Source organism: Cydia splendana, chromosome 20, assembly GCF_910591565.1.
Source record: "Cydia splendana chromosome 20, ilCydSple1.2, whole genome shotgun sequence".
Lineage (NCBI taxonomy): Eukaryota > Metazoa > Arthropoda > Insecta > Lepidoptera > Tortricidae > Cydia > Cydia splendana.
The window spans coordinates 11,026,090-11,291,336 of NC_085979.1; the positions used below are offsets into that span (position 1 = coordinate 11,026,090).

The window sequence follows — 265,247 nt, forward strand, 5'->3', positions numbered from 1 at the left end:
TTTACTAGAGTTAGACCATGAATAGTCTGCAGCGATATTGATAGTAGAGATGCCCCGAATAGTGAATTTGGCCGAATACCGAATATTCGGCCCCTCTCTCGGCCGAATACCGAATATTCGGCGACCGAATATTCGGCATGACATGCGCACATTTTGCGTCACAATTATTATGAAAACTGTTCGCCAACAAAGCACGTTTGCCAAGATTTAATATTTTTATGCTGAACAGAATTAATGAATGAATGTAGTTAGAGTCAATCAAATCAGACCCATGATAAATATAAAATATTTTGTAATCAACAAATGCTCAAAAACGTGCCTTCGTATTTAGCTACTTTCCAAGAATACATTTTAAATATTAAATATTACCTAGTTTTTGGTTATTTTTTTGTGTAAATTTTCTTTTTAGGTAGGTGCAACAGATATTCGGTATTCGGCCGAATAGTAGGCAACATTCGGCCGAATACCGAATATTCGGCAAAGTGGCCGAATAGGCCGAATACCGAATAGTTGCCGAATATTCGTGGCATCTATAATTGATAGCCCACGCAGTGCAAGTGTCATTTTAAACGTCAAACTTCTATGAAATTATAACGTATAAATAACGCACTGCGCACTGCGCACTGCGTGGGTTGTCAAAATAGCTGCAGACTTTTCTTGGTCTAACTCTACCTTTTCAGTAAAAGAAAACTGCATGGACTAATCATAATAAATCCTTTTGCCCTATGGGTTGAAAAGTCAGATGGCAGTTGCTATCGTAAAAATTTGTGCCTACGCCAATTCTTGGAATAAGTTGCCAAGAGAACTCCTGGTTCCCATGAGCCGTGGCAATAAGCCAGGATTACGCGAGGAAGATGAAAGATGATGCAGAACTAGGCATGTCAATTAAAATTAAAATAATCGGCCAAGAGCATGTCGGGCCATGCTCAGTGTAGGGTTTCGTAGTTACCATTCTGTCAAAATAGGCCAAACGGGGGCTATTAGTAAATATCATAAGGGACCTTTGCAGCGCTTTTTACTAAGAAAAAGAAGATTTTTTGTAATAACTCAAAAAGGACTATAGACCGATAATGTTCGCTAGTTCAATTGAAAGTATTTATAAAGCTCTTGTTTCACGATATTTTTCATATTTTTTGGACCCGTGGTTCAAAAGTTAGAGGGGGTCAGATATTTCTTTTTCTTTCGAAGCGCATATTTTCGAAAATATTAACTGTATCAAAAAATGGATTTATGAGACCCTTATTTGTTTTGAAAGGCCTATCCAACGATACACCAACATATTGGGACAAAGCAAAGAAAACATTTGAATGGGATAGGTAGGTACTCTAAAAAAAAATTCTTTAAACTTATTATTTTACCGTTCTGTCGCAATGCATGATTTATGTATCCATGCCAAATTGCAGCTTTCTAACACTAACGATCACGGAGCAAAGCCTCGGACAGACAGACAGACAGACATGGTGAAACTATAAGGGTTTCTAGATGACTATATACGAAACCCTAAAAAACCGGACAAGTGCGAGTCGGACTCGCCCACCGAGGGTTCCGTACTTTTTAGTATTTGTTGTTATAGTGGCAACAGAAATACATCATCTGTGAAAATTTCAACTGTCTAGCTATCACGGTTCATGAGATACAGCCTGGTGACAGACGGACGGACGGACAGCGGAGTTCTAGTAAAAAAAGGACTACTTATAGACCGATAATGTTCGCTAGTTCGCTATAAGGGTTTCTAGATGACTACGAAACCCTAAAAAACCGGCCAAGTACGAGTCGGACTCGCGCACGAAGGGTTCCGTACCATTACGCTAAAGACGGGGAAAAAATCGCGTTTGTTGTATAGCCCATGGATGTAAGTAAAAAGAGGTAGATATGTCGTTTTTTTATGTCGTTTTTTTTTTTTTATTTATTTATTTATTTAACAATATATTTACACGGCATTACAGACAAGCCAATACACCGAGAAATTAGACATTGCAACACACACAGTATACAAACACATGAAACATATAAGGAGACATTAAACATAAATGCTGGACAGCCTGTCATCCATCATCTCGCAGAAATTCAGACATTCACGGCACACAGTCGCCCATCTCCAAGCAAACAAGTCACATTCAGGTGCCGATGTCAGGAGCGCATTGAGCAGCGTCAGCGCACTATAGAGCGGCGAATTCCTATGCGACACCGTGCGCGCCGCCGGCACTGCCAGCAGTGGACGCGCTCGCGGCCTCAAAGTGATTTTTGGCAAGTCAGGGACATACAGCCGTAAAACTCGAGCCACAAGCTCCGGGCAGTCGGACTCCCCACGCAGTATGCGACAAGCATTGGTCATCAATTTATTGTTGCGCCTTACTTCTAGGGAATTATATCCGAGGCATCCGAGTAAATATTTCGTTGGATACATAAAAGGATAATAACCAAATCTTTTTTTGAATAAGAATCTTAGGAATGCCTTTTGGATCTTCTCCAGAAGTAAGGCGTAAGTGGATTCGTACGGGTGCCAGATGATTGACGAGGCCTCAAGCTTACTTCTGACCAATGCGCTGTAAATCATCCCTATGGCCCCAATGTCCCAGAAGTCCTTGACATTGCGGATCACAAAGCCTAGTCTCCTAAAAGAACTATCCGCGAGTGTACGAATATGCTCGTGAAAGCTCAGGCGCTCATCAAAGGTCACACCAAGATCTTTTACGGTAAAGACCCTGGCGATCACCTCAGTTCCCAACGTGTACTGCTGAAGTCGGGGGGTAGCGGAACGACTAAACGTGCATATGGTACCAGGCGCACGATCGTGAGCCATCAAATATAGGTTCCGGAACCTATATTTAGTTAGTCGTATGGGTGACGCCAACCTGTCAAGTTGTCAAAATCGTTGGATCAAATTTTAGTTTTGTCAACTATGAACGTCACACGTCTACATAAATAAAAGGTCATTGGTATAGCCCCACTTAAATATTAATTTTATTTTGTTTCTAGTACCTATTTGTTTTTATAGCGGCAACAGAAATATATCATCTGTGAAAATTTCAACTGTCTAGCTATCGCGGTTCAAGAGATACAGCCTGGTGACAGACAGACGGACGGACAGCGGAGTCTTAGTAATAGGGTCTCGTTTTTACCCTTTGGGTATAAATTGTGTAAGTTTGAGCGCTGCCGTGTGTAGCGCGCTATTGTGAACCTTATCGGAATGCACGAAGGTCGATATTGGGCTGTAGCCCCGCGCGTCAAGCGAAATCTTTGGCGGTCAACGGGTTAAGAACCTGTTTTTTAGGGTTCCGTAACCAAAGGGTAAAAACGGGACCCTATTACTAGAACTCCGCTGTCCGTCCGTCCGTCTGTCACCAGGCTGTAACTCATGAACCGTGATAGCTAGACAGTTGAAATTTTCACAGATGATGTATTTCTGTTGCCACTATAACAACAAATACTACAAACAGAATAAAATAAATATTTAAGTGGAGCTCCCATACAACAAACGTGATTTTTATGCCGTTGCGTAATGGTACACAACCCTTCGTGCGCGAATCCGACTCGCACTTGGCCGGTATTTTAATTTTTCCCGTTTTAATAAGGTGCCTAATAAATAAGTAATACTGACTAGCTAAATAAAACAAAGCCAAAGCTGTACAATAAATATATTATCATTAATTTAAGCATAACTTATTTTAAATAATATTTAAGCATAAGTGCACGTAGGTATTTAAATGTTTCTACATGAAATATTTTTTCACGAAAATTATATAATGCCGAAATATTTTTGGTACAAGAAAACCTGTACCTACTTATTTGACATTTCTTAAGTAAAGTTGTATGATATCATACTTCAACTATAAATGTTCAGTTCTAACCAGCCAAATTTCCATACAAAATATGTTATCATTTTTTGTGTTCTTAAATTCTTCACAAAACTCGATACATACTGAGATGAAAAGTACAAAATTTAAAAAGAAATGCGCCTTTCATTATTTTTGCGAAAATAAGTTAGTGCAGGTAACTATATAAAAACATTTGTACGGAAATTGCTCAGTAAGAACTGTAAAAGCCTTAGTTACTCATACACGGCGGGAAGAAGTTGATAACTCGAGATATTCTATTGAAGAAATTTGAACTTAAAATAAAATTACATAAGGTTCCAATTTCTTTAATTTTTTCCCGCCAGTTATCATCTTCTTCCTGCATTATATGACTCGCTCTGCTGCTTTATCAGTCAGTTTATTTGTGACTTTTATCACACAGTCAAAAATAGCCAGTATTTCGAAATTGATAACCAGTATTTAAAATATTGCCACTAAAATTGGAACTAAAGAAGTTCAAATGCGTATTACAACGGCATTGGTTATATTTATGTGTCCATTACTGGCACACGATCATTCATTGTATGTTATTACGTCATCTACAATACTGCCCTCCTAAGCGCCACTTGCACCATACCACTAACCCGGGGTTAACCGGTTAAACCGTTAACCCTGTCACAGAATAAATAATAGTACTAGGTACAGAAGACTCACTCTCTAATAAAGCGCGTCTGTTACGATCAGGACAGATATGGCCGCTAGGTGACGACAACGCCACGCGCGGCTTATGGCTAGCCACCAAAATTGGTGTGGAACGGATGTACTTTTAGCTACCTGTAGCAAAGCGACGAAATTGCGGAGTGAGCCACGCCTGACCCAGTGTCAAATTGTACTGGTAACCATGGTAACTTCAGGTTTAACCGGTTAACCCCGGGTTAGTAGGATATTTTTTTTTTTTGTGTAAGAATTTTAGTATGATGGTGCAAGTGGCGCTAAGCCGATTAGCGCTATCTCAAAAACAAATGATTTTGAAAATGGAATTCTCAGTTATATGTAGAAACTAAAGTATAAGTTAGCAATTAAATTTCTTTTGAGTTAGCGCTATTTGGCTTAGCAGGGTAGAATATGTGTCCATTACTGGTACACAATCATTCATTTTGTTCTAATGATTATTGGATCAACCAATATTATTATAATACAATGTTTTTACTACCTATATCGTATTTCTATGATCAAATGTATCAGTTTTGTTTAGCACTCGAATTCCTACTACATAGCCCCATATATAGTTCGTGTTTTTAGCATTAGAAATAAGGTAAACAATCTTGATGTGTCTTTTAATTGAAAAAGACATTTTAAAAATAAGTTACGGCAAATATGTAACAATTATGAAACAAATACGATCATTTATATTCTTCTGCTCTCATAAGTAATAGTTATTGATTTTTAAAAAGCGTTTTTCAATTAAAAGACATTTCAAGATCGCTTACCTTCTTTCAAGTTCTTTCTAATGCTAAAAAACGAACTATAGTAGGAATTCAAGTGCTACAAAATTCTATCAGATCTACAAAATTCAATTCTAAATTTCATACATCATGTTTACTGGCCCGGTTTAAGTGGTTAAACAGCATAGTCTAATAAAACATGGTCTTCCATTCCCAGAGTGACACGGGGCTACGTCACAACAACATGGCCGCTATATATAGCGCTATCGCATATTATCATATAGCGCTGTCGCATGATGACGTAAGCGCGTGTCAGTTAGGTGACCTAGAAAAGACGGGAATGGAGTACCAGGCGGAGTATATTATTATACCATGGTTAAACAGTAAGTAACCATAATATTTGTCAACATTGTCAACCCACAGGCGTCTTTATTACCACAGCGCTAAATATAAAATATATCCGAAAATTGTCAGAGGCGTTATACGCGCTTTAGGTGTCATTGAGTTTCATAAGGTTAAGTATTAACAAAGATTTATTAATTGTATAAGATGAAGAAAGTCAAAGACATTTTCGTTCTTCGAGTTTGACAGCTAAACGAGATGGCGCTGTACGGCTTCGTACATTGTGCGGTAACTTTTGCCGTTTCACAATTCATTGACCAGAAAACATATACAGTACAGCGCCATATGTTTCGGTTGTCAAACTAACTAGGACATTACCTCTCTATTAAAATCAATAACTCTTTAGTACTAGCCTATGTAAAGGAATGTAACTACATATTAAAATACTGTAAAAAAGAAATTACATCATTAAGTACTCGTACTTAAGTTTTCTTCTGCGTATAATTTACAATCGTCATTTACCTTATGATAAAATATAAAACTAGAAGTTTCTAATAAATAGAACATTTCATTAGGAATCCTCTAAATTTTAATGAGATTACATTTGTAAAGAAAATTAGTATCCATCTAAGTACCAATGTTGAATTGAACTAAAATTAATACTTACTAGTAATTTATAATTAATTTAAAATTAAAGTATCATATTTGCTGGCACTTTAATGTATAAACAAAACATCCTATATCACCACTACAAAAATGTTGTTAAATGTCAAATTAAAACTAAATTTTCTATTTTTTGTGTATTTTTGTACGTTTTTTTAATAAATAGATAACTTATATCACAATAATAAAGCATATTCAAGCTTTATTTTAATCACAACTTTATTTAATTTGGGTGTATTCATGTATTTGACAAAGTATAGTCCATCTTTACGTATTTAAATAAAAGCAAACAAACAATTTGTAAATATTCGGGTAGTTATAACATTTATTGGTTAACCAACCAAATACAAAAGCGCCTGGATCAGTCACTGAACGACTTGACTTCAACCTACATTATTTTGATCGTGTAATGTTTTCATCCACTCTCAACTGGCTTGAGGAGCCATTTGAGGGTAGATTTTGTTTACTTTTATTTAAATACCGAAAGATACAGACTATAGTGTACAGTCAGCGTCAAAATTATCCGCCACCCTCGAATACTCTTCCAAATAGAGATGTATTTCCACAATTCGCGTTCAATAGTACATTATTGTCGAGGCTCGGAAGTAGCTACTTGCAGGCTGAGGATTCGTTTTAAACGGACGACCTTGGGAGTCCGTTTAATTGAATCCGAAGCCAGCAAGTAGCCTTCCAGCCGAGTCATATATAGTGCTTTTCTCAAAAATGGTGCAAGAAATATAAATATCATAGAAATATTTTACAAAAGCAACTTTCTTACGTATATATTTTCACAGAAAAAAGTAGAAACAATTGAAAAAATTAGCTTTGACGCCTTTTTATTTTTTAATAAAAAAATAGAAGTGTATTTTTCTGCCGAAAATACGCCAACCTATTTGAGACAGCTAAATAGTCGCGGTACTAATCATCTGTTTGGCTGTTTAATGGGCCTGTGCCTTCATTTGATATGGCCATTTCAACTTTTAAAAAGTTTGGAACTCGACAAATAATGGAATTTGTATGCAACATTGCAGTCCCAAAATCGAGACTGCAATGTTTTTAACTTTTTAATTTTTGACTGACAATAAACTACGCGCTTCGCAACCTATTTTTTAAACGGCAAAGTCGACTTTGCCGTCCATTTTTGAGAAAAAGTATTTTGGTAGTTTATTAGACAATGGTAGATACATTTGATGCGTAGTCTGATCCGTTACTTTTATGCCGACTGGACCTAAAGAATGGCGTATTTATGAATAGAATGAAATAATTTTAATCACTGACATTAAGTAAAAAGTTGATAGATGATTCGTACGCTTAAAATCAAATCGTCAATACGATTTAAAATTCGATACACCACGTAATAGTACATTACGCAAACAAGTACGAAAAGTAAGAAATTCGACACCAGTTGCGAATTACCTTTTCGCACGTGTATCGTACAACGTTTTACAGTACATATGGCCCTTCAAATTTTTGACATAGGCACGTATTGTCCTTAATCCCGCCCTAGGGCGGTAAAGTTGCCACCATATGTACTGTAAAAGTGATTTATGTTCAGTTTAATGTAAGTTACATTTTTAGTTTAGTTAAGATTGAAATTAGATAAAAACAGGGTTGTAGAACAAACTTGGAATAAAGATAGTAGGTGTCCATTATTGGGACAGTGTCCAGCACTGGGGCATTAACGTTACATGTCTAAGTACTATTCCATACCAATACTAACATTAGAAAATATTACACTTTTGTTTAAGGATTTTCTCCGTATATAGGGTCATTGCGCTAGTTTTTGCCCGTCTCTAGTTTAAAGTCCAATACGTACATATGTATAATGTCCAATACATAACCGGCCGCATTATTAATAATATTTTTCATACTCGATGGGTACGATGACAGCTGTCATTACAATACAATTTTCCGAGTTTTTGCGTTTTTAGGTTATAAATTATATGGAGATGACACCTGTCATCCTACCCATCGAGTTTGAAAATACTATCTTCCTAAGTTGTCCTCCTAAGGCTCAGCCATACACATGAAAAATCCAAAATTTAAATACCAAAATGAACCTATAGTGAACCTATAGTGTAGGAAATAGAGTTGATTTCGCGTAGTTGGAAAATTGAACGAAACAAAGCAAAAGCGACTCTGTTCCAATTGAATAGGATTTAAATTTCATCGACCTGAGGATGTACTATAGGTAGGACCGTGGGCCTTAGGAAGCTATAGCTTTATTGCATTGCTTTTGTTTTAATCATAGACAGAGTAATAGTAAGACGCGTAATTTAGCTAAATATTGTAGTATTCGCAAATTTAACAGATGTAAGTAAATAGTGCCATACAGTGCAATACTTGTAGTATGTATACAGGCAGTTTTTTTATTTGCCGGCAATATTTTTCGTGATTTCGGCGTTGGTCCCATAATAAAAGTTACTCAGTATGACATAATAATATTCATATCGAAAAATATTGAGAGTAAAAAAAACATCCTGTATATCTAAGGTAACGGCACCAATATTGGACACTAAGCTTTCAAGCACCAGTGATGGACACTTCATTCTTAATTGAAATATCAGAGGGTCATATAAAAAAATTGTTGCTAAATAAACGCAAAATAATATAATTGGGCTCTGGTCCACTTCAAGGCCAATTCAAATTTCATTGTGACATAAAAATGATATCTAAATTATGTCACTCTCGCTTGCATTTCGATCTTACTCGTCTGTACAGTCAGCAGCAGAAGTTGCTAGGCGGGCGAGGTGTACAAAATTACCTTGACACGCTCTTATTCTCTTAACAATAAAGTCGCGTCAAGATCATTTTGAACACATCGCCCGCTTAGCAACTTCTGCTGCTGACTGTACGCAGCGAGACGCACGGGTGACTCACATAATTTTGATGTCACATTGAACTGGCCACCTGGTGCTGTTACTCTTTAGCAAAGAGAATAGAGTGTATAGAGACGGATTGTCAAAGTAAATTATGTAGCCACTGCAAATTTACTGCCATCTTTCGACAGACGATAAAACTGTTAGAACGCCATTTGACTTTGATCCTTATTCTTTCACTGATATGTGTTAACTTATTAAATATTAATATTAACGCCATCTACTCGACTATAGGCCAAAGGTATGGTGCAATCTGTTGGAGCGATGGCGCCATCGCTCCAACAGATTGCGAGTAGATGGCGTTAATATTAATACTTAACAAGTTAACACACATCAGTGAAAGAATAATGATCATCAAATGGCGTTCTAACAGTTTTAATCGTCAGTCGAAAGATGGCAGTAAATGTACTGTAGCTACATAATTTACCATGACAGTAACTCTATTTCAAATTCTGCGAGACGCACGGGTGACTGACATCATTTTAATGTCACATTAAATTGGTCTCTGGTTACTCTTCAGCTATCAAATTTACGGTTACAATATAACACTTCATGCGTCTCAGTATACTTTTGTCTACTACACTTCAGTCAATTACATAATTAATTACATAATTCCTATTTAACCTTTTTACCGAGCGTGGCCTTACACACGTACCCCTTTAAAGCGAGTACGCCGCGACACTTGATGTGTACTTGGTAGCGCGCACACCAGTCCAGGTTGTCGCAGCCCACGCCGGCGTCTGACAGGGTCTTTACGGCAGCCAGGGAGAGTAGATCTGAAATAAATATATCATATAATATTAACTCACATTTATAGACGGGTCTAACGCGAAATTTATTACATTACCTTTATTTACCGACGTTTCGACACAGGTTTCACTGGTCGTTACACACACACTCACATCATCATCATCATGTGACTGGTGGTAACATTATGTGTAGTGGGTGGTTTGAAAATGTGATGTCTACCCCAAACTTTTCCATACACTTTTCATCGGGTAGTTGCACAAATCTGTTTTGACATTTTGCTGGGACATCAGTTAGCCGCGACCAGGACCAGCGAAACCTGTGTCGAAACGTCGGTAAATAAAGGTAATTGAATAAATATCGCGTTAGACCCGTCTATAAATGTGAGTTAATATGTGTTCAAAACCCGAAAGTTTTAAATATCATATAATGTTAGCGGTTTTTGTTTTTTACAAGGAGTGGTGGCAACCCCAGGCGGCCTAGCCAAGGTGACGATCGCTACCGCTTCGCCATCGAATCGCTTTGTGTCTCTCTATCACTCTTCCATATTAGTGTGACAGCGACAGTTGCGTTTCGCTACGTAGCGTTAACGATTGGCATGTTGGCTACGCGGCCAGGATAGAAACAGATAGGTTGGACCAGGATCTAATAATAAACATTCATATCACTTCTTTTAAAATGATGGTTCAATCCAGTGGGACTATTTCGCCAGTATCAAGGTATTAGGAGCTAAATACGACGACTAAAATTGTACGGTTAGTACAAGACAGTGTACGGTGATTTTATTAGGTCTTGTAAAGCGATAGCTGGACTTTACAAGTAGCACGTGGACTACTACCGGCCGTTGACTCCAAAATGGTGGTTAAACGCATTTCAAGATTAATTCTCCATTCACTGCACACTACCACATTAGTTTACTGTATAGGCTATCGATATTACATTTTAAACAATATTAATGAGCAAAAGCGGCCAAGTGCGAGTCGGACTCGCCCATGAAGGGTTCCGTAGCAGCAAGTAACATAATAAAATTGCGGTTTACGATTTATGACGTATTAAAAAACAACTACTTACTAGATCTCGTTCAAACCAATTTTCGGTGGAAGTTTGCATGGTAATGTACATCATATATTTTCTTTAGTTTTATCATTCTCTTATTTTAGAAGTTACAGGGTTTGGAAGTGTCTCTCGCGCAAACTATTCAGTTTAGAAAAAAAATATATTAGAAACCTCAATATCATTTTTGAAGACCTATCCAATAGATACCCCACACGTATGGGTTTAATGAAAAAAAAATTTTTTGAGTTTCAGTTCTAAGTATGGGTAACCCCAAAATTTATTGATTGATTGGATTGTAAATATGCATGCTTTTTTTATGAAATAAACAGAATATTTTTTTTTTTTTTTAATTGTTTTTTTTTCTATTTTTGTGTGAAAATCTTAATGCGGTTCACAGAATACATCTACTTACCAAGTTTCAACAGTATAGTTCTTATAGTTTCGGAAAAAAGTGGCTGTGACATACACGGACAGACAGACATGACGAATCCATAATTCCGGGTTCCGTTTTTTGGCATTTGGCTACGGAACCCTAAAAACAAAGAAATTAATCACGACGCGTGACTATCAAGATAGCGCTCGAACCGGATGTCCAACATTCGTATCGTAAAAACTAATAATAAATAACAAATAATAATATAAGTGTCATGTATTTATTATTCAACGATCAATTGATAACCTTATGATTATTTAAAAGATAAATGTCCATAATTGGTGTCCTTAGTGTCCAATACTGGGTACTACACAAACCTGGGGGGTCAGCATGTGTCAGCAACTGCACGTCGTTGGCGCGACAGAAGGCGTGCAGGGAAGGCGGCACCACGCAGCAAGAGGCCAGGTTTATTTGGGCGATGGTCGGTTTAACTTTGGCCCAGGCGTGGAGTTTGTACAGGCAGCCGCCGCCTACATCGGCGACGCCCAGAAGGTTCACTCGACCTGGAGATTTATTGATTTTATTAACAAGCTTTTATTAGGTCGACCCAGTGGCGTAGCTAGCATGGGTGGCACCCGGGGCGGAAATTGTGGGTGTCACCCCAAAATTGTAAAATATGTTTAATATTTTACAATTATAAAATTACGTTTAATATTCCATAGCTCACAATTTACTCCATCGCTTTCATTTTAGATTCCATGAACTCTCAATAGTCCACACCCTGGCGGGTGTTGCCTCTGCGCGCGTTCTATGACACGGGCAAGGACAGCATCCGCTCGGTGTAACCCACATTTCATAAGTGTCATAAGGGTCTACATGTTGGCCTGGGCTCCGCGCACGCCTCCCAAAGGTCCGAGTCATCATTGTCCCGTGAAAGATATACAAATAATTTACGTTAAAAAAAAATTAAAAACTTTTTTTGCCAAGTGCGCGATTTCAAAGAGATTCTGTACAATCCCATTTCACAATGAATTTCAAATAGTCCAGAGTCACCCAATTAGAAATAGTGACATAGCTTCTCAATTACAAAAATAATCACATAATTAAAAAAAACTTTCTGAATAAAAAAACCTACGATGCACCAACATATTATTGTTACATACCAGGAACCCCGAGAGATTTTAACCATGCATTTCTGAGGCCAAAATAAGGAAAAAATATGCTATAATTTGTAAAACTGACACCCAAAAATAATTTTTACTTTTTTTTGTCAATTACAGAAATAATCACAATTAAAAAAAACTTTCCAAATTTGCGAAACTTTCCACATGAGAATTTCTCGTTTTTCGATTTTTTGTACATAAAATGTAAATGCTATAATTTGTAAAACTGTCACCCAAAAATAATTTTAACTTTTTTTTGTCAATTACAGAAATAATCACATAATTAAAAAAAAACTTTCCAAAGTTGCGAAACTTTCCACATGAGAATTTCTCGGTAACTTCTGAGAATGTTCTCGAGAACGAGAATTTATTTATTTACCGTAGTCCTTACCCCCAGAAAATTCCGACTTTTGGTCTACCGCTTCCGGTCAGAAAAATGTATGACGGCCCGGCCAAACGGTCAGACCTAGGTGGGGGGTGCTCGACCAAATGTCATATTGACACCGCCATGTTTTTTTTTTCAATATGGCCGACTTTTTTTTTTATTTTTTCAAGTTTGCACTAGCGCGCTGAAATTTTGGCCACGGAATCTCGGGATCCCCTAAATACCTATCAGAAATTGTTTTTTTGGAAAAATGCTACAATTGCGAGAAAACTGGTTACTTTTATTTTGTATGGCAACTTTTAAACGGTGCGTGATAGGTGGGGGGTGCTCGACCAAAAGTCATAGAGGGCCCCGAGACAAAACAAACTGCATTAAAAAAAAATGGCCGACTTCTTTTTTAATTTTTTTCAAGTTGGTGCGAGCGCGCTGAGATTTGGCATGGCGGGAGATAGAGGCCTCTAGATTCCTATGTCAAAAAAAAGTTTTTTTGGAAAAAATCCAAGATGGCGGAACAATAATTTCCATGTTCTGAGAACATTCTCGAGAACGTTTCCGCTTTTTGGGAATGTTCTGCAATTTGTACATTGCTATGCTGGTGCTACTGGACTATGAAACTAGGCGAATTCCAAAACAGTTTATAGGACATTTTAGTCTTTAAATATGATCAGGAATATTCTGTCAAAATCTCTCGGGTTCCTCGTGGGCATGTTGTATATTATTTCCTTAATGGCGGTTGTGCAATCTGCCACAGTTTTACGAATTTTTATAGATGGCACTACTGATGTTCACGGTCGGGTGTCACCCCCCAATTGGGTGACACCCGGGGCGGGCCGCCCCCGCCGCCCCCCCCTAGCTACGCCACTGTCGACCTGTATGTAACTATGTAGTAAAAACTTGGAAGTTGAATTGATCCACTTCCCGGTTTCCGATTGAGCTGAAATTTTGCATGCATGTATAAATCGGATGACAATGCAATATTATGGTACCATCGAGCTGATCTGATGATGGAGACAGGAGGTGGCCATAGGAACTCTGTGATGAAACAACGCAACCTAATTGTGTTAGGGGTTTTTAGAATTGTCTCGATGAGTATTAGTTGTCTGTAGTAAGAAAAGTACAGTCAGCGATAAAAGCTTGTACCAAAAATGAAATTTTTGCCAAAAACTTATTACAAGATGTTTTAGATAGCCTTATGAATACGAGTTAGAAGCCCGAGAGAAGCCGTAATCCACACGGTATTTTGGCTTTAGGGTGGTATTCCACCTGTCTCACTTAAATATTTATTTTATTCTGTTTTTAGTATTTGTTGTTATAGCGGCAACAGAAATACATCATCTATAAATTTCAACTGCCTAGCTATCACGGTTCATGAGATACAGCCTGGTGACAGACAGACGGACGGACGGACAGCGGAGTCTTAGTAATAGGATATCCGATTTCTTTGTCCAATCCCAGTACGTTTCACTCTCTCATTAAACCAAAATGTGAGACGCAATACACAACAAAGAAATTGGATACCCTATTACTAAGACTCCGCTGTCCGTCCGTCCGTCTATCTGTCACCAGGCTGTATCTCATGAACCGTGACAGCTAGGCAGTTGAAATTTTCACAGATGATGTATTTCTGTTGCCGCTATAACAAGAAATACTAAAAACAGAATATAATAAATATATATTTAAGTGGGTCTCCCATACAACATACGTGATGTTTTGCCGTTTTTTGCGTAATGGTACGGAACCCTTCGTGCGCGATAGGATAAGATTAGGCAAACAACCCTCACGCTGTGAGATAGCATAGGTTACATTACTTGCGACACCATTGGCAACGGCAACCACCCACCAGTGCACAGAATAAATAATAGTACTACCGTACAGAAAGGACACTTCCTACAAAACCGGAGTTTGACAGCGATTCAGGGACGAATCATGCTGTCCCTTTCTAATGTATAGCACTATCCCTATCGGCTATTTAGGGTTGTCAAAATTCAAGTATCTGTGGTCGTGCACGCAAAAGGACGTCAAGTGGTGCCAACCCCAATAATTGCTCGGAGCAATGCTGAACCGAACGGAACCACAGAATAAATAATAATACTAGGTACAGAAGATTCACTCTCTAACAAAACGCGTCTGTTACGTTTAGGACAGATATGACCGCTAGGTGGCGCAAGCGCCACGCGCGGCCTATGGCTAGCCACCAAAATTGGTGTGGGACGGATGTACTTGTAGCTACTTGTTGCGACGCGACGAAAAATGTTTGTGTCAGTGTGAGAAGTGTCAAAAGGGGCCCACTGATTAACAGTCCGTTGTTCGGAACAGTCAAAATTTAACTGACAGGCCGGCGGACTGTTAATCAGTGGGCCCCTTTAGAACGCAGGAAACTTACCGTTTTTGACATAGTCTTCTAATACGGCCCACAACACCTTGATCCCGGGAAGAATGGCTTCACACTTGCGCGCGTCGGCCTCGTTGTCTGCATCCGCCTCTGGGTTTTTGGCCCCTGGAAAATATTATTTAACACCTTATAAATAGAGTTCTAAATCAAACGAGTTTTGTTAATTCACTTCGGCGAATTGGTGTGGTTATTATATTGAAACGGTTTGATGTATGAATTATATACTAATGACTTACCCTCTTATTCATAAAACATTACGGGCCTGATTTAGTTAAATTATGTTTTATCCCTTTTTTACAAATACATAAGTCAAAATGACAGATAAATACAAACGATTATTAGTTAATTGAGGCTTGTAGCGCGTTAATGAATGAAATTAAATGAATTGAAATGATTTTTTTTATTTCAGGCATTTAGTGGCCCATACATAAATACGCCGCACCAATGCTTCAATCCGAAGCCAACTAAAAGTCCTCACTCCTCTCTCTGTAGTCTGCTTGCGGAGAGCTCTTTCTTTCTTTGGACACGTGGCGAGACGAGAATCACACAACCTCGAGAAAATCATAATGATTGGCCGTGTCGAGGGAACAAGAAGTCCCAACTCGCAGAGCTCCAACTCGCTGGACGGATCCTCTCCTGGAGGCAATTAATAGTGGCACACAGTCCGCACTTCATCAGGCTCAGAACAGAGCAGCCTGGAGACTTCTTATAGATAGAGCTACTTATGGTGGTCACGACCCTCAGCTGTGAGGATAACGACGAAGAAGAAGACATAAATACCTCAAAACTAGCATACATATTATAAAAATATATTATAAAACTAAACACTACAAATCACATTATGCTGCGATGCATTACGGAACCCCGCAATATCAGGGAGCCGGCCGCGGAACCGCCGAAACGTGACACCCTTCGGCCAAAACTCCTCCTTGGTGAAGGTCGCTAGATGTTCAGTCGGAACGCTCACCACAAACGAATTAAAATTCGCATTGTTTCGAGATTCCAACTTCGCGACCCTCAGGATCAATCAGGGGGTTAGGGTTTAAGAGGAAGTAGACATTTTAATAAGAAGTCGTGCCTCCGAGTTTAATGACTGAACTAGAGTGTACGGCGCCAGGTTTTGATGTCAAGGACCTAATACATAATGTGCGCTGTACCGTGACATCTTCTTTAACCGTTAATTCGAGGCAGAACATTTTAAACCTCTTCTAATATTAATCATTTTTTGTTCAATTAAAGTATACCTCACAGGGCGACCCTGCCATACTTTCCCACGTTATTGCTCAGCGATATAGGCGATGCCTTGTTGGAATATGCTGCCATGGGCTCAGCCTGTTCTTTGAGAGGTGTGTCCGGGTTATATGCTAGTATCGCGTTATCTATTCCTTACAGGGCGACCCTGCCATACTTACCAACATTATTGCTCAGCGATATAGGCGATGCCTTGTTGGAATATGCTGTTTTGGGCTCAGTCTGGTCTTTGAGAGGTGTGTCCAGGTTATATGCTAGTATCAAGCTATCTATGCCTCACAGGGCGACCCTGCCATACTTACCAACATTATTGCTCAGCGATATAGGCGATGCCTTGTTGGAATACGCTGTCCTGGGCTCAGTCTGTTCTTTGGGAGGGACCTCCGGATTATATGCTAGTATCACGTTGTCTATCACTGTTGTGTGTAGCGCCGTGAACACTGGAATAAAGTAGTTTTGAGTTAGATTTTTAATTTTATATTAAAGGAAAGCCGGAAGCGTAATTTGTCCATTTTTTCCTTCAATATAAAATTTGGAATATCGCTCGCAGACGTATCTGCATGTTTAAAAATTAATTTAGATTTTTAATGTTGTTTAACAACAGGCATGAGAAGAGATGACTACGAGTAACTATTGGCTAAAATCAGTCATTGACTGTAATTATCAGACACTGGCTTTCTTTACACTGGACCAAATTAGCTTAACCCTTTGATCACCACCGGCGTCAACTTACGCACGGGGCTACAGCCCAATATAAACCTTCGTGCATTGTGACAAGGTTCACTATAGCGCGCCATACACGAGAGGCGTGGCGTTCAAAGACTCAACAATAAAAAATCGTGACGACAAAGGTGTTTAAACAATTACCTCTGGTAAATCCTTCTTTACCAGATTTATTTATTTTATTTAGATGTTTTTTTTTTACTAGCCCATGTCTGTGTCCCACTGCTGGGCAAAGGCCTCCCCTCTCCCTTTCCAGTCCTCCCTGTGCTGAGCAAGATCCCGCCAATCCCGCTGGAATGCATCCAGGTCGTCCCGCCATCTCTTTCTCGGTCTGCCTCTGCCTCGACTACCCTGGAGATGCCAGCTAGTGGCTATTTTGGCCCATCTGTCATCATGCATCCGGCAGACATGTCCAGCCCAGTCCCACTTTAGCCTGGCAGTCTTCACCCCAACATCAACGACTCGGGTTTTGGAGCGAAGCTCTGTGTTCCTCACCCTTATTTAGATGTAGGTTATTTAAATCCTGAACAAGAGAATAACTTAGATTTTTTTGTCGCATCTTGTTAATACAGGTCTATTTTTATTCTTACAATCCTCTCAAAACACTCATACCCCACACGAATTTTATTTTAAACTACAATATTTGGAAATAAGGTTTTATGACAAAGGAAAAAAGACATATTTTTGTCTGAAGAGTGATTTTTCAGATTTTATCTATTTAATCCAAGCGGTAAGATAAGTGTTTATTATATTGATAATGATAACAGTTGAAGAGAAAATAATAACTTTATCTATAAATACGTACATGTGACTATAATGGCATCGCAAGAGTAGGTATAATTATAATAGATACTAGATAAGTAGATACTAATAGTAAAACTTCGGCACTCATAATTTCCTTAGCTAAGAGATTTCATTAAATTGTAACGTTCCCTTTGAATTTCATATATTTTCAAACTAAAAACATTAGGGGGTTCCGAAAACCAAAAAAAATTGGTATGCACTTGCACAATCATTGGTAGCATACCGAATACCGATATCGATTTATAAATCAGTGACATACACCTAGATGTAGATTTCTGCATACGTTAAGCTGATAAAAATCAATTATTCCATGAATCATGATCATTCATTAATCAATTTATATCTGATAAACATACCTCACAACATACCTCATTGCCTCAAGACGAAAGTCTTTAATCAATGTGTGTTACCAGTGATGACTTACGGCTCCGAAACGTGGTCTTTCACTATCGGCCTCATCTCAAAACTCAAAGTCGCTCAACGAGCTATGGAGAGGGCTATGCTCGGAGTTTCTCTACGTGATCGAATCAGAAATGAGGAGATCCGTAGACGAACTAAAGTCACCGACATAGCCCACCGGATTAGCAAGCTGAAGTGGCAATGGGCAGGCCACATTGCACGCAGAGAAGATGGCCGATGGGGTCGAAAAGTGCTCGAGTGGAGACCACGAACTAGCAAGCGCAGCGTAGGACGTCCACCCACAAGATGGACAGACGATCTTGTTAAGGTCGCCGGAAGACGCTGGATGCGAGTCGCTTCCAACCGGCACGTATGGAGGTCCAAGGGGGAGGCCTATGTTCAGCAGTGGACGTCTTATGGCTGAGATGATGATGATGATGATGATGATCTGATAAAATGCGTGCAAAGTCACGTGCATATAACTAGGGCTGTCATATTTCTAAGAGAAAGTAATCATGTATTAACTAAATAAATTGCCACACACGGACAATGTGTAGCTATGAGATTACAGATAATAAATAATAAATTAATGTGAACTCCTATTAAAAGGCAATTTTCAACATAAATGCATAATCGAGACACATATTCAATTTTTTTTTCACCTCAGCAGCTCGAACAAGGGTACTTTGCTTCTTAAAAACAGTGAGCAAAATGCGATTTTGCTCACTGAGTCATTTTGTCTCACTCAAAGAGCAAAATCGCATTTTGCTCACTGAGTGAGACAAAATGACATTCAAGTGACCTTTATAGTCAAATGTCATTTCAACATGCGGGGTCTAATACAAGTTCGGGTTATATTCTATCTCTGTCCCTCTAGGTATGTTCTCACTGCTTAGGGTGAAAAATTTTGTGTACTACACGAGATCAAAGTTATTTACATCTCGTGCGCTTTTGAATCCCTTACTACGCTCAAGATTCTAAATTAGATTCTATTCTATTATAGAATCTTTCGCTTGCACGGGACTCAAAATAAGCACTCGAAGAAATATCAAACTTTGATCTCTTGTTGTACAAATAACTATTTCCTAGCCTATTTGAGTGTCCCACTGCTGGGCAAAGGCCTCTCCCCTTAATTTCCACGACTCCCGATTTGGTGCTTCCGGCCAGTTGTTCAGGAAGCTGTCCAGGTCATCCCGCCATCTCCGTTTGGGCCTGCCGCGTCCACGTCCCTCTACCGGCATCCACTTGGTGGCTAAGCTAGCCCACCTCTCCGGATGCATGCGGTAGACGTGACCGGCCCAGTCCCTTTGAGCCTAGCGGTTTTCTCGCCTACGTCAGCAATGCGGGTTTTTGAGCGCAGCGTGGTGTTAGCGCAGCAATATATTTGTTTATTTATAATTATATAGGAATCTTAATCACAACGCACGCTTTACGCTGACGCTAACCGCCATTCATTGATTCAAACAAATGTATGGCGGTCGATGTCAGCGTCAAACGTATACGTTAGTGTAAGGCCTGAGTGGACGCTGGAGTCGGGCGTGCATGTTAAACAAATACAAACGTATAGGAGCGGCCTTAGTGCACGCTGCTCAAATCACTTGTGAGCCCGACGCCACGCTGCACGCCTAGCCGAACGCTCCGCTTCGGGCGTCGACTCTGGCCTTACACTTAAGGCCAAGTGCACCATTTACTAACCCGGGGTTAACCGGTTAAATCTGAAGTTACCATGGTTACCAGTACAATTTGACACTGGGTTAACGGTTTAACCGGTTAACCCCGGATTAGTGGGATGGTGCAAGTGGCTCTTAGGAGCTGGCGTTTCGTGGCCGAGGCGTACTAGCTGGTTAGATGCTGACTGCCAATGGCCAGTCTATATGGATAGTGAGGGTTCAGAGGGCCTACCGCTAACCACGTTGGACGTGTTGCCTCTCTGTCGCACTTGTAAATTCGTTCGTAAGTGTGACAGGGAGGCAACATGGCTTCTGTCTGGTACTTGGCGTTGAGCAAAAATTACCACCATAAGTAACTTACCACTCTCCAAACATTCACTGAGCGCTGCCGTACTATCTTCATTAATAAATATCTTCACACCAATCTTCAGATTCTTCCGTTCCTCTTCGGCCATCTTTATCTGCACATCGTCGTGCGGCCTGGTGATGTTGACTACGACTTCGGAGCTGGTGCCGGTGACTACGGAGGATTGGACCTCGTAGTCGGAGTCTTGCGTGGCGTCCGGGTCTTCGGTGCCGTTTTGGAGCTTCACGCCGTTTTGGGAGCCCCATTCTGAGAGGGTTAGCTTGATGCTCTCTGATAGCTGGAATGAGAAAAAGTTTAACGCTTATAGCTAGAATTTGGTAATGGTAAAGTTAAGAGGGTAAAGTCAAGAAATGAAATAGAAAAGCCCGTCGCACTCACACACCGGAGCGGTGTGCGGATAGTACTGGAGCCAAGGGGGTCTAAATTTATAAAATTTCCTACCGATTGACTTCCAGTTTATGTTTTAGACGTACTCTTCAACCTTAGGGCGTTCGCTAGCTAGCGCGGTTTCACGGAGCGGGTGAGCGAGTTAACGAAAAATAGTATGGGCAAAGCTAATAATAACTGGCGCGGACGCGTGCGACGGATTTTACCTACAATGGCACCCGCTTAGGTATAGAGTAGGTAAGATATCATCTAGATGAGCATTAAAGGTTCTGATCCTCCGGAAAAAGCAGTTATACATATACAGGCAGGATGAGCCAGAAAACTGGTTTACTATTAGTAGATTGAGTAAGGTAATTGAGCATGAGCACTTCAGTCTCAGGCGATGCCGCTTGGCACGATTGTTCCTTAGGTCAAACAAAGCTGATTTGCCCCGGTAGCCGGGAGATCGTACCATGCAGGCCCCCCAAAAAGGGGGGATGAAAGGGTCGGCTCCCCAGCTCCAATCTATGTTATATTCCTTCCTAGTCTTAGCAACTAGGGCAAGTTATACACTCGCGTGCAAAAGTATTGCATCACTTTGCATTTTTTCGTCTGCATCCAATATCTTTGTAATTCTATACCCGATTCTGAAAATTTTGGTATCAACTGAAAGCTTATAATGTAACGCATTAGAAAAATGGCAAACACATTGAAATTTCGAATCTGAAGACTACAAAAAATCAGAAAACTGAAAGTAGTCGCATAATGCTCCAAAAATAAATCTGCAAACTTAAGAATAAAAGTCATTTTTTTAATACAATATCGATTATTATTATTTAATTAATACTTGGTATTGCCACCCACAGCCTTCCTTTCACAAACCAAGTCGTTTTTCATAGACCTAATTAATTTTTTAATGTGATGATGAGGAATAGCGTCCCACTCCTCCAGCAACGCTCCCTTCAGCTCCTCAACATTGACCAGGGCAGGATTCCGCTTCCAAACCCTACTTTTTAGGTAGTCCCACATGTGTTCAATGGGGTTAAGGTCCGGGCTCATCGCTGGCCAGTCCATGGTGTCGATGCCCACTTCGAGAAGGTAGGCTGCGGTGGCCCTAGGGGTATGACACGGGACATTATCCTGCAGTAGGATGAACATGAACAACAACAACAACAACAACAGAACAACAACAACAACAACACAACAACAACAGTTGTTATAAGGAACAACATGTTCCTCCAGGATATCAGTGATGTACTTGGCAGCGGTCAATCCACTGTCACGGCCCTCGCCAGGCACGAAAACCTGGCCATGTAGGAAATGCCGCCCCAGAACATTACGGATCCACCGCCATTGGCGACCCTTTTGGAGACTCTTCCTTTTCGGTCACATCCATTCAAGCACATTCTGCACTCTTTCAAGAAGAGAACTGAGGTTCATTGCTCAATGGTCCAGTCCTTGTGATTTTCAGCAAACTCTCTTTAGGCTGTTCGGTGTCGCGCCAGCAATCTGGGCCCCGCTGCGGGCCTCCTGGGTATCAGGTTCGCTTTCTTAAGTCTTCTTCTTATTGTCCACTCACTGGCAGCCACTCCTCGTACCTCACGCAGACGCTGCTGGATGGCAATGCTCGTCTGGTGTCGATCTCGGAAGAGATGTTGTGACAAAGAAGCGGTCGTCCCTCTCTGATGTACACTTTCTGCGGCCGCTTCTTGGTCCTGAAGTAAAGGATCGAGTCCCCTGGAACCTCTGGTAAACTCTACAAATTGCAGATTGGCTTAAATTCAGCTCGGTAGCTACTGAACGTTGGCTACGCCCCGCTTGCAGGGGTGGACGTTTTGGCGGACTTCAGCTTCAGTGGTTTCCATTTTTCCAGGTCTTTTTCACGGGAAAATACGCGGAAATATGTAACGATCGACTTCTGATAAGTGACTGATAACAACCCCTTTCTGCTCCCCGTTTTATAGGGGTCAAGGGTAGCGCAACTCGTGCGCGTGATAACGTGAAACCGCTCACAAATCGGGAAAATGCCGATAATTTGAAAAATACTGGGTCGGTTTCCATGTTTTTTTACTTTTCGTAAAGCTGAAACTTCAAGGAACATTATTACATTAAAATAATTTAGTGAAATTAACCAGTTTACAAATATATTGGGTGCGGAAGAAAAAATGCAAAGTGATGCAATACTTTTGCACGCGAGTGTATCATTTTCGTATAATTTAGGGACGGGGAATTCATTTTCGAAATAATTATTATACCTTTCCATACAAAAAAAAATATTTTTGTACAAAAAATGAAAATGTTATGTAATATTTTGTGACAATTTTGGATGTTACAATCACAGTGTGGCGATTTGCACTAAATAAAAATTTGGACGATGTAGCCCATGTATTCTTTATTCAGAAAAATATCACTTTATAGTAGGCAATTCATACATTTTTTCCTAGTAAAAAAATAATTTATAGCGCGTGGCACATTTTCATTTTTTGTACAAAAATATAGTTTTTTGTATGGAAAGGTATAATAATTATTTCGAAAATGAAATCCCCGTCCCTAAATTATACGAAAATGATATATAACTTGCCCTAGTTGCTAAGACTAGGAAGGAATATAGCATAGATTGGACCTGGGGAGCCGACCCTTTCACCCCCCCTTTTTGGGGGGTCTGCATGGTACGATCTCCCGGCTACCGGGCCAGATCAACTTTGTTTGACCTAAGGAACAAACGTGCCAAGCGGCATCGCCTGAGACTAAAGTGCATGCTATTCCATACATTTGTGTTCCTTACTAAACCTACTACTATGCAGAATTCGTTACTATGCGAGCTTCGATTTTAGAGTTAGTAAAAGCTGTAAAATATTGATAAATTTAGAACCCCGTGGTTCCAGTATTAAAAACCGCACTAGCGTAATAACTGCGTAAGTGTGAATCTGGACGCGGCTTTAGATAAAACACGTTAATGTGTAGGTACTTAATACAGCGCCGTGCAAGCGCTGAAATGATATGTTTTGTCAACAATCATTGTCAACCCACTGTGTTGACACAGTGGGTAGGTGCTATAGGAAGTCTGTGCCTTGCCAAGATTTCTACAGTCATATTATTTACGATTTTACGCTAACTTTGTACAAACTTGGTAGTAAGAATGCCTACACCCCTATAAACTCCATATTTAACACAGCAGTTGATATGAAAACTTAGCGTGGTCCGGTCTGACTAACTGAATTCAAAATTTCTAAGGAGGTTCTTGATTTGTTTGGATTTTTTTATGTAGACGGAGACGTCTGGGCAGATTTGGAAAATCATTTCTGTATTTTTGTAAGGTTATTCTAACTATTAGTCCTGTTCCTATAAGGTCAGGTCAGGATCTTATATAAATCTAGAGTATTCTAGAGTATTCTTCAAATATTATAGGTAGTATAGTTATAGGTATTATAGATACACCTCATACACCTACAGTGATTTGGATATTATTGTCAGTAACTCGTGGATTTTCTCTTTGAATGCACCATTTTGTGTAGTGGAATTCTGCTGACGAAGACCATAAAATGATGGCAAGTTGGACTATTTCGTGAAATCGATAGTTTTTTTTTCAATTTTTTTAAATGTTTTCACTGTTGTCAGTCTATGTTGGCGGGTATGTTTGTACTTACTTATTTCGTATTTTTTAATTTATTCCATTCAGCTTACGCTACAGTGAATCGATCTGAATATCTTTTAATTACCAAATAAAGTAGGTACTATAGCACTGTCAAAGTTATAGCTCAATAAAAAAACATTATTATTTGTTTTAGAAGCAATTAAGTACCAAACAGCATAATAAATAATACTAAATTTAATGTACCTACTCATTAATTTTCATTACACAATTTACACAATGCATATGTCGTTATAACCTACCTACCGAGCTACCGTCTTCCACATTATTAACTAACAATTTTTAAACCTTATCACAAAGAAATAAGGTCCACCAACGATCAAACAGTGCTGCTGTTAGTAAAACCGAGGACATATTTAAACTACAAATTTTATACCCTAAATCCTTGCATTAGAGTTCAAATTTGGTTAACTCTGTGCGTTTCCCCATTTGTGCAGTAGTCGTAGGAATAACTAGGTAAATAATAAGCAATTAAGCTCTACCGAAGGCACTAGACGTTTTATACGTTAATTCCTTACAATAAAGTTGAAAATTGGTTGATTTAGTGCGTTTTCCCGTTTGTGCAGTAGTGGTAAGCATAGGTAGATGTAGATAATAACTACTATGTCATTAACTTCAGGCACGTACCAATAGTTACACAATTACTATAAGTAGACCTTATTTTCTTAGTAATAAGGTTAATGAAGGATCAGTTAATTGTGACAGCAATGGTATACAATGCATAGTAACAATTAATAGGAGGTAAATGTTTCTACGTCTATAATTAACGAAGGCAATTATTCATTGGTTACTGTTAGTACTCGTATGTCTGTTAATTTTATATGAAGTAGTATTTTGCTATTGGCTGTTTGTGCGGCAGTGGCGCCCGCTTGGCGGCTATGGTACAGACTAGTTTTTTAGGATAAATACTAAAATATAAAGACCATATCTTGTTGTGTGATAAGCCCAAATGCCTTTACTACTGGGATTCGAACCTGGGACCCACCAGTTTCATAGGCCACTACCGATTAGGCTACAGTACTGTCAGCAATAAAACCTTATATCAGAAATGTACTTACATACCTAATAATAATAATTATGAATAAAAAAATAAATAAACACATTCCAAAAACGAACAGAAGCCTACTTTTTACACAACGTATTTTAATTACTCATTTTATATAAGTAATGTTAATTGTTATTATTCATCAATGATGTATTTTTAACATAGTGTTGACTGTACTGGGAAACACTTGGGGAATTCTGACCATACATTTATGTCATTTAATTATTACGTGCAACTGTGGATAAGATTTGTATAAGGACCATACATTGGGGTTAAGATAAGGACATACCTGCTTTAATTATATTTTTTCCTTCTAAAATACTGGGATAATCATGTTTAGTTGACCAACCTGTTTAATGTCTGATGGACTGGACAGACAGAAGGACATAAAGGAACTATAAGGCTAAGCATAAGCTGAGACGCAGGCGACGCAGTGCACGCAGCGCAGTGCAGAGCTGATTTTGTAAAGTATGGAATGTTTTTCGATGCAGCGTGTGTAGCTAAAGGACGTTCTATACTTTCCAAATTTACCTGCGTCTCAAATTTGCCTGTGCCTTGGCTTAGGGTTCCGTTTTTGCAATTTTGGCTAGGTAGGTACTACTTTATTTATTTTTGTCATCTGTGTTTGTTTGTCATAAATAAATGTATTTCTATTTCTATTTCTATTTCTATTTCTATGTGTAAGCGTGTGTGACAGAGTGTCCGATTTGCACTTGGTCGGTTATCTTAAGGATATAGCATAAAGATTAATGGGTGTTGAACGTACATGCCATGAGTGACTTGACAACTATTTTACTGAAGCTTAGTCATAGCTAAAAATAGGTCTCAGAATGTGCATCGTCATTATTGAAACACAAAAATCTATTTGATCATGTATTATTTTACTAGATGTACTGCTACTATATTATCATCCTTACCAGCCTATATGACTAGCCGGACCCACACAGAGCGAGCATACGCGCGAGGCAATTTCCTCGCACACAAAACGGCCAGTGTAGACGTGCCTCAGCAGCATTGGCTTGGGCGAAGCATGTCTACACTGGCCTTTTCGTATGCGAGGAAATTGCATCGGGCGAGGCATAGGAAAAACATACATCTTATATGTAATTTGTAGGCAGAGTACTTGTTGGCTTAAAGATGCTTAATGCTGTCACTGTCAGCGAACATGCTAAGTATTAAACACTTTTTTAATTCATCTATTTGCAATAACTGGTTTGTGATATGCAATAAATGATTCTATTCTATTCTTTGTCAATAAAATATTATTATTATTTCTATTATTTTTTCTATATCTAGAAATTAAGTTTAACATTATAGCCCTTTTTTTGTATTAAGTAATATGATTTCCCATTAAAAATGAATGATTTAATAACTTTTAAGAAGAATTACTTATTTCAGCACTGGAAACCGCAGTGGAGCCATTGAAACTGTGCCATTTTGTCACAGAAAAAGTCTGCATTATTTATTGCTCATAAAAACACACACACACACACATGACTAGAATTAATAACATAAACAGACAATTTGAACAATCTCAGGCTTCGTCAACCCACAACCACAACAACCAACAATCAACTTTTGATTCAAGTATATCATCACACCACCAAATATAATACTTTTTTTATACTTGTATGATTGGTCTGAATGAATGACCACAATACATCTTTGTAATTACTGTAATGAGCTATTTGACCGTCTTTCATTTTTAGCATTAATTAATTATTGCACATTCATTGCATATAATAAAGATTTTCATTCATTTCATTCATTCATTAATATATTCATTGTGTATGTTCATCTTATGTTTGAAGGTTTTTATAAGCCATTACCAAGTGTAATTTTTTTTTATAAATTAAGTATTGTAGGATATCTTTCCTTCTGCGGTATGGAATCCAAAATAATTCCAGCATTTCTTTATATCACAAATTATGTGACATGTTGTCTTAACTTTAATAGTATGGTAAGCAATTATCGATGTCAGTGATTAACTCAGTGGATACCATTTAAAGTGATAAAGTAATGGTAACTTAAAGTAACTATCTAGGTTAATACTAACCTCCTCTGTTACATTCTGCCCAGCCTTTTTCTTGATATCAATTAAGTTCAACACGTTACCAGTGTTTATTGTCACCTTCGAAGCACTTTTTAACATCGTGGCCGAATAGATTACACACTAATTTAAGAAAAAACTCGCGTTCCTACACCAAGGTTACCGGGCTTAGACACTAAGAAAAAAAAACTGAATTAAGATCGGACGTTTTTTGTTATAAATGCAAAGCGACCGAGCACTCTCAACAACACCGGATAACTAAACGATGGCCTTGCTCAGTGAAACACACAACTTTAAGTCGTGAAAGAAATATGAGTGACGTAGGTATAGTATTGATAAGAAATTATGATGAAATTTTTTGTCAGTGCCTATTTTATCGACAAGGAATTTACGTAGCAATGGTCAATAAAGACGCGTGGATTCTATGCGGGATTCTTTAACTGATAGGCATGGTTTGGTGAAGGATATTTTGCAGGAATTTAAAAACTGTGGACTGGAATTTTGATTTTGACGTTTGGTTTGGTTCATCAGTAAGTGCTTTAAAACCTCAAATGCTTACTCTACTTCTGCCTTACAATTACCTCTTATTTCAAGGATTTAAAGTCTATTTTAGAGGAATAAATTCAGTCTAGTCTCTCCTCCACAAAATGAGTAAATTAGTACAAAGTATTCTTGTCACATCTAATCTGCCGAACGGCGATATAAACTAGGTCTTGAATAAACTTCTGGTTTGCTGTCAAGTCAGGTGTCAATGTCAAAAGTGCAAACGTCACAACATCACAGCGAATCGCTTGATTTGATTGTCTCGCAAATATTGAAAATCACTATTCACTTCATTCAGCGAATTTGTGGTTATCGGACTGCTCTAGATAGATTTGATAAGAGATAATAAATTGCTATAACTTTGAATTAATAATTTTAAATAAAAACTAGACATGGGTGTTGACTTTTTCGGTTTTGCGTACGCCGCTACTGTTGCCGCTGGCGGTATTATGGGTTACGCGAAGGCAGGTTAGTATTATAATTTATTCCGGTCCATTAAACTAGCGTTTCATCAAAACATTAAGAATTTTCTAGAAAAACAAAGTTGTAAGTACCCGTTTTATGAAAGAGGTTTTACAGTGTTGTTTTGTGTTTAGGTAATATTACACTACTTAAATACTGATCATAATATCTGAAGCGTGAAGAATCTTTGATAACTTATCTATACAAGTACATACTTATCTTAATTAAGTTCACATTCGTAAATAAAAGAGAGCTCGAGCTGTTTGGATCAACTACCAGTACTTTGAAATATTGTGTATTAAATCATGCCTGCTGTATCGCAGCTGGTGGAAGGGAGAGGGTCAATGATAATGGATGGTATTTTGACGGCCTTTGTAAATACCTTCTAAAAACATGGAGTTAAGTTTTATCTATTATTGTCCCTTTTTGGATTTCACGGGCCTATACTGCCCTCCTAAGTCGAAAAGTGCTATCTCAAAAACAAATGATTTTGTAAATGGAATTCTCAGTTATAGAAACTAAAGTATAAATCAATGCATTTTCTTTTGAGATAGCGCCCCATGGCTTAGCAGGGCAGTATAAATCCCGGTCTTATGATAGGCTTGCGTGGGGATATAGATCCAACACGTAGAGGCCCCTTGGAGAGCTTTAATGTCATGTAGAACGCCTGCTGGAACCTATTCACAGGCGCAACAATAGACACCCATGAACCGGTTGCAGCAGGCATTTTATTGTCCCTAATTATTAGCTTATATTCATTGAATAAAAGTTTTAAGATGTCTATTACACATCTGCTTTACATTTTCTAGGACTTCTTCAACATTAGATAATATAATAAGCACCTGAATTTCTGATACCTTACTAGTTACTATTCACTCATAAAAAAAAAGATTTGCTCATACTTACCCCAAATAGCTACATTAATATTTAGGATGTATTTTTTATGTATTATTTAAATGTATTTTTGAAAATCAGGTAGGTAGTCTAAAATTTGAAACAAGAATCAAATTCAAGTAAGTATAATAAATAATAAATAAATAAATAAAAAATAATACATACTTTATTGTACATAACAAGCAGATATTAAACTATTCCCTATGAATGTTCTCTTCTAAGTAACCTCAAAATAGTTATTTACGATACAAGTGCGAAAAAGAGGAAATTCGAAAAGAGTGGCTATAAATTAAAACACGACCGAAGGGAGTGTTTTAAATCGACACGAGTTGCGAATTACTTATTCGCACGTGTATCGTACAACGTTTTACAGTACATATGGCCCTTTAAAATTTGACATTCGCACGAAAAGTGCTATTTTACGCACTAGTGCGGGAAAATAAGACCATATGTACTGTAAAGTACTTTTTAATTTAATTCAACAAATCAAAATCAAAATTGCATTTGTCTTGGCAAGTTTTGCTGTGTGGGCGGTAATTAGGGTTGCCAGACATACTATAATGTGTATATTATAAAGTATTTTACTTTATTTGGCCACCGTATACTTTATGAAATACGAAACACATAAAGTATGCTAAAATACTTTATTTTAAACTGAAACTAGAACAAGCAAAAAATGTGTAAAAATAAAGAAATATTTATTTTTTCTGCATATACTTTATTTTTTGATCCTTTAATTTAAATTACCAAATACTATATATCTCAAAAAAACTGGCAACCCTGGCGGTAATATAGAGTTTACAATAATTTTGATTTCTCTATGCAGTCTCAATGAAAACAAACTTAATTGAATATGTGGTTATACTCATGATAACATTCTCAAGTCATAACAGTGCATTGTTTAATAAGAGGGTTATATTGAAACAGTCATTCTTGCATTACTTACACTTACCTGTACCTACAATATAACAAAGAGAAGTTACCATAGATAGTAGTGATTTATACTTATGGGGTGTTTGTTAACACATTCACTGCCCCCAACGCACATGTGCGTTCACCGTCATATAAGTTTGTTCCTAGGCCACGCCCCCTGGCAGTGAATGCGTTAAGGAAAACTTGAAATAAATTACTGTTGGAATACCAGTCAATACACTAGAACCAACTGGTTTATTGCACAATATAGGTATAGTTCCATAGCTTACCTTTTGAACGCCAAACCAGGGGTGCGAAACTCCTGACTTCGGCCAAACTCGGCTCCGCTCGGCTCAGCATTGCTCCGAGCCATTATTAGGGTTGGCACCACTTGACTTCCTTTTGCATGCACGACCACAGATAAGATAATTACTTGAATTTTGACAACCCTAAATAGCCGAAAGGGATAGTGCATGATTCGACCCTGAACCGCTGTCAAACTTCAGTTTTGTAGGAAGTTTCCTTTCTGTACGATAGTACTATTATTTATTCTGTAGCCAAACGGCGCATCCATTTGCCTTGCCACTGATGCTACGGGATAAAATTTAGTTTTGTGAATAAATAATGCTAACCTAAAAGTGGGGTGTTTTTCAGTAGATTTTCATCAAAAAACGATCGACGTCAAATGCCGTCTTTGGCGTCGTTGTCACGATTTTGCGTTGACGTCAATTGCCATCTGTGGCGTTCAAAAGGTTAAGATTATAAAAAAAATCAAGAAGGAACACTTCCGTCTGTCCGTAAACATAGTGGGCAGTTGTAAAAAAATAACAATAGAATATTTTAGATATTTTTTTTGCCTCAAACTTTGTTTTATTTTTCAGGATCCATTCCGTCTCTTGGTGCAGGCCTCATCTTCGGTTCCATCTTAGGTAAGAATATAAATTGTCATTCATGTGCATCAACTTCAACTATTTCTTATCATATCTATTTCTATCATCTGTCTGAAAACAGCATCTGTTTACTCTATTTAAATCTGGATACTGGCTTACCATAGTATTAGTGTAATAAAGTTAAGTCACGAAAAGTCTGCAGCGATTTTGATAGCCCACGCAGTGCCAGTGTTATTTATACGTCATAATTTCATAGAAGTTTGACGTTTAAAATAATACTTGCACTGCGTGGGCTATCAAATCCGCTGCAGTCTTTTCTTGGTCTGGCTCTACATACTTTCTCGAACAAAAGTCTCGAAGATCCATTGTCTTTGCAAATTTATGTATTATTTTTATTGTGGTGGTGTTCTGGACCATGGTCTAATAAAACATGGTCTTCTATTCCCAGAGTGACACAGGCCTACGTCATAATAACATGGCCGCTATATATAGCGCTATCGCATATTATCATATAGCGCTGTCGCATGATGACGTAGGCTTGTGTCAGTTAGGTGACCTAGAAAAGACGGGAATAGAGTACCAGGCGGAGTATATTATTATACCATGTTCTGGACATTTGGGAATGTGCATGGAGCCAAAGCCAACACATAGTGGCCCTTTTGTCACTCTAATGAAATGTAACGGCTACATTAAATTTGTATACCTAATGCTGGTAAGGCATAGTGAAACTAAGTAATTAATTGTAACATGTACCTGTTTAACAAATAAAAATACTCGAATTTAAACTGTTGTGAGACATACTAACATTGAATAATTTTACGGTTTAGACTCACTTGTTTTTAGTCACTCGCGCGACATGTTTCGGAGAGCCTAGGTCTCCTTTCTCAAGCACTAACAGTGCGAGCAGCGTTCACGACGGCCGTGTATCGCTTCCGCGAGTGACTAAAAACAAGTGAGTCTAAACCGTAAAATTATTCAATAAAAATACTGATTGATTGATTGGCATTAAGCGGTTGCTGCCCTTGCCCGAGTCAACATTGGTTATTATCATTATGAGTGTCCCACTACTGGGCAAAAGCCTCCCTCCTATTCTGCCACTTATTGTGGTAATATAAAAATATAAAATAAATAAATACGTTTAGTGACTTAAACATTTAAATCGACAGGTATTGGCGCATATCAAATCAGCAGGGACCCCTCTAACTACCAGCTGATGCTTGGAACCACCACCGTCTTGGGAGGTATTATGGGATACAGGTAGGTTATTCACACTTTCTTGTACCGTAATCAAGAAAATTTCTTAATTTGAGTATAATTATACCACCGACCAATTACGAAACCGCCTGGGTCAGTCACTGAGCGTCCTGACTTTAACCTACATTATTTGATCGTGTAATGTTTTCATCTACCCTCAACTGACATAAGGAGCCATTTGAGGGTAGATTTTGTTTACTTTTATTTAAATACCTAAAGATACAGAGTATAGTACGCGAACATGTTGTAACATATTTTCTCGGAAACGTACTTATTACATTTTCGTACGTACGTCGTTCTTTTTGTACTGAGACTGAATGAAATAGCAAGACACGTTCGTGTACGTTTCCGTGAAAATACGATGGAAAATAATTATGCACTACGAGTACAACTTACGCACACCACAATAAGATTTAAGATTAAGATTAAGAACAATAAATAATTATAGTCTGTATCTTTAGGTAGTTAAAAAAGAGTAAAGTAAATCTACCCTCAAATGGCTTAAAGTAGATGAAAAGTATGAAAACATTACATGATCAAATGAGTCGCTTAACTTCAAACTCGGGTAAATCCATCTGTCAGATTATGCGATTTTGGTATTAAGAAAAGGTAATAGGGTAGAGATTTGCTGAGAGAGTCCAATGGATTTACCCGAGTTTGAAGTTAGGCGACACAAATAATGTTGGTAAAAGTCAGGTCGTTCAGTGACAGATCCAGGTGGTTTTGTATTTGGTTGGTTAATCAATAAATGTTATAACTACCCGTAAATGTACAAATTAAAGATACAGAGTATAGCATAGATAGGATGTCACTGCCATTTTAAATTTAGAATCTCCATTTATTTTTCGTTCCATTTCTTATCACGTGAGGCCGTGTGTATACTCATACTTACGAACATTTCCACGTTTCAGATTCTACAACAGCAGAAAGTTCATGCCAGCGGGCATAGTGTTCGTACTGTCAGTAGGGATGCTCGCCAAGATACTCACCAAGCATGTCGGCTCGTCGCCAGTACCCATCAAATCTGGTTAAATTGAACTGTCGCCATCTTTGCCATACTGTAACTTTGCCCAGTGATTTAAACTAATTTATGTGCTAATTAACGCTTTTAAAGTATGATTTTGAAGTTTAGAACAATGTTTTCCTGTTAAATGTGTTCACGAGGTTTTTTCAAAGTGGGCAAAGTTGACATAAAGTCGGTATGGTAGATTTGAGAAAGTAAAAATTATTTTGAAACTAAGCACAAGATCAAATTTAATAACCAATCAGATTTTCTGACTTTTGTAAATGTTATAATGTAATATTATTACTATAATTAGTTTACTGTAGCATAATTGGGACATATTATTGAACTTATGTAGATTAAGTTAAACATTAATTAAGTGATAGTTGCACACTATCAGTTTTTTTTTGTTGTTTGACCCTAAAGTTGTATGTCTTAGTCCATTCCAATTCCAACGGTAATAGAGTTGGACAACGCTAAGTGGGCAGCGATTTTGATAGACTGTGCAAGTGTTACTTTAAACGTCAAACGTTTATGAAATTATGATGTTTAAATAACCCTTGCACAGTCTGAGCTATTAAGACTAGCTTGGTCTACCTCTATTAAAATCGTCCCATTGGTGAAACTTAGGCTGGTCCAAAACGTATATTTTTATTTTTGTCACTATGCTGTTATATTCTGTGGTTTTGACATCTTAATTATACTGTATGGTTTATTTATGACATTATTTTTAGGTGATCCAGAAGAAGCCTGATGTTTTTTTATATCTCGAAATGAGGCAAATAAAGGTGTTGGGACTGAAAACAGTTTTGTTCATTAACTACAGTGCGACACAAAATAGTAGAAATTAAATGAAGGCGCCACTTTCTACGTAACTGTCACATTTTTGACCTAAAATGCTTAAACATGGCAACAATAAATACTAAAGTATGGATTTTTTTTAGTTCCATTTAATTTCTACTATGTTATATCGCACTATATGTATTAACAAAAATAGGGACCAATGGCGCTTTTCAATATAGTTTGGGTAGTTTACCTTACCTAGGTACCTGCCTAGGGTGACTGCTAAAGTTATGGCCACTACATAGTAAGTGACCTTTCCTAACAAATCTGAAAGAAACAAGCCATAAGAAGTCTTATTGTTAAGAGTGGCCAATAACTAAAGTAATCAACCTACATGATATATGGAAATATTGAATTGAAATCAAAGAGAATAGATAGTATAGAGGGGTCCTGACATAGTAAATTTTGTAGTTACCTACAGTAAATTTACTGCCATCTATCGACACAAGACTAAAACTCAAAATGAAAACGTATAAAACTATTTAAAAAATGTATATATGTATGTCGCAGTCAAAAGTGTGAACTGGTCAAATAGTGACGGAAGTAGTGTCACCAAATGTATGGGACGTGCAAATTTTGGTATCGGATGAATTCACTTGGCACAGATGTAGTATACGTAAAGCTAAACCAATCCAGCCCGGTAGCCATCCGCCACCGCCTGGTGGGTAGGCAGGGGGGCATCCAAAGTTACACGCCGCATATCGGCTTCTATTTACCTACCACCTCGAGTTTGGTATCAATTCCAGATAAAGCGGGCATGAGGAATTCATTTTTGAGACCTTTGATGTACAGTTTAATAGAAAAAAATAAAAATATTGACGAATAAATCAAAACCGGTGTGCTATTTTTTTATTCAACTATTGCTATTATCAGCCGAAACTCGAAATGCTAGAAAGTTGAAATTTGCACACCAGGTTACATTTATAATGTGTACAAGAGATACGAAGAGATTTTGAAAAATCCAACCCCTAAGGGGGTTAAAAAGGGGATGAAAGTTTGTATGGGGTTCATATTTTATTTTAAGCTAGGAATTTCAAACTTCGTTAAAAGATATACTATTAAAATACAAGAAAACTAATTTCAGCGTTTTTGAAAATTCATCCCCTAAGGTGGCGAAATAGGGGTTGAAAATTTGTATGGAGATCAAAAAATTTTTCGAGTGTGGGGCTTGAAACTTTTTATATGTGCATATTACTAGAATACAAGAAAAGTAATTTCAGCGTTTTTAAAAAGTCATCCTCTTGCCCAGGCAGTGGAGAGTTATCCAGGTCGTACCTATTCCTAAGTCAAGTCAAGATAACACTTCGAAGCTAAGGCCGATTTCTTTGATGTCCTGTGTATCTAAGATATTCCACACAATGCTTACGAGACGCCTGGAATGGTTTATAGAACACAACCAGATTCTATCTCGAAATACCGTGGGCTTTAGGAAAGGTCTATCCTGTATGGACTGCCTAACTCGCTTAATATCCCACATACAAGTGGGTTTTGCCAAAAACACTTGCACTCTAGCTTGTTTTTTAGACATTGAAGGTGCATATAACAATGTTTCGGTCTCTAAAGTCGTTTCTATTCTAGATACCTTAGGAGTTGGGGGACATTTTTGTAGATATTTATGGGCCTTCTTGAGCGAGAGGCACCTTCTGCTAAAAGACCCTGATGTCGGTTTGTCTATGGTGCGGTGGACAGACAAGGGCCTAGCTCAAGGGGATCCACTCTCCCCTCTTCTGTTTAACATTGCTACATACCAGATTTGTAACGACATAGTCAATGTCTCAATTTTCCAATATGCTGATGACTTCGTGCTGTATGTCAGACAAAAGAATTTACATGACAGTGTCTGCTTAATGCAAGACAGTTTAAACTCAATGTTAAAAATTTTGGACAGTTTAGGACTTGAGGTTTCAGCTAGTAAGTCAAAGTTTTGTATTTTCAGCAAAGGTGATAAAAAACAACAAGTAAACCTATTAATTCGAGGACAACCGCTTTGCTCTGATAAATCTATTAAATACTTAGGTGTATTGCTAGACCAACACCTACGATGGGGAGAGCATATTAACTATGTAGTCGAAAAAACCCAAAAATACCTCAGCATTTTGAAAACTTTAGCTGGCGCGTCTTGGGGAATACATCCTAAGCACCTACGAAGGTTGTACATCTCCTTGATTAGAAGTAGACTGGATTAAGCGAGTGCACTTTTTCACAATAGCGCCAACAGACACATCTATAAGCTTGAAAAAATTCAAAACCAAGGTCTAAGGGTAATCGGAGGGTTTATTAGGTCTACACCGATTCATGTTATGCAAAGCGAACTATGTCTTGTGCCACTGCATCTCCGTAGATGGTTCCTGGCCACTAGGTTTTGCTTGAAATCACTTACCTGGTCAAATAGCGCCACGGTTGATGACGTTCTGGAGTTGCGGGCCTCATGCCAAAGAGGGTACTGGACTAAGACAAGGAAAAGACCTTTGCTAGCTGTCGTAAATGAGGAAATCTCTGAAGAGCATATTCAGTCGTCATTCCCATTACCAATGTTTCAATTAGATGTTTGGGTGTCAAAAATTGAATTACATGAAGTCTTGTACAACGGTTTAGAATCTGTTGTTGGTGCAAAACACAAACACAACGCCGATGCTCTGCGGATTGATGTGGTTCAAGAACTGAATAGAAAATATATCAATTTCTATAGAATATTCACTGATGCGTCGAAGTGCGATAAAAAAATAGGGGCTGCCTTTTTTGATCCTTTTAGTGCCACAAGAGCACAATACAAAATTTCGACTGGAGTTTCTATAATGACCGCGGAACTCAGTGCGATTTATCAGGCTTTAGTGTTTGTTGAAAATCAAAATTATCCCAATGTGGCAATTTTCACGGACAGTAAAAGCTCCATTCAGCATTTGAGCCGGTGTGCCTCAGGCGAACGGTGCTTTTCACTGGCGTACAAAATCCTAATGAAAATTTTTAAGCTCCGAAATTGCGGAAGGTGTTTGAAAATACAGTGGGTTCCGTCACATATCGGCCTGGTGGGAAACGAGGAGGCTGACCGGTTGGCGGCAGCGGCTGCTTCTGGGGGAACTGAAATTGATGTCGCTCCAGACTTCTCAGAAATAGTCGCAAAGTATAAAAGTAAAATGTATGGTCACTGGAAGGAGTTCTTTGATGAAAGATCGAAAGAAAAAGGAATCTGGTACAAGACCATTCAATGTGAGCCTCCTCGGATACCCTGGTGGGAACTAACTGACTTAAACCGGGCGAATATTGTACGTGCCCACAGGCTTCGGTCCGGTCACATTCCATTAAATAAGTTTGCTCATCTGATGGGGAAAGCAGAGTCGCCCAACTGCGATATCTGCGGCTCCGTCGAAGATGTACAGCACTTCTTAATGGAATGTGTCCGGACTCGAGTCAAGAGGGCACAATTATTTGAAGCTGGGGACTATAAAGAAATTGATGTTGGGGTTTTTCAGTCGATTTTGGCGGAACCCCTGTCTAAAACTGCAAAATTAGTGTACCATTTTTTTGATAACTAGTATAACATTTATTGAAACTCATATAATGTAGAGGCCCAACGGAGCCGACATGTCCCGTTTGACAAAGGTTCCTTTTAAAAACGTAGATAAAAAAAAAAAAAAAAAAAAAAGTCATCCTCTAACGTGGTTAAAAAGGAGTTGATCCATTACAAATTACTTTGACTGCCCCCCTGCCTACCTGCCAGGGGGTGGCGGATGTCTACCGGGCTCAAATAGCTTAGCTTTACGTATATTACATCTGTGCTAAGTGAATTAATCCGATACCAAAATTTGCACCTTATGACACTACTTCCCTCAGTAAAAAGAACTTTTAACCGACAAAAACAGGCAAAACTGGTTTTGACTGAGCATGTTGGTCAAAAGTAGTTTTACCTGAAAATCATTGGTTAATAGTAATTGTGACTGTTACTATCAGTCAAAAGTACTCCCAGAAATAGGTAGGTTAGGGTTATTTTTTTTTGCTACGCCCTAAAAACGAAACTGTTCCCAGAAATAGGTAGGTTAGGGTTATTTTTTTTTTGCTACGCCCTAAAAACGAAACTGCTGCCAGAAATAGGTATGATTTTCAGGTAAAACTACTTTTGACCAACACGCTCAGTCAAAAGCAGTTTTGCCTGTTTTTGTCGGTTAAAAGTTCTTTTGACCAGTTCACACTTTAGACTGCAACCTGCAACATATATATGGATAAATTATTTTATTATTTTTATATCATTTTGACCCATGTTCATTCACTGATACCTATGTGTTAAAATTGTTAAATATGAAACGGTGTCGTCAACGCCATCTAGCCGAGCATAGGCCAAAGGTGTGTGCGCCATCTATCCGAGAATTACTTTTTCTTGATTTCCGAGGCACGTTTTTTCCTTAGACTTTATTCATCTTATACAGAGTTACATATGTTTTTGATTGAAATAAAACAACGTACACAGATTTCATTATTTTCTATTTTCTTCTTAATATTTAAACAATTTGGGAAAACTAAAAACCATACATAAATAGTTTGAACATAATAAATAGTAGTGATGTAAAGTTTCCGGCAAGTGATGTGACTGGTCATAGTCAACCGTCATTTTCTTTAATTCTATTGGTAACTTTGTTTTTTTAAAGAACTAGGTGCCATAAATAATTTTAATAATAAAGAAAGGCTTAAAATTAGAAAACTAAATTTCGTGTCAAGTATAGTCACAAAAACTATGGGAATGTGTATTTTTATTTTATAAAAATGTGTTCCATAGATAAAAATACTTTTTGAGTGGACTGTTCTATGTTCGAAGCGCGAGCCAGTCGCATTTTAGTTTTATTTTAACAGTCAAATACATATAAAACTTAAATCAATTACAATCTTAAAAATAATTGTATAAAAGGCACTTTGTGGCAGTTTCTTTTAAGTAACCTTATAAAGAGGCTATTTTTACAACCAACAAAAAATAGTCTAAGGAGTATTTCTACAATGAATCCAAAAACCGATCTATTTCGGATTAAAAAAATAATCGTCGTCCATTCAGTTTTTACAAAACTACAACCTAATGTACTTATAGACTTCAATATTAATAGTAACACAATCACATTGTAATATCACACGCAGAACTGTGTCCGACACTCATAAAAGTTTTGTCTTCAGACACATTTGACACACACACGACGCCATCCCGTAATTACCCGCTGAATATTAATTATTACCATTCGTAATTAATTAAAATAAATGCAGGCAAAGTAATAATTCTGCTTGCATTTATTTCGAGGTTTTTATCGATCACAGGAATTAATATTCGTGTAATATTCAATACTACGGGACATGCGCTCGTTTCACAATCTGTAATTGTAGCTTAGAGGCTGGAAACGGACTATCCAGGTAGGCTTTAGGTTCTAGAGTCTAGACCTAGTACGCTCTAATAGTCTCTGGCATCCAGCTTGGCAGTCTTCATGGTTCGGCCCGCTCGCTCTCTCTAATGGCGGCTGAAACATAATTACAGGAGTTAATATTGACAATAAGAACTAGGTAATTAAAATTAATATTTACAAGTGTAAAAAGTAACACTAAAGACTTTATAATTACTTATTGTAATTAATTATGTACAGATATGTTTTGGCTTTTTCCAAAGGATTCCCAATTTAGTAATTAAATTCTCTAACGCAACAGAAACTTAGTAATAAACTTGACATACTTTTATAAAGATCTACTAAAGTTTTTATTTTACAATTACTGTAATTATTATATACTGAACTACTTGGGATGTATTTACAAAGTAATTAAATATGAGCGAGTATCAACGCATATCAAAATTCTCTCAAATCTAAATTATCGTCAATACTGATAGAAACAATGATCGCCGGTGGACCTACTGGACATTACGTTTCTTCAATAATAACTTTTAGTCAATTCGGTACTTATTATGTAATGTAAGTACCATCACGCTCCACGATTGTTGCGCCATTTAGGGTCCCAGCTAAATTGGTTATTCAATACTTACGCTATATGTATAATTTCCAATTTAGCAAGAACCCTAAATGGCATAACAATCCCGTGTGGTGACTGTACATGCATTTAATTAAGTTTGATATGTATCGATATAAAAATTATAGCCACTATAATTATAACTATTATAATTTATAAGGTTGGAAACGTGATAAGTAATAAATGTCCTGATTGATAAGTTATATACAAACACGTATGCATTCACAGAATGTAATGTGTTGAGTCGAATGTACAACGTTGAAAGTTCTGTAATGTGTGAATATGTACACGATATTGAGGTAGAAAAATTACAATTTGACACTTAATTACATTGGTATCGCAGTCGCATAAAAATAGAATTATGTAGCTACCTACTTATTAACTGATTAAAACGATTATCGATTAATAAACTCTTCAACTCAAAAACATATTCAAATGTAAACCTAGCCCTAGATTGGAATTGTAATCAAATCATGTAAGTACAGAAGTCAAATTGTAATTTTCATCATTAGTTTTGGGTTGCAATGTATGAGTATAGACATGTGATGTACTGATGTAGAAGACACAATGAGCTATGTAACAGAAACATCGATGGTAGAAGGATGACTCCAATGCCGCCGGTGAGACCCGTTTCTTACCAATATTGTGTTTTGGCACTACTGTCGTATGATCTCCCCACTCGTCAAATTCCTTTGGTAAGAGAACACCAATCTCGCTGGTTCTATTTGTACTTGTTGGACGTTTGCGTCTGGCCTTATGGAGTTATCACTTGACTTCGCTAGGGAGTAATGGGTCCCAAATTTGTAGCTAGACCTTGAACCCTTTTCTGGATAAGGATTCTTTGTCGTAGATCTTCCGAAATAGGTATCGAATTCATCTTTACTGTAAAATCCGGCTCTCTTCGGTTCGCTTCTATCGACTTCTTTCGTTGTTCTTGAGAAGAAATCGTGGAAGTCATATGGACTTTTCGTTGTCGATAAAGAGTATTTATTAAAAGATGGCGGGTATGTTATACTACTTGGTTGCGTGACTGTTTGTCTGTCTGTATATTCTATTGGTTTCTTTGTCGTGTAGAAGTAGTATATGGGCGGGTTTTCTGTCGTTGAAGTGGTCGTTGTTGTATATATTGAGTTTGTGGTCTTGTATGTTTGGTATTTTGGTTTGTATGTTGACGTGCTAGGTACTATTGGCTGAGTCGTTTCTTCGTAACTATTGTGAAATAAGTCGTATTAGTATGTTGTTGACTTGTTGTGTGAATGCTTGTCCACATACTGACTTAAACGAGAGTGTGCTGTGTTCTCATTTTTCATGTCAGTTTTGTGTTTTTTTTTATTATTATTATTTATTTATCAATTCTCATGCTAAATTCTTCACAACTATGAAATCAGTAGATACTCAATATCTTTTAACCTCCTGAGTTGAGTTCCAGAAGCAAAGGGCTTGGTTATTTAATTTGAAATTATCTATTATTCATGCTATTAAAGTAAAATTTTGAATTATAATGTACACAGTACACAGAACCTCACGAGGTTAAAATATAAAATATAAAAACTTCTTACCAACTATTCAAATACAAAAAATCTAAAAACGACTTTCATACTCACAGCAAAATTATTCTAGCGTTAATAAACTTAATTACTCGTGGTAGTAACATCGTAATTATGATTACCATCGGTAATAAAGTACGATACTTAATTACCACACCGGTATTAAGTGCGTACGACAATTAGCGCCAATTGCACCATCCCACTAACCCGGAGTGAAGCGGATAAACCGTTAACCCAGTGTCAAATTGTACTGGTAACCATGGTAACTCCAGTTTTAACCGGATAACCCGGGCTAGTGGGATGGTGCAAGTGGCCCTTAGTTTTTAATATTGTATACCACGTGTAGTAATAATGATTACCACAGTTAATAAAATGTGTGTACAATAAGTACCTGGTAATGTTGCCGTAGAACGGGCTCGTGTCCGGACGGACGTAGCTCGGCGTGTGCTGCGAGTAGTCCGGGATTATGTTCTCGTGCTCGGTTATACATCTACCGTTTATGCAGTACTGAAACAAACAGATTGGTATATTTTACTTTAAATACAAATATTTGGGGACAATCTTAGAAATGTAGTGCATAATCCTTTACCATCGTATTTTCACGGAAACGTACGAACGTGTCATGCTATTTCAGACAATCTTACAACCAATCTTTAGTAAAAGAAGTACTAATAAGGTTAACTGAAGCACAGAATAAATAATAGTACTAGGTAATACACTCTCTAACAAAACGCGTCTATTACGACAGATATGACCGCACGGTGGCACAAGCGCGAACAGGTACCAACATTGGTGTGGACCGCATGTACGTAGCGACGCGACGAAATCGCGGAGTGAGCCACGCCTGACTGAAGTAAAGCCCGCTCCACACTCGTGCGCGAATCCGCGAACGCAAGTGTGGAGTCGATTTCGCAAATCGCGCACGAGTGTAGAGCGGGCTCAACATGAAGAATACGAAGACAGGTACCTGTCCGTCGCCACATGGCGACCCTTCGGCGGCCGGTCGGTAGGCGACGCAGTACCCGCTGGCGGCGTCGAAGCAGAACAACTGCGCGCACACTCGCTCGTCTTTGAAACACGCGCTGTAACAGAAAAGAGGGTTTTAAAGTTTAAATTCCTGCTAGTATTTTAGTAATTCATAGTTACATTCCTTAATCCTCTAATCTTAATCCTAATACTCCGTAAAAAACCTCGTAATGCCTCGATACAGTTCAGCAAGAGGCTTGGCATCAAAACGAGTCTTGCTCGTGACGAGTTGTATTAAAATATAAGCCGTCTTACTTGTTTTCTCTATCCTTGCAGCACTACGTATCAAGCACATGGTCTGGCAACGCAACGAGCCTTCTTTGTAAAAAGTTTGAAAAAGGCGCGATTTTTTTTTCTACTGAGAATTAGTTTGCCAGACTATACTATATAAACTGTATCTCACCTGGTGCCTCTATCCTTGCAGCACTGCGCGTCAAGCACATGGCCTGGCAACGCAACGAGCCTTCCTCGTAAAAAGTTAGAAAAAGGCGCGATATTCAAAATTTGTATGGACAAATGACTCAAAATGAGAATTGGTTTGCCAGACTATAAACTGTATCTCACCTGGTGCCTCTATCCTTGCGGCACTGCGCGTCAAGCGTCAGCAGACGGCCTGGCAACACGCGCGGCAACGAGTCGTCCTCGTGCGGCGAGTTGTACAGGCACGTCGCTGTGTCGCCACTGGAATTATACAAAACTTGGTTCAGTTTAGAGCTACTAAGAAATCATTATTAGAGTATTAAGAAAAGTCTTCAATAACTTTTAAACTTGACTTTCGATTCACTTGGAAAACTCTGACACGTTGCGGTATCAAATCAATGTTGCATGCGACAGTAGGTACACACATTATGCATCGTATTGCATGGACGATAGGTATTCGTCAAGTTCGGATCACCACAACAGACATCAAAATTCGGATCCATGGCTATGGCTATAACCCTTGAACATAATTTTCGATCGTTCGTTTGTCTATTTGTTTCTATGGTATAGTCGCCATCAGATATATAGCTGCGGGCTCAGCACGGTTCCATTTTTATCGACTATCACTATGCGCGTCCCTTTCGCACTTACATACTTGTTAGAACGTGACAGGCATGGTGACAAGGGATAAAAACGCAACCGTGCTAAGCCGCCTGGTCAAGCAAATCTTGTCAGTACAAAAAGGCGCGAAATTCAAATTTTCTATGGGACGATAACCCTTCGCGCCTACATTTTTTAAATTTGCCGCCTTTTTCTACTGACAAGATTTGCTTAACCAACTATAGGTACCTAACGGAGCGGCCAAGAGATGCTCACAAATATTCTGAACACGCTTCTATTGTCAAAGAGTTAGAGTGCGTGTTTAGATATTTTTGAGCACCTTGGCCGCTCTAATATATCTGATGGGGACTGTAGGTACCTACTGAATGTTTGGTTGATATCTGTATAAATTCAGACGTCAATGTCTACGTGTCTGAATCATGAATCAGGTGTATCTTGTAGCTCTTTGGCCGACTGTCAACCTTTTTAAGCTATAGTCGGACTAAATACCAATTATAATATGAGTCGCTTAACTTCGAACTCGGGTAAATCCATCTGTCAGATTATGCGATTTTGGTATTAAGAAAAGGTAATAGGGTAGATATTTGCTGAGAGGGTCGAATGGATTTACCCGAGTTTGAAGTTAAGCGACACATATTTATAATAATTAACCTACTTTAGGAAATGATGGAAGCTCTGCACACTGCACGGCGACCATCGGAACCCTTTCTCGGTGTGTCGCAAGTCGGACATGATGAAGCCGTCCTCCCATCTGCATTTCTCGGCCCCGGGGCCGCCGAGGTACGAAGGAGGGGGGCTGCCGTCGTGCACAGCTCCTAATCTGTGGAATTTTAGAATGTTTAATTTGGAATTAATTAGAAAAGAATTCTTATAATGCGATCTCCGTCGACTCTAGTAAAAATACGAGATAGCCTTATTACGGCGAGATCCTATGGCCATAGTGATTGATAAACTCTCCAGAGGCAATCGAGAATCGTGTCCCCAATAAACATATCGTTAGCGCGTTATAGAAATCTCCTCCTTCAATTCAGCGACATCTAGCGTGTTATTTGGTAAACCTTTCGTATGAAACACGGACGCGGACATTTTTTTATAAGCGAAGAAGCACCATTTTCTACCGTCATAGTGGTTTAGCAGACTATACAACTATACTTACAAGTGACCAACTTCATGGGCAGCGACTATGATTCCCGAGAAGCCGCCAGTATCCTCAATAATGGCCACAGAGTTGACCTTCTCCAGTCGTTTGTTCACCACGCATGCGCCACCGACGTACGCGAAACCTGTTCATAGAGCTTTTTAATATTCGAACTTTTTTTTGTGCGTCCACATTACGCTAACAAACGCTAAATAAGGATGCAGCTATATGACAGCTGTACCCAAACAATGTTCGTTTGCTTAGTGTGGACGCGTCAATAAAGAAAAAAGTGCCGATAAAGTTTTTTTTAAGGTAGGTATCCAAATTAAAACATTACGACGATGAGTCTTATTGTTTCATTAAATGATAAATATGTTTTATAGATATTTTTTTTCTTTTTTAATCTTAAAGTAAAACATCGGCACGTTGGTACTAATTAAAATTTAAAGGGAATTGAAAGCATTTGTAGCAAGTGGATGTTTTGGCTAGGGTAATGGGATTTCAAGGGTTTTGGTAAAAGCCGGTAAGCATCCTTATCTACTTATAAGTTCTATAGGTACTTACAGATGATGTAGTCTTAGAAAAAGTCATTATAATAGGTACTTATTATACTTAAAAATAGGTCGTATAATTAATAATTGGTGCTGTACAAAATATTAGAAGTTGGAAGTTAATACTATAGTTAGCACACATGCAAAAGCTCAAGCGGGTTAAAGTTTTTTATGCAAGCACGCAGCATTTAAATATACTCTTGCAAGCCAGCATTTCCAGTAGAAAAAGGCAGAAAAGGCCATAAGTAGTCGGTTTTCCATAGTAAGTTGGCCCTTAAGTCAATTTGATTCGGGTTTTTTTTTGTAAGTACCTCTTATGGTGAAGGATATTTTTGCTGAGTATCAACATCCTACTAGTGACAGTTTTTGACTTATGATTTTATTATTTTTTTTCTTTAATGTATTTGTGTTGTTTCTTTAATGTTTTTCGGGATGTATTGAAGCGATTTGCTTCAATTTTTTAAATAGTGTTCTTTATTTAGGTATACATCGATACTCAAAAAACCGGGCAAGTGCGAGTCGGACTCGCGCACGAAGGGTTTCGTACCATAATGCAAAAAAAAAACGAAAAAAAAAGCAACAAAAACGGTCACCCATCCAAGTACTGACCACTCCCGACGTTGCTTAACTTTGGTCAAAATCACGTTTGTTGTATGAGAGCCCCATTGAAATCTTTATTTTATTCTGTTTTTAGTATTTGTTGTTATAGCGGCAACAGAAATAGATCATCTGTGAAAATTTCAACTGTCTAGCTATCACGGTTCGTGAGATACAGCCTGGTGACAGACAGACGGACGGACGGACGGACAGCGAAGTCTTAGTAATAGGGTCCCGTCTTACCCTTTGGGTACGGAATCCTAAAAAGGAAAAAAAAGTAAAACAAAAATAAAACATTTTTTTTTATGTCGTGGTGAAGTAGTGGCACCTCTAATTTTTTTTTCCTACTTGTAGGCCTGACATTGGCCTACTAGGTACTTGCCTAAATATCAAAATTTTCCAAACGGTACTTCCTGTTAAAAATTAGCAATGTGTGTGGTCAAGTCCTGTACTCCATCGGTGTTTTTCAATGTAGGTAGTATACAAACATTAAGTTGTAATTGGCATTTTACTCTTAAATACGACAACCTGATAAGAAATCGCAAACAGAATCGAAGAGTTTGTATACTACATTGAAAAACACCGATTGAGAACAGAACTTGACCACACACATTGCTAATTTTTGACAGGAAGTACCGTTCGGAAAATTTTGATATTTAGGCAAGTAGTAGGCCAATGTCACGCCTACAACTACAAAAAAAAATTAGAGGTGTCACTACTTCACCACGACATAAAAAAATGTTTTATTTTTGTTTTACTTTTTTTTCCTTTTTTTATATATGACAACTGGTATTCGTTTTTTGAGTATCGATGCATACCTAAATAAAGAACACTATTTAAAAAATTGCAGCAAATCGCTTGAATACATCCCGAAAAACAATACATTAAAGAAAAAAATTAATAAAATCATAAGTCAAAAACTGTCACTAGTAGGAAGTTGATACGCAGCAAAAATATCCTTCACCATAAGAGGTACTCACAAAAAAAGCCCGAATCAAATTGACTTAAGGGCCAACTTACTACTTATGGAAAACCGACTATGGCCTTTGAAAATGTAGGCGCGAAGAATCAAACTCCCATACTCACAAATTTTGAATTTCGCGCCTTTTTCTACAGATAAAGTTCGCTTGCCAGAGTATAAACCCAAAACCAACGTTTTTAAACCAAAAGTAAAACATTCTTCTATTGTTTATGGTTATTTAGAATAAAACCTCCCGCGTTTTTTTATTTCACATTGACAGTTCTATTGCGGTCCAAATTAACAAATACTTAAAGTTTCGATTGTGAGCGGTGTTAAATCGAGATTTTATTTTAGCGTCGATTACGATGTCTACATTTACACATTACTCCGTACCCAATGACCCCTTGTCATTTAAGTAAGGTTGGGCCGACTGGTCTCTATGTTACGCAACTTTCTTACTGTAATAGCAAAAGATACAAGTGAGTATTCTAGTGATCTTTGGATGCGGCGGAGTCAAAAGCTAAAGATCATCTTGAAGTTTACGATGTTATGGTCAGGTGATTTATAGTTTTTCATTAAGAAAACAACTTTGTTGCCATAAAAGTAGGTACTTCATTTTGATTAAATAAAGGTCAGAATAGTCATTGCAAGGGATACTTGGCTGGCATAACATGATTTGTTTTTTATCAGTATGTCAGTCAAACGGAGAGTTTAACGACGATATTCTTACGAATGGGTGATGGGTGACTATAATGACATTTATGACAACATACTAAATAACATAGATACCTATAAAATGTTTCTCAGATATGCATGCTTTTAGATTACGTATTAAAATTGATGACGATAGAAACCACAATTTTTTACAAGTCTACTTCAGCACAGAAAAATTACATGTTGAGACTATTAATGGATATGAAAGAATAAACATTATATAAAATATGCATTATGAATCTAAACTACTTACAGTACAGTCGAATGATCTAAAACAGAATTATATACATATAAAACATTAACTGGAAAGGTTCATTTTACATGTATCTAGAAGAATGGACTGCTGCGGAAAGACAGATATTATTCACAAGGTGCTAAATGACTCGGATTTAGGTAGGGTCAAAAGTGACAGGTGGGGTCAAAGTGACGTGTACACAGAGGTGAGGGACTAGATGAATCAGGCGTGCTTTTGGATGGATCTTTTAGGTTTTAACACGCTACCTGCTGTCCCTCTATTGCACGCATCATTCGCATACTGTCTTCTGCACATGTCTAGTCTGAAAGCGCACGAAAATATAACTCAACACAAGTTCAATACAATTCGGACCTATCAAATCCTAATTTGTTAATCTAATGTGTCGTGTCTTACATTTAGCGCCATTACCAAATCCTTTACCTCTTAGATTATAAATTATGAAGCATTTAATATTCACTCTTAAGCTGTTAATGCCGCGCCTGTTGTCAAACCAATCGCAATCCTTAGAGACCTCTTTTTAAAATGAATTACCAGCGGTGCCTTTGGTACAGCGACCACCCTTGCGTCGTCGGCACATGTCGTATCTGTTGATGAAATCATTTGCCACGTCTTCATTTCATTGCTTCGAATTGCCAGGCATTGGCATAACTTTAATGTAAACTTAATATTCTAATAATGGCGCCAAATTGAAGTTCAAAATATTAGATATACTTACCTGAAATCCTGGTGCGTGATGCGTAAACGATAACAAATGTTCAGTATAATAGTTAAAGTAAAATATTAATATTAACTACTTCTAACAATATTAATTTAAGTGTACAACATCAGAAAAGGTAATTTTATTTCTATTTAACTCCTTCAAAACATTTAGTGTAATTGACATAAAAACAATAATGTGTAAAGAATTGTATTAGTAGGTACACATCTGTAAAAATATTTTTACGTGTGTGTAATCTACGATATGTTCACAACACTATCATTTGTTAAATAAAAAAACTCGACTTTTTAACCACATTATTGACATTAAACCGGCGGGTGACGATGATAATGTTCTGCTAATTGTCTGGCATAAACATTATTGTATATTTGTTAACAGTTGAGCATCATTAATTACTTATCAGATGAGCAGCGCAGGGATGTATATATCTGTTAGAACAAGAGGTATGTATATAACCCTCTATTCTATTAGATATATATATATATACGTCGCGTTCAGCGCACCTGATTGATAATGATTGATGGCTACTACACTGGTTAAAAAGTCGAGTCCAAAAGGTACTTACTTGGTGATTGCAACAGCAATGTCGTAGACTGGCAACCGCCGCTCTCTGAACAAATACTTGCCCATGTCAGTGAGCGCGGCGGCCGAGTCAATAGCGTCACGGCCAACTCTATTTCTTTCCAAGTAGGGTGTGGCATCACGGCCCTGTCAATGTTTAAAATATGAATGTTATTTATAATTAAAAGACATTAATCTCAATTTTCGTGTTCTTAATATTCCTAAACATATTTAAAACAGGTGGAATTATTAAAACTAAATCCATATCACGTCACCGGTTACAATACGTTTTTCAACTATACTATATTATGATTTAATTAAATCGAGAAAATTGGCAGTTTGACTCACGCCTTGGTCGCATGGTGTAATAAAAAGGATGTAGAAACGTCAACTGTCACCTACAAATGGCGGTATTTTCCGAATAAGTTTTGTGGTTAAACTTTTGTCCAGACGAGTCATGTTTTCTCATTATATTTGGTAAAATATTATGCAACAATGGCCAATGAGGCAGTGCTAAAATATTTAGTGGACACAAATCGCCCATATTCGTGTGCAGACGTAACAGTTAACCTCCGTGGTGCCTTTTCGAAATCCGCTGTGCAGAAGGCGTTGGACTATCTGAGTGAAAATGCAAAAATTCGTTGTAAATTGTATGGAAAACAGAAAGTTTACGCAGCCATACAGCCGGAAAATGTTATAGAAGACGGAGATACTGAAGGTAATATGTTTTGAGCAGTGTTAACGTTTAAAATGTCTCGGCCAAAGTTAGTTGTATTCAGACAAAAAAGACAATAATAATTCGGGCGATTCTCAATCATAACTTAATAAGTATTTAATACCTAATTCTTAGTTATTGTTTTCGCAGACTATGACGCTCAATGGAAGTCAATAACTGAAGAATTATTGGAAAAAACCAACACTTTAAAAACAGCAGAAACAAACTTAAAGACTATCTTGACCGCTCCCACAACTGATTTAGCCAAGTCCCAAATAGAGGAGCTGAAGGGGAGAATAGAGGGTTTCGAGAACAAGTTGAAGGTGTTGAGTACTTCTACTAATGTTATTAGTGCTGAGGAAAAGACCGCTATTATGAGCCAGCATGAGAAATTCTTGAAAGAGTACAGGTAAGAAATAAATAGTGTGTATTTTTTCATTATACTATTATATTATTGAGGCAAATATTGGACATGGAATTTACCCAGTTATAAATCAGTTAGGTACAGAAACTGCAGAGATAACCAACCCTTCTGCTTCTGCATATAAACTTGTTTGCAGGGAGGGGGGGGAGGGGGGGCTGTTATCTTTGCTGCTTACTGTACCTACTTCAAAAAAATAAATAAGGCAAAAATGATACATAGGTGTATGAAATTATTTTTGTATTATATATATTTCTTTTTATTTTAAAAAGCCATTATTGTATTACAATTTACAAGCATTTATGTAACAGGCCCGTGATACCCTAGGACACATGGTATCATGTTATGTCTTGCTAAGTTAGTGAGACTGATTTTTCAATTTATTTATGTAACATTGTATATTATGTCATCAAAATTGTCAGAAAATAAGCTTAAACACTTATTGAATAAATAAAATATCCTCAAGATATTGTTTCTAACAATGGTAGTAGATCCAGCTATAAAATATTTTTATTTATTAAATTATTACAGGAAAATCATATTGAAAGATCTACTGATCTTATCCGACTTCACGGAACATTGTAAAATTATTATATTTTAATTTGCTGTTTTATGCAGTTTTAATAATCTTATAGAATAATTAATTAGTTGATGGGTTTAATTAATATGCAGAGTAAGTAATAAAATTACTAATTCTCTGTAAAGGTTACACTTGAATGTTTTTTTGTTTTTGAATGTTTTATGTTTTGCCTTTGCTAATTAATATACACCATAAGGAAAGCTATAAAATTCAAGGAAGAAAAGACATTTTATTGATCTTATCTGATAAAGACCATAAAATGGGTAAGTATCATAAAAAATTAAAAATGTAAACATTTTTATGGTAACAAATTAATGAAAACTTAAAGATTCTTGGAAAAAGCGCGTATCGTTTAAAAATAACTTAATTAGTCTTAAATTTATATTGTACGTAATTTGCACCAAATACACTTCATAGTCATTTTAGACCTTATTAGAATTGATGTAAGGTATAGGATTGCTCCCTGTCTTTATTTGACATGTTTGTGTCCGTTAACACAGCAAATCCTTGGATATATCCATAAGAGCTGTTTCCCACTGACGTCCAGTTTTTTGCGGGTACGGTTTTTTGCAGGATCCAGTTTTCTGTAGTATGCATACATGATCACATCACGCAAACAGAATCCTCGTGTGAAAGTTACTATATTAGCACCTATACTACTAAAACGGGATCCCGCAAAAAACCGTACCCGCAAAAAACTGGACGTCAGTGGGAAACAGCTCTAAAATGACGTGATTATAGAATGGGGTTGGTCAGTCGAAGTATTTTTCAGATGGCGCCAGCATAGTTTTACCTATCAATCCTAGGATCTATCTATTCCTAGGAATAGAGTCAAATTATTATTTTTTATTATATGTCCTAGCTAGCCCTTTAACCACTTACTTTACTTTAAAAAATATATTTTCTGAAAATAATTTAATTTGATCTAACACTTCAAAAAAAATATTTGTTTAAATTTGATCTTTTTAATAGCTCTAAATATAGTTGAATATCATATCCGCCATATACTATGGCTCCATATGCGGTAAAGGGTACCTACGCCAAATCTCATAGAACACAGACTTTAGAGACAGGGAAAACCTATGCTAGCGCCATCTATACAAACCTTTGACAGTTGCCAATCCCATTAACCTAAAATGTAGTACAGCCAGCTAATTCGACGAGCTACGAATTCGACTCCACACTCGCGTTCGCAGCTTCGCGCCGCGATTCGCGTACGAGTGTGGAGCGGGCTTATCATGGGGATAACTTGATAAGCGCTCTAATAATACCTACGCCTGCTAATGGTAAGCGAAGTATCATTATAATTTTAAGGTAACATTGCCTTAATCTTTTTTGTAGGAGTCGCAAAAGAATATCGACCGACATCATCGAGGCGGTACTGGAGGGCTATCCGAAATCGAAGAAGAGCTTGCTAGAAGAACTTTGTATTGAGACAGATGAAATGGCTAATTTTAAATTAATGAATTAATTTGGAAAAGCACTAAGTGTTTATGTTCATTTTTGTTAGGATTTACTGAAATAAAAGTATTGATTGTTAATATGACATAATTTAAAAAAAAATATGTACGCGTTTTTTTGTACTTAGGTAAATACGAAATATTATCGTATATGATATTTACTACTGGCAACTTATTATTGATTGAAAAGCTGTAAAATATGAGAAAAAATCCTTCTCCCAGTTAAACATCCAAAATAGATGGCGCTATCGCTATATTGCGTCATGTTTTATAGCGGGGTGCGAAACTCCTCCCTTCGGCCAAACTCGGCTCCGTTCGGCTCAGCATTGCTCCGAGCAATTATTAGGGTTGACACAACTTGACGTCCCTTTGCGTGCATGACCACAGATAAGAATGGCTTGAATTTTGACAACCCTAAATAGCCGAAAGGGATAGTGCCATATATTAGAAAGGGACATCATGATTCGACCCTGAACCGCTGTCAAACTTCGGTTTTGTAGGAAGTTTCCTTTCTGTACGGTAGTGGGAACTAATATTTGTTCTGTGTGTTAAGGACTCACCCTAGATATAATGATCCCAGCGATGGATATCCGAATCCTGGGCCCCTTCAGCAGCTTGTACCGCAGGTCCACGCCGTTCCAGAACGAGACGAAGTATCGTTTTATTTGAACGTTGTCGCCGTTGTGTAATCTGTAACATTAAATTTAAATGGCGATAGAGGTAGGTATATAAATTTGTACATAGAGTTGGAGCTAGTTGCACCAACCCGTCTGTCACCGTTAAAGCATTCGTAAAATTTTATTGCATGGTGGATTTCGTACTTCACTGTTGTTTGACGTTAATCGGTCTGTTAAATGTGGTTGGTGCAACCAGGGGCCTTAGTCATCGGTTACACGCTAATTCTGGCGTCAGTTCAGTCCATCAGTCTGGTCAGACTGACGGGAGAATTATCGTGTAACACGCGGACTGATGGACTGATGGTCTGGACTGATGAAAATTTAAATTTTTAGATAATATTCTTCAGTCCATTTTGAATGACAGAAAACTGATAGGAGACTGATCGTGTAACCTGTTCGTGTCATTCTCGCGTCAGTCACCATATTAGACAAGACTAAATGACTGTGTTGCGTTCTGTGTCCAAACGGCGACTGTGACGTAATTTTATCAGTCTGTTGTCAGTCTGGACTGATCGTCTAACCGTGTCCATTTTCCATCATTCTGGCATCAGTCAAAACACGAATGGACTGATGGACTAAACTGACGCCAGAATTAGCGTGTAACCGATGTCTAAGACCAAGAAAGTCTGCAAGGATCTTGATTGCATATGCAGTGCAAGTGTATATTATACGCCAAACTTCTATGAAATTATGACGTGTAAATAACACATGCACTGCGTCTGCTATCAAAATCGTCGCAGACTTTACTTGGTCTAACTCTATCTATCGAAGGATCCCTCATATAATAGGTATACTACGAGTATACTTATCACAATAAAATCTCAGAAATGGGTGTGACCTTCTTGGATCTCATTATGAAGATAATTTATCTATTTACTTATCGAAAAAACTATAGACGAACGTTTGCGGTTTCGTTAAAAGCCTTATCTAGTTTACTTTTAAGCATGACGTGTTTACAAAAAATAAAAAATAAAATTTCAATGTTAGATTTGAGTCGCTAACTTCAAACTCGGGTAAATCCATCTGTCACAGATTATGCGATTATGGTAAGAAAAGGTAATATATTTGCTGGGAGGGTCGAATGGATTTACCAGAGTTTTGAAGTTAAGCGACACAGTGGTGGATTCACAAGTATCCATGGGTAATATCGATTGGCTTTTATAAAGTTTGAAAGATAAGATAAGATAAATTTTATTAAAAGATAAGGAAGTCTTGGCACTTTCATTTAAACAAAGTTTCATACTCTACAGTTTTAATCATAATCGACCTTAAATTATAGTGTAGGTATATATATATTATGTATAATATATTAGTAGGTACTAAAGTGTGATGGGAATCCCAAATTGTCAAATCAAGGAAAATGCGGTGAGAACAGGTGTGTGAATCAGGACTGGAAATATATCATTTTGCGGTTTTCAAGTGGGCATAATTAATAAGCTTTGGATAGGTCATTCTTTTATACCTATTTGAGTATAAAGTAACGCAGACCGACTGTCTAGATAGCAATGGATTTATGAACTTGCCTGATTAATTTTCTGTAGGGTTAGGGTTCCATAGCTAAAATGGCAAAAACTATTTAAATTACCTACTCGAAAAGTTACAAGTACCTACTTAGTTATTTTTTTGGAATATTAGGTGTATTTTGTTAGGCAAGCCATGTTTTAGGCTGTCAAGCTAGTGTTGAGGGTAGTTTTAGGCACAGCCAGCAGCATCAGATATATTTTAAGGCTTTTGACACATTGACAGGCGAGCTTTAACAATGTACTTATTCAGTATGTATTTTAAGTACGTAAGCCCGTTAGATTGCGGCGTTAGTGTGTGAATCGCTTAAATTAACCACATAACCTGCAGACGACTACATTACAGCCTGGCAAAAAAGAGTAGAAGAGTAGAAATTAAAAAGTGGCAAGACTAGTGTCATCCCGTTTTCTTATATAAATTGGTTTGAAAGGGACGACACTACAATGTTGCCACTTTTTAATTTCTACTCTTTTTTGCCAAGCTGTAAATATAGTTAAGAATTAAAAGCACAATCATACTCAGATTTCTGCAATTTATTCAAGATAGCTACGCTACGCTGTTAATGGTAAGTACTACCTACTACCTAAATGTCAAAGATGGGCTAGGTTTTTACAAGACCTACAAATACTAGGTACTAAGTATTAGCTAGAACAAATAGGGGATACCATAGAACACCAGAAACAGGCTTCCACTTACCTGTAACCGTCATAGTCGACTATGACAAGGATCTCCGGGTAGATGACGTACGGCGCGTCCCGTTTTCTTCGCGAATGCTCCGTTGAGCGTTTCGTTCTGAACCTTTTCCCGATGTGGTCTGGCTCCATGAATGCTGTGGACAAAAATACTAGTTTATTAACAAGTTAGTCAAACATATTTTTTGACACACACTTTTATTGCTAATTGTACTTCTTCGCATTTGCATGTCTGTCAAGACCTTTCTAACAAGCCTAAACTCGATATATTTGTTTTTCGGCCGAAGAGTTCCATTAAATTTGCTACCTTCCGACCGCATCATCAGAACAGTAGAACATGTTAGGTATCATATTATTCCATTGTCATCGGAATTAACGAAGTACTCCAAATTGCAACGGTATCAGATACCAGGAATATTCATATTTATGTTAAAGATTGAAGCACTTATTTATTATATAGTTACCTAATACAAAATATACCTACGCGGCAAAGCTAAATAAAAGCACGTAAAAACTTTGTAAAACGGATACTTATTTCGTGCGGTGACCACGATTTCGTAGGCAAAACTAATCAATTTAATGAAGAATGGCCAACATGAAAAACTAAGATAAAATCAAAACAGATGCATGAACTTTTCGATCGTATTATTTAAAGGTCGCGACAATATTAATGACGAATTTATAATTCTTGTTAATATTTTATTGTGTCGTAAATATCGTAATATAAAAATACAAAGCTTTATATGGTTTTAAGATGTTAACATTTGAAGAAGACCACAACCAAATTGAAGGTATTTTTTTGCTGAGTAAGGTTATCGGTATTCCAACTGTATAATTTATTGGTCCAATGTGCATTGCCTCACTCTCTCACTAAGCAAAATGTGAGACGCAAATACATATTGGACAAACAAATTGGACAGATGGACACTCAAAAGCACCACTTGCACCAACCCAAACCCGGGGTTAACCGGTTAAACCATTAACCCAGTGTCAAATTGTACTGGTAACCATGGTAACTCGAGATTTAACCGGTTAACCCCGGGTTAGTAAATGGTGCAAGTGGCACTAAGATAGCCAGATTTTATAGAAACACACAAAAAGCTCTTTTAAAGATCAGGTGTTTTACGTTTTTGTAACAAACGAAAAAAACCTACTACTGTGAGTAGTGGTCAAACATGGCGATATATCACACCTATACGCTACCAGTTCCAAGATTAAACACGTGACGTGACGTTAGCACTACCTACAGACTGACTTACGTCACAGAATAAATAATAGTACATACTACCATACCGTACAGAAAGGACACTTCCTACAAACCCGAAGTTTGACAGCGGTTCGGGATCGAATCATGCTATCCCTTTCTAATATAGGGCACTATCCCTTTCGGCTATTTAGGATTGTCAAAATTCAAGTGATTATCTAATCTGTGGTCGTGCACGCAAAAGGAAGTCAAGTGGTGCCAACCCTAATAAGTAATTGCTCGGAGCAATGCTGAGCCGAGTTCGACCGAAGTGAGGAGTGTCTCCCCATTGCTCACGTGCGGAGGTATTTGTAAGTATTCCGGAGCGAGTACAAAGGCCAAAGTGTTACCGAAAGAGATGTCATACTAGAGGATGGCATCTCATGATAGTCCTAAAAAATCTTCGAAAAAAAGATGTTATATATAGGTGGTCATTTTTGCCTTACAATACAGAATGCGCCCTGTATTGGGCCTTGGGTTGGGAGCGATAATGTCATTACTTTAAGTCAATATGTAAAATTCTGACAATACTGTAACCGGTGAGGTACTATGGTTAGATTCTCTCTTTCGTACCGTTTTTCTCTGGTATGATTTGGTCAGTTTATCTGTATTGGTCGGTGATAGATCCAATTTTGATAACAAATAAAGTGACAGTACTATCTGGTTCTATTTATGTACAGTCAGCATCAAAAGTAACCGATCAGACTATGCGTCAAACAATAGATCCTGTATCTATATGCAGAACCGAAGATGCTGTCTTTAGAACACGAACTGAAGAGGCATGTCTCCATTTGGAATATACAGCCTGGCAAAAAAGAGTAGAAATTAAAAAGTGGCAACACTGTAGTGTCGTCCCTTTCAAAGCCAGGCTGTAATTCCAGCCGGCGTTTTATGGATGGTTTTATCCACGTGATAAAATAACTGTCATCTTTTTAATACCGCGGGATAGAAAGTGACGGACATCGTTTTATTACGCTGTCACGTAGACAAGAACGACCATCATATCCGTACAGGATGGCAGATAATTTTGGAGCGTTGTTTAATCCGCTAATATTAATGCTGACTATAAGATACACACACCAGTGGACTCACGTGCGTCGAAAGCATGTAGCTGTCACATTATACAGCGGCCATCTTTATTGCACGGCTTGTTGTTTTGTCACGGCTATATTTACAAATGGATGGTTACTTAATTGATCGGTTATGGATGTTTGTCGTGGGGCTTGTTTGTAAACAAGTGTTTAATTCAGTCTAGTACGTATCTGATGGTAAGATTTTCCTCTGTTTACATTGTGATGTTTTTCCGTTGTTCCGGGCGTTCGAGGTGGTAAATTATGATGCTACCTATGAGAAATAGTACATTGTCCAACATGGGGCGTAAGTTGAATATTGCAAACGAGAGTAAGTTAAATCGCGACGGCTTGCCGGAGCGATTTATAGACTCGAGTTTGCAATATTATTACGCCCCGAGTTACACACAATGTTTTTCATCACACTTGCGATACAAAAATTAAGTATAAAGACAAAAAACTGTTAATTATGGCACTAGAAACTTCATAACTCCTTAGGGAGAACGCTTTTTCTATAACTCCCGCTAAACCTGCGTGCAATTCTACATTTACTGAGCGAGAGTGATGAAATAGTAGTTTGTATTACAAGGGATCAAAATGATATATTTCCGTCAAGGGCGTACATTGAATCCTGGATGAAGCGATGGATTCTAAAGTAGAATCCTGAGTGTAATGAGGGATTCTAGTGTTAACGCCCAAGACGAAATAATTTTGATACCGTGTGACACATACTGCTTTTCACATCAACTATGAGGAAAATAAAAAAATCTTAGTGTTGACACAATCTGATGCTTAAACAGATTATTTAAGCTAAAAAAATAATGTGCAAAAAAATGTAAACATAATGTGCTTAAACAGAAAAGTGCCACTTTGATCCCTCCTAGCAGGGAGGAAAAAGTGCCACTTTGATCCCTCCTAGCAGGGAAGAAAAAGCTCTTTTCTGATTAGGAGATGTGAAAAAAGGTATTTAAACTACAAATGTGCAAGTTACGGAAAGTTGAAATCGTCCTCGGAACCTTTAGGAAAAATTCATAGGAAATTAAGAAAACTTTCTTTTCTTAATTGGTCCAGTACTTTCGGAGAAAATGGGCTGTGACAGACGGACAGACAGACAGACAGACGCACGAGTGATCCTATAAGGGTTCCGTTTTTTCCTTTTGAGGTACGGAACCCTAAAAATTGTATATAAAATACTAGTCTAGAATGTTTCTAGAATAAAATCTAAATATCAAAAAAAAATAGTTTAGGTAATGACTAATGATTTTAATTAATAATTTGTGTATTTTCAAAACAGCATCATAACCACGCGTCGGAATATTGGCAAACAATATAAATCTATTTGTATTGTCCAGTTTTTTTCCTCGATTCATTAAAATATCATGTTTATTTGTCATTGATCTTATCGTATCGTACGATTTAAAAGCAGTTCACCATTTAATTAAGTACCTACTATTTTTTTATGTCCTTGAAATCGCTTCCTGTAGGTAAGAAAAAATGGCGATATCATACAATTTTAGCTGATCAGCCGGCATAGAAACGCTTTGTGTCTCTCTGGGCCCGATTCGGATTTTGAAATAGACATCTATTAGATATCTTTTAGACATCACCAAGATAGAATAACGATATGTTTAAGATCTAATCTGTCAAATTTGACATTTGCGCGATTCTGGAGATACTCTTGAACGATTTCCACAGAATATGACTTAGAGATCCAATTCACATCTAATAGATATGTTACTCTATCTAACGTAAGGGTAACATTCCATTTCTAACCGCAGCTGCATTACTGTCAATTTTACTATGGATATTGACAATGACAGCGACCCGTTCAGTACCGGTAGATCAGCTGCGGTTAGAAATGGAATGTTACCATAAAAGTGACATTGGTTGCCCGAATTGCGCTGCAAAAGAGAACTAGTTGATATCTAAACTATAACGTATCTAGAATGGATCTAGTACGTGTCGTCTCTTGTGAAAATCTTGGAGTTCGAATACGGCAGTAATACTCTTCCATATTAGTGCAACAGTGACAGTTGCGTTTCGTTCGCTACGGAGCGTAAGTGACTGGCATGTTGGCTACGCGGCCTGATGTCGATGTTTTTCGTGCCATTTATTGCAATTTGGTTGGTTGGTGGTGCAAAAATAGGTTGTCGCGTATATGAGGACCGGATTTGGGTTTGTTTTTGAACGTTCGTGACATGACCGCTGACACGTGTACCTAAGTTGTGTATACGTAACGATTTGGCAATATCCACAAAGATTTAAATTAAACATTAATTAACTGAGAAAGGTACGGTAGCTACCTACAGAAAGTTAAATCGTACAGAATGTTAAAGAGAGATTGTTCAAAACGATCTGCTATGTCGCTACTCGCTACTGATATCATGAAAAAAACTGGGCAAGTGCGAGTCGGACTCGCGCACGAAGGGTTCAGTACCATAATGCAAAAAAACGGCAAAAAAAACGGTCACCCATCCAAGTACTGACCCCTCCCGACGTTGCTTAACTTCGGTCAAAAATCACGTTTGTTGTATGGGAGCCCCACTTAAATCTTTATTTTATTCTGTTTTTAGTATTTGTTGTTATAGCGGCAACAGAAATACATCATCTGTGAAAATTTCAGCTATCACGGTTCCTGAGATACAGCCTGGTGACAGACGGACGGACGGACGGACGGACAGCGGAGTCTTAGTAATAGGGTAATAGGGTCCCGTTTTACCCTTTGGGTACGGAACCCTAAAAATGAAATCCTTAGATTTCTAAAAAGTAGTAATAGGTACTTACATTTCTAAAGATTTTATTGTGAAACAATCAAGTAAATTACTGCGGACAGGGAAACTGTTACACGTGTAAGGCTGTATTTATATTTAATAATATAATGACACAATAGCTCGTGACATGACCCAACTAACTGCAATTTTGACGAGTGATTGATGTCGTTCGTTACTAATAGGTAGTTAATACTAGATAAAGTTAATACATACCTACTTATATGTAAACACACGTGTATAAAAATCGTTGTTTTTGTTACCTATAGTATATTTTAAAGGATCAATGTATAGCGACGATAACCAAATATATTAACAAATTTAACTTGAATCCAAGTAGCTAAAAATATAAGTCGGTAATAGATCTGACTAACACATCTGTACTCGTCTACACCTAGTTTATTATTGTGATGTTGTATTATTATAAGTAACATAGGGAGCTATAAACTGTGATATATGTACATGTATAGCACCGAAGGTATATACATAGACATGTATCACAGCTGATCGCTCGGTCAGTGAACTCGCGGGTAGGTTAAGATTTTTATAAAATATTTAATGTCATAATTGGTGGTAGTTTTAACTTGTCTCTCGAAATACATCTTCTAATACGAACGGACGCGCATTTGCCTTTTTATTAGTTATCCCAGTGTTCCCGGCTCCTATATATCTCAAAAATATTAAAATATTATACAATTTTCTTAAACCTGTCCCCGAGGTCATCAAAACGTTCTCCTAGCGTCACTGGCATAAATATTATTAGGCATAACATTTTAATTTCTGTCGCCTTTGTGACAACGAAAATAAAAACAAAAGGATGAACCTTGACATTTAAACTTTGTAATAGAATCCGGGTATTTAAGGTAACATTTCGAGCGGAACTTAATACATGGATAAGCTCAGTGTTGGGCATTCAAGAATAAAATCATTATTTAAATAAGAATTTGTAGGAATAAAATCATCTCGATTTTATTCCCGTCAAAAATATTCAAATAATTTTGGTCGGGAATAATTCGTATGAGAAAAAATTGAATGAGAATAACATATTCTTAATGAAATAAATATAATCATGATTTTTATTCGAAATAATATTCCACGAATAAAAATGTAGTCTGGATACCGTATAGGTACTAACTACTAATTACATATAGTTAGGCAGATGTAATAGTAGTTAGACTAGTTAGTCTCTTGTCTAATTTATACCCATTTTATGCAAATAATCTTACGAATTGACTGTCGCATAGTTTCAGTAACCGTATTATTTTTAATTTACTAACCAAATCATTAGGTTAAATTTAGCTGGTCTAGGGGCCTAGCCAAGATGCCAATCGCTTGCGCTCCGACAACGAAGCGCTTTCTGTCTCTATCACTCTTACATATTAGTGCGATAGAGAGCCAGAGATAGCGTTTTGTTGTCGTAGCGCAAACCATTGACATGTTGGCTACGCACTCAAGGTGCCTCGCCAAGATGACAATTTTTGTTTTTAATTTAAAAAACCAAATCATTAGGTAAATTTAGCAGTTCTGGGGGCCTAGCCAACATGCCATTCGCTTGCACTCCAACAACGAAGCGCTTTCTGTCTCTATCACTCTTACATATTAGTGCGATAGAGAGACAGAGATAGCGTTTCGTTGTCGTAGCGCAAACGTTTGGCATGTTGGCTACGCTCCCAAGGTGCCTAGCGAAGATGACAATTTTTGTTTTTAATTTAAAAACCAAATCATTAGGTAAATTTAGCAGTTCTGGGGGGCTAGCCAACATGCCATTCGCTTGCACTCCAACAACGAAGCGCTTTCTGTCTCTATCACTCTTACATATTAGTGCGATAGAGAGGCAGAGATAGCGTTTCGTTGTCGTAGCGCAAACGTTTGGCATGTTGGCTACGCTCCCAAGGTGCCTAGCCAAGATGCCAATTTTTGTTTTTATTTTAATAACCAAATCATTAGGTAAATTTAGCTGTTTTGGGGGCCTAGCCAACATGCCAATCGCTTGCGCTCCGACGAAGCGCTTTCTGTCTCTATCACTCTTACATATTAGTGCGATAGAGAGACAGAGATAGCGTTTTGCTGTCGTAGCGCAAACCATTGGCACGTTGGCTACGAACCCAAGGTGCCTAGCCAGGATGACAATTTTCATTTTTAATTTAAAAACCAAATCATTAGGTAAATTTAGCAGTTCTGGGGGCCTAGCCAACATGCCATTCGCTTGCACTCCAACAACGAAGCGCTTTCTGTCTCTATCACTCTTACATATTAGTGCGATAGGGAGACAGTTACCGTTTCATTGTAGTAACGCAAACGATTAGCATGTTGGCTAGGCCCCCAGAACAGCTACATTGTACTTAATGATTTGGTTATTAAATTAAAAACATAAATTATCATCTTGGCTAGGCACCTTGGGTGCGTAGCCAACATGCCAATCGTTTGCGCTACGACGATGAAACGCTCTCTCTGTCTCTCTATCGCACAAATATGTAAGAGTGATAGAGACAGAAAGCGCTTCGTTGTTGGAGCGCAAGCGATTGGCATGTTGGCTAGGCCCCCAGAACAGCTAAATTTACCTAATGATTTGGTTATTAAAATAAAAAACAAAAATAGGCATCTTGGCTAGGCACCTTGGGTGCGTAGCCAACATGCCAATCGTTTGTGCTACGACAACGAAACGCTATCTGTCTCTCTATCGCACTAATATGTAAGAGTGATAGAGAGAGACTATACGCAACTCTACGGAGCGTTAACGTTTGGCATGTTGGCTAAGCACTCTGATCGGATGATTGAACTTGATAGTGTATAGCGGAACTCTTCAATGTGTACTGTACCTAAACTAAAGTAACAAATATCAATTCAATCCGACTTTTAAATAGAAGAGTGAAAATCAACTTACAAAATATAACCGATAGTACTACAAAAATTAACTTAATTCGAAATAACATTTTAATTGAATAAAACCTTATTTAGAATAGTCCCACTTCTAGATTAATTATTCTGTTTTTTATTCCGCATTTAAAATAAAAGTCACATGATTTATTCACCTTAATTTTATTCTAAAATAACTAGTGCAAGAATTATTCTAATTCAAATCGATTTGAATAAGAATAAAATTTCTGTTTTTATTCTTATTCTTATTCAAGTTAATTTTTGCCCAACTCTGGATAAGCTTTATTGAATGTAGTTACTAGTGCATACAAACGTAATATACATAACTAGAAAAAAAAACATAATTAAATAACTAACCTACAATACTTAAAAACTAAATCTAAAAATAAATAAAACTAAACTTAAAATAAAAAATTACAAAATATACCCCTGCGGAATGGTGCCGTAGATGCTGGCAGCATTTCCACGCTGTATCGCAATACTTATTCTTTGTGCGAGGAAGCTGCCACTTAATACATTACATATTTTACGACGACATTTATATTTTAATATTTTGATGCTAATTAATAAAATCAATATATCCGGGTGGAAGGTTATTATTGTTTGCGAAATAATGCCGGTTTTGCAACTATTGATGATAGAATTTGTTATACTTATTATAGCCTTCTTAATAAACAATAATTAGTTCATGTAGTTACCTAACGCCAATAAATCCCCAAATCAAAATTTACCAAAGTGTCCATTTGATACTAATATGTACCTTATTAATATAACATGTAGTCATGTACCTATTGTGTTAAAGGTTAAGTTTGTTATTTCACACCAAATAAACACTTTTTTTCTATTTTTTCTTATTTGAAAACATTGGGCAGAACATGTTCCTTTAAAAATGATTTTTCAGAACGAGCATAGGTTTGAAAAGTTTCATCCAAAATGACTATTAATAATATATCTTTGACGTTTACTGTATAAATAATAATGTCTAACAACCATAGTACGTGTGTTAGGTTTATCTTACTCGACGACTACTTTTTAAGAGCCCATCAACGTGCACACCAGCGCCACTGCTAAATAATCGTGATTATTTAAATTTAACGAAAGATATTTAAAAGGGGCCCGTACTGCATATTGATCTATGAACTCAAAACAAAAACGGCCGTTTGAACTTTGGACGCATAGATTGACGAATTCAGCAACATAAAAACTAGTTTTATGTAGGTATTCGAAAGGTACTTAAATACAATATGCAGTACGTGGCGGCCCCCTTTTTTTAAATATCTTTCGTTAAATTTTAATAATCACGATTATTTAGCAGTGGCGCTAGTGTGCACGTTGATGGGCTCTTAACGAAGCCAGTATTTACTTTGGGCCACAGACGCTCTAATGAATCGGTGACATATGTAAACATTAAACAGGTTGATTACTCAAAAGAGGCATTGCGGATTACGGAGATGATAATGAACACATAACCGATCACAGAGTTTTGTAAACAGTTGTCATACGTCACTACTATTGTACATAGCGACTTAATTTAACATTCAATAGACGCTCTTAGGTTTTTTTTATGATATAGGAGGCAAACGAGCAGACGGATCGCCTGATGGTAAGCGATTACCGCCGCTCATGGACTCCCAAAACACCAGATAGGATGTAAATGCGTTGCTGGCCATTAAGATATCCCGTTTGCTTTAAGGCCAGTCTGTTTTCCGACTTTATCCCTTCCTAATTCGCACGTTTTCGTTTCCCATTTATCAACGAATTTAGATTTTCAAATGCTAACAGTAGTCCCTTATATGGGTAACATTATCTTTAGGTATAATTACATAATTTGCAATAGGGTATTATAATTATACTGTATTTAAAAAAAAATATTTTACACCATGCATGAAATAAATCACCACATAATTATTAGAAAAACACAGATAGGAGTTATTTTTAAATACAAGTACTATTTAAGAAATCGGATAGAAATATAAAAAGTAGGTGAGTTGACCGTGACGTCACGATGTAATGTTTCATATAAATTCCATATTAGCAAATCGTTTTGACAGTTCTAAAAACGTAACTGATTTGACTAGTAGGAAAATACCCTATTGAAATACCCGCTTTGAAAATGTATGACTTGGCCTAAATAGTTAATCAAATTATCGGTATACCACAAGTCCACAACCACATTACTAAATATTTCTATGGTAGAATATTGAATAAAATTATGAAAATTTGATATGTATTCGTTAAAATTATCTTAGAATGTTTGCGCCCAGTGCTTTATGGTGCAACATTGCTCAGAAGACCTGTCAAATTTGCGAAATTAATGTATTATCATTTGATAAACTATGAGTGGTATTCACTGCTATATATTCACAGTGAATATATTATCATCCCAAATTAAAGTTCAGTTTAGTTTATCTCGAACACTCACTAGATTTATTAGATCCTAAATGCTTATTTTGACAAGCCAGCCATTAAAATCGTTTGATAATACCAACACAACGACTTAAATACCTAACCAGACTAACTGAATTCATCATCGAGCTCGAATAAATGAATAAATTTAATAACAAAACACTGAATTTAAAATAAAGTTATTTAGATTTAATCATTACAAGGCGACTGGTAAATGAATTAATTATTACCTCATTAAAATTAGCACAGAAGCTTGCATGAAAAACAACCTCATCCGATTGTTTTTATCTGTGCTTCGATCGGCTGATCTGTCACGGATAGTCTCGCTTTGATTTAGCGCCATCTGTGAGTACGCGTGCAGCAACGTGCGGAACATTTGAATAATTGTAACTTCTTGATTGATTTATTGTGTTTTAATAAATTGTATCCGGTATAACTATTATACACAAGTTCAGTCTAAGCGTGCGGTTTTTTGGAAATGTCCTCGCCGTTAATATATCTAAAGGTTAACGTTTGGTGTCTAAACTTTAAAAAATATGCAACTCTAAAGTTTTCACAGAAAACACTTCGTAGCTATTTACATCCGGTTCACCAAAAGTCGGTTTATGGCCAGGTATGGCGTGGATTCATACCATAATACGTAAATTTAATAACACCCAAGATACAGCTGTCAGCTTAAATATGTCCCTAATTCAGTCACGCATTCTGTTGCAGCGTCAAAGATTCCTAACTATTAGCGGACGCACGCGTGTTTTACGCACATTCGAGGAGGGATGAGGGATTAGAGAACTAAAGTTTGGGGAAGAGTTGTCATACAAAAAATGGAATATCATAACAAAATCCGGACATCACCCCAAAAATCCTGACTATAATTTCTTCAAAAATGATTCAGCGGGCCACCAGCCCCTTAATTCGCCACCATATGGTGCAGCTACAGCATAACCTACCCTTTCCTCTGCCTAACCCGTTAGTTGAGGATTCGAAAAATACCGACACTCGCCTCGCCAAGTCACCCCCGTTCCTGACAAAGAACCAATAATCCTAACACGTCAGGGGATATCTTGACGTCAAGGCAACCCTTAAGGCCCCATAAGGACGAGCGCTTTTTCAACGCGCGTTAAAAAAGCGCTTGAATCTGTCCGCACGCTGAATTCGATTTAACGACCAAGGCTTAAAGTCGAAAATCCAACAACGCTTGATAAAAAGCGTCACCGCCATCGTGTGAATAAATACACATGTATCTACATATTTGTGTCATTCAAACGCTTCTTTAACGCGCGTTGTAAAAGCGCTGGTGCGAATGAGCCCTAATTCAAGCTAAAGACGAGGTACAGGTAGATCTTACCGTAGTCACTCTCGTGGTCGCCGGCGGCGGGGTCTCGCTTGATGATGACGTGGTGGGCTCCGTTCAGGGCACGGAGGAGCTCCGCTTGCTGTTCCCGTTTTCTTTTGACTGCAACACACAAAAATACCTTTATCAACTGGGTACATAAGTATTGGATAAGGAGGACTAGGAGTTTACTTGTCTAAGTTAAGGGTTAGCAAAATGTTGTTTTGTAAATGTAGTCTGTCAAGCAATTTCCGTCAGTAGAAAAAGGCGGCAAATTTCAGGGCATTTCCCATAGAAAATTTTAATTTCGTGCCTTTTTCTCCTGACAAAGTTGTTTGACAGACTATATCATAACTTTCAAAATAGAGAACCGACTTCACAAAATAGTTTTAAATACACATCATTTTATCAGCCGTTATACTTTTCAAAATGATGCTTTTGGAGAGCAAAGTGACGAGTAACGAGTTACTATAAAAAAAATGACCAAAATCGTTTTTTTTTGGAACCGGTTAAAAATGTCATCTATATCTCTCGAGTCAGTGCATTACACTATTTGTTGTTACCTTTTATGTTCCGGATCTCGGGAGTATACACCCATAAGTTCATGATCGGAATGTATATGGTTCATGAATATTTTAGTTAGTATTGTCTGTGGCCAAGGAAATCTGTTATTGGCCATAATCAGAGACCATAGATATTCAAATCATGAATTCACGTTCGAACTACCTGCAATGACCATCCGTAAAACGTACGAGGTGTAAAAATCAGGGGTCGGAAACCGGTATTTGCTCCATACAAAGATACCGTTATTATTAAGTTCTTTTTCGTTCTTTGGTTTATTATTTTATTTTTAATGGGACAACCTAATAATACGAAGTTGTTACCTAAATACATGATTCAGTCCTACGTAAAGAGTATTATACCAAGAGTAGGTGGTAATCACCAAGGGTACGGGTGCAAACGTGTTATGCATGGACGGCAGAAAAATCTGTGACAAATCCTGGAAACAGTACCTGGCGGAAAGGTGCGTAGAAAACTAACCGTCGTTGGAGCCTCTGTGGTGAACTTCTACAAGAAGTATAAAATATCGTATGGTATCGGTCTTCATAGTCTTTAAAAACTGTCTTACTTAAATCGTCTGTAAGAGAAACCCCGCACTAGCGTTATTTTAGCGTCGGCGTCTAGTCAGCGCTATGGGAAATGCCGTCGCGGCGCAGTTGCGCCAACATTGCGTCGAGCAGCAGCCATATATTTGGCTAGATGCTCGGGAGACTGGCGTGACCCTAATAGACTCAAATGCCAATGATGAGGGGTTTCTTACCTAGTGGCAGACCAGTATCTATCTGGGGGATCTTAATAGACTCACATGCCAATGATGAGGGGTTTCTTATCTAGTGGCAGACCAGTGTCTATCTGGGGGATCTTAATAGACTCAAATGCCAATGATGAGGGGTTTCTTACCTAGTGGCAGACAAGTGCCTATCTGGGGGACCCTAATAGACTCAAATGCTTAAAAATGATGAGGGGTTCTTTACCTAGTGGCAGACCAGTGTCTATCTGGGGGACCCTAATAGACTCAAATGCTTAAAAATTATGAGGGGTTCCTTACCTAGTGGCAGACAAGTGTCTATCTGGGGGACCCTAATAGACTCAAATGCTTAAAAATTATGAGGGGTTCCTTACCTAGTGGCAGACAAGTGTCTATCTGGGCACAGTACAAGAACAGTAGTGAATCTTCATAGAAATGTGGCGCTGCCGGCTTGAATGTGTGCGTGCGCGCCGGGCGCCGTGTACGCACGCGCTGCCACGCACACATTAGCATAATATACGGGGGAATACGGTGGCGGCAGTGTGGGCCGATTGTGATCGCGCGCATTCGAGTACGCTGCACGCCCGCTCGCATTTGACTGCTCTTACCGGCCTTAATTTTTTTGATCATGACTTCGAACAGAGGAAAAAAATATTGTAGTGTCTTTGGGTGTCACAATAACGACTCCTCAAACCCGGACTTGTCATTCTTCACAATACATTAATTACAGGAATTATGGTACAGATCGAAATTACTCATAGTCCCACCCGATGACTTCGTCGTGAATATAGGAAGGATGGAGAAGGTGTTTCGCAAAGCGTTTGAAAAGGACCACATCAACATTAAAATCGGCACGTCAATTTAGGAACAATTAAAAGACATAGAATACGATGCCCTGCCCATGCTTCCCTAAAACCTTTTTACTAATGTTATACGTAAGGATGAGAATTTACTTTCCTTTAACCGCTAACAGTAAAGCGTTCCGAACATGCAGAAACCGGAGGAACTTTTTTTCTGTATTGAATTTATAATTTTTTTAATAAATGCCATTTCCTAATGTAAATATTTAAAAAGCGTTTTATTTATACGTCATTTATGAATTGTTAGAACATTTCATTATATTATATAAATAGAAACCTAGTGTTACTCATAATACGCAAATAATATTTAACTAAAAATAAAAGTGACAACCCTAAGCACCAACGCAAGAGTAGGTAAATAACTTGCCGAGCGGCCTTAGATTCACTACTGTTCTTAGTGTACTGTGATCTGGGGGACCGTAATAGACTCAAATGCTTAAAAATTATGAGGGGTTCCTTACCTAGTGGCAGACAAGTGTCTATCTGGGGGACCCTAATAGACTCAAATGCTTAAAAATTATGAGGGGTTCCTTACCTAGTGGCAGACAAGTGTCTATCTGGGGGACCGTAATAGACTCAAATGCTTAAAAATTATGAGGGGTTCTTTACCTAGTGGTAGACAAGTGTCTATCTGGGGGACCCTAATAGACTTAAATGCTTAAAAAATATGAGGGGTTCCTTACCTAGGGGCTGTCCATAAATTACGTCATCGATTTTTGACGATTTTCGACCCCCCCCCCCCCCCTAACATCATCCAAATATCATGCTTCGAATGACCCCGTTTCCTCCTACGTCATGCTACCATCATCCGATGTCCAGACCCCCCCCCCCCCTAATTTGAAATGACGTAATTTATGAATAGCCCCCTAGTGGCAGACAAGTGTCTATCTGGGGGACCCTAATTGACTCAAATGCTAAAGATGATGAGGGGTTTCTTACCTAGTGGCAGGCCAGTGTCTATGGAGACCATGTCAGCCATGCTGGAGGGATCCAAGAACATCTCGTCGTCTTGAGCCGCAGTCGTCATAGAGTCGGCCACAGGTCGGATCACCAGCTCGTGCCCGATTGAACCTTCCTGAACACAAAACAAAAACTAAAACACATGACGAATTCGGTCATATTTATGGTAAAACTGCTGTCTGAGAGATTGTTCTGTGCTATAGATATATATGTATATATATTAGCGGGAGAGTTGAAGTTATAGATTACACAAACAACTCATAAATTATCAATTATGTAGAAAAACTGAATGAGAATCCTTGAATGGTGATAGTGAGTGACAGTGTTAGTAACCAAATCTAGAACTTTGTCAGGATTTCGGGAACTATTTAGGTAGGTTCAGTAAGTGTTCTTGGTAATAAAAAATATACATCTCTATTTCCAACAAAGACAAGAGGGTGGAAAGGTTTACTCAGTTTCTTCGAATAAAGGTTTTACGGCTAAGCCCGTTGTATGCTCGACTTGACGGAGACACTGACGAACTTCCAGATAATCTAAGATCTAACTAAATCTCGAGACCACGTCCAAGATTTAGGAGACATTATATTAAAGTCTACCACGTCATTGGGACGTGCTCTGAATGTAATGTCTACGTTGACATCATGTCTGGGTCGAATAATAATTTAGTTTTTACATGTGATATATTATGTTAATTAAGTAATTTCCTTGATGGGATTTCCCATTGATTTAATTTTAGACACATAGCAACACACGCTTTTGACGAATTTCCATAAAAACTTTGATTGTCCTATTCGTACCGATGGATGTCAATCTTGAATTGAGTTAATCAAAGTTAAAAATGGATTAAGGTGTGGTTTCCAATTCCAACCCATTGTTCATAACAATGAGTTTTTGAGATCTTATACAGGGTGGCCAAAAAATAAGTACATTCCCGTTGCCAGGGAATGTGGTTTTGGGATTATACTGAGCAATTTTTATGGGATCAACCCAGAAATCGCGAAATCTAGATTAAATTCTTGTATTTTTAGGGTAGTTGCAATTGCCCTATCTGAACTTATATACCTGATAATATCATAGTCTAATAAAACATGGTCTTCCATTCCTAGAGTGACACGGGCCTACGTCACAACAACATGGCCGCTATATATAGCGCTATCGCATATTATCATATAGCGCTGTCGCATGATGACGTAGGCCCGTGTCAGTTAGGTGACCTAGAAAAGACGGGAATGGAGTACCAGGCGGAGTATATTATTATACCATGGATAATATTAGAATATGCGTGTCATTGCACGAAGTTCGTTAAGGTGTTAGTGTAGTCACAGATCATAAAATGCTAGTAGTAGATAACGGCTTGCAACGGCTAAGAATGGCCAAGAATGTTATTTCAATAGCTGAGCGGGCACAGGCGAGTCAAAATTTAAAATGGATTAGTATTTTTGCACTTTTTATTGGAAATGTTGTTAGATATGAACAAATTAATCAAATTCATTAACCATCAATAGCATGTAAAATTTGATACTCCAGGGATTTATTGATCCTTTGACCAAGCAAAAAAAGTGTAACCGGGCATTTACCTACATTCCTAGAAATAAATTGTGCGAATGCGAATGTTTGCACGCTGGGGCCATCGGTTCACGAATATGTATATATATATATATATATATATATATATATATATAATTTGATCGCACGAATCTGTAAAACTACATGATCTTTCTGGATTCACGTCAACGTTCTTTGATGTGCATTTTTCGCATAATTCGCAAGCACAGTTCTACTAGGGCTTGTCCAAAAGTGTCTGTCTGTCTGTGGCATCCTAGCTCTCAAACGGATGGACCGATTACCATGCGGTTTTTATAACGTGAAAGCCAGTTCCTTGCGGTGGTCCTTAGTTATGTTTTGGTAAAAATTGATCCAGCAGTTTGAAGAGTATCAGCTGCTTTCCAAAATGATGTAAGGCATTTTTGGCATAAAATCGGGGGTTAAAGCTTCAATCAGTAAATACTTATACACTGGTTGTCCCAGGCATTCAACACAGCTGTTCAGTAAGCAGTAGCAACGACGCTTGCATTTGGAGTAAGGTCGCCTTACGCAACGTTCGTTCAGCGCTACAAGCGTTTGGCTATTGTTTCGTTATGACGGCTTAAAGAACTTATAACGCTATTGTTGGCTTAAACGATTGTAATAAAGCGTTAAGGGCATGAACGTGGATAAACTATTTAAATTAAACTAAAGAAGAAAGTCGTCCATCAGTAGTAGTAGATTTATCCAAATAAAACTGTCGATGGCGTGAAATGGCGCAGAATAGGTCAGAGTGGCGTTCTCTTTTTCAGAGGCCAAGATCCTTTTTGGGTCACTGAGCCAATGAATTAAGTAATATCTAAGTGTGCCCTATAAAGCTGGCCATAACACACTAGGGTATTTCTGCGCAGTTATGCCAACTGCACAGGTAAAACGTAGCGTATGTGGCATTCGACTGTGTGCAGTTTAACTGTAGAGGCAAAACTGCGCAGGCTTACCCTAGTGTGTATGGCCAGCTTTAAGGGTTTAACAAGACGCTTTAAAGCAGGGGTCTCCAAACTTTTTTACCTGAGGGCCATATTGCGCCTCAGAAACTTTCGCGCGGGGCACCGTCGGTATTTGCGGGGTAGGGTGTCTGGTTGCTGCTGTTAGGAACAGTTCCACTCTCAATGAATGCTGAACCCCTGGAGCCTGGCTCCCGCGGGCCGGACAGTGGGCACTCGCTTTGGGTGTCGGCGGGCCGGAATGGAACGCGTCGCGTGCCGGGATTTTGAGACCCCTGCTTTAAAGTAAAGACACTCACCACCATGAGTTTGCCGTGCTTTGGATGCCTCCTGATGAGGAGGGCCGCCCCGTTCTCCTCATCTTGGTACAAATCGCCGACTTCCTCCTCGCCTTCCTGTGAACAAGAAAAAAAAACTAAGAATGCTATAAAGAAAAACACACCTAGAAGGACCAATGATTTGTTGCCCGAGGGTCTTTGGCGCTTAAAACTGTTACGAGTTCGTTGTGATAATAACTCAACGAAGTACCTTAATATATTTATTTACTTTTTTAAGCTTGGATATCGCGGAGCCACTAGTTTCTTTGGACGGTATAATGTTAGAGACAGAACACCCCCATATTTGCGTCAGTATTTATACCGTAAAACCATCCAACTTGATTCCAAAAGCTCTCAATTTATGGTCAAAAATTAACTCGAATATCTTCGCTCTTCTTGAATATTTTCGATCTTTTGCTTTTAGGTGAAGGGAAACATCGTGAGGAAACCTGCATACATTTGCGAAAAAATTCAAAGGTGTATGTGTCCCCAATCCGCATTCGGCCCGCGTGGAAACTATAGTCCAAGCCCTCTCGAGAGTGAGAGGAGGCCTGTGCCCAGCAGTGGGACGTACATATACCTAGGCTGAAATATTATTTATTATTTTATATTATCTTCGCTCGGGTGTGGCTATTATTTGAATGTCGAAGTTCTATGGCTAACCATGTTTATAAATGCTTAATTATGCTTAATCACCACACCTTATAAAACAAAGTCCCCCGCCTCGTCTGTCTGTTTGTGTGTTTGTATGTTTGTTCGCGATAAACTCAAAAACTACTAAACGGATTTTCATGCGGTTTTCACCTATCAATAGAGTGATTCATGAGGAAGATTTAGGTATAATTTGTTAACCTGTGCCTAACCGGGGCGGGTCGCTAGTAATTTAATACAGTACCTATTCAACTCATCATTCATCATCATTTCAGCCTATATACGTCCCACTGCTGGGCACAGGCCTCCTCTCATGCGCGAGAGGGCTTGGGCTATAGTCCCCACGCTAGCCCAATGCGGATTGGGGACTTCACATACACCTTTGAATTTCTTCCCAGATGTATGCAGGTTTCCTCACGATGTTTTCCTTCACCGAAAAGCTAGTGGTAAATATCAAATGATATTTTGTACATAAGTTTCGAAAAACTCATTGGTACGAGCCAGGATTTGAACCCGCGACCTCCGGATTGAAAGTCAGACGTCATATCCACTCGGCCACCACTGCTCCCCTATTCAACTCACTATCGTAAATTAGAAAAATGGGACGTAAATTTCCTATATTGAACACTTTCTCGTCTAGCCTTACGACTACGCAGAATGATGCATTTAATGATTCCGTTTGGTCATTTCTTTCGAGTGCAACCGACCTTGCAGCGGGAGGAAGACTGATGAAGGCTGGTTACATTGCTATGCAGCTATTGCGATCATTATTGTACTGTCGGCGGCAAAACGTTTACATCGAAAGCAATGAAGTGACCTAATATGTGTGACCGGTGACCGTAGAGCTGGCAGCTTCCTCGCTCAACACATTAGTATTAGGCTACTCGAGAAACTGCAAACGGTGAAAAATAGAGATACAACCTACTCCTAAAAATACGTGTGATACCTCATTAGATTCGTCATGATGCCTAGAAAAATGTATTCGAAGCGTTATTATACAAAAAATATCAAAAGTTACAAACAAAAAAAGGGGGAAAAAAGTAAATATTTTTTATATCCCCAATATCTCAAAAGTATTAATATTTAAGAAACCAGAATTAATATTATAAAAGAGGAGGTATTTCCATTAAAACATTTCATACTTGCAGAACTGTATCTCCATTATTTACCTATACTTTTTATTCAACCCTGAACACAGCCCTCGGTGTTCAGCGTTGAATAAAAAGTATAAATAATGGAGATACAGTTCTGCAAGCGCCTCATTTTCGGGAAACGCGCGCATCGTGAAAAAGCGATTACGTAACATTAAATATAATTTTAAAGGTATTTAATATCCATAATTTTACCCCCTCTTAGTCCTGTTCAAGTCGGTGCAAAGTTAACTTATTAGGCGGACTCTAGACTCAAAAGAATTATAAAAACCTAGGTACTTTTGATAGTGACAGTACTGCATAAAATAATTCCGATCCAGTTGCATTCAGATACCAGACGAAAATATAAATTGCACACTCAAAACATTCTCAATTCAAACGGTCCTATTTTACAAAGGAAAATGATACACTTACGACTTTTGAAGAAAGGTGACAAAAATACCTTAAATGAGGAAGGTGAGTTTCAGAACTGGCGGAAGAAATGACGAGGCCAGAGATATTACAATTAAAACTACCGAAATGTTAATTAGCAGGAAACCAGTTGGAATCGTTTAACCTCTCCTCTGTGTATGATAAGATTGATAAGGAACCTGTACGGATATTATGGTCGTTTATGTCTACGTGACAGCATGATAAAATGGTGTCCGTCACTGTATATCCCGCGGTGTTAAAAAGTGACAGTTGTTTTATCACGTGAATAAAGCTATCCATAATTAATACGCCTGCTGCAGCGGTATCATGCATGGTCGCATTTTTATTCCATGCGTCACTTTCGCACTTATATAGGTATTTGTTAGAACGTGACAGGCATCGTGACAAATGATAAAGAACCGACCATATTAGCCCTACTGATCAAATTATTAGTCAACTTTTTGCGTTTTTCTCGAGAAAGTTCTTTTTCTGCTATACTTATTGGACGACCGAGGTATGAACCCACGATTTTGACCACAGTGTTAAATGACAGTTAATACATGGTTCATTTTGTAAAAACTATCCAAGACATGGATAAGACTTCGGCGTTTGATGTATCAATTGATGACGAATTTACAAGTGCGAAAAAGAGGCAACACGTCGAACGTGGTTTGTGGTAGCCCCTCTGTTTTGAACTGTTTATGGATTCGGGTGTATCCTTTACTTTTTATGAGGTCATATTTTAAGGTTAATACTTAAAATATGTCCTCTTAAGTGGATCAAAAAGAATATATTCTTAGAGCTTTTTTAAACAAAACTTTGCTCCCAAATGCGGAAATATAATAAACAAACTTAAAAATAACACCTCTTTTTTTGGGTCAGGGGTTAAAAATATAAAATTCTTAATAATACATTTCGGCAAAATTATTTTAGCACGGTTACGTCCACAAAACGTATACACGAATACAATGCGCACTTTTTTTAAACAATTACGTCTTTTAATAGGGAACAGCTGATCGTGGGAAGCGTGCTTGAATACAACCATTTCACTTGCGATTACGTGATAAACACGAACTCGTGCGCACGCCATACGTTACCACTCTAAATTCGACCTTAAATGAATAGCCACAAAGATCAAAATTAAAAAGGAACGATAAGCTGTTTGGTTATTAAGTATTAAGATTGCTAAAGGAAATTCAGTCTTATTAACACGATGTTTGTGGTTAAATGTGACAATGATTATACAAACAAATACGGTTTTTAATGCAATTAGGTTCTAAAATGTATGGTGAAGTGTTAAACTCGTTACGCACGATCGTAAAAACAATAGTTAAAGAATACGGCATTAAATCCGTTGATATTATGTATCTGTGTATGCATTTATATGTGTGTGCATGCCTGTTAACGTAAAATCAACTTAACTGCTTAAACCATAGGGTTTGTTTTCATTGTTGCGTAATATTTCGCACTTAAAGTGTTTAAAGATGCGTTTGTTGAAATATGTGATTAGCTTGCGCTACCGTCTTACCCAAGTGAAAAAAAGAGGGTAATGCTTAACATTGATGTCAAACGAATGGAGCAATAGTGAATAATCATCGTTGGAATGATTGATTATTTAGTTGTCGTGATTTGGGCATTCTTTCAAATCTTAATGACAGCCGCCGCCGACATGTGCCGCCGCCATACACGAGGCGTGGACAGGTAGGAATGATTCATATGAATGCATCTATTTCCATCTGTGCCCGGCGGGGACAAATGGGAATACACCGTTGATTAGACGCATTTCTTCAACCTGGTTTCGAATTTATCCCAAAGCGCCTAACTCCTAATTTTATAGCAAAGTAAATCAATTGAAGCGAATGCTCGCGGAAAGCAGCTACGGGAGGAATGGCGACGTGTCGTTAAACGAGTCGCTCAAAAGTCTACATAATCCACGACCACTCTGTCAAGAGTGTAACGAAGAAGAAGAAGAATAAACCAATTGAACCATGCATTTATTTGCTCCAAAGTTTTAGTCTTAAAAGTTTATACCTACCTAACTTCCGTCGCCTGACTTTACACGGATGATTTGATCACAGATGACGTACGATTGTATATGCGTGGCAATAAAATCGCCAGCGTGCCTTCCGCACCTCCGTAAGATCGGTATCAGAGCACGACTCAAGTAATGTCGAGTAATCTCCAGTGTTATAACGTCTGTTTTACGTGGAACTGTCACATTGCCAGAAAAAAATCCGTAAAAAATATTATAATAACAGCGCCATCTCTTTTACTAATTATACCTACATATATATAGAGATCTCGCCAAGAGTAGGTTACAGAATGAGATATGTATAGCAAGGCTAGCCTATAGAGCACAGTTAATACGATACTTAAATTTAAGTTTAAGATATCAATTTATATTCGTAATGTTGTTCTGGTTCTGCTAATGAATTTGTACATACATGGTTCCCCATAAGCCAACATCACGAGATATTCTGTAACTTATAGTTTTTTTACTTTATAAAAGTAGGAAAAGAATTGTCGTAGACACTACTTTTTTTAAAGTGGCTGGAGCCTGACGACCATTTCACTAAGTACTAATTTTAATTACTTATTCTAATTTTAAAGTACTAAAACTAAATCTAACTGCTATCTCTACATATATGAAGATTCACTGCATAGCCACTTTAGCCAGCAGTTTCTAACAAGATTGGTATCGCGGCACGACTCTAAGTAATGTCGACCCCGCTATCAGAGGGCCTACCGCGAACCCCGTTCGACGTGTTGCTTCTCTGTTCCACTTGTAAATTCATACGTAAGTGTGACAGGGAGGCAACATGTCGAACGTGCTTGGCGGTAGGCCCTCAGATGCTGGGCATTTTGCGTGCGTAAATGAACTGTTACACTTATAATCATACATCGTTATGGCGGGAGTAAAAACAAGCCTGTCAAAGAACACATGTAACAGAACGTCTGTTTTGTAGAAGTGGAATATTCTGCCTACATAGTTAAACCTCTAAGATGTTCTTCATACCTAGCATAAAGTTTTCGCTGGAAAAGGTCAATTTAACTCGTATTTCACTATGTATACGCATACCTATAAATCAACGTGTCAACTTGAAAAACAAGTCACCAATGTATTTAATTATTTATATCAGTATTTACTTCTTAAAGTATTGTATATGATTTTAGTAAAGGATGACCAAAATTTTATCTAAATTCGATTCTGCTATATATTTTGAACACATAGGTAGATATAAACGTTACTCGATAGGAATGTCCCTTCTGTTATTATTTATTTGTCATAATCTTTCGTTGTTGCTCCCGCGATAACGATGTATGCGTATAATTTAATACCTGGGAGATCGAGCTTTGGTCTGAAAACATATAAAAACTCAAAAATGCGCGTTTTGCCACAGATAAGACCTAGCTAGATCGATTTATCGCCCCCGAAAACCCCCATATAGCAAATTTCAACGAAATCGTTAGAGCCGTTTCCGAGATCCCCGAAATATATATATATAAATAAATATACAAGAATTGCTCGTTTAAAGGTATTACATGTATTATTACTAATATTAGATTTCTTTTATTTCATGGCTTTCTCAAATAAACGAAATTCATCTCAATTTAGGTACTAGGTAAGTATACAACAAGGTACAAGTTCAAAATTCAAAATTATGAAGTCCTGAATCCACGTTGAGCATTTGGGTATAGCCCAAACCCTTTTGGATATATGCCCAGCAGTGGGACATAAAAGCAAAAGCCTATAGCTGTCTCATCAGGTATATAAAACTGTGACTGCATTATATGCTAATTAAATAATTAAACCAATGCATTATGACCGGTGACTCATCGGGAAGTGAATATAATTGTCTTCTCAATCATTGATGACTTTAGATATTTGCATTTTCTATGTATTATAATTGCTTGATAAAACATAGACTTTAACAGTTTAAGAAGCCATTAAAATAATTTATGATCATATAATGCATCTTATAACATGTAACAAATAGGATATATAACTAGACTCCGTCAGGTAGCGAGACCAAGCCCGCAATTTTGAAAAAAAAAACTCTATGATGTTTAAGAAACCATAGAGGGGCACAGCCGGAAAGACATGCGAATGCATACTTGCCCCAGCTGAAAACGAACCTTTTTTTAAATACCACGTCGGTGGCAAACAAGCATACGGCCCGCCTGATGGTAAGCAGTCACCGTAGCCTATGGACGCCTGCGTTTGCGTTTGCTCTGTCCATAAATAAGTATTTTTTTAATTCGGTCCAGCTGTCTTGGAGTAATCTGGGAATATACTTTAAAACTAAATTTCGAATGACCCCATAAACGGCTCTTAAAGATCTTTCTATAGTCTATTAAAATAATGTTAAAAGATGAGCATAAAACGTGACCTGTCACGTGACCCATCTTAGTCGTAAATAGTCGCCAGGACAACAATTTGCATCAGATATTTCATGATTAAGTCAGACGATAGGTATCTTAATAAATTACATATTTACAAAGACAGGTTGATTAAAATGGCTGTTAATATTCACACAAAGACGCGTGCGCACGTACGCGTACGCATTGTTCAGAGCGTACTCCCATCTCGAATATGACCCTAAAACGAACTGCAACTTCAGATAAGGCTTTAAGACTGCATAATGTGACAGAAGATACATACTTTTTAAACAGAAACTTCATGCCTCCGATAGTCATCATGTAGTCATTTATAAAAATTGAACCATTACCAAAGTACGAGTCGTTCTTGATGCATCTTGCATAAACGAGAGTGGAATTTCGCTAAACTTATTCATGATAGAACCTACTTTGCAGTTGGATTAGCGACACCGTATATGTATTGTGTCTCTACGCATTAGACAAATCCGTACATCTAAAGGTCGGAAATGAACTTGTAATCACTCTGGTGTTGCGGGCGGCGGTAATCGCTTACCATCAGGCGATCCGTCTGCTCGTTTACCTCCTTTATCATAAAAACACACTGGCGTGCCTCATCACTGTTGATTCTCCATCGAATTTAACACAAAAAGAGCACACTAGATGGCGATGCGTGTTTATTTCTGCGCTTGAGTGGTGTCAAAGTGCAGCTATTTACAATATTTACTACAATCGGGAGTACGTATGGAGATTGCAGTCTTTATCATTTAATTGTCTCTGTCCATATCGTAATGAATAACGTTTTAATATAAAAGGAAATAATTTATTGGAAAATCTTGTGTTCATTGACGTCATAGACGTAAAAATAAACATATATAAGAATAAGAGGACATTTATGAAAAAAACCTTTTATTTGTACTACTAAGTCCAGCAGGCCTATTAAGGATGGCTTTATCCACGTCACAAAATATCCGTCTCTTTTAACAGAGCGCGATTGAAAGTGACGGATACCGTATTATCATGCTGTCACGTAGACAAGAACGACCATAATCCGTACTGGTATCTTTATGATAATTTTAGAAATACTAGGACCCCGGACCTCAAATGAACTCCATACCAAATTTCATCTCAATCGGTTCTACCGTTTAAGAGTGGAGAGGTACCTAACAGACAGACATACAGAGTTATATTCGCATTTATAATAATATCTGGGAGACCGAGCTTTGCTCGGAAAACATATAAAAACTCAAAAATGCGCGTTTTCATCGAAATCGTTAGAGTCGTTTCCGAGATCCCCGATATATATAAAAAAAAAGAATGGCTCGTTTAAAGATATTAGATTAGATTAGCAGGGAGGGATAACCTCCTAAGTGTAAGGCCTGATAGGACGCTCGAAGCGGAGCGTTCGGCGGGGCGTGCAGCGTGGCGTCGGGCTCACAAGTGATTTGAGCAGCGCGCACTAAGGCCGCTCCTATACGTTTGCATTTGTTTAACATGCACGCCGCACGCCCCGCCCCGCTGCACGCTCAACTCGAGCGTCCACTCAGGCCTTACATTAAGGCTGAAATTTCAAGTTTAGAAGTCGGTTAAAAACAAATGACGGTTACAAACTTTAATCCATTCACAAAAATCCCATACAGTTGGGGCACGTGTTAGGTACATGGAATAAAAGTGTCCTCATTATTATAAAAAGGTTATTTGACTACCAAATTCGTTTTATGTGTGTTTGGCCAATCGCGAGTCGCCGCGTCTATTATTTTATAACTATCGTGGAGGTTTTCTAGAGGCAAATGGTATCGAATTTTATCACTACTACTCGTAATGCCTATAGGTATTATAAATGTGAAAATCACTCTGTCTGTCTCTCTATTACCTCTTCACGCTTAATCCGTTGAAAAGATTTAGATAGAATACAGACAGACGTTGGGCCAATTTTGTTTTTTTAGGTTTTTTTAATTTTTTACGTAGTTTTAGTTTAGTCTCTTTAGTTCTTAGTTTAATTTATTTTTGTTAGTCATGATTTTCTTTTAGGATTACTTGTAAATTAACTTACTATAAACAAATATCTCAATCTGAAATAGATTATTAATACCTTAAAGAAATACAATATTTTGATGAAATATGATATGGAGATAATTTGAGGCCCGAGGAAGGACAGCTAAGATAATTTTTATATCAATCATCATCAACATCATCATCCCACGAAAACGAAGGCACAGGCAGAAACCATTTTTAACATATATGTCTGTATCCCTGTATGTAAATTATTTTTAAACCTTATTGTACAGTCACCTGCAATAATATGTTACACAACGAAGGCCGCTAAAATATGAGACACGCTCTTATGGCTCTACAAATAAGATCGTGTCAGATATTTTTGCGGCCTTCGTTGTGTAACATATTATTGCAGGTGACTGTACAAAGCATGAGTGCAAATAGTTAAGAAATTAATTTTATCTCATTGTGAAAGTTTATGATCGAAACCCTCTAGTAAGCAACATCAACGCGTGCTTGAAAAAATAATTGTGCCAACAGACCAATTCGAACGAACACTGATATCAGAATTACATTTAACTGATGTCATTCGGTTTTCATGCATTTTGCTCGTACTTGTCGGTAAATAAAGGTAATAAAATAAATTCTTGATAGAGTTGTAAGCGCTGGTGGCCTAGCGGTAAGAGCGTGTGACTTGCAATCCGGAGGTCGCAGGTTTAAACCCCGGCTTGTACCAATGAGTTTTTCGGAACTTATGTACGAAATATCATTTGATATTTACCAGTCGCTTGTGAAGGAAAACATCGTGAGGAAACCGGACTAATCCCAATAAGGCCTAGTTTACCCTCTGGGTTGGAAGGTCAGATGACAGTCGCTTTCGTAAAAACTAGTGCCTATGCCAATTCTTGGGATTAGTTGTCAAGCGGACCCCAGGCTCCCATGAGCCGTGGCAAAATGCCGAGTTGTAAATGTGATTTCAAAACTATGTCCCTCTGTTCTTCCCTGGGCCTCTAAAAATCTCGATACCAAAATTCGTCTTTAATTCGGTTCAGCGGCTCAAGAGTGAAGAGGTAACAGACAGAAAGTGTATGTTGCCTTCGCATTTATATTAATATTGTTAGGGATAACATTAATTACATCCACTAACGAACTGAACGAATAACCTAACTTCAGCATTTCTACTAAATTTTCATTAAGACGTAATTCCATAAATTGCAAGTACGAATGGAGTTAATTCGACATAGATTTACATAAAGACCGACAGACGCATAAACTCTGTAAGCCAACTAGACCATGAGGTCGATTAAAGGGGCCCACTGATTAACAGTCCGCCGGACGGTATCGCCCTGTCAGTTAGAACAAACTTTTGACAGTTCCGAACAACTGACAGGCCGATACCGTCCGGCGGACTGTTAATCAGTGGGCCCCTTTAAGGTTTTGATCATGTTTTGATACGATCTTGTCAATCGCCCACTGTCATTCATTACACATGTCATTGTGGTCTAATAAAATTTCGTGTGAGTTAAGGTTATGTGATTCCTGTGGACATCATAAAATGAATTAACTTTAAGCCTAATGTTCCATGCTATTGGTAACAAATTGTTAAATTAGATTTATCTTCCATATTTTTTTTTCATCGATTCGATCCTTCAAAAATATATCTAAGTGATCCCATTTTGAGATAACTTGCCCGTACATCTCGCGCCCCTTAATAAAAAAAAATCATAACTCAGGAATTATATGTAGCTATAAGATCTGTTATAGCTACATATAATTCCTCTTAAAATTATAACTGAGGTATTTTTTTTCGTGTACCTACATATAGCTTAAGTTGGTTATGGAATAAATGGGCTTTTTATTTTATTTTATTTATAAGAAGTGTTAATGTCACGGACGTTTGGAACGCCCTTACCAGGATTTGAACCCGGGTTCTCTTGCTTCGTAGGCAGGGTCACTATTACCGACTAGGCTACGAGTTACCTACCATTTGCATTACCAGTCAAATGTGCCTTCAAAATACAACATAACAACATGATCCCTTTAAATCAGATGTAAACTGCATCGCTTGAATAAATGTATAGAATTCGAGTAACGTCAGAATTATCTGATGTAGTAAATAATTTAGTAGTCAGAAATAGGGCATTGCAAGGCCGACTGAGCTTTGTTTACGTGAACTTAGGGGCTATTCATAAATTACGTCATTTCAAATTAGGTGGGAGGGGGGGTCTGGACATCGGATGACGGTAGCATGAAGTAGGAGGAAATGGGGTCATTTGAAGCATGATTTTTGGATGATTATAGGAGGGGGGGGGTCAAAAATCGTCAAAAATCGATGACGTAATTTATGGACAGCCCCTTAGTTGGCTCGTAGCGATGTTAGTATTTGTTACATGTAAGCTTCTTACCTAGTTGTAAGTCAAGTAAAGTGCATTGGGGTAACTTCGAAAGCGGGATAATTTTAAAAATTGCAAAAATAAATATAGATTGATACTTGACTCCACAGTCAAACTAAATACAGTTTTGTGGAGTTTTGTTATATTGTATTTTTTACATTTGATTATACATAATAAATAAAATAAAGAGAATAAAAATCTACTAAACTAGAAGCACTTTCTACTGTGGTAACATTAAGCAAGGTACCTTTGTAAGCGTTGCAGTACGAGTAACATACGTGTTGTTGCCAAAGTGTTAAGGGGTTCTGGTTTAATTATTTTGTCATTATCAAAATTACCCCGCCTTCATCAACATCAGCCTATATACGTCCCACTGCTGGGCAATAGCCTCCTTTGGTCGTAGTCAACCTACAGCTTTTATCGCTAAATTGACAGTTCAATTGACTACCACGCAACTTTATTAACTTAAAATATTTGTATAAGGTCAACGTGGCTAATTCCGTCATCGGGACTATTCCGTCCACGAGCGTATATTTCTTTGATTTTCAATCGTAGGAAAAAAAAACCATTTGCTTTTGATTGTTGAAACTGTTGTTCGTTGTTCGAGAAAACGCTAGTGGACGGAATAGCCCCTATGACGGAATTAGCCACATTGACCTTAGGTAAAGTTGACGAAATATAAATAAATATTAAGGACATTTTCAGCCAGCAAAGTAAGCCGATCTTGTTCAAACTTGTTCGAGAGGTCGGGTCACTTTATATTTCGTCAACCTTACCTACCTAAACAAAGCAAACTTGTTTTTGTACCATATACTATATGAATCAATAACTTGGTTAATATCGTTACTCAAGTATACAACAAAGCATAAATGGTTGCAGTTATATTACAACGATATGTGCCAAAACTATTTAGGTTTAACACCGCTTTTATTGTTAAGCCATGATCACTTTACTGCAGACCTAAATTAGCATCACGTTAACCATTTACCATCGCACTTTACTGATAAACCGTATACCTACTCGTAAACCTTATGGCGAAGTGAAAAGGTCTACTGATGGCTGATGGGCAGTTAAGGTGTCGCTGTTAAGTATTTACGACTAAACAGTTAAATATAAGTGTCTATTCTGAACGAGCTCAACATAAAAACCCGTCTATCTACTATCTGTCTCAGGAGAATCCTCGGGTTCTTTGGGCACTTGGCCCGGCGGGAACCCGACAGTCTAGAGAAGTTGATGACCGGTGGCCAGGTTGAGGGCAGAAGAGGCAGAGGCAGAATACCCACACGGTGGTTTGATGCCATTGAGGCAGTCACACGCGTCAAGTTCCAAGGCTCTATGCGGAAGGCAGAAGATCGGCCAGGTTGGAGAGCAATCCAAGAAAACGCAACTTATGGCGGTCACGACCCTCAGTCATGAGGTTACGACGAAGAAGAAGTTAAATATAAGGATAGGTATATTAGGTATTTGTTTCGACATATGTACTTACGTGAATATTTTGTCACTAAGTATATCTATTTCCAAAGAAAGAACAGGCTGTGCCTTGTGGCAGTAACAAATTTAATATCTTCAAAACGAAAATAATAATTCCAAATGAAACTAGGGCCAGCCTGCAGCCAGTTCGTGGGTGAATATGCTTCTAATTTGCTGGAACATATTTATGACGAAGCGTTTCAATATTTTGTTAATATTTTTGATTGACTGATAGAGGACCCGACTACTCCCAAACCACCAGTAATATCATTGAAATCTAAAGATACTTCATCAAAAATATGTGAATAAAAAAATTAAGCGATCGAAACGACCGTGACATTGACCCTGTGTTATATTATATGCAATATTTAAACATTATCAAAACAAAAAAGAAAGTTAAACCACCCTTAAAAATAAACCTTATTATAATGGTAAATAAGGCCACTTAAACACTTTATACTACTTTATACGGGGGACATAATCACAGTTATCCAAAGGGAAGGCAATAATTTGGTCCCAAGGTCGCGATTGAAACAACGAACATTCAGTTTAATTGCATAGTTAACCATAATTTGACTCATAGCAACAGATTACCTACGTTAGAGACCACATTATGCGTATGCTGATTCGCGTTCACCACAGATACGCGCTCTTGCGTCAAGTATAAGACTACTAAGGTACATAAGTACATATCAAGAATCACATAAATGACACTTCCAATTAAGCATTTTTTAATGCTATTAGAAGTATTAAAACAAATAACGTTATTTTCAGAAAATATTTTAATTTGTTTTAATGTAACTTTTTAATGGGCTATATTGCATATTTTTAAGGTAATTACTACGCTGTGAGTATAATTATTCAGTTTCATTCCATAAAATTCCAAAAGACAGTACAGACCTACTTCTCACTGTAACCAAACTTTTATAGCCCGCCTACGTAGTTGGGTAAAATGCCAAAAGTGATGTTTACGATTTTAGCAGTACAAACATGTTTTATTTTGTCTTGTATGTACTCATGAATAGGTAAATTATGAATCAGCGGTGGCTGACATTAAAGGACGCTAAGATAGGAACTAAATCCGTGGTCGAGTGAATAATAGTCAAGTAAAGATTTATACCAAAACTTCGATGGAATTGAAAACGAACGGATCGGTCTCTCTACTTTATTAAGTGACTTTAAATGCTCTCTCTAGTGTGGAAGTGATCTCTCAGATCTCAGGGCTGGCATTCCTGCATTCTCGCTTGCTCCACCATGATTAACGATTTATTTGTAAGTTAATTTAATTAAATTCAACAGGATCTGTTTATGCCGACAACTAGAATGTGTCGCCATGTCTTTATTAGTAAATATATCGGTAATTTACAACATTAAAGTACAATCAGCATCGATAGTATAACGCGTAGTTTCATACACTATAGTGTATATTCTACTCGTAGTGGTAGTAAAACACTTTATTGTACTTGTAAGTAGGTATCTACTCTCTTCCATTACTATCTAATATTTTTAACGTGACGTGAAAATATATGATGGGTGGTTATGTATCGTGGGATAATAATAAATATAATAACGGCGAGTACTTGCACAGACATACAGCTTGGCAAAAAAGAGTAGAAATTAAAAAGTGGCAACACTGTAGTGTCGTCCCGTTTTCTTATATATATTGGTTGGAAAGGGACGACACTACAGTGTTGCCACTTTTTAATTTCTACTCTTTTTTGCCAAGCTGTAATCTCGTAGCCAGGATAATTCGTCAGCAACTTGCTCTTCTATATGGCCTTGTGGACCGCGAAGTACCGTAGGTACTACAAGTAATACCTGCGCCTGTTGTCGAGAATGGTCGTGCCACGCTCTATTGGGATCGATCTATCATCACTGACATGACTATTGTAGCCAATAAGCCTGATATTGTAATAATAGATCGATCGCAACGTCGGGCCGTGCTTGTTGACATCACCATCCCCCATGATGAGAATCTCGTGAAGGCCGAGAAGGACAAGTCCAGTAAGTACCTAGACTTGGCTCACGAGATAACCGCCATGTGGGATGTTGATTCGACGATCATTGTCCCGATAGTTGTTTCAGTGAGCGGTCTAATAGCGAAGAGTCTCGACCAACATCTTGAGAGACTCTCGCTAGGTGGTTGGATCAAGGGTCAGATGCGGAAGGCGGTGATCTTGGACACGGCGCGGATAGTACGTCGCTTCCTCTCTCTGCGGCCCTGACCACCGGTAGCTTGGGCCTTGCCCCGCTGTTGGCGGCACCCTAGGTTAGGTTTTTTATAATGTGTTTATATGTATTTTTATTGTTTTGTAAGTGTTTTTATATTTTACTTTTTTTATATTCATATTATAAAAACCCTAGCCTAAGAAGGATGATGAATAAAGAGAATATAATAATACTGTTTCAAAAGCACATAATTTACACAATAATTAATTCTGAATTCAATACTTCCAATGATATTTGTCATCATTCCGATTTTCGTCACGCTTTTCTCTCTTAGAATGCAACCGGGAAATCGCTTACAGAACAATTCGGGTTTTGTTACCTATTCGATCTGTTTCCAATATGATACTGATCTGTCAGTGTAAAACCGGCCAAGTGCGAGTCGGACTCTCAAAATAAGCTCTTTCCATTTGATATATAACACGATATAGTTTAAAAAATTTAATTTTTTAACTTTCTCATTTACCCCCTAAAAGTGGCCCCCATGTTCAAAATCCATTTGTTTACGTTGCATGTCGGTCTTTGGGTCACTAATTTACATATTTATATGTACCAAATTTCAACTTAATTGGTCCAGGAGTTTCCGAGACAATAGGCTGTGACAGACGGACAGACAGACAGACGCACGAGTGATTCTATAAGGGTTCTGTTTTTTCCTTTTGAGGTACGGAACCCTAAAAAATTACATTTCTTCAACCAAAAACGTCACTTTTGACACTGACAGATCAGTATCATCGGAAACACATCAAATAACTACAACTCGAATTGGCGTATAAGATGACAGTTCGCCAGCATCCTAAAGGCAGTAGCCCACATAACTAATTGCCCGCATTGTGCCTCGCAGTGAAAGTTTCCCACGCTGTTATCTAACTGAATTTCCTGAACCGAGTTTATGTGACACAAGGAATTTGTACCAGATATTAGGTTAGTGTTTGGGATACTAAGCTGATTCAAATCTAGTCGATGATCAAAAGTAGTAGCGACCCCTAAAATTATTAATAATTGCTGTAAAATATACACATTGTTTTTTTTAGTGTTAGTGAATTCCAGTCTCGTTTCACAAAGACTACTTTGTTTTACCGAAAAGCGACTGGTAAACATAAAATGATATCTCGTCTAGTACATAATAAGATCCAAAATACTGATTGGGGGATCGATGCTGGAAGGGTCAAAACCCGCGACCCCCGGTTTGTAAGTTATCGTCGTACATCTAGGGGGCTGTCCATAAATTACGTCATCGATTTTTGACGATTTTTGACCCCCCCCCCCCCCCTATAATCATCCAAAAATCATGCTTCAAATGACCCCATTTCCTCCTACTTCATGCTACCGTCATCCGATGTCCAGACCCCCCCCCCCCCCCTAATTTGAAATGACGTAATTTATGAATAGCCCCTAGCTGCCGTGTTAACATCATAATCATCATTGGCCAAAACATCTATTGTAGATGTTTGTTGCGGCGCTTGTGGGTTTACCGGTTCCCGGACTCTATAGGCCCCGTGCATGAACTATAGGGGGCAGCATAGGAATTGTCAGATTTTTGGCACGAGGCGTAAATCTTGTCGTTTATGCTTCCGATGTAGCCCACAGGATGGCAGAACCTACTATGCACAAGGAAACGTATCGACGCGAACGGTAGATGGTAGCACTTGCTTTGGCAATGTACATGTGCATATATGTTTCCGATTCAGGCCACAAGATGACCCTCCAGCGCGCACGGTCCCTATAGACATCACATCACCGTCGATGGCTACAGAATCCTATAGCAGCGCGGCATTCCAGCGTGTTAACAAAGCTCTAAATAAATGTATTTAAGAATGAATATGGCATTATTGCGTTAGAAGGTCATATGGTAGTTGCTAATCTGGTAGGCCTTAGTAGTATTTGACATTACCCAGTGTCTCTTTCCTACAAATATTTCTCTTTTGATTTTTAGAGAACACATTCAATACAACTTCCCGCACCATTTTAGACGAGTCCCTGCTACTTTTTACGTACATTTTTTCACGGTTAACCTTTTGGCCAGATCCCTCCAGAACTTCAGAATCGTATTAACGAGGTATTAATGTACCTAAAGAAGTATCAGCTTTTTCCTCTATCACACACATTATAGATCCAGTGAGAGTAGTTCCCAGCTCTCTTCAACGGCATCAGTTTTTAGTGCCATTGTCATCGTCAAGTCACGTGACAATTTCGCTTTTCGCGATCACTATTCACTCTTATTACTATGTGTTAAGACCTATTTTAACAATCCTTTAAAAGAGTAATACATATAACTTGGAACCGTGTTCTTTAAGCATAAGGTTGATTTTGTAACAGCAATGGTGATACAGTAACATATGGTGATTTTATAGAATGGGAATATTGTTCTTATTGGGGTAAGAGTTTGCATGTATGTAAATTAAAATGTGTCAGCTTGATTGACAGTAAGTGTCGAAGAAAATGCTCCGTCTAAAGAGTACAGTCTATAGCAAATGGATAACTTTAAAGCCACGTAGGTATTCATTATAAACATTTTTGTTTTTAAACCATACATCACTCATTAATGCCAGATATGATGTTATAGGGATGTTTAAAAGCTAAGTTATTTTATTATGAATACCTATAACTATATAAATATGTCGGAGTTGATCATTTCCCTATGATATTGAGTTATAAAATTTCATTGAATTTCCTACAGCTAACCGGGCTTATCTAAGATGTTATTAGTTCCTAGCTAAACTATAAAGTCTAAATAAGTTAGCTATGATCGGACCGGTCTAGAAAGTTCCTGTTGTCGGAAACAATCAATTTCTTAAGTTGGCACAGTTTAGATAGCCTAAGCAAATTAGAAAAATCTGCGGAAATAATTCGTGTAGTTTTGAAAATTGGTACAGGTATACCTTGTGGTGTACAGATAAACATACTAAAAATCCTCGAGGCTAGGGGGTGTGCTAGGGGTGTAGAGGGGGGTTGAAGGTACCTTTTTTCATATTTTTGCTCATATCTCAAAAATCTGTACGAATAGCATTATAATTACTTCGGACAAAAGTTTTAACATAAAATTTACTACAAATTTGGTTATGTTCATTTTTACTCTGCGATCAATAGTTTAGTTTTCATGTTTAAATTTGACACGAATATATAAATCAGTTAAGCTGACAAAGTTGTAAAATATAAATTAGAAAAAATATTTTTTTTAGGGTGGCTGCCCTACATTAAAGAGGGGATGAATTTTTTTTCACTTCTACCCTATAGTGTGGGGTGTCGTTGGATAGGTCTTTTAAAACGAATAGGGGTCTTCAAAAACCATTTTTTGATCAACTTAATATTTTCGGAAATAATCGATCTGAAAGAAAAAAGTTGTGTTTTACACTTTAGTTTCCGTAATTTTTGAACCATGGGTCCAAAACATATGAAAAAAATAGTGAAAACAAAGCTTAGTAAAGACTTTCAAGAAAAAATATAGCGAACCTAATCGGTATAGCTGTTTTTGAGATTTGGCAAATAGACTATTTTGACAGACGGGTAACTACGGAACCCTACACTGAGCATGACCCGACATGCTAATGGCCTATTTTTTTATATTTTATCAGCAGGTCGCTTAGCTTGCTTAGTCTAAGCTAATTTATTTATTTATGATGAACAATTACAAAAAAACGACGTTTTCTTAAACCGTCTATTTTTAATCACTTCTTTAACTTTAACAGCCTGTAGCTCCTAAACTATGGATCGCAGAGTAAAAATGAACATAACCAAATTTGTAGTAAATTTTATGTAAAAACTTTTGTCCGAAGTAATTATAATGCCATTCGTACAGATATTCGAGATATGAGCAAAAATATGAAAAAAGGTACCTTCAACCATGGATGTAAGTAAAAAGAGGTAGATATGGTACCAGGCGCACGATCGTGAGCCATCAAATATAGGTTCCGGAACCTATATTTAGTTAGTCGTATGGGTGACGCCAACCTGTCAAATTGTCAAAATCGTTGGTACGAATTTTAGTTTTGTCAACTATGAACGTCACACGTCTACATAAATAAAAGGTCATTGCCTTCAACCCCCCTCTACACCCCCAGCACACCCCCTACCCTCGAGGACTCTTAGTATGTTTATCTGGACACCACAAGGTATGCCTGTACCAATTTTCAAAACTACACGAATTATTTCCGCAGCTTGCCCAAATTCGGCTTAATTTGACGTGGCTACGATATGTGTTTCCAAACCCAAACACGTACCTACGTAAATGGACAACAAAGCCTTTTTGTGTCTGATGACAGTGCCTATCGTTATCGTTTTATAAATATATATATAGGTATGTAAAACAGTGAGTATGGCAGATACTTTTGAACACAAACTGTAGAGAGAAATTGCTAAATAATTGTCATCAGCTCCTATAATATTAAAATAAATAAATAAGTAAATATTACAGGACAATTTTACACAGATCAATCTAGTCCTACGGTAAGCTCAATAAGGCTTGTGTTGTGGGTACTAAACGACGATATATATAATATATAATGATATATAAATACTTATATACATAGAAAATATCCATAACAGGAACAAATATTTGTGATAAACACACAAATAAATGCCCTTACCAGGATTCGAACCCGGGACCCCCTGCTTCGTATGCAGGGTCACTACCGACTAGGCTAGGAGGCCGTCAAAATCGTCGTAATTTTGCTCTACCTTGAGGGTGCTCTTTCTGTGCATCTCATTAAGATACTAACAGTTGTATTATATTAGTCCTTTACTTTTAAATATATTGCGACATTAAATATGGCTCCCAAAAGTCCAGAACACTAGTTCCGTGTACGAAAAATAAAACTAATAACATACAGTTTATTACAACTTACCGTAGTCGGTCATGGGCTAGGCTCCTCCATTTCGGGCCCGCCGTTAGTTTAAGTTTATCCTTCCATCTTGAAATCTCACTGGCACCTTTGGCCCATGAGAAACTACAGTGGAAAGAGCTAGAGGAGGCTTTGGCCAAGCGGCACCCTGAGTTAAGAGATCTAGTATCTTACTCAGGATGACAGAGCTTTTTACATATAGATAGAGTAACTCACCGATGACAACTCCTCATAGTCCACCCCATGCGGCTCCGTCTCATTCCCCACCACCTTAAACAGCTTCACTCCCTCCTTCTTCACCAGCCCCTCCTGTTTCCTCAACACCAGCTTCAGCGGCTTCCCGAAAGCCTCCAGCTCGATCCTATGCACATCACTTTCACTATCACTTTCACTTGACTTCACATCAAAATCTACACTAACTGTGCTATTTAAATCTTCTAATTCATCCTTTAATTCAGGTACTTTGAACATTTCATCGTTTAGTAAAGATGGTGGGCTGGTTTCCGTTTTGTAGACGTGATGTTTCTCGTGAGGCACTTTGCCTGAGGTGCCTGGGAGTGTGTTGGTTTTGGTGGGAGGTATGTACCGCCGGGCGAGGTGGTGAGTGAGGAAGACTGGGTGGTATTGAGGGACGCTACTGTGGTCTTCGACGTGAAAAACATGGCGCAGCTCGTCTGTTGTCATGTGCTCGTGAATCTGTAAAGAGAGAAATGTAAACATTAGAAACGGTTTATGGTATGGTAGTAGATATTTGTTATTCGCTTTGGATATCTTAATGGGGGATGTATGATCTTAATCAGTAGTGGATATTTTTGGTCAAAGAGTTAAAATAAAAGAATAAACATTTATCAATAAATATAATTCTCCATCTTTGGAGTCGGTCGTGACATAGCTGCCAAATCAACGCTTGTACGTAAATTAAGACAAGTGATATAGTGGCTATTATCACAATTAAGGGGCCCACTGATTAACAGTCCGCCGGACGGTATCGACCTGTCAGTTAGAACAAAATTTTGACAGTTCCGAACAACTGACAGGCCGATACCGTCCGGCGGACTGTTAATCAGTGGGCCCCTTAAGTCGATTCTAATAATATCGGTACACATGAGAGCGACAAAGGTGGTAAAAAAAGACTAAATATGGACTTGATTACAGCGGCTTTGTTCAGATATTTATACACGCTTTGGACGCTCAGTTACCTATATCTAATGGCGACTGTACCTAAGTTAGCAATTATACTAAGTGTAATAACATTTTTTTACAATTGTATTTTGAGATGATTTCGATACATTTGCATAAAGGATGTATTTTGACGAACGAGCCAAAAAAATAATGTAAACAATAGCACCTTAAGCCAATAATTAAATTGACATTTCGCAGTCACGAACCAATCCATAACATCCGTATTGGTAATCCCATAACTCCTTCAAGCCCTTATATATAAAAATCCATCTCACAAATCGAGACCTTGTATCATTTGCGTAAGGTATAAACTTGTTTGTAAAATTGATGCGTATTCGAGGTTGTGATAGTTATCCGTTGTATTGTTTAAAGTCTACAAAAGTTGAAAACCTTGGCGTCGGTCAGTAGCCATACCTTTCTCCTGGTACATAAGTAAGTGATTATAGGTAGGTCTTACACCATTGCAATAAGGTATATATTCAGGTAACCATGTCGACAATATTTGTATTACTTTGTCTTTTTAACAGTGTGCATGTAAAGTTGAAAGTACTTGAACGAAGTGTTATAGGAACATTAAAAATACACATAAATCTTTGTTGTCACAATTTTGAAGTGCGTTTCTGCGTATTGCTTTTAAAATGTTGAGGAAGGAAAGAAAATGCCATCTTTCTTTTATACCATTAAGACTATATCAGGTCATTTTCCAAATGTGTTAATGCAAATCGTGACATGTCATAACATCAATACTATAAGGCTATGTCACCAGCAATGAAACTGCCAAATTTTGCATTAAAGCGTAAATAAAAGATAATACTAGCAGGGTCTAGCATGAGTTGCGTTCTCGCGCGCGACTCCATACATCAAGCGCGACTTCAAGTATGGACTCGCGCGCGAGAACGCAACTTATGCGAGACCGCCTGATATATCCTTGACCAATGTCAAGAAAACTTGTACTGTACCTATGCCTACCGATGTGCCATCGTAAAATATCCAAAATTGCGAAATTTCCACATGGCAAATTTCATAAATATCGGAAAGTTTCCTTTATTTTCTGTGAAAATTTTCGAGAAATTTTCGACCTTTTTCAACTTTTACGACCTTATTTAAGGCTGATTTAGACGGTGCGCGAACTCGCAAGCGATTTTAGTTACATTGCAGACTTTTGGTTACGTCCAATTCAACCGACCGATCAAAACCCGCAATGTAATGAAACTCGCATGCGAGTTCTCGCATCGTCTAAATGAGCCCTTATTATTGTGAGAAGCTTAGAGGCGTGTGAATATATTTTAGGAATGTTGGCTTGTACCACCGTATGAGCAGGAAACTTACATATCAACATTTGTTTCTCTGCTTTATAATAGAAACATTGTCTATTCAAATCCGATAATCAATTAATAACCGGAAACACATTGTCCGTCCGTCTCTCTGTCCGTCCGCATTGTGCGATGTCCTCGCCCGACTGATCTACTTAGTGTTATATAACTTTGACAGCTGTGAATGCCAACGATTGATAGGGTTGACACTTCCGAGGTACTCGTACAGTCACGGTCATTATAAGCATGTTTACACTATTCACATGCATAGGGTTTTTTATAATTATAACTCAAACTGAAACATGACTTTATGAAACAAGTCTGGGATAGTCAATAAAATGGTCGGTTCGAATATCTAATATTTCTGAGTAGGGCGCACCCAAACAGTGTCAAAACTCAGTGTCCAAGTACCAAGGTAACCCTACCAGTCAAAGAATTTAATATCCGACCCATTGTGTACCTTGTCACAGTGACAATGGTTTTGACTGTACAAATCTTCAAACGTGGCAATTAAAAACAAGTAAAATGAAGACTGTTCTGTATACAATGCCAAGAGCGACTAAAATTGTCACCATTTATTAAAAAGCACCTTGTATTAAAATAAAGTTTATATTTGATTATCTAACAAAAAAAAAGTCACGTAAATAGGCACAATTATACCATGATATAAATGAATATAGATACATAGTAACGTTTTGACAGTTTGAATTAAGCTGTGACAGCCCCGTTGACATTGCATTAAATACCTGCATAAATTATGCCTACACTCCAAATTGTACTATCACACACAATTAACATTCCTTCATACAGGGTGACCCACGCGTACAAAAAAACCCATAATATGACAGTTGCTAGGAAAATGTTTGTTTAGTTTAGTACATGGATTATTCGCTAGATGGTGTTATAAGTATTCACCTTCTATATACTAACTACCTTCAAAATAATTTATCACATATTTATGTACTTAGTTCTTAGTAAAATAAGGTCTCCATAAAGCTCACTATCCTATTTTATCTACAGGGTGAAATATTGAAATGGCAGCTGATAGACATGTTGGCGGCACGGGAGAACCCTTAGTCCTTTAAGCCCGCTACTGCTAATATAATGATTTTTCGAATATTATTTTTCTTTTGCAAATGTCAGGTTAAGTTTATCCTAAGATTTACTGATCCATTTAACAAACATACTCCGTTTAAAGGATGACTCACGCTAGACCGAGCCGTGGCGGGGCCGGAGCTTCCGGAGCTTCGTTTTCTATGGAAACACCACGTGATCACCGATCAGCCGTCATAGAAAATGACATGTCGGACGCCTCGGCCGGTCTAACGAGAGTCATCCTTAAGGTTTATAAAACATTTTGCTCCATTACATCCGAATCACCCTGTATACTTGTTCGTAGTAGGCAGTTATGAATTATTATCAGTATAAATTTACATAACACTCTTTATATTCCTATTTAAGATATTATTATATGATAATTGCAACGAAAGTAACTTCCTTCCGATTAAGTGATTATAGCTATCATGTTTATTGTATTAGAGTTGATTATTCAACAGTCTTGGCATGTAACTACTATACATATTTAAATGTCAAAGTTATGTAACATTAACAATTACGGCGCTGATTAGATCTTTATCAATGAAATTAGATTATATTCGGTTTCTTATGTATTAAGTATACTCCCTAATAGCATTACAATATACGTATGTATATATGTATGTAAGTAGTTATACAATATCGCGGTCTCGGTGCCGAATACAGTTTTGTTCCTTTCGGCGTCGAGACCCTGGGTCCGTGGGGTCCTAGCGCCCTGAGTCTCTTTGGAGACCTTTCAAAGCATTGACGTATAATATCTAAGGACGGGCTAATGGGGCACCAAAAATGGTACTAGTTCAGCGGTGTTACTCACGAATTCCAGTCAATCGTGCAGTCTAACGCAACTAGTTGCGACCAATAGTGCGCGTAATGCGAACTTGTCAACCAATCGCGCGCATGATGCGAACTCATCAACCAATCGCGTTGTAGCGGTTTCACACCGCTGTACTGGCCCCTATCATGCCTCATTATTATTGCCCGTAAAGCCAGTCCCTAGATATCTATGTCAATGTTTCAAAGAGACCCAGGGACGCAACTGGGGACCCAAGAGCTGGCAGTTACCTCGCTCAACGTTTCAGTCTGGCAGTTCAGCTGGGTAACGCAGCCAGCATCTTGGGGACCTTGCCACAGGGGCCTTTTTTAGATTTAGTTTAGTTTTATTTTTGATTAGTTTGTATTTAGTTTAATTGTAATTTTAAGTTGTTTTTATTTATTGTTTTTTGGCATGTTTTTGTACCATTATATGAATAAATAAATAGTAGTTACATACTTAACAATATATGTATAAGGTAGTGAAAAATAATGCAGCCGTACATTTTACAGCTGACGTAGATGGCACAGTACGACCCCAAACATTATGCTGTATAATAACAAGGTTGTCAAGCGTTTTCGTTTGGCAATCCAGTTACCACAAATGTGTGGCTCTGTATAGCGCCATCTAAATCAACTCTGAAATGCTTTTACGCGTTTTGCCATTCCTTAATCCGTATTACTTAATAGTAAATCCAGAATGGTACATGATACATTACGTTGACAAAGTCTTTTTTACGAATATTTTTCTTTTTTATCATGTTTTACAAAAAGTCATTTAAAATTAAAACTACAATAATTTAACTAAAAGAATACCTACTTATTTTTTATATATAACGCAAACGTTTGTTAAAATACTTAAAATTATGAACGGCATATTGTTAAAATATTTGTCATGGTATTATTGGGCATTTACTATTAGCCCAAGTAACACAGATATCATCCTTGACTTGACTAGCATCCACCGATTCTATTTCCTCTAAGTTGTAACATAAAAATGCAAAACAATGGATTACAAAATGGCGATACGTTTCCGTTCTGTAACTTCTGTAACTAATAACTATATTATTCTCGAAATGTTATATTTTAAAGAATACCTTGTTCGACAAATCGATACACGTTTCCGCGTTATTGTTGTTTATACAATAGATTCGCTTTCGATAAAATAAAAACAAATTGTAAAAACGTTACGAATGAACGTTGTTATCATCGCTTGACTGATCGTAGTTTCTGAATAAGTAACTAATAGTGCGTATGGGTTTGGTCTTCAAATAGGCGGTTTTCACATATTTAATTTTTTTTTACATCTACATTGTTTCTCCTTAAATTTGAGATTTTTAAATGAAGTTTCACTTAATTCTAAAAACGTAGGTGGGTATATAGTCTGTCTAAATATCCATAATATTTTAAGTAAGTACTTAGGTATGTTCTTTGAACTTGTCATAGAACGCCCTGTATATAGTCTAAAATTATAATGTAAACAATTGACTCAGCCATTCCGCCAATGAATGAATGAATGAATGAAAATCTTTATTTCAGGCAACTAGTGGCCCATACATAAATACCTTAAAACTAGCATACATATTATAAATAGTACATTTCGATGCTAGTGCGGAAGGTATGTCATTACTTCACGAGTACCGAGATATCTTGCCACGAGCCGCAGGCGAGTGGGAAGACTCGGGACGAGTGAAGAATGACATTTCCGCACGTGTATCGAATGACGTTTTTTAATACAGTTGCGAAAAAATAAGTAAAACATTGTTAATCGTACACTAAACAAAAGTGGTAACAGTGACAGCTCGCTTAGACGTCGTCTTTAAGTATATTATATCTATGGGCGTTTGGCAGCTATTCCGTTCCATTCAGACACCTTATTAAGAACGGAATTTTCAATATTCAATATTAAAAAATAAACGTGTTATAATGATGAAGAGGTAAGTATTAAAATATGAAATATGTATATTTTTCATATTCTTCCATTAACAGTAGGTTTTTATGCTGATTACGACGTTTAAAGGAAACTAATATTAACACTCATCTATAAGTAGTCGAGAATTGGAACAAGTATAAATTTAAAAAAATTGGAAAAGTAAAAAGCACTAGTTCGACATAACCAACTTTCCGCACGCTAAACAGCTACGTAAAGTAGCACTTTGTGAGCAACTGTATTAAAAAATATATTTTAAAACTAAACACTAGAAGATCACATTATGGTTGCGATGCAGTTCGCAACCCCGCAGTGTCAGGGAGCTAATACTATATCATAGAACTCATAGATATTATTCTACACTGGTTCAAGTAAGTATGACTTTCCTTGATACCAATTGGAATCATAACCCTGAAGGTATTGTTACGTTACATATCACTGATTGTATTTATTACGATGTTATTACGTTATTGAGTTTTGTGTATCAGTATCATCTCAGTTACGTAACTAATGATGTGAATTATTGTGTATCTGAAAGCTGTTAAGGCAAGTAAGGCAATACTAGTAGTTATGTGATACATTGCGAAGTTTTTTGGTTGTGTTTGAAGCACACACTAGGAATATCTCTACTTATGTTATTACATAGTTGAAAGTAGCTCTATCAGTCTGCTATCTCTCACGCTTAAATGGCTGAACCGATTTAGATGAAATTTGTTATGGAGATAGTTTAAGTCCCGGGTAAGGATAAAAAGAATATAGTTTTTAATACGAACATCATCCTTCAAGGAATTCTTCATCGAATTTACGCATATGCGTCCAAAAGTATAGATAGTCAAGCAAATCTTATCAGTAGAAAAAGGCGCGAAAATCAGATTTTCTATGCGACGATATCCTTTCGCGCCTACAATTTTCAAATTTGCCGCCTTTTTCTACTGACAAGATCTGCTTGACCCAGTATATATATAACCGTCCCTCGATTTTTTTCCATATAGTGATCGTAGGATTAAAAGTTTGCGTTCAAAAATATCCGCCACAGTCTAATGGTTCTATATATTGAGACATATATATTTTTATTAAGCTATTACAGAATGAATCAAAAGTAACGTATTTATTAGACTATGCGTCAAAAGTATCTACACTTTTGACGCATAGCATAATACGTTACTTTTGATTCTGACTGAACCTATGTAAAATTTTATCGGAAACAAGGAAGCAAATAAATTTAACAAGGTTTATTCAAGACAGGCGAAACTAAAAGCCTAGCGAAGTCCAGCCTAGGGCTACGAATAAACTAGATTAAACACTTACGCAATTTCCTACAACAATTGATGGTAACTATGATTTACCGAGCAGGAAACTGGGAAAGCAGTTGCACAACAACCTAATGGAGGCATTAAAATAAATCAGGCTATTTAAATGTCCGATATAGATTGGAAGTACACGCTTCGACGCTTCTGCGATATTATACGCCTAATGGCGTTTATCGCGCGATACGATATAATAGCGTGGCAGTTTGTGACACGTGTTATTTTATCGTATTGTGCGCGGTAAGGACAACTATTATAGGCGGATAGACCATAGTTAGCATAGAGTGTAGTTTTAAACATTTTATAAGTGAGAATGCAATAGAATGATTAATTTGCGAGACAACTATGGGGTTATTAACATGCCTACTCCAGGGTTTTGGGTGCGGGAATGTACACTAGCCAAGAAATAGGTAGAATCAGTATAGTGGAAAACATTCTAAGCTAACATTGCACCTTTTTCAATAAAACCAAAGTGAGGGAGTGTCAATATAGGCGTCATATTTTCATAGAAATTTGACATTAATGAATTTAATAATGAACCATTTTGCAAGACGGATGTGATCCCGATCCCATATATGCTCCCTGAATGAAGTTTTGCATGGAGCACTAAAAACGAGATTGACATATGAAACTGTCGCCATAAGAATAGAGAAGAAAACAATATGGGGCTGTCTATAAATTACGTCATCGAGTTTTGACCCCCCTCCCCTAAAATCATCCAAAAATCATGCTTCGAATGACCCCGTTTCCTCCTACGTCATGCTACCATCATCCGATGTTCAGACCCCCCCCCCCCCTAATTTGAAATGACGTAATTTATGAATAGCCCCTATGTTAAAAACATACATGATAAAGCATTGCCTCTGACACATACAAAATTAACAAGCTTGCAATCTACCATATCCGCCGCACTAATGTTTCAACTTATCTCCGCAAGCTTTCTATACGAACCACGACCTTGCCCAACGAGTTACTACACTCTAGCTCGTTCTATTGTTACAAGAAACATATACACGTCGAGTTCATAGGCTCAGATGACCAGCATACTCTGATCTGGAGATCTGTATAAACAATGAGTAAAACGAAAACGCTTTTATGCTGGTTTATGGAGCGTGTGACTCGCGCGCGTTAAGACAACGATTGGAATGGCATTTCTTATCAACGATTGCTCTATCAAGCATCGCACAATCTAATGTGAACTTTACTGTTTATAATTAGAGTCTAATTTTGATGTTACAATGAACTTAGTTGCTTTACTAGACTATGCAGACTATCTACATTGGAATTTAAATTTTAAAATGAAGTAACGAAAGTTCATTTCAGATTGTTAAGGATTAGACATCAACGCTAACTTTAATTGAACTTTTAATACGATTCAATACCCTACCTTATGTTTGATGAAATAAGATTTATTTTTGATTGTTAGAATATTAGACAACTCATAGTTGCTCAATTGAACTTCGACCTTGCGAGAAGTGTTACAGAGATGCTTATTGATTAGAAAGAATTTCCTTTTATAATTACTAGGCTTATTTGCAACTTTCGGCCCGATTTGAACTTTAATATTACGTCTAGACGATATGGATTAGATATATGTATTATGTCAGTGTCAAAAAGTAAGGTTTTTTTGAAGTAACTTTTGACACTGACATAATTATCTTTCCTTAAATTCGAATCGGGCCGTTTGCTAAATCATAATGTGCGTCAGATCATGAATGGACATACCTTAACTATTTAAGAACACCCTTTTATTTGTTTATTTACTTGGCTTTTCCGTTACATTTTTTCTTTTACTTGGTTCGGTCCATTTAGTGTTAGTATTGTAAAAAGATTGGCCCAGGAGAGGAAAACTTTCAATTATCGGGTTGAGATACTTGCGTCTCTTTCTTCAAATGTCAAACGAAAGTGATAACAATATATGAAACAAACCACGGACTTAATTGCCCCTGTTAAACTACTATGTTTACAGCCAAAACATATATACAAATTAATGTTTATTATTTATTCTTATAAATGATGCTCCTCGATTCGATGGAGATATGCGAGGTCTAAAATAAATTTTGAAACTTGAAAGCTAGCGTATACGTTTATGTACTCAGTGTAAAATACAAGATAAATCTTAAAACCACCATGTCCTCAGTTAATAATATAAATATTACATAGACCAACACCGCCAACCTTGCAAGCCTACAAACAAAAGGTACCTAAATAACTTATTTACCTACGCAGGGACAGCTAAGTACTATACGGCTACCACCAGTTTTGACATTGACATAACGCTCACGTTTACGTAACTTACTTTCTATGCATCTCGCTCGTACTCGCATATGCGAGCAATAGTGGAAGCGAGTTGTACAGAAAGTAAATTACGTAGACGTGAGCGTTATGTCAATGTTAAAACTGATGGTAGAGGCTCTAGTATAGGTATTGATGCGAAACGCATTTGGACTGTTTGACGACTGAAATGCATATTTACTGAATGCTTAGTCATGCCTGTAGGCACAGTCCGCATCAGCAGCAGTTAAGACTGCGCGTAAAATGTGGAACATTAATACCGGAATTCGGAAACACCGGAATATTGTACCGATTTTTACGATATTGCAACGAAATTAAGAGGACCAATATCTAAGTATTGGAATTTTTTTAGATTCTTTTTATATTTAAAAAAATAGATATACAATACGAAAGCATTATTGCCCTAGCTGAAAGAGAGACCATCACTATCAATAAATAGATGTTTTAGAAGTGAGTTAAAATATGAACTAGTTCCAACAGTATCGCAACGGAAGCGGCAGGCAATAAAGCATTCTACTGAAGGCTAGCCTAGACAGCTCCGGGGCAACACTAGATTTGAGGTATCATACACCATGGGATTCAATAAACCAACCATATATGTGGCGTTATCTATGAAAAGGGACCTTATTGTCGATGGCGCTTACGCTATTATTAACGATACTCCGATATAAATACAATGCCGCGCGACGCTGTGCGGCGTAAGCGCCATCGACAATAAGGTCCCTTTTCATTGACAATGCCCCATATATAGATGTAATTACTTATAGTTAAGGTTCAGCGGGACAAGTTCGACTGCGGGATAATTTCAACTAATCGAAATATCTTCCATGTTTGTTGGAAAAGCCAAGTAAATAAACAAATAAAAATGTGTTCTTAGTTAAGGTATCATGAATGGACATACCTTAACTAAGAACACCTTTTTATTTGTTATATTTAACAAAGAAGTAACTTTTAATTTTTATACCATTGTTTCTATTCAAAAGCATTGCGCAACTAAACACCATTTCATTGTAGCTCGAGTTCGTGATATGGCGGGACATTCATTACTAGCACTAGCTACAAAGCTTTCGGTTTCCGAACGTACCGGCGCACGCGCCGCCTGTCCGTCTCGATCTTGTTATCCTGTGGCCTATTTTATAAAGCTACATAGCTACAAGTTACAATTTACAAGCGGAAGTCTCTTTCTAACCCTATGTGTTAGAACGAGACTTCCGCTTGTAAATTGTAACTTGTAGCTTTATAAAATAGGCCACTGCTGTTAATAGCATTCCAATAGGCATTATAGTTCGTTTTTTTAGCATTAGAAATAAGGTTAACAATCTTGATGTGTATTTTAATTAGGGAATGCAAATCGGTTATTTTCGGTTATTTTTTGTATGGAAATTATCGGTTATTAACCGAAATCGGTAATTTTAATTGAAAAACACGTTTTAAAAATAAGTAAATAATAATAAGGCAAATATAACTTCTAATATGAATCTAATACGATAATTTATATTCTTCTGCTTTCATAAGTAATAGTTACTGATTTTAAAAAGCGTTTCTCTATTAAACTACATGGTAAGATCGCTTACCTTCTTTCTAATGCTAAAATAACGAACTATAGGTACAGCAGTCACAAACTTTAATTGTTAAGCAGTTTATTGTTAACTTTACAAACATAAATGTGAAATAACAGAAATAGAAACAAATGATTATCAGCGGCATGTTATATTTGACAGGTGTTTATGAGTAAGGCCATTATACTGACGATTGTCGTGACAACAGAGATTTTTGAACCCAAATGCACCTCTTTGAAATACACTTCAATGAGCTATGAGCTAAAAACGATTCACTTATGGAAATTTTCATACATAACTAATGAGAAGAATAATATATGATAAGAATATAAATTATAAATTATAACCAACGATTGACGCTGATATTGAAACGTTCCTATACTCTGTATCTTTAGGTATTTAAATAAAAGTAAACAAATAATTTGTACATTTTCGGGTAGTTATAACATTTATTGGTTAACCGACCAAATACAAAACCGCTTGGATCAGTCACTGAACGGCCTGACTTTAACGTATATTATTTGATCGTGTAACGTTTTCATCTACCGTCAACTGGCTTAAGGAGCCATTTGAGGGTAGATTTTGTTTAATTTTATTAAAATACCTAAAGATACAGACTATAGGCAAAAGTCACCATTGTTGCTGTTTTAAAATAAGATTGAAGATGCCGACAATATAGTGAACAGAATCTACAGTTGTAACCTATCATTAACCACTAATATATATAATTAATTATAGTTATGTATAATCCAATTTAATGCTTATATTCCTATGTGTCATGGTTGGTGTATACTGTAAGTGACATTATAATAAATAAATAAAACTAATTTACGTGAGATAAATTAATAACAAAGATTTACAAAAAAAATCTTAGAACCGTAGTAACATTACGCTCCGACCTTTAAATTATAGTTCAAAATCAAACTCCATAAAATAATCATTGACAGTCATATCTTTTCTGACTAGCACATTCGCTGCGTTACGGGAAGCATTTGGGCGTATTTGACTTTCCGCCGGTGCGGCAGCTATCTACGCTTGTCTTACCCCCGGTGCGGCGGTGGTTTTTCTATGTTCTCGTGTGAGTAAAAAAAAGATGACTATACTGCCGATATTCTTACTTCAAGTATATTCTATTTCAAAAGAAAAAATGTACGGGAAGTATTTTTGCGTAACGCACTGAAAGGTATTTTTTTTTCTTTAGTGCGGCACGGGTACTATTTGTCCGTACTTCATCACCCCGTACCGCACCGAAAGGCGGGTACGCAGCGCTCAGATTGGTCATAGTGCTGCGCATTGTCCACGTTTCCGCATCGATACGACATTTTATTAATGCGACAATTCAAGACTATGACATCTATATTGAAAATTACCTACTCTAAACACAGTAACCTACTCTAAAGACAGTAATTTCTCCACTTTTAAATTTATTCTAAGCTTAATAGCATCGTTCGGAGACGTTTCTGCTTGTTAAAAATTAAAATTACCTACTCTAAAAGTCCGATCCCTTTTTATAATTATATGAGGTTGAATAATATTTGTTTTGAACACGTACAGACACGATGACTATAATAAATATTTTGTCGATTATAAAAGTCGATATCGATTCATTAGTATCCCATCACTAGTGTTATATACGGCCTGTGCGGCAAGGGAAGTATATTCCCGTAAAATTAAGGGTTTTGAAAAATGCCTATATCTTTTGTAATTTTATACAGATCCGCAGGCGACGGCAGCTGTATATACACAAGGATATAGTATATTGATTAGAATGACTTTTAGTTCAAATCGATAACATTCCAGGTCTGTAGGGACCTTTATAGTCAGGACATGGTACGGGAAAATGTAGGTCGTGCCGCAAATTTGGCTTTCTCAATACGGGAAGTATATGACTCCTAAAGCACTGGCGGTAAGTTTGGGTTTTGCGCTGCCGCACCGAATGTGCTAGTCATCTAAGTCTACTGTGGACGCCCGCTGCCCCATCTAGGGACATAGGAAAAGGATAATAAGTCAAGTAAGTCAACTATAGTCTGTATCTTTAAGTATTTAAAGAGTAAAGAAAATATACCCTCCATTAGATGAAAACATTACATGATCAAATAATGTAGGTTAAAGTCAGGACGTTCAGTGACAGATCCAGGCGGTTTTGCAATTGGTCGGTTAACCAATAAATGTTATAAGTTAAGTACCCGAAAATGTACAAATTGTTTGTTTACTTTTAATTAAATACTTAAAGATACAGACTATAGGAACAGGACAATAAGGCAAGTATGTCAACTAAGTCTAGGTCTGCTCAAACGACCTTGTTACACAACAAAATAGCCATTAGTCACAGAAAATGCTTTTGTTTCATTTCGCTAATTGATCAGCGCAATTGGTTATTTCGCCTTTTTATAATGACCTAGATTGAAGTTTTGTAATGCTAAAATTTAAGCTATTACCTAATTTTGAGGAAAAAATACCCAAGGATGAAATTGAAATAAATATTGTGCAATTAAGATTATTTCCTTAATTCTCAATCATTAAAAAAAACAGTCAATCAATCATTAATCATTAAAGTCGCTGAAATTTAACATCTGGTTTATTAAACTGTCTGAGCTCATGACTGTTGAATTTATTCTATTATTTCGCATAAATCTCTAAGATCTGTATAATTTCGCACTCCGACAATCATCACGCGCTACCTACTCAATTTGGTCAACTTTTGTCTACAGTTAGCATCAACCTTTTCAGGTCTAACCGGGGTAAAGCTCTGGACAGGCACTGTGAAAATACAGTCGTGATCAAATATTTGTGAGCCCCACGTTTACCCTAATATATCTGATTCATATCCTTAATAAAATCGTTTACTTTTAATACTTACAGAAACTACACCAGAATAGTAGTTTGTGTTACCCGGATCAAAATGATATATTTCCGCCAAGGGCGTACATTGAATCCTGAATGAAGCGATGGATTCTACAATAAAGTAGAATCCTGAGCGTAATGAGGGATTCAAGTGTTAACGCCCAAGACGAAATAATTTTGATACCGTGTGACACATACTGCTTTTCACATCAACTATGAGGAAAATAAAAAAATCTTAGTGTTGACACTACATGTGTTGCCACTTTTTAATTTCCACTCTTTTTTGCCAGGCTGCACATACGATGTTCATAGTTAATTATATTAATATTTTATACTGGCAATGAAATGTCCTTGAACAGAAAAGTGCCACTTTGATCCCTCCTAGCAGGGAAGAAAAATCCATTTTCTGATTAGGTGATGTGAAAAGGATTTGGTGCCAAAGTGTATGACATTCGCAGCCATGTTGTTTGGCGGCCATCTTGGGTGACCTTGCTCCAGAAACACGCCGGTTCGTTTCGCAAGACAGTGGGAAAAATCCTCTTTATCGATCTATCTCAAGATGCGTTTGGTAATAATCTTGCACTTATCATAATGTGTATATATAAGTTTATAAGGTTGTAGTTGAGTTAAGTAGGTTATGTTTTATATAAATGGATATTAAATGTAACTGGAATGTAAATTTTCTTCATTGTGTTCACTGCTCCCTTGCCCTAGTTACCAATGTTACCATCATCCCATTCCTTCTCAATATAAATCAGGATAAATAAATAGGTATTTTATTATCACATTTTTATGAATATCTAAAATTAAATAATAACGGGCATCTTAATTAATATAACTAGTCTATCAAAATTATATTTTATTAAAATGAAATCTAAGTAAAATTTAAAAAACCCTGTTTGTAACATACCTACAGTTACACACGTTAAACTCATAAGCACCCCGGTAACCGTTTATGTAACGTACCTACGTAAAATACAAGAAATGAGACATACTATTTTTACTTTGAATAACTTTTGACCAAGATTATTTTAAAGCTAAGTAACGAATTTGACCTCGAACCGCCTTCTATTATAAAATAAACCATTAAACTTGCTCCACATTTAATTAGTAGCACTCCATAATCTAAATCATATATACACGACAAATAAGGCATCATGTCAACGAACCTCTATTGTAAGTGCTGTACATCCCTAAATGGGCCTACTAATGTCACCACTCTTCATATGGATAGCAGAAATCTGCAGAGAACAGAACTGTAACTATGAATATTTAAGTTTAGTGAAAATTATGATTTATGAACGTAAGTAGCAAAATGTTCTGAAGGCCTCTGTACATATTGGGCCAACGCAGGCCAGTCCAAGGGACGCAGCCATGCGGTAGAATGAGATAGCAATATCATTTGCTCCCTCTAACGCATAAATGCGTCCCCCAGACTGGCCCACGCTGGCCCAATATGTACAGGGGCCTTAATAAAGCATGAATTGGCGCGTCTCCCAGTGAGGTCGTAATCGTAAAAGTCGACAAGCCCGGTTGAAAGTTGAAAGGGAATTTCAATACAATAAGTAAGACGCTACAATACATTTGTTTTGGACATGCTACTTCGGCATTTATTGAATTTGAACCGCCTTATTGTTGTCTTTTATAACACTTATTTGACAAATTAATTGACAATACTAATCGCCGAAAGGAAACTGTAGGTTGCTATTAGTTACGTAACTACTGTAATCAATATTCCAAAGACAGACAGACGGTTCAAACACCGAACAGTACATATTATATTAGTTACACATAATAAGTATTCATACGGTTAACGCGAAGTGATTTAATAACTACGCGTTGTCAAGTTATTTCGTGTAATTGGAACGCCTACAAATTTTCAACGCCTCAAGGCAGTCAAGTTACTGCACCATTATTTATTGTCTATGACATAATGTCCTCTTTATCTCTTGTTATGTGAGCAACCAGAGAATATATGTGACGTTCCACGGGAAAAGGTACCTTATGAGGGTTTCTAGTTTCGGAGATATTAAATGTTTTGTAAAGAGGTGAAAAAATGCTCATTTTTTTTTTATTGTGTGATCTGAAACCTTAATGCGTAACGTTTGTTTACCTGTTTTTATTTTTGTTATAAGTTAGTTATAAGCCTAGTAATGTCGTCTCAGAGTTTAGTAGAAAAGGTACCTTATGGAAAAAAGATTGAAAATTCCCAAAAAAACTAGTCAATACGGGAAAAGAAGTTTGGTAGAGAACTGTATTAGCATTCTGCAAAACTAATTTGATAATTTCAGTTCTGGTTGGAGCGCCTCGCAAATATTATAACCGTACATAGACCGACATCACAAATCCAAGTAGACTGTTATTATACCAAAGTTACTCTCGTCAAGTCTTTCTTAACTAGAATAATCTTCATTTGGTTTGGTCGCATGCAGTAAATCAGCCATTGGTTTGCTGAAAAATGCCAATACCCGACGCATTACCTTATGGAATATCTGAGGTCATTGAACCTCAATGCCGCTTATCTTCAATAGCAACCGAAATATATTATTGATAAGAAATAGACGATTTATACCATCTTAACCCCAAAATATTATTAGTTTATCCTAACTGTTCCATCATAATCATGCCTCATCATGTAACTTGACCACAAGGTACCTTTTCATTACATACAAATGATTGGTCTTTTTTAAGATTGTTATGACGAAGAACTAATTAAATTGGGGGCAGTTTAATGTAAATTAATATTTTCTATTCATAAAAGATAAACTATAATATGATTGATATTTTGTAGTGATGTATTATTAGATTTATTTCCATAAGGTACCTTTTCGTAAATGTATGGAGCAAATACTGTTATTGTTATGTAAGTTTAAAGTGGCATAAGGGGTTAAATATAGTATTTAGTTGGGGTTTTAGGATTTATTTCATTTGAATGACAGAATTTCTTTCATATGTGCTCAGAAAAATTGATTGTGTGTCACATTAAAAGTAAAAATATTCAATTTTGTGATTTTATATGAAAAAGTCAGAAAATACATTTTCACCTCTAAATCGGTATTGTTTTTTGCTTAAACTGTCTGTCAGTGTCGTTTTCTAATAGATAAAATTTAAATCTTGAGAGCTCATTGCAATCAATCGTGAAAATGAAATAAAACTTTATTTTCAAGAGATTGGTTAGTATACACATAAATCAGTCGATATCAAAAGTTTCTATTTGCATTACAGAACAAGTCGCAATATTTTTTTAATCTCAGATATATAAGGCATTATTATTTGTAGTCAACTATGTAACTTACTTCAGGAACATAGTTTTTTAGGCGGCTAAACTTAAAACTTCTCTATCGTAAAGTTGCTCATTTCACAACATTATTTTCAAAAAATCATATCTCTGTAACTACGCAACCTAGAAGGTTGATCTTTTGTGTTATCGATAGCTTATTTATTGTAGATTACTGGGGTATGCATAACTCCATACCCGCCATAAGGTACCTTTGACCGTGGGACGTCACATATAGAGTATGTCGAAAAACATATATATCACCATCACATAATGAATTACTTACAGATAACAGAGTTTTGCCAAATGACGAATGGGACCGGTATGTGACCTGGGGCATTTTTAAATGTTTATTAGGAAATTATTTGGTGTAAGATTGACCATTACTAATATATGATATTATGTATATTTCTGTGAGCTCATATATATATTAACTGAAGCAGCAGTATATCTATATCTATACCTAACTCTAAATGTTGGTTTACTACATTTTTATCAATGCTATAGGTATGTAACTAATAGCTATTTATAAGTATCTATTTTACATATAAGTTATATAAACACTCTAAAGTTTAATAAAAATTCTTAGGTATCGCCTAAGTTTTTTTTATTCAAACAACTCTTCACTACATAAATTTGCTGGTAGCCATACCTGACAAGGAGGTTGTGAGACTTGTGAGCTGACTTGCCTTGGGTTCTAATCCTGGTATATTCTCCTAAGTCCCGAGTTCCTTTTATAAGGACAAAATCAAATCGAATTTTGTCATCACACAAATAAATACCCTTACCACAACGAATCCAGTGCGGATATATTATGATGGTCGTTCTTGTCTACGTGACAGCGTGATAAAACGGCGTCCGTCACTTTCTACCCCGCGGTGTTAAAAAGTGACAGTTATTTTATCACGTGGATAAAACCGTCCATAATACGCCTGCTGGGTCATTCGTTTAGGGTCATCATCAATTAGTCACGGTATTGAATAGATACCATGACAACGATGATAACTGATAAGTTTGTACATAAGATAACATCAACCGATGACATTGTGTGTCTGTTTACATAATTTATTACGTGTCTTATGAGAAATATATTCGTTTGTATGTAAATGCATGGAAGACAATGACCGTACAACAATGCAAGTGTATTTGGTACAATGAAGGGAAGCGGGGTGCTAATTGGTACTGATATTATAAAGAAGGATCAAGTTGTGTCCATTGGTCGAGTTCTTGGTAGAAACAGTGTTGAAAAAGATTCGTGTAAGGATCACTATTAGTGACCCTTTTTTCAAAAAAACCGGTTCTGTGCCCTGTCCGGGACCATAGACTTCACAGGCCCCTCCCGGGTTCGAATACCGGTAAGGGCATTTATTTGTGTGATGAGCACAGATATTTGTTCGTGATTTATGGTTGTTTTCTATTTATTTAAGTATATCGTTGTCTGAGTACCTACCCAAAACACAAGCCTTCTTGAGCTTTACCGTGGGACTCAGTCAATTTGTGTAAAATGTCCTAATGATAATATTCATTTATTTCATTTATTCTGTGGGGAAACACATTATTTTTAGAAAACATCAATAAAGTTAAACATCGATAAACTCTTCCCTTCAAAAGTACAGGCTGCCATGTTTGTCAAAATATAATTAAAGGAAATATTTATATGTATAAGTATGGATCCAGAAACGATAATTTACTAGTCTCAAATACAGATATTAAAACTTTTACTGTCAGCCGGACTTGTAAAAAGTAGGCCAAGTTCACTCCACTTCCTGTCGCCGATTGATATTCATTAAACATACGATTACGAAGCGAAATCTCGTTAGGTAGTTACGAACTTGTTAATTGTCGTTTTAAACGATTAAGATTGAGCCGGTAATAAAACTGTTTCTAGGATTCAAAGACATACCAATAAGAACCAGGCAATTATCCTTGAACCCTTTTTTAAATAGGTACCTAGTTCCTTTTGTAGGTAAATACTTATTATGTAACGTTTGACAAAATATCTTATTTCGGCAAACACATTACAGTAAGTACTTTTGCGACATCTCCAGCTGTTATAAATCTATAAAACAAGATTGCGTATTTTTCTAATCACTCAATTGTCTTGCAACAGTGCAACATATCAAAGCTCTTTATCAAAATCGATTTTATAGTAGGTTTTAATTATAGTTCCGATCAAAAGCTGAATAGGCCCTCGCAATAAGGTTTGACAAGGTTTCATAACACCATAGACTATTACTATTATTTTTATTGATACGACTACCATTACGATCTTTTGTCGGCTGACGTTTTGACAATGTGAATGAAAGTGCTAGTAAAGGTGTGAGCTTTGTGATAAATCGCTTATGCCTATGGTTGAAAAGGGAAATTTAGTCGCTTGATTAATTGAGAGCTTATTAAATAGATTACCAATTTAATTGTTAGAGAGCTCGTAGAAAAGACATTCATTTTGAATACGTTCTTTATACTACTTGGTAGAACGTTTTTTCAACGTTCAAACTAATTCAAGCTTACGAAGTATACTATTTACTCGTCTGTCATTAAAAAAATCATGCTGGCTAACCTTCCGTCACAAAAATAATCATTAATTGTTGATATTACTTTTGACAATTATTATAATACTAGCTTTTGCACGCGACTTCGTCTGCGTGGAATTAGTGACATCAGCTAAAGTAGGTATAGCACCTGGATAATGCTAATAGCAATCATTCAATTCGCGCATTGCTTACTTCAATTATTAGGCAATTCATTAACTCTTTCAATTCCACCCCCCTTTGCACTCTCTTCAGGGATGCGACATAAAAACTATCCTATGTCCTTCCCCGGGACTTAAACTATCTCTATACCAGATTTCAACTAAATCGGTTCAGCAGCTTAAGCGTGAAGAGGTAACAGACAGACAGATAGACACACTTTCGTCTTTATAATATTAATATAGTATAGATTAATTCTATTTATAAGTACCTACTGGTTTGACTTGGCGGTAGCACTACCATGTTCCTTCAAATGCCTCTATACCTATTTAAAAATTTACTTATTGCATCCAAATAATCCGCAAGACTACATTGTTCAACACAATGTCAATATCGTTGACTATTACATAATATACTTCCGCTGCCCAACATAATAAATGAAAAATTGCACATTCGTGCCTTTTCGTGCAATTATAAAATTGGCTGAATGACACTAGGACCTTGGTCTTGAAATTAGAAAGAAACAATCAACCATAGACAGGAAGTAAAAAAAAGATTACGATTCGATTATTTCTATATCCTGATGCGATAACAAAGAATGGTATGTAGGTCATTATGTTTTTATCAGTGTCAAAACTGTGAACAATAATTAAAATCATATTCTGATAGAATCAATTTTGCGTTCAATATTAACTTGTTCATAATTTTATTCTCTTTTTGTCATTGGTATTGTTACAAACTTACAATGACTTGCTAAAAAGGCAATAAACAGATTGCATGTCATTGTATTGATTCTAATTAGAATTAGAGATTGCATTTTTGTTATAAAGGTATTTCATCTTCCTCATCTTCCTCGCGTTATCCCGGCATTTTTGCCACGGCTCATGGGAGCCTGGGGTCCGCTTGGCAACTAATCCCGAGAATTGGCGTAGGCACTAGTTTTTACGAAAGTGACTGCCATCTGACCTTCCAACCCAGAGGGTAAACTAGGCCTTATTGGGATTAGTCCGGTTTCCTCACGATGTTTTCCTTCACCGAAAAGCGACTAGTAAATATCAGATGATATTTCGTACATAAGTTCCGATAAACTCATTGGTACGAGCCGGGGTTCGAACCCGCAACCTCCGGATTATAAAGGTATTTATGAAATAAATAAAATAACTTACGGACAAAGAAAAGTCTTTTTGATATAAGATTTTTGCACTTTCATTTATCCGAATTAAACCATATGGCCTGGTTTAAAAAGGCATCACAATTTTGCTTACTATATTTACGATCAAAGAAGATGATATAGGTATGCCTATCTGTCCCCGCCCCACGTGACCGCCACCACGAGGCGGGGACAAGTGGGAATGATTTAAATGGAAACACCTATTCCCATCTGTGTTCGGCGGGTACAGTTGGGGAAACACCAAGAAGTTATCAAAACTCTGTTGTATAGAGTAATTCTATATTTATCTGTAATAAATGAAAGGCTTTTTGCAAAATCTGCGAATCAATCGCATCTGACATTTGCCGCAAACCTAATTACCTACATTCTTACAATGTGTAAACACAAATTATTACTTAAAAGCTCACATTGTGATATGCTAAATGTCACATTAAATTCAATCCCACAAGGCTCCAATTCCTTTAACAATTCATTATGCATCGACAGTGACACACATAGAGATTAAGATATAAAGTTAATAATTTTATATCGATAATCGTGAAGGTTAAGTAATCGATATAATCGTGAAAGGAAATGTGGAATATGACACGCGAAACTTGGTAAAGTCGACCGGCCAAGATATACTTTCCTTGATAAGAATATCATATTTCCGGATCCGAACAAAACGTCCTTATGAAACTTTATAGTTTTGTAGAGTTTAAGCTTTTAAATTAAGTCAGAAGAGGACTATATTATTAGTCTATGGTTTGTACCTATAGAACTCTCATTTGTCTACCTAGTTACAGATATAATAACACAAAGAGAAACTATATTAAGGTAAACCAAGATCTCTTGTAGCCAATCTGTGAGACGTAAAGCCAAAACACAAATATCTGACTTTGTTGCTCTTGTAGGTATTAATTGAGGGAAAAGCCAATTACAATAGAAGACGCTATTTTATTTTTATTTTAGACGAAGTCACGTGCGTTCCATTTCACGAAATTCTCGTTTCCCCGAAAACTTCATATTTTCGTCATTTTACGCTGCCTATTGAACTGTAACGCACAACAACAATTTATATAACTACGTAAATTATTACTCCAAAATTACTAAACTCGCAATCTATTTTGTTAACAAACTGGACCCCCATTTAGACCATATTTCAAAGACATTCGACCCACCATCGGTCAATGATTGTAGTACAAAATGGCGCCTTGTAAGATCTGTTGTAATCTCGATCCAGGCCATCGGGCACGTAATATGGAAACTCGATTTTATGTGGCTCAAATAATTGTACGCGGGCGTGGCCCACTTCCCGCGTCACAGAGCGGGCACGGAGCAGACGGGACAAGCTGTAATAAGTTTTATATGGGCCCATACTCGTACTCCACGGAGGCTCACAAAAAATGTAGTTCCTACGTGTTCTACTATTCTATTTGGCAATTTCTATTCATTATTAACCTTATTGAACTAACTGAGGGACTAGACACCCTCTAAAACATTGCGCAGTGAACCTAAGGTTACGAGTATACAGCAACCTTCGAAATTTCAAGTTTTGTGTTTCCATCTCTGCCCAATAGGTCTTCGTTAGGGTAAGCATACTCCGATCTGTTTTACAGACAAATATATAGCGGGTATCAGAGCGGCTACCGCAAAAAACCGAAATTCGCAAATTGCGGGGATCTTTCTCTTTTACTCCAATGAAGGCGTAATTAGAGTGACAGAGAAAAATGCCCGCAATTTGCGAACTTCGATTTTCGCGGTTATAGCCCAGATACAGATGAGTCCTCGGACAGATTTCCGTTATTTTCTATCATATATTGACAGACTTGGCCCATTTACGGACACATTTGTACGTATATCTCTAGATAAGAGTGAGAGAAAGTAGAGAAGATCTTGGAATATCAAAGTCTGCGGTTGTCAGCCTGGTAACGTCTGTCCGTTCTCGTATATCTCGTCTACGTCCACTTTCGTTCTCGTCCGATCTCACTTTCGATCCGCTAGATTCGCTAGAACGTAACTGTGATGTCATACTCGTAACTCGCGGTGGTTTTATCTGCTCTGTTCAATTGACGTCTGGCTTTCAATTAAATAATGGTCCGATTGCATTAGGTTAGCATTGTGTTAAGTATCCTAGGCCGTCTGCCTACGGATTTAATAATAAATGAGAAAGTAGCTATGTCCGTCTGACACAGGTAAATTATTAATAGTAGTTTGTGTGACTGCTACATAATGCCTAATTATATATATAATATATCTACAGTTACATACACTGCTTTATCTAGACACATATTATAAGATATATAAGCTCATTATCATGTGTTCAGGAACCGCATATTACGACTGCCATTGCGGCATTTGATTACACTGTTTGCAATTGACAGTTCTCATTTTGAATAAAACATCATCTACTATAAGTACTAGAAATAAAGTCAAATCAAATTGATTTGTTTTTAAAATAATTGTTCAATAGATAAGTAAGAATTATTATAATAATCAAGCTATAGCTTAATTACCGTCGGTATAACGTTTTTCTTTAATATACTTACCTACTTGTATAGTCTCTGAAGAAATAAGAACTATTAAGCTTAAAATTATCATTAAATGTTCTTTTCTTAGTAAGCCGCACTGACACTTAGTTAACCTTAAAGTCGAATAACTAAGCGCTAACTCTCTTATAATATTGTTCTAAATACAATGGATTGGCGTGTAACAGCTGTCATTATAAACCGCTTTTCCGCCTTTAGGCCACTTATTCCTAAATATAAAGTAACAGACATACAAGAAAGGCCTCTGCACACGAACAGTTACTATGGATCGCGGGCTCAGACTTAAAATGGATTGCATAAGCGGAGTCAACCAGGCACTGGTAATAATTCTGGCATACTCACATGAATGACATATTTGTCCCATTTCACTTTTACTTTTTACGTGACAACCTCTTGCAAGTCCCTTAATATTTATTTAAGTACCTATTTATATGACAGAAACAAATGCAATAATCCCTAGTGTAAATTTCATTCCAAAGCGTGACGAGCGTTCACATTTTCGTTATTTCTATGGGAATTTGAACAGCGCGCCAAGCGGGACGTTTTGAAAACTCATAATCCCACTCAAAATGAAACTTAACGCAAACGCATACGTCATGTCACGCTATGGAATGATAATTTATACTGGGCGTAAAGGTATATTTTTTTGACGAATGAAGTTTGGTTTATTAGCAAAATGAACATGCAAAATACAATGAAATAGAAAGTGGGTGGTGCATGGATTCCAATTTAATAATATCACGTTTCTGCATCATCGCGCAGTTAAATAATTAAAGATTATATCAAGGAAGTGTCATCATAATAAAAATGTCATAAAATTACACATATACTGTTTTAACACCTCTATAAAAACTACGGTTAAATGTTTTAACCAATATTTTGTAACACGGCTGTTTTGTAAGGGGGTAAAATAATAAATGAAAAGCTCCGGCTTGTGGAAAATGGAAACAGCCATGTTAACAAAATAAAATTAAATTAAATTTAAATTAAATAGACTAAATGGTGTCTTGCTGTAGGAAAGCTAGGAGGAGAAACAATTAAACAAAATTTATAACTAATTAACTTTATTAACCTAATCAGTTACTGTAAAATGCTCAGTGGTAAAGCTGGGTCGCTTCACAGGTTCTAGTTATAAGGGATTACACCCATTAATTAAAAACTAAAAACTAAATTTCGAAATACCTAAATTTTATGCACCAGAACTTTCAAAACTTCAAACTGAATAAAATTAAATCATAATTAACCATTTTAAATTTGTAGTTGGTGGCGAATGCCACTCAAAAGTTATGCAACAGACCGACCTCAAAAACTGCTGCTGGAACTGCAGCAGAGGGGAGCGAACTCGCCTTTCCCCGGGAAGCTGGCCGCTAACCTGGTTGGAGCCGGCCGCTGCAGATGGCGTGGTACAGATCCCACCAACATGGCGAATGTGTGGTCTCACCACAAATAGTACTCATGCGAGCGTGCGTCCCCGGAGGGGTCCACACATCAAATGTGCATGTCATCTCAAAATGACCTCCTCATATGTTGAGTACAAAAGGCCAAAACAAAAGTAGGGTGCCAATCCCTTGAAGACACAAATCCTACGAAAATTCTGACTGATTTATTTAACAATTCACTCCTGAGCCTAAGAAATATATTTTACCAATAAATCTAATAAAGTTTCATTTCAGAGCCCCCTTTTTGGAGTCTGTAATTCCTATGTTTTATTTAACATCTAAATTCTCTCTTACCTAAAAAACATATCTAAATCATACAAAGTTTTCCTGGAGTGACAACCCAAATATCTCAAGTTTTAATTATTTTTACTCGTATGACAACCCCGACAACAGATAAGCATAAAGAGGTGCATCTGAATGCAACAGATTATGCAAATAAGTGCAACCAATCGAGTTAGTTTGGGATATTGTTAAAATCGTCGAAATAAGAAAAGGAATTCAACCCAAAAATATTAATTTAAAATTTAAGAAAATGTCTACGTTACAATACCCCCCTCCCCGATTTTAAGGTTCAACGTAGGTGAACCGCTCGCTGTCCTCAGCGACTTGCACCACTAAAACAAAATGAGGGCCAGAAAACTAATCTACTCAAAAAACTGATCTAGAAAACCTAGAATCTCAACAAAAGGTCTGACGCAACTTCGAGATTCAAACTTACCAAAAATGCTCAAACAAACTACCCAAAATCTAAAAGTGAAATCATACAAACGTTAATCAATCTAAACATACTGCTGTTCTGACCGAACAAAAAAATCTAAACAACATCTCGAACCCACGTCAACACCACGGAAGGTGAAAAAAAACTATGCGGCCAACTGCGCTGCACATAGAAAAAAACCTCCGTCTATCCTTCCAACCCGTAAACAAACCGTTGGCCTTCCCAGTACAACGCGATAAAAGCTTGTTGTGCTGAGAAAGCCAAAACCAACCGCCAGGACCGATGTTCAGCATTCCTCAAAAAACTCAGCTAGACCGGGCGAAATGAAACTTATAGTCCACTAAACCTATAGTCCACTAACCATAAGCCTTCAATGAAAACCTTTGTTGCAACCCTACCGGTTGAGGACACTAAGGTTTGTCCCAACCCTTCAGGTAGACAACAATCATCAAACAACCCTAAAAATCCAAAACGGCCCTTTGAGTTGGTGAGGTACACCTGTCCCACCCAACTCTCCGGAATCAAAAAAAAAAACCATACCAACAAATATGAAAATATGGTATACTGTAACAAAACGAGGTACATAACATAGCAGGTGAGTGGTTTGTCGTCCTTGGCGGCACGACGACTGGTACAAGACGAGGGATCGTGCGTCCAAGGATAACTCCCCAAAACTCTCAAACCACACTAAATCTAAAAAACTTCAACCATTTGGCTGACTTGCATTGCGGTAGCAGGCGTAAAAAGGTGGCGGAGACACCGTGTGCCGTTCCATCGCCTTCAAAAATGGCACATTGGATCGTCAACACGATAAAAAGAGGTACCAAACCAAAAGGGGTACCGCGGTCGATATGTCCAAAAAAGCAAGAACCCAATTTAAAACAGCCCCTCAAAAATGGTAACTGCTGGGTATGAACCCCATACCGACCAAAAGCGTAGCCACAAATACGCAAAATTGCACAAAACCGTGCTCGAGTGTGGTAAGCACTCGAAACCTACTACCGAAAACCAAATTTGCCATGTTAAGGACTCGCTCTGACCTTAAAAAGTGAGCAAGTTGTTTCGCCCCAAATATACTTCACACACTTTACCATACCTTTCATATCTCATCTGTCGCCCCTCCCATACTTCACGCATTTCAAATCCCGTTCTTCCATCCCCAAACAAAATTTGTAGTGAATACAGTCAGTGCTGTTCACCACGTACCGTGCATAAAGTCGTGATTGGATATTTTACCATAATACCCAACACTCCAAACGAGACAACCGTGAAACTAAACGTTCTTGTGTAGGCGAGGCCTTGGAAAATACCACCTCATTGAAAACCTACCAAAAACTTGTGTCAAAATCCAAAACATGCCACGAGCCTTATTCGAAATTCCCGCCAAATCTCAAAACGAAATTTTAAACTAAAATCTTGGCCGATTTAAAAAAAACTACTTCAAATTAATTTATCTCATTAAATTTGAGTACTAAAACCTGACTAAAACCAAATCTCGTAATGTTCTAAACCAAAATAACTATATTGTATTTAACTAAATAAATATCCATATTCTAACAAATTTCAAAATCACATTTTAAAAAAAACGAGCGTTTTTTTTAAACGCCGAACTCGTTACGAAATAAAGAAAACATTACTAAAAATTACGCGTTTCCGAACGCACCCTAGTGACGTCTCTTGTGTTTAAAAAAAAACAATTATATGCATTAAAAAAAATTACTTTGCACATTAAACTAAATCACAAAAGTACAACTTTGGTTGTGAATACCATTCTAATTTGGAAAATTACCATTTAATATGAAACACAAGTCGTAAGTTGTGTGGAGTACCATTAAAAACTCGAAACCGCTAGATAAATGTCGATTTCAGCGACTCAAAACTCGACTCAGAGTTAATCGAAAACTACCAAAAATACAGGTAAAACACTAAATTATGAGATCAGGAGACATCTTATTTCACACGATTATCCCTCTCCCTTCAAGATAAACGCTAAATGTCATTGCAAAGCCAAATGAAATAAACTAACCAAAAATGTATTGCATACCTCAAAATTTAAGTGAAATTGTTACAGATTACATCAAAACCGTGCTGACTTTGGATATATCACCACTACAAAAACAAAAAAACATCCAGCCATTTCTACAACTGGACAGCCGGATCACAGGAATTGCTAATTTTGAAAATTAAATGATGTCAATAATTGTTCTGGAACTGAATGCGCTATAGCACGCCAAAGAAGAATATCTTCAATCTTTCAGAAGTTTAAATCACTATGAAACACCACAAGAAGCTTGCCGGACACTACTGCCAGACCATACTTCTATAATAAACTGGTTCCCCTGCGGCTATGCGGAGAGCTCTGAAAAACAAAATTGCCGACACCACTTCCACAGCTGCTTGAACCTAGGATGAGCTCCTGATTGGCATTGACCTTCCTAAATAAATTATTATCAATAAGCTGTGAAATTGAGTGTTGCGTTTCAACTTTAATATACTAAATATGCTACTGCATTGAAATTTCTGGTGCTTCATCTTTACAACAAATGTGCTGTGTAATAAAATGAAATGAAATTATGTTAATTGTGTTAACTATTGTTTTCCTTAACAATACTTGGTATGTGGTGAAATTACTATGCCTTTAGGCTTAACTGTACAAAACAAATCTCTGTGTAAAAAGTTACAAAATTTATATACAAACTATTGAAAAAAGTGCAGTTCCAGCAAACATATAAAAATAATAAAGTGACAAGTTTCTATTAAAATTCACAAATCTTTCTCTTAAAATATGAGATTCTAAACTACATACAAATATTACATGTGATCCCAAGTGGCAAAATTGTGTTCTCTTTTTTTATGTTATAAAATACAACATTTTTATTTTTAATTGAAATTAAAATGTTAAATGTGAAACCAAACGAAATACTAGTGTCAAAACTTCAAAATAGTATCCAAATTGACTAAAAATGCAACATGTGCTTTGACATCTGTCAAGTCAGCAAATTTTTATAACCTCAAAATGTGTCATACAAAATTCACTCGTTTTCAGAAAAAAATTACATGTAAATGTGCACAAAATTCAACAGAAATGTAGGCAAATGCCCAAATTATGGTATGCAATACCTAAAACATCTTTGCAATGTAACAAAATACTCTACAAAAGGTGAGTTAAACAAAATGATTTTCTGGTGCATAAAAATAAGTCTAGGCTTTTCCTCCAGCAAGTAATTATTTAGAAACATGAAAATCCTTGGGCGCCATTGTAACACGGCTGTTTTGTAAGGGGGTAAAATAATAAATGAAAAGCTCCGGCTTGTGGAAAATGGAAACAGCCATGTTAACAAAATAAAATTAAATTAAATTTAAATTAAATAGACTAAATGGTGTCTTGCTGTAGGAAAGCTAGGAGGAGAAACAATTAAACAAAATTTATAACTAATTAACTTTATTAACCTAATCAGTTACTGTAAAATGCTCAGTGGTAAAGCTGGGTCGCTTCACAGGTTCTAGTTATAAGGGATTACACCCATTAATTAAAAACTAAAAACTAAATTTCGAAATACCTAAATTTTATGCACCAGAACTTTCAAAACTTCAAACTGAATAAAATTAAATCATAATTAACCATTTTAAATTTGTAGTTGGTGGCGAATGCCACTCAAAAGTTATGCAACAGACCGACCTCAAAAACTGCTGCTGGAACTGCAGCAGAGGGGAGCGAACTCGCCTTTCCCCGGGAAGCTGGCCGCTAACCTGGTTGGAGCCGGCCGCTGCAGATGGCGTGGTACAGATCCCACAGCCCCATATTACAACTTCTAAACATCTTCAAATGAATTCCAAAAGAAATCGAAAGCTCTTCCAAAAAAAATTCACAAGCTCCCGGCTCCTGTAAACCGAGAAATGGATACATTAGCCGACGCCTTAATGGCCGCTAAAGAAAATATGAAACAATTGGAAATTTAGCTCACCGCACTGGAAGCTGTTAGGACTTCTGGCGGAGCACTCCCAACCCTCGAGCAGGAGTCAACTCTGTAAAGAACCAAAAACCTGGTTAAGGACGAACCCACAACGTTTCGCGCCATTGTGGAGTTGATCACACCTAAATTTCATTTGTACTTACTCAGTGGAGCACACCGAAGGACTCGAGCTGCTTCCAGCATTTCGACCAACATGGCGAATGTGTGGTCTCACCACAAATAGTACTCATGCGAGCGTGCGTCCCCGGAGGGGTCCACACATCAAATGTGCATGTCATCTCAAAATGACCTCCTCATATGTTGAGTACAAAAGGCCAAAACAAAAGTAGGGTGCCAATCCCTTGAAGACACAAATCCTACGAAAATTCTGACTGATTTATTTAACAATTCACTCCTGAGCCTAAGAAATATATTTTACCAATAAATCTAATAAAGTTTCATTTCAGAGCCCCCTTTTTGGAGTCTGTAATTCCTATGTTTTATTTAACATCTAAATTCTCTCTTACCTAAAAAACATATCTAAATCATACAAAGTTTTCCTGGAGTGACAACCCAAATATCTCAAGTTTTAATTATTTTTACTCGTATGACAACCCCGACAACAGATAAGCATAAAGAGGTGCATCTGAATGCAACAGATTATGCAAATAAGTGCAACCAATCGAGTTAGTTTGGGATATTGTTAAAATCGTCGAAATAAGAAAAGGAATTCAACCCAAAAATATTAATTTAAAATTTAAGAAAATGTCTACGTTACAATTTACAACTTTGACATTTTTATAATAAACAAATTAGGTACAATAAGTCACACTTATTTTTATATGTATAAAGGGGCCCACTGATTAACAGTCCGCCGGACGGTATCGGCCTGTCAGTTAGAACAAAATTTTGACAGTTCCGAACAACTGACTGGCCGATACCGTCCGGCGGACTGTTAATCAGTGGGCCCCTTAAGAAGTAGCGATAAACGAGTTGATGGGACAGATACGAACATTTACGACGAAAAGATTTATTTAAATAATTTGTTTGACATGAACTATTCCTCTGAAAAGGATCAGTCGTTTTCAACATTGTTTTTACTAATGATTATATAATACTTACCTGTCGTAAACTTCCTCCTACCATGCTAATAAACACAGGTATGTTTATTTATTTATATATATATTTCGGGGATCTCGGAAACGGCTCTAACGATTTCAATGAAATTTGCTATATGGGGGTTTTCGGGGGCGATAAATCGATCTAGCTAGGTCTTATCTCTGGAAAAACGCGGATTTATGAGTTTTTATATGTTTTCCGAGCAAAGCTCGATCTCCCAGATATTTGGAATTAAGTATACATTTTACAGCCCACGTGGAACGATAACGATGATTGATAAAACGTAAATAAAATTATGTTCTTCCTTTAGGTGTGGTACAAAAATCGATCAACTCACCTTGGCCATTTGAGGATGCATTATATTAAGTAACTTGATATAAAAATAATCCCGATGCGCGTCAAAAGGTGTCAAATGTTGAACTTTAAGTGACTTCGGTTGTGACATGGGTGCGATTTTTAAGTCCGGTTCAACAACCGATGCTTAAAATAGACTTAAATTCAATATTATGTTAAATATGAAGGCTATGAAGTCGCCATCGCGTCAGCAGAGTCCTATTCTAATGTATAAGCAGGTGGACGTCACCAACTAACTTAACATATCTAGAACAATATAGAATATGACGTTTAAAAATAGTTTAGTACGGGTTTACGCATTGTACTGGTTAATTCTTAATATAACTTGAAAACCCAGTGTCGTCGTTAAGATATAATATGTGTAAGAACATTTCTTCGCTATGCGCCTCTCTAAAGCGTACCTATAAAGCTTCCGGTAAACTTCGGTACAGTCTGACAAAAAAGAGTAGAAATTTAAAAGTGGCAACACTGTAGTGTCGTCCCGTTTTCTTATATAAATTGGTTTGAAAGGGGCGACACTACAGTATTGCCACTTTTTAATTTCTACTCTTTTTTGTCAGACTATAGCTCAGTTAGTTAAGAGCGATTCGACCGGCATTACTAAAGGTCGCAAATTCAAATAATTTCCCGAAGCGGTGAATTATTAAGGTTTTCCTTTAATTTAAAAATTCGCTAGTTAATATATCTTCGGACGGCAACCCCCTACTTTCCCACAGTCATATCTTTATAGGGAGCATGCATGAACTGTAGGTGGCAGCACAAGAGTACAGTTTATTGGCGCGAATCGCAAATGTCAAACTTAAGTTTTAAATTTACGCCACAAGATGGCAGAATCTTCAACGCGTAAGGTACCTCGCGTGCATGAAGTAGGGGTACGTGACAAAATCTAGTTTATGTTTCCGATTTAGGCCACAAGATGGCAGATCCTGCAGTCCCTATCACAGTACACGACATCCACGTTAAAAGATGGCGGTTGCGCAACCGCTGTCATAACCAACCATAACCCTTCCTTCCTGCTTCCGACAGCTGACACTTGACAGACTGATTATTACTCTTTACCTCGTTGTAATGGAGGTAATTTAGTTTTGACAATGCTGGAATGCAGCCTATTGGTTTAGTTTCTGTTTTCGGTCTAATTTAGAGTCTCTACTTACGTCTTGCAATTATTATAATCTTGTACATGCTTCATGTTTAAAATTAAAATCCGTTCTGCATATGTACGTTTTATAAATGCCTATTGGTCAAATATAGCGACACCACTTGTTGGAAGATAACCATCACCGTATGTATGTACTACCTATATTTGCAAATAAACCATTTTGAGGTTTCTTTTTGGAATGTTAACTTGGACGCGCACTTTAGTGAACGCTGGGAAGAAAAAGAGTATCTTCCCAGCAGTAGCCACTAAAATAGGCGCATAAAAAAAACTACAGTAAGTAAGTAAACGCTGTTTTTAACAGACTTGTCATTGTCAAATTAAATACCATGATTCAAATATCATTGTGATGTCAGTGTACGTTCGAATTGGGCTACGAACAGTTATACTAAATGACATTATACATGTCCTGCTCACGCACATGCGTTGAACCCGTTCTCCTTGTCACACTTAACAATTTAATTAGCAAACAAAGGGACATCCTAATCAATTCATGGAAAACGAAACGCAACCAACCGAAACGATGTCTCCAACTTCATTCTGATTTCTGATTCGCGCCACGCTTTGTACCAACCAATGTCATGTTTCTAAACCTACGTACGAAACTTGCCAGTTCAAATATATATCCTAACCACGTACGCTAAAGTCGGTTTTCGAATGACAATTCGACGCACGTCACGATTTGTGTTACTGGGTAAAGGGCAAACGTGTTTAAACGGTCCATTATACGTTGAAAACGCTTCTTGCTGCGGTTTGGTCTATGAATAGTCTATGGTTAACCGACCATAGAGAAATTATGTTTTTTAATTAAAGTGCTGCCACGATTATGGCGTAAGTTCGCGATGTACTTTACACTTTACTTTAATCTTTGAAATACACATTTTACGCGAAGATATGGTTAAATTTTGACGGTTCATTTATATTCAAATTTTAACACCGGGAGCATTCTAAGTTCGGAAAATCACTTTATTTTTGAAAACTTTGCGTTATTATGGTTTAGCGTCTCAAATTTATGTATGTAAATTATTTACATACAAACAAAGTTGAAGCATATAAATTTTAATATAAATTCGATGCAAGACACAGAAAAAAAATTAGGGCCTAGATCTAATTAAGCACTAACTAAATAAAACTGTACACAAACAAAGTAGGTGTACCTACTTAAAATTGCGTATATAGAGCATTTTTGGTTAAAAATAAATAAATAAGTGTAGGTCTATTCTTATGTCAAAAATGGTGTAAATGTCACAATAAGTGTAGAAACATCTACACTGCAACCGTGCGGCCTTTCCATATTTCAAGACTACTGTCAATTCTGACTTTTGCATTACTTTAATGTAATGGGTCCTATATAGACATTTGATCGTCAAACAAACCTAATCGTTGGATAACTGATACCATTAATAAAAACTTGTCATCTAGCCTATCGAGGGCAAGTTATGAATGACTCATATCCGATAGGTAAGTGAATATGTGCGCCTGTGGAATCGACTTGCTATGGGGGTCAATTTTGTCTTAGACTATCCTACAAGTAGGTATCTCTACAGAAAAATTGTTATTAAGTTGACATGGTATGTATGTTCAAATTATCTTTTGAGCGTTTTGTGGTCAACTGCAAGCCCGCAAAAGTCTTTTAGTTTTTTTAAGAAAATAAATCTCTATCCATTTTCGACTCTCTGCAATAAACAGTTTAAAAGACATGCTACACCGACGTTGCACACTTCTTCTGTATAAGCGTGCAATAAATAATTGCTTGTTAGTTTCGACACTTTCGACATTGTGATTGTAGGCTTATGAGATATATATATAACATGGTGTTTTGAAACTGCTATGACCTTGGTTTGCTAAAAAAACTAATCGGGCTAAATAAAGAGCTTATTATCAAAAAGCTATCCATGTATACAGTTAAAAGATGTAGTTAAATGGGAGAAGTGATGAATATCATCGCAACACAGTCTTTTTTTATGATAAAGGAGGCAAAGGAGCAGACAAATCGCCTGTTGGTAAGCAATTACCGTCGCCCATGGAAACCTGCAACACAAGAGGGATTACAAGTGCATTTCCGACCTTTAGATGTACGGATTTGTCTAATGCCTAGGGATACAATACATATCCGATGGCACTAATACAGCTCCAAAAGTAGGTTCTATAATGAATTAGATTAGCGAAATCCCACTCTCGTTCATGCAAGAACAAAATGCATCAAGCACGACTCGTACTTTGGTAATGGTTCGATTTTTATAAATGACTACATGATGACTATCGGAGGCATGAAGTTTCTGATTACGTATCTTCTGTCACATTATGCAGTCTTCTAAGCTTTATCTGAAGTAGTAGTTTATTTTAGGATTAATTAGTATATACACCAAGCAGTGACGGGGCGTGAAATATATTCGTACGTTGCTAGATAATTTGGCGTGCCCTTTTCATGAGGTTAAGTCATGAGGAGTTAAAGTACGTTACAGACTAAAAATTGGGCGATCCGGCAGCAATAACACACCTCTATTGTATAGCATCTTGGTCTCTTTACATACTTACTAAGGAAGTAAGTACAGTCGCCATTAGATTGAGGCAAAGGTGCTCAAAAATATCGGAATACGTATTTGAACGTCTTGATAATACAGATTTTGTTTATATATTTGTGAATACATTAGTCGCTCCAATATATCTGATAGCGATTGTACATACTACATATACAATGCTTCACTTATAGGCTAAACCATTAACTTCACTATTAGTAAAATTTACATTCTGACATTTAAAGCTTTTAATAAGAACAGTTGTTACTGCAAAAGTCATTTCATACATCTCTGTCATGTAAATTTGAACCCTAATTCATTGGGAATATAGTCGTTTTGTAATAACAAGACTAAATAAATATGAGCATCGAAGGTTCCTTGCTATGTAAATGTTAATTCATCAAGGAATGCTGTTCTTTTCAATACCACTTCGCCACCTCAAGTGTTTTTAGATCTAATCAGCCACACCTCTTAAGGACATTAAAAAAAAGAAAGCCATTGACAACCGCTGATATGTTTGACAAGCGGAAACAGGAACCGTCTATTCCGGCCGTATTGTCTATGGTTAAGGTGAAGGCCACAGACTAAGCAAACAAATCGAGATTGAGATGTGTATCGTTGGATATAATGGTAAGTAAACATTACGTAAGATTTGGCGTTCTAGCCGAATATGATGAAGGAAATAGGCAATGTCGACGACCGGTCTGGCCTAGTGGTTAGTCACCCTGCCTGTGAAGCCGATGGTTCTGGGTTCGAATCCCGGTAAGGGCATTTATTAGTGTGATGAACACAGATATTTGTTCCTGAGTCATGGGTGTTTTCTATGTATTTAAGTATTTATAAATATGTAAACATGATATATATCGTTATCTTAGTACCCACAACACAAGCCTTATTGAGCTTACTGTGGGACTTATTCAATTTGTGTAATAATGTCCTATAATATTTATTATTAATGTGGTTTAAAACCAATGCTATTGGTATATTCCCGCACGTCTCCTCAAATCTTCTCAGTGGAAACGCAGCCTTAAATGGTACAATATACTAAAATTCTCGGAGCTCGCAGTCATAAGTTGTGTACAAATGAATCGCACATTAATGCGATGGGACAGTCGTCACAAATATCTGACCAAAGCCTCTATTATCAAGACGTTAAAGTGCATGGCGTGCTCAGATATTTTTGAGCAGCTTGGCTGCTCCGATATATCTGAGGGCGACTGGACATATTTATACCACTAGGAAACACCTTTTACTAACGTTCCACTGACTGACCATTGCCTTAATTATATGCCACAATTTATTAGTTACTTTACCACGTTATGTTGACTTCTCGTAATATTATGAAATGATGAGAATATCCTTACCTGTAAAAGAAAAAAAATCATAACATTAATAATTGAATATTCGTATAATATACACTTAGGTGCAAAACTATCCCAATAGTTATCTTAGTAGAATGTGGAGAAGTTGATGTCGATCAAGGCGAGGGGCACATGATTAATACATAACAGTACTCCTTAAAATTTCCTACAAATCGGCCTAACATATGATATACTTGGAATTTACGGTTATCTTGTAATTTAGAATGGGAAAGTAGAAATAAACACATTTCTTGTTCCTCCTATGGAAACTCCAAATACATAACTACGAAATTCAGCCTCTATAAAACTATTCCACATTGTCTACTAAGATTACTACTATTGGGACAGTTTTGGACCTGAGTGTAGGTACACAATATGAAAATTCAGTCACTAAATAAATAGATATTATACTAATTATAGTTTATTTCACAATGAAGGACATGTTGTATATAAATGAATAATATTCGGATTTGTGACATTCTGTGGATTTTGACTGCCGACTTCACAGTTACCGTGAACTCGCCAAGTGGGTGCTGAGTTATCCTGAATTGAGGCATTTTTGACGTTCGATTTGAAATTTAAACTAAAAGTAACATCCAGAGGGCTAAATAATAAGGCACATCGTCCCTTTCGCAAGCGTATAATTTCCTGGTGTAATATGAAACCGCGACCCACATGGCGGTCAGCTTTCTTTAACCGCACCGCAACTACGCGTAACACTCACAGCTATGTTCTCTAAGGGCCACTTGCAGCATTCACTAACCCGGGGTTAACCGGTTAAACCTGGAGTTACCATGGTTACCAGTACAATTTAACACTGGGTTTACGGTTTAACCGCTTAACTCCGGGCTAGTGGGATGGTGCAAGAGGCCCTAAAAGTTGCATTTGGATGACGACTGCACCAATATTACTGTTGGAAGCGTCGACGCGGGTGATGGGATAAACAGAGGGTTTCGACGTATTGCCTCTCTGTGGCACTTGTAAATTTGTACGTAAGTGTGACAGGGAGACAACACGTCGAATGTGGTTTGCGGTAGGCCCTCAGGGTACCTAGCCAAACCAATCGTTTACGCTCCCCAGCGAACGATACGCTAATGTCCCTGTCGCACTAATAGGGAAGAGTGATAGAGAGATTACCCTTTCGTTCGCTACGGAGCGAGCGATTGGCATCTTGGCTAGGCACCCTATAACATCGAACGCTGCATCTCGCCGTCCGAATGTAATTTTCGTTTACAATATTAGCAATATTAAGTATAGCTAGGTAAGTTTTTATGGTTAGTCTAATCAAGCAAATAGCCGCAATTTGCTATTTAGGTTTTAGGAAATTGATGATTTCTTGGGGAAGACATATAATTTGACATTCGATTTTCAAGTATTGTCATGATACAACCATGAGTAGGTACATAGTTCATTCAGAGTCAGCGGTGAACCAAAAAAATATTAAGTAACACCACTATTGCCAGACAAATTGAAAACGATGCATTTCATTCGAAAAACGAATGCTAATTTACGCTGCCCATAACACTTAGAAACATGATAAGTTACTTTTTGCACAAAAACCTTACATGCGTTGCAGCAATATCATAAAATATTTCACACTTTTGGCGATAAACACCCAAAGCATTTTAGACCTTAAGTACGGCTATCTACAGTTTAGATTTCATTAAACTGCCCTATTAGTAATGGTTGTTCGTTCAGACGATGTGTAAGAGGCTAAGAGCACACCGTGAAACATAATCCTTTGGATAATTTCGCCCTGCAAGACTGCAACATTGTATGCATAATTAATGAGAGTGTTTTGGAGTTCCACAGCTTGTCGAGACAGCAAACTTGGACCCCTGGCCTCCTGAATCTCTACGGGCTTTATAAAGAACAAAATGTAGGTAAACCATTTAGGTGCCTGAATTCCTGAGTATTTAGGTACCTATATTAACCAAATTTTTAAGCAAAGACAGATTATGGTTAAAGAAACTATGCAAAATAATGTTACCTAATATATTTCGGATTTATAAAAGTAGAGTCGAAAAGTTTTTAATTTTGATTGCGCAGGTACAGCTGAGAAAAAGAGCAATATTTTTTGCCAGAAAGCTATTATAAATAAATAAATCATTTATTTTACGTGATAAACTTAGTTTACATACAAAAGTAATATGATAAGGTTTAAGACATACATAATTACATATTGTTTACCACGAAATGGGCTCGCCTCAGCATAATGCTGACCCGAGAGTCGGTGCTGATCTTCCGGCGAGACCATTTATGTGGGCCACGATCGCAGCTGTAGGTACGACATTATTGAAACCACCACCTCGCTTTAGCATCCCCTCAAATTACTCTGCGAACGACATAATTACTAGATTTCTTTACAAAGTCACTAAAAGCTCGATAGTCTCCATACATTTTATAGGAAGGTACCCGAAAACATAACAACCATTCTCAACAGTCGTCTAAAACAATCGAACGCGAAGTGAAACCTTCTGTCATCACAGACATTAACATCTGAGCCAGATGACCGTCCGCATGAAATTGCCGGTAAAAGTTTTATTACACTTTAATTCGGGAAAAGTGTAACTTCTCGCAGATTGTGGAAGGGCCCGATGTCACCATGTCGAATAGGAGTTTTATTAAGAGAGTTGTTCAAGTAAAAGTTGTCTTAGGGCCACTTGCGCAATCCCAATAACCCGGGGTTAACCGGTTAAACCTGGAGTTAACATGGTTGCCAGTACAATTTGACACTGAGTTAACGGTTTAACCGGTTAACCCCGGGTTAGTGGATGATGCAAGTAGCACTTATAGTTCTAGAGCCCATCTAAAGTTAAAAGCTAACTCTGCACTGACTAGATAAGCATTACTGTGTTTTTAGTGATAATCAGCAAACGAGCAGACGACCGGCTTGATGGAAAGCGGTCACCGTCGCCCATGGTCATAAGCAACATCGGAAGAGCCACTTGTGCATTGCTCGAGAACCCTTAATACCCCTTTTTTTAAACTACTCAAATTAATCATTGCCTTTATCAATTTTACGTTAAATATTCTTTCGTCAAAACATCTAAACTACCCAAACAGAAAATTCCACAACCCATGCTAATTTTATCGCAATATTTCAAATTTACTTTGTAGTTACGACTCTGCTATTTGAGGAAAACATTAGCGGGCGAGGACCTTAGGGTTTGCGGGGGTCATTGGTCCCGTGTTGATGTCGCCAAACTCCTGACACTGGGACAAAGAGCTTCTGCGAGAGAGATAAAGAATGTGATAAGATACAAGAAGAAAGAAAACATCACAAACTTATTGCGCACCAAATACTTTACAAATACATACCACCGCCCACACTGTTAACTGACAGTTCGTAAACCTTATTACAAAAGGCATAAAGTCCATCGATGGATAGTTAAGAGTGTTGCTGATTGTACATACCAACTTTTGGAGTGATAGAAGAGACGTCGTAAGTATAGGAGGGCCCTATTGTGTTAATTTGTTATCTATGGTCCAAAATTTTGACTATTGTTGACCAAATTTTCATTAAATAGATTTCCGATATTACAGTTTTACAGTTTTTTATTTGAAACGTGACTAGGTTGAGTCTAGAGGGTGAGGAGTTAGGGAACTCAAAAATGAAAATAAAAACGTCGATACCTTTCTAAAGACTGCTATCGCTAATAGCTAACAGTTGGTAGGTTACCTACAACACATTTCTGCAGTAAAGTTAGAGTACGCGCGCATTTCTATGCATTAATGCCTTTATCTACAAGTATTTACATATTTAACATACACAAATGAGCAGACTGGTCTTAATGGAATGTCTTTGCTAATCTGGTATCACTTATGTTTTGTTGCCCAAGTCGGCACGCGTTGGATTCCATTCAAAATAAACACAAAAAAACTTATGTACACAGTGCGTCATTAAAATTTTAATACTTTCTTAAGAGCACATTAAAATACCTGATTCCGCCAAGGCCCTAAGCCTTTCCTTGTTTTTATCTGAGTGGCAAACCCGAAGGGTTAATGCTCGCTTCTTTATGGCCAAGCTTGATTTCATTTGAAGGTTTGTGAAACTTGTTAAGCGGGAGTTGGTATTTTAGTTCTAAAGAATACTTAATTTTAGAATTTCGCTCTTGGTTGCTGCAAAACGGTCTATTTTGCAGTTTATTACCCAAGAAAGGCAAATTTTAAAATCTCTTAAATTAATTGCGGTCGTAGTATTTGAATCTCTCAAAGAAATACTGTTTAGAATAGGTACACAGGTCTTATACCTAACGAACACGTTTATAAAGATACAACCTTGCCATCTATCACAGAACCTGCAGAATACCAGTAGCCGATAGCGAATTTTCTCTCATTCGTTGCCAACGCAAGTGAACAGCCGGCGACACATATTTTCAATGCCACAATCACGATCTCTATTTCAAGGGCGTAGGCGCGTAAATATTGATGGAGTCTTACAGATAATTTGAACTTGTGTTGCTAGTTGTATTTCCTGTGAAACCTCACGGGCAACTTTCGATATGCGCTTATATAGAACGTGAGGGGGCAATTCTTGGTCATTAATTGCTACGTCTGTTGTTCTAGGCATTATGTGGTTTGACGGGAATTGAGTCATAGTGGCATTGAGATTGGCAGTGACTTGGAGTAGGTAGGTAGAGGTTTTATTGATATCTACAATTGAGTGAGAATACTTAACTCAAGTTTACTTGATAAGAAATTGTACACTATATTTTATTGGAGATTATATTGTCTTAACTCTTAAGTAATAAGGCGTTAATATTGTCAGACCAGTAATTATAGTAAGGGGCAATTATTCGACTTGAAAGCGTGAACCATATCATGGCCACTTGCCCAATTAATCTATCTTTAGCTTGATTGACGATGAATGGCAAACATTTGACAGATCACTTAAAAGGCGACTTATCACAAGCGGACACATTCCTATGCCAAAACGAATCCAATAGGATCCCAGTCACTCCCAGTTGACATAAATTTCTTGATCAAAATCACACTGTTTATGAATTTTATGACAAACCAAGATAGAGCGAAGATGGTATTCAGGGATTATACGTCAGCAATGCTTCTTAGGTATAATTGGTTTTTCAACACAATTGCTCGTAAAGACTCTTTATTCTCCTAAAACTGAGTTGCATTTTATCCACAAGCGTTGCAAAGTAATTTGCTGCAAATTTTGAGTTGTTTTGTAATTTTTGGTTAAATTAACTTTTACGAGTAAGTAATGATTTTGAATCTAAATATGTATTTAATAGCGTGCATTTGAAAGCCATGAGATTGATATCATGTACGTTCATACCGCCTGATCTTGCAACGAAAAATACTACAACAGTACATTAGTCACCCGATACTGCAACCCGAACACGACGTCGGCGACTCAAAGGCTGTCACCACGTGACTCACAATGGTTTATCCGTACCAAGATCGCTGCGAACGCGGTTTTGCGTAACGCGGTAACAGCAACTATTAATAATGTTGGACCTTAGTGCTTTGGAATAGGGTTTAAGAATTATCAGTTAAATGTGTGGACAGTGGACCTAATAACAACAGTCTTAACCCTTTGAACGCCACACCCATCGTGCGCGGCGTCATGTCATGGTGTACCTTACCGTAATGCACGAAGGTTAATATTGGACTGTAGCCTTGCGCGACATTTGACGTCTTTGACGGTCACAGGGTTAACCATCGATGGAGCTTATGACTTTGGAATAAGATTTATGAAAGTAACTGCGTAACGTACGGGCATCGGCGCTAAAATTGATTTAACATTCGTGAGGTATTTCAAGAACGTTGAGATAATATTATATTGTCTATGGACTCGCTTGCATAGACAAAAGCATGAATTCGCTGTTGTTATAATTTCATCCAATAATAGGTAGTATTGTACGTATCCGTGGAACCGTTATGGGCTCGGTACACGTACCGAGTAGAGTGGCGAGACAGTAAAACAAAGTAAGTATGGAATTTTTACTCGGCCGAGTAACAATTTCATACTTCGTTTTACTGTCTCGCCACTCTACTCGGTACGTGCGATCCTGGCATTAAAGCTCAAAATAGCCATTGTATTCATACTTACTCATGCTCGTACTCGAATAAACATTATCTTCCAATACACAACTTTGGGAACAAATCAAATTATTTTATTAAATATTTTGATTTGTCTTTTTTTAAGTAGTCACACTAACTATATATAAATTATAAACGGAAATAGATGTCGTATATTAAAGAAAAAGTGACGAAGCCCTCCAGTGGTGAAGGCCGGATTCGAACCAGCGTCTTTAGCAATCCGGGCTAACGCCTTGAACCCCTAGGCCACCCCGCCACGGCGGAACCGGTCCCAATTTCTCGACTATATGCCATCTTAATAAGACTAGGCGTCTTTGACCAACTCTAAGCCACTGGAGGGCTATTCACTTTTTCTTTAATATATGACATCTATTTCCGTTTATAATTATCTTCCAATGTCAATCGGGTATTGAACTTATCGATTACAATCTCTCAGATCTACAACCCAAATCTGCCAAAGAGCACGCCTTCTCTCCTTTCCCTCGACCTTCGACGTCAGCACGAGGAAGTGTTCAGGGTTCGAGGCCGGACCTGAACCATTAATCACACAATGCACTAATTAATTCTGAGAAGTCTATCTAGGGTAACTTTGACCTTTGGGTATACATCGCAAGGATCGACCATATTCCTGAGACGGAAGAACTTTCAAAATTAGACATACTTCGACAAGGTATTTTAATTTTAATTCAGAGGCTTTGACTAAATACGAGTAGTTATGTAATTATTTATAGTAAAATAAAATAAATAAATTCAGAGGACAAGAGAGGTTAAGAAAAGATCCAGTCACCTAAATTGCTGCTAATAACATTTTAAAGTCAATGTCCATAGACAATTTTTAGAAAAGTCTATATTTTGTGAATTTGAAACAAAGTTATTCCTAGCAATTCCGAAATGGGACTATTTTGTGAAATTTCAAATTTCTGATTAATCCTTTTTCTTGGATTTTTTCCGCAAATAACATATCTGTAAAATTATTTTTACACAATAACTTGCTAACAATCAATTAATCCATGGAGCTTTAGCTAACAATTTGACATATTTAAAAAAACTTATTCAGCTACAGACGATGCCTTCCAACAGTTCCAACTCCTTGTAAAATGTAACCCAGGATTCGCAAACGGCTCATAAAAATCACATCTTCATGGAACCTTGTTAATAAATACTATCGTTTCTAAACGAGTATCGGTTTCTCGTCGATCAATGATTCACCTATTATTAATAGCTTCAATTTCCCGTCTATTGACAGGTTTGAGAATTTCTGTACTTTAAGTTTAAAGGTCAAATACATTAGCTTGATTTGTCGGACACAATGTCTTCGTTTCATAATATAATTCCCACTTAGCGCCACTTGCACCAACCCACTAACCCGGGGTTAACCGGAAACCGTTAACCCAGTGTCAAATTATACTGGCAACCATGGTAACTCCAGGTTTAACCGGTTAACCCCGGGTTAGTTAATAGTGCAAGTGGCCCTTAGATGAAAAGACGCCATGTAATTTAACCACCATGTAATTTTGTAAGTGGAGATGTGTACAAACGCAAAGTTAGTAGCGAGGAAACAGCTTGTAGACGGCCTTAGCTGACAGACGGGCTTATCCAGATTGATAAGCTTCTACGTAGATAAGTTTCTAGTAATAATGAAAGCTTGTTGTAAGCCCCATGTGGCTTATTAATTAACTGATTATTAAACTAAACTATTATTTATTTACTTTACTGGCTAAATTTAATTTAAATGCGGAAAAATAAAACTAAGTGACCTATTTATTCTTACACGACCTCGTCAACAATTCCGCCCAAACGTGCTCAATCTTACTTAATAAATAAAAGTGTTAATTAGTTCAAATTAATATGTAAATGACTGGCAACCGGTTAAGCACAAGTTAATGGAATTCGGATCATGTAACTTATTTATTATCTAATTTACAGACTGGCCGATTCTGTATAACTTTTTGATATGGTCTTCATCTTATTTGATACGATATTGAGTTGTGCCATCAAGCATCTCATGCGCATCAATAAGAAAGCGTAATGCCTTATGAGACGACACCATCGCATTTAGGGTAAAGCCAGACGAGTGTAATTTTTTGAGTTGTGGGTCGCGTAATTACGGTTGCTTAATTTCTATTGCATCCCGTTTCATCATGCGACACAAAATGAGTTGTCAGTCGACATACCTACCTACATTACATTTTCTGCAGCAGAAATTAAGCAGCTTAAAACTCACGAAATTACGCTCGTCTGGATCCACCCTTATAGTAGGCATCAATTAGCGTTAGCGACCCTCTCTGACTCAAGGTCGCATCAAAATAAGATGAAGAGCATATTAAATTGTCTAAACAGAATCGGCCCCTGGTATTAAACTGTTCGACTTGACATTGTGACCTTAATCTGATCCCGCGCACGTGGTATTTACGTGTTCAATTTAAACTAAGGTCTAAGTCTAATTTCAATATGAAATCAATTTCAATAAAAGTGCTATACACTTTTAAGCCTTTTAATGATTAATGTTAACTACAAAAATGTATTTTACACGCCAAGATTATGAGCGCATGTGAGATTTTTAATTCTTACATAATAAAAACAACTTCCCGTAAAAAAAGAACCTCAAGAACTGATTGATCAATTCACAAAAGTTTTTATCGGACAAACATACATTTTTGCATAAATAAGGGAATATAAAAAAATAAAGGTACATGATGAACTTTTGGGTAGCTGAAATCAATTTCGCACCCAATACAGCTCTTTTAGATGCCATCGGAATTTACACCTTATAAATGTATTTATTTGGTAGGTACTTTTGTTTGGTTAAGTATCTTTTCGCGTCTATATTAGATTTCTTGGTGTCGTTTATTGTTCGAATTAAAAATAAATATAAAATGATTTTCCCTATTTTGTATAAAATTAAAGCTTATAATAATTCATGAATACTAATTTATTACCCTACCGTTGACAACTTAAATGCAATAAAATTTCGATACAAAAGCGTTCTAAAACATAATTATATGGCTCCATTAAAAATATTTATAATTTCGCGTAAACACACGGACAATGAGGTTAGTTAGAAGTCATATGTGTATTTTTCCCCAGAAAGCGATGCCATATTTTTCGAATTACAAAGAATACACAATCATTGCAAGTATTGTATTCTTGGTATTACCCAGTTAAATTTGGAAAAGCTATATTTAAAGGTATTAGGTATAATAATTGATAGAACGCACTTTTGAAACTATTTTCCGATGGAAAAACAGATAACAAGACAGATACAGGCATGTATTCAAGAAATTGGGATGTGCAAGCTTGCTGTACATAAGTATTTTTTGTAGAGGGTTATTTCTCTTTGATTGCTAACTATACCTACATTGCTTAGTAGAACGATATTCTTAATTGCGACCTATATAAAAACCCAAGATTGACAACTCGATGCTAGTCCGAAATAGTATATTTTTTTCTCTATATACCAGATATTTACATTTCGAATGGCCGATGACATCACTATCTCACCTAGTTTAAGCTGTAGGTGATCGATACCATTCATCAGAATTTCGCTACGCAACTTAGCATATTTATTACATCCATCAATTTTATTCCACGAACCAAATAAGGAAAAAACACAGATTATTGTCATAAATAATATACACGTGTATACTTTAATGACCTCTCACTTACTGTTTCGGAGTCCTGTTTAAATTTATCATCTCGCAATAAAACCGCGTTAAATTATTTCAATGTGTTCTCTGTCACAGATTAATCTGTGGTCAATATCGAATTATTTACGCAGTCGAGAAAGATGCAACATGTCAGTTAAACAAACCTGGTTTCGTGTAGGTTTTTTTAGATATATAATATAACATATTTAACATTACACCTCAGCACTAAAGCAGTACCTACCTACATACTAATCTATTTACAGGCAATGTACCGTCAAATGAGGTGAGTAGGGATTACGAGGGCAGTTGGGTTATGAATGGGGTGACGAGGGATGACAGAGGGGTGAGTTGGTTTTTACAGGCTACTGCTACGTAAATTATATATTGTAATAACAAATCAAGCTATTACATATAATGTTCATAATCCCAAAGTGTCAATCCAACAATTTTCAAAACTCACCTTAGTAGGAAATCCCTCGTCACCCCAAGTACGGGGTGAGCTGGTATTTCCTACTATTTCGTGTTTATCTCTAAAGTTATGAAATGAAACAACAAATTATCATTGACAAACTAAAATTCATACATCCGGAACACTTTTTTTGTATATAAATCAATGTGCCACATATAAAAATAAACTTTTATCCAGGTTTGAACTTAAATTTCGTCCCTACTCACCCCATTTTACGGTACATTCTAAATCAATCTTAAACTTGAGAGTTGAGAGGTCCACGGCCCACTGTAAAACGGTATTTTAAAATGTATAATTTTTTGGTCGTAGAACTAGGGTTGAAAGTTTATTATGTGATTACGATTACCGTGCTTCAAGCGGACGAAGTCACGTGCCAAAGCTACTTATTAATAAGCTAACGTTTTCTTTTATAGGGCACAAGTAGATATTATACGGCAGTTTTTTGTTATCGAACGAGCGAGCGAAGCGAACGAAGTTCTTACATTCGACTTGGGACACGCGGCTGGCTAGGGGCACGTCCCGGCATTTCGATGTTTTTAAGCTGAACTATCAGAGGATAGTTTGATACTCAAGAACTTAAGTAAATTTGTTTTAATTTAAATGAAATTGGGTAAACGTGTAGTTGAGGGCATTATATTTTAGTTATTAAATTATGAGCAGGCTCGATTAAGGTGTTATTGAGCTAGAAGAGCATAAAAGGCTAGAAAGCTATTTGTGAGGGGTCTTGCTTTTCTGGTCATCTTATTTGCAAGAAAATATGGTCGAGTTTGGTATCAAATGAAAGTGCTCGGCTTACACGTTTATAATATTGCCTTTAAATTTACCATTTCTAAATAGTTAACAAGATAAAAATAAACATAGTATAGGTATTTGACATTTGACAAGAAAGATAATAGCTTACCACAGATACAGTTTATTTTAATCTATGGTATTGTGACTTAAATCTTGCTTAAATCTATTAGTTAAGGGCTCCAAAGACCTTGCAATAAATCACATGCGGTTTTCGATCCTTTGCCGACTAAGTAGGTGCATTCAATTGCTCTAACTTTTTGGCGAACCGCGAGTTCTCACTTCGGGGCGAACTACTAGTTTTATTCTTAATGCACAATTTTTAGGACTTAAAAGAGGCGAAGAGGCTTGAATCGTGTATTTTGAAGCGAAAACTTCTTTAGCGGCGCTGTGCACTTTTTGTGATGGAGAAAAAATGTTAAACTCGCGACAGGTCACGTGACCGTAAGACGTAAGACGGACACGTGACATGATCGAAAAACTGTTAAAATGTCATTGAGTTTTCACTTCGCCGGCACTCCCGGAGTGCAACCCGTTGTTTTTTTTTTATCTGGACCGTTAAAGGATTACATTTTGGACAGGTATTGGTACATCAAGTCAATTTCTTTGAAAATGATCTACTGTATTTCGTTGTCCGCTAAGCCATGAGGTGAGTGAACCATTTCACGGTATTCAGTTTAATATTCGTCTCGCGCTCACTTACTGCCTAATTCCATACACTTAGGCGGAATAACATTATAATAATATCGTACAGTCAGCAGCAGAAGTTGCTAAGCAGGCGATGTGTTCAAAATGATCTTGACGCGACTTTATTGTTAAGAGAATAAGAGCGTGTCAAGGTAATTTTGAAGACCTCACCCGCTTAGCAACTTCTGCTGCTGACTGTACTAGCCTCGTGGTTATATTGTAACGGCCATTGGGTCAGTATTACTGACTCATTGATGTATAATTTTTGTACTTAAATACGTCTTTTTTTAACAAAATTCACACACACCACAGACCTGTGTTTGCCTTATGTTTGACCTATGTTTACATACATCAAATATTATCAATGCTACTAACTAGTATTACTTGGCAATATTGGTAATTTATAGTTTTCTTTTGGTATTTATGAGATGTCATGAAGTTTGTTGATTTTATTTATTAAGCACTTATCTTGTTAACCGACTAACCAATTCACTTGAAGCCAGCCAAGTAGGTAGGTAAGTAGGATACCAAAACGGAAGGCGTGGAAGGTGTATAATTTATTTTTATGTGACTGTTTTGCTCAACGGTGCGCTTGTGACACTTTTATAATTTTGTAATTGATTACATTACAGAAGTGTCAGTGTTCCAGTAAAAATATAAGGTACATTGGGGTCACTTTGAAAACGAAATAATTCCGAAAATTAATATTTACTATAGACTTACTACTTTATACACCGTGTTTTTTTTGATTTCCGTTAATTTCAAGGGTGCATACCTGAGCTTAAATCAAGTAACTTTCCCAAAGACACCGATATTCTAATTAACTCCATTTCGAAGATAATCAATATTTTATTTTTTTCCCATAAGGCCTCTACAAGCTTGTACACTTGCCTTAAGGCCGGTTTACATATTGATTAGTGTTTAGAATGAGTTCATACATTTGCTACTAAACTTAAGTAAAATCTCGGTCGATCGATGTTCGAATTGACATTGATATGACACAGATTTCAATTGTTTGGTTTAGTTAAATGTAATGCCCGTGTTACCACAACGCTATATGCTACATTTAATTACTTTTTAATATTAATTTTTCTGAAAAAAAAAGCAAAAAATATTTTTTTTTTTTAAATTAACTATGCCATTTAGTTTTCTTAAACGTACTTAACCATACCCCGAAGTTAACGGAATTCAATAAAAACACGGTGTACAGGTATTATACTTATTTATGTACCGTTATCAAGCAAAATAATTGTACCTAAATATTGTTGGTACATAAAACGATACTGGTATAAATATTTAATTAAATATATATCTCTTACTTACAAATACTACTTATTATCTTTTATTTGCTTAATAAAAACAAATATACAAACAACATAGGTACTACTGATATTGAACAATTTTTTTAAGATGCTTCGATCCAAATAAATTTAAAATTACCTAGGTAAACGATTTTTATTACTTTTCTCACAAATATTACGATATCGCGACTTCTCTATTGCGTCAGTTTAAAAAAGCGAAAAGGTCATAAATATTTCTTCACCTTAAGTCGTTCAAATAAGGTAGAAAGTTGTATACATATTTATGGACATCTATATTAAAATGACCAGTCACAACGGCGTGTATTAAAGTCAATATATTACACAAGATGATGTCATGGGACTTTTGTGAATTCACCATGACAATTTTACGGTGAAACTTGCCAAGATTTTGTCATAATTGGATGACAATTTATGAGAATTTGATCCTCTAAAGTTTGAAGCCGTTTTAAAAAGACAAACCATACCTTGGTGGTAATATTTTTAATTAGGTAGGTACTTAGAGAACTTCTACTGTACTTTTTTACATTTGAGATACGTAGGTTTGTTTCATTTCTATTCCATTGCCTATAATGCCGATTGGAAATCTAAATAAGGTATATTGGGTAACTTCGAAAGCGGATTAATTTTGAAAATAGCTAATATCTGGTAAACCAGAAGCATTTTATTCTTTGACATACTACAACGCTTATTAAATCATCTTATTGGCCGAAGCGTAGCGAAGGTCTACGTTTTGACTCGGGCATTTTGCTTTTGTATGTCCGGATGTTCTCCTCTACAGGTCACAATTCTCAGCCGATTCTCGTGAAATATTGTGACCAGATTCTATGAGTAAATAAAATATTTTTGTCGATCCGGTTTTTGGAAATTTTCAAAAATGGAAGAGTCGTGATACCTCGCCCTTAAGCAAATAGTCGTATCGATATAAGAGTATTTTCTTTTTGAGACATATTTACATAGTAAATGGCAAAAAATGCAGAAAAATTGTATTGCTGGTTTAGGCAGTATTTAGATACATATTTAGTTTTTACTCGAGAATGAGTAGCTGAATTTCGTCAGCTTAGCTAAGAACTATCATGGCGCGTTTTGCAAACATTCGCTTTTATTGTTTGCACACAGAAAGTCTGGGTTCGATCCCCAGTAAGGCATAACTTTTTGTTTTTTTTTTTCACTTAAACTTCGTATTTTCTTTTAATAAATTAAAAATTTCGTATTGTTGATTGATCAAACCGCTGTCATCGTGCACGGTCCCAATAAGCTATGCTCGCGAGGTCTACAGCTCACAGAGTCACTAGTTAACTGTTGCTACAGCACAAAGTGCTTCTAGTTAGATTTGTATTTGCTATTTTCAAAACTATCCCGTTGTCGAAGTTACCCCAATGCACCGTACCAACAATTAATTTCTTCGCAAATCAACGCAAATGTATTAACGATATTTCCTACAGCGACAAAAGTTGGTAATATGACACATCATACATGGATTTTAGTACTAATTATACAGATACCCGATACTAGTAGCACACTCATAATGAGCATTTTAACATATGTTTACTAATCTAAGCAGACACAGGTTAGCTGTTATCTGGTAACGGTTATGAGGTTATGACATAAGCAATTAAGCGTATTATGTTACTGACATCTGTGGCATTTAAACATAGACTTTAAAGCGATGTTCATAATAAAATAATTACCTAATTTTAATATTTAAGAAGCCGATTACAAATGTAACCTATGTCATTAAGTCCATAAAAAAGTTTAAAATCACATCATGCTTCAAACCTCGGCCTACCTAATTCGGCTAAAATCATAATTCATAACCCCTCATGTTATTTTTTTTTTAATTCAAATTTGTTGCTTTTATGATAGAGTTAGACCAAGAAAAGTCTGCAGCGATTTTGATAGCCCACGCTGTGCAAGTGTTATTTTAAACGTCAAACTTCTATGAAACTATGACATATAAATAATACTTGCATGGTCAAAATCACTGTCAAAATCACTACAGACTTTTCTTGGTCTAAGTGTAACAAGTTTTATGGCAAATAAGTGCTCTAATGATGAGAATAGAAAAAAAAGTAAAAATTGAAAACCAGAACAGATAACCTATAATACAATCAGTCAATCATTCACTAAGTGTAGTTGACCGAGCGAAGCGAAGGTCTGCGTTTCAGGTTGTGACAATTATGTATAAACAAAAATTGTCGATTAATATTTAAAACTTCCGCGTTTTGAACACCCCAGGAATTTTAATGGGGAGGATGGTTTCAACATATCGCAAACTTGGGAACCAGTGATACAGAAGTTAAAGCCAAACGATCTATCTTCGGACGTGTGCGTGGATATTGTGAGTGTTGCGTGTCGGACTATTGACAATAATTAAGATTATGTGTAGTGGGTGGTTTGAAAATGTGATGTCTACCCCAAACTTTTCCATACACTTTTCGTCGGGTAGTACAAATCTCTGTTTTGACATTTTGCTGGGACATCAGTTAGCCGCGACCACGACCAGCGAAACCTGTGTCGAAACGTCGATAAATAAATGTGAGTTAATATATTGTCGATTAAGTTTGTTGTCATGATTGCGGTTGCGAACCGATTTGTTTTTTTTTTTAATTAAATAGCCATTGGGGTTCGCAAGGACTATATAGTTCATAGAACATATGTTAATCAATTATTACCTAACCATGCCATATAGGCTAAGTACATATGTAATGGCCTTCACATTAGTGATAATAGATCACGAAACGGCGCTTAGGAAAGATTAATGATCATTATTGATCATCTTAAAATATCTCTAATTTCCGACACATCCGTTCTTTAACGAGCCAGTTTCATAAATATAACGTTATTTTATCGCAACGTTACGAAAATCGAATTTATCCCTCTAGAGCGGAAAGTACGCAAGAGGGCGTGTGAAAATCGCTAGTGGCGGATATTGGTGCAGTAATTATAAAACAGATTCTGTTATAATTTTGTATTAAGCAGAAACGACTGCAAACGAAACCACATAGCTTTCTGCAAATTGAGATACCCACTGTCTCGGGCAAGACACGAACTAGTGATTCTGGATCTGACTGAGCTCGGGAGACTTCACTCGATAACAACGAATATATCTAACATATCACTTATATGCGCCTTGAGCTGACCACTGACTAACAGGCCGCCGGACGATATCGGCCTGTCAGTTAGAACAAAAATTTGACAGTTCTGAACAACTGACCGGCCGATATCGTCCGGCGGACTGTTAGTCAATGGTCGGCTTCAGCGAGGCGCCTAGCGCCATCTACCGTAAGAGCATTACACTTTTTAAACGTAACTTTGTAAACATTATTTTAATCTTTCCACTTTTAACTTATTTTAAATAAAAGTGCTTGTTGCTCGGTATATTTTGAATTTGACTCTATTTCTAAGCTTTCCGATTCTGTTTACCAATTTGTTAATGTTTTCATTTGGTTTTGATGCGACCTTGAAAATCACTCACGCTGATCCCCTGCTCGCGCGTCTTCGTTTCATTTGGCATTTCGTTCGCACTTAAATTCGCGTGAGATGTAGGGTCAACTGTAAAAATATGGGTGTAGCCAACTTATTCAAAAATATGTCCCATAGTTCTTAATTAGCTGACATAAGACCTATGGGATATTTTTGAGATAATTTGTGCACCCATATTTTTACAGTTGACTGTAATACTGCGAGCTGTATCAAGATCGTATCATAACAATTACAAAATAATATCAAATTGATAAAATACAATCGGCCTCTATGATTACTCGTATATCAATAAAGTTAATTGGCTAATACCTGTGCCTATATTTATTTGCAGTCTAGATTTTTTTTACTTACCTATTTTTTATCTCTAATTAACTAGATATTAACCCTTCGTCTGCCCTCGTCAAAAATTTGCTACTGAATTAATAACTTTGAAATTGTTAATTACAGTCCAAATTGTCTGGGACGTATACGGGACAAAGCATACGAAGGGTTAATGGTTCTATCGTGTTTATAGTATTTTCTATCTGAGTACTATTTTGAGAAATATTGCGTTTTAAGGTTATAAATTTTATGGAGATGACATGTATTACTGTCTCATGCTGTTTGAAAAATACTATATTTGAATTAATAGAATATCCTCATAGAAGGAATAACGTAAGTACCTATAACGACTATACTAATAAACGTTTTGATATACATACTTAGAGATGTAGACTATTACAGTTCTTTAAAATGTATGTAATGGACTTGCCAAAAATCACTTTGAGGCCGCGAGCGCGTCCACTGCTGGCAGTGCCGGCGGCGCGCACGGTGTCGTATAGGAATTCGCCGCTCTATCGTGCGCTGACGCTGCTCAATGCGCTCATGACATCGGCACCTGGCCCCTATTTCACCAACGTGACAGGTGCGACAAGTCTCATAGTTGCTGACGTCACAGGCATCCATGGGCTACGGTTATCGCTTACCATCGGGCGGGCCGTATTCCTGTTTGTCACCATCATTGTATTATTTAAAAAAAACTTTATTATATTGGCAAAAAACAGGTATTTCTCTTGCGATGTTTATGATGACAATGATGACAATTGTCACAAGATTTCAAAGAACTTTCAGTAATTCTTGACAGCAAATGAGTTCTGTGTCGGAATTTCGTGACATTGTCGTATTTCTTGTGACAATTGTCATTAGCTTCGCAAAATAAAAACTTATTAACTGGCGATATAGTGGAGTTTTTTTTAATTAACATGTTGGTGGCAAACAACCACACCGCCCGTCTGATGGTAAGCGGTTACCGTAGCCTATGGAGGCCTGTGACGTCAGTAACAGTGATGTCGACAATTGTCGGACCTGTCACGTTGGTGAAATAGGGCCCTGAATGTGACTTGTTTGCTTGGAGATGGGCGACTGTGTGCCGTGAATGTCTAAAGTTCTGCGAGTTGATGGATGACAGGTTGTCCAGCATTTATGTTTAATGTCACCTTATACCTATAGTTCATGTGTTTGTATACTGTGTATTTTGCAATGTTTCATGTCTCGGTGAATTGACTTGTCTGTAATGCCGTGTAAATATATTGTTAGTAAATAAATAATAGACTAAAAGATTAGAAAGACGATTCTCATATCTAAATAGCCCCATAGATCCATTGTCAGTTTAAAAAATTATAATCCTATTAAGGGCGTATTCACACGCGGTGACATCGGTGACCCAACATTATGTAACCGAACCGCGCCGAATGGGGCCGAACGCGGTCAATGGTGACCAAACGATTTACACGCATGATTTCCGATTCGTCATAACCGTTTAGTTGACACCCGCACAGACTGTAAAGGTCAAAACAGATGTAGTGCATTATTATTTTCCATCGTATTTTCACGAAAACGTGTCTTGCTATTTCAGTCAGTCTCGGTACAAAAAGTAGTGACGTTGACTGAAGTAGCATAACAAATACGAACGTTTCCGAGAAAATACGATAAACCAATTATGCACTACCTAGCTGTACGGATATGTGTGGCTGCGGGATAAGTGTGGCTTGGTTTCACATAGGGGATGTTTACATATTGATTAGTGTTTGTTGGTTAGTTCATACATTTTCCAATAAACGCAACGCAAAGACTGAAACTTGGGGAAACAGTAGGACAACAATAGAGTTAGACCAAGGCAAGTCTGCAACGATTTTGATAGCACACGCAGTGCAAGTGTTATTTTAAACGTCAAACTTCTATGAAATTATGACGTATAAATAACACTTCCACTGCATATGGTATCAAAATCGTTGCAGACTTTTCTTGGTCTAACTCTAGTAATATACTGATTTATGCAGAGATGAATTGGTTTATTAGAAAACATAATTCCCCAATAAGGGCGCTACTTACTGGACGGTCAACGCAGTCTTAAGCGTTGGACCTAGTAAGACTGCAGGCATTACAATAGAACAAAAATTTTGATGGGAAGCATATTGAATCATAGCATGTTAAACCAGTCGATACTAAGATACTTTTGGATAATGAATGCTTAGAGACGGTAGATAAAGCACTGTTTCTTGGTTTAACATTAGACAAAAATCTACAATGGAGTCCTCATATAAGAACACTAGCAAACAAATTAAGTTCGGCCGCTTACGCTGTGAGGAGAATTAGACAATTGACTAATGTTGAAACAGCTCGCCTTGTTTATTATAGTTATTTTCATAGTGTAATGTCATATGGTATTCTGGTTTGGGGCAAAGCAGCTGACATACAGACTATATTTGTCTTACAAAAGAGAGCCATTCGTTCAATATATAATTTAAGGGTGCGTGAATCATTAAGAGAACTTTTTAAAGAAATTAATATTTTAACTGTAGCTTCCCAATACATATATGATAGTATTATTTATGTTGTTAAGAGTCTAGACTCCTTCACTAAGAATTCTGATGTCCATAACTATAATACTAGAAATAAAAACAAGCTTGCTATCAGAAAGTTTCGTGTTCGTAAAGTACAGAAGTCATTCGTTGGGCAATGCATTCATTTTTATAACAAGTTAACTGAGGATGCTTTAAGATTACCCTTTCCAGCTCTTAAGAATTACTTAAAAAGTCATTGATGTTGAAGGCTTATTACAGAGTCGAGGACTACTTGACAGACAAACATGCATGGTCCAAACCAGAAACTGTAATAACGACAAGTAGCAATTAAAAGCATTGTATTATGTGTAGAGTTAAAGGTGACTCAGCTCAGGTAAGAAAGCACATCAAATTGTATGAAAGCATCTCATAACAATCAGTCAGATTCATATAATATGTATTCTCATTTCTTTTATTGGTTTTATTTTCTTTTCCTTTTGAAAGAATTTGATATGTTTTCTGAAAGAGCTACGTATTTGTATAAAGTTATGTACTCACTGAGTATAATTGCATGAATTCTACAGTAATTTAAATTGTATTTTTCTTAATTACTCGTAATGCATGTTAATTATAAGATGTAATAATGTTTTGAAAAGATGTGTCCCGCCGAGTTTGTTGCCGGTCCCATATTGGGATACCCTCCTCCAATTGAGGGGGGATTTAAATCTTCTCGGGGCAGAGGTGTACGGTTGGAGCCAGTAAAGGATTATTTGACGTTCATAAGCGCATTGTAATATGCCTACTTGAATAAACTATTTTTTATCTTATATTTTTATATTTTATAGCGAAATGAAGATGTCCTTTGATATCACAGTGTAAAAAGTAACAGTGGACCGACGTCTTTGACGTTTGCGTAAATGCCGACAGCGCACAAGAACACAGTAGGGCTGTCACAGACTTTTACACAACTGATCGAAAAACCGCACATTTTAAATAAGAGTCTCTAGCCCTGTAAGTAGTACCGAGCTACTAACAGACTGTGATAACATCTTGAGTGGAACTAGGGATTCTAACAGGAACGGCGCGATTCGGGAAATGAATTAGAGATTAATTAGATACGATTATAGTAAAGATATGTGACGTCCCACGGGTAAAGGTACCTTATGGCGGTTGGTGCTTACGCTATTATTAACGTCGCTCTAATATTATTGCGGCGCTATGCGACGTAAGCGCCAGCCGCCATAAGGTACCTTTTGCCGTGGAACGTCACATTACTTTACTATTTCATATCTAGTGAATCTCTAATTCATTTCCCGAATCGCGGCGCTAGCCGCCATAAGGTACCTTTTGCCGTGGAACGTCACATATCTTTTCTATTTCATATCTAGTGAATCTCTAATTCGTTTCCCGAATCGAGCCGTATGGCTGTATATAGTTTTGTTTATGAAAATTATGTAGTTATATTTGTCCCGTGAATAGAATTGTGTGGCCCCTCTGATCGAACTGTGATCTAATCAATATCAATCAAGTTTAGTTTTTCTTGGAAACATCGATTAATATTTTAATGAGACTGACAATAACAACGACCTGAGTAAACAGGCTTTTGAACTTCGCCTGTTTCAATGTCAAATTCGTATTAATTTTACGCTCTTAATAGAAAATAATATTATGTTTTATATACCTATATTATATAAGTCAATTGATTTGCAAATTAGATTCATCTAGACCTATATAGACAGAAAGCAACAAAACCATAATAGGAGAAAATATACGTGACCACACGTTACAATTTATGCCAAAATTATCCATTGAACTATTATGACTACCTACGTGTGGAACCGGCACAGAGAACCAGTATTTTTCGCCATAAGTTGTTGCCGGCCAATAACAAACTATGGAAGCGGAGCGTGAATCACGCGACCTAAACGCGTAAGCGCCATGAATTTCAATGAAATTTGCTATATGGGGGTTTTCGGTGGCGATAAATAGATCTAGCTAGGTCATATCTCTGGAAAATCGCGCATTTTTGTGTTTTTATATGTTTTCCGAGCAAAGCTCGGTCTCCCATATATTTTTTGTATATGTGTGTAAGTCTATATAATTCTGCCCTCCTAAACCGAATAGCGTTATCTCAAAAATAAATGATTTTGAAAATGGAATTCTCAGTAATAGAAACTAAAGTATAAGTTAGCAATGAATTTTATTTTGAGATAGGTAGCGCTCTTTGGCTTAGCAGGGCAGAATTGTAGTTCCCAAGAGGACAAATCGATTTGATAGTGTTTTTTTTAATCGCATTTTTGTCAGACAAGATGGCTCTTCTCACTAGATGGCGCCGTTTTACTTTTGTCGGTGATTTTGTTGCTTACATTACATTAAATGAATGTACATTATTTCAATATACAAATAAGCATAACGTGGGATTCTAACAACGCTTTATGTCAAAACAGTTCTAAATTGTAAATGCCTGTAAAATATGAGAATGACGAAACGTTTAATGCAGGAAATGGAACTTATCGTTCAGGTTTACGTCGTTTCGACACGGACCAAGCTTGAAACATGGATTTAGAAATTGGGTCTAAGCGAGGACGGATATTAATACCCAGTTTAAATTGTCATAATTTTTATGGTCTTCCTCACACATTCACTATATAAGAGGTATAACATTTGAAGAGTTCCCTCGATTTGTCTCTCTTTCTCGAAACACGAAAATTGAGATTTCGTTATCTGCCTCCCTATCGTTCGAATATGCAAGAGTGATAGAAAGACAGATAACGAAATTTAAATTTTCATGTTCGCGGCAGGCCCTCATGATTCTGCGAACAACCGTAAATAAGACGCTATCAAATGCTTATTACCTACCTATATGTACATATAACATTTTCAAATGATACTTAAATTTCATGGGTTTAATTTGTTCTAGGCAAGTTCTTACGCCGTTTTTTATGATACCCAAATTGTTAAGGTCCTTGCATTTTTTGCCGGCCGCAAATAAGTAAAGTACACAAAATGCATGCTAAATGTCACACTAATCTTAACATATAGTGCGTGGGTGGGATTGAATCGTATGAATGCGCGAGCTTAAACGATTCTTGACAGTAGTTGTCTCATCGTGTTATCAGTTTGTATAATTTGTGTGCATTAAATTTGTCGATGTTGTCAAGGATGATAAACAGCATGTTTTTGCAATATAAACGATTTTAATAACGGTTACCGTATTAAGACGTTTCCAAGTTTCGATGTATAAGAGGTAAAAAAATTAACAAAATATGCTTCCTCGAAATTAACAGTAGATGTCACTACACGGCATGGCCGCTGTACCATGCCTTATGCCGTAATAGCCGTAACACACTACCGCACTGCACCGCGACCTTAGTTGCGGCGCGGTATTGTGTTACGGCTTTAATTCTGGTTTGTTAGTCGGCGTTGAACATTTAGTTACCACAAAACGCTTGAGTCAAAACGTTGGGGAAAAACGTTGGGGAAAAACGTTGTCTTTTCTATGATATTACATTACGAAAGTTAACGATTTGGAAACTTTGTTCTAAGCTTTTATGATACCTATAAATTTTAATCAGTATAAGGTTTTAACGTGCGAACTCTATCGATACAGTACCCCGGCTTCATCGTAAAAAGTCGCCGTGTGCTTACCTCCCTTAAACTTATGGTGTTATTCATAGACGCGATACTGGCCTAAATTCATAGCTAATTAGCTATGAATCGTTTGTCTTTATCTGTCATTTTTACTTATGTATTTGTAAGAAAGGGTTAAAACAATAATTTAACTAAATCAGGCCCGTAAAGTTTAATGAATAAGGGGGTTAATCAATAACTCTTGATTGAGGTAGAATCGGGCACAATCCTGTACCAGTTGTGCTTGTGACACTACGTACCGGTTCGTTATGAAACGGCCGGGCGTGGCGCTTGACGAAATTCTACGGTATCAACAACACGATTGCCGGCCGCCATACAAAATTATCCATTTTCGAGAGTCAAACATCTCAAACCTTGAAAGGATAAGTTTTCCTTTGTACTGCCTGTTTCTATTCTGTACAACAAAGATATACCTACATACAAACATGAAAAAAAGTAGTTACGTTACACTAATAACAAAACGTCCTTAAATGAACCTTAAGTATTTTTGTCAAACCTCAAAGCTAATCTGTAATTCAAATTCTATAAATAAGTAGGTAGTCAAATAAACTATTTGTGTCCGATCGTAAAAGGAAATGGAAGATTTGGGGCAGGAAAATAACCTGGTTATAACCCTAAGAGTTACAAATATTTCCATAAAGCTCTCATATACCTATTACGTGTCAGTCAGTAGGTACCTACTCGTAGTCTCTCATCACGTTTGTTTATAAATTGATCGTTTGTATGTATGAATATAAGATCTCTGGATAAGACATGGGGGGTGGGGGGAAATAATCTAACGGTATGGTCTTATAGAACTTCCTACCTAGCCTAAAAAGTCCTAAGTGCAACGTCAAAACGGTAATAGACGTATTGTTCTCGCCCACCGGTGAACCCGACTAAATTACGTAGGTTGTTTCTAGTATGTTGTCAGGAATGATAAAACGTGTTTTTAATTTAGTCGTGTAAACGTGTTCTGTCCCTCACGGGCACACGCATGTTTCATCTCTAGATTATTGTATCTGTATCTTTGTATGGCAACCGGTTATCAAAACGGTCACTCTATGCTACGACAAGTCATAAATCCATCGCCAATTACATTTCCTTTATTTCGGCATCCATAAAGAGTTCAAGGCTTAAATTGAATTTTTATCTGTGGTATTTTTCTATGACGCAATTCGCGAAAAAACAAATATATCTGACGAAACCACGAACTAAATCTCTTGACGGTATATTTTATTGAATACATTCCGCCAATGTGCCTTTTTATTTGTCATAGTGTTTTATTTGTGTGATTTCTAAAGTAATAAAATTACGTCGATACGTACGTACGATGGTTTAGGTTAAAAGACGTCATTGATTGGGCGATTTTTATTATATTGTAGGTTTTTTTCGTAATTTGGTAAGAGTATAAATACGAATTCTCAATTTAGAACAAAAACATGTAGGTATGTAATTTTCCGTTGAGTCGATAATACCTTTAAGTAAAAATTAAGTATTTGGTAACTCTGACGTAGTATATTTTAAAGGACATACAGTAAATATGCGCTTATACAGAATAGCGTTGGAATTAATATGGCGGATTATGGCAAAAAAAAACAACAGCAAACTAAAAATGTACCCTGATTTGAAATCGTAAACCTATTTGACAATAACAGAAAAATAAGTTAATATTTTTTAACTTGGAGTACGGTTAGCCCTATCGGACCGTTAGCAGAAGTATACACTTGACGAATGTTCCAAATTAACTATAATACCACTCATTAATAAACCGATAGCATAAAAACTATTGCGGTCCGCCATCTGTTCACAATTTATACTGACTAGCTACAAAACTGGCCGAACAAAATCACCATAAATTTTAAGTTGAACTCATCAATTATTATAAACAAAGTTAGTTTAGCCACTTAGTAAAGGCACAAGACACGTCATTACATGGTAGCATGGTGTATTACTGGCCAGTGACAATGGTTGTGAACGGCAAATGTATATTTGTTTTGTATTCTGTGGTTTACAGTCATAGATAATAGATGGAAGGAAAATCTTCGCGAATGGGAAAAACAGCGTGAGAATTTATCTAATAAGGAGATATGGAGATATATACTTGGTCAAACCAATTTGTCAGTCAGTAAGAACCAGGAAAACTATGCGCATCCTTTTCTTTTGGGTGCTAGTACTAGTGTAAGACAAAGATAGTATGATTCTCTCTGTCTATGATTGAAATGAGACAGTCCTTTGACAAACTATAAGAATAATTTTGCTAGGTTATGTACGACGTCTATTGTGTAGAAGAATGTAAAAGATTATGTACAATATATGAATATTAAAAATAGTAGTTTAAAATGTGACTGCTACATAATGAAAGGCATTAAAATATGAGTGTGTTTATAAAACGAGCTGAAAGCGAGGGTCTATTGATTGAATTTGTTGCTCTTACTTATCCAGCAATTATCTAAAATCGCGTGCCACTTGTTGAAACTTCTGTAGAAGCCTTAAGACTCATTACTAGTCATCAAACGGCTTCCTACTTTTTCACAAACTGCCTACCATTACAATTAGCATAAATCACAGAAACGCAAGGAATTTTAGTATGACGTCGACGTCTATTTGCAAATTTGCAAAACATCTCAGCGCCAGCAAGAGCGTAGTGAAAGCAATGCGGTAATACATTATGTATACGCTAGCCCGCGGACTTCCGAAAAAAAAACGCTGAAAACGCGGCAATAGAACTTTAAAACGCACCATCTACTCAAAGTCCAAGTGCTATTTAACATCTTAACACTTTCGTTTTAAGTCACAAAATTCGATAACGCTATTCGGTATAACGATTGCAAAGTTGTCTTCGATTATCACTAGCATTGTTCGAATAGTTCCGTTTGAAACGGCTAATGTGAGGTCATTTGTCAACTTCACAGACGATTCCCGCGCATATTTTTTCTGAGTTTTTAAACCATAGACTATTTGGCTGTGTAAACGCGGAACCAATCAAAATTCAAAGAATGTAGGTATCGCCAGGAGAGTACAGGTGAATGATTAATAGGGATGTTTCCTGTACCTACTTAAAATAAATTATTTCAAACCGTGCACGAAATAAAGCACCAGATAATTATTAGAAAAACACAGATAGCAGCTATTTTAAACTCAATTTATATTTAATAAATCGGATTGAAATATAAAAAGTAGGTGAGTTTACCGTGACGTCACTACATTCGTTCCATATTAGCAAATCGTTTTGACAGTTCTTAAAAAGAAGCTGATTTGACTAGTAGGTATGTAGCCTATTGAATGCGATTTGTACTCTATTTAACACACATACAGTTAAACAGAGTACAAATCTCAAAAACAGCATTGAATGAATGAATGAGTGAATGTGACTTAAGCGCACTTAACCGCCAGAATAATTATGCGCGTGCGATAGAGATAAGAACAGGCGGTTTAATGTACGAAATTCTACTTGCTGGGCATCCTTACTTAGACGAAAGACAGAAGGAGAGAGAGAGAGAGAAGGAGAGAGAGAGAGAGAGGGAGGGAGAGAGAGAGAGAGAGAGAGAGAGAGAGAGAGAGAGAGAGAGAGAGAGAGAGAGAGAGAGAGAGAGAGAGAGAGAGAGAGGGAGAGAGAGGGAGAGAGAGAGAGCTTACCTTAGTGTTGAGCGATTGTGTGGAAGACAGAAGGAGAGAGAGAGAGAGAGAGAGAAGGAGAGAGAGAGAGAGGGAGGGAGAGAGAGAGAGAGAGAGAGAGAGAGAGAGAGAGAGGGAGAGAGAGAGAGCTTACCTTAGTTTTGAGCGATTGTGTGGAGAGGAAAGAGCAGAGAAGCACGAAGGTCGACAACCAGTGCGGCGAGCTGCGCGTCGGCTCCATGTTGGAACTGCAACAAAAATTATTGTTACTAATGTGTTGGTAAAACAATACAAGTTAACACATATTAGGGACTAACTTTTTACCTAATGTCTACTACAGAAGACTTGGTGCATTCCGGTCTAGATAACATTAATCCTCTCTAGATGTACATATTGTATTTGTATTCATTAGCATTAGAAAAAAGGTAAACAATCTTGACGTGTATTTTTATTGAAAAACACTTTTTAAAAATAAGTCACAAATATGTTATATCTTACAATTATATTATAACAAGGACATATATTTCCATTATTTTGGGTCCCTAAGTAGTAGGTAGTTACCATTTTTTTAAGACGTTTTTCAATAAAAATATACTTAATATTAATTACACTCTATGGCTAAAAAAAAGGCTTAGCATGGCCCACTGGTGGGTCTCAATACTCAGTGTTGAGTGGTTGTTTAGAGATGATATATGTATATTACGAGATATAACTAATTTATAGAAAATTTAGAAGTCAACGATCTTAATAGTTCGTGATACTTCTAAATTTGACAAATCGCATTTACCTTCTACTGTAACACCACAAAAAGGATTTGACAGATCGTTAAACGCCTTATTCGCCATATTAATGGCCTCACACGATTTAAAAGTTAAATGCTATTAATCTTTATATGTCATTAAAACCTTTTTGGGCCGAGAACGGTTTGCGATAAAACAGTTATCGTAAATATCGTTTGATCGTCTCATAGTATCGTTTATCGATAAAAAATGCCTAAGATTTCATTCTTACACACATCAACACTCCTAACTGTACATCAGTGGACCTTATTACAATAGGCATAAGGTCTACCGATGTACATTTAACAGTGTGGGCGATAGTACATAATGATGTTTCCACAATTGGCGATAACAAATATATATGGTACGATTGCCATAACACGATCCATTCATATTTTTTGACGTCATTGAACTCCATGAACTCTAAAGGCACCTAATGATGTTTAAAATGTAAAAAAAATAACATTGTATACATTTATTTAACTACCTAAAAAATAACACTATAGACACATCATATAAATGCGTTATTTTTTTTACTTATCACAAGAGATTTATTTCTCGAGTTCTCGAGGCATTGAGATTTTTTTCCCGTCTCGACTTAGGACAAATTTCTCGAGATTTCTCGCCACGACAGCATTGACACGACGGTAGGTACGACAACATTGACTTATTATTTACTTCGTAAAGACGCCCTTATGAACACTGCGAAGGGGGCCAGTTCATTGGTGAGCAAATTTTGAATTTATTGTACGACAAGCTACCTACTTATTAAACATACCTAATTTAATTTACTCTCGCCCTGTACTGGGTTGCCCAAGCATAATTATGTTATGGTTGAAGAATATAACACGAGCTCCTGGCTTATGTTTGTGTCGGACACAAATTGACTTCCATAGGTACCTACATTATCTACGTTATCGTTACGTTATGTATCTTAGTTGCCAAGCGGACCCCAGGCCCCCATGAGCCGTGGCAAAATGCCGGGACAACGCGAGGAAGATGAGGTACATTATCTGTTACGTTTTCAATATATTTAACTATCACAGTGAAGAATAACAAATACACAAACCTACATCATATTCATTCTACAGTCAATAACAAAAATATCTTCGCTATTCGTACTTCAAAACCAATACGTCGGTTGATTGCTTAAGATTTTATTGCAACTGACAATACCAAATTAACATTAATCACCATCAGCGAAAATAAGACATGTCCGATATGTCCCAATGCCTTACTTCTCTTATCACTATTATATCGATCGATAGCGAGTTTTTCTCGGTGTCACGTTCGTTGGTGAATGGACCCACGACTCGGCCTTCGGACGCCGATAAGCGGGATGAAAGAGTTGATACGTTATTTTATTGAGAAAATTTAAACGTTTATTTACATTGCGCACCATCCCACTAACCCGGGGTTACTGGTTAAACCTGGAGTTACCATGGTTACCAGTACAATTTGACTCTGGTTAACGGTTTAACCGCTTAACCCCGGGTTTATAGTGGGATGGTGCAAGACTGCAAGTGGCCCTTAGTGCTATGATTATGACTTAGGTATGATGTACTCTGATATAACAAAGGTGACAAGTGTAACCCTATTATATTGAAATAAATTAATTTAATTTAGTTTACCCGGCCAACGAGGTATTAAAAAAAGCTTTAAAAATCAACCAGCAGTGAAGACAGCGCCATAATGATGACCCCGACAACTCTGTCAAGTGTGAAACGGCAAAGAAAATAAAATGTGGCGTTCCACGGTTAAACTTAGTGACGGTCGACGATTATGCCATTAATTAAAACGTTAAACGTTACTTTTAATTAATATGGATTTCCTCAACGCCTGATTCTATTATTTGCTTGCGGCAATATTAACCACGCTCCAATACTAATAGTTCGTTTTTTTTAGCATTGACTTATTACTTATGAAAGCAGAAGAATATAAATGATCGTATTAGATTCATAATTGTTGTTACATATTTGCCGTGACTTATTTTTAAAACGTGTTTTTCAATTAAGAGACACATCAAGATTGTTTAAGTTTTTGCTAATGCTAAATAAACTATAATACGGTGCTATGCAACGTAAGCGCCGACCGCCATAAGGTATCTTTATCGTGGAACGTCACAAATAAGTATGAATACTTACTAAACCATACAACAACTACTTAGCATCTAAAATCTCAGCATAACTTCTTCGGCCGGCAATAATTCTCTATGCTAATTTCCCGGCCGGGGTCGTCGCACGCGCAGCAGTCTTCTCGGAAGCCAGCGGGACCAAATATTAATATATTATGGTCGGCCAGGTGTTTCTGTGTAGGGTTACCAACAATCAGTTTTATTTTTAAAGAAATTTATTTGTTAAATAAATACATTTCGCTTAAGTTACAATAGCAGTGTCTAAGTCTGGTAACCAAGATGGCCTGGATTAATTTTCATGTGTCATAATTTTCAGGCACTTTTACAAATGACCGAAGATGGCCAATCAACATTACTCCCAGTGTTAAATTTATTTTTAAGTGTTAATAGCATTTTTGAAGTGAAAACTTCATTAGCGGCGCTGTGCACTTTTTGTGATGGGGAAAAATTTTTAAACTCGCGACAGGTCACGTGACCGTAAGATTCGTAAGATGCCCATATAACCATTCCAGTCGCAGAATCACAAAGTGGTAACTAAATGTCAGATGTGTCGTAACAGAGTCCACACAATGTGTCTAGAATTGTTTCGAAACAAAGTGTCGTCGCCGTGTCTACACTTTTCCGTAACAAGGTGTCGACACATTTGTGTGCACTTTGCGTGCGGTTTGCGACTAAATCTGACAGCAAATTTGTGACAGCAAATGTCAATATAAAATACCTCTTGAAAACCAAGGTTTGTCAAACTACTATTAGTGTCTCGTGTGCTCGTAGTTCTATTAAGTCATCATGGGCAATGCAAATGATAATAATCGACCGAAACCATATAAACACCCAACACCCGTCAACCTTTTACAGAAAAGTTTTTAAAGAAATTCAATAAGCTACTTAGGTCAGGCAACGAATGCTCCAAAAGTTGTAGAGGGAAATGCTCGGAACACAATTTTTGACTCCGTAACTCGGTTTAACAAGTTAGGAGGTGAACATATCAAAAGTCCCCGGTCGTAGCCCTTGAGCGGGGGGGAGAGAGGGGGCTTTGAAGGTCCCATTTTCCCGTTTTTCGATTATATCTCGGAAACTATGCATCTCAGCGACATGGCCACTTATACAAAATGAAAGTTAATTTAATTTGTTACAAGTTTATTCAGTCAATTGTTTCGATATGTTGAATAGTTTTTGAGATATCCGCTCTTGAAAGTTTATTTAGGGCTCTCAATTTTATCTTGATATATCTATATCAGTGAAGGTGCTAGGCCGTGTTTGGTATCGTTTTCGTATAAATCTGGGGTGCTGAATCCATTTAAGATATCACATTGACACCATTCCACAAAATAAAAATAAATCTTTTTAGGGTTCCGTACCTCAAAAGGAAAAAACGGAACCCTTATAGGATCACTCGTGCGTCTGTATGTATGTCCGTCTGAATACACAAAATAGTTCTTTACCTATAGATGACAGGAAAACCTATTAGAAATGTGCAGTCAAGCGCGAGTCGGACTTAATGTACGGAACCCTTAATACGCGAGTCCGACTCGCACTTGGCCGGTTTTTTTGAAACTCTTCTTGACGCTTAACCGCTGAACCGATTTCGTTGAAATTTGGTATAGAAATAGTTTGCGTCCCGGAACAGGACATAGGATAGATCTTATAACCAAAATCATCTTTTGAAGGTGTGAAAAGTGGCGTGGAAATTTGTACGGGAAATCAATAACCGCTGAACCGATTTATATGAAATTTGGGATGGTCTACATCTTTGATTTAGTTAAAAATGATGAAAAAACATGACTTCAAACCTAAACTTAAACAGTATTAACTTCAAGAAGTCAATTCTGAATTCCCCCCTACACCTCATTTCACACCTTTAAAGGATGATTTTTGAGATAACTTATTATATCCTGTCTCGGGGCTCAAAATATATGTGTACCAAATTTAAATTAAAACTGTTCAGCAGTTTAAGCGTGAAGAGGAGTTTAAAAGAAAGTATTTTAATAAGTTTATATGTTTTTACTTCGGAATGGTGTCAATGTGATACCTTAACTAAATTTGGTACCGCGAATTTATACGAAAACGATACCAAAACATGGCCTCGTAGCTTTACTGTTGTAGAAGTCAAAATAAAATTGAGAGCCCTAAATTCTTATACTTATCTTCTTGTGTAGAAGGAAAAGGTAAAATAAAAGTCTTCGGCAGGAATATAAGACACAAATATATTTTTTTTGCGTTACTATTTCATTCATCAAATATAAACATACCTTGATTATACTATTCTAGTGAGATCCTCATAGATAAACAAAAACATTTACTTAAAAAATTACAAGGTCGAAATGTCACGGAACTTGTGAGAGTAATATGTGAAAAATATAAACTTTTATGACAAAAAAAATCTGGACACAATTTAAGAATCACCCAATTGCGTCGAGGAATCATCTGTATTTTTGCTTGTTTCATTACCTCCTCGCTTCTTTTTTGTCCTTTGTATTCTGTAGCAATTTGTTAGATCTGAAAATAAAGATAACTTGCGTCGTCACGGATGTCGATTTATAGGTTTTAGGGAGTGCAGAATTCGAAAACGATGATCATTTTATAATCCAAGATGGCGGCTACGTATTTTGTCATAAAAGTGGAATCCAAAATAGTCATCATTTTCGAAATCTGCGCCCCCTAAAACCTATAAAACGATATCCATGACGACTTTTATGACATAGTGCACTGCCGCCATTTTTAAATTGAAAATGTTATCATTTTCGAAATCTGCGCCCCCCAAAACCTATAAAACGACACCCATGACGACTTTTATGACATAGTGCATGGCCGCCATTTTGGATTCCAAAATGGTCATCATTTTCGAAAGCGGGGCCCCCTAAAACCTATAAAACGACATACATGACGACTTTTATGACATAGTGCATGGCCGCCATCTTGGAATCCAAAATGGTCATCATTTTCGAAATCTGCGCCCCCTAAAACCTATAAAACGACACCCATGACGACTTTTATGACATAGTGCATGGCCGCCATTTTGGAATCCAAAATGGTTATCATTTTCTAAATCTGCGCCCCCCAAAACCTATAAAACGACACCCATGACGACTTTTATGACATAGTGCATGGCCGCCATTTTGGATTCCAAAATGGTCATCATTTTCGAAAGCGGGGCCCCCTAAAACCTATAAAACGACATACATGACGACTTTTATGACATAGTGCATGGCCGCCATCTTGGAATCCAAAATGGTCATCATTTTCGAAATTTGCGCCCCCTAAAACCTATAAAACGACACCCATGACGACTTTTATGACATAGTGCATGGCCGCCATTTTGGAATCCAAAATGGTTATCATTTTCTAAATCTGCGCCCCCCAAAACCTATAAAACGACACCCATGACGACTTTTATGACATAGTGCATGGCCGCCATTTTGGATTTCAAAATGGTCATCATTTTCGAAATCTGCGCCCCCTAAAACCTATAAAACGACACCCATGACGACTTTTATGACATAGTGCATGGCCGCCATTTTGGAATCCAAAATGGTTATCATTTTCTAAATCTGCGCCCCCAAAACCTATAAAACGACACCCATGACGACTTTTATGACATAGTGCATGGCCGCCATTTTGGATTCCAAAATGGTCATCATTTTCGAAAGCGGGGCCCCCTTAAACGTATAAAACGACATCCATGACGACTTTTATGACACAGTGCATGGCCGCCAAGTCGGATTCCAAAATGGTCATTATTTTCGAAATCGGCATTCCCTAAAACCTATATATCGACACCCATCTCGACTTTTATGACAAAGTGTTTTGCTACCATCTGCATGCAAGACATTTCTATTATTTTTACGTACAAAAATGGCCCCCTGTCAACTTTCAATCGAGATTTAATCGATAATTTATTCGATTAATATTCAGATTAATTCAATTTCAATCTATGTTAGGTCGACTAAACTAATCGCGATTAAAATTTGAGAATTAACTTTTTTTATTCCATTAATTAGTCGAATAAACAGTTAATCGATTAATGCCCATCACTGACCACGGCATTTTTACACTTTGAGAATATCTGAAAACAAATCAACACAAGGAGCCATTTTGCAAATCCAGTAACATACCAGTAACTTTGTTATTACTTTTGACAGCGCGTGTCATGTGTCAACACAGAGTCGACACAAAGTCGAAACATTGCAACTACTTTGTGACTGCAATATTTCTCAGCCTTAAACCATATTTATACATCATAATTAACAAGTTTCGTAGTATGTAAAGCGTTATTTCTGTTATTTAAGTATAGTATACGCATCGAAGTACTAAAAATGCTTCAAATAATATAATTATGAACACAGGCACTGAGAAGTAAACAATTTCATTTCCGGCTAAACTAAAACAATGTGGTGGCGCGTTGATTATATTACACTTAGTTTATCAAATCACTCGAGCAGTTTAATTCCCCATAATAATTTAAGTCATATTGTAATATAAATGCAAACAATATATAATTACGTCTTGTAATCCGTTTTAGAGATGGCGTATTAATGTCACTTATTTTTATTTAAGTATCTTTCCATCTGACAGTTTCCATTTGACAGGAACAAAATGAACGAATGAACGAATGATTTTGGCATAAAGTAGTCGCAAACCCGAAACAATGTGTGCACACGGCGACCACACTTTATGTCACTTTGTGTCATGTGTCGACCCTTCCCCATTTCTGGTAACTGTGTCGACACGGCGACGACTCTGCGACTGGAATTGTGACCGAAACAGACGGTGTCGACACAAGATGTGTCAACACCGCGTCGTAACGGCGACTGGAAATGGTTGTATGGGTGTAAGACGGACACGTGACCTGATCGAAAAACTGTTACTAATGTCATTGAGTTTTCACTTCTGCCGGCACACCCGGAGTGCAACCCGTTTTTTTTAATAAATCTTTTAACGGTTTACATCGCTCATGTCATCATGCTACCTATTTAACGTTATATCAGTATACAGTAGGTATGGATCGCGATTTCAAACAAATTTCTCGTCTATGGTCTTAAAAAAACTCTGACCCGTTAAATAACGGAGTGCAGAACAAAATAATCGAAATCAGAAGCATTATTTTCGGAACCCGGTTACCAAAAGAGCCAACCCTAATTGCCAACGACCACTTGACCAGGTGCTGCATCAAAAAAGGGTTCCGTACAGCTTAGCAACAGTTTAAATTGGACAAAAAGACCTTATCCAATTACTGATATTGTTTTAAGGATAAAATGTTACGCAATTTCGTACGGCGTCGAAGCATCGTGTGGGAGCGAGATAATGATTTCAAGTTAAGGATACTGAATTTTAAGAAGGAATTAAAAAAACTAGTGGCTTTATGAGCTGTTTTAAGCCTGACGGTACGACGGACGGTAGATGTCGCTATGCGGTTTCCTAAGGCGTAGGTATAAACAAAAACCGGGCAAGTGCGAGTCGGACTCGCGCACGAAGGGTTCCGTACCATAATGCAAAAAAAAAAAAAAAAACAAAAAAAAAGCAAAAAAAAAAACGGTCACCCATCCAAATACTGACCACTCCCGACGTTGCTTAACTTTGGTCAAAAATCACGTTTGTTGTATGGGAGCCCCATTTAAATCTTTATTTTATTCTGTTTTTAGTATTTGTTGTTATAGCGGCAACAGAAATACATCATCTGTGAAAATTTCAACTGTCTAGCTATCACGGTTCGTGAGATACAGCCTGGTGACAGACGGACGGACGGACGGACGGACGGACGGACGGACGGACGGACGGACGGACGGACGGACGGACGGACGGACAGCGAAGTCTTAGTAATAGGGTCCCGTTTTACCCTTTGGGTACGGAACCCTAAAAAAGGAAGGAATGGAAAAATTCGCACACTACTGGTGAGCTTTGTTATCTAAGTTGGTTAAGAGCGATTGGACAGGTCGCAAGATCAAAAGTAATTAGAAGTATTGTCACTAAGTAAATACTCATTGTTATTTATAAACATTTTATCATTTTACCTATTCCTATGCGAATATCATACCATATTGTAGCTAAATTATACATTCTATAATAACAAGAAAACCTACAATTAATAAACATAATCTTCAAAATAAATCACAAAAGTATTGATCATCGCTATTCTAATGAATAACTAAGCGAATCCTAAAACGAGATAATCGCTACATGCGGAAGTACTGTCGGAAGTTTATAAATATCTAATAGGATCTAAACATAATATGTTTACTTTGTATGTAATAAAGTTTGCCTTGAGGCATTGTGAGAATAGAATTCTCTCTTTTATACAACACCCGGATTGCCTAGAATAAAATTATACTAGCTGATAATATCTTTGTTTTATTAACCGACTTCAATATTTAAAAAAACTGGTTCTCAATTCTCAATTCGGTTGTATGGTTGTATGTATGTTCTTTTTGTTTGTTACCGCAAAACTCTATCATTTCGGAGGCGCTTCGTATTTTTTTTACAGACCTGTCCGTGGACGTTAATCAAAATTTAAATCACGTACTTAAGTGCGATTCACAGTTGACAATCGCTTACTCAGGGTTGTTAAAAAATCAATGGCAATTGTTACTCTTACGTGATTTCGCGATTGATCGTCTCGTGACCGTTTAAAGCATATAAACCTAGATATCTTTATAATAATAAAAATCCCGCCAGCAGCGCTAAAACGAAGAGTTGCATTAAACAAAAGACCAGTTTCGTTACAAAACACTCGTGTGAACAGCGAACTTTTGTGGCCATTACGACACGTCCGACTTTACGAAACTGCCGATTCTAGGCTCATTGTTTTTCGTATTGAAGTTCATCATTTGTATTGCATTTCGCATCGTATCAATTGTTTCGAAAATCTCTGTGTCTTGGACGTAATGACGTTATAATCACGAGACTGAAGCTACTTCTGTTGCGTAATGATTTTGATACTAGTTTTCCTTTATTCTAGAGAAGTCTATGGTCTGTATCTTTAGGTATATAAATAAAAGTAAACAAAATCTACCCTCAAATGGCTCCTAAAGCCAGTAGATAAAAACATTACACGATCATCACAATGTAGGTTAAAGTCATGTCGTTCAGTGACAAATCTAGGCGGTTTTGTATTTGGTTGGTCAACAAATAAATGTTACAACCACCCGAAAACGTACAAATTATTTGTTTACTTTTATTTAAATACCTAAAGATACAGAGTATAGGTACAGTCAGCAGCAGAAGTTACAGAGTATAGGAGTCAGATTGCATGCGAATGCGAAATGAAGTGAAAATCGTGCGTGAGATGCGCGTCATTCACCAAGACGATTGTCAAGGTCATGTCAAAACCATAACATGGCGATAAATCAGAATCGGGTTCCAGATTATATTTGTACGGTTAGCAGCAGAAGTTGCTAAGCGGGCCAGGTGTTCAAAATGATCTTGACGCGACTTTATTGTTAAGAGAATAAGAGCGTGTTAAGTCGACACTCACAGCTCGGTCATAAAACTGCGGCGCGCAAAGAAAATTCACGGTTCGTGCGCGGTTATAAGTTTCAATTTTGTTGCAGGCGGCGAGTATAGGTATAATTTTATACCTAAATTTGACTTTTGTGAACGAGTGAATTTTCTGTACGGTAGTACTATTAGTCATTCTATGGTCAAGTGAACACCTCGCCCGCTTAGCAACTTCTGCTGCTGACTGTCACTTACTCTTTATTTAATACAGTAATAAAAATACTGTATATTTAACGGGACGGGAAGAAAGCTTGCGTTTGAACTTATAATATTAGCAGCAAAAGTATCTAACATATTATATACCTAAACTTCTAATCTGTAAAAACCTACAGATTTCGCACTTCTCGCAGCTATCGGATGATATTGAAAATGAACATCACTACACCTTATAAAACAATGTGTTTGTATGTTTATCCGTGATAAACTCAAAAACTACTGAACGGATTTTCATGCGGTTTTCACCTATCAATAGAGTGATTCTTGAGGAAGGTTTAGGTGTATAATTTGTTAACACGTGCGAAGTCGGGGCGGGTCGCTAGTTAAAAATAAAAAGTACCTATTGTTAGGTTTTAATTTAAAACTTTAAACAACAAATCGACTGTTTTTGTTTTGTAATTATAGGAACTTATTTGTAGGTAGTATTTTATGTTGTTTGAAGGTGGTATTTTTAAAGCCCAACTTATTTAATTACACAAACGGGTCTACCGCGATATAATTTCATTGTTTTTACCTTAAATTTCAGCTGAGTTGCACCCGCTGTGATCACGGTGTGGTGGTGCGTGTATGTGGTGTGTGCGATGTGTGTAATTAAATATGTGTACAAAACGCGAGAGTTTAAAGTGTTACAAACCCAAACTTTGTCTTAACCTTGCCGCTCTTTACGATTATAATAAAATAAAGACGGTTCATTCACACCATAATCCGTCTAACGAGTGGTCTCAAGGCAAAAAGACTTAAACGCCGACAAAATACATATAAATTAAGTTCTTTTTTATTAGAAACAGTTAAATCCAAGATTGATGGTGATGGGAGATGAATTGTATGGGTAAAAAGCTTTGATTTGCGTCATCAACGGTTAGTGAATCACTTAGTGATAAGATGAAAAGGGCAAGACTCTTCCATGGTTTTGGCACTGCCTTTAATGTTGGCCTAAAAAACGTTGACAAATAATTTAAGGATTTATCGTTGTCTAAGTAGGTACCCACAACACCAGCCTTATTGAGCTTATCGTCCCGCCATCTCCTCTTAGGCCGACCCTGCCGGCGTTTACATTGTGGCACCCACTCCGTGGCTAATAGTTTAGCTCACCTCTTTGGGTGCATACGTCGTACATGGCCTACCCAGTCCCACTTTAGCCTGGCGGTTTTGACCCCAACGTCGACGATGCCTGTTTTGGTGCGCAACGTAGTGTTCGGATCCGGGCAATCCTTTTCACCCCAAGCATGTCCACTTATCAATAATATTTAGGGAAATTGTATACGGCATTTCGTTTTCCAAATCTAACACTTCTTACGTCATAATGTATTTATTTAAAACAGCCAATAAAACAGGAAAGTGAACGCGACGTTTAAGGATGCCCCACACGCTCCGTTTTCACATTTGCTCGAATATAATATGTACGTTCGTGCGGCTTTGCTCGTGTGAGCGGAATCCAAATCGGCTTTCTTTTGATACGATTCAAAGTGCCGCAAACGTATCGCATCCCTTTACTATCAATTCTAAAAAACCAGGTCAATAACGACGTTATTTGTTATGGAATAGAGTTCAGATTGGAATAGAGTTGTCATTGAAGTTAATTTACGCCTAGTACCATTTTTGACACGTTCGAAGTTTCGCCGTTCTGTGAAAATAATGAAAGTGAACTGTTTGAGGTAAACATTAAAGACCTACGTAAAATACAGTACATACAGCAGGAGTAGAAAAGCGTGCGAGGTATTCAAAATAATGCACACACGCTCTTAGGATGAGAGGAGACGTACAACGACAGATTAAGAGCCCATCAACGTGCACACTAGCGCCACAGCTAAATAATCATGATTATTTAAATTTAACGAAAGATATTGCAAAAAGGGGGCCGCTACGTTACCTTTTGAATACATCAAACTAGTTTTTATGTTGCTGGTTTCGTCGATCTAGGAAGTCAATACAAAAACGGCCGTTTTAACTTTGGACGCATAGATTGACGAATCCAGCAACATAAAAACTAGTTTGATGTATTAAAGGTACTTAAATACACAATACAGTACGTAGCGGCCCCCTCTTTTCAATATCTTTCGTTAAATTTAAAAAATTACGATTATTTAGCAGTGGCGCTAGTGTGCACGTTGATGGGCTCTTAATTACAACCAATGCTGTTCGTTGGTTGATTTCCGCATGTCTCCTGTCATGTCTTACTTTCGTAACCTAAAAGTTTTGTTCAGATTATTTTAGGCAACTAGAGCGCTTAGCTATTTCTGCTGCTAAATATACTCGTAGGTACATGATTTGAATTATCCTAAAAGCTGGAGTCAGAACAAGAATAGTCTGCAGCGGATTTGATAGCCCACGCAGTGAAAGTGTTATTTTAAACGTCAAACTTCTATGAAATTATGACGTATAAATGACACTTGCACTGCGTGGGCTATCAAATCCGCTGCCGACTTTTTTTGGTCCGACTCTACATGGCTTTGTAAACCAACAAAAGCCGTGCTCATGACAAATATGTAGTAGATAAAAATAGATATAATGCGAGCGTGCTTTTTTTAGCTTGACATAAAAAATAGTCGTTTAAAAATATAATTGAAAAAAATTAATACAGTGAGTAGGTATTTGTTTATCAATAATCTTTACTTCCTACAAAATTTAAACTTATTTAAAATTGCCTGAATAATTATGAGTTGTCAATGACACTTGTGACCCTTCGGCTTTCGGCGTGTCACGATTATGTCACGGCCTACCGAGTTATCAATACTGTCAAACATGATATATATTCTGCATAATGTTGTTTTGTTTATGGTAAATATTCGTTAATATGAGTTATGGCGAAAGATAACTGATAAACACTTCTATGTTCTGTTTGTAAAATTTGTGTGACAGACAAGTAGGTAATAGTACATTGGGCAACATGGGGCGTAAGTTGAATATTGCAAACGAGAGTAAGTTAAATCGCGACGGCTTGCCGGAGCGATTTATAGACTCGAGTTTGCAATATTATTACGCCCCGAGTTACACACAATGTTTTTCATCACACTTGCGATACAAAAATTAAGTATAAAGACAAAAAACTGTTAATGATGGCACTAGAAACTTCATAACTCCCTAGGGAGAACGCTTTTTCTATAACTCCCGCTAAACCTGCGTGCAATTCCACATTTACTGAGCGAGTGTGATGAAATAGTTATTTACAGTACATATGGTCCTATTTTCCCGCACTAGTGCGTAAAATAGCACTTTTCGTGCGTATGTCAAAAGTTTATTAAGAAATTCCTATTATAGCACAGGGTGTCGTAATGGAGTCCTAAATCGATAATAAGATTAATTTGAGTTTTAATTTCCAAAACTAATGGGTACAACATTAAAACACACCGATGCCCTTGGTGTATCGGTTACCTTATATAAAATAATGGTGCGGGAAGTGTCAAACGTCAATATGACTGTCGTTCAGGGTCTTGTTACCATTTAAATTTGTAAGAAAAGCAGACTGTTCGTCTATATTAATACTAGGAAACAGTCAAATTATTTTATGAAAATATTTACTACACTCTTCTACCTCTTTGTTGGCCAGAGGGCGCCATATTATGTACCATCACGCTCCGAGATTGTTGCGCCATTTAGGGTCCTAGTGTGGTGACTTGAGAAAATTCGACCCAAGCTAACGTGTCCCGGGGGCCGAGTGGTTGAGGCATCAGCGGCGAACGCAGCAGACGCTGGTTCGTTCCCAGTCTTGGACACTGGAGGCCTTGGTCACGTTTTCTTTCATATATGACATTTATTTAAGTTTATTTCGTCTATCTCTGGAATGGCACACCTCCAGTGGCCGAAGCCGAATTCGAACCGGCGTCTACACGGCTAGCACCCCCGTCTGACCAGTCCAAATTTCTGGAGTATGTGCAATACGGACCGAATCAAAAATAATTTGATTTGGTCCCTAGCTAGTCTATAGACCGACCGCTTAAATGTAAATGAGTCCTCGCCTGCGGGGGGTAAGGAGCGGGCGCCGTGCGCCTGCCGCCCGCACCTTCCCCGCCACCCTTAGTCGTCCCACCCCGTCGCCCCCGTACCGCGCAGGCGAGGACTTATTTAAGCGGTCGGTCTATAGTGACGATCATTCGTGATGCTTCCTTAAAAAGCGTTGATATTAAAGCCCCAGTTTCTTGCATTTAAAGTTCTCTTAATCTCAAAATATTCAAATCACAATATCGGTACGTTCATAAAATGTTAATAAGCAGTGCCCCACGAGGCCGTAGGTATTTTTTACTGTCATACCGCGTCGAATCAACACTTTGTACCCCCTGCCGATCCGCCATTACGCGAATGTTGACCTCCTGATAAGTTTAACTGAATATTTACCGTTGGACCTTAATGAAGATGGTGCCCATTCAGTCGCGGAATTGATGATCTCCCGTAGAATCCGCAAATAGGGAAACTTTGCACGTAGAATGATTTCATAAATTTATCATAAAAATAAAATAAATAAATAAATATTGGGGATATCTTACACAAATCGACCTAGCCCCAAACTAAGCATAGCTTGTACTATGGGTACTAGGCGACATATAAACATACTTATATCATACTTATATCTAATCATAATTTCTAGCATTATTTAATTCTTCTAGTTTATTCTCAACGAGATTCTCCCAACTTAATGGAAACTACCTATGTGCTAGGTACTTGCTCATTTAACAAAACGTGAAACGAACAATATATCTGTCTAGATTCGGACCAATCTAACTCTGCATGGCATTTGCATTGGCAAAATGAGGCAATATCATTAATGTCAAATCTCTATGAAAATATGACATTTATACGAGTAATAATGACACACTCACGTTCAAGTCGTTGCATAGTTAGCTTAGACGGACACTGTGTGTATATCGCTCCAGCAATAATTCATCGATTAGAAAAATCTACCAGGTTAAATATATTATTTATATAACTTTAATAGAAAATTATCCTTATTCATCTTATTTTAATATTCGATGTGTCTCTCATCCAAAATAAAAATAATTAAAATATATAATCCGCAGAATTGGTTCGATTCGAAGCAACTACATAATTATATAAAGCTTAGTCACAGAGTGCAAGAACTCACCTTATAGGTCTTTTTATTCGATGTTCCACATTATAACATAACGTCCGAAAACTCACAAACACCACACTAACACTCAATAGCAATAAAATCGGGTCATCTTGTGGTTAAAAAAATGTGACCAGTTTTTATTGCTATCGAGTGTAGACGTTTTTACACTATAACACTACGCGATTGCACTATTCACACTACACTATTTTATATTACATCAGCATATATTAATTAGAACAGTTTTTTTTAGCTTTTTAATTGTACGCACGCACCGGTCGTTGACGCGGGTCCAACTGCTACTGAGATTAAAATCACGCTCTGATACTTTAATAGTATGATAAGTTAATGCGCGATGTTGTAAGAGCGAGTAATCTTATGCTCCATCCATGGATTAGAGATCTGTGGTCCAGGACTTTGTCGGCAAAACAAAAGGTATCGAATACAGCTTAATTTAAATTTACTTATATTCCCTGCAAATGCGGGCAAAAGCGGCAAACCTTTTTGGGACACCGTCAAAAACTGTTTGTATTGGCTATTACACGATACGTAACATAAATAACCTGAACCTCAAACACTCCGACTGGTTTTTATATGGTATATTTTATCTAAATTTGAGGCAACTCTGGCAACACTGTTGCAAATGATATAAAATAATAAACAGAGATTATTATGGTGAAACCATTTGATATTTAAAAACCAACTTTGCGGTAAAAGAAAACATCGTTTGGTAAACCTCCATACTCGTAATTCCATACATTGTCGAAGAAATTCAAGAGTGAAGTTTTGTATCGGCACTCCAAAAAAAATAGGGGCTATATGCTCAATTGTAGGACGCATAAATGATGAAGGCTAAAAATGATGTAATAGGGGTTTCAGAAATAAATGTAGCAAGTAGGTACCTTTCTTTCGAAAAACTATCACTTCTTGGGTTATTTTGATTCAGAATCACGAGGACTACCTTATTGATTATAAGTATTAAGACAAAGGAAAAAAGTGTCCCCAGTTTATCATACAAATTTTGGGCGTCAGTTTTGCGACGGTCCATACAAAATGTATGCGTCACAAACTGACATTTATTTTTCGGACACCTTTTTTCCCGTTTTAAAAATGTTAAAAGATTTATAAGAATTCGGTCGGATCGTTATCATACACTGATATGAGGTTAATAAACCACTAATTGTTATAAAATCTTCATAATTATTGTTTGTAACAATTTTATCATCGGTCGTTGTGTTAACACCTTCAGAAACCGTTAAAGTTAATATTGAGATTTTACTTATTAAAGATCCCATATACGAATTTAACTGTTTTCGCGGCGCGGCGCCGTGTATTAATACTTTTGGATGAATTTTATAGCTTTCAGGTAAGATTATGGTTAAATTGCCACCTTATACATATTATACCTTACTTCACTGGCTCAGTGACCCAAAAAGGATTTTGGAATTGGCACAAGAGAGCGCCACTCTGCCTCTTCTGCACCACTTCACGCCAGTTGGGTAAGTATTCCGAGAGACATATACCTTATAGCTTATATCCGACTAAGAGCAACCGGCCGCCCGTATTCTGCGAGGACCGTTTGACTCACACAAATGATACAAATAAAAAAAAAACTTGTCCTCTATCAAGAAAATGGGGTATTGCTCGTTTTGATTACTTTTAAACGTTTAGATGCTTATAAGATGCTTCACTGTTACCAAATTTTAGTAGCTTCTAGTTTAGTAGATTTTATAGATATTTCATAATTATCCCGCTGTCAAAGTTACCCCAATGCACATTACTTAGATCATAGTAACACATGTAGCAACATAGGTATGCAGTATATTTGATTTCGACGTTTTACTATTATAATTGGGTACTTTCCTACTAGTCAAATCAGCTTCTGTCAAAACGATTTGCTAAAATGAAATTTATGAAAACGAGTATAGTGACGTCAGCGTTAACTCGCCTACTTTTTATATTTCCGATTTATTAAATAGAAATTGTGTTTAAAAATAACTGCTATCTATAGATGTTTTTCTATTAATTATCTGGTGCTTTATTTCGTGTATGGTGTGAAATAATTTATTTTAAGTAGAGGAAAGTACCTACCCAATTGATTGCTTTATTTATTAATTGTTATAAGGCTTGTATTTTGGGTACTAGACGACGATATAAACAATATATAATTGCATAAACTATATAAGGGACAAATTCAAACCCGGGACCTCCCGCTGCTTGGCAGTCACAACCGACTAGGCTAGGAGTCATTATTAAATAAGGATCCAATCACGTCAAAATAATTGACCCTGTGAACGTATCGAACTATAATTTTATTATATTTTTTGTCACTTTCCAATGTCCGATCACAATAAACACAGCTTCTGGTTATTACGTTTCGTACGTGTCCATTTTATCAATCTCCATATTGAATTAATAATACGTGCCTTTATGCCGACGCTGCAAAAAAATGTGTTTGACAGATCATGTTTTTTTTTTCAATGTACATAGCTTTGGTACTTGTGTCTTAGAGTTCTCGTAATAAAAACAAGCGTTGCCTGCCAATTAAAGTAAATTTAGTCAACTGTTTTTCCCTATTTTTGAAAACGTGGTTAAAATTAACAATCTTTTTAAGATAGAATCAGGTACTCTTAGGGCAAGGAATTATAAAATGCATTTTTCGGATATAGACAGAATTAAATGCAAGACTACCAAGACTCAGATTAGTTAAGAATTAAAATTAGACAATAACATGTATATTTTCATAATATTAACGAAATTGGTGTAAACCGTGTCCATACAAAATATAGTCTGACCCGCTAATTAGGTATTTGGTTTCAAGAAAACGGCGGAAAAAAATTAAAAATATTTGCAGGTGGATTCTCACACCACATCTAATTTTTTACTGTTTTTTTTGTCTAGTAACTCAGATGACTCGCAAATAGCCCAATCCTTCATGCAATTTTTTATTCGCAAAAGAACAAGGAACTTTATTAAGCTCTTAAACAAACGAATCATTTGTCAGTATTTCAATGAAGAGGCTGTTTATATGGCGTCATAAATCATGCCTTATCGCGATAAAATAACTTAATAAGCTAACCACACCTGTATAAAGAGTCTGATACACTAAATGCGGTTGGGTAATTCACGAAGTACCTACTTATATAATATGTACAAGTGATCACAAGAAAAAAATAGCGACTAACGACTGGTTCTTACATAAGGTCAAATACGGTTAAAATGGCTTCGGGGTAAGTGTGTCTCTGGCCTTCTCATTGGGGCCTGTTTACACATTGTTTAATAATTGCAAACATTTCATTCCCTGAATTGACTTTCAACAGGCCGGAAGAAGCACTAAATCAGGAGATTCGGGAGTCGAGGAGATCAAGGACAGGAGATCTTTGCTCAGCAGTGAGACACCAGAATTGTCTAAAAAAAATCCTCACAAAAAAATTGTGTTGGTTTAGTACGGAAATCTTAAAAAATAAAGTGGTTTATATTTATTTTTAACAGGTGTGCTGAAGCCTTTACTAAACGAAGAAGATTGGATTCGAAAAATTCGGATTGGATAAGAGCGTTTAAATTAGAGACTTTTGGTAGAGATATATCGGGTGATCAAAATTGTCAGAGCAAAAAGTTGAAAATAAGATAAAAAACAACTGACCGATGGATCCATTGATTTCTTAATTATAATCCATGGGTACAAAGGTATTCTTATACGAGGCAGACACTATCAGTTAGATTGACATTATTATTGACAGTGTTCCTAATGATAGGATTGAATATTGGGATGAATCGAAGGAATGGCAATGTTTTATTTTACTTTGATTAAATCGGTGAAAAAATGCTAAACATTTGGGTTTAAAAAAAAACTCTAATGTTAAGCATTAAGAGATCAAAGTTTAATAAATTTGGGAATCAATATTACTAGTTATATCTCGTTCAAAATTATAGCGGAAACATACAAAGCCCTGTGTGGTATAATTCGTTTCAAATTATCTCATAAATTTGGATAAGACTTGTAATTAAGATTGCAAAACATGAATCGACAGAGTCACAAATATGTACCAATCAAAAAGCTATTGCATTCGCGTATTCAAACATTACCGTATTTAATTACATCGAACACAGTTTTAAAAGCTTAAAAGCCTTAATTATTACATCAAACTTCAAATTTCTGTATTCCAAAATTAAACCTTATTTATAACAAAGTACGTCTTAATTTCGAATGACAATATAGTTCTCCGCGGTAGGGTGCATTTTAACTGTACACTGATTAAAAATTGCAACGATTGGTAATTTTTCACAGCCCGACCCCACTCTAAATGAAGCTTTATTTAGAGGGGTTAAAGTGTTATCTCGTGTACAATCGAAAAAGGTTCATTCGAATGATTATTAGCTGAATATTTATTTTAATGCTTCGTACGCATTCTGCGATTGTGTAGATTTGTTTCTGACCACTTCCAATAACCACCCAAGTTGACTTTTTAACGGGAAGCATCCAAGGCATGTTTATTCGCGCTATCCCATTTTTGCGGACTGAGCCTCTACCATCAGTTTTAACATTGACATAACGCTCACGTCTACGTAATTTACTTTCTGTACATCTCGCTTCCACTATTGCTCGCATATGCGAGTACGAGCGAGATGCATAGAAAGTAAGTTACGTAAACGTGAGCGTTATGTCAATGTCAAAACTGGTGGTAGCCGTACTGGAGATAATCAGTGTGCTTGTCATTACTAGGTTAGGTATTGACACTATTGACAGTGTCTGGTCCGCAAACTTGTTATAATAATTGAGAGTCACACCGTTGGACAAAGATGCTCCTCTGACTTATATAACAAGGCCCATAAGGGTGTTCCACACTAATATATACGAATTTACTTACACGGATTGGAAACTTACTTTTTAGTGGGTTTCATTGATGAGAGCACTTACACCACTTTAGGCAAAAAATTCTTGTAAGTACACACGTTTGGTTCGACTTACCTGAAAAAAAAAATATATTATAGGACAATGCTACACAAACCGACCTAAAAAAAAGTATATTCAATTATCTATATTGGTCAATGACCTCCAAACACAAAATCCCAAATTGAATCTGTTTATGTAATAGTTACGTACCGTACTAACAACAACGCTCTTTGAACATCGATGAACCTTATTTGATAAATAAATCTTTATTTACATACAATATATATACAGTGGTACTACTAAACCTTATTTTATATGTAATAAAGTTTACGAATTATCAATTGAGCGTTTCTTTTATTTTCTGCCATTTTATATATTGTCACCTTTTTTGCCACTTTTGTGTTATTTCTAGTCAGGATCGTGAGCCCTTTTCATCCTTATAGGAGAAAAAAAATGTCCTAAAATTTCCATACATTTTTCTAACTTTCCTTTTTGTTACCGCCATACAAAGTGTATGGGGAAATGGTAACACAATAGGAAAAAAACTCTGGGACATTTTTGTATCCCATTAGGATCGAAAGAGCTCGTGATTCTGAGTAGAAATAACACAAAAGTGACAAAAAAGGTCACAATAAATAAAAATGGCAAAAAATAAAAGAAACGCTCAATTACCAGTGTGGAAAATGGTACCTACTAAAAACAGATTATCTCACTGTCGGTGGACTCTATTGCGTTGGAATAAGGTTTAATAACTGTTAAATACGTGGCTATTAGTGGTTACGTAATTATGTAAGAGTGTTTAATTATTCAAAGTGTACTAATGAGTTCGGCATGCGTTAAGTGCTTAGCACTTCGCGTTCAGGCCTGCTCATCTTATTTGTGACGTTATCTAAGAAAAGGGACCTCATTGTTGATGGCGCTTGCGCCATCATAAACAATGTTCCGATACGAATACAACGCTGTGAGACGCAGAGCGGCGTAAGCGCCATCGACATTAAGGTACCTTTTCATAGATAATGACACATTTAGTATATTTTATTCAAAAACATATAAATATTACAACTCGTTTAGCTGGAATTAAGGGGTTCAGTATTGTTTTTACAGTAAGCAATTTAAGGTAATAATTAATTTGTTTTACTATTTTTTTTATTTGTAAAAAAATATTATTAAGAACGTGTAAGGTTTGACTTTTACAGGATAAATACCTGGGGCCGATTGCATAACAAACTACAACTAATATTACAAGCGGAACTCCTTTTCTAATTTCACTTATTAAATAAGGAGTTCCGCTTGTAATATTAGTTGTAGTTTGTTATGCAATCGGCCCCTGATTTTATGTAGTAAATAAAGATTTAAACCTTTAAATATTTCATTTTAAAAAATACTAAGAAATAGCTAGTGACAGGTTTATAAGCTGAAATTTAGAAAAATATGAGATATATAGTGATGACAATGAATACTTTGGGTCGGTCTAATGACGGAGAAAAGATGGCCATGTCAAATACAAAAAGCAAACGCAACAATTCATCTCGCTTGAATTCGAAAAAATCATTTTGGTGAAATATTGTCGACTATGCAAAGAAAATCACAATTGGAATAAAAGACTACTTACAAACACGAAAATTTCAAAAAGAATATTGTTATGAAACATAATTAAAAGAAAACTTTACCAACCTTAGTCATTAGCAAAGTTCGCATTATGCGTTATGATAACTTCCACTTACATCATAGAGCAAAAGACGTGGTTAACATGCGAAACTTATAATATTTCGCACATTCTCCTCTACGTCTCAAAAAGAGTAAGTATTTAAACTTTCATAGGCAGTTACTACGTTTTAGCAACATTCGTGAGGTAAATACACGTAACTGTATTACATTGGCAAACATCTCGCCTGTACTTATATTTTTTAACGCAAAACCGCAAAAAGTGGCTATGTAACACCTTTAAATGTTATTTTCAAAATGACGTAACAGACATTTTACATACCCAAATTAAATATTTGTTGTCTAAAAACACTAATTTATTAATTTGATAGTCGGTGACGGTTAGGAAACATTAATATAAGGAAGGATTATGATATTAGTCTGAATTAAAACATAGGATTACATATATTATTAGGAAACAAAAGTGCAGTAACAGACATTTTACATACCCAAATTAAATATTTGTTGTCTAAAAACATTAATTTATTAATTTGTTAGTCGGTGACGGTTAGGAAACATTAATATAAGGAAGGATTATGATATTAGTCTGAATTAAAACATAGGATTACATATATTATTAGGAAACAAAAGTGCAATAATATCACTACCTTTTTTTATTAAGCAGGTATAAATTCTCGCACGATTCTGGTAAGCTTCGGTAGCTCAGTTGATTAAGAGCGATTGGACTGGTGTTCCAAAAGATCGCAAGTTTAAGTCTTGCCCTAAGCGGTGATTATTTTTAAATTTTATTTAAAACTATCTGTTCTAATTAAGCCGAAAATAAACAGAATGATTCTAAGAAAATAAGTCCGCGTCAGTAATTTCATATAGACCAAAGAATATAATACTCACTAATATTGACACAGTCATAACCATAAACAATTTCAAGATCGTTCGCCAATTAAAAGCAATTCTGTATCAGTCATATTTTCTAAGGAAAGATGTGTCACTAAACTAATAATAAATGGGCGTAAGTCCATAACATTAAACAAGACTTACGATGTTTGAGTTTCACACGACAGTTGCCCTTTAACATATGTAAGTGTCAATAGTTCCATGAAACTAAGTATGAAAAGACGTCACTAATATGTCTACAAATAATATAAATCAAAACCACATGAAGGATGTCACATTATGAATCAAGCTTGCGCATACGCATAGTATTGCAAATTTGGGCAATAAAAGATGAGCAATACTTCTGTGCTTATATTTCTAAATCTAATACCTTTAAACGAGCAATTCTTGTTTATTTATTTATATATATATTTCGGGGATCTTGGAAACGGCTCTAACGATTTCGATGAAATTCGCTATATGGGGGTTTTCGGGGGCGATAAATCGATCTAGCTAGGTCTTATCTCTGGGAAAACGCACATTTTTGAGTTTTTATATGTTTTCCGAGCAAAGCTCGGTCTCCCAGATATTTTATCTTAACCTCTAGCGGCTAGCCGCACACACACACAAATTAAAACTTACCAAGACAAATGCAATTATGATTTGTCAGTATGAAGATTCGGCATAAAATGGAATATTTAGTCAACTTTTCTATATGTCTCTGAGGGGCTAGAGATTAATATTACGTTTAAGTACATACTATAACTTGAGAGCGGTTACTGCAATGTTGGTAGAGTTAGACCAAGAAAAGTCTGCAGCGATTTTGACAGCTCTCGCAGTGCCAGTGTTATTTTTAACGTCGAAACTTCTATGAAATTATGACGTACAAATAACACTGGCACTGTGAGAGATGTCAAAACCGCTGCAGACTTTTCTTGGTCTAACTCTAGAGCGATTGGTCGACTTGTTGGCGGACCTTATTTAGTGATATGATGTCATTATAATTCTCATTATTACCCTCATTAGACACGAATAATTAGTAGCAAACTTCAGCTTGTAGGTATCTACACTGAACAATAAAACACAACTTACCAATGTAGAACAACTTTAATAGTTCTTATCTACTTTTAATGTATTCATTATATTTTTTTGTAAAACCTTTCAGTATAACACACATAAGGTTCGGCGCGGAAGTCCAAAAGTTACAGAATGTCAAGGATCAAACGAATTAGTGAACATAACAATTATGTCTTTAGAATTCAAGATCAGTTCAGTAAATTCTTCCTCATAATTATGTAAACGTTTGGTTCGTGGTATAATTACTTATATATAGGTAATTATTTTTAATGAATCAACATCAAAATACGTCCAAGAATATCAAAAGAAAGCATTCGTTCGATAAAATATGCCAAACAAGTACAGGGATCAAAATTATCCAAAAACAGAATCGTTCTACCGAAAAATCGCAATAAAAACAATATAAGGGCAAAATGAACCTTATCGTTGGCACTCCACAAATAGAATCAACCTAATCTTAAGGAGCAGTCGTGACTTTTCTACAAAAATAAATGACAATATCTAGTAATTTTCAGTGCTAAACATTGGTAGATACCCTGTTTCAATCTAACACAGATTAGTCGCATAAGTAGATGGCCTCTTTATGAACTAAATAGCTCGCTGTACAAAAAATATTCGTACAGTCACCTGCAATAATATGTTACACAACGAAGGCCGCAAAAATATGTGACACGCTCTTATGGCTCTACAAATAAGATCGTGTCAGATATTTTTGAGGCCTTCGTTATGTAACATATTATTGCAGGTGACTCTACAATAATGTATAATCCAATATTATCAGTTTTATCACTACACTTGGAAATAAAATATACCTAAAGACCCCTGACATATTCTGTTATGTGTTCTCTTGAAGATACTAGTAAACTTATTCCTATTCTTAAAAGCAACTTCACGACCCCAATAGTCAAATTAAACAATTTCTAAATTAATTTTTTGCAACATTTCATCAATAATTAACGACAAAAGCCAATTATTAACGCAACGGAAGACACAACATTAATAGATTACAAAAACTTGAAACGGCTGAACATTGCGCAACCTTAATGCGATAAATTGCATTAGAATCTGTTTCTGCTCGCTTTCTATAATAAGCCTAAACTGGGGGATTTATTGTGAAACCGAAATAGCAATCGGTATTACTTTCAGGAGTAACTTTTTAGGGTTCCATACCCGAAGGGTAAATGCGGGACCCTATTACTAAGACTCCTCTGTCGGTCTGTCTGGTCTGTCTGTCTGTCCGTCCGTCTGTCTGTCACCAGGCTGTATCTCATTAACGGGGGGGAGGGGCGTCCTGGTAGAATGTTCGCGATCCCAGGATGCCTCCCCAAACGGGATATTGTGGGAAACGCCGGTGTGGGTTTAGTGGGTATGCTCCTCCCTCTCTTTTCACAATTGAAAAGAGCTGGGAGGTGAGAGTCCCACATACCCCCCCCATGCGTAACAGCATTCCCACATCGACAAAAAAAGGCTGTATCTCTTTAACCGTGATAGCTATACAGTTGAAATTTTCACACATGTTTTTCCGTTGCCGCTTCAACATCAAATACTAAAAACAGAATATAATAAATATTTAAGTGGGGCTCCCATACAACAAACGTGATTTTTTTTTTCAGTTTTTTGCCTAATGGTACGGAACCCTTCGTGCGCGGGTCCGACTCGCACTTGACCGGTTTTTTTCTTATAAATCTAACCCAAGTCAGGAGAGAGATCGACAAATTACATAATGATAACAATTACTTACATTAGAATTTTTCAAATATAAAGTAATCAGTACGAAATTTCGTAAGTTACACAATTTACGATTTTGTTTTGATTTTTTTCCCAAGAAACTTGGAGTTACACGTAATTGTGTCCAAAACGTCCCATGGCAGTGCGAAAAACGCAATACCGATCACGATTTATCATTGACAATCAGTCGATTGTACGATTTGTACGTGACAGTGCACCAAGAAATTAAAATTAGGTAACCTTTATGAAATCTAGCTTTATGGGGCATTGGGTTTCGATTAGTTTCACAAAAAACTCTGTTATTAAACGAATAGCAACACTCTACTGTCCATCGGTAGACCTTATGCCTTTTGGAATAAGGTCTACGAACTGTCAGTTAACAGTGTAGGCCATGGAACGACCTTTGCTATTAGATAAGGTTGAGCTTTTTAGTTGCAATTTTAAATTATCTGTGACCTTTGACCTGATTCTCGGGTAAAAATAACAGTTTTTGTGAAATATTTGAATGCAGCGTCAAACAAGTATTTTACTCAACAGAGACAAGTATGAAATTCAATTTTCAACAAGCTTTATGTCTGCGAGCGATATTTTTTTTATTTTAAAGCTCGTAATTCGGTAGCTCAATTGCTTAACCTTTTGGACGCCAATGACCGATATATCCGCACCGCAGGTTTTTCTTTGTTATTATAAATGGGCTTACTCATGGCCACAGACTAGCCGACTTAGCCGAGACGTAGACGTGGCCTACGATGGAGAGAGCTCGCCCAGAAGGTGCCTGTTCACTCTTGATTTAAAGGTTCAACGCCAAAGACTGATTAATCGGTCACAGACCACAGAGCAACATAGACCTACGTGCGTATGCATAAAGTTCAATTTCAGTTTTGACACTTCGGTGACGCGGCGTCCGGGTGACTGCTTTTGTGTTTGACACGGCGTCGAAAAGGTTAAGAGCGATCGGTACCGGTGTTCCGAAAAGTCGTTTTTTCTTTAATATACAAAATTAAAGTATCAAAAGTACAAGAAAATTATGTTATCAAAATATACGTTAGTTGCAGGGGTTGCAGGCGTCCATAGGCTGCGGTGACCACTTTCAATACATATACATATATACGTGGATAATGCTGTGTCGCTCACACACGTAGCGGCTTGCGGATTCGCTTTAGTTCGATAACCGTGAAATAGACATAATTATTTCAAGGGAAAAGGAACTGTCAGGTATTCTAGTTTTAAGTTGGTCAGCCGGAGGAAGGCTCAATCAAATGGAGGCGAAATCGTTTTGTAATGACTGCAATTACTGCGCTACTGCAGCTAATGAACACTTGCTGAAGTTGCTGACTTCGCTGTCAGGTATCGATGCGACATCATATATGGCTTTCCATTAGAAAAGGGTCCCTGATGGGAAGCCGCATAGTTCGTGTCATTCACGATGCATGCGGCCCGCGGGCCGGTTGTTGCCGACCGGTGCTCTACGATATTTAAGTAAAAACACTTGAAATGTATTCCTATTAATAAACAGAGGGTCATATGCATACGCAAGTCACTACTTAGAATCCTGCTGTCAGTTTTATGACAATGTCAATATTTTTTATTGACATTTAGTCAGTCGTAAACTGAGTGTAATTGTCATGTCAGTTTAATGAGAATTCTAAGAAAGATATGATATACCTAGGGGGCAAACGAGCAGACAAATCGCCTGATAGTAAGCAGTTGCCGTTACCCATGGACACCTACAACACAAGAGAGTTTGCAAGTGCGTTGCCCGCTTTTAAGATGGGAGTAGAGCTTTCTTCTTGAAAGGCGGAAGATCGTATCGATCCGAGTATACGGCGGGCGATAAGTAGTTCATTCCACAGTTTGGCTGTGCGAGGCAGGAAGTTTCTGGAGAAACGCACAGTTGAGGACTGCCGATGTGCCAACCATCAAAGTTATACTTTGAAAAGAATATGACTTTGAAGTTTCAGTTCTTTACAGCAGCGGTCTCACCTCTCACTTGCGGGCCGCGAGCCTCCCTGGCTATTTTGTATGTAATATTGACATATGACAATGTCTGATAAAGTCATAAATATTAACAAAGCGCGGCCCGCGTCCACTTCGTTAACTGCTATGTGGCCCCTGGCTGCTAAAAGGTTGCCGACCGCTGCTTTACAGCATCCACAATATTTTTGCAATACATTCAACAGCTTACATCAGACTTACTTAAGAGATTGATACCTAATAATGTAATATCTAGGAGACCGATTTTTGCCCGGAAAACATATAAAAACTCACAAATACGCGTTTTCCCAGAGATAAGACCTATACTAGCTAGATCGATTTTTCGACCCCGAAAACTCCTATATAGCAAGTTTCATCGAAATCGTTAGAGCCGTTGAATATTCTGTTTTTAGCATATAAATAAATATAAGTAGGTACAAGAATTGCTCCTTTAAAGGTATAAGATAAGATATGTAGGTAAGTATTTTCGGAAGTAGTTTAAGACAAGGTCTCCAGAACTAGAACATTGTGAGAAACAAAATCGCGGTCATTTAGTTATAGAGACCTCGTCCCCCATAACCGACTGCAGCAAAGAAGGTAATGTTCTACAGATCACTCCTAACCGCTAGATAGAGCATTTGGCGAATCGTTAGATAACTTTAGCTGTCAATTGATAATATCGCAGGGGCCTGGGTTCACTCTTTTCAAATTTGCTCGAAATGTACTGAGATGACAGATGCTACGAATAGTCATGTGACTATTTCCATACATTATCAGGCGTGGCTCACTCCGCGATTTCGTCGCTTTGCAACAGGTAGCTACAAGTACATCCGTCCCACACTAATTTTGGTGGCTAGCCATAAGCCGCGCGTGGCGCTGTCGCCACCTAGCGGCCATATCTGTCCTAATCATAACATACGTGTTTTGTTAGAGAGTGAATCTTCTGTACCTAGTACTAATCTTTATTCTGTGACATTATTTAAGTTCCAATTGGCGTTTTCTATCAACGATTGACATCTTGGCTATGTTTCTCTTACCTATGCGTTTATTCCGGTTGCGTCCTCACTACGTCTTCGGAGCCCAGGGTTGTTCACCATCAGACTTTTTTCGTTCACTTTGTACGGTTTTAGGTAACAAATGAGGTAGGTAAGTAATATTATGAGCAATCTTTGCGACGTGTCGTTGCTCGTTGCCCAACAAGATAATAAAAATAACACAATTTTAGAAAATGCCGTAACGCGGGCTCTAGTAGGAGGTATCTCGTGACGCGCTTCCTATAAACAGCCTTCACGATGTGTGGTTGCAGATAATAAGCGTCTCCCTCTTGCCTTGCTTGCTTGCAGAAAAGTGCTTTGTCTCCGCAATAAGACGTCGACGCGTCGTCAGGCGTCTGCCAAGCAGATCCAAACCGAACGTCTTTTTCGCTCTTAATGCGTTAGACATAAAACTATTTTATATCGGCTTTCGCCGATTCCACGTCGACAAATGGGAGGATACCCTAACACAGTTTTAGAAAATACCGCAATGCGGGATCTAGTGGGAAGTATCTAGCTTCCTATGGACAACCTTCGCGACGTGTCGTTTCCGATAGTTACACAGTTTTTGAAAACGCCGAAACGCGGGATCTAGTGGGAGGTATCTAGTTTCCTATGGACAACCTTCGCGACGTGTCGTTGCCCAACGCGGTAATTACACGACAAACAATAAGTTTTGAAACGAGTCGCACGATCTTGACGGGGGCCGTAAGATGCCGCATTACATTTCTATAGACCATAATCGTAAGAACCGACTTTACACAAACATTTAGGCTACGTTTACACGTCGTAATTTTTCTCGTACCTATACCGTAATAATGAAATCGTAAGGTGATTACAAAGTTTAAAATGCCATCTATTTTATACTACTACTAGCCACGGCCTCCCGTTCCATTGTATTTTGAATCTTTATTTATGACAAATTGTGATTCGTGTTTTTTTGAAAGAATGTGAAATTTGAAGTCGGTTAAGAATGGACCGCGTCGAGGAAGATTCGAACTTGTGACATTTCGTAACATTAGTCCGATAGGTCTGGCAGACGTTTCTGTAGAGTAATAACGAATAATTACTCGAATCTTGATGAATCTTTCCGTCGCTTCCTTCCTTGTTTACACGCCATACCCATGACGGGAAGAAGTGCAAAAACAGAAGAGTCGTGGAATGTAGTCGACTCTTCTCCTTCCTTATATAACTATCATCTACCTTCTTTTAAACCACGTTTGTTACAAATTCGGCCATATTGATAAAATATTATGAGTATTTCATAAATCATAAATTATGTATTTGCGTGAATAGGGTCAGATTAGAGTTGTTATATATACATAAAGTTTCTCCTAATTCAACCGTCCACAAACAGCATGCAAATATGTGTTGGTTTTCTTAAGCTAAGTATTTATTACATTATATATACATTATGTAAGTACTACATTATGTTATGAGTTCAAATAATCGTTAAGTGAATAAAACATTTCATTTAACAGCCATTCATGCAGGGTTTTCTTAAATTTATTAATTGGCAAGCATTTAATGTCAGGTGGCAACTTAATAAATATTTCTACACACATAGCAGGGCAGTTTTTGTTAAAAATAGCAGTTTTTTTGCATTCCAACTACAAGTCGTTCACCGTTTCTAGTATTTCTAGGATATATGTCACTTGCTCTTCTCTTCTTCCTCGCGGTATCCCGGCATTTTGCCACGGCTCATGGGAGCCTGGGGTCCGCTTGACAACTAATCCCATGATTTGACGTAGGCACTAGTTTTTACGAAAGCGACTGCCATCTGACCTTCCAACCCAGAGGGGAAACTAGGCCTTATTGGGATTAGTCCGGTTTCCTCACGATGTTTTCCTTCACCGAAAAGCGACTGGCAAATATCAAATGACATTTCGTACATAAGTTCCGAAAAAGTCATTGGTACGAGCCGGGGTTTGAACCCGCGACCTCCGGATTGAAAGTCGCAAAGTGATATATGTCACTTGCTGTAATAAATAATTCAGGGTGTTGTTTTACAAATTTGGCTACTTCAAAAACATACAGGCAAGGAAATGGCAGAACTTTAAGCTTAAGAAACATCGGCTTACATGACTCGAGAGGGCTAATACCACAGATTGCACGAATCCATTTTTTTTGGGATCGCAGTACTCTTATAATATCTATCCCATTACCCCAGACTATGAGTCCATATCTGAGAATTGATTCGACATATCCGTAATAAGCAGCCATGGCAGTTCTGTGATCAGATGTTCTACGCAATCTATTAAGGACAAAAACAAATCTATTCAGTCTTGCGCATACAGTTTCAATATGTCCATTCCAGTTTAGCTTATTATCTAAATGTATTCCTAAAAATTTTACTATGTCACGTTCTTGTAATAAATGTCCATTGTAGCTTATAATTATAGATTGACTAGATTGATTAAAACGTAAATAGGTTGTTTTTTCAAAATTAACTTGGAGATTGTTTCCTTCAAGCCACTTTACTACAGATTCTATTGCACTATTTATGTCGAATTCGTGATTTGCTTGAGTTTCTGATTGATTACTTGATACTATAATTGAAATGTCATCGGCGAATAAAATACATTTATGATGTGTGATGTCAGGAAGGTCGTTAACATATAATAGAAATAGCAGAGGCCCAAGGACGCTTCCCTGAGGCACTCCATATTTATTTATTTGCCATATAAATAAAATTATAAGTACCACGTTTAGCCCTGATCTTCATTCACCATTATTAGCCACTTACCTGGAAAAAAAAACATTTAATTAAGTATATTTAGTACGAACTACCGACCATAAAGCCAGTTAGCCAGAGAGTGATGTTTGTCTAAACACTAAATCTATATATATGTATACGATATTCGCGAGGGAAAGTGCTTGTAGTAGTAGTAAATAGTAGTAGTAAACTCTTTATTGTACAAAAATACATATTAAAAATAACATATAATTAGTAAGAAGTACAACTTATCCCTTTGAGGGATCTCTTCCAGTTAACCTTTGAGTAGATGAGAGGAGAAAGTGAAAAGAGGGTGAAATGCAGCAAAATGTACAACAAGGTAAAGGATAAGGAAAGATAAAGCATATAAATACATACAAAATTTATAGGATAAACATACATATAACTATTACACAAAAAGGAATGGCGAAAATACGCTAAAAATTGGAAAGAATTAGAAAGATATAAAGCAACTATACAATAGAAATATAGACAATTAGACCATAGCTTCTTTAACCTCTCCTTGAACGACACAACCGATTGCTTGTCTCTTTTATTATGTATGTTAACTTTTAGTTCGACTTTATTTCAGTAAGTAAATTATCATTTACTAATCTGGTTCTAAACATGTTCTTCACAAATAATGTCAGCAACTCAACAACGACTGACGAAGCGGCATTTTAGAGCCCCTGTGCGGCATTATAAAGGTTGAAGTGGTAAAATCTAAGACGATTGTAAACCTTTCGGCATATTTTATCATTCTCAACTCCCATTTTAGAGAATATCAATTAAGTTATTGATACATTAGGTTATGGATTGGCTTAAAGTAATGGGAGAGTTAGATAGAATACTCTTTATTGGCACACCTCAGTAAAAAGATATAAAAGAAAAGAAACAATTTATTAAATGTATAGGCAGACAACAGGTGGTCTTATCGCTAAAGCGCGATCTCTTCCAAACAACCTCTCCAATTCAATTTGTTCAATGGTAGTGTTTTTTTTTTGACAAAGAGACTGTTAGAAGAAATGGAATGGAACAACCCCGCAAAACAACATTCTGAAGTATTTTTTGACAAAAAAAACAAGTATCCACTGGAAATATAATAAGTTTGGCGTATCAGAAGTGAAGATTATTTTTGAAAATTCACACAATCACACGAAATCTAAATTATACAACTGTATTTGAAAGAATAGACTCCAAACAAAATCTTAAAGCGTTATATAGGCTCAATATTTAGAAATAAGTAAACGAAAACATTACTAATTTTCAGTTGGATATAAAGCGTGTATACTATAGCAGTATAATTTTAGTATAAAAAGCTAGTAACATAGGCAAAAGATATACCGATAAAGAGAAGTATATTTTCAAAGTAATTGAGATTAAATGTAAACACAAGTTTCGCGTGGCGCGCCATATCTTTTATTCCGTTCTAATTCTAGCTTTACGTCCACATCTTAATTAAATCATTCTACAGCGTCTGTAATACTATTTACATTACATACCAGCATATCTTCCTTCCTTAATTATATTTTAATCAAACAACACCATAATTTCCTTCCACATTGCACAACAGACATTCATCTTAGCTGTCACTGTCAAAATCTCAATTGAAACATGAAGGAAAGGAGTTACGACATCATTATGTCATTGTTTTGAGTTTGAATCTAGCAAATTATTACTATTACGTTTCATTATAACGATACTGGTCAATGATTTACATTACGTGTAGAATAAAGGGTAAATTGATTGACAGTTTATTTACCTCATCATCATCATCATCATCATCATTCTAGCCTTCAGTCGCCCACTGCCTCTCTTCGTGTACGCCACTTATCCCGGTCCTGGGCTAGTCTCATCCAAAAGTGCCCCGCGATTTTCCGAATGTCATCCACCCAACGAGCCAACGGACGCCAGGCGCTTCTTTCATCCGAAAGCGGCCACCAATCCGTCAACATTTTGGTCCACCTGCCATCACGTATGATGCCTAAAAAGAACTCCCAATTCGAAAACTATTTTAAAAAATGCATCATTCATTATCTTCGAATTAGTAACAACAGTAACCTGACATAATCTATTTTTGTACCGTTTTGCTCTATTGTCTAGATAGAAAGTGGCGAGATGTAATGAGTCAGTTCCACACTGCACTTTAGCATTGACCCCCTTTTGCAAAGTTCATCGGATTACATAACTCACGGTCTGAGTGTTCGGTAAATTATAGCCATATTTCACGCTCGGGGGCATGGTTTGATGTAGAGATAAGTAATACATTTTCTCTAAATATGTCAGATGTTGATTTTACTTAATGAGTCAAAAGGTTAAATAGTCCACATTCCATGTAAAATATGGTTTGTGCAGGGGTCTTAAAGTAAATCATACAAATATTTAAGTTAGTGGTTCTTTAGCTAGAAAATGGGTAAAATTTATCGCCATAAAGCCAATATATATCGACTTCTTCAAACTGATTGCCACTGATTCCTACAGTGAAATATTAAATCTGGGAAACCTACACTAGAACAGGTAATGCAGCAAAAATCTGTGGTGTCTTAATAATTTTTAGTTTTTAAGAGTACAATTTTTGTATGTATGTTAGTCTGTAAGGTATGTATCTACGGGCCTTTTTTTGCCTGACAATAAATAATTTTTGATTTGATTTGATTAAGTTGAACTGCAATATAATCCCCAAGTCACAACTGGAATATACCAAAACGCTTATTAGTCAAACACCGACGGCGACGACGCGTAGGCAGAGCATTGTATTTATATATGTATGTCTGTCTGTACGTATGTATGCGACTCACTCGTTGCGTAGTGAAATAATACATTTACTTTACACCTCCACAAGTTTTCTGTATGCAGTTGTCATTTACATTTCTGACCATCTTAGGCATAATTTATGTTAGAGTATATGTGTAGGAATACACAACAAGATAATGATAATTTAGCGCATGCAAATAAATGCGTCATTACTTACTCCCTTAACATTTAAGTGAGGCATAACTAGGAGACGAAATGCTAAAACACCTTTTTTTTTTAAGTGGGGAAATGCTTTACGCATACCACCCGGCGCGGGGACGGGCCGGGATGGTTATGTGGGACTCCCTGTTGTGGGCTAATGAGACCCCACGTTTACCCACTAAAACCCCTCTGTTGCCGCCTGCCGCTGCTATATGGCGAGGTCCCAGGAACGCCGAAGTACTCTTCCGCAACCTAAGCGAACTCGGCGCCGTCGACTGGACAGAAACGGCTTCGGACAGACTAGCATGGCGGTCTTTGGTGTCGGAGGGCAAGATCCACTTTGGATCGTTGCGCCACAGCAGCAATTAAGTAAATATATAGGTAATAGCGTCAGTTTATTCATAGGTTTTGAACCCTAAAGACAGACTAAGTTCTTAATGAGGTGGATAATGTTCCTCTTGATTAAATTAGACAAGTAGAAGATACGTAAAATTCAGGGTAATGATACAAATGCACGGTTTCACTACAATTCGCGCTCGACATCCGATAAATTTGAGCTGCGAAAGCAAGAGGGTATGCGCTGTTCCGTACAACGGGCCCGGAAGAATGGGGGGCAAGAAAAAAAAAAATTATAGGGACATTCTTACACAAATTGACTAAATCCCACGGTAAGCTCAAGAAGGCTTGTGTTGTGGGTACTCAGACAACGATATATATAATATACAAATAAATACATAAAAAACACCCATGATTCAGGAACAAATATTTATGTTCATCACAAAAATAAATGCCCTTACCGGGATTCGAACCCAGGACCACCGGCTTCACAGGCAGGGTCACTACCCACAAGGCCAGTGAAACACTACTACTACTCTACTATTCCTCGAACTTTGCTATCTGGAACATATTTTATACTATAATTAACTTGTTCGCGTCTTTCCTGTGCGCATCACAAAGTTTATGGAATCTAAAGCTAATTTTTATGCACCCTTACAAGCGGGATACATTTTTCCAGTACTTGAGACTCAAATAAGAATATCGGGATGAGTATATATTTATCAGAGTCGTTAACTGATAATGTAATGTGTCTTTTCTAAATGTATTCGACCCGTCTGTACCTTACCAACCGTCCAGGCGGTAGTAACTCAAAGTACTCCACTTCACAAGTGATGCAAAACATAATAATTGAAGCTAAATATAGGTAACCAAAAACAGCAGAGCTCCTACAAACAGCAACACCCTTAATTGATCATAGATGAACCTTATATACTAGGAAGAAGGGTTATGTGTAGTCAGTGAACAGTCACTGTCGACACATTGCAAGACTTGCCGCGACGCCGTGTGGGCAACTAGGTGACGGACATATATAATCAATGATAATCATGGTGATTGCGAAACTTCGCAGGAAGCTATGGTAAAAGACGTGTTTTATAAGTATTGTGTTGGTGACCGTTGATTTAAGCAATTGTTGAAAAGATACATCGACAGCGATGCAATAGTTAGCATGTAAACATTATACTTAGACATCGTCATATCATCTTCTTGTGTCAATATTTTATTTATCGTATGGCGGTTACACACTGGTTAAAAAATATACATACTGTTAATATGTATATTACAGGAAGTACCTATTCAAAATATTATGTGTTCCTTTTATTTTTTTAGATAATTTCTGGTAAAAGATCTCTGCCAAAATACACCAAAACCTTAAGATTGTCAAAGTAACCATCAGAGAGATAGAGCAATTTCCACGATTTCCGTGATTTTACTTATGTCTCCGCTCACTCGATTCTGGCCTCTGATTGTGATTAGAGATTATTTATTATGCTTAACTCGTTTCAAATTCTAGAATGAGTTTCATGATAAAATACATAATGTTCTGCTAATAAAACATCTAAGAGCTTGATGTATTACTAATATAGTGGTTTGAAAGCGGGGTAATTTAAAAAAAACCAGCCAAGTGCGAGTCGGACTCGCACACGAAGGGTTCCGTACCATTATCTATAAAAACGGTCACCCATCCAAGTACTGACCCCGCCCGACGTTGCTTAACTTCGGTCAAAAATCACGTTTGTTGTATGGGAGCCCCACTTAAATCTTTATTTTATTCTGTTTTAGTATTTGTTGTTATAGCGGCAACAGAAATACATCATCTGTGAAAATTTCAGCTGTCTATCACAGATCACGAGATACAGCCTGGTGACAGACGGACGGACGGATGGACGGACGGACGGACATCGGAGTCTTAGTAATAGGGTCCCGTTTTACCCTTTGGGTACGGAACTCTAAAAATGGCAAATACCTATAAAACCAGAGGCATATCATATACTTTAGCAACACTTACGAGTACGCTACTGCAATGCGTACCAAGGCAACTTGCTTACTGTTGTTATAGTAGAAAGTGATTCAAGTATATTAATTAGATATTTCGAAAATTATCCCGCTATCGAAGTAAACCTAATGCACCTTACCTGCAAGAAATTGGCAACATAATGACCATGTTTTGATACAAAGTTCAACTTATGTTCAATACGAAATTTCGCACACTGCCGCAACAAAAGCTTATGCAAATGTAATGGCTTAGCGCTAAGTGACTGGAAAATGACTAGACATTGCCTCAGACACTTCGAGTCCAAATTTATGATGGGTGCTAGGGAGCTAGCTGTGTACAGTTTAGTTCATATATATGTGTACATTTCTTCACCTTATTGCAATGAAAAAGGGAAAAGAAATGTATACATTTTTATGAACTCAACTGTAGTACATATTTAATTACACAAACTACCGCTATATAATTTCATTGTTTTTACCTTAAATTCCGACGTTTCAGCTGAGTTGCACCAGCTGTGGTCACGGAAAGACCGTCTTTCCGTGACCACAGCTGGTGCAGTCTGTATAGTAGTAGATGCTTATGAATTGTGCTTACATATTTTATTGATTGTGAGTTTTCTTTAATAATATTTATTGAAACGTAAGTTAACTTAATTTCATTACTATACTTAGAGCCACTTGCGCCTTCCAGGGTTAGCCAACTGACTCGGAGTTAACCGTTTATACAGGATTTAACTGTACTGTATTTTAAACGGTTAACTCCGATTTAGTTGGCTAACCCTGAAACACGCAAGTGGCCCTTGGTATCATGACCTCATAAGACGCAACTAAGGAGTTGGTTGAACTCGGTTGAACTTAAAAAAAACTAGTAATATTAAACTGCAACTGCTCTGAAAGCGGACACGTTTTCGTTTCCCATCGAGCTGAAATTTAGCTTTCGTTTTGGTGACCAAATGAAAACCAAAAAATGATGGGAAAATGGTGGCAATGAACTCTTTTATAAGTAAATTAACATAAATTTATGGAGTTTAGACTTGTTAGAATTGTATCCATGAGTAGTTAATCTACAGGCAAAAAAAAAATAGACCCAACAACTAAAACTTGTAGGTAAAAAAACTGAATTTTTTGACACAGGCGTTTTGTACAGACTACAATTAGTATGTTACTCTTCGAAGGCCGCAAAAATATCTGACACGATCTTATTTGTAGAGCCCTAAGAGCGTTCACATATTTTGTCGCCTTGGAAGAGTAACATACTATTGCAGGACTGTACGGTGATTAAATTCATTTCTAAATTGAAAATGCTCTTCCAATGACCTTGCTTGTTCATTTGCAACACTTGCATCAGGAATTTTCGTGTACGATGATGCGTATCGTGAATATCGGCCTTCATCAAAATGCGGCCGCTTATTAAGTGCTCAACCCATCAATCAGAGGCTGTTATGTCAAAAAATGCGAGTATGCTTATTAATATTGATGCATTCTTGACTTACGTGGATGTAGATTTCCCTGCGGCATTGCAAATATATGTATTAGTATGTATAATATAGTAAAGTCTATATATGTAAGTACCTACATAATTATACTAGTGGTTCTGTGAGCCTCAAGAGCATAATTTAAAATTGAAAAATGTATGGCTCTGCCATTTTGAAAATTGTCAAAAACTGAATCGACAAAAAGCTATACTATTATCAAGTTGTTCGCAGAAATCGCGAAGCGTCTGGTTGACGTAACTGGGGACCGAAGAGCTGGCGGCTACCTCGCACAACGTATCAGCATTGCGATACTGCGAGGAAATGCCGCCAGCATCCTTGGTACAATGCCTCAAGGTACAATATTTTAGATTTAAGCTAGTTATTAATTTCGTTTAGTAGTACCACTGTATATATCTTTGTATGTAATTAAATGATTTTTACACCAACTAAAAAAAAATTACTTTGCAGCTATTTGAATAGTACAAATTGAGGAAGTCGTCATATTTTCATAGAAATTAGACTTTATTTATGATTATTGCCACACTATGTCATTACAAATGAAATGCAGAGTTAGCTTGGTCCGACTCTAACCACTTTCCGATCAATGTTTACCGGAATAATCAGTTTTAAAGATTTCAACAAAAAACTCTAAAACCTTATAACAAGCATCACCCAATGAAAACAAGAGCAAAACGAAGCCTATAGTAACCTCGAGTCAACGATCGAAAGTGAACGCCGCGCGCACACAGGCCCGGGCGCATGTGTGCGTACGGAAATGACGTGGGCGGAGATACATCCCTGGAAGAGACGGAATTTTGATAAAATAATAATAATAATTCAGCCTAATATGTGCCACTGCTGGGCACAGGCCTCCTCTCGCGCGAGAGGGCTTGGGCTATAGCCCCCACGCTAGCCCAATGCGGATTGGGGACTTCATATATACCTTTGTATTTCTTCGCAGATGTATGCAGGTTTCCTCACGATGTTTTCCTTCACCGAAAAGCTAGTATAGGAATTTTAACTAGTGGCTCTGTGAGCTGTAGACCTCGCGAGCAGAGCTTGAAATAACATGGTGCTAAGAGCTTTAAATACACCGTGTTTTTTTTTTATTTCCGTAATTTCAAGGGTGCATTCCTGAGCTTAAATCAAGTAACTTTCTCAAAGACACCGATGTTCTAATTAAGTCCATTTCGGAGATAATCCATAATTTATTTTTTTACTATAAGGCCTCTACAAGCGTGTACACTTGCCTTAGGGCCGGCTTACATATTGATTAGTGTTTAGAATGAGTTCATACATTTGCTACTAAACTTAAGTACAATCTCGCACAGACCTATATCGAGTCTCGATTATTGTTCTGTGCAATCTCTAGGGTTGCCAGATGGTCGGGATTTAGCGGGATTCTCCCGATTTTTAGCATGTGTTCCCGATTCCCGACAAAGTGAAAATTGTCCCGAAAAACGGCTTCACGTTATAAAACAATAATTTCATGTTCCGAACTGTCCTCGAGCGAGCGAGCGACCCGCGTTGATAGTTAGGTTTTTTTGTTTGTTCAAGATCTCAAAGAATTTATACTATTTTTATATAAAAAAGTCTATAGGCAGAGCAGCAGACGTAGTGCCAATAATATAAAATATCGTTGTTTTTAATACAATTACTTTAAATTGAATGTCTTTTTTTTCCCGACTTAAGTCCCAAAATCCCGAAAAATTGATATTTTTTCCCGATAATAGCGCCTTTCGATCTGGCAACCCTAGCAATCTCGGTCGATTGATGTACGAAATGACATTGATATGTCACAGATTTCAATTGTTTGGTTGAGTTAAATGTAATGCCCGTGTTACAACAACGCTATATGCTACATTTAATTACTTTTTAAACAAAAAAAAAAAACAAAAAAGAAAACAAAAAAATTTTTTTTATTTGAAAATTAACTATGCCATTTAGTTCTTATAAACGTACTTAACTATACCCCGAAGTTAACGGAATTCAATAAAAACACGGTGTATAGTAAATTAAAGAAAAACAATACGAAATTTATGTGTATTAAAATACAAAAAGTTATAATATCCCAGCATAAAATTACTGGGGATCGAACCCAGACCCTCTGTGCAAACAGAAAAAGCGAACGTTTACAAACTGAGCCAAATAGTTCTTAGATGGGTTGACGAAATTTAGCTACTCCTTCTCAAATTAAAATTAGTTAAAATTAAATATCTAAATACCGCCTAAACCAGCGATAATTTTTTTCTGCATTTTTTGCTATTAACTCTGTAAACATGTTTCAAAAAGAAAAAAGTCTTATGATATCGATACGACTATTTGTTTAGGCGCCAGGTATCACGACTCCGCCATTTTTAAAAATTTCCAAAAACCGGATTGACAAAAAAAAATTATTTAGTCATAAAATTCGGTCACAAAATTTCACGAGAATCGGTTAAGAATTGCGACCTGTAGAGGAGAACATCCGGACATACGAAAGCAAAATGCCCGAGTCAAAACGTAGACCTTCGCTTCGCTTCGGTCAATAATTGCAACAAATTCTTGACAAGTTCCTGTCAAAAAAATTTGTAACACACACTTTTATTCCTGACCGTACTTCTCATGTGCATGTCCATCATTTATTTTCTAAATTTAGGAAACCAAACATAAAAAGGTAATACAAAAACATAAAAGGAAAAACCAAAAATACATTTAGCCAGCAAGGTTTCCACTAATTTGTCACCACTTTAAGGAAAATATGCACAACATTATAAAAATAGAAGTAAAAAACGTCATAAAGACGTTTTTTTAACAAATCACACATCTAATTCCAAGAATACATTCAGAAAAAGTATACTAATGAACTATAAAGTGTTTCTTATTGCGTTGACATAATTAGGTAACTATACTTCTGACGAAAGATATCAGTTTTAGGTAGTTGTTCGCAGAAATCGCGAAACGTCTGGTTGACATAACTGGTGACCAAAGAGCTGGCGGCTACCTCGCACAACGTATCAGCATTGCGATACAGCGAGGAAATGCCACCGGCATCCTTGGTACAATGCCTCAAGGGCCTATTTTAGATTTAAGGTTATTAATTTCGTTTAGTAGGACCACTGTAATATATCTTGTATGTAAATAATGTAAATGATTTTTAACTTTAAAAAAAAGAAGGTACATATATATAACCATTAGGTTATATATATCTAGGTGCTGTTATGGGTGGAGCAAGCCTTATATCTGTGCTTAAGCGCTAACTCGCAGCTCACGGAGAAAATCTTAGCCGTTTCATTCCGAACGTTTGCAGAGTACGGGCGAGGCAGAGGGCCAGTATAAGTACTCTTTCATATTATGCATAGATGTTATAGATCTCGGAGGCCATGTTACACTGGGGTTGAAATTTGAAAACTCGACTAATACGCTACTGGGAACGTGCGAAAAGGTTTCAGACAAATGACAATTATCGATTTATCGCCTATTGCGACAAAATGGCCGTTCTAACCGCAGTAATGTCCAGGAAGTTACAACAGAGCATTTGGGTTTTAGTTCATTTGGGTTTTAATGACGTCGATACAAACCCAGCTTCGTTGAGGCACATTTAAAACCAAATAACAAAGTTTTGCATTTTTCTTTGATCCAGCAAGAAACGCTGAATAACGGAACGAGCGGGAAGTGCAAGCGAAGCGTCTATATCTATCGTCTAGCTTGGGAAAAAATTGCCTCTACAGCCAGCCTAGCCAAGATGACAATCGCTATTTCTACGACAACGAAACGCTTTGTGTCTCTCTATCACTCTTCCACATTAGTGCGACAATGACAGTCGTGTTTCGATCGCTACGGAGCGTAAGCGATTGGCATGTTGGCTACGCGGCCTGGTCGCATTTCTCATCCGATTCTCGTGAATTTTTGTTAGCAGATTTGATAGCTGTATGGAATTTGTTTGTGAATTCACTTTTGAGAAATATTTCAAAATGGCAGCTTAGACTCGCATTGTCTACAGCTCACAGAGCCATTGGTACTGAATTTACCTACAGCTATAGAAAAAAAAGTAAAAATCCATAAATCCAAATAATATAACTTTTAGCTTCAGTGGTTTCTCTGTGTTTATTAGTTAGTCCGTCAATCATGATAAATACCTATTTACTTAGCATAACAATACCTCTAAATACCTACTTACAATTATTAGTTATAATCCACAACAATGTGGCAACTCACGTTTGTCAATAAATAATCGATGAGCCAAAATAAATGCGAAGCCATGTTGCAAGTCAGTCATTAGCCCGACCTTGAACCGCTGTATTTGTGCAATAGTAAAATGGCATTTTAATAATATTGGTTTAAGTTTGCTACCAGGTTTATTCTCGATCGAACCAGTCTCTTGAGAGAAACAGTGTAAAACTTTTACAGTCCGAGGTCACCACACAAACATATTGGAGTTCTTTTTAATCCCCGATCAGTGATCACTTTTTTAATCTACATCGTAAAAATAAGGGAGTTACGGATACAAGCTTGTATGTCGAAATGTTCTAAGCTATACATATCAGGTGCAAACGTGTCGGAGATTTTTTTACACGTACCGTAAAATGGGGTGAGTAGGGACGAAATCGAAGTTCTAACCTGGATAAAAGTTTATTTTTATATGTGACACATTGATTTATATACAAAAAAAGTGTTCCGGATGTATGAATTTTAGTTTGTCAATGATAATTTGTTGTTACATTTCATAACTTTAGATATTAACACGAAATAGTAGGAAATCCCAGTTGACCCCGTAGTTGTGGTGACGAGGGATTTCTTACTAAGGTGAGTTTTGAAAATTGTTGGATCGACACTTTGGGATTATGAACATTATAAATAACTTGATTTATAATGTTCATAATTAGAATATATAATTTACGTAGCAGTAGCCTGTAAAAACCACCTCACCCCTCTGTCATCCCTCCTCACCCCCATTCATAACCCAACTGCCCTCGTAATCCCTACTCACCCCATTTTACGGTACTTAAATTGATTGCTTTCTACCTACGTAATTTTAAAGTAATAACATGATTCATGTTAGTTTACCATAAAAAAACGTTTAAAAGTGTTCGTCAGATATTTTGAGGGTGTCATATCGCAAATGGCACCTCGCGGGAAATGCCAGTACTGGTTTAGTGGGTAGGTACTTGGGTAGGCTTCCCCAGCTCCTACACCAGTGGTGGGCAAAGTACGGCCCGCGGGTCATCTGCGGCCCGCGAATGGATTTTATCCGGCCCGCCGCCGGTCCTATGAATTAATTAGTATTTGGCATTGACCCACGATTATCAATTTATCACAAATCAAAATATATTTTGGCTACAATTCTGGCCCTCGACTTAAATTTTCTAAACTTTCTCGCCCCCCATGAAGAAAGTTTGCCCACCACTGTCCTACACGGTGGAAAGAGCCGGGAGGCGAGTCCCACTTACCCCCTCAGAATGGGTTAACTAAGGTCTAAGCCCGGGGAGATGACGCGAAGGTAACTGCACTTCCGCCAACAAAAAAAAGATCTTTACATGGGATTCAATGATCTTCCTCGCGTTATTCCGGTATTTTGCCACGGCTCATGTGAGCCTGGGGTCCGCTTGGCAAGTAATCCCTAAAATTGGCGTGGGCACTATTTTTTACGAAAGCGACTGCCACCTGACCTTCTAACCCAGGTAAACTAAGCCTTATTGGGATTAGTCCGGTTGCCTCACGATGTTTGCCTTCACCGAAAAGCGACTGGTAAACATCAAATGATATTTCGTACATAAGTTCCGAAAACTCATTGGTGCGAGCCGGAGTTCGAGCCCGCGACCTCCGGATTGAAAGTCTCACGCTCTTACCGCTAGGCCACCAGCGCTTCTTTCGTTTCGTCTAAACGGGATTATGAGAGCAATTTCACGTACGCGTTTTATTTTTCTCATTACCTCATTATTCTAACGACCATCTGAACATAACTAAACTGGCAGCCAACTCGCTCTAAAACTCTACATTACACAACTGTGCAATTAAAATACTATAGAGCATTAATCACTAATTAATTACATACAAATTACAGTGTCAAACAAAGCGTACGCATGCGTACTCGAAAACAGCTGAGCAAACTACTTTTTAGGGTTCCGTACCCAAAGGGTAAAACGGGACCCTATTATTAGGGTTCCGTACCCAAAGGGTAAAACGGGACCCTATTACTAAGACTTCGCTGTCCGTCCGTCCGTCCGTCCGTCCGTCCGTCCGTCCGTCCGTCTGTCACCAGGCTGTATCTCACGAACCGTGATAGCTAGACAGTTGAAATTTTCACAGATGATGTATTTCTGTTGCCGCTATAACAACAAATACTAAAAACAGAATAAAATAAAGATTTAAATGGGGCTCCCATACAACAAACGTGATTTTTGACCAAAGTTAAGCAACGTCGGGAGTGGTCAGTACTTGGATGGGTGACCGTTTTTTTTTTGCTTTTTTTTTTTGTTTTTGTTTTTTTGCATTATGGTACGGAACCCTTCGTGCGCGAGTCCGACTCGCACTTGCCCGGTTTTTTAGTTCATTGTACTCTTTGTGTGATTTTAATTTTCTAGGTTAGGAAGTCAATTCTTTGATTTACATACCTTTTGACCCTTTTATACACTTTTATACACTTTTATACTTCTTCCCGGTCAAATCTAACGAAGATAACTATGATACTGCGGATTTTTTGTTACCTTTTAAAAACAAACGCTTTTTAGGTGTAGTAAAGCGATATTTACTTAATTGTCTACAAATAAGTTAAACGTACTGGTGCTCGACGCGGTCCCAGTACATGTCATCTTGAAACTTAAGTCGTTGTCAATAGAGGTGTCATCTATTGGGCATTAGCATGTCGAGCACTAGTACGTTTACCTTAATGTTGTTTATTTCTTGTTAAAATTCTCAAAGTGCACATCAATGTGTACCCATGACTATTTTTATCAGGTACCTTAATATAGCTGCCAAGGCCCAACAAAACAATGTTCCGTAATAAATAGAATAAAACAGTATTATGGTTTATTTGCATTAAATAGACCATCGACATCGACGCAAAGAGAAACCCCACCATAACTTTACCAATTTCGTTAATAGAAATTTCGCTACAGTTTTTATGCACGAGTGATCCAACAATTTCCCTAATAAAGAAATTGATGTGTCTGCTCTAATCATTACTTGCGATGGCGCACGTGATTTTACGCTTCTGACATGATGGGCTTAAGCGCCGCAGTTTTTCTATAAAAATGTGGCCTTTTATACAAGGGTTTTAGTTTTACACACCTCTTTAAGTATATACGTACTTATGTTTACGCTAATTTGGACTGAATTTAGAGTGTATTAACGTTTAAATTAGAATACGCATGATTTCGGATTTACAGCATAGTTCCATCGGCGAATCATATGTTAACACACATAGATGTATGTAAGTGTAAGTATTGCACACAGATGCAGATCGCGTGCTTGTAATACTTCCTACACGTTTGTGGAACAGCCAGTGAAATGAAAATAAACACAGACATTAAGGCTGTGAAGTAAATACACCTTGCAACTGTTTAAGGTTAAAATGAGAACCGTAGTAAACAAGGCCCGAGAGGCAATCAGCCTGATACTGGCTTATTTCAACAAATTGACAATTGTCAGCTGGCAATATATTTTTTATGATATAGGAAACAATGAGTAGACGAATCGCCTGTTGGTAAGAAATCGCCATCGCCCGTGGACACCTGCAACACGTGGACACGGCCTTTAAGATAGGAGAACGCCTTGAAGGTAGTATATCGGTCCTGAAATACCGCGCGTGACTCTTGAGTCCAGTTGAGCTGTGTGAGGCAGGAAGTTTCTGGAGAAACGCCTATTAGTTGAGGAATGTCAAACAACTAAGTTGTGAAGATGGAAATGTTTTCGCGTAGAGCGATGGGGGAAAGAAACGGAAGGGATTAATCCTAACAATTCATCGAAACACTCCCCGTTATACATGCGACATAAAATGCAGAGCGACGCTACATCTCTACGCATCGCTTAGGAGTCAAGCCTTGCATATTTCAGCGATAGAAAGGTACCTAGATAACGAAATTACGATTTTCGTGTTTCGCGGTAGGCCGTCAGAAATATGCTGGCAGCCGACAATTCGTGTCGAGTCGCTCTCCAATGACTCTGCCTACCTAACATACATTAGAAAACAAGCCTGCCCAGTTATTTACCAACAAAAAGTTAAGGAAAATGAAAAAACTAGGGTTAGTTTCAATAATTAACCTTTTATACAGTTCAAATAGATTTGAAGATGCGTACTGCTTGTAAATAATGACTGGATATTAGCAACAAATCCGTGTGAATGTATTAATCTAATTTGTCATTGATAAGTAGTAATTAATGCGAATATGTAACTATAAATTCATCATTTCATTAGTGTCAATATCCATCACTTCATTAATTTGCTCAGCAGACTTCACATGTCACACATTTAATCCGAGGGGCCTATTCGACTTATCAGAAAATATAGAAAAGATAAATAAATATAATATAATATGGTAACCACGTCATCAGTAATTTTATTGGTTAAATAAGATCCCTCTTCCTTTTGCAATAATGTACAAAATATTGTATGAAAACTCGAATCGGGGCTGATGACCTGGACTCTTGAAGGAGTGGCAAGACACAGCGCTGGATAGAGATCAGTGGAGAAATTGGGGGGAGGCCTTTGCCCAGCAGTGGGACTCGGCAGGCTCCAAATAATAATAACACAAAAAATTCAAAAACAAACGATTATCTACATCCAAACAATTAATGCCACTTTTTCAATAGATATATAAGACGAATTTCACAACACCCAAAATCGTCAGTAAGTTTTGGCTAGAGGGCATGCTAAAGAAATAAACATACTAACACACACACGCACGCACTCGAAAAACATTACACTCCCTTCTTCAGTAGGCTAAAAACAAAGCGCATAACTCGATCATACATTAACTGCACTCCAGAGCACTGAAAACAAGCCACTTAACGTAGCAATTCCCATAGAAAATTACCCATTTTCAAAGCTTTGGAGTGTAGATCGCGTGCGTGGAGACAATAATAAGCATGAACTAATTTCAATTACAAAGTAGAGTTCTTTTAGGTATTATATAACGTTGTCAGTTTGGCTACTTTTACTGTCCATATGGGCATTGGAAAATACTACTACTATTTACTACTAGGGGTCATCCATTAATTACATCACACGTTTAGGGGTAGGGAGGCGGTCAAGAAAATGTGACATGTTGTGACAAGGGAGGGGGGAGTTACAAGCTTTGTGACGTTACTTTAACTTCACTTGTTTCCGAACATTGTTTGGATTTTTTTGTATTCGCTGTACAGTTAAATAATAGGGTTTTACTATGATAAATCGTTCTTATTCGAGATTTTTTTTATTCTTAATCGATTTCATGTCATACAATTACTTACTAATATTACTTTTATCAAAAACATATTTTTTTGTTAAAATAATCATACTTTAGTAATTACTTAATTAGTTTAATTGCTGATTTCGTTAAAGTCATAATTCCAAATATGTGACGTCACACGAGGGGGGGAGGGCGTTTCCAAATGTGACCAGGTGTGACAAGGAGGGGGGGAGGGGTCATAAAATCGTAAAATTCGTGTGACGTAATTAATGGATGACCCCCTACTTAATGGCGCAGCGACCCAAAATGAGTCTTGGCCTCCGACACGAGTATACGCCAGTTGTCTCGATCCTGCGCAATCTCCCGCCAGTTATCGGAAAAGAATACTTTTTTTCAAATCAAATTACTATCCAAATCAAAAGCTTTAAACAAGAAAAAAAAAGAGCAGACATAACATAGGTATCTAACAATGCAAAATATAAAAATTTGGCAATAGATTTGCTAACTGTACAAAATCAATACGTATACCTAGTCTGGCAAACCCATTGGTCAGTAGTAAAAAAAGTTGTCAACTTGGAAGTACATACATACCTACATACTTTTAGACGTCTTAGCGTGGACTGTTTGTACGTTTAGAACAACAATTGAAAATCGAATAAATATCATACCACCGAACAGAACGGTCATTAAAAAAGTAAACGGAAAAAAATAGATAAAAAATCTTAAACAGACACTAAAGACTATATTTGTACAAAACCACAATTAAACGTTTTAGATCGATACCGAGTCTAAATAAAGTATCTCAATAAAAGTGTGTATTATATGTATACTTACTCAAGAAAAACTCTAATCGAAGCAACTTTTTTACGATAATTGTACAGGAAAACTTCTTGCTCGACCAGACTGCACCACGGTCGTAAAACCTAAGGCGCATTCAGACATGAAAATTCAATATTAATATGATAACAACTGAATAACTTCGCTACACGCTGGGACCGGTTTCTCAAAAGCTTGTAACTTGTAATACAAGTGGAAGTCCCTTTCTAACAAAAGCTGTCAAAAAGTGACATTCGCTTGTATCACAAGTTACAAGCTTTTGAAAAACGGGCCCCAGTGCTTGTAACTTGTAATACAAGTGGAAGTCCCTTTTTGACAGCTTTTGTTAGAAAGGGACTTCCACTTGTATTACAAGTTACAAGCTTTTGATAAACAGGGCACTGGTATCCATGCGGTTGAACAAGTGCGCAAACAATACATTTTCCATATAATTTTATTACATCAAATACACATATCAAAATAAGGGGAGTAGTGATAAAATATATTGCTTAATTTAGGTTTTTACAGTAACGAATAAACAACGTGTTAACTAACCACACTATTAACTGTTTTAGTTTAACAAGAAGTTGAAACGTAATCAGTTATCGGAGAATAATGTAACACATTGGGCAACTGACGAATGCATTATGGCCGCGAACAAGAAATATTCATGAAGAAAATTACAGCACTATTGGGAATATAATCTGGTAAACCAGTTATCCCTGCTATGTTATAAATTGGAAAGTAGCTCTGAATGTTTGTTTGGCTGTTTGTATGTCGGTCTGTCTTGTCTGCCAGTCTGTTACCTCTTAACGCTTAAAGGATGACTCATGCTAGACCGGGCCAATGCGTCCAACATATCATTTTCTTTGACGGCTGATCGGTGATCACGTGGTGCTTACATGGAAAACGAAGCACCGGAAGCTTCGGCCCGGCCCCGGCCCGGTCTAGCGTGAGTCATCATTAAAGCCACCCCTAAAGCTAGGTTCACAGTGTTCACACCTTTCAGGTTCTTGTCAAACTAAAATTGCAAGTATAACAACTTTCTGGGTTATTTCAAAGACCTTGACTTCTTATGCGTATCGCCATTAAATTGATCCCTTTCGTTAGTCTAACAAAATATTAAAATATACCTAATACAATTCCGTTATCTCCGAGATTCGGTAATAGGCACCTATACGATAACTAACGTAATACATAATGTCACAGTCCGATAGTTTCGCATAAAAGCTTTAAAGCACCGTTTAAGGAACTGTCACGTTTAGAAAACGTGACCAATAAATCGATTTTTGCAAACACCCAGTGCCTATAGTCTGTATCTTTAGGTATTTAAAAAAGAGTAAACAAAATCTACACTCAAATGGCTTCTGAAACCAGTTGAGGTTAGATGAAAATATTACATGATCAAATAATGTAGGTTAAAGTCAGGTCGTTCAGTGACAGATCCAGGTGATTTTGTATTTGGTTGGTTAATCAATAAATTGTAAGTATCCGAAAATGTACAAATTATTTGTTTACTTTTATTTAAGTAAGATACAGCAGGCAAACAAATAAAAAAAAAAAATAAAAAAAAAAATACAGACTATAGACTAGGAAGTCGATTCTAAGTTAATAATTTGTTATGGTTTTGAACTGGTGTTGACACGACCTTGGCGATCGTCTTCGTGATTGGCGCGAACGCGCGACTTTCACTGAATTTCGCATGCACCAATGAGCGTAAGGGGCTATTCATAAATTACGTCATGTAAATTAGGGGGGGGGGGTCTGGACATCGGATGATGGTAGCATGACGTAGGAGGAAACGGGTCATTCGAAGCAGCATGATTTTTGGATGATTTGCGGGGGCGGGGGGGGGGGGGGGGGGAAGTCGTCAAAAAACGATGGCGTAATTCATGGACAGCCCCTAAACCAGTTCAAAACTATAACAAATTGGTAAATTAGAATAGGACTCTATATATATTGACCGAGTTAAGCTTCTGAAGATAATATATTCAAAAATGGACCTTAAAATATAGATAGAATTTTTGTTAATATCGTTCCTATATGTATTTTTTTTCCTAGCCTATTTGAGTATCCCATTATGTCCCGAGATGACCTGGACAGCTTCCTGAACAACTGGCAGGAGGAAGCAAATCGGGAGTCGTGGAAATTAAGGGGAGAGGTCTTTGCCCAGCAGTGGGACACTCAAATTTTATTTATCTCAATTAATTTCAGTGTACGAAGTAAGAAACCAAAACACCAATGTAGGTAGGTACATTAAAAAAAATTAAAAACAAATATGTTGATACCGGTGTCATAACATTACATTTCCCATAGCTGCTTCCTCAGGAAACGCAGTTAAACTGCATTGACATAAACACAATAAGAACTGCATTATACTTAAGCTGTTTTCGAACTGGTACTTAAAACAATGCTCGTTATGTTACCAAGGAAATACACACGAGACTGCTAAAACTAAATAATGAACAATTAGCAACGATAATTGCTGCAGAATGTTTAAAGTAAGCCTTAATGATTATGTAACACCAATGAAAACAGTGTCTCATCGGTAACATCAACATTATATGTAAAGGTTATTAACACACGGAAAATAAACCTTATGTAGTCAAGTTTATGGGTCAATATTACAGATGTGGAAGTTGCGGAAAGTTTCCATAAAATTCTATAAATTCTCGGAAATTTCATGAAACTTTCACTAGGAAATATGGGAAATTTAAATTTGAAATTGGAAAGTTTCAATGCTCATACAAAAATGTAAGAAATTTTCCGACGTTTTCCTACGTTTTTCCGAAACATTTCGCAATTTTGGAAAGTTTCCTTAGGCACATCAGTAGTCAATATTATATTTGTTTTACGAGCCAGTCTATCACGACTATAGTTCGTTTTTTTAGCATTATAAAAAAGTTTGTTTACCTTTTTTTATATTGACGTGTCTTTTTATTGAAAAACACTTTTGAAAAATAAGTCACGGCAAATATGTAACTATTATGAATCATATATGATTATTTACATTATTTTGCTTTTATAAGTAATAGTTACCTACTGATTTTACAAAAGAGTAATTCAATTAGAAGACACGTCATTATCGCGTAGTATTTTTCTAATGCTAAATAAACGAACTATAATGAAATTACTTTTAAAGAAATGACATTACTAGTGGCAGTGTAGTGATTGGATTGAAAGAATGACGGTAAGTAATGAAGTTAGTATAAAATGTTTAAATATCAATATCATACTTCAGTATTGGAGTAATGACAAAGTAATGGTAATGAATTTAAGTAACTTTAATGCATGTACATACTATCTTACGCAAATAAATAAATTATGAATTATGAATTATTATGAATGCTTGGAACGATTGAATGACAAATGATAGAAAGAATAGCGGTTACGGCGAGTTAGGACCTTCACATCTTCAAACAAAGAGCGTACTTCCATCTTAAAATCCGGCAACGCACTTGCAACCCTTCTGGTCGTCTGGTCGTTTGCCTCCTTTATCATAAAAAAAACAAACGAAAGTGATGCAACTATACTAATTCAAATCGCGAAATTAATATAAATAATTATACCTTATACCTACTGCATATATATAGCCGTGCGAAAAATCTGTAAAACTCAACTTTTTTAACCTACCTCGAAAGGCAAGCTATATTGCTGGTATGTTTTAAGTAATCTAAATTCTAATGTCCATAAATCGATAAGTCGATGCATATCACTTTCTTGACTACCGCATATTTGAAATGTGTCTATGTTAATGGTTTAAATATTTAGGTCACATACTTTACTGTTACATTTTTTCTCTGAATTAGATCGATTATATCATGTTTACATGATGTAATACTATCTCTAACGTTAATATAAACATGTATTTAATAAAGCAATGATATCAAAACATCTTTTTAACAGTATTTTTGTTCAGCTGATATTTCTTAATATTTTAAGGATATTTCATGATAAAAATCTAAGACTAATGGATGCCAGTTTCTTTCGCAAGTACTCTCCATCTTGCCCAAAACAGTCAAAGAATTCATTAATCACAATATAATCTTTTCACAATGACATAATCGTGCAGTCACACTAAATGTGTTTTAGAAATGAATCACCCACTTACTTTGGACAGACGGCTTACCGCGGACATCGAATATCGAAATTTCGATCATATTATGCCTTTCTATCGCTCTTATTTAATATTCGAACGATAGAGAGGCAGATAGATGAACGTAAGAAGTGATTCGTGGTATGCCCTCAGATTCCGTAGTGACGTTAGGTTGCATTTTTGCAACAAATCGGGTGTTTGCAACAGTATTGCAACTTGCAACCCACGCTTTCCTTCATCGACTTTCGATCACGCGACGATGTGTCATAATTTGGTCGTTTGTGCCGATTGTTGCTGCTATACTATATTGCAGATACCGACACTATAGTTTTTATCAGACTTCAAAAAAGGAGGTTATCAAGTCGACGGCTTTATTTTGTATGTTCGGTAGGTACCTGTACCTCAGACGGGCCGTCTTCAAACATATCGGTTGCTAGCGCATGGATAATATTTTATTTTATCCTTTTTGAAGTCGGTTTGTAGGGTTCCGTACCCAAAGGGTAAAAACGGGACCCTATTACTAAGACTCCACTGTCCGTCTGTCTGTCTGTCGCAGTAACTCATGAACCGTGATAGAACAGTTGAAATTTTCACAGATGACGTATTTCTGTTGCCGCTAAAACAACAAATATTTAAAAGTACAGAACCCTCGGTGCGCGAGTCCAACTCGCACTTGTCCGGTGTTTATTTTTTATATATAGGTAGACTACTGTGATGTCACCTCTAAGGTGTTCCACTGATTTGTATCTTACAAATACAACAGTATCAATTGACTTGAATTATTAATAAACGCCGCTGAGTTTTTTATCGCATACAAGTGCGACACCCGTCCACAAGTTTCTTTTTTTTTTTCAAAACATATACAAAACCCATTTTTAGGGTTCCGTACCCAAAGGGTAAAAACAGGACCCCATTACTTAGACTCCGCTGTCCGTCTGTCTGTCACCAGGCTGTTTCTCATCAACCGTGACAACTAAGCAGTTGAAATTTTCACAGATGATGTATTTCTGTTGCCACTATAACAACAAATACTAAAAACAGAGTATAATAAATATTTAAGTGGGGCTCCCATACAATAAACGTGATTTTTTGCCGTTTTTTGGTAAATGGTACGGAATCCTTCGTGCGTGAGTCCGACTCGTACTTAGCCGGTTTTAACTCTCGCGGAGTGTCAATAGTTGTCACCCATTTACCATTTATGTATATTATTATTAACTAGTATACTATTTAGGTACTATTGATTCAATAATATCACATTTCCATATCAATTATGCTAATAGCCAACATACCAAACAAATATCGAATTACGTAACAAAAATCACCGACTCATAAAATTTCAATTCAGATGGTCATACAAATAATTGTGCTATGATCTCCCAACGCACAATCGTCTCGGTAATGTCATGAAGAATGCCATTTTGAGCAAGTTCTCAGGAACATTGTGACATAACGAAAATCTAACTTCGCTGGCTACTTGTACTCAAATATGCACTTAGTCTTTTTACGGTTAAAGTGCAATTTTGTTTGATAGCAAGTGTTCGTGACGGTAAAAAGTAGGGTAGAGAGTTCAATGGGTAATAACTGTTGCCTAATATTTTGGCCAGCTTATGCCCAGTTACTTAATGTTTTGATTTGTTTCTAAAAGGTGGGCTTTGAGAAAATGGGTTAATTGTGGGAAAATGACGTAGGTCCTATTGTTAAGAAAGTCTCGTACGACCGGACGTTGCAAAATTTCAAGGACAGCTTTTTAGATGGGAAAAAAATTAGGTCGCTCGGTATTGTAGCTAGGTCATTAGATTGTTTTCTAAAGAAATCAAACGACATTTTAAAATAATAATGATAAATAAATGGTATCATCCATATCAAATTATATATGTCAAATATCTTGCACGGCATTACCTAGGTACTTATACTAAGGTCATACTGAAAATTCCTGGAACTGGCCACTTAGAAAAAAGAAGTCGTCTCATATATCAGAATCCAGAAACTTTCAGTATGGCCCACGTATAATCTTGGAGGTTATAAGCAAACGGAGTAGCCATTAACAGGTGTTCTCCTCTGTCGATAATAGGCGGCCAATGGTCCTACACATTGTATGGACTGACGTTTATCTGACATGACTATTTATACTTTACGTATACATTTGTGTGCCGCTCCTCCGCAAAAATCGGCAGACTGTTTTGTACAGTCACCTGCAATAATATGTTACACAAGGAAGGCCGCAAAAATATCTGACACGATCTTATTTGAAGAGCCATAAGAGCGTGTCACATATTTTTGCGGTCTTCGAAGAGTAACATATTATTGCAGGTGACTGTACAGAAAATTACAGACAAGGCGTCTCCGTTTGGTTATATCCTCCAAGTATATAATATTTGGCGCGGTATAGCGATTCCCGTGGGGTCATTTTTGAGCTAGTCAGATGTCTATACATAGTTATTCTAGTTCATTGAACATAATAGGACAATAATAGCAAGGAAACAAATAAAAACAAGATACGACTGCAGCAATCAAATAACATATGTCGATCAATAAATCACTTATACTTAAAATATATTACCAATTATTGTAAACACATTTACACCCATTGTAATAAGAACTAAAGTCGACTAACTCATAAGAGGTGCGGACAGCAGACATATCGGTAAAATGTCCGTTATAACTGAAAAAACAGTATGTAATGTGTATTTTGTGTATGTCATTGCACTTGCTATGTTTAATCGAAAGTCATTGAATCCTACTAACGGATTTTTATGTTAGATGTCCTAAGACAATCAATCGCGACTGTCAAACAGACTTACGTCACATATTTCATTAAAATATCAAATACCTGAGTAAATACACTTCCAGAAAGCTCTATGTTCGTTTCTGACTGCAACTTACCTGTAATGTCAAACAAATCAATCAGTACATATTATACATTCATCAACTTGACCAACGATCATTAAATTGTCTATTAAATATGCTAGTAACCTATAAAACTAATATTCTACATACAAAATATCTCAAGAATGTTCTATAGTTTAACATTCTACACATTAAAGGACCCTTATAATTATACTTAATGAATGTCTTTATTAAATAAACATGACGGAAAAAAATGTAAAACATGATATTTACACCAAAAACTATTTATGATTGTGGTGTCATATTCATAACTATTAATTTAATAATGTTGTTCGCGACAAATATTGATTTTAGCATTAATGATTATTAAAATTTTGCAAATATGAATAAATTAATTTATTGCCATGTATAATGAGCGACTTCGATCAGGAAGGAATCGACACAGAGATGATATCTTGCACAAACAGAAACACTCTTAACAGCCCATATGTGGACTTTATGCCTTTGGTAATAAGGTTTACGAACTGTCAGTTAACAGTGTGGGCGGTGGTACTTAATTTAAAATATTTATGACTAATTATATAAGAAAATGATCAATAGGTTTGACTTAATGCGCTAGCGCCCTTTCAACAATATGAGACCATCCGGCGTGATCAAAAATAGGAAGGTTATATATTTGACCTAAATGTTACCTATGTCCATCTCTATGTTTTCACCTAGGTACAAAACGTCTGAACCGATTTCAAATAATGTTATGTCGCTCGAGCGACATTATATTCGTATAGGTACTATAGGTATTATAGTACACTACGATACAAGTGCGAAAAATAGGAAATTTGAAACGAGTGTTTTAAATCGACACGAGTTGCTAATTACCTATTCGCACATGTGCGAATAGGTAATTCGGGTAAGGTCATGTATACATATTTTTGGCACTTTGCCAAAAATATGTATACATGACCTTAATGTACAGGCAATAAAGTACTGTATACATATTTTTGACACTTTGCCTGTATTCATAGCTCTGTTGTTGACTGTACAACGTTTTACAGTACATATCGCCCTTTAAATTTTCGACATAGTTGCGTAATGTGCTAATTATCGCACTAGTGCAGTAAAATAGCCCGATATGCACTGTAAAAATTGTTAAAAAATTAAGATGGCAGTGTTTTACCTATCATAAATAAAAATTAACTCCTAATCAGAGAAGTGGGGATTAAGTCGAAGCAATTTAAAAGGTAATTATAAAAATATGTAAATGCAATATTATAAAATACCGTAGAAGGATTTTAAGTTTTCATACTTTTAATTTTTACGAATTATTTTTAAACACTACGACGATGGACACCTGTAGATACGTTACTCATATGAATACATACTTAAAGTTATTTACTAAAACTAGAGGCCAATGCTCTTTCAAAACAGTTATATTGTGACGTTAATGCAATACTGAAGTACGTAATGTACGAACACTTAGCGCTTGAAAGGGAAATTGGTACCGTTAATAGTTTTCTAAGTAGGTACGGCATAAAAAATGTCTTTATCATATTAGTCGAAAACGTATACTGATGGACAAAGATACTCAAGAATCTCTCAACGACCGCTCGGCACGATTCTTATAAATAAATAAATAGCCCCACGGTAAGCTCAAGAAAGCTTGTGTTCTGGGTACTCAGACAACGATGTATGTAATATATAAATACATAGAAAACAACCATGAATTTTGGAACAAATATCTGTATCATCATACAAATAAATGCCCTTACCAGGATTCGAACCCGGGACCATCGGCTTCATAGGCAGGGTCACTACCCACTATACCAGACCGGTCGTCAAAAGTTATATGTTCAAGCAATAAGTATAAGTGTATTAAGTAGATCTCTACGTAAATAATATACTTAAAATTTATGTTTAGACTAACTAATAGATACACGAAATAAAACTGTGCTCATAAAACGATTTAATTATTTTATTACACAAGTAATAAGGCCGTTTACACACACGCTTGCGTGTTTATTGAGCAACGCAGGATTCGTTTATATCGATTTAAACACACGAATCTTGCTAACTATAGAAATATAAAGAAATATGTATAAGAGTCCATCTAAGTATAACATGGCAACATTCGTAATTGTCAGGCTAGTTCAGGCAACCTCAGTACTTTTTGTACCGAGACTGACTGAAATAGCAAGACACGTTCGTACGTTTCCGTGAAAATGCAATGGAAAATAATTAGGTATGCACTAAGTACATCTGCAGCATCACTATAGACGTCATACTTTCGTAGAAATTTTCACTGCCTAACTTGCTCGGCCAAATCACTGCAGACATAGATAGACTCTAAAAGAGATATAAAACTAAATCCCACACAGACAATTTTGGATAGGTATTAAAGTTTTGTTTGGGATCTATTTAACATTCTAAACTACCTACATATTACGTTTCAGCTATTTCAGACGAATCTTGCGGTTTTATATACGCAATACTAAGCCAAATGCGCGGCTAAACCGCAACGCAACGCAACGGTGTGGACGGTCCTTTACCGAGTAAAAGCGTTTCAGCGGCCAGGCCGTCGGGTCACGCGAAGAAGCTCCCTATTGCAAAACTTGAAAAGGTTACATTACACTTATGTAACGGCCATTGATGTAAGTTTTGGCATTTAAACTTATGTTTATTTGCACTGTAATTCAGTTTGCAACATAACGGTGAAATAAATGCTGTAAACACACATGATAAATTAGCTGAAATTATTTCCTGATTTCTCCATCTTTCCCGTTGCATACTATTGTTGTCTAGAGTCAATTGATAATCTGACATTTTAATACTTGTTTTAGAAAGTAATGTTGTTGACACAATGTGTATTATGTGTAATATGTATTTAATTGGCAGATCTTACGGCTCCATGCTATGAGACCATATCCCTTTTTTCTACTGACAAGATTTGCTTGGCCAACTATATTATACATACTACTCTTTGCTTAAATCTATCAGTTAAGGGCTCCACAGACCTTGCAATAAATCCACGCGATCTTTGATCCATCCATTGCCGCCTATAGAGCGACATAAAATAGTAGAAATTAAATAAAATGGAACTCAAAAATGTCCATACTAAATTGTTGCCATGTGTAAGCATTTTACGTCAAAAATGTGACAGTTACGTAGAAAGTGGCGCCCTCATTTATTTTCTATTATTTTATGTCGCACTATACGAGTACCTAAGTAGGTGCAACAAAGTCAATCGCTCTTCGAGCAACACCGGCTTCCGACACATCGGAAGGGAGGGGCCCAAGCGATATCTCACCGTACAAATCTTTCTGCCATTTTTCGCGGGGGGAAAGGTGCACACAGTCGCACTTCTCACACACTTACATACAAAATCCAACCTGTAATGACGACACAAATACATAGAAAATGACACACGTCAAAGACAAATCTTGCAAACCTCGATCTCTTTTTGTGTACGGACGAGTGACAAGTGTCACAACACGCACACTAACACATTTTCGTTGAAGTATGTTATTGTATTCTGAGAGATGAGAAGTCGGATTTGTCGCTCGACCGATCCGCAATTTGTACTGAGCGAGCAAAATCGATAAATCCAACAATTACATGAGACTAAAATATAATAATTGTGTTTGAATGTAATTAAACGTATGATATGTAAAAAAAATATTACATGTGAAATGTAACACTTTCTTTTTGTAAATTTGATGTCCCCGACCTCTTTTTATAACAAAAAACCGAGCAAACAGCATAGATGTAAGTAAATTGAGGTAGATATGGTACCAGGCGCACGATTGTGAGCCATTAAATATAGGTTCCGGAACCTATATTTAGTTAGTCGTATGGGTGAAGCCAACCTGTCAAGTTGTCAAAATCGTTGGATCAAATTTTAGTTTTGTCAACTATGAACGTCACACGTCTACATAAATAAAAGGTCATTGGCAAACAAGCATTTTTGTGCAGCAGTGTTCACGCGCGCGTCTGGACGTCTGGACTCGGTCTAGTGAAAAATCCAAGTGCAACTAGTTTTATTACCCGCGATAGATTAGATTGACGCGCTAATCTTGTACCTCGGCAGAGGGGAAATAGTGCGAATGCCGCCTCCCTTCCGTGTTGCTCGAAGCAATCGCTATATAATTTTTGGTTAACGCGAGTTCTCAGTTCGGGGCGAACTACTAGTTATTTATTTTTAATTATGTACTTATGTTTGTAATTTGTTATATATACGGACTATTTGTCTGGAATAAACGTTACATTACATTACATTACATAATCGCTACAGTAATGCAACCGCGAACATCACTCATTTCATCAACGAAATAAGTTGCGTTCTCGCGCGCGACTTCAAACTGTATGGATGGACTCGCTCAACTCACGCTAGCTGGTCTGGTGAGAATCATTTTATGACCTTTTATGAACACAATCGAAGACAAAGTGCCAGAGAAGGTATGATCCGTGACATATTCCAGCAAGATTAATGATTTTGCGCAATCATATTAAATGTTAAGTCCGCTTTTATAGGTTGACATAAGTGACCATTCGCTGATGAGTGGTAATTGAACTTTAAAGGGATAATCTTTGTAATTTTATGATGCTATAAGTAGGGCATGGGGCCGTGTATTGGCTCATATCAAAGATCAATTGAGTGTGAACTGTAAACTGGGGTGAGTAGGATTCGCGGGGAGAGTTGGGTTATGAATGGGGAGAGAAGGGATGAAAGGGGGGTGAGATGGGATTTTAAGGCTACTGCTACAAAAATAATGTATTCCAATTTAAAATGGAGCTATAGTAATACTCATAATAAAAAAAAATCGATCCAACAATCTTCCAAAATCACCTTTGTATGAAAACCCTACTCACCCCAAATACGAGGGACTACGGGGTGAGGTGGGATTTCCTATTTATCGTCAAAGTTATGAAATGGAACTACCCAAAATAAAATAAAAACTAAAATACAAACGTCCGGAACACTTATTATATACACCATTCAGTTTGCATATGTAAAACTAAAATGTTATCGAGGTTTGAATGTCAGTTTTGCACCTACTCACCCCATTTTACGGTAAAGTATATCTGGCCATTACGAACAATCACTAACATCAGATGAAATTTTAATCGTGTTATAAACTGAAATAAATGTCACAGACTACTAAGATAAGATGACCAGGGCCTCCAGTGCCCCAGGCTGGAATCGAACCAGCGTCCTCTGCTATCGCGGCAGGTGCCTGTGCCATTCGGCCACCGGGCCACAGGGCATAGGTCGAATTTGTCCAAGTACGAGTATATGCACTTCTTTCTGAAGGCTTATGTCGCCCCCTGGCCACCCCTAAGCCTATATTTATATTTTCTGAAAATAAAATTAATTTGTTCTAATAATTGAAATAGTAATAAACTTAATGTTACTTAGATATCGTATAATCCGAACACAGACATCCTACGTCTGGATTGGCCTGTAAGACAAATTCTCTTTGAATTTGAATTTTGATCATAAGTATATGTTAATTGTGTGTTTTCTTCAGTTCAGTTCAACAGATTTGTGTGTTTTGTCTATTCATTTAGTTTAGTATTTTTTAGACCTATTCTTTGCATAAATATTTAATTATTTAGGTACACATTGATATAAGAATCCGGTACATCTTAACCTTGTATCTTAACCTTTCTTGTGTACAATAAAGTGTTTACATACATACATACATACATACATTTACGGCCGTATACCTAAAATCCAATTAGTAATAAACCCGTACTTAAAATCCAGCCTCGATTCGTACGAAAACGTATCAACTTTTAAACCAGATTACAATATCACTGCTATAACTAGACCCCAAAATCCTTAACAAGTCTACGTATACAGAGATCAACCTTACATTGGTTTACCGTGCCATCGTCGACATAGTTGACCGAATATAAACCTTATAGTGACTCCATAAGGTCTACCTATGGTCACTTCTGTTGCTGTTAGTGTTGTGAATGATAAAGATGAAAGGACAGCCTTCACCTCTCACCTCTACGATTGCGCATTCTATATTTAATTCTAATCGCTCATGGAACATTGGCGAAGCTAACGCTTAAAAGAACCAGTATAAGTGCGCTGTCTATTAATATGGATGTAGAGGTCAGGTTAGACTGGTCAGTGAAAGGATCTGGGATTGTATAAGATTGTAATCGGATGGGAATATTGTAAAGTGAATCTTCCATATGCGCTCGATTGGTCGTAATATTTTTTTTAATCAGGGGTCGGCAAATCGGGGTTCATTTGTAAATTGCTGTTTTTCGAAATAAAAAAATACCTTGATGAAATAAAAAATGTGACTGCGCGCTATAAATCTCGTGAACAACCATAGATTCGCCATTATAAATAAGCAAGATAGAAGTGATCCCTAAAGTGCGACATGAACAAAGTTATGTACCTACGGTACGGAGCAATAAAATACATAGACTACTAAATCCGTATTCTCTATTGCAATAGTCATAAAACATAAAATCAAATGGCAAACGTTACTAATGTAAGTCCAGTGAGACTGTAACAATTAGGTATGTTAGCGGCCGACTGTAAAATCAGGCAGATCATGAAATTCCTAGGCATATCATGAAACGTGAAAATGACCGGGGCGGGACTGCCATTTCTGGACAGTTTGCCTTTCGGGCATCTGAAGCAACCTAACGAACCTGTCTAAATACACAGTATTGGTTTAATTGTGACTAGGTATACCGTCAAAAGATTACACAGGAACTTTACGATCCGCCTGATTTTACGATCGGCCGCCGACATATACAAATAGCGACACTTATAACTTAATTGACTAATAATATACCTTACTGCTTTGAATTAAGGTTTACGAATGATTGATTTACAGACGACGTCGGTATGACCGGTTCTAAACCAAACAGAGCTGAGATAATATTGAGTTAGCACTAATTTGCACTCAAAATCTCAAGTTTGAGGTTATTTATATGATATAGGCAAACGAACAGACGAATCGGCTGATGGTAAGCGATTACCGTAGCCCATGGACACCCGCAACACTAGCGGCGGTAGTACTGTCGCATTTTTATCGCTTGTCACCATGCCTGTCACGTTCTAACAAGTGTGTAAGTGCGAAAGGGACGCGCATGACAGGCTAATATAAAAATAGAACCGTGCTGCGCCCGCAGGGGGGTTGTAAGTGCGTTGCCGGCCTGAGATGGGAGTACGCTCTTTTCTTGATGGTTTGAAGGTCGTATCACATTCATTCCACAGGTTAGCTGTGCAAGGCAGGAATTTTGGCATTTTTTTAGAAGACATTAAGACCTCACAAGGGTCATACATATTTTATTGGATACTTAACACGTAGCAGGGCTCGGAACCGGTTATTTTATAAATCCCAAAATAGCCCAATATTATTAATTATTTTATGCTCTTTCCATGATCCACTGAATCATGTATTTAGGTAACGACTTCGTATTATTAGATTGACCATCAAAAATGAAATAATAAACCAAAAAACGAAAAAGAACGTAATAATACCGGTATTTTTTGTATGAAGAAAAACCGGTTCCGAGCCTTAACACGTAGACATGCAAAGTTAAGTGAATCAAAAGCTAACTTTTACGTTGTACAGTCACCTGCAATAATATGTTACTCTTCGAACGCCACAAAAATATCTGACACGATCTTATTTGTAGAGCTATAAGAGCGTGTCACATATTTTTGCGGCCTTCGAAGAGTAACATATTATTGCAGGTGAATGTACCTTTACAGGCGGGATACATTTTTTTATTTTTTCAGTACTCGAGACTCAAATAAGAAAAACGAGATATACCTACATGTATCTGCCCTAGTAGCACGGTCGCATTTTTATCATTTGTCACCATGCCTGTCACGTTCTAACAAGTATGTAAGTGCGAAAGTGACGGGCATAGTGATAGTCGATAAAAATGGAACCATGCTGAGCCCGCTGGATCGATAACTTTTGTTGTATTGTCCTCAGTAACCTTATTCTGAAATGTGTTTGACTCAATAATGACAATAAAAATAATAATCGCTGGGTGGTTGGATCAAGGGTCAGATGCAGAAGACGGTAATTTTGGACACGGCGCGTATAGTACGTACGTCGATTCCTCACTCTGCGGCCCTGACCACCGGCAGCTTGGGCCCTGCCCCGCTGCCGGCAGCACACTAGGTTAGGTTTTTTATAATGTGTTTATATATTTTTTTGTAATGTTTTTTAAGTGTTTATTGTACTTTTATACTCACGTTCTAAAAACCCTAACCTAAGACCCAAATTAAATAAAGATACCTAATAATGATATTATTTACACTATGTACCTACCTATAAAGGTGTGTCAATTACATTTTGTGTTTTTTTTTATTGTTTTAAAGACTATACTAATGTTGTCCCTCATTAAGAATTTACATAATTAACTCTTAATGAAATGTACAATAACTTGTTACACACAACAGCCCTGCAAAATGCCCGTACTGTTTTATCTACTGTGCTTTCACTTTCGCTCGCATTACGCAAGCGCAGATCGGTCGAGTTATTGCTCTTAGATAACCTAACTCGAGTTACTTACTGGGATTAAGTACAATAAATTGATATGTATCTTATGCATACATTAATATATATGGGTCTCTATAAGGGCGTCTGCATGAAGTTTATATTTGAATGAAATATTTTTTATTCGGATGTTTGTTGCCGTTATATATGTATATCATGTTACAAAATAATTTCCGTTATTAAATTATCATTTAAAATTTGCTTAAAATAATAAATAAAAAGTACAAAAAATTGCCCGCGAAAAGCTAGTGAGCGAAACGCAACGCCATTAGTCGAACCGTCACGTGACGTCACTCGTTTCAGCAAATTGTTAAGACCAACCAAGAGTGAAAAAGATGGCATTATCGACCTGACTCGTCACTATGTAGCAAACGTCTCTTGCATTCACACCGAGTGACGTCATCAGTTCTGTCGAATTCATGCCAAAAATTATGACCGTTTCAACCGCTCAAACATTTTCAACATGTTAAATATTTTTTAATAATACCTATTATGGGAATGTTATAAAAGAATTTTTATTTTTTCCAGTGTTCAAACGTAATAATTAATTATATAAAAAATTTAAAAAAAGTCATGCATGATGCTAGTTGGCGCTGGTACACGGAGCGGGCGCACTCACGCCTGTGCCATTGTAGGCAAATTCCGTCGCACGCGTCCGCGCCAGTTAGCGTTGCTCATGCACATACTCGTATTTTTCGCTCACCCGCTCCGTGCAACCGCGCCAGCTAGCGGCCCCTCTAATAAATACGGACGACCAACGTTAAGCTAATACGGTGCATTGGGGTAGCATACATCTATGTCACCATGAGTTATGATACCTTACCGACAATATCAAAATAAATGATAAGTAGGTAGGTATAACTATAACTAGACTAACGCAAGGAAGAGTGGAAGGTGACAGGGCTAGAGGAAGATCTCCAATGAGATGGACCGACCAAATCAAAGCCAGTGTGTCGGCCACAATAAGCGAATGCTCACGGAAAGCAGCTCTACGGGAGGAATGGCGACGTGTCATTAAACGAGTCGCTCAAAAGTCTACATAATGGCCACGACCACTCTGTCAAGAGTGTAACGAAGAAGAAGAAGAAGACTAAAACAGGTCTCCATTTTCAAGCACTAATAACAGTCCATGAGTAGCGGTCACGATAGCCTACTCTGCCTACTATCCACTGATACTCATGCACTGTCAGTGCTTGAAAATGGAAGCTCTCCGAAACATGTCGCAAAAGTGCCTAAAAATGCGTGATTAAAACCGTAAAATTGGCTTAATGTTAGTATGACTCACGCCTGTTTAATTTCAATTAAGTAAAGAAAAGGATCGAGACCTGCACATAACATCAACAAAATCTCGTAAATATTATTATATTTTTTGTAGAATTGCGTATTCCGGTTCCAATGACAAATCAATATCACACCAAGATTACAATAACCTTGCCAGAAACAAAAAACTGTTTGCCAATATGGCGGTTTACCGTTAAATCGTGGAAACATCCATCAACTAAGGTGATCGAACTGTACTCAATAAGTATTATAGCTTTTACACAATTATAGACCGACCGCTTAAATGAGACCTCGCCTGCGCGGTACGGGGGCGACGGGGTGGGACGACGGGCGGCAGGCGTACGGCGCCCGCACCTTCCCCGCCACCCTTAGTCGTCCCATTGCGCAAGCGAGGACTCATTTAAGCGGTCGGTCTATACTATAGTATGGCTTTTTAGGGTTCCGTACCCAAAGGGTAAAACGGGACCCTATTACTTGGCCCTTGACCCTATTACTTTGAGTACTTTTTCTAATCATATATTTTTATTGTTGTCTTTGTGTTACTTAATAATAGTTATAAATTTATAATTAATGTATTGCTTGTAATTAGTATATAATTATTAATTGTAAATAGTATAGGTAGTAAATGTTTTATGACTTGTAAAGTGTAAGTGTAGCTTAGTATTAGTTAGATTACAATAATAACGGAAGAGCGGTGCCTCCCAACACAGGCATATATTGCTTACCGGGAGACACTATCCCTCAAATTATATGTACTGTTTTTTTATGAAATAAAGAATTTTGTATTTTGTATTTGTATTTGTATTTATTACTAAGACTCGGCTGTCCGTCCGTCTGTCACCAGGCTGTATCTCACGAACCGTGATAGCTAGACAGTTGAAATTTTCACAGATGATGTATTTCTGTTGCCGCTATAACAACAAATACTAAAAACAGAATAAAATAAAGATTTAAGTGGGGCTCCCATACAACAAACGTGATTTTTGACCGAAGTTAAACAACGTCGGGCGGGGTCAGTATCAGTACTTGGATGGGTGACCGTTTTTGCATTATGGTACGGAACCCTTCGTGCACGAGTCCGACTCACACTTGCCCGGTTTTTTATCTAACCAACTTCAAAAATAAAGTCTCATCCGGAAGAAAGCTTGAAACTGGGCATGCATGGATGTAAGAAACTATAATTCCTAGCAATGTACTTCAAAGACATATACCTACAGGATGGCTAAAAAATAACTGCATTCCTGTTGCCAGGGAGGTTTTGGGATTATACTGAGCAACTTTTACCATGGGACCAACTCCGAAATCGCGAAAAAAAAATTGGCTGTTTCATATTTAGCTGGACCATTTTCTATGGGAGGGTAAATTTTTTTTCGCGATTTCGGGTTTGGTCCCAAGTAAAAGTTGCTCAGTATAATCCCAAAACCTCCCTGGCAACGGAAATGCAGTTATTTTTAGACACCGTGTATTGTAGAGAATTTAATGGTGAATATTATTGTTCATTGATTGGTTGTTTTGTTTTGTTGTAACTTCAACCGTTTTTTAATAACAATGAAAAGCATACCCTAAGGGATTTACCTTCGAAAAGTTGTTACCACTTATATTTTGTATCTTTACCAACATGCATGCCTAGTTTCATGCTTTCTTGTGGTTGGGACTATACTTTGAACTTAAAAGCCGGACTCTATCATAAAGCAACAATAATCATACATAATACAAAATACAATGTTAAGAAAGGCTCCCAAACAAGTTAATTTACCTAATTACAATATTTGCAACAAAAACTTGTTAGAAACATAATATGCTGCTTAAATTAATGTCAATAAATTTTGAAGGCAAATCGAACAAACATTTATTTTTACCTACTGTTCTACATTCTACTGTTGAAAAATGTTTCTTAATGCAAGAGCAATAGAATTGGTTTTGACAATCGACATTCGTGTCATAATTGGTTCTGCCTAGTCATTCTTTCCATTAAGTAGAATTTATGTTAAAATAAATCCAACAAATTATTTATTAAAATTGTAGACTAAACTGCCCTATGTACGTAGGTAATTAAATTGTATTAACTTTGAATATTTTAAGCGCCACTTGCCATTTTTTAATAGATAGAAGTAGGTACATATTTATTTTCTTCGAATATTCGGTAACAAAACAATATTTTTGTCATTTGAAAGTCATTCCAGGATTTTTATAATATATTCATAGGTCAAGTTTTAAAAAATGTGAGGCTTTTACGTGGAAAATCTAGTAAAATTCTTATTTTTTCCTCTTTCCAAAATAAAAACTTTGCTTATGTCTTAATTTTCTGAGGCTCCCGTACTAAACGTTCAATATTGAAGGACATGTTTTTCGCAAAACAGCATTAGTAATAGATTTATAAAGTATTAAGATAAATAACACAATATAAGGAAGTGAGCTTTTAACAATGAGGATGACATCAACGTCAGTATAAATACTTAAGCTGTCGGTCCATCTTATCCTTATCACCGTAGATCTAGCATAAACAATTATAATATTTAATGGAACAAATATTCCATTAATTTTTTACCTGACAAAGGAAGCATTAGCCATTAAGGCTTTTATCTGACGGAGAAGGGCAAAGTTGTCCTAGTAGATATACAAAATATAGATAAATAACGAATAAATGTATAGATAAATCATTTATCCGTTTGCCACACATAGTGGATACTATGTGTGTATTGTGGTGCAAAATGTGGTAATCAAAAAAAAAATAGAAAAAGCAACACCACAAAAAAGCATCAATAAAAGGTAGGTAGGTTTGCTGTGTGCTTTGCAGCAAAATAAAAGGGTTCTGGCTCAGTATCAAAGGTTTTATACACTACTTGACGTGCGGTTCTACTTAACAATAGACAATGGAGTCAATGGATCAGCCGTTCGGGGCCAGATACAAATCGAACAACTATACGAGTATTACGCTCCACTCTTTCGGGCGAAGCACTGATAATTCTGCTAGAACCTAGATGAGGAACAGTTACCTATTACCATATTGAGTATGTACATACAAAAATATGTCTGGTGTGTTTATGTATGTTTATTTATTTGCCATTTAGCCCTAAAAGCTAAAAAGCTTTTGGCGTATAAAATATACTACACTACAATCAGACTTGCTCGTCAGGTTCAATTCATGCGTATAATATTCTAATATAATACTCTTGTTATATATCAGTCACTGGTACAGTTGTGTCTTCTATTCCCGTATAAGAATAAAGGAGTGTCACGTTGTTACTTAATTGTCTAAACCGATCCTGATATAATTTTGAGCTGTACAAACAAATTAAACATTATTAACTTTTTGGTATATAAAAAGCAAATTACAACCAAAATCTGTGACCCTTATGCAAATTATTGATTTAAATGACTTAATAGTTATTTTTAGATCAATGTATTCTCGGCGTTGCACAACTGCGCATATTTTACTAAAATTATTTTTAATAAAACCTTCAACTCTAATTCTTTGCTCTCTAAATTATTACCTCTGATATTTTCTTTACTAATTAACCTGTAGTCTAGTAGCTTGGACCAAATATTATAAATGAGACTAAGATCTTTAACAACAGTGACTGATCGGAGCTCACAATATACTAGTTACTAGTATTTTAACAGGCTATTGGAATAATAGTGTGATTACAGGCGCTTACCGAGCACAGGAGATATTGATAAATTCAAATTCAAACCCTTTCAAAACAATCGTTTTATGAGACTTAAGTATGAGCCTAAATTTAAAAATTTGAAGATGTTCTATGATAACGCAGAAATTTTAGGATGTGAGTGTGAGTTGTCCGAGGTTTTGAGGTTTTAGGTTTATTTAAGATTTCAGGGTTATCTAGGAATAATCAAGTCCGGAATAAAACCTGACACGCGTTTCAATAGCAGTCTACGGTAATTTAAAGACCCACCGGTGCAGACAGAGTGGATGGTGAACCTGGTGGTGGAGAGATTATATTATCCTCCTAAGTCCCTGCGTACAATTTTTTGTACATATTCCAAAATCTATTTCAAACTTTTATTGTGTAACTAAGGGTTCCAATTTCAAAAACAAAACAATTGCTTCAGGAGGACTGGTTTATGAAAACTGCGCGCGCACATGAGAATATCCAGGCCCTTAATCTACAAGATTAACAGTCATGTTTGAGGCTATCGTGTATGCAAATGCGTGGACCAATAGCGACGAGTTACCGCATACTTGGGGCACTTAAAGCTGCACTGGCATTTCTTTGACATTATCTACATGTGTATTTGTCAAACAGTACACAGTATTAACATGTAATTTGTACAATAACGTAGTATCTTATATTATATAATATAACTAAGTATGTATTTATCTATATAAGTATGTTTATATCGTCGCCTAGTACCCATAGTACAAGCTATGCTTAGTTTGGGGCTAGGTCGATCTGTGTAAGATGTCCCCAATATTTATTTATTTTATTTTTATTTAACTATGGTACTATGTAGTTTTCGTTGTAATTGTAATAAGTACAAAGAAATTGGAGCGAGTAGAAGTTTTACAAAAGTACATATTTACTACTCACTCTATTTTCTTTGAACATATAACAATTTTTGTTCAATGCTGTTTCATGTAGTTTAAGGATGTGGTTTTAATATAAGAGGGTAACTTCCATTGTGAGCGGTTTTTTGACGGCAGGTTTGTATCTTGTGTGACTCATAACAAATTGTTAACAGCTGTAACATAACCATAGAGAAATATGGTAAGAATACAGTGCTCACTCCATACATAAGTTTTGATGCCAAAACGACTATTATTTTCGCAGTCGACATCTAGCATCGAGTAGCGGAATTATCAGTACCGCTACTTCATACTAGAATTCTCTAGTGTCGGGACTCAAGAAAATTGTATTGAACAATGTACAACGAATATTAAAAGCAGGAGGAGTTGAAAATACCGGTTAATCCGGTTAAAATATTAGCTGAACATTGTTGAGCATTAGACTTTTCGGTCGTCGCAACATCTATTGTCAAGTAGCATTACTGATGATTCCGCTACTCGATGCTAGATGTCGACTACGAAAATAATAGTCGTTTTGGTACCAAAACTGATGTATGGAGTAAGCACTCTATGTATTTTTTTCACTATAACATAACTGTACGGCTACCACCAGTTTTGACATTGACATAACGCTCACGTTTACGTAACTTACTTTCTATGCATCTCGCTCGTACTCGCATATGCGAGCAATAGTGCAAGCGAGATGTACAGAAAGTAAATTACGTAGACGTGAGCGTTATGTCAATGTTAAAACTGATGGTAGAGGCTCTGATGTATGTAACTCAGTTTTATAGCTACCTAAATAATTTACGTGTGACCCGTCGTTGTTCCAATGACTATGTAATACAGTCAAACTAGTTTTTCCCGACCTTCTTATAAATCATTTGCTAGCACTCGTGCTCGCCCAAAACGTCATGGCTTCTTAAAAAACTTACATGACATACGTCGTTTTGATAATAAAATAATGACAGGCCATTATTATCATAGTCTCAAGTGCTAAAGTCACCTTAATGACTTTGACGAAACCGCAATGCCACAGAAAACAGAAAGCAGTAGCCCAGTCTTCATAGATAAATCGACTCATATAGAGTCAATATTGTGTTGTGTTGGAGGCCAAGACTCATTTTGGGTCATCGCGCCAAACTAGTAAGGTGCTGTTCATAACTTACGTCATTTCAAATTAGGGGGGGGGGGTCTGGACATCGGATGATGGTAGCATGACGTAGGAGGAAACGGGGTTATTCGAAGCATGATTTTTGGATGATATTAGAGGGGGGAGAAGGGGTCGAAAATCGTCAAAAATCGATGACGTAATTTATGGACATCCCCTAAGTAGTAAGTAAGTATATAGAGTCAGACCATGCTAACACTGCAGTGCATTTGCAATGACAAAGTGTAGCGATGTCATAATTCATGGACAAATTTCTTTACAAATATGACGTTTATAATGACACTACTTCACTTTGTGCTATTCAATTCGATGCAAAGTTAGCTTAGACGGACTCGAATTTTTGTAGAATTTATTAAACATTTTCGACATTACAGAGACAAAATAATACATTGTACAATACATATGGTGCTACTTTACCGCCCTAGGGCGGGATTAAGGACAATAAGTGCCTATGTCAAAAAATTTAAGGGCCATATGTACTGTATAACGTTGTACACGTGCGAAAAGGTAATTCGCAGCTCGTGTCGATTTAAAACACTCCCTTCAGTTGTGTTTCAATTTATCGCCACTCGTTGCGAATTTCCTACTTTTAGCACTTGTATCGTAATGTACTATTATTAGTACCTACGTAAAAATAAAAACGCTGTCTAGTTAAACTTCTGACAATAACTTTCCTGTGACAATGCCCTTTGGTTTCGTAATGATCTGAATCTCGCAAGACGCTTTATTACCTTTGTGGGCGAAAACTGTTGCAAAGTTCATGACTTTTACTGCAATTTATGACGATACGCTTCAGATTTTGAAATTAGTTCGGCTGATTCGTGCGGAGCCTCACAGGCCTATTCGGATTTCGAGATAATCACAAGATCTTGAGACGATTTAGAGATCAACTAGATCTACATTAGATATCGACTAGATGTGACTCGGATATCTAAGTCATAACTTGTCGAAATCGTTCAAGAGGACCTCCAGAATCGCGGAAACGTCAAATTTGACATACCTAACTTACAAATATCTTTATATTATCCGTATCGTAACTTGTTGAAGTCTAGTAGAAATCTAATTCATTTTCCGAATCGAGCCGTCAGTAGCTTAGTGGAATTGACGATAACATCATGGTTGTCGTTAAAAAGTGCGAGTCTAAAAGCCAGTTGCACCAACCACATTTAACAAACTGATTAACGTCAATCAGCAGTGTAGTATGAAACTTCCTATACAATAAAATTTAGCGAACGCTTTAACGGTGACAGACGGTTTGGTGCAACGTTAGGGTCGGTTGCACCAAACCGTAATTGATTTGTTGTATTTTTCTCAATTTCTATTTAACTCCACTTAAGATATTTATATTTCTAAATATCTGATTAACATGACAGTGACAGCTCTACATCAGCAATTTAACATGACATATGTCAGATCAGTAATTTTGATTAGCTTGAAACCTTGATTGTCGGTTAGTTTATTTGATAACGTATAGTTGATTTCAATTAAGTGACATTTCGTTCCGGTTATTTCATTTAGAATATTGACAACTGAGTGATTAGGTTTTTTTTAATGTTGAACTAGATTATTTTTTTATGTTGAATACTTCCAAAAAATATTGTAAGTAGGTACTTACAGAAATTACATGTTTTATTATTTTCTGTATCTACTTGGAAATAATGTCATTCATAAAACCCTAAATAATATTGTTCACGTAGGAGGTTAGAGTCAGTCTATGAATTAAATATGTATTTAATTTTACTTCCTCAATTTAAAATTTAATCCCTACACCAATTATTTAACTCCATGGTTGGCTGGCAGAGAATGAATGCCTTTAGTTAGTAAATTTGCTGTCTGTACATTTATTATGTAATATGTATTACAATATATTATTATATACATAATTACATACAGTACACACTTTCACTGGTGACCAAAGAGATGGCACCTTCCTGACACAAGTACGTCTACCACCAATTTTGAGATTGACATAACGCTCACGTCTACGTATTTTTTTTTTCTGTACATCTCGCTTGCACTAATATGCGAGTACGAGCGAGATGCATAGAAAGTAAGTTACGTAGACGTGAGCGTATATGTCAATGTCAAAACTGATGGTAGACGTAAATGTATTAGTATAGAAATACAGTGGGGAAATGCTGCCAACATCCTCGGTATCATGCAAAAGGGGTCTAATTTTGTTAGATATATTAGTATTCGTTTTTAGCTTTAATTTAGTTGAATTTTGAATAAGTTAATTTTTATATATACGTTATTCAAGTCACTTACAATTAATAAAATAAATAGATCACAAAAATCGATGATTCTAGCTCTCAAATACGTGACTCATCTTCGAGTCAGTTCAAACATATTGCCCCACATAAATATTGGTTTGATAATTAAACGTCGCGTCAGCACGTGCTAATGATAATCGGTATTAATCAATGGATGCATGACTTCCTTGATTGATCCAGTTTATAGATGTAAAGTTAATTAAATGAAGATGATACTTCAGTGATATGAGTCACTCTGCCCGATTCGAACTTTAAGATACGTCAAATATTACGGCTAGATACGATATGGATTAGATATGTCAGTGTCAAAAGTGACGTTTTTGTTTGAAGAAGCGTCACATTTGACACTGACATGTCTAATCCATATCGTATCTAGCTGTAATATTTGTCGTATCCTAAAGTTCGAATGGGGCCGTTTGTCTTATTCTAGTCTAGTTATAGCGTTGTCAAATTTAAAAAAGTATACCTTCTATTTTTTCTACTTCAATATTTGCAATGTATTCATCTGTTTTTTTTTATGCAAATTGTCATAGCTAAACAATTCATAATGTTAGGATATTATGAAATAGTTAACGTGAAATAAGTATAATTAAAAAAAAACATTGGGGTTTTGTAGCAAGACATCAATCGTCAATCGACATTTAAATTAATCGCCTTTAACAATTAATCGCGATTGTAATTGGATTGGATTGGAATATTAATAGTGACGTAAATTGCGAAATGTATGACATGCCGGTAAGAAATGTGTTAGGTATTTACTTTGAGGGCATTAATATGCGTCCTAAACTCATTTACTGTCAAAAACATAAGATAAATTACCTTTTGCCTGTTATTATTTGATGATTATTGGAAAAAACCCCAATTAAGTACAAGCCCATAGTTATAAAATTTACGTTTTCTTATTTTTCATCGCAGCTGCTCGGTCAAGGTTATTTCGCTGCTTAAAAACAGTGACCAAAATGCGATTTAATTATGGAATCTTTCGCTTGCACGGGGCTTAAAATAAGCACATCAATAAATACCGATCTTTGCTCTCGTGTTACACGAATAACCATTTTTATTATAGTACCTATCAAACATATATTTTTTTCTTGTTTCATTTGGAACTCCGAATACTGCAACCAGAGTTGGGCAAAAATTAACTTGAATAAGAATAAGAATAAAAACAGAAATTTTATTCTTATTCAAATCGATTTGAATTAGAATTATTCTTGCACTAGTTATTTTAGAATAAAATTAAGGTGAATAAATCATGTGACTCTTATTTTAAATGCGGAATAAAAAACAGAATAATTATTCTAGAAGTGGGCCTATTCTAACTAAGGTTTTATTCAATTAAAATGTTATTTAGAATTAAGTTAATTTTTGTAGTACAATCGGTTACATTTTGTAAGTTGATTTTCACCCTTCTATTTAAAAGTCGGATTGATTTGATATTTGTTACTATAGTTTAGGTATAGTACACATTGAAGAGTTCCGCTATACACTATCTAGTTCTGTTATCCGATCAGGGTGCTTAGCCAACATACCAAACGTTGACCGTCCGTAGAGTTGCACATAGTCTCTCTCTATCACTCTTACATATTAGTGCGATAGAGAGACAGATAGCATTTCGTTGTCGTAGCGCAAACGTTTGGCATGTTGGCTACGCTCTCAATGTGCCTAGCCAAGATGCCAATTTTTGTTTTTAATTTAATAACCAAATCTTTGGTTACAATCTAGCTGTTCTGGGGGCCTAGCCATTATGCCAATCGTTTGCGCTCCGACAACGAAGCGCTCTCTCTGTCTCTCTATCGCACTAATAAATAAGCGCTTTGTTGTTGGAGCGCAAGCGATTGGCATGTTGGCTAGGCCCCCGGAACAGCTAAATTTACCTAATGATTAAGTTATTAAAATAAAAACAAAAATTGGCATCTTGGCTAGGCACATTGGGAGCGTAGCCAACATGCCAAACGTTCGCGCTACGACAATGAAACGCTATCTTTGTCTCTCTATCGCACTAATATGTAAGAGTGATAGAGAAAGAAAGCGCTTCGTTGTTGGAGCCCAAGCGATTGGCATGTTGGCTAGGCCCCCAGAACAGTTAAATTTACCTAATGATTTGGTTATAAAAATAAAAACAAAAATTGGCGTCTTGGCTAGGCACATTGGGAGCGTAGCCAACACGCCAAACGTTTGCGCTACGACAACGAAACGCTATTTCTGTCTCTCTATCGCACTAATATGAAAGAGTGATAGAGACAGAAAGCGCTTCGTTGGTGGAGCGCAAGCGGTTGACATGTTGGCTAGGCCCCCAGAACAGCTAAATTTACCTAATTATTCGGTTATTAAAATAAAAACAAAAATTGGCATCTTGGCTAGGCACATTGGGAGCGTAGCCAACATCCCAAACGTTCGCGCTACGACAACGAAACGCTATCTTTGTCTCTCTATCGCACTAATATGTAAAAGTGATAGAGAAAGAAAGCGCTTCGTTGTTGGAGCCCAAGCGATTGGCATGTTGGCTAGGCCCCCAGAACAGCTTAATTTACCTAATGATTTGGTTATAAAAATAAAAACAAAAATTGGCATCTTGGCTAGGCACATTGGGAGCGTAGCCAATATGCCAATCGTTTGCGCTACGTCAACGGAACGCTACCTCCGTCTCTCTATCGCACTAATATGTAAGAGTGATAGAGACAAAGCGCTTAGACCAGCTAAATTGAACCTAATGATTTGGTTAGTAAATTAAAAATAATACGGTTACTGAAACTATGCGTTATGCGACAGTCAATTTGTAAGATTTTATTCCATAAAATAGGTATAAATTAGACAAGAGACTAACTACCTACTATTACATCTACCTAACTATACGTAATTAGTACCTATACGGTACCCGGACTACATTTTTATTCGTGGAATATTATTTCGATTAAAAATCATGATTATATTTATTTGATTAAGAATAAGTTATTCTCATTCAATTTTTTCTCATACGAATTATTCCCGACCAAAATTATTTGAATATTTTTGACGGGAATAAAATCGAGATAATTTTATTCCTACGAATTCTTATTCAAATAATGATTTTATTCTTGAATGCCCAACACTGACTGCAACCATTTTGGTAATAAATGGAAAGCCGAAGGCTTATTCTGTATAATATTAAATGTATAATCGGCTGCTTGGACTAAATTAATATTTAATCAAGAGCTAATCGTACATGCGCGCAAAGGGTTCCGTTCATAAAACTAAACTATTTTATGTCGTACCTTATTGAATACGTATCGTGCCTTATTAAAATAAGTATAGGTATGTAATTCTTTAAAGTTGGGCGGGGTATAGTGAACATTATCATAATTGCATACGAAATTAAGTAAATAATTATTTTAATGAATAGTACAAATGGGTACAACCGCTATGACCATAACTTCTCTTTATTTTATTTTTTAGATTAATTTTTGGGTACACTTCTTTTATTATATAGTTGGTCAAGCAGATCTTGACAGTAGAAAAAGGCGGCAAATTTGAAAAATGTAGGCGCGAAGGGATATGGTCTCATAGAAAATTTGAATTTCGCGCCTTTTTCTACTGACAAGATTTGCTTGACCATCTATAGTTATTTTATCATATTTGAAAGAAACTATGTATGACAGCCGAACGTGTGAAGTTTAAAAAAAGTTGGCAATAATTTCAAAAACTTCCCATAAATATGACAGGAGTTGGAAAAAGGTCGCCATAATGAATTTGTGAACATTTCGAGGTCTCTCCGTGTGAAAAGTTACGCTATTCTGAAAACTTTTCGTCATTATACGAATAACAGGCACGGAACCAGGCGGCTTAGCACGGTCGCGTTTTTATCCCTTGTCACCATGCCTGTCACGTTCTAACAAGTATGTAAGTGCGAAAGGGACGTGCATAGTGATAGTCGATAAAAATGGAACCGTACTGAGCCCGCAGGCGTGGCTCACTCCGTGATTTCGTCGCTTTGCAACAGGTACCTACAAGTACATCCGTTCCACACCAATTTTGATGGTTAGCCATAAGCCGCGCGTGGCGCTGTCGCCACCTACCGGCTATATCTGTCCTGATCGTAACAGACGCGTTTTGTTACAGAGTGAGTCTTCTGTACCTAGTACTATTATTTATTCTGTGACGGAACCCCAAAAATGTGCAAATTCAGGTTAGAGCATTGGCAAAAACACGAGTTGCGCGCGCAGCAGAGCGTTGGAAGTGCGCAACCGAGTTGGGAAATGGTGGAAGCCGAGCGTTTACCGCTCTAGTCTTACTACGACGACGGACACATGTTCGGAAACGTTAGCGCTAATCAAACATTCTATAATGGATTTCGGTATCGACTGTGCCGTCATGAAAAAGTTTGAACAGCACTGGAATAGACTAGAGTCGAACCAAGCTATCTCTGCACAGACGTAACCAGTGGGGAGACACACCTGGCTTCGGGCAAACTCGGCTCCGTTCGGCTCAGCATTGCTCCGAGCAATTATTACGGTTGACACAACTTGACGTCCCTTTGCGTACACGACCACAGATAAGATAATTACTTGAATTTTGACAACCCGAAATAGTCGAAAGGGATAGTGCCTGGAAAAAATTAAAAAAATATTTTTAAGCCTTTATAAACAAGTTAGAACCTGGATTTATTTTTAAATGAATTACTATTAGGTGCATGTAACATCCTAATTTCAAAGAAATCGAACCACTAGTTTAGCTACAAAAAAATAAAAACGATATTTTAAAATTCTTTTTTTTTAGCTAAACCAAGGGGATCCTAGGCTTGAAATTTGGTAAAACGGTATCTTATAATAAGACAAATAAACGCACCTAAGAAAGGTATACATTTGTGCCAGGGGCAGTTTCACTATACGTTTGCGGCCAGACCCTTTTATCTACATCGGTTTAGCGTTTTAAGCGTGAAGAGGTAACATATATAGACAGTCACTTTCGCATTCGCGATTCGCAGTCGCCTCAACGCTATTGACGTCATCGGTTGCCTTTAAAAAGTCTTAAATTAATAAAATTCTAGCCCGGATCCTATTTCTCCATTATATTTGCGAAGATATGAGAAAATAACCTTTAAATAAGTTCAAAGGTTGTTATTGTCACCCGTCAGTCAGGTTTCCACCCGGTTCGGGTGTTAGGCGGTTATCACACTGGCGCAGGCGCCGCATCTGACGTATCATCCAGTATGTGGTCTCTTATTGAAAGAGCGAAGCGATCTGACTCAATATGAGAGATGTTATACAGGGTGGCTAAAATATAAATGCATTCCCGTTGCCAGCGAGGTTTTGGGATTATACTGAGCAACTATTATGGTACCAACCCCGAAATTAGTTGGTCCATTTTTTATGTGAGGGTAAATTTTTTTTTCGCGATATCGGGGATGGTTTCATAGTAAAAGTTGGTCAGTATAAACCAAAAACCTCCCTGGCAACGGGAATGCAGTATTTTTTTAGCCACCAATATGTGGTTGTTCTTCATCATTTTCACCACAGGTCATATATTTTAACCAATATTTTCTTTGTTTTTTTTTTTGACGCTTCAGTTTTTGGATATTTTAATTGCGGAGCGGAGATATCTACAAACAGCTGATATGGCCATTTACCCATTTAGTTAAATACTTATAGGTATTAAGGATCTTTAGTTGTTATTCGTGATAATGATACATCACAGTGGAAATAAAACAGCTCGTGGAATTAGTTACATTAGTCAGGTGTTTTAAAATTGTAGATGAGCGAATTATTTGCCATCAATATTCAAATATTCTTAATATTTTATTTCATTCGTCACTAATTTACCTATTTGTGACGTAGCACCCAGAGAGACTTTTAACAAAAATAAACGAATGATTTTTATCCAAAAAAACATTGAGATTATTTTTACGTAAGTTTTTTGGTAATATCAATTTTTTTTCCTTATTACTGCTACACCACCTTTAATACTTATTTTAATAAAATGTAATATATGAAATAAAACTATTGAAACGGATTAGGTATATCGCGTATATTTAATACATACTACATCCCGACGTTTCGAACCCTTTACAGCATTTGTGGTCAACGGGTGACTGAGGAAAAACTGTACACCACGAACGCTGTAGAGGGTTCGAAACGTCGGGATGTAGTATGTATTCAATATACGCGATATAATCCGTTTCAATAGTTTTATTTCATGAGTAACTATCGCGGTAACCGACGAATTTAAATATAATATATGCCAAAATCACATGATCCATAAATAATTAACTTAATTAATAATGTATCAGCTTGTGAATTGCTACTTAGTGATCAGTGATTACCTATTGAACTATATACCTACATGTAACTCTTTAATATTCATATGCTTAACCACATACATGTTTCTTTATATCTATCGCTACATCGAACTATTTTATTACCCTATTTAAATATGAACACCTGCCGATAATTTTATTTATTATGATTAAAGTTTAAATCCCTAAAACACGTGGAGTTAATATCAATTATAAAGATGTACCTATTATCGTTGTAAAATTATCGATTTCGATATCATTGTTTAGGTACAATTGTTTAAAATATTTGGCATTGAACCACATTAATATTATAAGTTTAATCAAGTAACCTTCTCTGTTTGGCTGTAGAACCGAATTTCCAAAAACAAAAGACATAAGTATTATAAAAAGTTTAATATTAACAAGTTTAAACCCCAAAACTCAGCTACCTTAAAATACAAGACAATTGCGAGTCGGATTCGCCCACCGAGGGTACCGTACTTTTTAGTATTTGTTGTTCTTAGGTATCACATCATCTGTGAAAATTTCATCTGTCTAGCTATCACGGTTCATGAGATATAGCCTGGTGACAGACAGACAGAAGGACAGTGGAGTCTTAGTAGCCCTAAAAATCATCCCACTAGGTCTTAAACAACCGCCTGAGACAAATGTCAGACCTATAGCAGCTTTTTTACTAACGAGTCATGTGTCATGACACTCATGACACTCATGACGCCAATCCAAATTGATTCTAAATTCAAACTCATTTTAAAATCATAGACCACGACTTACGTAATCCGTATCACTAGACGAAATGCTTGCGAAAACATCTGACTGTCGCACGTTTTTTGCCATTCGGACGAAAAGAGGCGTAAGTAAACTGCGTGTAGAGTCTAGGGAATGCAAATCCTAGTAGAGTCGTATTTACATAATAAAGAAGGGAAAAAAAGATTTTGAGGACATCTCAGGAAGCTTTATCATCTTTTAGTTGAAAAAAAAATGGTCACCCCAAATCAAATCTGATTAACCCACAATGTATAAAGCAGCCAACTTTTTTTCCTAATTTTGTGGGTTCTAAAGTAATTAAGAGTGTCTCAGTATGACTTCACACCTTACAGATAGAATTTGCAGAGTATAGCTAAAATTGAAAAACAACCCTGAAATCACTATGTTTGCGCGTCATGCAGGCCGAAACTCATATGTCGTCAATCGTCGTTTTTTGTCTTAATCGTCACATAGACAAGCAATTCTTATAGTATTTACGTACCTATATAATTAGTCTGTCTGTTTTAATAAGTATTTCTTAAATATAACTTCATTCATTTCTCCAAACAATGTTTAATCACGCAATATGCACATTCACCTGGAATTACGTACCATTATGGCTACAAAAAGTGACCATACTTTGGTCTTATTGCCATAAGCATAAAGTCCAAGTTTGCTCAGTGAAGTGTTGCTTTTAGTACACGCCCTGACAGTTCCTGCTAATTTGCTTACTGGAGCAGTGAATCGTTGCTACTTGCTTGACTTATTAATGAGTGTAATTAGCAAATTCCTTTTGGTCCAGAACACACAGACAGACAGACAGACACAGGACACAGACACACAGATAGACACAGGACAGAAGTTTAGGTACACAGCTAAACAAAATATTTTGTAAAATTTAACAAACCGTTGAGTTGGTAATTTCTGTTTGATAGAAATAGACAAAATTTATTACAGGTTTTGTAAGAGTTAGCTAAGTTTTATATATTTATAGTGAAAGAGTAAAACATAGCAGTTTTTTAGCGATTGAAAATAATTAAATTATTAAGTAACATATAGGTACGAAAATGTAAAAAATTGAATTTTTATCAAGGAATAAATACAATAAGTAGGTAAACTAAGTACTCAATTTTGATATTTAATCAAAGAGTTTTGGTCATGGTAAAGTTAATGCTATAAAAAAAAATGTATAAGGACATTCTTACACAAATTGACTAAGTCCCACGGTAAGCTCAAGAAGGCTTGTGTTGTGGATACTCAGACAACGTTAAATATAATATACAAATACTTAAATACATAGAAAACATCCATGACTTAGGAACAAATATCTGTGTTCGTCACACAAATAAATAAATTACCGGGATGCTATACTATACCTACTTACGTATAAGAAATACTTAGGTATAAGAAATCAAAAATAGTTCGTGCAAAATTTTAAGTCGTTCATTGTTTTTCCGGAAATAAATACAAAATTTCCGACAAACGAAAACCTAGCTGGTATGTTTTTCTACGTAATAGTTATTCTAGTTTATTAATTTCATGTTTAATTTAAAATTATTTAAGAAGCAACACATAGGACCTTCTACTACTTTAATAATACACCTATCACGTGTATGACATAAAACCTCGAGTGTATACCAATATACTCCTTTATGACATTTTTCTATTAAATGCTAATACGCTAATGAATCTTATTAGAATAATATTTATGTTAAAAAAATGTCGCTCTTCGGTCGTAAAACTGTAAAAAGTTGTTTGAGCCGGTATCCGTTTCGCTCACCTTGGTTTCAACTGTCGAATAGGTTTATCTTGCAATTTTACTATTTTGTTGGCGACGTGTTTTGCAAAATGTGTTGATATGCATATGTAGTAGAAGATAACTTATGTTACAATATATCCTTTGTATCTCGCCACTTAGCATTAAGGGACTTGACTGACGGACTGACTAACTTAAACCCCTAGATAAGGTTAAATATCAGTACTTATGTTTAGGCATAATTCTCTAGTTTTTAATTCATTAACTGGTTGCCCAAGATACAGGCTATGCCTAGTTTGGGGACCCCTGTACATACTGTTTCATATAAAAGTATCGCTGTATACATGTAACCTCAACTTCATGTATGTTCCCACTTAAACCCATTTTTATAAGAGCAAATAAAAAAAATTTTTCGTTTTTTTTTCATCATAATGGCCCTCTACTCGTAGGCTAATCGATACTCGATAGATACATTCATGAGATCTCTTCCATGCAACCTTAGAACAAATTAATGAATACTGCACGTAAAAATAATCAAAATATTTGTATGTTTTCACTCGTAATTGTATGAACATAAACTTGTTGCAGTGCTATATGTCGTATCCTAGATAGCAAGTGAAGCATTGGAACCTAACGTCTGACCGCCCGTCATGGTCTACATTTATATACTGACTGTAGGCCCGATACGTCAGTTAATAGATCTAGAAAGGATATCGTCGACTGAGAATACGTTTGTGCCATATCCATTTTTTAGCAAAATCGTTTTTAATGATTCCTAAAATAACAAAAAATATGATATTTGACACTAATCGGTTTTTTTTAAATAGTATTTTTCAAAAATGTGCACAACATTTTCCCATATCCCAATTTACTATAGGATAATTACACTCTGTTAACAGAAAATTATCACAAAAGTGTGACATATCCAAAACTTTCGTGTCATGTCATACATTGTACGTTTAACATTTACGATCAAAACGGATATGGCAATAATAGAAATGCTTTTATGTCATGATTACCACTACATTTAAATCATTTGTATGGTACTATAGATAGTAAACATATGTGCCTAAATGATAAATAAGTTCAATATTTCCTCAATGTAAAACTTTTCGAAAAAAATTTTTTTTTGCTTCTTTTCGCTCTCCTGCAAACCAATGTAAGTGGCGTATGGCACAAACGTATTCTCACCCGACGATATATTATGGATTAGATATGTCAGTGTCAAATGTGACGTTTCTTCAAACAAAAACGTCACTTTTGACACTCACACATCTAATCCATATCGTTTCTAGATCTATTAATTGACGTATCTTATAGTTTGAATCGGCCAGTGTAACTTCAGCTATGTATATTGGGATTATACAAATAATTTTGTTAGGTCAGTGTGTGTATCTCTACACTCTAAGTGTGTGTATCTCTAATACTTATGTCTATGTATTACAGAGGCTTTAAAAAAACTAAGGAGTTTCTAAAATGGTGCTGACAATTTCATTTCATACACGATGTGTTTTTATGTGCTTGGCCTTTACTTACGTTGCGATACCTGTGTCAGTTTTAACTATAGGAGCCATAGACAAGTTATTTGTTTTTAAAAGTATATTTTCTTTTAAGTAACATCTTTCCTTGCTAAGACGTTAAAAGCATCCATATTTTAACACGTTACAGTACGAATGTTACGAAATATTAGGTGTTCACTAAAACGCTGTGCGTCAAGAGTTTCACTTCGTAACCAATGATATGTAACCATTATTCAGTGTTACTACACCAATCCTCAACTCCTTGTAAATTTAAAAAGATTGCCAACAAAAAAAGGACTTAAGCACATTGTGTTAAAGTTGGAATTGTAATGTTTGAGATGACTGTGTATTGTCAAATGTATAAAAAGTGTTTGCCATTGTTTTTGACACCATTCAACTGTCGACTCGAAGGTTTCAGTAAGACAGACAGACTATTCATATTTGTCTTTGGTATGTAATTTAGTTAAAGATTGGGTTTTTGGTCGTTAAAGAATCTTATTGGATTACTTACAATAAGATTAAATATTTAATATTTATGACGTATAAAAAAGAACAAAGTACTTATATAGGTGTATAAAGTACAGTCGCCATCAGATATATCGGAGCGGCCAAGGTGTTCACAATATCTGAACACGCGCTCTAACGCCCTGACAATAGAGGCGTGTTCCGATATTTGTGAGCACCTTGGCCGCTCCGATATATCTGATGGCGACTGTACCTGGTCGACTTATGTCTTCATTGCCCTTTTGATTTTTTATAGTAAGTGATTTTGACCAGTTGTATAACAGAGTAAAAAAATGGCCAGTTACTTTGTTTTAAAAGAAGAGCCATCAAAAAAATATGCATAGCGAATCGTCCTATTAATTTGTTAGCACAGTATACTGGGTATTAGACGTGCGCGCCGGTAGAAAAAAATCGGGCGGCGGCGCGCCACGCAAAAATCCACGGCGGCGGCGTAACGCCGGCGGCGTGGGATTTTCAACTTTTCAATATACGTATAATGAAAAACCAAGATTAACTCTAAATCAACAAGGGAAAAAATCTCAAAAAAAACTGTGTTACATCGTTTTTTTGGTATATAAAAAATATCTAATTATAATGTTGAAAAAAAAACATATGTCAAGTATGTTGGACGTTGCTATGATCGGTGTAAATAAAAAGATACGCCGCGTAATGAAAAGACGTCCAGTATTTTGGACACGCCGAGTATAGAGCCTACTGTATGTGCATAAGGGTTTTTTAGTCCAATTCATGTTTTTTTAAATAAAATTTAATTTTTAATTAGAAATACACTTACTGATAATGTCAACTTATGTAATGAATTTAAGTAAGTAAAACCTATTATTTATATATTTTTGCAATAACTTTATAGCTCGTAGGTGGTAAAATTTTACCAGTCGTTGACGTCATTTATTTCACATTAAATCTAACTTAGCGGGGTATCCTAGGAAGCAGTAACATATGAGCAATGGTTTTTACAATAATGCATGCACTTTTATCAAAATTTTCGTAATAAATTGCTCAAATGAAATCGGGTCTGTCTCTTGATGAAAACAAATCCACACACACACACACACAGGACAAAAAAATCCATAAAAACATCCACAGGAAAAAAAAATCATAAAAATATTTTTTTTTATCTATTTGGTTCATTACGTTGTATTACCGCAAGTAATGACTTTTTAGAACGTTTTGAAACACCTAACATCCCTCTATTTAATTGATTTACCACAAAAACTACCAGAAAATTTAATAATTTTACTCTTCGCATACTTGGCAACGTCCAACATATTGGACTTAGCAAAAGTGCCGTGTAATCGACAACGGGCAAAATACTGGACATTACACTTTTTACACTTGTTTTTACGGAAACACAAAACATTTTTATGTAAATCATATTGCCACGTAAATAACAGACCAGTTAGTAACCTATTACACGTTTTAACGCTGCTTAATACTGTCATATAAAAAAAATGAAAAAAGGGGAAAATGTCAGTCTGTCGGATGCTTACTTGCAAGTTCTGCGTTCTGTAGGACTTTGACAAAAAGATTAGGTTCACACTGGTTCGCAATATTTTCTTACTTACTTAAAAATAACATATCATTCAAGTAGTAGTAGTAGTCGTAGTTTCCTGGCTCCAATTTCACCACGGTGACAGGTGCGACAATTGTAAAACATCACTGTTGCTGACGTCACAGGCATCCATGGGCTACGGTTACCGCTTACCATCGGGCGGGCCGTATTCCTGTTTGCCACCATCATTGTTTTATTTAAAAAAACTTTATTATATCGGAAATAAACAGATATTTCTCTTGCTAAGTTTATGACAATTGTCACAAGAAACACTACAATTGTCACGAAATTCCGACATATACCTCATTACCTGTCAAGAATTACCTACAATTCTTCTAAATCTTGACAATTGTCAGAAACTTCGCAAAAGAAATATCTGTTTTTTTTTCCGATATAATAAGGTTTTTTAAATAATACAATGATGGTGGCAAACAGGAATACGGCCCGCCCGATGGTAAGCGGTAACCGTAGCCCATGGATGCCTGTGACGTCAGCAACAGTGATTTTACAATTGTCGCACCTGTCACCGTGGTGAAATTGGGGCCTGGTAGTGTAAGTCGCTACCAGGGGAAAGTAACGCTATGCTATTTGGTGCAGAATTTTTTGCTTGGGATGTCCAGTATAGTGGACGTTATCGATTTAAGGGTTAAAATAAATCAAGCATTGAATTAAAAAAAACGGAACAGTCGGAACGCTAAAGCTAGGCACGTTGCACGCGCTTTATATCCATTGATTTTAAATTTGTACCCTCTTGCGGGTCTTGTTTCGGCGCGAATTTTAAACTACCGGCGGCGGCGGCGGCGCGCTGACTCCTTATGGCGGCGGCGCGCCGCGGCGGCGCGCACGTCTACTGGGTATGCCCGGTTATAAATATCTAATACCTTTAAACGAGCAACGCTTGTTTATTTATTTATATGTTTATAAATCGATTTAGCTAGGTCTTATCTCTGGGAAAACGCGCAATTTTGAGTTTTTATATTTTTTCCGAGTAAAGCTCGGTCTCCTAGATATTAGATTAATATGTTTTTGTATATAAGTACCAGTTATTTAATTAAGCACTATGTTGTTACTTTGTATTTGTGTGTACAGTATGTATTTTTGTTACAGTAAATTATAATTACAAATTTATTATATTTTTTAGTAACCTGACGAGCTCGCATTGCAAATTTATAATTTATGGATTAAATTAGATAAATATAAATCATGTAAGTAGGTACTTATTCAGATATTTTTCAACCTGTGTGGCACTGTGATGACAGCTAACGTAAAATAACGTGAGTGATTTTTAAAAGTTAGGTTTGTTTTTAATAAAATAAAATAGACAGCAGATTATAAAATATACATTTTATAAGTGCAGTATAACATGAAATCCTACACTAATGTTTTTTTACAAAAATGTTTGTACACATTTTTGTAAAAAAAGGTACTGGTGGTAAAGGTACTACAAGTATTTAGTCTCAATAAATCGATACAAAAATCTTAATAAACTATTGTACTAAACTTTTTTTAAATTAAAGTTCTTATATGACTATTTTTGTTTTTGCATTTTATTTGTAGGGTTATCTTTACATTTATAAGCAAGCAGTTTACCTAACATTAATTTCCTATACTACATAAATTCCTACATTTACTTACTGACCAAACTAGCTAAGTCAACTTAGCACACGCGAAATTTCACAGCTTACTTCCTACGCTTAAAAAAAGTACTCACGTTTTCAAAAAAGGAATCAACAGGGCGGTCCCGGGGCACAGTACAAGTAAAGGATCACGCACATACAAGCCATACACACAAATCCATCACACGTTCGCGGCACAATTTTTCCGTTGAAACTAATGCCGCGTCTGACGCGAGCGAGCGCTGGTCGACGACTGGCGCTGAGAGAAGGGACGGAGGTTTTGAAAATGGAAGTGGAGTTTCCAGGATATTGAGATTTGAAAAATCACGTGGACTGGCCAGTAAGAACTGGCAGCATGATGTCGTTGTCATTGTTTTTTTTATGAAGGTTTGTTTTATTGAATTTATGTTACGAAGAAAAATAATGAGCGACGAGTGTCGGGACAGCCGTTTTGAAAATGGAAGTGGAGTTTCCAGGATATCGAGATTTGAAAAATTACGTGAACTGGCTAGTATGATGTTGATGTCGCTGTTATTGTTTTTTTTATCAAGTTTTGTTTTATATTTGGCCAATTGAAATTATGTTAAGAGGGGAAATACCGAGCGGCGAGTGAAGGAACGACGGTTTTGAAAATGGAAGTGGAGTTTTTCAGGAGTTTTGAAAAAATAAGTGGCCAGTTAAAATTGTCGTTGTTTTTTTTTAATAAGTTTTGTTTTATATTTACCTAATTGAATTTATGCTGCGAATAAAAATAGTAAGCAGATAGTAAAGACGGCGGTTATGAAGTTCCCAGGATATTCAGATTTGAAAAATGACGTGGACTACTAGCCAGTAAGCATTAAGACAGAAATCGACTGACGCTGAGAGAAGGTACGGTGGTTCTTTAAAATGGAAATGGATTTTTCCCCACACCAGCTCGGAAAGGCTTCCTTTGCACTTCAAAAACTGATAGCAAAGTTGCATTTTATTCAGATGTGAGGCAAAGTAATCAAATGCAAATTTTGAATTGTTTTCTTATGTTTGCTGATAGAATTGACTTTTAAATGATGACTTTGGACGATAAATATTTAAAAACATTCATTTGAATTTGATTTTGTTTGATATTTTACATTTAATATTTGCTTCGGGTTGGTGTGGTGAAAAACTGTGTGTTTCACTCGGGGGCAAATTTTGTTTAACCCTCGTGCTTTGAAACTCTCGCAACGCTCAAGATTCCATTTTTCGAACCACTCTCTACGTTCGTGGTTCAATTTTGGAATCTTTTGCTTGCTCGGGTATCAATATTAGCACGAGCGGTTAAACAATAACTTTGCCCCCTTGTAAAACAAATAACTATTTCAGGATACCTATTGAGAATTGATAAATCACGTGAACTGGCCAGTACGATTTCATTTTGTGATTTTTTTTAAATATTTTATTGAAAGTTGATTAAAAATTCTTGTCTGTCTCTGCGGTGTACTGTTTTATATTTCTTAAACAGTTGAATATATTTCGTAAGGGAAGATTAACGCCTGAGCGGCAACAAACGCCGGTTTTGAAGCTGGAATTAGAATTCTCAGCATATTCAGGTTAGAAAAATCACCTAAACTCCAGTCAATAAAAAAGTGTGTTATCTTTTTTTATGTGTAAATATTGGCCGATGATATATTTTGGCAAGCCGTTTCCGTCAGTAGAAAAAATAAATATGGGCGAAGGGGCAGTCTTCCATACAAAATTTGAATTTCGCGCATTTTCCTAGTGACAAGGCGGGTATATCAGAGATTGTTTTCAGTTTTTCTTTGATCACAACAAACTTTCCTAAATTGAATTTTAAATATGATAAGGAAACTGACCAGTGAATGGCCAATTTTATGGTTCTCAAAAAGCAATAAAAATTATTTAATTTAGTCAATAGATTTTTCCTATATTCTGTTAAATATATTCTGTAAGTGAGTATGAGTATGATATTGTTCACATATTTTTGACAGTCATTTAATTAACTGTCCAATATAATTTTCTTTATTCTTTCTTGCGATAAAAATCATAAAATTCATAAATTGCATGAAAGAAGTTAAAATTCAGTCCTCCACAGAAAAGACATCAACGGGATCTCGAGCCGGCCCATCCAGTCGCTCATACAATACATACAATACCATTTATTTCTCTCATATAAGCTTAGGGGCTATTCATAAATTACGTCATTTCAAATTTGGGGGGGGGGGGGGGTCTGGACATCGGATGATGGTAGCATGACGTAGGAGGAAACGGGGTCATTCGAAGCATGATTTTTGGATAATTTTAGGGGGGGGAGTCAAAATTGTCAAAAATAGATGACGTAGTTTATGGACAGCCCCTTACAGTAGTTTACCAATTCGCTTAGATACACGGTAAAATAGAATAAAAGACACATTAACAAATTAGCATTCCACGGGCTGTCCCGTACAAACGCATTTTATTTCCTGTGTTGCGACTTTTTTTTCGGCATTTAAAGCAGGCGATTATTTTACTTTGCATATTTTTGACCATTTGTCATAGAAAAGGAAACTTATACCTGCAAATCATCAGATACTTCGAGTTTGTACAGGACAAACGGTAGACAATTTTATGAAATGCTCTTCATTACGGCCTGAAAAATAACACTTTCAATACGTCTGGGTTAGCCTGGCAATGTACAAGTTGCGGAACATGCTCTAAATTTCCAAAAAAATCTGGAAACTTTCATGAGCACTGTCCAAAATCTCCCAACTAGGTATGATTCAAAATATCTCGAATAGCTTGATTTAGGTGTAACTATTATTTTTTGATTTACTTATTTCTGTGATAACATAGTTTCATAAAAATACTAAAAATAACAAAATAACATAAGTAATTAACCTTTGAACTTGTAGACCATATTTAGTTGTAGTATTTGACTATAGTTCGGAGGTTTTAAGGTACGAAAAAAACAAATTACCGATTAAATTCGATCAAAATCAACAATACATTACGACTAAAAACCTGTCTTAAATAATCAGGTACTCATTAGTAAACAAATTAGGTAATTTACCGGTATTTTGTTTTTGACATGTTTGCGAGCATACCTTACATAACTTACTGAACCCTAAAAAAACATTAAGGTTATATTAAAGGATATCATTTATTTTACAGTTGGTACATATGGTCCTACTTTCAAACAGCACGTTCCGTGCGTATGTCAAAAGTTTAAAAGACCATATGTACTGTAAAACGTTTTACGATACACGTGCGAATTAGTAATTCGCAACTCGTGTCGATTTAAAACACTCCCTTCGGTCGTGTTTTAGTTTATTGCCACTCGTTTCGAATTTTCTCTTCCGCACACAAGTAAATAACTATTGATACAATGAACACGGAACAAGAATAGGTAGTATTAGGTACATTTTGGTCGTTTTCAGAGTTAACATGGAAATAACCCATGATCCATTCATGGTCACCCTACAATATCTAATTAATACAGATAAAACCTCTTTGACCGCTATGACAGCACTTTGATTATAAAGAAAAATAAGCTTTTATCGCTGACTGTACTTTTCTTACGACAGACAACTAATACTCATCGATACAATTCTAAAAACCCCTAACACAATTAATTCGCGTTGTTTCATCACAGAGTTCCTATGGCCACCTCCTGTCTCCATCATCAGATCAGTTCGACAGTACCATATTATTGTATTGTCATCAGAACTACATACAGCTGCCAATTTTCATGACGCTACGATCCTTGGAAGATGGTTAAATTAGTTACTTTAGATTCCATTACATAGTTAGTTACATACAGGTCGACCTAATAAAAGCTTGTTAAAAAATGTCACACTACTAGTGAGATTCAATTTTTTTAAAGTAACCATACTCTGGTGACATTCCATTTGATTTGTCATTGATAAAGCAAAGAGTATCGGTAATTGACAGAAGTAATCTAATTGTGGGGTGTCCACACAAGTTATGTCGTAAATATATTAAAGCATTTTTTGTTCACTAGAAAAAAATGGTACGAAATCGTTGCTTATAAACAAATCTATGCCGTGGGCGTTGGAGGGTCTGCCATCTTGTGGCCTGAATCGGAAACGTATGTGCACATGTACATTGCCAAAGCAAGTGCTACCATCTACCGTTCCCGTCGGTACGTTTCCTTGTGCATAGTAGGTTCTGCCATCTTGTAAGCTACATCGGAAGCATAAACGACACCTTTACGCCTCGCACCAAAAATCTGACAGCTCATATGCTGCCCCCTATAGTTCATGCACAGACCCAATAGAGTACGAGTATGTGCAGAAAGTGAAGAGTCGTGGAATGTATGGGGCCCAATACATTCCACGACTCTTCTCTTTCCGAACAGCCGGCCTAGCCAAGGTTACAATCGCTATCGCTTCGACAACGAAAAGCTTTATGTCTCTCTATCACTCTTCCATATTAGTGCGATAGTGACAGTTGCGTTTCGATCGCTACGGAGCGTAAGCGATTCGCATCTCGGCTACGCGGCCTAACTTTATTTCTTAGTTCCTTTTCTTTGTTTTAATAAATACCTATTTCCTTCACCGTAACCTCCAGAATGCGCTAAATCTAAACGGTTATCAATCGAAGGTGATAATAATATCACGCAATGATGTATAATACATCTGAGCTGATTATGATTTGGTTCGTGCGTCCAGCGTAACCTCGCGTAAGAGACACGTAACGTACGTCTGGCTGACGGATTGTGTATCGGTGATTGCTATGGGCGTACCGTAAAAATTTGGCATTAGCCGATTACGATTGTTAAGGGGCCCACTGATTAACAGTCCGCCGGACGGTATCGGCCTAGGGGCTATTCATAAACTACGTCATTTCCAATTTGGGGGTGAGCGGGGTCTGGACATCGGATGATGGTAGCATGACGTAGGAGGAAACGGGGTCATTCGAAGCATGATTTTTGGATGATTTTAGGGGGGGGGGGGGGTCAAAAATAGATGACGTAATTTATGAACAGCCCCCTATCAGTTAGAACAAAATTTTGACAGTTCCGAACAACTGACAGGCCGATACCGTCCGGCGGACTGTTAATCAGTGGGCCCCTTTAGAATGAATGCTCATGATCGTGGGATGACTGGTATCGAATATCTCCTGTATGAGCGTTTTTACGTAGATTAAGGAGGCCCTTGCAGGCCATGTACACAGCCTCCAGGCCGATTCGAACGTGTATCGGACGAACATATCCTATCTCGGAACATATCTATATCCTATATCATTAAGTACATAGATTCAAGTGTTTTTACAATAACTTTGATAAAACTTCTTCAGAACCAGAACTATTAACTTCTTTAGAACTAGAATTGGAAAAGCAAGGCATAGTTTTATCAACGCATTAAATACGTATTACTTATATTCCTTAATATTTAATTTTCCTTACTGGAGAAAGTCCCTGAAAAAATGTGACCCTTACATACAAAATCTGCTAACTGTATTTAATTTAATCATACTTTAACGATACGGTATATACTTTCGAATAAAATAATCTATTTCATTATTGGTAAAACACTTTATAAAGAACTACATACTTTAAATATAACAGCTGCTGCGTCTTTAATCTAACGTGCAAAAGTTTTATGCTGAAAGGGAAGAAACATTCAAATATATGTAAGTACAATGTTCACTTTATATTTACAATACAAAAACTCACCATGCTTCATTTTCTCAAATACGGCTAAGAACTTTCTGCAACACATTAGTAAACCGACGGAAAGAGTCCAAAAAATTTGAAACGTTATCAGAAATTTCAGGAAATATTTACACAGGAAACAAAGAAATATCGTCGCGTTTTATTTTTGACAGATTTTGATAAAATTATAATATAGGTTTTTGAAATTTTTTTTTAAGAAAATGGATGCAGAGCCGTATTTGCGAAAATGAAGCATGATGAGTTCAATGTATTGTAAATATAAAGTAAACATTGTATATTTGAATGTTTCTTACCTTTCAGCATAAAACTTTTGGACGTTAGATTTAATTTGACGGTTTACTAATGTGTTGCAGAACGTTCTTTATTAGAATTATGTATTGCATAATGTTACTTAGTAGAAATATCGTTTGGCAGAAAAACTTTGGCATACTGCTTTTCGCATAATATTATTTAGCTAATTCTGCCAAATGAATATTATGCGAAATGACTATTATGTCAAATACATATTTAAGCGAAAGTATCATTCGACTAAAAGTTTTCTGCGATACGTGTTATACGAAGTGATCTAACAAACCCCTTTCCGCTATGCGTACAACGAAGACCAAAGCAATACCGATAGCCATTTCATTTACCCAACCAAGCCCGGTTACTGGGTCACCGAGAGCCGATTACAAGTTTTAATTGTTTCAAACGTAATCACGCGATTGAACGAGATCTATACAAGACCTTACAATATTACGTGCTACATACATAACGGTAATTAGGTAATTCTACTCCGAGACTATTGTTATGCTGAAATAAGGTTAATTTAGTCGTGTTTATTTAAAATTATCTTACTATTTTTTTTTATAATTTTATTTAATACCTATTTATAACACTTTGAACGCCACGCTTATCGTGTACAATTTTTCAAACTGTACACACATACACACGCAACGAACGGTTTAGTAAAGTTTTTTATATACACACATATCTTAAACCCTCTATGATGCGTTCAAAATCCTTAAATAATGGCCAACATTATGATAAACTGTTCTGTTTCACCAAATTTCTTATCTGTGAAAATGTTGTAATAGCTTCATTACTATATCAAAATCGATTTGGTAATGACTTTCAAATTTCGGTGAAACACTCGTGTGATTCTATTATGAAACTCACTTCGTTCGTTTCATAAACCCACACTCGAGTTTTGATGACTTTCATTATGTAGCAGTCACATAAACTACTATTTCCGATACGGCGCCTGATTCTGAACCTTATCGAAATGCACGAAGGTTGTTATTGGGTTACATCCGCGCGAGTCAGTTGACGTTTTTAGTAATCAAAGGGTTAATGCATGTAAGTAATTAAAACCAAATGGAATTTTAGGGTGAGTAAATTAACTAATAATTATCAATGTAAAAGCATTGTTATATGTTTTTACAGAAAAATCAACACTGCTGCCTTAAACTAAAGTTGAAAAAGCCATTTTTCGGGGTTGGATCGATGTTAGTAGGTATTAGGTAAGTCTACCCATGAATTGAGATGTTATTTCTCAGTATTACAAAATTTACATGTAATTTTTAAATTTACAATTGAATTATAATACAGTGAAACCTGGATAAGTGAGACTTCAAGGGACGAGCAGATTTGTCTCACTTAAAGAGGTATTCCACTTACCCAGGCTCTCAGTTAGCCAGGTACAAATAAATTTCTGTCTCATTTACAGAGGGTCCCATTAATAGAGGTGAGAATAGAGGATATATCTCAGTTATAGAGGTGGTTAATATGGTATTTTGTAATTAAGCTTAGAATAAATTTAATTTAGCATCGTTCGCAGACGTTTCTGCTTGTTAAAAATTAAAATATTTTGTAATTATCTTTAAATGTTTAGGTAAAATAATCTATGTCCCTAAATATTTTTTAAGTCTGTTTAAATATTTCTTTAAATTTATTTTGAATGATTTTCCAAAGGATAGATTTTTTCAATTAAATTTGATACGGACTTAATTGCGTCTTAGAAATTTATTAAATGAAAATTTGTTTATTCTTGTTACTTATCAAGATTTCAGCTTTCGTTTCGATAGTTTTAACTGCTTAAAGTAACTTAATGAAACTTGATGTCGTTTAGACACAATTAAGCAAATGCGGAATTTGTGGATAGACTAAGAGTTAGTAAGAATACGGAAATAGATCGATAAAGTCCAAGTTAGAGAGGTCATAGATTGACGTTATCTCAGATACAGAGGTAATTCGTATAAAATTAAAAAAAACAATTATGAAAATATAATCTTATAAATATAGTCTCAGTAAAAGAGGTAAAATACACACTCTGTCTCAATTATAGAGGTAAATGTGACCATAAAATCACAACAACTAATCCCAGTTATAGAGGTTCGTTTTATCTCACTAACAGAGGTAATTCAGTGCTAAAGTCTCGGGACCGCACCATGAGTCCCAGCTATAGAGGTTTCTCACTTATCCAGGTCCCACTTAACCAGGTTTCACTGTAATATGATTCTGGATTCTGGATGCAAATGAAATATTGTTACCTATTTGAACCAAAATTCTGGTGCGACAGAAAACATCTTATATTTTATCTAATTTTCGCTCACAGTCGTGGTATTGCCATATTTTACCACCGAATCGTTAATACCACTGGACACATTTATAACGACACTCCCTCTCTTTGTTGTATCCAAGTCGGTGCAAAGTTAACTTAGACCAGGGGTCTCCAAACCCCGGCCCGCGACGCGTTTGAATCCGGCCCGCCGACACCCAAAGCGAGTGCCCACTATCCGGCCCGCGGGACCCACGCTCCAGAGGTTCAGCATTCATTGAGAGTGGAACTGTTCCTAACAGCAGCAACCAGGCACCCTCCCCCGGCGCAAAAACCGACGGGCCACAAAAGTTTCTGAGGCGCAATATGGCCCTCAGGTAAAAAAGTTTGGAGACCCTTGGCTTAGACGGATAGATGCAAATAGCGCAACGAAATACGAATCAACTCTCGGCAATAGGATCCGGAAATAAATAAAAAACTCGAATGCATATAATCTCCAACCATTGTCTCAAGACTTTCCAGATTCGTGGGCGTGACAATTACATAGGTACATAATATAATACTTGAAGCCAATAAGGAAGAGTTAACCGTAGGTCCGACGAAGCTTCCGTCGCTTCCGATGTCGTTTTACGGTTTAAGAAACAAATGAATTTAATTAAGCCATTAGACGGGCTTCAAGGTATTTATTTACACTGGTAGAGTCCCATTCTTTCTGCACCGATTTTGATACGATAAAGTGGAATGATAATGTTTGTATATAAACTAGCGTCCCGGCTTCGTATGGGTTACACAAAACCTTAATAAATTACACACCTAAACCTTCCTCAAGAATCACTCTATTGATCGGTGAAAATCACATGAAAATCCGTTCAGTAATTTTTGAGTTTATAGCGAACATACACACACACAAACAGACAGAGGCGGCAGGGGACTTTGTTTTGTAAGGTGTAGTGAATATACAGGTTGGCTAAAAAATAAGTGCTATTTTTATCGCGATTTCGGGGTTGGTCCCATAGTAAAAGTTTCTCAGTATAACCCCAAAACCTCCCTGGCAACGCGAAAACACTTATTTTTTGGTCACCGTGTATACCTAATATATCAATGTTGTGTACACAGTAGGTATACACATACTCTAACATATTTTATTACTGCTTACCACATATGTGGGAAATATAATGACATGTAATAAAGTAAACGTATGGAGGAAGTCCTTAGGCAAACATGTCAAATGATGCCCGACAGAATTACATGGACGTCAATATGTTGTGATTATAACTGTTATATTCTTAGAAAAACATGAAACACAGTTAAGCGCGAGGCGATGAAAATATCGTAAGAAAATACGAGTTAGCTAAAGAGGCCCACTGATTAACAGTCCGCCGGACGGTATCGGCCTGTCAGTTAGAACAAAATTTTGACAGTTCCGAACAACCGACCGATACCTGTTTGTTTAACCCTCGTGCCTTGAAACCCTCGCAACGCTCAAGATTCTACTTTTCAAACAAGCAGCTACGCGATGATTCAATTTTGGAATATTTCGCTTGCTCGGGTATCAATATTAGCACGAGCGGTTAAACAACAACTTTGCCCCCTTGTAAAACAAATAACTATAACTGTATACGGATTAAAAGTTTAAGCACGTAGCTTTTATTGATTTAGCCCGTATATATTTATGAGTACCTACCTAGTAATTGCACTATACCTTTGACATGACAAAAGTGAGGCAGTTCGTCGTCATAGGTTTCATAGAAATTTGACGTTTATGCTGATCCTGCAACACTTTGTGTTTGCAGTCTGTGAAAAGTTAAATTGGTCCGACTCTAAGTGGAAAATTGAGTGAAATACTCGTACTTTATGCCGATAGTAGGTACCCAAATACAGTTACCATCCACGAAATAGTTTGGTACAGTTACCATCAAATCAATAGTATCATAAGCGTATAAAACGGAGCGGCAATAGTGCACTGAGAGAAAAATCATCACCAGGAATTAATAAACAGTTCTGTACTGGGGGAAAAAATGAAGTTTTAGTAGTAATCATGGAAGTTTCACTATTTCTGTAAAATTTATTTATTTCTACAAACAGCTCAGTAATACTAAATCTAATTTCAGCAAACAGACTTTAGTAAATGGAGCATTAAACAAAGTTCAGTATTTGTTACAATCCATTTTTATTACTACTAAAGTTCTCCGATTTTTACTAGTAAAGTTTGTGATTTTTGGAAAAAAGCATTTGTGATTTCAAGTTATGATTTTAGTAAATGTCTCACTTACATAGTTTTGTAATATCTAAAAAACGAGTTCGCGGGAATAACATATTACCCCATTTAAAATAACAATTCAGTTGTTACTATAGCGACATTACAAAGTTTACTGGTATTTAGTAGATAGACTTGTTGTGTTTATGTTCATTGTTGTACCAATCACTAAACGAGTTTTGTAATACCAACACAGCGAAACGAATGTTAGTGATTTTAGTAAAATTTACTACTTGCTACGTTCATTTGGTTAGACTTAGTATTGTGTCGGATGTCGGGCGGGCGTGTCTCGTGTCTTCTTTGTTTAAAACATACTTAAGTTAAATAATAAATTTAGGATATATTGTGGGCCATGGACATATTAACCCGCGACCTACTGTGTAGTTGGTGTCTACAGGAATATATTGTTCTGCAACTTCGAGCTAGCTGTTGTTATTCTAGTGATAATGACATCATAGGTAAATCTAAACTGTTTGCAATTCCAACCTCCCTAGTACAGGTGCGCTGCGAGAGCATGTTGCGCGCGTAATAAATACTAGTCTCTTTCTGACTGTATAGAAAGTAATGGGTAGAATATCTCGACAGGCTTTTATAGTGCCTCTTTAGTACAGAGATATACTACCAAACGCTTTTTTATTCATACAGACAGAAATAGAGACGGGTAGCTACCACGCGCGCGACATGCTCTCGCGGCGCCCGTTTGCTAGGGGCAGAGGAATTGCAAACAGTTTAGTTTTTGCCTGTGACGTCATTATCTCTAGAATAACAACAGATAGCTTGGAATCGCAGTACAGTTTAGTAAAACCTATGACGTCATCGTCTCCGATATTGCTAAAGCACGCTTAGAATTACAAAACGGTTAGTTTTCACCCATGACGTCATCACCTCCGATATTGCTAAAGCACCTCTCGGAATAACAAAACCAAATTTCTGAAATTACTCTAGCATACTTCAAATTACAAATATAGAAGTTGTATTTCCTACTAAATGGAAATTGCAAAAGTCAATTTGTTCCTATTAGTTGACTCTCCTTGTCCCCGGATTAAGTTTTATTTTTGTAATTCTAAGTGTGTTTTTGTTAGTTTTTTTTCTCAGTGTGCCTGTATGTACTCCTAACTGGTTCAAAAAGGGCTCTCTTTACTTGAGAAGAATGAAATAACTATAACATTCACAAATAAAGCCAATATAATATTAAAAATAATCCCAATAAAAATGTCGTTAGCGCGATGTAGAAATCACCGCTCCCGGTACAGCGCCATCTCGCGTGATATTTGGTAAACATGTTTGTAAGACGTACGCATGGTCTAATAAAACATCTTCAGTCTTCCATTCCCAGAGTGACACGCGATTACGTCACAATAACATTGCCACTTTATTTCAACATAACATGTTACATGGGTACATTATACCTATGGTTAATAAGTTAAAATATTTCTTTATAATTTTATAATTTTCATTTATATGTATTTTAGCTTAAATTTTACAATAACACGTCATTTTTAATTACTCGTTAGCAATATCTTCCGATTCACGAAAGAAATTTCAGACTTTCGGGTAATTCTGTTTATACTACTGGCAACACAGGATAGCGCTGTGGACATTTGACAATTCGGATCTAGATAACTTCATGCCCTGACCGTCATCCTTGTCGAACGCGTGTTAATTGTTATTTCCTTCTCGCTCAGTGTCAGCAGTCGCAGTGTTTTCCAAACTTTTCACGTCGTAAGCTTGGTAATTAATGTGTAACTGTGAATTAGTTTTTTAAACGTTTGTCTTGTATAGATAAATAAAGTTTAATTTAATACATTAGATTTGTTTTATTTTACTATGTTTCTACATGAATAACTTAAAATTAATGCCGTTAAAATAATTTTCACCGTTGGTTAAAATTCTCCCACATTTCAAAGTTTGAGAACCTGTAAACAGCATGATGACGTAGGCGCGTGTCAGTTAGGTCATACGCGAATCTCGGAATGGAGTACCAGGCGGAGTATATTATTATACCATGACTCTACGGAAGTACGGACGCGAACAGTGCCACCTAGTGCCACCCTGGAATACTTTTCCAAATAGAATATTTTTTGTTAAGTTTGACGTGTCTCGTTAAAGTCTGTTACTTTTGCTACTGACTATACCTTGGGTATATTTATGAGTTTGACATACTTATCGACTTTTATTTCTACTATATATACTAGGAATTATGGGCACACATGTTCAACCTTGCCTATTTATAGAGATGCTATGCCATTATTGTCATATAATCCTCAGATGACGATGAGAATTGATATTACGCATAATTTTGTAAAGTAGTCAACTATTTACAATATTTTACATCACGATTCCAAGCGTTTTAGCACATAGGTATTATGATTGTTGAATCATAACTAGGAACCACAATAATAACTATTATTAATCATTATTAATTTTTCTTCCGGTGTCTCATCGCCATTGACATGTTATTATAAAATTGCATGTAAATGGAAGGTTGTGTAGTTTGTACCTAATCATGTAAGCTAGAATACTACAATGTTTATTCTATTTTAATGTTGATAATTATGGTGTTTTCCGTATTCCTGAGAGTATTTATTTACAACAACACACGAGAGAGGACAAGGGCGAGGCGAGGAGGTCGCGAGATGCATAAACATATAGTCATATACATATATATGTAGTAGGTTTAGTAAGGAACACAAATGTATGGAACAGCATGCACTTTAGTCTCAGGCGATGCCGCTTGGGACGATTGTTCCTTAGGTCAAACAAAGTTGATCTGGCCCGGTCGCCGGGAGATCGTACCATGCAGACTCCCCAAAAAGGGGGGGTGAAAGGGTCGGCTCCCCAGGTCCAATCTATGCTATATTCCTTCCTAGTCTTAGCAACTAGGGCAAGTTATATATTATTTTCGTATAATTTAGGGACGGGGAATTCATTTTAGAAAAAAATATTATACCTTTCCATACAAAAAAAATATTTTTGTACGAAAAATTAAAATGTTGTGTAATTTTTTTGTGACAATTTTGGATGTTACACTCACAGTGTGGCGATTTGCACTAAATAAAAATATGGACGATGTAGCCCATGTATTCTTTATTCTGGAAAATATCACTTTAAAGTAGGCATTCATACATTTTTTCATAATAAAAAAATAATTTACAGCGCGTGGCGGTAACGATTTCCATACAAATGGAACTATGCCCAAAGTCAAAGATTAAAAATGTTTACTAAAACACTGAATTTGGCATTTTAGTTTAAATACCTATAATGTTTTCATAATTTTTCTATAAGCCCTTTATTGGTACAAATTTGTTGTTTTTATTTTTCTTCCATACAAACGTTCTCCCCCGCATTTCCCCCAGGCATCGCCTGAGACTAAAGTGCATGTTAAATGACCTTACTCAACCTACTATAAAGACTCTAATCCTGCATCCTCTAACGTAATTAACGTATACGTAACCAATGACGTTATTCATAAAGGTCTATCAAATCAAATACCTACACCGTTGATAGAGATGTAGTGCATAATTGTTTTCCATCGTATTTTCTCGGAAACGTTCGTATTTGTCATGCTACTTCAGTCAACCTTAGTACTTTTTGTACCGAGACCGACTGAAATAGCAAGACACGTTCGTAAGTTTCCGTTAAAATACGAAGGAACATAATTATGCACTACGTCTGTAATCGTGTGTTATTAATTTGAAAGAAACCGACTTTTTAAAACAGTTTGAAATGCCATTACACGAGAGTAGCTAAACGCGATTGTTCTGCGTAACGAAATACCCAGTTGCATTTTTCCCGATTTTATATTTTAATCAATCGTAAATTTTCATAGAACATACTACGTTTTATTATGTGTAAATCCTAATCGATTTTTTCCCCAAAGTGTAATATTTTCAGGGTAGTCAGTGTACTCACACTAAATAGGTAGGTTTGGTTCGTTACGAAATTTCGGGTCGGTTATAAATGCGCGGAAATTATACATGAAACAAATAATATTTAAATCTTGATCACTTTAATACCACCATTTCTATAAAACGTGACCTAATTTCAATGTCTTGAGCATGAATGCCATTTGCATGTAACCCAATTCTTACGCCTTGTGATTTATAACAATAATTCAGGCGCATTATGAATTTAAAAGACAATGAATCGCTTAAAACACCAGCACGTCTCAAAATGGGTTTAAGCCGATTCAAATTCGCGAATATTTCATACTGATAGCAGAGACGAGTTAAAAGTAAAGAATAGCAATCATCCACGCCCTTGCCCCATTTACTTGGTTTGGCGGAGCACGTTCCTTTATCCGCTGTAGTCGCCGGACTCGTCATTCCCTTCTCTCCTTTTAGTATTGTCTCCTATCTTATCTTACACAGTCCATACAGCAGGCTGCGTCATGAATCGACTGTCACATAATAGAAAATTGTCCTACGTACAGAACATGTTGACAGTTTGGGGCTGGATCAATATGTACGATTGTCTCTAAATATTTCTTTATATATATAGAGTTAGGCCAAGACAAGTCTGCAACGATTCTGGTAGCACACGCAGTGCAAGTGTTATTTTAAACGTCACACTTCTATAAAATGATGACGTATAAATAACACTTGCACTGCGTGTGCTATCAAAATCGTTGCAGACTTATCTTGGTCTAACTCTACTGCTCGGAACAGTCGTGAGAAATGCGCGCCCGAGTGATCCGAGTACGCGATTGAGTGAAATACTTACCACTGCTATTATATTAGGTATGAATTTATGACGCTGCTTAGGGAAGTAGGTAATAATAATAATAAGATATTGAATTAGGGTACGAGTAGGGTATACGAGTTATTTCCTCCTGAGACCCAGAAGCAATTGTTTTGTTTTTGAAATTGGAACCCTTAGTTACACAATAAAAGTTCAAAATATATTTTATCTACACACATATCATAAACTCTCTATGACGCCTTCAAAATCCGTAAATAATGGCCCACATTACGATAAACTGTTTTGTTACAGCAAATTTATTATCTGTGAAAATGTGGTAATAGCTTCATTACTATATCAAAATCGATTTGGTAATGCATTCAAATTTCGAACATCTCTGAAAAAAAAAGCAATTTGATTTGACCCCTATTCTAATATCAGTCGAGATGACGTTTTATTCGAAATCAAATGACAATTGCATACAATATTGACAAATCCTGCATATAAGTTGGTATCGGACGATATGGTAATCGACCCCGACCCTAGTTTGTCTCTGAATTAAAAAAAACTACGGATGCGTGACATGCGTGAAAATAGTTTTCTTTTGCTGCCATTAAATTTGACGTACAGTTTATATTTTAATTAATTTGTAAGTAAAAAATAATTTTTTTTGTTGTTTTTAAAGTAACTATAACAAAAGTTTCGTGTAAAATGTGCGATAAAGATATTTCGGAGACGCCATCTCATATCCGCGAGTTCCGCCAGCGATGAAAGTGCCCCAATGTCGGCTGTAATATGAGGTTAGTCAATATATCATAGAAAGTTTATAATATGTGTGTAGATAAAGCAGTGTATGTAACTGTACATAATTAGGCATTAAAACACTCGTGTGATACTATTATGAAACTCATTTCATTCGTTTCATAAACCCACACTCGTATTTTAATGCCTTTCATTATGTAGCAGTCACATAAACTACTATTGGAATACGAGTATGTAAAAACAATTGTACGCAGGGATTTAGGAGGATAAGCAGAGGCAAATGTTAGTCCCTACCTACAAAATGTGGAAATTGAGATTTCGTTGATGTGACAACATTTACAAGGACTTAATTTTTTTAGAAAAATTACCAGACCTTATTTTACACTTGTCTGTGCTAATAGCTAATAGCCTAAACAACGTATGATTCTAGCTAAAGATGCAAATGGTCAAACAAATTTAAACTACAAATGAAAGGGGATTAGATTTATGATCGCTTGGCAAGGATATTCAAATATGTAATTTCTGTGATAGTATGCATTATAGCAGTTAGTAAGTGAAACGAATGTAAGTTTCCTGACATCGTTTAGCACACGATCAATAACGGCCTTAAACATGCTAGAACTGCTAGGTCTGCTAGAAGTAGGATAATGTTATTAGAATTTATTTATATTTATATTAAACAATAATAGTTTTAAAGGCGATTCTTATTTTCTATGTAAAAATATGAGAATAATCAATAGAATCAGGCGTTTCTTTGCGGGAATAACCATATGAATTAGAACTAAAATATTCCTTTGCTAATCCGCGAAATAGTAACATGCGTTACACTTGCTTTATTGTGATGTCCTATAATATTAGTGGACGGTTTAAATTAAATAATTTACCACTTTGCATGTGTAGTATTGAACATATAACTGTCTTCCCGAAGTTGATGATGATGTGTTTAATGGTGGATAAGATATTAGGTACCTACTTTTGAGCAGTAGGTAGGTACTTTTCACTAGCTACCTACATGCTACCTACATATATGAAAAAGGCCTTTACCCGTCAGGGGCCTTAAATTACCTTATAATTTGCTATTTCCTTTTATTGGGGATTAGTTAAGGTGGATTAAAGATGAAAATAAAGGCTTAAGGTATATGAAAAAGTGAAAACCGTCCTTTGAAAAAATATGATGACTTAGACGAACATGCGAGCGGCTCTTTGCCTACAATGCTTTCGAGTCGTCAAAGGAACGTGTAAAGTTAAGTGTCCATTGTGTGCTGTCCTTAACCTGACGTGTGAGGGCATTTTAAACAGTTGGCGGCCTGTGCTTTGTATGTCTTCCTTTAAGAGTAGGTACTTTGATGATAGCTTGTACCTCGAATTATGTAAAGGTATTTCATTTTCACCACACCTGATTTTCTTTATTCTTCAAAAACAGATGAGAAAGTTACATTTTATTTACAAGAGTAGGAAAGTAATCTGGTGAAAACTTTGAGTTGTTTCCTCATGGTGGCTTGGCTCGTAGAATTGATTTTCATCGCAAACTCATCACTTTTTTGTATCAATAGGTATTTGCACGAGGGAGAACCATTTTAACGCCGCGCTTATCGTGAACCATGTCTGTGAAGAGCTTTGAATTTTGGGGTTGGTTATATATAACATTTCTTGTGGATACGGTGCAATATTTTTTCTTTAAATTCAATAATAAGTACCTACATAGGTTATGTAGATGCGGCAGTAGGCCGTTCACAGGAGCCCGTGAGATAGACTAGGTACCCGCCTTTTCCTCTCTGTATTAGTAAAGTAATCAGATAGGGACGGGTAGTCTGCCTCGCCCGCACCGCTCCTGTGCTAGACCTACCTCCTGCTCCTCCTCATCCTCCTCCTCCTGTGCTATCGATGAGTTAGAAACGGGTGTCTATTGTACCCCAAAAGTTTTAAGTCATAATGTATTGTTTGCCCATATTTTCATTAGTCATAATTTGTTTGGTTCAAAAACGCGTATAATTTCAGGATTGCCATAAAACAAATCTAACCTAACCTCACCTATCTATAGGATAACCTTACGAAAATCTTGAAGATTTAACGGTTTCAGTTTTAGGCCTAATGATAATATGACAAACAATACATTATGACTTAAAACTTTATGTGAAACAAAAGGACCCCGTTAGAAACGCATCAAACCAGGCCCTTACACGATTACTGGCACCGATTACACAGAATCACACACACGGTAGATTTGCCGTAAATGGACCGTACACTGCAGCGGACGGTAACCGCGACCGGTTATGATTTAATTGGTCTTGCGTAAACTATTATGTGGGTCTACTGTTTCTTTGGGTATTGGTTGAGGAACACGGGTGTTGCCTTAAGGGGCCAACGGATTACCAGTTCGCCGGACGATATCAGCCTTTCAGATAATCGCAAAAGGTGACAGTTCCGAACAACTGACAGACTGATATCGTCCGGCGAACTGGTAATCTGTGGGCCCCTTTAAGGTGAAGGAAAGGATTATATGGACTGAGTACCATCTTGGTATTCTTGGTTAAATCAAAACAGCCGGAGTGGAGAATTAATAGGTATTACTGCAATGGTCTGCCGCCAGAGTGCAGCACTAAGCTAGCTAGTAAACCATAGAGTAACTTATACATACTGTGCCTTAAAACTGTTTTCACAGACAATAAAATATGACATTGATGGATCAAGGCGGTTTGTTAACAAGGGCCTACCGGGAAACGCAAAAATCTAAATTTAGTTATCTGCCTCTGTATCGCTCGAATATGCAAGATTGATAGAGAGGTTAGATAAAGAAATTTCGATTTTCTTGTTTCGCGGTAGACCTCCAGATTGTGATAGATTGTGGTAGTGGCGTTCCTACGAAAATTTTCGCGTAATTCCCTATTGAAGGTTAATTAGAAGACCGAATAGTACCTAAGGTCACACTTTACCACATCCAATTCATCCAAAATAAACATGTCAAGCAAAGTCCGCATGGAATCCTTCTCCAGCGTGAAGCAATTTTAACATGTTGACCAAACAATATCCTATTCACTCCAATACATTGTTTCACAGATAACATCGTGGTATGCGGTGCAGTACAACGGTATTCACAAATGCTTTCTGACGTCTTGTCTAACCAGTATAAGTTGGACCAAATGCAAAGTAAAGGGGCCCACTGATTAACAGTCCACCGGACGGTATCGGCCTGTCAGTTAGAAGCGAAATTTTGACAGTTCCGAACAACTGACAGGCCGATACCGTCCGGCGGACTGTTAATCAGTGGGCCCCTTAAGAGTGTCCTGTCAGTAGTATCAGTTATGCGACAACTAAGAAAGCCAGCCTATGCTAGACACAGGTCTCCTTTCATTCTACAAGAGGATAAACCACCTTTCCACTGAGGCGGAGATGAGCGAACATGAGAGACGATGTGCGGAAATGAACCAATTGCATTAGTTGCTATCCAGCGGATATGCCCATCACGCAAAGCAGTATCGAGATAGCAATAGCAAGTACCGTCTTTGCGCGAAAACCTTCTAGTAAACGCGAGGGTCCGTCCGCCGGATGCCTTCCTTAAGCGTTGCCCGAGCTCCTTGTCACCAAAAGCTACGAGCTACGAACCCTGTTGCGAATATTCGCATCCGCATCCGCGGAACTTCCGCATTATTTTCAACATCCGCATCCGCATAAAATCGATGCGGAGTTTATGCGGATGCGGATGTCGAAAAAGTCGGTACAGGAACGCCTTAGTGGCGGCGTAAGTGCTAGGTAATTTCGTCATTACCTATAACGAAATCGTCTAGATCCAGAAAAGTCGGGCAGTTCAAATACTAAACGTTACGTTTTTTTTTTAAATAAAAATTACTAAAACTAATTAATTTGACGTTTTTTAAGTACCTAATCTTGACATCCGCATCCGCATATCCGCGAATGTGGGCCTTTAAATATCCGCAACCGCATCCGCGTTCGCGGATGTCAAAAAATCTGGTTCCGCAACATCCCTGCTACGAACTAGTAGGTAAGTAGTTGGCGCCGATATTTTTTAGAACAGATCAATTTAAACCAGACGAACTCAATAAAGACGTGATTCTCTAACAATAGATGTTGCGTTAGCGTCCTAGTCTCTGTTCACATGGCGGTATAGATCCCAAGAACATGCTAGTTTTGTTATGGAAACACGGCATTGTCTTCTGGTAGGACTTGATGCGCCGACGGCATAGCGACTAAAAGTAGGTATGGAATTTCGCTAAAATATTTCAATGTGGGGGGACTGTCATTTAATTTTTTTGATGCGGAAGATCAACTCAGGGCACTCATTTTTTAGGGTTCCGTAACCAAAGGGTAAAAACGGGACCCTATTACTAAGACTCCACTGTCCGTCACCAGGCTGTATCTCTGAACTACGACAGCTGAATTTTTCATGATGATGTATTTCTGTTGCCGCTATAAAAACAAAGACTAAAAAGTACGGAACCCTCGGTGGGCGAGTCCGACTCGCACTTGTCCGGTTTTTACACGTACTTCGTACTCATAGTAAGAAAGGAAGGGCTTATCTCATTCTGCTCTACCAACGTTCTGTATTAAGTGAAGTAAATAAATATGTGTAGGTAAAGCCTGACAACAGTTTATTTAACCCTGAGATAGTGTCGCTGCTAACAGCTTACGTATGGCAATAAAGTGCGTACGTCATGTATAGTCGGGGTAGTGGGCATTGGCTTCATGTTGATAGGTATTCGTATAATGTCAAAACATTGCTTACAGAAAATTCGGTTCTTTCAATTTACCTATTCGTCAAAATCGGATTCTAAATATTCAATATTTATATAATCTTCCTTTTCTGACTCTGACGAAGTCTGATTTTCATCAGATGTTTTGTCGCTTTCAGGACCACCAACCTCGATTATAAAACGTTCAGTCTCCAATTCGATTATATTAGGATTTTTATCATCGATCTACATAAACCTTAAATGAAATATTAAAGTTTAAACCAAACAACTAACCAGTTCAATAAAACCGCACTATAAAATGTCAATACCGGTCATGTCAACAACCAACTTTAAAACATTGTTTATTGGAATGCTATGTAATCCTTCGTCTTTTTTAAGCTGTAAGTATTTGATTGCATTCACTACAATTTTTTTCGCATCTTTGGTAATATTTTTGGCTATTTTGTAATAAAACCGTTTATATTTGAATATATTCGTAGATATTTTCCGTTTGTTTACATCGGTGACATTCGATGACATCCAACGTTCGTTGTCAAAGAGTACTTGTTGCCAGTAAAAGAAATTAGTACCATTGAAAATCCGCAAAATGGCGAGGGTCAAATAAACTGTTGTCAGGCTTTATATACCTATAAACTCATGGGTTAGAAGCGCCGAAAAGCATGTCGAAAGTCTTAACTGCTAGACGATTTTCTCCAAAGCTTTAAAAAAAAGTTGAACCGACTTTAAAAAGGATAGGTATCATAGAATATTAATCACTTTATATTGCACTAGCGATTGATGTTTGATGTCAGTGCGAAGGAAGACAAAAAATTACTGGTCAATAATACCCCCAAACAAGTAATGGACAGGTTTTTCCTTCTTATCAAACCGCACCAGGGTTAGGGTTACCAGATGTCAGGAATTTTCCTGACATGTCAGGAATTTTGGCCGTTTGTCAGGAATGCGGCCGGAATACGAAAATGTCAGGAATCAACAGATTTTTTTATTATGTAAGTACCTAAAAAGGTACATTATTCAAATTTACTTACATAAATCCAAAACAAATAAAATTTAAACAATGTATCAAATATTAATAGATATCGCTTACGGCTAGATCCCCCCCGTCGCCGATCTGAGTGTCAGGAAAAAAATTCGCAAATCAGGAATTTTATCAGGAAATTCCAAATTTGGATCTGGTAAGTAACCCTAACCTAACCAGGGTCGACATTCGGTTCGACAGTGTGTAGACGCTTTTAATAAGATATGGCTTAGCACCGACTTCAAATATATCAATTGCTAGCGCATATATAAGGTATATTATTATATTTTATCCTTTGAGAAATCGATTTATAGTTGGTCAAGCAGATCTTGTCAGTAAAAAAAGGCGGCAAATTTAAAAAATGTAGGCGCGAAGGGATATCGTCTCATAGAAAATTTGAATTTCGCGCCTTTTTCTACTGACAAGATTGGCTTGACCATCTATATCTTTTATT

General features: G+C 36.9%; 4 protein-coding genes and 1 non-coding gene across 9 annotated transcripts; 2 read left to right on the forward strand and 3 right to left on the reverse strand.

Moving 5' to 3' along the window:
* Nucleotides 1-9,699: 9,699 nt before the first annotated feature.
* LOC134800489 (glutamate--cysteine ligase regulatory subunit) lies at nucleotides 9,700-28,080 on the reverse strand. The gene is made up of 6 exons (XM_063772955.1): nucleotides 27,576-28,080; nucleotides 20,451-20,733; nucleotides 16,796-16,933; nucleotides 15,234-15,347; nucleotides 11,680-11,865; nucleotides 9,700-9,902 (listed from the first exon to the last, which is right to left on the reverse strand). Exons 1-6 carry the CDS (start codon nucleotides 27,669-27,671, stop codon nucleotides 9,742-9,744), a joined length of 978 nt encoding a protein of 325 aa, XP_063629025.1. The 5' UTR covers nucleotides 27,672-28,080; the 3' UTR covers nucleotides 9,700-9,741.
* A 254-nt stretch (nucleotides 28,081-28,334) lies between these two features.
* LOC134800815 (transmembrane protein 14C) lies at nucleotides 28,335-34,331 on the forward strand. Its single transcript, XM_063773372.1, has 4 exons — nucleotides 28,335-28,580; nucleotides 31,262-31,309; nucleotides 32,437-32,527; nucleotides 33,436-34,331. The coding sequence occupies exons 1-4, from the start codon at nucleotides 28,505-28,507 to the stop codon at nucleotides 33,554-33,556; spliced, it is 336 nt and encodes a 111-aa protein (XP_063629442.1). The 5' UTR covers nucleotides 28,335-28,504; the 3' UTR covers nucleotides 33,557-34,331.
* Nucleotides 34,332-38,829: 4,498 nt separating this feature from the next.
* LOC134800704 (A disintegrin and metalloproteinase with thrombospondin motifs like) lies at nucleotides 38,830-243,449 on the reverse strand. Of its 5 annotated transcripts, none has more exons than XM_063773205.1 (17): nucleotides 243,271-243,449; nucleotides 156,025-156,118; nucleotides 92,934-93,413; nucleotides 73,185-73,280; nucleotides 70,337-70,472; nucleotides 67,244-67,351; nucleotides 55,539-55,671; nucleotides 53,205-53,334; nucleotides 49,473-49,615; nucleotides 48,435-48,490; nucleotides 45,129-45,255; nucleotides 44,628-44,792; nucleotides 43,496-43,612; nucleotides 42,873-42,987; nucleotides 42,297-42,412; nucleotides 40,997-41,567; nucleotides 38,830-39,859 (listed from the first exon to the last, which is right to left on the reverse strand). In XM_063773205.1, the coding sequence occupies exons 2-16, from the start codon at nucleotides 156,109-156,111 to the stop codon at nucleotides 41,015-41,017; spliced, it is 2,562 nt and encodes an 853-aa protein (XP_063629275.1). In that variant the 5' UTR covers nucleotides 156,112-156,118; nucleotides 243,271-243,449; the 3' UTR covers nucleotides 38,830-39,859; nucleotides 40,997-41,014. The 5 variants fall into 5 exon arrangements, with proteins under 5 accessions (XP_063629275.1, XP_063629277.1, XP_063629276.1 ...); XM_063773207.1 differs by lacking the exon at nucleotides 48,435-48,490 and adding an exon at nucleotides 48,721-48,773; XM_063773206.1 differs by lacking the exon at nucleotides 243,271-243,449 and adding an exon at nucleotides 211,385-211,437.
* LOC134800802 (homologous-pairing protein 2 homolog) lies at nucleotides 49,843-52,676 on the forward strand. Its single transcript, XM_063773356.1, has 3 exons — nucleotides 49,843-50,186; nucleotides 50,334-50,592; nucleotides 52,526-52,676. Exons 1-3 carry the CDS (start codon nucleotides 49,964-49,966, stop codon nucleotides 52,653-52,655), a joined length of 612 nt encoding a protein of 203 aa, XP_063629426.1. The 5' UTR covers nucleotides 49,843-49,963; the 3' UTR covers nucleotides 52,656-52,676.
* Nucleotides 135,587-135,659, reverse strand: Trnas-gga (transfer RNA serine (anticodon GGA)). Its single transcript has one exon. It is a non-coding gene; the product is annotated as a tRNA-Ser (tRNA).
* Nucleotides 243,450-265,247: the final 21,798 nt, after the last annotated feature.

Bases quoted from the DNA above. Each gene is read 5' to 3' on its own strand.
- LOC134800489 (XM_063772955.1), bottom strand. From the start codon at position 27,671: ATGTTAAAAAGTGCTTCGAAGGTGACAATAAACACTGGTAACGTGTTG. The intron at 20,734-27,575 runs GTTAGTATTAAC...TTCTCATTCCAG, and splicing joins GGCAGAATGTAACAGAGGAG to CTATCAGAGAGCATCAAGCT. The intron at 11,866-15,233 runs GTAAGTTTCCTG...ATAAATCTCCAG, and splicing joins AGAAGACTATGTCAAAAACG to GTCGAGTGAACCTTCTGGGC.
- LOC134800815 (XM_063773372.1), top strand. From the start codon at position 28,505: ATGGGTGTTGACTTTTTCGGTTTTGCGTACGCCGCTACTGTTGCCGCT. The intron at 28,581-31,261 runs GTTAGTATTATA...TTTATTTTTCAG, and splicing joins TATGGGTTACGCGAAGGCAG to GATCCATTCCGTCTCTTGGT. The intron at 32,528-33,435 runs GTAGGTTATTCA...TCCACGTTTCAG, and splicing joins GGAGGTATTATGGGATACAG to ATTCTACAACAGCAGAAAGT.
- LOC134800802 (XM_063773356.1), top strand. From the start codon at position 49,964: ATGGCCAATGAGGCAGTGCTAAAATATTTAGTGGACACAAATCGCCCA. The intron at 50,187-50,333 runs GTAATATGTTTT...TTGTTTTCGCAG, and splicing joins AGAAGACGGAGATACTGAAG to ACTATGACGCTCAATGGAAG. The intron at 50,593-52,525 runs GTAAGAAATAAA...TCTTTTTTGTAG, and splicing joins AAATTCTTGAAAGAGTACAG to GAGTCGCAAAAGAATATCGA.
- LOC134800704 (XM_063773205.1), bottom strand. From the start codon at position 156,111: ATGGAGCCGACGCGCAGCTCGCCGCACTGGTTGTCGACCTTCGTGCTT. The intron at 55,672-67,243 runs GTAAGATCTACC...TTTTGTCCACAG, and splicing joins CGACCACGAGAGTGACTACG to CATTCATGGAGCCAGACCAC. The intron at 41,568-42,296 runs GTACTTATTGTA...ATTTCACAATAG, and splicing joins TTCTACGGCAACATTACCAG to TTACGAAGAAACGACTCAGC.